General features: G+C 49.1%; 7 protein-coding genes and 1 long non-coding RNA gene across 18 annotated transcripts; 4 read left to right on the forward strand and 4 right to left on the reverse strand.

Moving 5' to 3' along the window:
- The first annotated feature begins 1,824 nt into the window (after positions 1–1,824).
- LOC137467738 (alpha-protein kinase 2-like) lies at positions 1,825–20,320 on the forward strand. Of its 2 annotated transcripts, XM_068179171.1 has the most exons (10): positions 1,825–3,534; positions 6,833–9,668; positions 11,623–11,770; positions 12,441–12,568; positions 12,668–12,703; positions 13,677–13,951; positions 14,072–14,160; positions 14,412–14,629; positions 15,468–15,516; positions 19,100–20,320. In XM_068179171.1, the coding sequence occupies exons 1-10, from the start codon at positions 2,167–2,169 to the stop codon at positions 19,332–19,334; spliced, it is 5,382 nt and encodes a 1,793-aa protein (XP_068035272.1). In that variant the 5' UTR covers positions 1,825–2,166; the 3' UTR covers positions 19,335–20,320. The 2 variants fall into 2 exon arrangements, with proteins under 2 accessions (XP_068035272.1, XP_068035273.1); XM_068179172.1 differs by lacking the exon at positions 12,668–12,703.
- Positions 20,321–25,278: 4,958 nt separating this feature from the next.
- Positions 25,279–30,380, reverse strand: LOC137467729 (uncharacterized). The gene is made up of 3 exons (XR_010995616.1): positions 30,256–30,380; positions 26,409–26,510; positions 25,279–25,462 (listed from the first exon to the last, which is right to left on the reverse strand). It is a non-coding gene; the product is annotated as an uncharacterized lncRNA (long non-coding RNA).
- Positions 30,381–45,272: 14,892 nt separating this feature from the next.
- Positions 45,273–134,983, reverse strand: LOC137467733 (E3 ubiquitin-protein ligase NEDD4-like). Of its 8 annotated transcripts, XM_068179159.1 has the most exons (32): positions 134,703–134,983; positions 109,138–109,211; positions 98,498–98,579; positions 94,962–95,000; positions 93,528–93,581; positions 72,569–72,619; positions 70,548–70,609; positions 70,328–70,430; positions 69,934–70,100; positions 68,881–69,013; positions 68,195–68,371; positions 66,872–66,946; positions 65,364–65,423; positions 62,490–62,621; positions 61,912–62,031; positions 61,055–61,252; positions 60,569–60,646; positions 59,178–59,232; positions 59,032–59,088; positions 55,240–55,298; positions 53,864–53,929; positions 53,166–53,395; positions 52,399–52,520; positions 51,551–51,621; positions 51,352–51,447; positions 50,353–50,426; positions 49,295–49,355; positions 48,948–49,007; positions 48,368–48,475; positions 47,967–48,063; positions 47,607–47,679; positions 45,273–46,636 (listed from the first exon to the last, which is right to left on the reverse strand). In XM_068179159.1, the coding sequence occupies exons 1-32, from the start codon at positions 134,748–134,750 to the stop codon at positions 46,534–46,536; spliced, it is 2,985 nt and encodes a 994-aa protein (XP_068035260.1). In that variant the 5' UTR covers positions 134,751–134,983; the 3' UTR covers positions 45,273–46,533. The 8 variants fall into 8 exon arrangements, with proteins under 8 accessions (XP_068035260.1, XP_068035263.1, XP_068035261.1 ...); XM_068179162.1 differs by lacking the exons at positions 109,138–109,211; positions 134,703–134,983 and adding an exon at positions 104,649–104,814; XM_068179160.1 differs by lacking the exons at positions 59,032–59,088; positions 134,703–134,983.
- A 17,044-nt stretch (positions 134,984–152,027) lies between these two features.
- Positions 152,028–178,658, forward strand: LOC137467735 (phospholipid-transporting ATPase IC-like). The gene is made up of 28 exons (XM_068179165.1): positions 152,028–152,143; positions 166,108–166,300; positions 168,431–168,528; positions 168,822–168,935; positions 169,428–169,526; positions 169,632–169,693; positions 170,120–170,192; positions 170,287–170,357; positions 170,702–170,784; positions 170,938–171,096; positions 171,262–171,350; positions 171,660–171,850; positions 171,934–172,142; positions 172,573–172,616; positions 172,754–172,910; positions 173,489–173,677; positions 173,913–174,025; positions 174,207–174,371; positions 174,467–174,578; positions 174,749–174,824; positions 174,933–175,065; positions 175,296–175,581; positions 176,169–176,392; positions 176,804–176,887; positions 177,160–177,405; positions 177,556–177,694; positions 177,776–177,906; positions 178,428–178,658. The coding sequence occupies exons 2-28, from the start codon at positions 166,120–166,122 to the stop codon at positions 178,656–178,658; spliced, it is 3,759 nt and encodes a 1,252-aa protein (XP_068035266.1). The 5' UTR covers positions 152,028–152,143; positions 166,108–166,119.
- A 1,092-nt stretch (positions 178,659–179,750) lies between these two features.
- LOC137467737 (asparagine--tRNA ligase, cytoplasmic) lies at positions 179,751–185,927 on the forward strand. Its single transcript, XM_068179170.1, has 15 exons — positions 179,751–179,808; positions 180,422–180,504; positions 180,690–180,755; positions 180,862–180,954; positions 181,128–181,217; positions 181,368–181,446; positions 181,786–181,856; positions 182,116–182,202; positions 183,080–183,301; positions 183,404–183,603; positions 183,774–183,909; positions 184,486–184,599; positions 185,040–185,171; positions 185,362–185,493; positions 185,640–185,927. The coding sequence occupies exons 1-15, from the start codon at positions 179,766–179,768 to the stop codon at positions 185,769–185,771; spliced, it is 1,680 nt and encodes a 559-aa protein (XP_068035271.1). The 5' UTR covers positions 179,751–179,765; the 3' UTR covers positions 185,772–185,927.
- A 2,704-nt stretch (positions 185,928–188,631) lies between these two features.
- LOC137467736 (ferrochelatase, mitochondrial) lies at positions 188,632–202,062 on the forward strand. 3 transcript variants are annotated; one of them, XM_068179166.1, is made up of 11 exons: positions 188,632–188,741; positions 191,542–191,647; positions 192,718–192,837; positions 193,187–193,335; positions 195,854–195,988; positions 196,257–196,363; positions 197,070–197,168; positions 197,281–197,388; positions 197,720–197,884; positions 198,298–198,357; positions 198,613–202,062. In XM_068179166.1, the coding sequence occupies exons 1-11, from the start codon at positions 188,687–188,689 to the stop codon at positions 198,745–198,747; spliced, it is 1,239 nt and encodes a 412-aa protein (XP_068035267.1). In that variant the 5' UTR covers positions 188,632–188,686; the 3' UTR covers positions 198,748–202,062. The 3 variants fall into 3 exon arrangements, with proteins under 3 accessions (XP_068035267.1, XP_068035268.1, XP_068035270.1); XM_068179167.1 differs by having other exon boundaries at positions 188,643–188,735; XM_068179169.1 differs by lacking the exon at positions 191,542–191,647 and having other exon boundaries at positions 188,717–188,741.
- A 12,027-nt stretch (positions 202,063–214,089) lies between these two features.
- LOC137467732 (one cut domain family member 2-like) lies at positions 214,090–224,222 on the reverse strand. Its single transcript, XM_068179153.1, has 2 exons — positions 222,930–224,222; positions 214,090–214,398 (listed from the first exon to the last, which is right to left on the reverse strand). The coding sequence occupies exons 1-2, from the start codon at positions 224,083–224,085 to the stop codon at positions 214,112–214,114; spliced, it is 1,443 nt and encodes a 480-aa protein (XP_068035254.1). The 5' UTR covers positions 224,086–224,222; the 3' UTR covers positions 214,090–214,111.
- A 6,575-nt stretch (positions 224,223–230,797) lies between these two features.
- Positions 230,798–235,123, reverse strand: LOC137467728 (alpha-N-acetylneuraminate alpha-2,8-sialyltransferase ST8SIA3). The gene is made up of 4 exons (XM_068179149.1): positions 234,869–235,123; positions 233,754–233,876; positions 231,442–231,999; positions 230,798–231,225 (listed from the first exon to the last, which is right to left on the reverse strand). The coding sequence occupies exons 1-4, from the start codon at positions 235,045–235,047 to the stop codon at positions 230,943–230,945; spliced, it is 1,143 nt and encodes a 380-aa protein (XP_068035250.1). The 5' UTR covers positions 235,048–235,123; the 3' UTR covers positions 230,798–230,942.
- Between the last annotated feature and the right edge of the window lie 25,942 nt (positions 235,124–261,065).

The raw sequence follows: 261,065 nt of genomic DNA on the forward strand, positions 1-261,065 counted from the left end.
AGCTCTTTTCCCCTCAATGTCAGAGTGCAGCCAAACTGAGACAACGATAACTGTCTAGTACAATGGCTTTAGTAAAGGCTCTTCATTAGTCAATCTGCATTAAAAACATGTTGCCAAAGCTATTTTCATCTGGGGAAATTACAATGCTTTTAAAATAATTTGCAACTTCCAAAAGAGGGGAGAGAGACATCTGGTCTTCTGAAAAGCAAAAATGAGAGAAATGTTGAAAGAATGCAACAGGAAACATTAGGCAAATGCATTTTTAAGAGGAGAGGCTGAACTCTGAAGTGTATTTCCATGGTGCTGTAATAAAATGGATGAGGAAAAGATTAATCCCGACTGCTCTGTTTTTGTTCTGTTAAATATATTCCTTGGAGTTGATAAGGAAAGCAGTGTGATCAGAAAGGCTGTTTGTCTGGGCTCTTTGGTGTACATGGACTCAAACTGTTTGTCACACATCTAATGTTGTGTCTTTCCTGTTAACCAACGTTGTTCCCTACTTTTCAGCACCCAGGTGACTGTGGAAGAGGTGTTGGTGGCAGGTTTGCCCGAAGGGAACGAAGGTATCTCTGGTTGCTTAGTGCTGTTTAAGGAGAGGCAGAGTGCAGCCGGCCATGCAGCCGCTGCTGTTTCACCAGCAGGCTCTAGCCCAGCTCCAGCTCTCTCCTCCGGTCAGGCGGCAGTACCTGTGGCACGGTACTGCCTGCCTGCGGCCCTGGAGGCAGTGCTGGGCACGGCGGGGCCGGGGGCTGAGGGACCCGGGCCAGGGCAGGACATGAGCTGGAAACATCATTACAGCAGAAGCACGGAGAAGGAAAAGGAGAATGAACAGAGGTGTCTTTAAAGGGCTTCACTGGATTACATGGCAAGAAAGCTTTTCCTTCTGCTCTTCACCGATTCTGGAATAAATGTGGTCCCTTTTTTTCAGAGCCGTTAGTCTGGCATCCTCCAGGAGGTCAAATTTACTCAAAACCGCTACAGTACTTTTCCAGTGCTACCATGTCACACCTTTTCCGAGGTGACTGATGAAGTAGAGTGCTCCTAGCAGTGTACAAAAACATCTCAAGTACCTAAAATCCTAAGATCTGGGAATGCTAAGGAAACAAGGGCTTTGTTACAGGAAGAGAGAAATGATTCTACATTTCTTTGGATTCAGCCAGTGGAAGCCTTTTGGTGTATCTTACTTGGATTTTATGTGAATTCAGCATTGCCACACCACCGTGCTACTTTATACCCGCTTGAGGGGAAAACTTGATATGAGCAGGAAATTGAAGCAAGCCTTCCTCATTTCATTGTTCTTTCAGCACAGGAATGACAAATATCAAGCCAGAGCACAAGAGAATTGCTTTAAACAGAAATTGCCCTATAAAGTCTAAGCAGGCTGGTTGTTCTGGGTATTTCTACAAACAGAGTTTGGGATATATGTCCCTATGATGCCAACTCAAGGAATAGCCTGCTGTTGTGCCAATGTGACTACCAAAACAGCAGGTAGCTGTAGCAGTGGTGTATGTGTGGAAATGTACGTTGTCTGCAGGTTCCTGTTTGCATTTAGAAAAGTTGAAAGGCTGTGTACCAGAGCCCTTGTCAAGGTGCCTCATGGATGTGTGGGTGTGCTCAAGGATTTGTTCTCCTAGCACAGATCACTCTGGACACTTGCAATGTGCTGCCAAGTGTCATTGCACAGACAGCCAGGTTAGGGTTACTGCCTTAATGTCTGATCTTGGGTTTTAAATACTGATTTCTTGTTTTGAAAGTGCTTGCAAATATATGTCAACTGACTACCTTTTAGAAAATACCTATGGCCATTTCAGAAGTAATTTTAAACTTTGTGTTTCTTTTACTTGCAGGTGCACAGAACAAGATCTGCACTTCGTTGAGAGCTAGAATGACTTCTTTTGACCCAGAACCACATACAAAGAACAAAACTTGCCCAGAATTTGTTGTTGTCCTAAATGAACTCATGACAGACTTCAGGGTAGAATGAGCAAAATGGGAAACATTTTGCACAATGCGAGAGTTCCCCCTGTGAGGGTGAGACTGTGTTGATTTCATCAGGTTCTGACTCTCCAAAAATCATTCATTTGCTGCTTGAGAAGCTCAGCAAATCAGGAGTTTTGTCTCCACTTAAGAAATCCCTCAAGACACTTGCCTAACACAGAAGACAACATGGATTTTAAAAATGTAGTTAAATCCCAGGCAACTTTTTCCTGCCTGAGGGATTTGTCAGAGGATGTTGATGACCTGCTTCATTTTAACGGTGTGGTTGATGTAGGTGCTGGAAGAGTGGAGGAATACTGCAGCAGACAGGTGCCTTCCCACCCCACCGATGTAACCACTTGTCACAAAGGCAACTGTTGCCTTAACACACAAGACACTGGATCTCCTCAGTCTCTGGCAGATGTCCAGGCATGTAAAAGGACTGGGCTGGGCAGACCTCTAACCAGGAATTCCCTGCTGGGTGAGCAGGCAGACACTTCCATAAGTAATCTCACCGATTTTGAAAAAGATGACTCTGAAAATTCTGCCACTGTTCTGGAGATTTATGCAGAAAAAGTAACAAGTGTAAGTGATGACTTTTCTGATGATGACTTGGAGTACTTTGAATGTTCAGATGTGCTGACAGTGCATGAAGATGAAATCTGGAAAAAGAAATTACAATTTTTATTAGAAAGTGATGATGAAGATGATCTAAAACTGAGTAAGGATTGTGATGGGTGTGCTTACTTCCTCAGTGAAATGCCTTGTGTGCTCCAAGTGTCAGATAACACTACGCCTATGGATACCCCCATTGGCTTCTGTGAGCATCAGTCAAAAATCAAAGGAGTAAATGTAAGGAGAGACCCCTCTATGTACAGCCAGTCAGCTCTGCAGACAGAGATGACTCTCACTGTTGGACACCACCGAGATAAAAGTACCATTTTGAAAGACAAAGAGAAGAATCAAGTGCCTGTTGCTTCTGCAGCCACTGGAAATGAACATCCCAGAAGTGAAGAAGAGACTAATGGAAGTGGCCATCTGGCTGCAGGTTCCTCAAGGGACGAACCAAAACCCATGGACGCTGTCCCTGCCCAGGTAGATTCCTCTGCCAATGGCATAGGTGCTGCTTGCACAGATCAGGCTTCGGGGACGACAGAAACCAGCCCCGACGGGGACGTGCTGGGGGAAAGCTCACTGCTGCTGGAGGAGGGGAGAAGGAATGTGCCAGAGGGAAATGCACTGCACGCTGTCAGTACCTTAACAGAAAGTCTGAGGAGAAACCTTTTCAAGCTGCTAAACCCTATAGAACTTTGCAGATATGTAAGTACTATAGGACAGTCTTTCCAGGCTGCAGCAGCAGGTAGGGAATCCAGAGCTCCGTCTCCCAGTCAGGAAGGTGTCTGTTCAGCAGAGATTCCTGAGGAGGCAGAAAGCGTGCAAATGCAGGCTGGGCTGTGTGCAACAGAAGAGGCAGATAAAGAAAGTCACTGGGAAAGGAAAAGGACTCAGGGGCTGTCTGAGCAAAACCAGATGCCAGATGAGAAAATCTCGTTTGGGGTAAGTAACATGTTTATCATTTAACACAAAGAGCTGCTCCGCTGAACTCAATGCTTGTCACAAAATAATGTAAAATCAAAATTACTTTGAAAGATACTATTCATGCACTTCTGAATGACAGCTACGGCTGGGAGGGAAATCTGGGTTTAGAAAAGGCCCAAGTAAAGCCTAAGCTGTTCTAATTATAGAGTGAGCCTGATAATGGTGAGAGTCACTAATGGGCCTCTGGACAGCTGGATGGGGAAATCTGATATGGAGGCTATTGCACAGGTCTTAGCAAAGTAACGCTTCTTTCAATCCAGAAAGTTTCTCAAATACCTGTTGGTATTTGAGCAGAGAATGCTTTGATTTACTTTCTTTTCAATCTGTATGCAACAAACAAAACCATCCTCCACTTATGGTGCCGAAAACCTAAACCAAATCAGCAGGGGTTTGCTCTGGTTTTGTAACAACAAAGGGAATTCAATGCAGAGTTCATGTTACAGAGGTGAATGGAGCTCTGTGATTTTTAAAAATAAAACAATGAAAGAGTTGGATATTACAATTGAAACATACAAACCAATTAAAAGTTCAAACCCCTGCGGTACTCTCCATGTACTAGTATATTTTATACTGTTGGTAAAAAATGAGCTGGAGAAATCACTACAGTTGTAGAGACTGGTATGATGCTGTACCAGTTTTCCTAAGTGGGAAAATTGAATAATAATTTTTATTTCACTTTGTAAAGACTCAAGATATATAAATACTATTAAATAATGAATAATCTTGTTATCCCAAATTTTTCTGGTTTGAAGGTGTGTAGCTAATTGCACAGAAAAAATCCCATTTGTCACAAAAAAGTTTTTTCCAGTTGCACATACTTTTCTTCGGCTGATCATTTGGGCAAAAATATCTCCCAGTTCTGCGTGTAGTGTCAGTGTATTGGAATAAAATTCCAATCCCATCTGAGGAGCACATGATGTCCTTATGATGGGGAATACCCCTCACTGGAATTAACCTCCCAAGTCTAGTGCAATAATTTAAATCCCAGAAGCCTCTTAGTCAAGAGCAGCTGTCAGGTGCCCGGCATAAATTTCAGAGCAGCCAATTAGACTTTTGTTGTGCGTAGTCAGTATGTCTGCATTTCCATGGCCAAAACTTTTCATTGGATAAAAAATGAGTATTGGTGTACACAAAAGGACGAGACACCAGCCCCCCATTTTTAAACGTGTGTATGACAGTGAAATTCAGGTGTAGGTTCAAAATTATATGGTCTTGAAAATGTGCCAAGCAAAAGCATCCCGCCTGAATACTGCTCCTTTTTTTGGAGCACTAGAAAAATGTGGACAGCTTCTCACAGCACCCATATAGTAAACCAGAAACTCCTCCGAAATCTGCCTGTGTAATCTAAGAGAGGTAAGAACTAATCTATTGCCGCACACGGGTTTCTGTAAAAGTACCCTGGGGCGTTTGCTGGAGCCTAGCGTGAGACAGCTCTGCGGGAGCAAGGGGAGGGGCTCGCAGCAAACCCCACAGCTGACTGCTTCGGAAGGGTGTGGTATTTTCCCTGTCCATGTGGAAATCAGGTCTGCTGAGGGGTACAGAGCAGCCACGGGATCGCAGCACTAATTACCCAGGGATTTACACTTCCCCTTGGCGCCAAGTGTTTGAACTGGAGCAACCTTTGCAATGTGTCTTGTGTGGCACCTGCTGTGCCGAGTGACTTCTCCTTCCGTTAGATAATTAAGGTGGGAGGCCCCTCACTCCTTTCACGACCTCATGGCCTAGCCCCAGGTGAAATTCTTTATTTACCTGGTGCTTCAGAGCAACTTCATTAATAATAGGTCCAAGACCAACGGTGCCAGCTGTGTGATGTTGCATAGTGTACAGAGAGCCAGGAGGCTTTGCTGGGTGTCATTGGGGAGATGGTCTCTGTTAGCAGACAGCCAGTGCCCTGTCCCTGTCAGAGTTCAGTGGTCAGCCAGAACCCTGTCCCTGTCAGAGTTCAGTGGTCAGCACCCTTGGGTCCCTATCAGTGGTCAATGTTCAGCACTCTTGGCACAAGGTGCTGTTGTCACTCGTGGGTTACAGAGCTATTATTCATTTTTTCCCGTATCAGAACAGCCTGTTCACATAAAATCTGAGAGATGCTTGGTTTGACCTTCCCAAGACAAATTTCTGTCACTTTTAGAAAATTTTCAATTGTGTTATCCAAAAAGAAGAGAAGCAGAACTGGCACAGAAGTTCCAGGTAACTGGGCATCTGGCTGAGATGAGAGCTCGGCATTGCAAGGGAATGGTCTGGGCCTCAGCTGTGCCAGAGGGGCTGAGCTCTGTGTCAGAGCAAGCAGGGGAGTCCTGCTTGCAGTAACTGCAGCTCATGACGCCCGCCCTGCTCATTCAGTAGGATCTACCCTAGGAATGCCAGATAACATCCCATTTTGTTGCCCATGTCTTAAGTTGGCTCCAGTCTTTCCTGGGAGATACACCAAGAAAAAATCCCTTAGAAAATCTGTACTGCTTTGGAGCATAGACTCCTGACAGCTGTGCATGGTCAGCCTGTTCCTCTTTGTTGCTGGCAGAGAACTCACTTTCCATCCTTTAAAATATTATAGTTCTTCCTCTTTTTCTGCCTTTTGAGCAGGAACAGCAGGATGCTGGCAGGATGTGCCTGTCAATCTGCAGGACAAAGCACAGCTCAGGTCTTTTGTTTCACCTGTCTAAAGTAGTTGAAATAACTACAGATATTGAGGTATTTCAGCTACTCCATGGCAGGCGTGCCATTTAAAAGAGAGTGTCATTTTAGGAAAGGGGAATTTGAGTGGCATTGCATGAAACGGGGAAGTGGCAAGATCCACTAAGGTGGATCGCTGGAGAACAATATAAGTAAAAGCAGTCCCAAATGTAGTGGATTTTGAGGGAGCTGAGACCCAGAGGCAGTGATGTACTTTTAGTCTGTATTCTAGGGATTGTTTGTTACACTCCATTTGTGCAAACAGAGGGATATAGATGTAAGGTGGGGGCTTTACTTGCAAAGGAGAATTACCTTGCAAAACTATTTCTGCTTAAAAACCAGTGAGAAACTATGAGGTAAAATTGATTAGCTTCATTACAAATCCTTCTCTAAGGAGCAACACTTTCAGATTCAGACCCAGGAGGTTAATTTCAATCCATTATGTTGATAGTTACAAGTCACAAACTTGACTATTGACAAATATTTAAAAAATAAAAAAAAGGTTTAAAAAATTGCAAGTCTTCAGGCCTGTGTCAAGCTGTAGTTCTAATTTTTAATTACATTGCTCTATTTTCCTTCTTTGAAGAGTCAAGGTGCTAATCTTAAAAGCGTTACCCAGAATTGTGAGAACCTCTGTATGGAGCCCAGAACAGAAAAGGAAGGCATCTTCAGGGCTTGTGAGAGTGCAGGAACCAGCCATCTCTCTGCTGAAAACACGCTGCAAGTAAAGAATGCAGATTTACAGACCTCTTCTCTTCACTGTGCTCCTTGTGAAAAGAGAGGAGGTTGTCACCAACAGGTCTTCTCCGGACAAGAAATTATTAGGAATGGCAAAAAGTCAGAGATTAACGTTTCCCCTTCTCCTCTATGGGATATGGACTCTCTTCCTGATAAGCAGGAATGCTTGTGTGCTGTTCTCTCTTCTGCAAAGCTGTGTGATGAGCCAGTGGAGGGAGAGCAGAGGTCTGGGCTTCACATATATGACAGCAGTAACCCAGATATTCTCTGCAGCCGATCAGCCAATGAGGCTGTGTCTGAAGCTAGTCCCAAGTCAGTCCTGGAATCTGGAGAACCTGAGTGCAAAGGAGATGCTGACATATCTGCAGTGCATGACAGGCTGTGGAAACTTCTTCATGAAGATGACTCAGACTCTCGAATCCCATTTGAAAACAGAGGCATCCCAAGTTTAGGTACAAGTCTGACAGATATCCAAGTCACGGAACTGAACTTTGTGCAGGAGACCTCTTCTGATCATCCTTTGCCAATGGATTTGATAGAAGAGCAGGAGCCCATCACAGAACCAGCTTGTAACCCCAGAACTGAGAAAGCTTACTGCAATGTTTCTGATATCCTCCTGCAGAGAGCTGCAGCATATGAGAATGCATCCATAGGAAACATTTGTCTTGCACAAGTGGTAGGAACAGATGGTGTCTGTCTAAATTCTGGCACTGGGAATGAGAGGGAAACACCATCCATTTGTGTTTCAGCAAGCAGTGTCCTCCTAAGTACCCAGGAGTGCTTGGAGCCAAATCCAATGGCCATGGACAGGAATGGATCCACTGTGGCTTGGGAAGGGAAGCTTGCTTTTGATAATGCTGCCCAAACATGTGAAGCAGATTCTCCTCAAAGGTTACAAAATACTCAGAGGGGTAATTTAGCATGTCCCAAATCTGACATATCAGATATGTCACAGGAGACAGTTAGACAGTTACTTCACACTGAATACAACATACCCATGACAAATGAGTCTGTACCTGGAGAAGGCTGTCATTTTACAGACTGCTATCCAGTGAGAGGAAAACTGGCTTATTTCCCTGGAGAGGAAGACATTTTCCCCAGTGAAAATACCAGTCAGTTTACACATGAAGAACAGTCTTCTGTTAACACCATACATAAAAGTTGTATAGTGAATTTACCAGAAAAAGGAAATCACTTAGGCTTGAGTGCACCAAATTTCACTAATTCTGACAGCTACCATCTTTCAAGAAATAATGGCTGTCAGGATTTTCAAATTGTTTCTAATGCACAGAAATGCAGTAATGTAATGCGATCGCCTAGTTTAATTCAGGTTCATGAAACTGTAACACATAAGAATCTACCCCAAAATACAGACCAACTGACAGAAATAGCAAAACAAGAAGGGGCAGTCCCTCCCCCTTCTGGGGAGCCATTTTTAAGAGATTTTTATCTAGAAGTGCCCAGCTGTGAATCATGTAAACCAGGAGGAGAACACAGAGAGATTTACATACCTGAGGAACACAGGGCTGAAGCTTCCTGTGACTCAGGAGTTATTCAGGTTTCAGAGAGTCAGACTGCAGCTTCCCCTTGTAATACAGCAGAACAGCATTCATTTTTTGTTCACAGCACCTTCAGGTCTGATGAAGGGTTTAGAATAGATTCTTCAAAAAATCCCACCTATTCAGCTGGAAGTGTAACATCAGCCAGTGCCCTGCTGCCCACGGAGGCTCAAAGTGAGCACCACAGCACAGCAAGTGGGGAGGATGGAGGTTCCCCGGATCGGCTACATTCCCAACAGCTGCTTGGAAACAAAACCCTGCCCTTCCTCACATCTGTAAGCCACTCAGAGGGCCTTCCCAGTAAATCTGCAGTGGCGTGTTCTGCTACAAGAAATGAGGGAAAAACTGGATCCATACAAACTGGAGTCAAAGTAAACAAAAATTTAACTACATTGGAAATTTCCTGCAAGTCATGGAAGGGTCTGTTCCAGAGGGTCCCTGGAGAAACCAAAGGGGAAGCAGCCTTGTGTGAAAATGAACATAAGATTCCAAGAGCTATTGAATATAACCCAGATGAAGCTGAAGCAAAGGCTCCTTTGCACACTTTGACTGGGTCCCAGGCTCTGAAACAGATTATGAATATTAGCACGGAGCAGTCTTGGCCTAACTCGATCCCTTCCAGCAGAATAGCTGAGGCTGAGAATTCAATTAAGTCCACTGAGTATGATAAAAAGAAGGAAGTCAGGACAGCAGAGAGTGTAGTAAGTGGTCTAGTAAATTTGCCACCAGTTGATTCAGGGAACAACCAGTGTTTTCAAGAGCAACCACCCCAGGGAAGAACTCCATCATTCTCTTTGGCATGGACCACACTTGGTCCATTCCCAGTCAATGCAGAAAGTCAAAGAAATCAGGAAGGGTCAAAATCCTGCCAGATACCAATGGCTGCTGCAGAGTCTGAGCCCACCAAATGTAAAGAGGACACAACAAAGAGCGGGCATGTAGCTGCTGGAGCTAAGAAGAAATTACCATCAGCAACTCTGTCCAAAAAACCCAGGCTGGAGGAGAGGGGAAGTGTCAGCAAGGATCCCAGCTGCGTTAAAAAGTCTGGGAAGAGCGAGGGAGGCGTGATTCATAAAGAGGAAAGAAAAGAGCAAAGGAAACTCATTTTGAAAAAGGCAAGCAAAGGTAAGAGAAAATGGATTTTCTTTTCTGTCCTTTCCCATCGTTCTGGCTACAGTACAAAATTAAGGTTATTGAAAGGCACTGCAAGCCTCTTTCAGACTGACTCAGTCAGCTAAAGCTGTCCTGCCCTCATGGAGCTTTATTTCCAGATTTAGTAATGAGTGCTATGCCAATGCCACGGAGATGAACCCCTTTCCCAGCTTGCAAGTATATTCAATTCATGAGCTTTGTAACCTATTTGAAATAATCACTGCCTCACTGGCTTCTTGGTGTAACTTTTCACAGATGAACAGCATAATGGTACTGCATAACTACACACCACCTAGCAGCTGCAAGCCCACTACTTTTTCTGTTCCCACAGGGCTGTGTTCCCAGTTATGTTCCTGCATTGCAGCTCCCAGCTGCAATTCTCCCCTCTTGGTTACCAAAGGATTTATTACTAGCAAAGTATTATTGTTAGCAGTAGGGTACCACTGATAAACAATGTTTTGAGGTCCTATGTGCTGACTGCTGACTGGTTCTGCATTGCTTTACCCTGCTGCAAAAATTACACGGATGAAAAGAGCAATATGAAACTGGTACAGGAAACAAATAATTGAAAGGAGATCCGGGTTGCTGTCAGAATCTCTAGAGGATTGCTAACACTGTAGCAGGATTGTGACCGCTGGGCAGATGAGGGATTTGTTGTTTCTATGGGTAGTTTGCAAGGACCAAGGTCTTATTTTTACCTTTTGACATGACATTTCATGTTCACATCTTAAAATTTAATAGGTCAGAGCAAGACTGAACAGTGACTAAAGGTAAGATACACATTTGTGGAGCTTTTCATACACTCTAATTACTGTGTGGTCTCATGAGACTTCTGCTTTTTCTAATCACATTTAAAAAAAACCCCAGATTTTTCTCTGTTCAAAGATGCGTCCTGTGCCAGGGAACCAGATGTGTGGGAGGAGAGACACATTCCTTCAAAGCAGAGCAAGCAAACTGCAGTGACTGTGCAATGCCTGACCTGTTTCCTTTACTTGAGGCTACACTTGCAAAATGTTTTAAACATTCAGGCTGCATCAGATAACACTGAATTTTCTTCACCTCTTTCTGCTCTGCCTCAGTCTCGACTAAAGTATGTCTGTACTCTAGAGCACAGTTGTGGCCCTTTCCCTGGCATTATGTAAAGGCTGGTTTGGTTGCTGTGGAATATACTCAGTGTTCTTTTGCATTGTTTCAGCTGCAGGAGAGAAAACTGGCCAGGGCAGGAACCTGGAGCCATTAGTTCTATTTCTAGAGCTGTCAGGTCCTGTCTGTGTCATTTTAGCCCTGATACAGAGAGGTTCACACGGCCCAGGACTCAGGGACTGCCAGTCCAGTGGGGAGACCTGGACTGGATGGGGCCTGGAACTGGGAATGGGGAAAACCGTGGCAGTGTGCCTGACCCTTTAAGTTGGGTGTTACTGGAGTAACACCAGTACACAGTAATCTGCAGAAATGGGATCCCTGAGCTTCACGTGCCGTGCTACCTCATTCAGAGTGCAACAGCTCAGAATTAACACAGTTGGAAACAAAACATCTTGCATTTTATATCTCTTACATCGAGCAGGGATGTGTCACTTGAGGTGGGGCTGTGGTGTGATCCCAAAACCTTCCTCTAAGTATATGTCAATTCCCTTTCTTTCCAAGTGCCCTCCAGCCCCCTGCCCACACCTTGCCCATGTGCAAAGACACTGGAGTGTTCTGTGAGGCAGTGAAAAATCCCAGCAGAGATCCAGGCTGGCAGGACCTTTTGGGACTTTTTCCCAGGCTGTGATCAGCTAAAAAATTCTGCTAGTTATTAATATTGAGACACAAGAAGTCAAAATTACTTGCCAGGGATTTCAGCGTTCGTGTTCTTAACACGCAATGTCAAAATGTCAAAACAGTGTAATTGTCTCCAAATCCTAAACTGTGGTTCTTCTGTTTCAAGCCCCCAGGCTGCTGAAGAAGATCCAAGCAGAGTTATTCCCCAACTGCTCTGGAAGTATTAAGCTGTGCTGTCAATTTGGTGACATTCATGGTGACTCCACCATTACATGGACTAAAGATTCCAAGGTACTGGCTCAGCTGCAGAGAAGGTAAGGGAACGTCTCTGAAGGACTGGGAGTTTCGGAGTAACTTTGCTATTCATAGGAGGCAGATCTTCTCACAATGCATTGATATTGGTCACAGTTTGTGTTACATCACCTCTCAGCTTGTTCACAGCCAGTGTCATCCAGCTATTAAAAAAATATCAAAGAAGTTTGAACCTCATTTAACCTAGAGAAGGGTGGAAATAAAAGCTCCTTAATGGCATTAACAGAATCTACCTTTTCCATTTTAATGAAATTAGTTATTTTCCTTGTAGAAGTAATGACACTCTGATCTAAAAAACTGTTTAGAATGTTTCAAAAATACAAAATTAACATTACCCAAAAGAAAAAAAAAAAACGAAAATACATTTCCATCAAAATGCACACTTCTGAGAAGATGAAAAATTTTGTAGGAAGGGTTCTTCTTAGATGTTCTTTTAAGTGGGGAGAAAAACTTGCATGAATTGCTTAAACTTTCTATTCTGATTCTTCTTGTTTTAACTCTTCTGATTTTGATTGTTGTATTGCAATATCAATTGTAGTATTAATACATTCCTTTCTCTGCTAAATAATTGTGCTGTGTTTTAACAAATAAACAGTGCAGAGAGATCAAATTTATCAGTTTTTCCGGTGATAACAAGTGAAATATGTGATAGCACAACATGCTCTGTTCCAGTGCCCAGGATGACTCTCCCATCTCTCTGGAAATAGCTGAAGCCAGTTACCAAGACCAGGGAATGTATTATTGCTGCTTGAATAACATGTATGGAAAGGTGACTGCTGAGTTTCACCTGACTGCTGCAGGTAAGCCTCAGTTTAGAGTTTTGATTAATAATAATGACAATGACAGTTTCCATTCAGAGTTTTTTACTACAAAATTATTTTTGTTTTGTTTCCTCCTAGTATTGGAACGTCTCTCAAGTTTTCAGAGTTATGAAGGTAAATATAAAGTGAAGTAGCATTGCATGGCATCATACAGAGACACACAGACTGGCAGCTCTTTGGCACAAACACATGGTTCTTGCAGGTCACCTGCTGTGTAACTGTACTCCAGGAGAAAGGCAGGCATGGAGTGCCTTTGGAATGCTTTCCCTGTGTGTTAACTGGTGTTCAGTGACACCTGGCATATGGCCTGTGCTGCAGCTAAAGATAGTGCCTTGCCAGTGGGGTTGTCATTCTTCAACAGCCTGCAGAGATCCAGGCCTTCAGTTGGCATGGTGACTTTTCTTTCTTTTCCTTGAAGAATTAAAATTAAGCATTTATTTCCTTGTGCAAAATAAAGACAGGACTTTTCATGTAGCAGCACTGTATAACTTTTAATCTGAGAATTTTAGGTGGAATTAAGGAGTGTTCTAATTCTGGCCATATCTGTGCAGTGTTTCCTCTGTGCTTTGAAAAGAAGCAATAGTGTACAGAGGCTAAACCAGAGGTAACTGCAAGGGACAGCTGGAAGGACTTCCTTGTGTTGTAGTTCTAGTCTCCTATTTATCTTCTTTACTGATGGTCCTCGAAATGTTATTATTAGAGACACTTGAAATGCAGTTAGAATTTTTTAGTTTCTCTCAGTGCTTAACTTTTTTCCCCCCTTATGAATTTTTTTTTTTTTTTGCATTTGGATTCCAATGATCATTTAAAGGGGTGAAACCCAGAGTCTTCCTTGATTTCATCTGTAACAGACTTGTTTGCTACACTCTGTCTTCTCTCCTTTTGATCTTGAACTGCCACCTTTCTCCATGCTGGCTTTAGATCGTACAGGCAAGCAGCTGCCTCTCAGGAGCTGCTTGGGGTCCCAGCCCTCAGTAATACAATTTGTGCTTCCACTGAGCATTTTTTCCCTCCTCTCTGGAGAGATGCATCTGCTGTCCCATGCCCACCCCTCTTGGTGCCTGCAGAGATTCCTGTTATGTTTTAGGTGTGGAAGAAATCGAATTCATGCAGCTGATGTTCAGAGAAGATCCCCTCAGCTCCAGCTACTTTGGTGGGACACTGCATGGAGCAATAATGACAGAGGGGCTGCACTTCGGCGAGGGGATGCACCGCAGAGCCTTCCGCAGCCGCGTGCTGCAGGGCCTGGCACCCGCCTTCGCCCCCGGCCACTCCTGCGTGCTGAAGGTGCACAGCGCCCTCACCTACGGCACCAAGAGCAGGGACGAGCTGCTGCAGAAGAACTACAGTCTGGCACTGCAGGTGAGCTGCCCCTGGCCTTTGTAATCCAGACCTGTGGGCCAAAGCTGTCCCCATGTTCAAACAGATGATCTGTTGAATGTTTTGAGCAATATTCCCATAGGCATGTCTGTTGTAATACAGGAATGCTATGTCCAAAATACTGCAAGAGAGTATGCAAAGTTATATGCAGCTGAAGCTGAACCCTTGGAAGGCTTTGGAGAAGTACCAGAGTGAGTATAAATATATATTTTTTATATATATATATGCTTACGTATACTGTCCTGTGCCATGGCAACCCACTGATTGCTAGGACTAAAGAGGAAAGAGGAAACCTGGGAACAGTGTTACAGCTCTTCCAGCTTGGTTTAGAGTTGGTTGCTGTTCATTCACTCTCTGAGATCACTGGCCACTTTTGTCTGTTTCTTACCCTCTTACTGAAAGAATTCTCAGCATTTTATTAGTTTCTGTCCCTTGATTTCAGAATCATTCAGATTTTTCTAATTCATCGCCCTGCTAATAACATCCCCTATGCCACAGTGGAGGAGGAGCTGGTTGGGGAGTTTGTGAAATACTCTGTCAAGGATGGCAAGGAAGTGAATTTCCTGAGAAGAGACTCAGAGGCTGGCCGAAAGTGTTGCACCTTTCAGCACTGGGTGTATGAGAAGACCAATGGGAACTTGCTTGTCACTGATCTGCAAGGTGAGTTGTTTGAGTAGGGGCAATTTTTATCTAGCTTATGTTCTTGTAAGAGGGCAATTTGGAAAAGAAAACTAAATCTTATACTCTTAATGGAGGAGTTGTTCTTTCACATGTACCTTAGCGAATCAGGACACTGTGTATGAGCCACATCCGCCTTTTTGTCCACCACCTAGCGATTAATGAAATAGCTGCTGAGTGAAAGACTTCAGGTGTTAATAACACCCTGGTCCTCCCCCTTTGTATTTGAATACTCACCAACAATCACTCAGCAGTGGAATGCTCCACATTTGGGTCCTGGCTAGTTTTGAAGAAATGTATTCCTTCAAAAGGAAGAATAGTGAAGAAACACCCTCGTGTTTGCTAAGTGCTACCTCAGCTCCCATGGGTGTGACTCCTCTTCAGTCCTGCAGTGTATTTGGAACAGGGGAAGACAGACCCTTCTTAAATAAAAACAGAAAAAGCTGGAATCTTAGGAAACATCCTGTATTCTTTTACATGTGAAGGCAGGAAAAATAGCAAAAAGGCATCTAAACAAGATCCCTGAATTAATTTAAAAGGAGGAGAAAGAACAAAATCCTAGCATGGGAAACAAGCTGTGATGTTGATCACCCTGACAGCTTTAAAATAGTGGCATGAGCCTGACTTCTAGAAACTGCTGGTGACACAGAGAACATCCTCTTCTTAACTGGGATGCTTTAAAATGCTTTGAAAAAAATGTGACAATTAATTAAAGCTAAAAAGGTGACTCAATAAATAATATTTAATGTCTCCATATGTGAATATTGCCCCAGAAATTCCAGTGTAAGCTAAGCTCTGTGCTTTCCTTGCTGCCTTGCAGGTGTAGGGATGAAGTTAACGGATGTTGGCATAGCAACCCTGGCCAAAGGGTGAGTGAACGTGATTTCTCAGCAGCGTGGTTGTATTTTACTCGTCTGTCTCTTCACAGTTAAATGTGGATGGGGGAGGGTGCACTGGAAATTCATTCTTGCTTTAACTTTAGAAGAAAGCAGTCCTTATCTAAGTGTTTTAACTTGTTTGTGTTCATATTTATGGAAACCCACCTGTAGAGGAAACACTTTCATTTTGTTATGAAAGAATGGGGCTACCCTGTAGATTGAGCTTTGTTTTTCCTGCATGCCTCCCTTGAAAGGGGGTTGTCCAAAGGGCATTTCACAAGTGACATGAAGGGTTCAGGTGACAGCAGGTAAGGCTCCTGGTGGTCCATCAGCTGGAGGAAGGTAGGGCTGAACACACGGGGCCAGCACTGGCTGCAGTCCGAGGTAAAAGGCAACCCGGAATCCCTCCTGCAGCCAGCAAAAGTGCCGGAACTTTGGGATATGTATTTGTGACACAAGCTTTCATAAAGACCCTTCATGGTTGTGTATTGGCCACTTCCTTGATAAACAAGGACAATTGTGAAGGGATTTGATGGTATCTCTCCCCTTTCTCTCTCAAAAACAGCAGTTCTGAGCCTTAACAAAAGATTATTCAGGACATTTCTAGAGACTGTTTTCTAGTGGTGTTGCAAAGGCTTCAGCTCTTTTGAGGAAACTTAAGCCTATGTGTAAAGATGTAGGCCTGTAATATTCTAATTTTAGTCCACTTCTCTTAAGTTAATTAAGGCTTCTAGTTATAGCACAGGCCAGCAGAGCTGTGGATAGGAGTAGGCAGTGGCTGCTGGACAGGGAAAGGGGATGGGGACAAGTGCTTTAATTTCACATTCTCCTTTGAGAATCTGGCAGGAGAAAGAAGATCTGATCATGTGTTCAGCCTTTATTCTAAATTGGACCATGTCTGTATACCCGGGATACAAGAAGAAACCTCGCAATATCACCTAAATTATTAAAAATGTGACTCTAGAATATTCTGGGAGAATCTTGAACATTTGCAAGCTGGCATTCATTCAGTTAGACTGATTTACTCTTGCAGCTGTGGATCCAAAGTAAAAGCAGTTGAAATGAATGTACATCATCCTATTACAAATCAAAAAAAGTAATAAATGTTTTAATTAGGCAACACTGTTCTCGGGAATCAGAAGATTTATAAAAATGCTTCAGTGAATGTTGTCAAGCCCACTGTGGGAAATGATTCCTATAAAAACACACATTGTGTTGGGGAGGAGGAAGTGAGCACACAATGCAAGCTGTAGTAAGGATCACTTCAGTCATATAGAAAGGAAAATAATTTCCCTAAATGAATAACCTCCTGAAAATGTTGAGTATCATTTTGTTTGTTATTTAGCTAACGGTATTCCTGCAAGATGACAGATTTTTCCTGCTCCTGTGTTTTGTTTTCATGCTCCTTTCCTGGAAAGAACATTCTCAGAATTAATGTCTGCAGTTGGATTTTTAATTCTGTGAACATGTGTGGGAAAAATCAGCTCAGTGCCCAGAGCTCCTGTGTGTTGCTGGGCCTTGCTGCTTTGGGCTGTGTTCAGCCGAGCTGCTGAGAGCTAACCTGGTCCCATGAAGGGAGAACACATGGTTCTAGTGAGCCAGAAATGCAGAGTGGGACTGGTGTGGTTTGAACAGTGCTGGCAGAGGAGGCACAGAACATATCTCTTCTGTACTCCAAAACAGAGTCTGCGATGTGTGGAGGAAAGAATTTTGATCTTTTGTTCTTGCTCTGTATGTTTTGCCAGGGAACTGGAAACCAGAGGAGCCCAAAGCAGTGTGGTGTGTGGTCAATGTGCTGCAGGAGCTGCACTGCAGTTCTGTCAGGAGAGGGCGAAATGGAGCTAGGAACAGGAGCTCCAGGGAAGCATTTTTAACGTGGCCACAGTGCCGCCCCTGAGCCTTAAAATCAGCTACTCTGTAGCTTCTGTGGCGAATGGAAAAAAAAAAAAAAAAAAAAAAAAAAACACAGCACAGTGCCTAGCTCTGTGCACGCAGTGTTCATGAGGGCCCAGGGATTTATCCAGGAATGGTGCACACTAAGGAGGGAATTAGGATCACGGTAACCCACGATTATGGTAATTAACAGGAATACTGGTTGCCAAGTCTGGATCTGAAACTCTGCCTGGTTCCAGGGCACTGACAAGTTTAGCTTTACCCCACATTGTAACAAGAGGCATTGGGGAGTTTAAGCCTGAGGGCAAATCCAACATGTCCCCTTCAGATTTAAGGAAGATTTGTTTTGGTTTGGTGCTGGATAGAAGAAATTCCCTTGCTGAGGGCAGGTGTGTTTGGCTGTGGAATTCCTGTTCTGTGGGTGTGTCTGGTGCATCCACCAACAAAACATGTATCTGTGACCTCTTGAGAGCAGCTCAGTAAAGTCTGAAGTCTCTGATTTCTCCAAGGGAGCAAGAGAACCACTGATGACCCTGCTGGACTGCAGGATAGTCTTAGGGCAGCAATGATATGCCTCTTCAACTTGCTTTGGTTAAACAAACACACAGCTTACTTGGAGAGGAGGGCAAAATCCCTTTGAGGTTCACCTGCTGTTCAGAGCCAGCTGAGTGGGGTCTCCAGAGTAGGGTCTGTCTGTCAGCAGGAGCCTGACTTTCTCAGAGCAGCAGTGTTCTCTTTAGCACTGTGCAGTCTGCCTGAAGAAGGATGTTCTCTGGATGCTGGGAATGAGCATCCTCTGTTCATTTCAGAACTAAATCTTGTTTGGTTGGTTTTGTGCAGTCACAACTCACAGTTCACCTCTGAGGAGACTGGATGTCCAGCAAACCAAGAGAACAGGGTAGAACAGGCACTGATTAAGGTTAAAAAAGGAGTCGAGCACCCTGGCCTTTTTTTTCCCCTTCTCCACCCTGAGAATTTAACCAAAAAGGATCCTTTGAAGAGCAGGTACACCTTTTTAAAATAAGCTGATGCATCTTAAAAAGCAGGCCCTGGGAGGACTGTAATAATCCAGAGGCACATTGAGGAGAAGAGGGATACAATGTGCCCTGTACTTCTCAAGGTGGGAGGTACAGTGGAGGCTGGATGAGACTGCCTTCCTCAGGAACATTCCTTCCATCCTTCCCTGAGGGGCTTGACTCCTTGAGATCCTGTAGGCAGCCAGGGGAGGGGAGCAGCATGGCATGGAAATCATGTATATGTTTAGATGGAAAGAGCTTCTAGTTCTGAAACACCTTGTGCAACAACCTTGTCTCTTCCTGGTGGCCAACAGAACTGTTAATGGAGAATGATGTAGCATGGATTTCATGTGTGTGTTACTGAGAAAGGTAGCCAGCAGACAATTTTATTCCCAACTTAATGCCGTGAAAGACAGTGCCAGGACCCAGCCCACAGAACTTTTCCCCTCTTCTGTCACACCACTAGTTACCTGGTTCCTCTCACCTCCCAATGACCCAGTCTGAGTTTCTGTGGCAGTCGATGCTTCTCAAGCCAGCATGGGTACAAGAGACTTGCTTAATGTTTTCAAGTTGCTTATGAGTCAGCAGTCATACTCTGCCTCCCTGTGCTGAAAATGAATCTTGAATTCCCATTTGGTTTTTTTTTTTTCCCTTTGTTACTACAGATACAAGGGGTTTAAAGGCAACTGCTCCTTTTCCTTCATTGAGCAGTTCAGAGCCCTCCACCAGTGCAATGAGTACTGTGAGATGCTGGGGCTGAAATCTCTCCGAACCACTCATCAAAAACAGAGGAAAGCGACATCCACTAAAAGCAAAAATCTGCCAAACTCATCAACAGTAAAGAAAATGGTGCCCAAGAAGGCAAGAGAACCTAGAGACTTAATTTATTCAGAGCACTGAGTCTCACTATCCCACCCTGTGAAACTACTCCTGAGGACATGGAGCAGTGACACGCACCAGTGACCTGAGGGGATAACTTTAGTCTTTTGCCTTTTGACATTGTTTTGGAATCATCCTGATGCTGATGTCAGCAACAAAGGAAAGAGATGATCTTGTGCTCCTGGTGCCTGAGATTTAACACTGGGGCAAAGTTTTGAAAACAAACTAAGCCATCTCCTGGATTTCCTTACAGGCTTCTGTGGACTGGTATTGGAGAAGAACATCTCTGTGTCTACATCAATGGCCCACATCAGTGGTTCAGCTGCTATGGAAACATCAATATATTTAAGATGCCAACTACAAGTTTTGCACAGTATTGCATATGCATATGCATGCTGGGTTACTTAAAACTAGAAGTCAGGAAAGGTGAAGTTTGGAACACACTGATGAATATTAAAGTTACCACTTCCATTGCAAATCAGAGCATAACATCCTTTGAGCCTAAATCTTGGACTATTCAGTGGGATTTAGGCTTCTCAGTGCACTGCTGGTACCTGGCTTTCTTTAGGCCTTTGGAAGTTCCTACAGAGGATGCCTACTCTTTACAATAGTGTTCAGAAGAATTTCTGTGAGGACATTGTGACTGTTTCCAAAACAGGAGGTTTAGAACATAAGGGGCTTGAGTGTGGAGGGATGGGAACAAAACTAAAAGCATTGGATAAATGGTGTTTCAAGTTAGAGGCAATAGATTTTTATCAGAATTTTGGGAAGTGTTCTGTTTGAAAAATGCCATGAGCATCTCAGCTAATTAATACTTCAAATGTATGTTGTAGTTTGGTCCCAAAGTCAGAGATGGAATTTCACTCTACTGGCTAATTGCCTGCAGTTTTATTGTCCTGGTCAGTTCAATGGAAATCACAAGCTGACCTCTCAGAGGTAAACACACTCCTATTCATGCCAAGGAAATCCACATTCCTAATGATGACAGTATAGTGATGATTCCTTAAGATGTCTGGTGTGCTTTACATTGGGGATCTGGAAGTGCATGTATGAGAGTATGGATTTCTCACATATTCTGGTGCTTTTGCCTCTAAAAGAAGGAGCAGAGTCATCCGGCTGTGCACGTACCACTGTTGTTTATTCCTCAGCACAGTGGGAAGATGTACTGCCAGAGGTCCCAAACCTTCCTGACCTGATGCCTTGTCTGCCAGGAACTATTTAGTGTGATAATGGCGTTTGATAGACTGGACACAAACACCATTGTCACACTCCACAGCTCTGGGAGCAAGTCCTTAGCCTGTGGAAGGAGTGGTGGAGGCACACCGCAGACTTCAGCAGAGACCTGCAAAACACACCCAAGAGCAGGTTTGTGCATATTTATATGTGGCACATTGGGGTCCTCACAAGGAGGTAGGACAGAGGATCCTGAATTGGTTTGATTCCATACATTTTCGAGGGGTGAGACAGAGCATACCATTTAACTAAAATATAACACCACAGTTTGAGGTGAATATTGTGTCTCTGCTAGCTGTGGGAATGTAAAAGCTAAGTGGCTTTGAGTGCCTTTACAGACAAGGGAGATGGACAGCACCTGAGAAAGTAATCTGTACTATTCTGGAGGCAAATTCCTGAGGAGAGGGATGAGTCATTTCTGCTAGGGCTTGTGTCTTCCTCTAAGTGGTGGAGTCAGCCCAGAGTCAGCATCAGGCTTTTGTAGCTATGTGAGATCTGAGGAATCACAATGCTGGGGATTACATTTGATTTTCATATACTTGTTTTTAGCAGCGTTTTTGAGCAGCCCACATACAAGACAGCCAAGCTGGTCTCTAGTCCTGGCCCCACTTCCCCTGTGCTATTCCATGATGCTCTTCTGGGACACATCAGCACCTGTGCATCAGGGAATTAAGCTCTAGGGTCCATAGCTGTGGTGCTCGTCTCTGCACAGGCTAGGTGTTTCAGAGTGTTTCTCTCTGTGTTTAGCTAGCCAAATAACATTTCTGCACACTCTCAGTGAGTAGAAAACATCCCATAAAAGATTATGTGGACTAAGGAGTGGATTAAGAGCACACAAGCATGCTGCACAGGGAATTGTAACCCATGGAAATTCAGTTATATGCCATCATCACATCTGAATGCTGCAGAGAGGCAGAGAAAACAGAGAAGGAGGAGCACATGGAAGGGGGGAGGTTAGAAACCAGGGCTGGGGTGAACAGCAGTAGTTTTATTTTTTGTAAGTACTGAAAATTGAACTTTCTGGCTCAAAAGAGAATCCCCTGTGGACTGGTTAGAAGCCTCTTGGGAGGGGATGCAGTTGTCTTTTTGTGCCAAAAGATGAGAATGAGATGTCTTGCTGTAGTGCTTTTACACTCCCCTCTCATTTAGTTTTACGCTCGGAAATGCATTCCCATTTTACATACTGGGGAGAATTTGCTGCCCATGTGTAGTAAACCCAGACTCTCCAATAGTCTTCTGGATCTGGTTCTGCTTTAGCAACAGAGTGTTAAATAAGCTAAAGCCCTCAAAAGGCTCATCCTCTGAGAACTCCTCCCTGGGTTTAGCCTTCTCATCAATCCCTTTTTGTGAAGGGAGCACAGAGCTCACAAATCAACCCACTCAATTCTACAGCATCAAATGCCTGCACAGCGGTGATACCAAGGCACCAGATGAGCTGCTGTCCACCTGTACTGACACACCTGAACCACCAGCCTGCTCTTTACAGTGTAACAGGGGTCTCCTCACCTGTGATCTAACTTTATATCTTACCTGGATCTTCTTCCCAATTGTAATATAGTTCAACCAGTGTTTATAGGTCAGGGCAGACTTAGTAGGGCTCTGGATTGGTTTAATTATTGATTTACATCAAATCTCAGGGAAGGATTTGTGATAACTCAGTGCCACAAGCTGGCAGTAGAAGCTGGGTTCTGAGTGCCCTTTGCTTGTGGACAGAACAGCAGAGAAATGGAGCTTCAGTGTCTGGTTACCAGATCAGGCTGTTTCATTTCTCCAGTGTGATTATTACAACAGTAATAATCTGGCATTCCCATCCCTGCCACAAAAGCAAGCCTAGAAATGCTCAGACATGGCTGACATCCAAGGGATTTTCATGTCCCACTGGTTCTGTCTGTGTTTTGAGTCTGTAGTGTTGCAGTGGGACAGAGCTGAGCATTTGAACACACACACAAAACAGGCAGATGTGCAGATCCACAGGTCAGGCTCCTATGTAGTCCCAGATATGAAGGAGACATCTCTGAAAGAAGGAGGCGAGCTGCAGCACACCCTGAGCATCCCATGGCACTGAGTCTTTGGAATTAATGATGGCAAAAACCCAGTAATGCCAGAACATTCTGTCAGTAAGAATGCAGCTGTAGCCCTGAGGTCCACAGGGCTGGTTTTGGTAAATGTGCCTATGCTGCAGCTGGTGAGAGTGAGAAATGAATGCCAAAGGGACAGAGGTGCTGTACCTGGCTTTCTAATTCACCTCAGTGTTGGTGTCTTCCCTTACCTTTTCTCATACACATTTTACTCAGCTTTCTCTCTGCAGCAGAGGGGAAGGATGATGCAAATTCCTACTAATGAAGCTCCCTGAGGAAAAGCCTGGCAATCCTGTGCAGAGCAGGAAAGCCCAGAAATCCTGGCAAAAGGACTTGACTTCACTGCAGAACATGTAAGGGGAAAGCAAGGCAGCTGATGCCACTGCAAACAGGCAATTTTTAGTCCCTCAGCTATGTGGAAGCTTCCAGCAAATCAACAGGAATATTTCCAAGACAAAATATCATGCAAGAAAGAGAAATGGTTGCTAGTTTTTAGTACTGCAAGGGGAAAAAAAAAAACAAAATAATGGGAAAGTTTAAAGTTACAGGGAGAAAACAAAGCATAAACATCAGAGAAAAAAAATCCCCTTTTTGCTTCTCTTCTGCTGGACATCTGTGTAAAGAACATCATTGGGATGTTCCAATGCAGAGGAGCACTGTGAAGAACAAATGGGCTTTCAAGAGGGTTTTTTGAGATGGGTCACAGAACCTGTCCTTCCCACATGGCCAGACCTGGAAGCATTTCTGGTCCCCCAGAAAGTCTGTCAGTTTCCCCACCACCCCATTCCTTAAAAACAATAAACAGGGTGGTTTGCCCTACCCTAACAAAAGCCTCATCTCTTTCTAAGTGCAGGTAGAGATCCCTAGGTCCAAGACATTAAATCCTGTTAAATTACACAGTTAAGCCCTGGGCATGTGTAGATATTTTAGTATGCTGAAGTGCTTAGTGTTGGAAATCCACCTGCACTATTTTATTTTTCTTAATATCTTTTAGCATTTCCTTTTCCTCGCATGAATTTTGCTCAGGAAGGCACTTACCATCAGAGACAACAGCCAAAGGATCCTCTGGTGTGTTGTTAGGGCTTGGCAGAACTGGGATTCTCTCGCAGGACATTTTGCTGACTGTCTGTACTCAAGTCTTTGGAGTCCTGGTTTCTTTTCTGAGTTCCCAGCAGTGGGCAGCTGCTGCAAGCCTCTGCTTCCAGTGGACACCTTTCCCTCTCCCTTTATGGGATCCTGAGGTTTTAAAGTAAACAATTCATTCTTGTTCTGATAAGTCATATTAAAATATTGATCTGGGGGAGGGAGATGACCCTCGCTGCACTGAGCCGGAGTCACCTTTAGTCAGACTAAAGAATGGAAAAAAGCTCTGAGACCTCAATTTTCTCTGTTCCTTCAGAGACAACATGTGGGGAGGGAAAAATGCAAAAGATAAGGGGGTTTCAGCTCTTTGTTTTGCTGAACCCTGAGATGAAGAGTGTTTACTCTTCAGAAGTAAGCATATTAATTGCTTGCTTCTGCCAGTGAGACTGATTTCGTCAGTTCCTCAGGTCACAGTGCTCATCTCATGTTCACTGCTGGGGCTTGCCAATCTTTTTTCTTTCTGAAATTTTGATGTACTGTCTGCTTTGCTTGGGAATTTTCAGATTTTACTTTCCAGCACACCTAGGAGGTAGAGGGGAAAGCCTGGCTTTGGTTGAGCCTGTCTGAACACCACCGGCAAGCCCAGGAATGGTAAACACCTCCCAGGACCTCATCCAACAAGGAGACCACTGCATAAACCTCCACTTTAGGGCCTGATGAATTTCACTTTTTTTTTGTGATGGCTAAACTAGGATTTGAACATGAGATTTTCTCTGAACATAAAATAAAAGCACATTTTGGGTATGAGAACATTTGCTAGTTAACTAACAGGTGTTTCATCACTTACTTCCATTACCATACTTCTGTTCCATTAGAACATTTTGGAACAGTCTGAAGTAATAGTTTGGGGTTTTAGGAAGCAAGGTTTTCAATATAAATACTTCACAAAAGTGAGGAACCAGGTAATTTTACTGATTTTGGCTGGATGTGTCCATGCAGCAGCAGAAAACCACCATGAAATCAAATTTGGAAAACATTCTGTGTCTTTTCCTCTCCTTACACTGTCTTTGTTACTAGTTGATGACACAACTTTTTTGCTTAACGCTGTCTTGGACTACAAATCTGTCATGGCAAGGATAATCTATTGTTTCCCAAAATGCTGATTTCTAATCCCAGTCCTCTTATGTAAATAGTAATTCCTTGTTTGGGACTGGTACATGCACACAGTGTAAAGATGACAAAAATACTACTTCTACTAGTTCAGAGTCTGCCCTAGTAGTAGAACAAGTGTTGGGGAAAGTAGGTATCTAAAAATGACCTGTACAATTATATCAGCATCCTGTGTGCAAACTCCTTATGCTACTCTGAAAGTATGGATGTGCATTTGAAGTCTGCAAAAGGTATCTGTGACAATATGCTTAATCAGAAAAAGAGGATAAAAGACCACATATTAAAAAGAAAACAACCAACCCCAAACCAAAATGCCACATGTTGTCCAAAACTAGCAGAAAAAGCCTAAAATGTGCTACTTTTAATCACAGCAGAAACACCACTTACTTGGTATTTGTGGGTTGTGTTTCTGGGGGGAAAAGCCCCAGTTTCCCTCAAAATGGGGCTCTGCAACTGTAGGTAAAGCTCTGGTCACTCCACAGGGAGCCTGGGGAAAGTCTGGAACTGTATTGCAACATCCAGTACTGCTGCAGACTGGTTGGGGTCCAGTTCTCTGAAATGAAATGCCAAAGTATTGGGAAATTCCTGGAAAAATAAAAGGAACTGGTTTGTTTAAATGTTACTAAAGGTGACAGAGGGGCAGATAATGCAACATACATTGCACATAGACCAGAGGGCCAGATTCTTCCCTTGGAAATATGTACCTATGACCCCAAGCAAAATCATCTAACTTTGAAGTGCAGTCTAACTGCGAGGCTGGCACTGCTCAGAGCACAAGTCTCAGTCCTGTGATCTCCAAAAGTCCCTTCCAGCCTAAATTATTCTGTGCTTCCATTTTATATGCAGAGTTCCTGGTGAGTAAGGTGTCACTAGACAAATGACACGATTTGATCCCTACAAAAGCTCATTCCTCTCATTTTTCTTATATACAGTGTGTAAGATATGTTGAGGGAAATGGAAATCACAGGGTTGGTATCTTTTCTGTGCAGAAACAGTGGAAGAACAGCTTCAAAACTGAAGGAATAACTGCAGGGGCAAAAACCTGAGATGTATCTTTGTGGCTTTACTCCATCACATAATACTCTTCAACTGATCTGAGGCTGGCTATTTCATCTATGGTAAAATCCAAACACAGCCCACCACCTGTGGGCATGGCTCCCTTGGCTTAAACTTCCAGACAAATCTGGGTCAAAGATTTAGGCCAGAATCTTTTATGGAGAAGAAATACACATATCCAACAGTGGAACTGAATTTATCCCTTTACTTTCTTAATGTCAGTGACTGTGCTGACTCACATCACTTTTGGATATGGCCGTATAATTTTTGAGAAGACACAGCTACAGGAATTCTTGGGCTCAGAGTAGACAAAGATGGTGTTTATCAGCTTTTCCCAGAGTACTACAGCATTCAAAGGGCACATTTACTGTGATCTCATGGACAGAGGTAAGGGCTACAAGTGCTGGGACAGCTCAGATCCCAGAGAAGAAATGCTGTGATCCTTGTCAGTCAATGGCCACTGGTTAAAGATTACCTGTGCTGGTCACTGCAATGGCTGGGTAGAGAAAGATTAACTCAGAGCAGCAGAAAGTTGAGCAAAGGTCTTTAACCTGGAAGCCATGATCTCTTCTGATTTCTGCTGGGGATCAGTAAACGAAATTGATTTGAGTTTCCCAATCATCAAACTGATTACATCAGCTCTGGATTGTCCTGGCATTTCCTGTAACCATTCACCCTCTGACAGAGAAGGGTTGTGAATTACCTTCAGATTAGGAGAGTAAGGTCTGGCTGACAATGTACCCTTCATGACGTTGGTTTTTCCCCAGCAAAATAGTTGTGGGCAGAATTTAAGTAATTATGCTGTAAACAGAAGGCTAACACAAAAAACTTGTATTACCAGTCCCTCAGGGTGACTCCCCTTCCCCCAGGAGATCTGTTGGCTCTGCAGACAGGTGTGCTGGGCACACCAGTTTATGAAGGATGCCCTAGGGAGGGCATCCAGCTCTGTTAGTCCTCTGTCCCCTGAGCCGCACATGACGATACGCAGCTTCATTAATTTTTTGTCTCTGCAAGTAAAAATTCTGTTTCAATCCACTTCTCAGAACTTGAAGAGACTTTGGTGACCTGAACTCTGTCAGTTCCTAGCACAGTCTGTGCCCGGGGCTGAGGGTGGCTCTGCTGAGGAGCCCTGTGCCCTGCCCCTGTCCCTCCATTAGCCCAGCCCCAGCACCAAGGCCTGGGGGAGGTCTGAGGCAGACTTTGGGGCAGGGTGGACAGGGCTCTTGGTGCCCTTGGCTTGCTGCAGCCAGCAGTAATTAACTGCTAGTTGCTTTAATTGCAGCGCTGCAGTACAGCCAGGAGCAGTCCCTGTGTGGCTCCCATGTCTCAGGAGATGCCTGTCAGCATCTCACACAGTTGCTAGTTTTGCTCTTTTGAGAAAAGCAAAAAAATCAGCTTGACCCCTTGAAAAATCACGAAGACAAAGTTTTTATAGTGGTTTTATACCTCCATGCTGATGTTGTGCCTAGGTCCAGTGGTGACTGGAGGAGCTCCCTACAGCTAGTCTGACCACCAGAAGGGCTTGAAGTCAGGGCCTAGAAGTAGCCAAGGTAAGACCACTTAAACTCAGCTTGGCACGGGCTGGACTTGGCTTTCCTTTTCTATATTCATCTGCTCCTAATTCCCCAGTGACACAGAAAAACAGTGCAGCCATGATGGCAATGTTTTGGAGATAGTGGTGACGAAGTAACAAAGAATGACCCATCAAGTGTTTTGTGTGACATTGCAGGCACTTTCCTTGCTAGATGGAAACTTCACACAGATTCTACATTTAGTCTAACCTGTTTTACCTACTCATTTATCACTCTATGTAGCATGAAATTGCATTTCCCATGGCTATTCCAGTCCTGTTTGCCATGGTTCTGCTGAACTGAAGCCTTTTTCACAAATTCCTGATTTCAAGAGCTCAGAGAAAGAGAAGCTGCTATCTTTTCCCAGTCTGTCCCTGTGGGTAATCCAAACCAACAGGCTGGAGGGACAGGCTGTGGCTGCTCAGGTGCAGCTGGTCTGTATTTACTTAGGTTGGTGCAGGTACTGAGCATCAGACATCCTTAGGTGTTCAAAGACAGTTTTGAGTGAAAAGAAGGACTAAAGTGGGGAGGAAAGTGAGGCAGCAGCTTTTGTGAAAGAGTTGAAGTGCTCTTTTTCCACAAGGAAAATATTTGTAGCATTGGTAACTGGAGAATGCTCCAGAAAGGATTTGCTCCCAGTGGGCAGAGGCCGGCTGCCAGTGGCAGCCTGAGTCCCAGTTACCTGGCCAGGGATAACTGGGAAGTTTCTGTGTCAAAACTAGGGAATCCCAGAATGGTTTGGGTGGGAAGGGACCTTAAAGATCATCTCATTCCACCCTCATGGGCAGGGATGCCTTCCCTCTCCCAGGTTGCTCCAAGCTCTGTCCAATGTGGCCTGGGACACTCCCAGGGATGGGGCAGCTACAGCTTCTCCAGGCACCCTGTGGCAGGGCCTCATCACCCTCACAGCTGAGAATTTCTTCCCAATATCCCATCTAATCTTGCCCCCTGGAAGTGTGAAGCCATTCCCTGTGTCCTGTGAGTCCAGGCCCTTGTCCCAAGTCCCTCCCCCATCCCTCCTGTGAGCCCCTTAGGTGCTGCAAGGCTGCTGTGTTGCAGGGAACCTGCACACAGAAACAGCAGGGGGGTGAAATATGGATCTTGAGCTCAAAATAAAGTGAGCATTGGCAATTCCTGACCTAGTATTGGGAATTGCAACATTATGTATCAAAAGAATGGAAAGAAGAATTATTAATGTACAGTACAGGCTGTAGAAAGAGGCGTGGGAGTTACACAGGTGTTCAGGCATGCTGGAAGTTAATTAGTCCTGATTAAGATCAGGTGTGAGGGTGCCTCAGGGACCTTGTAACGGTTTTTTAGTCTAAAGTGATCCTCAGTGTGGTGAGGGCTTTAGAATTGGTTCTGCCAAGTTGGAGAAGCTTACCCATTGCATTGGATATTACATTTTCTGGATTGCAACAGCTCTGGAGTTCCTGAGACTGCTCTTCTAAAGACTGACTCGCCTGGCGAAACTTAAAACTGACAAGTAAGTAGACTTCTATTTTTTGTGGTTGGAATGGGGTGACTGAGGTTCCTGTACTCTGCAACTAAAATAGGTGGTGCTGTGTCTTGGCATGTATTAGATTTGGTGAGCTTTATAGAATGATTATCTGTGGGAAATGTGCTGGATCAGAAAGAAATGACCAGAAAATTTTTTGCCTGTCTGCCAGCATCTTCATGCTCTCTGAGGATAGCTTAGAAAGAGAAAAACAAAAATAAAACAGGGAGTGGTTAGTGAATCAGAGGAGGCCTCGTGTTTCAGCCTCTGGATGATCAAGGGTGATGGTGTCTGGATCCTGGACACTTCTGCCTGTTTCCTGAAGCCTTTTTCACAAATTCCTGATTTCAAGAGCTCAGAGAAAGAGAAGCTGCTATCTTTTCCCAGTCTGTCCCTGTGGGTAATCCAAACCAACAGGCTGGAGGGACAGGCTGTGGCTGCTCAGGTGCAGCTGGTCTGTATTTACTTAGGTTGGTGCAGGTACTGAGCATCAGACATCCTTAGGTGTTCAAAGACAGTTTTGAGTGAAAAGAAGGACTAAAGTGGGGAGGAAAGTGAGGCAGCAGCTTTTGTGAGAGAACAATTCCCTGTGTTCCAGGGCTTTTTCAAGATCAGCTCATGGAAATCAGTAGGTTTGTACTGTGCTCACTGAGCACCGTGGCACAGAGCTCCCAAAGGTATTTAGCTGAAGTGTAATCCCAAATACTGTGTAATGGACTAATTTGAGGTATTCATGTGCCCGCACTTCGGAACACCCATGTGATGTTTGTACCCAGCATCTGCAGCTTCGGTGTGCAAGAAACAGGACCAGTGTGAACACCGGAGTCCCAGTCACTGGGACACGAGGTCGCTTTCTCCCAGCTGTGGGAGCCCTTGGCTGGAGCTCTGTGAGTGCATGGTTGAGGGGTGGCTGCGGAGTGTCACCCGGCGGCCCGCGGGCCGTGCTGTGGAGCTGAGGGAGGGCTGGCCGCCCTGGCGGGCCGTGCTGTGTCTCCGGGCGCTTGCAGGGCGCTCAGGGGGCCGAGGCAGGGCAGGGCCCCTGTAGAGCCTCGTGCTGCCCCGGGGATTGTGGCACCTGCCTGCTTCATGGGGCCAGGGTGCTCCGGCAGGCTGCTGGCTCTGTCCCCTGGGCACTGCATGCTCCTGCGGGTAAAGGGCTGTCCACAAAGCTCCAGGGCATGCTTCTGCTGGCATTAGAGAACAAAGAACAGCCTCTTCTCTCCCTCTCTTTGAAAACAGACACAGTCACTAACCTGGTGTTCCGTGTCCGCCTTTGTCCCGCACACCGTGGAGATACCACTGGACAAACGGGGCTGGCCGGGGCTGAGCTGGGCTTAAAAGGACACAGGTTCTTGTTGGGTGGGGAGGGGAGGAGTGCCCAGCTCTGTAAGAAAACAGCTGGCTGTCTTTAACCACTAGGAACTGCATGCATGACCCGCCTGTGTAAGCACGTACCAGTTCAGATCACCAGAGCTTGAAATCCATTGCCATAGCCTCACAAGGTTTCCCAGTTACACAATGTTGTCCTCAGAATACAGTTAAAGAAAAATTATTTTGAGAATTCGTTTTTTTATGTTTCATTTCTTACTGCTTCACAGTGATAGTAGCATTGGTGTTTGAGAAAGGCACTAGTTTGCTGGTTAAATGAATTTTCTCTTCTTTTTTCTTTTTTTATTTTCTTTTTTTTTTTTTTTTTTTTTTTTGTTTTAAAGAAGAAATGAGATCCAACAATGAAAAGTAACCTTTTTTTTTAAAGAAACACACAATAAGGGAGAAGGGAGGAAAATTCTATTTGATTTCTAGCAAATGCCCACTTTAAACATCTAGGTATTGATATTCTTATTTGGAGATACTGCTCAGGTATTTCAGTAATTTTTTTTTTTGGACCAAAGGTACCTGCTCTATCAATCTGAATCAGTCTCACCAGGGGTTATATGTCACAGCCACTGTAGAGCCTGTTAATGCTGTATGGGACCCCTTTTTGCTGAATCATTGGTATCAGTTTGCTGTGTTTGGGAATGTTTTTATTTTAAAAACTAAAACTTTCTACTGGCTCTAAAACAAAATAATTCCAGCCTCTTGGAATTTTTCTGTTGTATTGGAGAATAATTCAACACATGCAATTCTTGTTTTAGTGATCTCAGTGAATTAATTTTTATTTTCATTAAATAGGAGATAGAATGTGCCCATTTAAAGATCAAGAAACAATTCCTCAATTTCATGTCCAAGTGAAGACTCTTAAACTATGTAATTTGCAGTCATTTCAACATTATTTGCTTCCAAGGCTTATTCAGGGATTCAGATATTATTCTCTCTGCTTACCAGGAAAAAACTCCAACTTTTAATTAATGCTTGCAGGATGAATTCTGTATGAACTGAAGTTTAGAACTCACCTGCTGTTCCTAGAATACTCCTGAAAACTTGGTTTTCTTCCTCAGAAGTTTATTATGACCGGAAAAAGCAAAACAACACATATACAAATCTGAATCTTTATCCTCAGAGGGAAGTGAGTTATTTCCTCCAGATATCAGCTGATGCTTTTCCAACTTATGTGAGAGCTTTCTCCTACTGCCCAGGCTGTGGAGCTGTCTTTGGCATGGGATAGGGTGGCCCTGGTCCCTGCCAGAGCCTCCAGCCGTGCATGTGGCTGCGGGGCTGGATGGGCCGTTCCTGAAGCTGGGCCCTGGGAATGCTCCCAGGAGACTGCCTCGGCTCCGGCTGTGCCGTGGGTGCTGTTCCCAGGGCTGGCAGCTGGGCTGCTCTGTGCCCTGAGACGGCACTGGGCACGGCAGTGCCCTGGGATGCACCGCCCGTGGCACAGAAGGGGCCCGGAGCTGTTGGATCACAGCTGCTGGGGACACATGGATGGAGATGTCTGGGGCCTGGCTGAGAGGTGCTGTAGCTGTGGGGTCTGACCACGGGCCAAGCCGGGCTGTGTTTGCTCTGCGGTAGCAGGGACACGGCTGTGTGGCGTGGTGACACCTGCCTGCTGGTGGCACAGCTCGTGTGTTCCCAGCGTGCCTGGTGAGTTAAGGTACCATCTGCCCATAGCTGGTATGTTGGAGCTATTTCACATATGTGAGCTGGAGTATGTTAAACATTAATCATTCCTCTCAAGCCTCTGTGGGCATGGGCTAGGGCTCTGCTTTACCCAGGTCAGTGAACAACGCTCTGGGGCCATGTTTGAAGCTAAGTGGTTGTGTGGCAAGATTCTGTGTCTTTCACAATTCTTAAATGCTAGTAGAACATTCCTGAGTGCTAGTGGAATGTAAAGTCCAATTTTAATTTAGGATAGGTGAGTAACCTAAGGAGACGTGAGTACCATACTGCTGTGACAAGCAGTCTGGGAATTCCTGAAGTTTGTTGAGGATAATTTCTCATCACAAGTGCTCAGCAAGCCAGCTAGGAAAGGTGCTGTGCCACAGGGGTTTGTGAATAGAGGACTCATGGCAGGAATGATGGTTCTGGTCACAGTGACCATTAAATGGTTGGATTTTAATTTTTTGGTGTAGTTACAAAAAGCAGAGTTGCCACCCTGGATTTCAAGAGAGCAAATTTAAGCTGCCAGGGAGCAGTTGGCCATGTCCCCTGAGGAGCTGCCTCCGGGGGCCCCGAGTGCTGGTCAGGTTTGAATGAAATGTGTGCAGGAGAGGCAACACCATTCAGGCAGAAGCCAGGCGGGTGGGGTAGGTTGCCAGCTTGGCTGAACAGGGCTCAAGGGACTTTTTTAAAAGTCAGCTTTAGATAGTATAGTTTGAGCATAAGAGCAGGAGGAAGCTGAGTGAAGGTTACTGTGTGTTGCTTATGTGTGTTTGCTGGATTAAGTCCTTTTTTTTTCCCAGCACTTTCTAAAGGCACCCAGTTATTTTCAGTACCAGATAAATCATAATTTTGGTGCTGTGCTACATGTGTGAACTACACTTTACTGACAGAGAAGTTTCTACAGCTATGCTAGTAAACTGAGAACATGTCCTGGCTTCTGTGGGGTGGCCCCCTCTGTGTGTGCAGGGGGTGTGGGAAGGCCTTGGGTTGCCTTGTGCCTCTCCCAGGCTGTTTCCCCAGCAGTCCCTTTCCCTGCTTAAGTGAGTAGACTCCCTACTGCTGAGCTAAAAGGAGCTCAGGAGTGGATGTGGCACTTTGTTGGTGCCTTTCTTCTCTCGTGGTGCCAGATGAAAGCTCTGAAAGGTGATGTTAAACAAACTGGGAAGGAATGTTCTGTCCGTGTTGTCAGAGCCAGGCCCGGCTGTGCACCGCTTCCAGTGGCTGCCTGGGGAGGAAATAGGGTTTTATCATCAGAAAGAAAAATCCCAAACTGGGTACTAGTGCTGATGCTGATAGAAGACTGTGTTTGTCACATGACAAATGACAACTTGGTAGTCAGAATAAGGTGAATTGACATGACTTGTGTGCACCACAAACCTATGTTTGTTTACAACAAATGTATCACTTATATAGTGGGTATGTGTTACCAAACCATGCTTGACGTGAATGCACCAGAGGCCAGAGATGCAGGAACTGGCTCTCAGCTGAGTTTGCTGGTGCTTGCATTCAAGCCTTGAGACGCACTAGACAGAAAAGCACAAAATCCTTAGGAAATGTCGTATCCTAGGGAAGCAGGGACAGGTTTTTTGTTTGTTTTTGGTTTTGTTTTTTTTTTTTTTTTTCTTTCATCTGAGACATGAAGTAAAAACTTGCTTCCAGGAATCCACATTGGTGGAGATTCAGTTTCTGGTCCAAATTTGTGCTTAGAAGCAGTGATTCTGCCTCTGTCTAGTGTTTGTCTCTGCATCAAAGTCCTGATTAACTTCTCCAGGTCCTAAAAGCTGCTGAAGGAATGACAATGCTGCTGACATCTCACCATGAGAGTGTCCTTGCCAAACAGGATGTCAGCAGCTCTGTTGCTCTGGGAATTTAGAGTACAAAGCAATCCCAAGGCAGCTGCATTTTTTTTTTTTTACTGGACTGCAGTTCTTGCCAGGGCTTTTCTGGGCCAGAAGGCTGCCAGGCTGGAGTTGTTACTAGGAGCCTTGCACTGCACACAAACTGCTGCACTCTGGGTGCTCCTGGCACTGAGCTGCTGTCCACGTGTAGGGCAGGAACATCTGTCACATCTGGGTTGTTCCTGAGGAACACTGATTTCTCTTGGGCTGTTTCCCTGGCATGTAACACCACCTACCTTTGTCTTGGGGATTTGGACTCCCGGAATATTGGCTGATGTGCAAACTCTTGCGATAGGCTTGGCACTGTTGTTACAAACCACAGGCAGAAAGGAGCAACAGAAAGATGTTTCCTGTCTCACTATCAAATAGCAAAGTCCCTTATAAAAGGGGAAAAAATTAATTGAATGCTCCTATTTTTCTCTCTCTTTTATCCTATTGGCACAATCGGCCAATGCTGAGTCCAAAATGTGTGTGTTGTACCCAGCCGTTGATAAAACATAGAAACACAATTTATACTTACGTTATTATTACATATTTGGAGATGGTGAACCAGCTGCTTGCTTGCTGAGGAACTGTTTCAAACTTGATGATTTTCCTAAAAGCTGCTGTTCACAGAAGTAATGCACTAGGGCAAAGGACATTACCAGTGTGGTAGGGAAAGTGTTGTCACTTGGGCAAACAGGTGGCCCTCAGTTCCCTGAACTCTAGGTAGGCTGCAGAGGAAGGTAATTACTAGACTTACACTATGTTACTCCACTTTGAAGCAGCTAGAATTTATTTAATGGTTGTGCTCTGTAAAGAACCCCTTAAAACTAAAGATCTGTGCTGCACCAGCACACTAAAACATGTAGAGGTACAGCAGAGAAAGGAACTTCTGTTATTCATGGAAAAGCTTCTATTATTCCTTCTGCAGGCTTTTAATTCTGAGGTACAGCAGGGAGGTATCTGCCTATGGCCTGCAACTAATATTTGCTAATATTTGCCAAGTATTGATCTAGTGTGCATCTCTTATCTTTTAGCCGTAGTCCAAGGTTCAAAGTTTACCTTTTGTTTAAAGACTGATTTCACAGGGAGGTCGTGTCCTTTAGCTAATCCAGCAGCAATAGAGGTCTGTAAAATGGAAACTGGGTTTACCACTACTTGGAGGAAAGCCCTGAAACCCACATGGAAAGCCCTTATGGCATAGAGGTGTATCCACTGACATGGCAGAGAGCCTGGACAAGTGACAAAGTGGAGGAAATAATTAGTGTGCTTTGGAATATTGTGGTGCTACCAGACCCAGCCTCAAACCAGGAGAAGATAAGCCCTGACCATTTTCTCCTGACCCAGGCACACCCATAGCCCTTCCCAGGGTACTGGTCACTCATCCCCACCTTCATATTTTCACTGCAAAGAATTGGCTGAAATTATTCCCAGATAGCTGAAACCCCAAAGCACACTGGGAAAGGCAGGTTTACCACAAAAATAAATAAGCACAAGAAAATAATAACCTCATGTAGGAGAGGGTGTTGGTTTTTACTTCTGGTTTTCCTTTATAAAGTTATGTGCATTTGTATATAACAATCTGTAAATAGGGGTGAGGAAAATCTCTCTCTTTAGAGGCAGAATTAAGTGATTATGCATCAAGAATTTACCCACTATTTTAAAACTGAAGCAAGCACAGAGTAGTTCCTGTCCACAGCAAGTTTGGTGCATTTAATTTCTATTTAAGTGAGACTGGCCACTCTGACTAGGGCATGGACAGTCTGAAACCAGAGCAGATCCCTCTGGATCAGCAACATGCTGGAGACAACTGGGGACAGGAAGGGTAGGAGCCACTTCTGGTCAGGCTACCACGTCGGTGTACTGTCAGGGGTGACAGCTGGCACAGGGCTGGGTGCCAGCCTCTGGGTGAGCTTTGGGAGGATGTGGGAACGGCAGCAGGAAAAGGAGGGATGGTGCTGGGCGGAGCGGTCGGCCTGTGCTCGTATTAGTGCCGCGGTGCAGGGCACCGGGACCTGGGAAAATCTCCAGCTCTCCCGCTGCTCCGGGGTGCAAGGTCTGAGGGGCTGCATTTACCTCTGGCTTTCCAGGACAGTAGCAACAAGAGGAAACAGGGTGCCAGAGATAGGTCCCACCAGGTTGTGTTTCCCTCTGAGGACAGTCTCCATCCTTCTCTGGAGAAGAGAATGAAAAATGGGGAAAATGAGGCAATGAGCAGTAGGGAAAACTGTGGGAGTAAATCTTGAGAAAAGCTCCATGGTATTAAATAAATATTTTGAAGTAAAAATGAGGGAATTGGTGGAAACATAGGGGAATTTTGGGGGAAAAAACTTTAAAAAAAATCTAAGAGTGAGTATTTTTGGGAAAAAAATAAGGTGAGGAAAATTCAGATTGTAAAGCTGGAGATAATCCCTAGAAGAGATGATTAATATTTTCTTGTGAAAATGACGAAATCAGAAGTGGAAAGACAGGGGAAATTTGGGGAGGAAAAGTGAAATAATCCCCAGAGATTCAGGAATTAACATCCTGAGGTAAACTGTGGTCATCAGTTGTGGACATGGAGTGAAAATTTTGGGTGTAGAAATGGATGTTTTCTCCAAGATGGAGAATGAACATTTTGAGGAGAAAATAGGATCACTGGTAGTGGAGAGGTAGAGAAATTTTGGGGGTAAAGAGTTAATCTACATGGAATAAGTAGGGGATGTTTTTGAAGGAAACTGGGGCCAGATGTAAAAGTCAATCCAAAGCCAACCCTGATTCACTTCTAAATCCCAGAATAAATTCCACAAGCTGGCAGTTAAGGGACTAAAATGTCATTAAAATGGAGCCAAGAGTATTAAGAAGGTTTCTGGGAATCCAATCCCAGTGTTGTAAATGAATTTTTAACAGCTCTTGAAGCTTTTGTGACAATAAAGCATTTCTCTGTTGGGATTGCCACGGACCAAGCCCGCGGAGGGCTCGGCATCCCCGGGGGCTGCGAGGCAGCTCCGTGTCCGCCAGGCGGCGCCCCGCGGGGCGGGCGGCGGCGCAGAGGGCGCGGCGGTGCCGATGGGCTCCCGGGGCCGGCACGGGCGGTCCCCGTGCCCCGCCCGCTTCCAGCCGCGATCCAGCGTCTGCTCCGGGGAAGCGCCGTCCTCCTGGCGGGCCCGGCACCGGCACGGGACCCCAGCCCCGCGCCGGCCGGAGCAGGAGCGGCAGCGCCGGGCTCGGTCCCAGCGCCCGTCCCGGAGCGGCTCCTCCCGCCCGCGGCGATGCCGGTCCCGACCCCGGCCCCGGGACTCACACACCGCCCGCCGAGGAAGAAGCGGCTCTGCCCAGCTTCAGCAGCAAATGCCGGCAGGACCAGGACCCGAATCCCCGGGCCCAGATCCCGGTCCCGGCCCCACCTGAGCGCCTCGGGCTCCGCGCAGCGCCGGGAGCAGGCTCCGGTCCGAGGTTCCGCACAGCGCCGAGCGCCGATCCCGCCACATCTCGAGAGGAGCATCTACCGCACAAAGCGGAGCGGGCGCGGAGCCGCCGGCATTTAGGGGCGCGGAGGGGGGCGGGGCCCGGGGGCGGGGCCGGCACAGGTGTGGCGGGCGGGGCCGGCACAGGTGTGCGCACAGGTGCGCGGGGCCCCAGCGCGGCTGCGCGGGGCGGGGCCGTGGGGGATTTAAACCGCGGGGAGGGCCCGGCGGAGCCATTTGCTCCTCGGCGCTCGGTGCGGGAGGCTGCGGCCGGGCCGGGCGCTATATCTCCTTTTCTCTCTCTTTTTCATCTGCCTTTTCTTTTATTCATTATTTCTTTTTCGCTATACCTCTCGTTTCTACCCTCCCTTCCTCCCCCCCCCTACCCCCCCCTCCCTCTCCCCCCTAGCCCTCCCCTCCCTCCCCCCCCGGGCGGTCCCCCACTCCCCCCAACCATACCCTGCCCCTCCATCCGTTCCCTCTTGCTTCCACCCTTCCTTCCCTCCCCAACCGAGCTCCCCCGTGCCCCCCTCTCCCCAGTCTCTCCCCACCTGCCTTCAATCCTCCTTCTCCTTCCTCCGCTCATCCTTCCCCCCCACACCCCGGCTCCTCCTGCCCCCTTTCCGTGATACCTTCCCCCCACACCTTCCGCCTCCTTCCCCAAACCTGCCTTCAACCTTCCTTTCCTCGCTCCACCCTGCCTTCCCCAAAGCCCCCTCCCCGGCTGCCCTGCACACCCCGACCTCTCCCCACCTGCCCCCTGTCCTTGTCACCCTCTGCCCAACCACCGCCTCTGCCCCCCTATTGCCGTTCTCCATTCCGCTCTCCTCCTTTCCCCGCAGCCGCGGGGCTCGGGGCGCCGGAGAATAAAGCCCAGAGGGCCGGAGCCCGGCGCCCCCCGCCCTCGCTGGGGTCCCCACACGGGGCCGGGCCCGCTCTGCGGGTCCCCCCATTCCAGTCCAACACACCGCCCGACACGGCCGGGGCTCCGGCTTTCCCTACATCACACTGGGGGGGTCGGGCTGGGGGTCAGGGAGGGCCCCCTCCTCCGGAGGGGGTCCTGGGGGGAGGGGGTGTGGGTAGGTTAGGGCGGGGCCCCCTCCGGAGGAGGGGGTCCGGGGGGGGGGGCGGGCCCCCTCCGGAGGGGGGGGGTCTCTGGGTGGGGGGGTCGGGGCGGGCCCCCTCCGGAGGAGGGGGTCTCTGGGTGGGCCCTCTCTTCTACCCGCGCTCGGCTGTTGTCGGCTACTGTGGGCTGCGCTCGGCTATAATCGGCTCCTCGGCTAAACTCGGCTATAATAGACCGTTACAATTAATGTAGTCATTATTATGTATTTATTTTTTAGTATTTTATTTTATGACTGAGGAATGATTTTTTTTTTTTACATAATAAAATATAATTACTCATTGATTATAAAATAATTGTAAAGTAGTAAATAATTAAGCATTAATGTTGACCTCATGAAAAAATAATTATACAATTATTCCTAAAGTTTAAAATCAATAATAATAATGCCCTCAAGGACAATTAATTTTAAAAATAATTTTTAAGTACTAAGTCACTGAGGGAGCCGAATCCGTGGGTCCCCTCCGGAGGAGGGGGTCCCTGGGGGGCTCTGGGTGGGCCCTCTCTTCTACCCGCGCTCGGCTGTTGTCGGCTACTGTGGGCTGCGCTCGGCTATAATCGGCTCCTTCGCTAATCTCGGCTACAATAGACCGTTACAATTAATGTAGTCATTATTATGTATTTATTTTGTAGTATTTTATTTTATGACTGAGGAATGATTAGTTGTTAATTACATAATAATATATAATTAGTCATTGATTATAAAATAATTGTAAAGCAGTAATTAAGCATTAATGTTGACCTCATGAAAAATAATTATACAATTATTCCTAAAGTTTAAAATCAATAATAATAATGGCCTCAAGGACAATTAATTTTAAAAATAAGTTTTGAGTACTAAGTCACTGAGGGAGCCGTATCGAGCTGCGCCGAACGCAGCGAGTGGCGCCTCAGTCCCGAATTCAGACGACTGTAGCCGATTATAGCCGAGTTTAGCCGAGTGTAGCCGAGTGTAGCCGAGTTTAGCCGAGGAGCCGAGTGTAGCCGAATGTAGCCGAGTTTAGCCGAGGAGCCGATTATAGCCGAGTGTAGCCGAGTGTAGCCGAGTTTAGCCGAGGAGCCGAATGTAGCCGAATGTAGCCGAGTTTAGCCGAGGAGCCGATTATAGCCGAGTGTAGCCGAGTGTAGCCGAGTTTAGCCGAGGAGCCGAGTGTAGCCGAGTGTAGCCGAGTGTAGCCGAGTATAGCCGAGGAGCCGATTATAGCCGAGGAGCCGATTATAGCCGAGTGTAGCCGAGTTTAGCCGAGAAGCCGAGTTTAGCCGAGTGTAGCCGAGTGTAGCCGAGTGTAGCCGAATGTAGCCGAGTATAGCCGAGGAGCCGATTATAGCCGAGTGTAGCCGAATGTAGCCGAGTATAGCCGAGGAGCCGATTATAGCCAAGTGTAGCCGAGTTTAGCCGAGTGTAGCCGAGTTTAGCCGAGGAGCCGATTATAGCCGAGTATAGCCGAGGAGCCGATTATAGCCGAGTGTAGCCGAGTGTAGCCGATTGTAGCCGAGTGTAGCCGAGTTTAGCCGAGGAGCCGATTATAGCCGAGTGTAGCCGAGTTTAGCCGAGGAGCCGATTATAGCCGAGTGTAGCCGAGTATAGCCGAGGAGCCGATTGTAGCCGAGTGTAGCCGAGTTTAGCCGAGGAGCCGATTATAGCCGAGTGTAGCCGAGTTTAGCCGAGGAGCCGATTATAGCCGAGTTTAGCCGAGGAGCCGATTATAGCCGAGTGTAGCCGAGTGTAGCCGATTGTAGCCGAGTGTAGCCGAGTTTAGCCGAGGAGCCGATTATAGCCGAGTGTAGCCGAGTTTAGCCGAGGAGCCGATTATAGCCGAGTGTAGCCGAGTATAGCCGATTATAGACGAGTGTAGCCGAGTATAGCCGAGGAGCCGAGTTTAGCCGAGTGTAGCCGAGTGTAGCCGAGTATAGCCGAGTGTAGCCGAGTTTAGCCGAGAAGCCGAGTTTAGCCGAGTGTAGCCGAGTGTAGCCGAGTGTAGCCGATTATAACCGAGTGTAGCCGAGTATAGCCGAGTGTACCCGAGGAGCCGATTATAACCGAGTATAGCCGAGTTTAGCCGAGGAGCCGATTATAACCGAGTTTAGCCGAGTATAGCCGATTATAGCCGAGTTTAGCCGAGCGTAGCCGATTATAGCCGAGTGTAGCCGAAGAGCCGATAATAGCCGAGTGCAGTCGATAGTAGTCGAGTTTAGCCGAACCAAGCCGAGTTTAGCCGAAAAGCCGAAGCCCTATGAGGCGGGGCCTGGAAGCGGCCGGGGGCGGGGATGGGCGGTACCGGGGGCGCGGCTTCAGGGGCGGGTCCCGGTGCCGCCTCAGGGGCGGGTCCCGGTGCCGCCTCAGGGGCGGGTCCCGAGGCTGGCTCAGGTGCGCGGGGCCCCAGGGCGGCTGCGCGGGGCGGGGCCGAGGCTATTTAAGGGCCGGGAATCGCCCCGCCCGCCATTTGCTCACTCTGAGCGCGTGGCGGACGGGGGTCTCTTGTCCGGGCTCCGCAGCCCGGGACAGGAGGTCCTTCGGCCTCCTCTCCTGTCCTCCCCCTCTCTACTCTTCCTTCTTCCTCCTAGTATTCCCCTTCTTTCTCTGCCTTTCTCCCCTTTTCCTCTCCTCCGCAAAGCCCGCTCCTTTCTCTCCCCTTTCGGCGTCCTCCCCCCCACCTTTCATTTCTACTTCCCGTATTCTCTTTCTCTTTCCCTCCCCTTTCCCTCTCCTCCCCTGTCGGCCTCCCCTCCTGTCCCCCCCTCCCTTTACCCTTCCTTCCTCCTCCCCGTATTCCCGTTCTTTCTCCCCTAAACCCAACCCCCCCCTCCCTTCCTGTCCTGTCCCCACCCCGCTCCTCCGTTCTCTCTTCCCCTTCTCTCCCTCCTCTGTCCACCGTCCCTCTTCCCCGCTGCCGCCCTTTCCCTTCCCCTCCCGCTTTCCTCCACAGCCCGACCTCCCTCCCTACCCTTTCTCATGCCCTGCTAGCCCTTCTCTCTTCCCGTCGCCCCTTTCCTCCTTTCCCCGCAGCCGCGGGGCTCGGGGCGCCGGAGAATAAAGCCCAGAGGGCCGGAGCCCGGCGCCCCCCGCCCTCTCTGGGGTCCCCACACGGGGCCGGGCCCGCTCTGCGGGTCCCCCCATTCCAGTCCAACACACCGCCCGACACGGCCGGGGCTCCGGCTTTCCCTACATCACACTGGGGGGGTCGGGCTGGGGGTCAGGGAGGGCCCCCTCCTCCGGAGGGGGTCCTGGGGGGAGGGGGTGTGGGTAGGTTAGGGCGGGCCCCCTCCGGAGGAGGGGGTCCCTGGGGGGGGGGTCGGGGCGGGCCCCCTCCGGAGGAGGGGGTCCGGGGGAGGGGGGCGGGGCGGAGGGGGGCCTTCCCCCCTCCAGGCTCCGCCCCTCCCTCGGACCCCTTCCTCCGGACGGGGCCCGCGCCGGCCCCCTCCCGGGGACCCCCTCCTCCGGACCGGGGCCCGGGGGGAGGGGGGGGGGGTGGGTGGGGGGGGGAGGGCGGGGGGGGGGGAGGCGGGGTGGGGGGGGGTAGTAGGGGGGCGGCACGTCACTCTGCAGCGTGGACAGGCACAAAAAAAAAAAAAAAGGGCTCCAGACACAGGAATGGCCGCACCCCCGCCTGTCTCCCTCCCCCCCACCCGCCCGCCCTCCCTCCCCCCACCCGCCCCTCCCCCCCCCCCGGGCCCCGGTCCGGAGGAGGGGGGTCCCCGGGAGGGGGTCGGGGCGGGCCCCGTCCGGAGGAAGGGGTCCGAGGGAGGGGCGGAGCCTGGAGGGGGGAAGGCCCCCCTCCGCCCCCGCCCCCCTCCCCGGACCCCCTCCTCCGGAGGGGGCCCGCCCCGACCCCCCCCCCAGGGACCCCCTCCTCCGGAGGGGGCCCACCCCCCCCCCCCCCCCGGACCCCCTCCTCCGGAGGGGGTCCGCCCCTAACCTACCCACACCCCCTCCCCCCCAGGACCTCCTCCGGAGGAGGGGGCCCTCCCTGACCCCCAGCCCGACCCCCCCAGTGTGATGTAGGGAAAGCCGGAGCCCCGGCCGTGTCGGGCGGTGTGTTGGACTGGAATGGGGGGACCCGCAGAGCGGGCCCGGCCCCGTGTGGGGACCCCAGAGAGGGCGGGGGGCGCCGGGCTCCGGCCCTCTGGGCTTTATTCTCCGGCGCCCCGAGCCCCGCGGCTGCGGGGAAAGGAGGAGAGCGGAATGGAGAACGGCAATAGGGGGGCAGAGGCGGTGGTTGGGCGGAGGGTGACAAGGACAGGGGGCAGGTGGGGAGAGGTCGGGGTGTGCAGGGCAGCCGGGGAGGGGGCTTTGGGGAAGGCAGGGTGGAGCGAGGAAAGGAAGGTTGAAGGCAGGTTTGGGGAAGGAGGCGGAAGGTGTGGGGGGAAGGTATCACGGAAAGGGGGCAGGAGGAGCCGGGGTGTGGGGGGGAAGGATGAGCGGAGGAAGGAGAAGGAGGATTGAAGGCAGGTGGGGAGAGACTGGAGGGGGGGGGGGGGCACGGGGGAGCCCGGTTGGGGAGGGAAGGAAGGGTGGAAGCAAGAGGGAACGGATGGAGGGGCAGGGTATGGTTGGGGGGAGTGGGGGACTGCCCGGGGGGGGAGGGAGGGGAGGGCTAGGGGGGAGAGGGAGGGGGGGGTAGGGGGGGGAGGGTGTAGGGGGTGGGGGAGGGGAGGAAGGGAGGGTAGAAACGAGAGGTATAGCGAAAAAGAAATAAAGAATAAAAGAAAAGGCAGATGAAAAAGAGAGAGAAAAGGAGATATAGCGCCCGGCCCGGCCGCAGCCTCCCGCACCGAGCGCCGAGGAGCAAATGGCTCCGCCGGGCCCTCCCCGCGGTTTAAATCCCCCACGGCCCCGCCCCGCGCAGCCGCGCTGGGGCCCCGCGCACCTGTGCGCACACCTGTGCCGGCCCCGCCCGCCACACCTGTGCCGGCCCCGCCCCCGGGCCCCGCCCCCCTCCGCGCCCCTAAATGCCGGCGGCTCCGCGCCCGCTCCGCTTTGTGCGGTAGATGCTCCTCTCGAGATGTGGCGGGATCGGCGCTCGGCGCTGTGCGGAAACTCGGACCGGAGCCTGCTCCCGGCGCTGCGCGGAGCCCGAGGCGCTCAGGTGGGGCCGGGACCGGGATCTGGGCCCGGGGATTCGGGTCCTGGTCCTGCCGGCATTTGCTGCTGAAGCTGGGCAGAGCCGCTTCTTCCTCGGCGGGCGGTGTGTGAGTCCCGGGGCCGGAGGATCGGGGCCGGGGTCGGGACCGGCATCGCCGCGGGCGGGAGGAGCCGCTCCGGGACGGGCGCTGGGACCGAGCCCGGCGCTGCCGCTCCTGCTCCGGCCGGCGCGGGGCTGGGGTCCCGTGCCGGTGCCGGGCCCGCCAGGAGGACGGCGCTTCCCCGGAGCAGACGCTGGATCGCGGCTGGAAGCGGGCGGGGCACGGGGACCGCCCGTGCCGGCCCCGGGAGCCCATCGGCACCGCCGCGCCCTCTGCGCCGCCGCCCGCCCCGCGGGGCGCCGCCTGGCGGACACGGAGCTGCCTCGCAGCCCCCGGGGATGCCGAGCCCTCCGCGGCCCCGCGAGGCCACCGCACCCCCCGGGAAACGCGGCGGGACGAGCGCGGCTGGATCGCCGCGGGCGGAAAGAACCGTTCCCCTCCCCCTCACCGCTTTCGACCGCGCCCGGGGTGAGAGTGGGGCCCTGCTCGGGCCGCTCATCCGACACCTGCCGCGTGAGATCTGATGCTCTCCTTCCTCTCTCCCACTTTTCTCTGTGGCTCACTCTCCCCAGGTTTCAAGGGAGAGGGACGGGACGAGGAAGGGGTAGAAAGAGGAGCAATACGGGGAGAAGGAAGGAGAGTTGACAGGAGAAAAGAGGGGCGGTTTTTGGGGCGGGGGGAATGGGGAGGAAGAAGGGGAATACGGGGAAGAATGAAGGCAGGCTAGGTCGGTGGAAAGGCGGAGAGGTTTTAGGGGGCAGATGGAAGGGGGAGAAAGAAGAGGAATTCAGTGCGAAGAAAGGAGAGGGCGCAGTGGGGAAGTGGAAGCCCCACGACCCACCTGGGGAGCCTGGATCAGGAGCTCCTACTCTCACCGTAGTCATAGTGAGCAAATGATCGACGTGCGATTTCCGGGGATTAAATGACCTCGGCCCCGCCCCGCGTACCTGAGCCCGGCCCCGCCCCGCGCACCTGTGTCGGGCCCGGGGCCCGCCTCGGAAGCCCCGCCCCTGCCACCGCCCGGGCCCGCCCTTGAAGCCGTCTGGCCCTGCCCCCGATGTCACCCGGACCCGGCCTCCTGGGACCTTCCGGGTTCCACATTAGAATCAGCTGTGCTTAATGTACAAGGTCAGTGGGAATACCTAGATTTATCTCTTTTATCCCCAGAGCCAAGCAATCAGTCCAGCATTCCTGTCTACTCTGATGCCAGCCACTGTCTTGTGTTCCAGCTGCTCCTCCAATGGAAAGGTCAGGCAGGAATGTCAGGAAGCATATTTAATGGAGAAGGAATCTTGAACTGCGTTCAAATACTGCCCTAATCTTCCTCAGGACTGGGACCATAACTGCTGAATGCTACTGGCAGTGAGGCTTCTTCCCAGCTGGGTGATCCTGTATCCAAGGCTCCGCAGTGTGGCTGGACGCAGGCTGGACACGCGGGTAAGGCTAGGGCTCAAGAACTGTTGGCAGTGAGGTGGAAGTTTGTTTTGGCAAGTGGTGTCATCTTCCTTGGATGCTGGGGAGCAGGTGGGGCAGAGCTGCAGGTCAGTGGAACCAGCCCTGCTCCAGCAGTGCTGTCACCATGTCACTGCACTGGGGCAAACACAAATCTGTCACCTTTAATCTGCCAGAAAACAGATGCAACTCAGACATTATAGATTAAGCATGCAACATGTCATAGGTAACAAAATGGATTAGATAGCAGTGTATATTAAATAAATCTTTGTAAGTAAAAAATCACAGAAACAATTGCTGAGGAACATGTCTGCAGGCTCAGGTCTAGAGCTGGTGGGGTTTTCTCTTATACAGCAGCAGCCAAATTCACCATAGAAGGACACGTGCAGTAGGAAGGAGTAGAGTCCCATTAGTGTTTATGGTCATACCAGGTCTGCCTTCCCGGTGGTACAGAAAGTGCCTTCAGAGTCTGTTGCCATTAGAAATTAACAACCCCAGTGTTAATTAGGTTCATTAGCAAGTGCACACAAACAGGAGCCAGAACAGAGCTGTGTTCCAGAGTGCCAGGTTTCATTTGGAATGCCTCCATTGCAAACAGGAATGCGGAAAGGATGGAAAACCAGTCAGTGTACAGAGAGAATGACAGGGTTCAGCACGTTCTCCTAAAAGGCTAAATGCCAACCCCAGCCCAGATGCTTTGTAGCACATGTACAGCTTGGCAGTAATGAGGCAGCTTCAGGAGAACAGAGATCTGGACATGCTGTGTCAGGGCTCTGCTGTGCCTTGACACTCTTCTAGTACTTACACAAAAATGCAACATCCAGCCCATACTTCTGGATACAAGAACAGTGATGTGCTTAATGAAGAGAGTTGCTTTTGAGAGACAGCCTGTGGAGAGAAAGCTTCCAACAGAGCTTTCTCCTACTCTCCTAATAGTTTTAGGAACACAAGGCTCAATGTGCTTTGAAAAAAAAGAATGGTATGAAATTAAGAAAAATGCTCATTTTTCCAAGTATATGATATTTAATTGTAATGAAATAAAATCTGAAAATGTCTAAATCAGTTAAGAAGTAAACATGGGTTGTAATACTATACCTGTAAAATGATTAATTCCATTCATTGTCATTAGAAATTGTGTAAAATATTTATTAAGGGCTTTGCCTACAGAGGCACAACATAAATAGAGTAAGTCCTGCTGAAATGTGATCAGTTCGCAACTGGTGCGGGAACATCAGCAAGGCCACCCCAGGTGACAGTCCCAGCCTCGGGGCTCGGCCCCCGCCCTGCCGGGGTGTGCTCCAGAGCCCAGCGCCGGGCAACTGCTATGCCACAAGCCCTCGGAGTCCCTCGGGCAGGTGCCAAAGCCAGCAGAACGTGCTTGGAGAGGGAACGGGTGCTGCAAAGTTAATCCACCCCTTCAAACCCTTGGGCATTCTCCACAGCCATGAGGAGCTTCTCCCGCAGGTCCTCGAAAGATTCATACAGAGGTAAGTCTAGGCGGTTAAAGCTGGAAGGGACAAGGAAAGAGTCACTCAAATAATCCATGGAAAAACAGAGATTTTAAGAACTAGAAAAGATTAAAGAATTAGGGATCTTGATTAAGAATGCAGCTTGTGGTCCACAGTGTTCCCTGCACACCTCACACCTGCCTGAGTGAGCTCTCCAGTAACTGAGTGCTGCCTTCCTTTGGGAAGCTGGAAGCAGGAATTTGGTAAGAATCCCTTTGGAGAGGAAAAAAAGCCAACAGAAAGCCCTTCACTGTATTTAGAGGATGGAAAACCATCTTTGTTAAGGGACTGATTTCTTGAAGCTCAGCAAAGATATTGTGGATTTAGAGGACAGATCCTTTCCTCTCTGGAAGGAAAAAAAAGATGAAACATCCAAGAGATAATCTTCCAAAGTTAAAAGCTAGCAGAAAATTGGAACCCAAAGAGGATGGGTTGATTTTGGAGCATGTTCAAGGTAGTATTGTTGTTTTTGTTTGGTAGGTTTTGTGCTTTTGTTTTCAGGATTGTTTTTTTTTTTAATAAAAGCTCATTATTCTATAGAATTATTAGTTTCACAGAAAGATCCCCAGTCTGTACTGATAGTCCATAAAATAGTTTTCCAATTCAGCACCATTTTTCTTTAAAAAGCCACATTCCTGAAATGTAACAGAGCAAGAGAAATTTGTACTGGATGCTTTCAATGTTTGCAAAATCTATAAGCCAGGGTTAAATTATCTGATCTTACTTTTGTTTTGAATTCTCCAATGATTTATGGGCTTTCTATGGTTGTTTGGTGATGTCTGACTTGCTGTAGTTTACTACATCCACTTACTAGGATGTGGGAAATAAAATAATAGCCTTCAGTTTCTCAGTTTGTGAAGGCACTGGGGAGCCACAGGATCAAATGCTGTTTGATGCAGAGCTGAGTATGGTCAGCAGCGTGGCCCTTCTGGCAGGAGCAGCTCTGGAATTTATGCTTTGGTGACTTACCAGGTGTGAGCTCGGGGCAGCTTGTCAGGACTTCCCCACTGCTCTATTGTAAACAGCTGAGGACCATTTGAACCTGGGTGAAAATGAAAACCATATGAAACAGAAATTGCTGGACACTACAGAGACTCTCTCAACATTATTTTTAACGTGAAATGTTGGCATCAATTGTGGGCTGGATTCTTCACCTGTAACAGGTACATTAAAGCAACATGACTGTGGTTCTTTCTTTCCAAGCCCAGTGAGTTGGTTTCAGAGCTTGCATAATGCCAAGGAAGTCAGCTCAGAGATCAGCATTTACAACTCAGTGCTACGTGAGGGTCAGAGGCTGGCTGGATTGCCATCGCGCCGCGAGCAGCTCACCATAAAGTTCAGCAAATCCGTTCATAGGCACGCGTGACGTCCCGGTCACAAACTGCAGCAGCCGGATCCGTTTCTCAGCATCCATCAGCAGAACAGCCTGTTGGCAAATGGACCCCCTCAGCCCCAGCCTGGATGGGCCCCGAGAGCAGCCCGAAGCCAGCGTGAATCACCTTTTGTATGAGCCAACTCTCAGAACACAATGGACTGTCTCGGCTCCGGCTCCCATCTGTGGGCTGCTCTGGCAAGAGCGGCACCTGTCCTCACCTGAGTGAGGTGGGAGCAGGTCCTGCCCCCCAGCACAACATCGCCCCATTCTTAGCAGTTTTCATGAAGAAAAAAGATTGCAAAAAAGGGCAGTAACTTTCACTTACAGGACCAGTCAGAGGCGGTGCCAGTCTTACCTTCCAGAACCACTGGATAACGGGATGGTTTGGGCAGTAACCATTTTTGTAGATGGTGTGTTGTCTCCAGTCATTGACATCGACGTCACCGAGGCCACACATCAGTAACTGCAGGGAAACAGAACGGTGGGATGTGAATGAGTGTGTGTTTCCCTGCACTCATGGGGTAACTAGGTCTCACTGCCCCTCAGGGCTCTGACCTTCAGTCATTTATGCACGCACAGGGGAGAGTCAGAGCTTCTTCCCAGAGTATTCCAGTTACTGGAGAATGGCTGCACACTGCCATACTGTGACAGCAACTTCCATGTGTTTGGCTCAAATGGGACTGGCAGAGGCATGATGGCACTTACTCACTAAGCTACTTCCAGGCTTTCAGAGGCACCCCCCCAACCACCTCCCTGAGTGCAGTTCTTTGCATGTCATGAATAGATTTATTAATTGGGAAGAAACATCTAATTTCCAACTCTGAGCAAGGCAGCTGTGTCTGCACATTCCCTTAGGGAGCGGGAGGGATGACTGAAGAGCCCAGAACATGGTGCATCTGTCAGAACTGTCAGCTTGGGGCACCAAATTGACTCACCTCCAGTTCATTCTCATCAAAAATTTTAATCAGATCAATAGGAAGCAGTTCTGTGAATCCCTAAAAAGAAAAAGAGCAAAGTTAAAACTCTCATCCCACAAAAATCCTAATTTAAAACATCAGTGACCAAATTACTTCAAGCTCAAATAATTAAACTTGAAAGAGAATGACCTTATTCTCATAAGGGAAAGATGATGTAGTCTTACACAAGATAGAACTGAAAAATCATAAACATAAGTATTCTATTTGCATTCCCTGCCAAGCTCCCTGCTCCCTTTACACAGACACCAGTGGGTAAGAAATCTGTATCCCTACTTTTGTGAAAGAAAGGCATTAAAGAGCCTCACCTCCAGAAAGGCATTCATTTGTTTCTGCACTCTGTTGACAAACCGCCACTGGATGACCAGGCTGCAGAAAGAAACAAAACCCCATCAGAAAAACAAACTCATTAGCAGGTCTCAGCCAAGTGTTCAGAGGTTTCAGCAGCCCCAGGTGCTTTCAGTTTGTCATTTACAACTTCGGGTAACTAAGCAGTTTTCACCAGTTGTTCCAATGTATTGGCTGGTGACTAAAGGAATTTTGAAGAAACAAACCAAAAACCCCAGTGACTATGACCAAATCACAGTGGGAATATTTTTGCTCCTGTAAGTACCTACATGAGGAGACATTTTATTCTTCCAGAGCAGTGAGTAATTAAAAATTCCCAGCAAAGCCTGCAAGCTCTGAGGAGAGCTGTCAGGACAGCATCTCACCTATAGAGAAATAAACTGCAGCATCAAAGGGACACCTTGCTTTTAGTACCAGTCACCCACAGCACAAACACCTCACAGGTGCAGGCATAAAAATATCAGTTCCAGGCATGGAACTGGTCTAGGTCCAGGCACTGGAAATGAATTCTAATTTGCATGAATGTATCAATTTTAATGTCTTTCACCTTGGAAAAGGCCCTAATTTGAAATGCCAGCAGGTATAAGTGAATTTAGCATTTTACATCCTGGTAGGTGAAAGAACTGAGAGAGCTGAAAATAAAACCTAATTTCAGATTTGGCTGATTTTTGGTAGGAATGCTGGCACTGGAATCCTGGCTCTGGTCTGTGACTGGCAGGGGAGGACAATGGGATGAGGGTCAGGCTGGAGAGCACCTTCTGGCTCATCTGAACTTGAGCCAGATGTTGGAAATGCACGTTTCCATGGAGGGGAATTTCAGGAGAACAAAGCACGTAATTTATTTTACTCTTTGTTCTTATGTCTGACTGGATATAACCAGTGTTAACAGTAAGATTTTTTTTTTTTCCAGTGATCCCTGATGCTCTTGTGAAGTACAAGCAACAGGAACTGCAGCAGGGTCAATTGTAAGTACAACTGCTCTTTTTTACCCCCAGGCATATTCCATAATGATACTTACTCAATGTATTCCCGCTTGTTTTCATTTGTTACCATGATTTCGGACCCATTGGGCTTCAGGTCCACTTGATATGTCTATATTTCAGAAGACCAAAAAACCTCCTATTATTTGAGGACATCTTTCTCCCAGAACCCACTCTCCCTGAGCAGCATTTTACAAGCATTATCAGGAAATCATTAATAAATTGATTTACACTTTCAAACAAACTTGTGTTGACAGAAGAGGAAACTAGCAGAGAGGCTGGCTATTTACTAATAATTTTATTTTAATTATTATTTATAATAATGAAATGATATATTTATATAAAATATAACCACAAAGGACATACTTTATATATACAAAATCATAATAGTTATTATTTATCATAGAAGAAGCTAAATCACATATTGAAACTGCCCAAAGCCAACCAGTATATTACAAAACCTCTCTATTCTGTGGCTTCAATACTCTCCCTAGTTCTCCATGTAATCCAGAACCGTATGTTGCTTCAGGAAAAAGGCAGTACGCGCTGGAAAGTGGATCAGAATGTTTTTGACAGGACATTGAGTGCATAGTTTGAAATGTTGAAGTTTTTTCATTTGTAGTGGCAAAAGTTACCCACTGACTGTGACCCTTTTAAACCTGGCAGCATGCCCCCGTTGTACCAGCTGCCACTGTGACAGGCTCAACAGAGAGGACCTCCCTGGCGTCATTCCACCGCCCTCCTCTGAGGACACCTTCGACCTCAGAAACCCAGGCAGTCCCTGGGCCTGGACCACGTCCCAGCTGGACTGTGGGACACCTTTATTCCTCCTCATTTGCAAGTATTTTACTCAGCTGCATATCTGGCTTGTCCCAGAGATGTCGTGGCTCCCTGACAGGAATGTGGCACCCCGAGTCCCCGTTGGGAACATAGCGAGGTGAAGGCTGATCAGTGCATTCACCACCACGAGACTCTGCTCAGTACTGAGGTACTTGCTGGCAATAACCAGTTCTAAGATGTAAATAACCTTTACATACCTGTCCAAAGTTTTCCTCGTCTATGCAAAACATGAGATCCAGCTCCGTAGGGTCATTTTCCAGGATCCACTTCAGAGAGTTGTAGTATTCACTATCCTAGGGCAGATCACAATTAGGCAGTTTGAAAATGGGCAATTAGTGCAGAGTTGTAGAAACCCATGGGCCTGTGAGCCCTGGCACGGTTTAAATGGGGTCTCACCACTGATTCCATGTCCTTCAGCGTTATGGGCTTCCCCAGCATCATCTTGTAGAAAGGTCTGATGAAGAAGCCTGCAAGAGAGAGGAGAGCGTTCCATGCCCTGCTCTGCATCTGCACATTCCATAAAGGTACGACTGCTCAGGGCACCACCCCTGGCATTTCCTGTTACCTCCTGACTGGAACAGTCCTGCAACTGCAACAGCATCATAGCAGCTCAGGTTTATCGAAGCACAGAAAGTCCAATTTTTCAGTTTCTACAATTATCCACTAACTACCATACTCCACTGACCACCCTAACATTAATGGCAGAGAGAACAAAAAGCTGGGGAATTGAGCTCAGGGCACACTATCCCATTTAAAATCACTGCTCCTCTCTCCAAGAAGTTGCTTGAAAACCTGGCTGCTGAGCTTCCTCTGCTCAGGACTCTTCTGCTTCCTCTGCTGCAGCAGGGCTCAGGAAAATCTGGTCAGTAATGTCTGCCTGGTGTGAGATTTCAAAATGCAGCAGAAATTGTAATTAAAGCCTTCAGCAATAATTTTACATATCAAAATATGCTGCAGTTGGCCCCCCTAGTTTGGCTGCAGGTTTGCATGGAAATGACTGATACAAATTCCATGCTTCTCCTCTAGGGACAGTGCTCATGCTGGTTCTGGAGTTTTAACTTGAGTGGAGAAAGGAAAACTTTGTATGAAACACACTTGTTGAGTAAGACACTGTAATTTTGTGAATCACCATTCAGGTCTCTAGAGTGCCAGTCCCAGACTGTCCCCAGAACCTGGGGCGCTCAAGCAGGTGCATTTCCTTCCCCAAAGCCCAGTGGCAGCAGCAGAGCAGGAGCAGGACTCACCGTCCAGCAGCTTCCCGTGGTACACGGCCAGGCCGGCCACCCGGCCAATGAAGGTGAAGTATGACAGATGGTCTTCGTTACAGAGACCTGAATTAGGATTAATCTGAAGTGTATAGTTGTCCCTTTTTTGGGGAAAGAAAAAAAACAGCTGAAGAACCGAGTCTTTAAATAAGCACATACTCAGATATGTTAATAAATAACTAGTGCTTAGGGGCATGTCCCTTCAGCAGCGCTGTGGGGCTGTGCCCAAGTCCTTTTCAGTCTGTCCCACCACGGAGCCACTGAGGGCTGAAGGGCTGACACAGCAGCAAACCAAACCCACTGTGAGCAGGAGCCCTCTCTCCTGTGCACTAATGGATTGCTCCACGATTTTAAAGCTGGGCAGCCCCCACTGTACAGTTCTGGGAAGCCACTGCTGGGGAACTCCTGCCGTGTGAATGAGCAGCTGCGTTCCGAGCTTGCTCTACAGCAGTGCTGGAACTCTGGGCAGCAGAGGAAAGAGGCTTTTCTGTGACATCGGTCCCTTCGCCATCACTGGCCTAAAAAACTGCAGTTTTGCTGCCCTGGATATTGTCTGAGCAATGGAAATGTTTTCTGGGTTCTCAAGGAGAATTCCAGAGGCTCTCTGAAGGGCAGCAGGAACAGGGCAGTGGGGCTGCCCAGGGCACCCTGGGAAGGAGGAGCTACTTCTGCCCAGAGCAACTTTGCCTCTTATGCAAAATGTAATGTATATCCCTTGAGAATACAAATATTTAATGGACACTTACGTTGCTGAGTATTCAAAGAGACCATAGTAAGGGTTAAACATCTCCTTGGACAAGAGAAAAAACCATTCTCTGGCCACACCTCCATAGTCAAGTCCTTTCTCTGACTCAAATTCAATCCAGAGCCTGGCTTTTAGTACATCAGGTCTCTTCACAGACATGATTCTTCTGTAGGACTCCTCAAAGATGTTATTTCTGTGTAATTTCATCTCAAATCTGTTGGGTATGTCAGCCTGTGTGAAAAAAGATTAGATTATCCTTGTTAGTCTCAAGAAAAAAGTCTTTGGGCAAATTACTGGCTGAGAACAGCTCAGTGACAGATCAGACACCTGGTGTTCCACTTCCCCATGTTTTTATTTCCCAGTGCTCTCTCAGTCCACGAGCTGAGAGCATGGGGGAAACTGGGCTAGTTCCAGAACAGTGCTGCAGACTTCTGAGGTAAATATTTGATGAAAATGACAAGAAAAGTATCAAACAAACAAAACAAAAAAGGAGAATGATCGGCTGTGCTCTATTTTAAGGGCATTTGCATTTATCTAGAAAGATGTGAGTCTTAAAGACTTAGAAAAGCTTTTTGTCGAGAAACCCATCAAATTCAAACTTTGCTTCGTGTTTTTGGTTCCTACGTGAGCCCTTCATGAGCAGCACAATGGAGCAGCCTGGCAGGTGTGTCCTGCAGCCCCCGAGCTGGTTCTACTCACAGGTTTCTTTAACTTCTTGCGGAAGTAGTCGTATTTCTGCTTGAACTCCCTGGAGTACGGCACTGCCTGTTGGGAGCAGCAGGAGGACACGTCATTCCTGCTACTCAGCAGTTTGCTACCCCACAGCACTTAAAAGGGATGGACAGCCCTGCTACCCACACATTGTGCTATGGGCTCCCCTGAACCCACCCATGAGGGACAGCAGCCAGGAGAGATTTTAAAATCCCACAAAATGACATCACTTTACTCTGATCATTTTACTGATGATAATATGACTTTACTACAGCCATTAAATAATCTTTCTATGTGTTTCCTTTATTTAAACGCTACCTGAAATGCAATTTAAGTAATTCTGTTTGTCATGGCAGCAGAAATATTATTGAAAGCATTCAGATGAATTCCTAGTGCTTCTGTGAAATGGATTAGCTCCAGCTTTCCCTTAAAACCAACAAACAAACCACTGTCAGTCGCTCAAGGAGACCATGATCATTTCATTTCCTTCAAACAAACTTTCTCAAATAGTCTCTCTCATTTATGCTCAGCATTTCTGGGGGGAGGCCTATTAGCAATTTGCACAGTACTGTGTGTGAGGATCTCCAGTTTTAAATGCCTGATAAATGAGTAAATCCCTCCAAAAGCAACTATGGTCAAAAAGTGACTATTATTGATATTATTACTGAGCAGTTGGAATTTAACCGTGCAGCAGGCTCATCTGCTGTGTCCTGAAACTCTTAAAGGTCCCAAGGACTGATGCAGAATAAAAGGGTACTCTTGGCACCAGGAAACATCTTGGGATTGGAAGTCTGATCACTCAGAATACCATAAAATAGCATAAACTGGCATAACCCAGCAGAAAAAGTAAAAGAATCACTCTGATGTTTTTAAAATTTGATACTGAAGTAAAATGCTGTGTTTATTTTTTCCCTAAGGCTGATATTCTGAAACCTCTGTTTAACTGCAGGAAGCTTTATGTCTCTTAAACTGACAGACCGATTTTTTTGTCTTTTTTTCCCACACTTTGAATCTACATAGGCCCACCTCTCTCCTCCCAAGTGTAAAGAGCTTTTCATTGTCCAGAGATCCCAGAATAAACAGAATGGTGTGTCAGCTCAGTAAAATCCTCCTGTCAGTAATGACCCAGGTAATGGGTAAATAGGAGCACTTCTCCAATAACCATCCCCAAACCCTGGACAATCTGGGAGACTGCCCAGAACTTGCTGTGACATTCCCAGCTTTTTCTGGCTTAGGAGGTAGACCAGCAGAGCTCCTGCTTCCCAGGCTGCCCACCCCTGATCTGGGGAGCAGGCAGGGCCTGCTGCTGTTCCAGCTGTACCCGAGTCAGGGCATTTCATGGAAGATCCCACAGCAGTACTTACTGGGCCCGTGATGGCTGGGTTCTGCAGCCTGGGGTCTTCCCACTGGGTAATTTTATTATCTGCAAATAACAAAAGAGATGATCCCATGGCTTCTCTGGTACCACACTGTGAACATCTGTTGTTTTCTCCCTAGCACTGCTCAGGTCTGTCAGGGTTAGCAAAGGCTTGTGTCTCCCCACCCTCCCCAGCTCCAACACACTGTTTAGTTGAAAACATTCACTCAAAAACACAGAACTACCCCAGAACCCAGGGAATTTGCACTGCTCTGATGGCAACATCTGCAGGAGTGAGTGAACATGTTCATTTGAACACGGGCTGGGACTGGAGATACACGGCCCGACAGGTAAAGGAACCCAGAACTTTTGGCAATGACACCCTAGGTTACTGTTTGGAAATTTTGCATAGACGGCTGAAGTATCATACTTCTAAATTTGGAGGGAATAACATTTTTCCTAGACCTTAATGAGAAGGTAAAGGGAGGCAGAACTGTCCTGTTTTGGAGCAAGAAAATCACCCAGTTACAACCAATGGAGATGCTGGCAGTGGCACAACACAGCCCAGTTCTTTCCATCTACAGCTTTGAAGAGCACCGGGAGGATGTAGAAAAGGTTCTACAGGACCATGGTGGGACTCCCCTTCCCTGCCTCCAGACAGCTGCTCCTCCCAAGATTCTGAACACAACAGAATCACAACAAAACAATGGTGTTGCAACAGTAAGACAATGCTCCAAACCCCAGCCCAGTTGCCACCTGCAATGGCGAGGTGTTGGTCACGCTTGGCCTGCCATCCCTCTGTTTGTTACAGACACTGCTCTGGGTTAGGAACTGGGTATCAGGAATCAAGGTAGCATTTTCCATGTTTCTAGAACTGGAAAAGCCCTGTAAGTTTGCATCCCAAGCTGGTTTCAGAAGGACTGGGATCTGAAAGGTGTCATTCAGCAAATGTTAACTGGAGAAAATTCTAAATGATTGCAAGCACAATCCAAGACATTTGATCTATTAGTTAATTCAATAGTAAAATACTATTTTATTTCCCTTCACACATTAAAGCTATTTATCACTTACAGGAATGCTGGAGGGCTGCCAGCCTGAGCTCCAGAGACCCCAGAGATGCATGAAGCAGAGCTGCTGCCAAGGTGGAAACCCAGCCCAACCCTTTCCGTTTTCAACCCCTACACTGGAATTCCCTTCTACAGAGTTCTCTGGTCACCTTCTTGACACCAGTGGCCACAAATCACAGTGCCAGTTTTCTGTGGAATCAGAGGTAACATAAATGACTGACAATGTGTTGTGTCAGCTCTTTGCTCTCTGTACTTCAGAGTGTGCGATGACACCAACGAATCTCAGTCTAACTTTCTTTTCAGAGTCTTACAGGGACTTCATATTACAAATGGTGTTCCAGGGCTACAGGGGTCTGGCATGAGCCACTTCACCTGGAACTGTAGCTCAGGATTCTCTGTCTTATCCCAAGTGGACATGGATAACAAACTCATTCCTTTTGAAAAACATTTTCAAAAGTCTCAACATTTTCTAAAATTTCAAAAATTTGAGTCTTCCCACCAATACAATTCTGTCACAAACCAGGCTCTCAGGCCTTTGAGGATTCCCTCTTCTCCCTGCCTTTCCAAAGGGGCCACTATTTCCCTGAATTTTGGGACCCCCTGCCAGACACAGAACTCTCACAGCCAAACATTCCCAGTGCTGATGGCATCGGAAGGGTTACTCCAGGTTGGATTTCAGCACTCCTGTCAATACATCACAGGGTGAGATAGTTCATGACCAGGTGATGGTACTTTTCATGCCCTTTTCAACCCAAATTCTGCTAATTGCTCCCATTCTGAGTAACACTTTGCAATTCTCTTTACACAGTCTCTTCCTGCACACTGCAGTAGCCATTTGCCAGACTCACTCTGACTTCCCATCCCATTCCAGCGAGCCCCTCTCCCCTCTCCTGCCCTGCTGCTTCCTGCTGAACTAAGGAGTGCTTCCTCCTAATTCCTTGTGTAAATCACTGATGCATGTTGTAAATATCACCACGTGCAGGTGGAGGGGAACCCATTCCATGTATCCTTCCCCCCTGTCTGTGAATCACTGGTTCAGAAAATAGATGCAAAACGGTTGTTTTCCCTTCTGATCCCTTCCAACGGGTAGATAGCACATGCCTGGGAGGCTCCCAGGAGTGGCAGCAGTGTGCAGGGAACACCAGTGTGTCCATGGAAGGTAAGGTGCCTGGGGCAGCTGAGGGCCCAGAGAGCCAGGCAAAGGGGTTCCCTGTCACACACAGCCTCTGGTACCAGTAACACCGGTGTGCTGCATCAGTACTCAGTGCTCCTGGTCCCTGTGTACAGCAGAGGGGCTGTGCTGGCTGCAGGGGACTTCGGCAGTTTCTCCCAGGGATGAGAAAACCATTTCAAAAATAGGACAAAGAGCACTGGAGAACTATGCAGCAGAGTTACAAAACGTGGCAGGGAAGCAGGACACGACCAGCAGCTGACTCTGTCAGACTTGTCCTGCTGGTTTTGTGTCCTGGCAGTGGCACAGCCCCTGGCCCTCCATGCCCCCCAGCCCAGCCACCACAGCAGTGCTCAGGGACCAGGCTGGGACCAAAGGGACATCTGCTGGAAACAGGCAGCATTACCAAAAGCTTCCCTAAACTTTTGTGAAAAATGCTATGTCAGAAGCTAAATCCACTCAGATCAAAAGAGACTAGAGGGAGAATTCAGATGCACATAAATTTTGCTTCCCAACAGTTACAAATTCTTTGAGGAAATCTAATTAATGTATGATTTTTAACATTCCATTTTAGGGACTAACGCATGCTCAAACAGCTTTAGGAGACTGAAAAATTAAAGAGTTTTAAGAGAGATTGGGAGTCTCAGCAGATACACAGGTGTTTTAAATGGGACAGCTTTATCCTGTGACTCCTTAGTGGCAGCAGTTTAGAATCATTTGCCATAGTTATATTTCCAGATCTCTGTTGGCAAAAACAATTACAGAAGGGATAAAGGAAAATAACTCTGTACCAAAGTTTGGAAGAGGTTCTTCGAGTGCTTGACAAGTGTATTATTTCTAATGTTTAGTTAAAAGGATTTATACTATTTCAGAATTGGTATTACTTTAAAGGCAGTCTTTTAATAATGACTTAATATTGTCATCTGTATGGATGAGCATGGGAGTCAGTGATACTGAGGGACAAACCTAATTCTGTCAAACGTGGGTAAGTTTAGGTTTTAACTCTCTGTGCACCCTCCTCTGATGGTTATGAGAGTTAGCTATGGCTGCGAAGAAATGTCTTATTATAAGAAGACCCAGCCCAGCCTTTGTGGGCTGCTTTGTTTCCAAACACCAACAAAACTCACACAGCAGTTCTGAGATGCTCTAGGAAGACAAATCTACAATGAAACATCACTTACACTAAAACTCCACTAACAGAACTGGAGAATATTAATGGGCTGGTGCAGTTTCACATGCTCTAAATAGGAAATAAGATCAGAATCAGCACTGCCACAGACCTGAAAGCAGAGGAAAGTACTTCTCAGTGCTAATTGCTCCACTGCCTATATGTGGAGCTGTGGCTACAGGATCTTTTCTCATCTTATTTTCTATTCCTAGAGTATATTTTAATTTATTAAGTGCAAATAAGCCATGGGATCATCAACAACAACAACAACAACTCCAAAATATCAACAAGAACAAAATAAACCACAGAGAGGAAATGTTAATGCTTCACAAGTCAGAGAGGGACAAAGCTTGATGAGCCAATTAAAGCAAGCTTCCAGTGAATGTACAGTACCGTAGGAGGGCACTAAGTCTCTGGTATCAATGTCTCCACATATCAACACCTGGCTTCCTAAATGAAGAGTAAAATCACAAAGCTTTCACTTCAATACTTAGTACCTCCCTTCGTCTATTTGCTCTAGTACCTGAGTGCTTACTTACTATGGTCTATATAAAATGTTCTTCCATCCAGGTGTATTCTTTCCTCCCAGCCAGGCTGGAGATGGGAAATAAAAACAAAGAAAAGAGAGAGTAAGTGAAATAGTACCAGTCCCACACAGCCTGAAGCAGGGCATTGCTCACACCTACTGGACTTGTCTCAAAGGTGCTTATGAGGTAGGAAACCCCAGGTGACCAGATGCATAATGGCAAGGCCACAAATCCAGGCAGACTCACACCTAAATCTTATATAGGTGACTGCATCCTGTGCAGGGAATATTTTTTATAGAGGAAACCTCTAGCCTCAGGATTCCCACCCATTTCCTGCTGTGAGCAAACAATCACAGAGAACAGATGATCCATCGTTTCTGCTCCTACTTCTGAAAGCCATGTGGGTTATTTACTTTAAATGTGTAACCCAGGCTCCCTGTACAGTGGGACAAGAATGTCCTAACCTAGTCCTCAGTGCTTCCCTTTTCACCGTTCCCTTTTCTCATGTCCCAAGCGCCTGCAGTGCAGAAAGGAGAGTGGATGGCAGGATGTAGGGACAGGCAATGCTGGCCAGCCTGGGCTGCCAGAAACTACAGAGGAGAAATTATTTCACTTCAGTCCAGTTGGAGGAACTCGTGTTAAATTCTGTAGTCATCCCAACCTCACTCCAAACCAGGAGGTTTAACTGAGGTGAACTCTGTTACTAACAATCTGTTGCTAGTGACAGGTCAGGCTGCCCTGGTTTCACTGCATGTTTCACTCCTTGCAGTTAACAGAACAAACTGTAACTGGACCTTCACTGCCTCCACGGTTAACACACGCCCCACGTACCTGGACAACTGTTTCCTAAAGCCAAAGAGCATTCCTGCTGCTGTGACCAGAAACTTGTCTGCTTTCACACATTACTCTCCACCTTTAAGGGCTGGGAGTATTTTAAAAACAAAGTAAAGCTCTGCATTTGACATGTCTGTAAATCCCCATTGTACTTTGACTACAAATATGACAAAACTTCTGACATTAAAATGATGATTTGCCCTGCAAAATATGGAGGTTTCATTGAAAAATCAAAATTTATTCCAATTTCTAAATGCTACAATATGCTGGTGCACTGATAGAGCTTGCTTGGCACAATCTGCTCTGTTTTTCCTAAGCAGTGATTATGATTATCTAAAAGCACAGTCAGACACAGCCCAGGTAAGTGTGTGCAAAGCACAACACTTCAGTAGCACAGGAAAAGGCCAAGAGTTAGAGACTCCTGGGCGGGCTCTGGAGGGCCTGAGCAAGCCCCAGGGCACAGCAGGGCTCCAGAGCCTCCAAGAAGGGCTGCAGCAGCCTGTGCCCAGAACAGAACAGAGCCCTGGGACAGGAGGTGTGGGTTAGAACACAGGCACAGCATCACTTACAGGAAGAGGGCCCAAGTCATTGGGGTTCAGAGACGCTTTGGATCTCAAGTGCACTGGAAACTTCAGCCGTGGATCCTCCTGGAACACAGGAATGCAACTGTAAATCCAACAGATCAAGGTAGATCTACAAAGCACAGACTTCTCTGGAAATCCTCCTACGTTACAGTTTACAGTTTTTTATTCTTTTGAGAATAAAACAAAATATGCCTTATTAGGATTTCTACAGTGCACTGAATTTTCCAGTGCTGAGTGAGTTAGGGTGATGCAAGACCTGACTCCATTAAATGTGTGCTATGTCCAGGGATATGCTTCAAAAACCACAGGCCTGTTCTTAGGATGTCTGCACTCCACAAGGGCTTTTACATCCACATGCACATTTTTGGCTCTTAAAAACACGAAGACAAGAGCCATGCTGAAATAGGGGCATGCAGGCAGAAGACAGAGGTGGGAGCGTGGCCCCCGGGGCCTCGGCTGGAGCGCCCTTACCCAGGTGGTGGTCTTGGTGTTGTGGTCGATGAAGAAGGGGCGGCCGTTCGGGGCGATGCGCATCTCCCAGCCCGGGGGCAGGAAGCTCTGGGCCCCCTTGTGCTGCGGCTTGGGGGAGTTGTAGGGGGACGGCTGTGGGGACTGAGGGTTGGACAGGGTGTCCTTCACCGCCCTGCGCACCGGAGAGTCCTTCATGCCCTGCGGAGCAGGAAACAGCACCATTGCGCACACGGCACTCGGGGCTGCAAAACCAACCCGACCTGGCTTCACAGCAAGTAGCTTTTCATTCCCGATGTAACTAATACTACAATTAAATGCTGGGACTGATTTACTAGAACTTAATTAGCTCTATCTGTGCCTTCTAACATGCCCAGTCTTTTGCTGTAAAGGACATGGTCTTCTGTGCCTTCCTCTGCACAATGACAATGTCCCCAGTATTTACACCTGACTGTACCTTCCCCTGCACCTGCCCTGGATGTGTCCATATTTCATTTTACCAAGGAAAAGACAAAAGCAGTGTTTTGTGCTTCAGGGGCAATATATCTCATTTACAAGAAAGCCTTTAAGTGCAAGGCTGTGTGAGCCACAGCTCTTCAAACTCTTAAGCATGAAGAGGAAGTCTGAAGAACTGGCTCTCTTCAGCACAGCCACAAGTAGCTGAGACAAGAGTTTGAAGCACACTGTCAGTAGTCAAACACGCACGGGCTTTTATTGCGTAGGGAGCCATTTCAGCTACTCTTCAGCCACCTCACAGTGAACATCAGTCCACAGCGTTTGGAATTACTTGGAAAGAGACTTAAAATAAATGCAGCCTCTGTCTGGAGGACAAGGAGTGAGGAGCAGTGGGAGGGACTCACCTCGAGCGGCGCTGACAGGGTGACAGTGGGGGAGCTGAGGCTGCGGGGCCGCCGGATCTGCGGCTCGCTCAGGTGGTTGCTGCTGCTCGTGCCCGGCCCCACCATCCCGTCCTCGGCGAGCTGTGCCAGAGCAAACCAGGTCACAAAAGTCACAAACACTGCCCATGCTTAGGACATGAAAAAAACAATGGCATTGTTACCATCACTACTGTTCTTCTTAACCAGACTTCCTTAAAGGCCCTAAAGGGGATTTAATGTAATTCCACTGGAAGGGCCAAGAACCTAGGGTTCTATTAATGGCTTGAGCCAACTTTCACATTTAATCCAAAGAACACATTTGCCTCCTTTTAAGAGCTCTTCTGCATCTCTGCATCTTCCTTCCCTTGCAGCAATCACCTTAACCTGCGCCTTGATATAATTAAAAGAAGTAACCAAAACCATCCCAAATTATTGCAGCTTTTTATGATTCATCTGTATTGTCATGACAATGATTAGGGTATTTCCTTTGAATTTCAAATTTCTGGAAGCTGCCTCAGCTGGAATGACCAAGCGCTGGCTGCCAGGATGCAGCACGGTACCTGCATGATGGGCCGTGTCCACGTGGTGGTCCGGTTGTTGTGGTTGACGTAGTAGGTGCGGCCCTTGGCGTCCTTGCGCTCCTCCCAGCCCGAAGGTAAGCCCGGCGTGGTGTGCACGTAAGCCACAGAAGGCTGCTTAGGCAAGAAATAATTGAATTCTTATTTTAAAATCGCTTAAAAAACATTTTAAACTCTGTTGTTTGTAAAAAAAGGGCAACTTGTTAACTTATACTCTTCTTAATCACAACAACCACATGGGAAAACCCAGTTTCTGATTTAATTTAATTCAAGCTCTTTATCGTGTGCCTTTGAATCAAATAATTTTTTTCTCCCAAGAGATCTTTTGGGTCAGTTTGACACAGATTCAGCAAACAGACAAGTTTATATGCCCTCAAACATTCTATTTTGTTACACATAATGAGAAAAAGGAACTCTATGTTTTAGTGAGTTTTCCTTAAAAGGCTGGGGTTTCTTCCTTTTATCAAGATGGATAAGTAAGAGTTAAATAACCATGAAGATCTCTCAAGTCCTGCCCTGTTCTTTACCCCAGGGTGTCTTGAATCAGTTGCCAGAAACTACTGTGGGTTTATAAAGTTAATTTTAACCATTTTGCTCTGTCACAAATGCTGCACTCAGGGCTCCCGTGTCCTAACAACACCAGATAACCCCAAACTGGAGCCTCAACTTCAGCATGACAAAAACTTTTTACTGAAAGCTCCACAAGTCAGACCCTGTTCTAAGAGAAGCATACAGGTAAGGGAAGAGTCACATCCTGTTGCCCCCAGGCACTGTGTCCCCGTGTGTGTGGCTGACATCCTCTCGTGTCCTTGCTGTCCCCACAATACCCAAGCACAACTTCATACACATGGGCTATGAACTGGAACCAAGTGGGATGAAGGACCTGCCTGATTCAGAGGCTGATGCACTACAAGCTCTGGGGTTTTGCCATGAAACAGTAAAGGCCTCTGAAGGCTCCTGCTGAAATCCAGGACACATTCTCTTCCTCCCCTCTATATTCCTTGCTTCAGCAAGGTAATGAACTTAATTCTCATTCTTGCTTCATCTCTGCCAGATCTTTCCCAGAGCAACTGCCATAGGCAGTGCAGGCGCTGTTTAAGAGCAGAGCACAGCTGACACAAGGAACGCAGAACTGCAGGGATAATCAAGAAAGGAAAGGAGAAAAGCTGCTGGATGGGTCAGGAATCTGACATACTCCAATAGGGAACAGAAAACAGAGGGAAACAGATGAGAATCCAAGTGCAGACTCTCAGACTCATTTCTCTCCTGAAGAGCCAAGGGCTATTTCCCCTGTGTCAGTTCACAGAGCTGCAGGCAGTGAGGGGAACACCTTGCCCAGGCTGTGCCAGTGGCTGTCAATCCATCAGTCCGGGGTCAGGGAGGCCACGGTAAGGGCTGCAAACACTCCACAGTGTCTCAGTTACAACTCAGAGATGGGGAGAAGGACACTGCTTCTGGGCTGAGCCTGTGGGTGCTGCTCCGAGGAGGGGGCTTGTAGGGATTCTGAAGGCAAAACCAAAGGGACTAGAGGCTTTTGCTGCTGACAGGTTGTTCGTCTGCAAGCCTCAGGTGCCCAAAGACCCAAGAGAATGCAGCCTTTGAAGACAAAGGATTTAGACCATGAATCTTGTGTAAGTCCCAGTTCCTCCACAGATCCCAATTCCTCCCAAGTCCCAGTTCTTCCACAGATCGGGGACTCTGCGTGTAAATGCTGAACAAAGACAAGGGGGGATTAGCTACTGCAGCATGGTGAGGTAAAACATCTTGGTATGGCTGCACTGAGTGTATATATACACTCATCATCACACAAAATACTAATTTTTTGCTCTAAAAAGTCTAATCAAGACAAGATGCTCTACCAAGGGAGTACCACTGCCGTGCAAGTTCACCTAGCACAATTAACTAACTACTAACAAGTCAGGCATTTTATTCAGACTTTGCTATTTGCAAGTGTGCTCCTCTGGTTCTAAAATTAAAAACCAGTGAACACTGACAGTATTACAGAACGATGCATCAACACCCGAAGTAAGGTTTATTTATTTATTTCCCAGATGCAAATAACAATTTATACCAAGTATAAGTTAAATTTCTTTCTCTGAAACTAATTCTCTAGGAGGGCATAAATTCATAAAAACCATTTATGATAGTTACTGTAAATTATTTCTGTCAAATATTTCTGACTGGCAGTTAATTAGGTTAAAGGTTCAACATATATATTCAACATAATCTAACATAATTAGATTATATAGATTAAACCCACTTTCCTTGTAAATTACACTTCCAGCAAAGTATATCAAGAATTTTATGGGATGATCAAACTACAGTCTTGGACTGCTGAGGAAATGCTGGAAAATGAAACTGGCATTCAGTAAGACCATTAAGAGTTTTGTGCTATATCACTGTACCCCCAAGGCTCTCAAATTAAGACCAACTTTAAGAATTAAAATTAATTAGTCTAATGGAGAGTAAGGGAAGACAAGAAGATACAAGATGCAAACACAGCTACATGTACAATGATTTGATGTCTCTAATCACTGCTGCTTCCAGTACCCCTTTTAGAAGAATTAGGTGTTGTAGCTTTCATTTTTCAGGAGCCCGTGGCATTTCCTTTAGTGCACAGCTTTGTCATAATTCAATATAACATCCATGTCCCTAAACCGTGCCAGTATTTGAGTACAATTCCAGTGTTTTGAGAAATGTTGAGAAAATTTGGGACAAAAATATCTAAGTTTTCATTCAATAGCTGTATTTCATTCAACACATGCCTGCTATTTTTTTACAAAGTTCCTCATTGTACAAGACCTAAATGTCCCCCCGTTTTATTTAGAGATAGTGCTTGATAAAGAGTTTTATTACCGTTGGCTCCTCTCCCCCTGTGACAGTTGAAGAACGGGCTCTCCTAGAGGGACCATTCTGCTGTTAAATGACAATTAATGTTACACATATTTACTGAAGAACGTCACAGGTTACTGTCACATCTTTAGGAGCAAGGCACCAGACACATTCACCAAGAGAGAGCAGTTAGATGGGTAATAGCAAATCTGAAAGCCATCCGTCGTTGGTAACCAAGCCAGAATCCCAGAGGAGCGCTGGATTTACAAGAACGTGTACTCAGTTGCCAGAAGAGAAATGATCGTTAGCTCAGGAAGGATGAAATGTGGTTAAGATCAGTACGATGATGTTTAGAGCAATGCTCTCAGTGCTGCTGGTTTGAACATGTGCTCAGGAAATGAGTGTCCCTCAAGAAGCAGGAGAAAGGCCTCTCTCTTGCCAGCCCCAGCTGCCAGCCCACGCCCGGCCCCTGGCTCCAGCAGTGCTAAACACAGCAAGAAAGCAGCAGAGCAGCCCTTGTTCCCCCTGCAGTCAGGCACAGAGGCTGCACTGGGACCCAGCCCCAGAGCCAGGAACATGCCTCAGCTACACTAAATAACTGCTACAGCACGGGGAAAATCCAGCCAAGAGAAAAGCTCTGTGGTTTCTGGAAATGTTCACCCAAGAGCAGCAGAGAGAACAAGCAACACAGAGACAGCAACTTTGGTAACAAGCTTCTTGGTGTGCACACGTTTTCCATTTGCAGATTCACATGGGACATATTTATAACTTTTAAAAAATTAAGAAAAAAATCTTGGAAGAAAAGTATAATCTATTGAAAGATTCTCTTGCACTCAGACCAGTTTATTCAAAAGCACACCTTGCACACTCCTATTTTAAGTGGTCTCTGTACCTACTGCTGAGAGGTGGCAGAGAGAACAAACCTGCCACCTCTGCAACCCTTGCATGTGGGCTGTAGGAGAGGCACCACTTTCTGTCAGCTGGAGCACAGTGTGCCTGGCTCTGACAGGAAAAGCTTTGTTTACAAAACATCTTTGTGTCTTTTCCTGTTTGTACAATTTCCTTAAATAAACCTGCAGAAGTTGCCTCCTTTTCACTACAACCAGGCAAAACACCAATCTTTGGGATTTTAGACAGATTTGTATGTTGCAAGTAAAATCAACTTATGGGCCACAGAAATACATCTGCTATCAGAGTCCTGTGGCTGCTCCAGTTCCAGGTAGAGCTGGCTCTCCTGCCCTCTCCTCCCCCAGCTGGGAACACCCCTTGGAGGAGTTTCTCCACTGACTGCACATAGGAGTGCAGTAACCTAAATTTCCATGGCAAACAACTGAGGAGAGGTTGACTCGCTCAGTCTCCAAACATTTTCCTGTCTCAGGAATGCCCTCCTTTTTTAGCTCCCATGAATTTGGTTTGAGACAATCAGACGCCCACCTTGGTCACTGATCCGTGCCTGACTAGAGCTGACCCAAGGCAAGGTGTTATTCACAATGAGAGAATGTCCACCCAAAAAGGAAGGAGCTCTGGCTTACCAGGGATAACTGGGACTGTTCAGCAACTGTGTCTGTCACACTGCAGGACCTCAGTCGTGAAGAAGGTTCTCTTTGCTGCAAGGAAAAAACCAGAAAGATGTCTCCAAGTTAGGGTGTCTTAAAACATAATGTTTATTCAGAAAATTCAGTAATTACAGCTAGCAAGCAATTACCTACTTCTGTTTTACCACAGAGTGGTATATCCCATTTCTCTACTTCCTATATACTAAAAAAAAAGGGCCCGTCCATTTTCCTAAAGGAGAAATGTCAACATGAAGAAACTTATGAATTATTGAAAAAAATAAGGAATTAAGAAATATATCCAAAATCAAATACTATGGATGAGAGCTCAAAGTCTTAAAAATTAATTTACTTAAAATTTTATGGTATTTCTTAAAAAAAAAAATCTGTTTCAAGCTTCCTCTTTGCTGCTAACGTTTGAATTAGTTGTGTCTTTTCCCAAGACACATCCTTCATGATTGTGAACTAGAAACAAAGCCTCCCTAAAAAAGCAGACACACATCACGTCTGACACTACAACACAATTCCTCCCCACCAGTCCAGCTGGGCACTCGAGGGCTGAGCAGTGTTTAGGAAAACACAGCGCTGACACATCTGCAGTAAAACCGGTGGGGGGCTACTAAAACTGCAGTTCTCAACACAAGCCCAAGTGCCGCTGCATGCAGATCCAGGAGAGCATCAGAGCTGTCACTGGCTGACCAACCTCCAGGTGGCATTCCCATCAGAGACCAACTGCACTGGCTCTTTGGGAAAAACGCACCTAATCAAGATTCTGTTTAATGAGAACAAGAGTATTTCTTATCTCTTGAACTGCAGAGGTACCTTGATAGCATCATACTAAGAATAAAAAATAAATAAGATCACAATGCTCTGTTTGATATTTACAATTATTTTTGTAATCAAAGAGACCTAAAACATTCCCCCACTTGTACATGCATTATCCTGATTTTTTTAATGGCATCTGACTAATGGATAACATAAATACAGAGACCATTTTTTTGTTTTTCCCTTTCCTTTGGAAATTCCTAGCTTGATACCCTCTACTCTTATCTATTTTGTTTCAGTAAAGGTCTAACAGTAGCAGAGTCTGAAATTAAACTCTTGAAATCTGAACAGAGGAATTCTGTTGTATTAGGCAGTTTGCTTGCTGGTGAAGCCGATACATTTTTTGGAAGGGAATTTTAACTGCATGCTCAGGTTTTCCTGAGCCCGGCAGTCGCTCCCCATGCATGAAGTGATTCAGGCAATGCCAAAGAGTAGCACATTTCTGCACTAGGGCTTAGCAGATTACACATTACATACAATTAAAGAGCCGAGTTGTTCCCCATTGGAATCAGGAGTGACCTGGAGTCTTCTGCTCAGCTCCTCAGATAGCTCCTGAGGACTGGTCCGGGACACTGGAGATGCAGGAGGAGGTGGCAGAGACAAGCTTAAGGAATCCCCACTGGCACTTGCCTCCTCTGAAATGGTTTCCCAAGGCTAATGAAAGAGAAGAAACTAAGTTCAGGTTTTATACAGAGTCTTCTTTCCCTTTGCCTTCCGTGTGATCATCTCACTGCGCCCAACACACAAACAACAGCTTCTCTTCACCCTAAAACAAGGCACTACAGAAAACTGAAGCACAGGGCAGTTACAGCCAGTCCACTTGCCTTTTTTTTATCATTTATTCCACTGTTGTTTAGAGCAGAATATGAAAGTGTTTCTATCAACATATATAAGACAAGCAATTTGGAATGATAAAAGTTTCTCCCAGCATTTACATGGGACTCAGTGCAGTCCACAGGCCACTAGGCAGCTGCAGCTGCACAGGACCCTGGCAGTGTGCCTCTGGCTGCACTGTCATTGTGCTCCTGACACCTTCCCAAGGCAATTTCCACAAACACCGTGTAAAACCACCGCTCTCTGTGCTGTGTGGTAATTAGCTCACATGTGAGAACCATGGCAGCTCGAAGTTTAGTCAGTTCCTTAAGCCCAAGGCTTGGGCATACCTCAGGAATGTCTCCACTCTCCACAGGCTCTGGCTCCAAATCCTCACTGATGTGGCGCCGAGAGCGGAACCGCCTGTGAGCTGCCTCTTGGTTTATCTGTCTGATATTGTTATCTGACTCGGATCCCACGTCGCTGCAGGGGGGGAACCCAGCATGGGAAGGAGAAAAGAACAAGAAAATAACCCAAGTTAAACTAAGCCCCCCATTTTGTCCATTGTCTTCAAAATCTCGGTAATAATGCTTTCGATTATAAAAATCATTATTCATGCATGTATCGAGCTTCATAATTAGGAGACTGTTTCATCCCTCAGTTGAAAAAAAATAAAACTGGAAGCACTTCACAAATACCACAGAACACCAGGTTGAGAAGGACCTCAGGGGTCATCTGGTTCAACCTCTGCTGGCAGGGAAACCATGGCCTAGACAAGATGGCCCAGCATTCTGTGGAGCCCAGCCTCGAACATGTCCAGTGCAGGGGATCCAGCACTTCCTTGGACATGGTTTAGCAGTGGCCTTGGCAGTGCAGGGTTAAAGACATGATCTCACTACAACTCAACACTGCCAGTTGAGTTATACAGGTTACAGAGTTATTCACACTCTGTAAAATGTAAGCTCGCCACAGCTTTCTAAATCTAATCTTGAGACGATATTGCTACAGACCTCTCTGACAGCACATCCTGGGAATGAAGTGTATTCACAGAATAATAACCAGGATCTCCTCAAAGCTAATCTGTTCCACTTCATTAGGACTTAGTAGAGTCGACTTTTTTCCTTACCTCTTCAACAGTCTCTATAAACAAAGTAATTTATTCCTGTTAAATTACTTACTGAAAAATTCCTTATCTGTCTCCTAATATTCTAAGGTGTGTTGTTAATGCCCTGCCCTCCCTGCCACCCCAGGGTTCCTGGAATTTCCCAGAACACTCTGTGTCTCTGTGATCTGCTGGGGGCAAGCAAGTCTCTTTCAGGCACAAACAGAGCGTGTTTCCCTTTCTGCCTCGAGCCTCAGCCTGGCTCTCCATCCCACACAGCCCCCAGCCCACGGCTGCTTACATGAGGCTGGGCCGGTGCCACTGGGTGCTCCTGTTGTTGTGGTTCACGTAGTAAGTCCGCCCCAGGTTGTCCACCTTCTCTTCCCACCCAGGAGGCAGCGGAGGAGGCGGCAGCTCCTCCTGACGCTGAGATGCGGCATCGCTGGAATCCACCACGTCCCAGCCATGCTTAGGAATGAAGGAAAAAGACCTCTATGGTTACAGTGTGCACCTCATTTCAATGAGAAAGGAGCTAAATCCCCATCAGTCCATTAAAGAGGGATTTCCAAAGGTGGCTGGGTGGTGGCTTGGTGCCAAAGAGAACCAACTGCCAACTCTGCTTCCAGGGCCTTATCCTTCAAGTGCAGCCGACTCTACAATTTTTCTTGAATCCTTCCTTGAGATTTCAGCCTTACCTCAGAGTCATCCCTCTGATCACTATTTTCTTCCTCTTGGCCACCATTTTTGGGCATATACGCCATCTTCAGTCTCAAGAAACCCTTCACACGAGATTTGTGGCTACAAGAAAAGGAGGTACATTGTATTTAAGAACTCTTAAATAATTGCAAATAAAAAAATCATGAAATAAAGAAATGTTTTAAAGTCCTCAAATGTTTTAAAGGTCCTTCCTCTCACCTTCTTGGTCTGAGGAGGAAATCCTTAAATGTGTATGGCCTCTCCATGGTTGGGTCTTCAGTCTGTAAGCAATGGAGAAAATGGCAAATTAAAGGGCTTGCCCACAAGTCCAGCCACATAAAGAACACTCACATATCAGGCTGACAGATTACATCTCAGATTTCCACTGAATCCTAAGTTACCTAAAGCCTGGAATCTTGAAAACTTTCTATTCCTTGAGAATTTCAGCTTTCTTAACAAGAAAGTCACATCCTTCACATGTGCAAACACACAGCTGCAGTGGGCACAGAACTAGGAATTTCAGATGCCAAGGGAAAAGGATGATGAATCCATACACACACTTCTGATGCTGAATGTCTGGGGAACTTTATTCTAACCTTGAAGCATGAACTGTGTTACGCTTGGCAGTCAAATCCCACGCAGCCTCTCCTTTCACTGCCTGACCCAGTGTCCACTTTCTGTGGGAGAGACATGTTGCCCGTTTTGCTCAGAGATGGCAGATTTGAACAAGCTCACCAGGACACCAAGGCATGCACGATTCACACTGCTGTTTAGTGCTCAGCTGGAAGGGACGTGCTCCCAGTGAGGAGCTGTATTGTTTACCCAAATTCTGTCCATAGTAATTAGCTGGTATTGCAGAAACAAGGACTTTGACAAACAAATCAGCTGGATGAGAAAGCTGATTATTAATTTGTTAATAAATACATGCCAATGGCTCCTACCAAGGTAGTGGAAGGATGACTGTAGATGTACAGTGTGCACCCACACCTTCTCAGCAGGTAACCTGCTCCCTGGAACGGGGCAGGAGCAGGCGGGGAGGTCCTGCAAGGGCACAGTTACTGCAGGAAGGACTGCTCTGACACACAGCAGCTTTGCCATGGAAAATGTCTGAGGGGGAAAGGACTCTTACCACTGTCCCACCAGGGCTATTTAGATCATGTCTGTGCTTAAGGATACATAAATGGAGATATCCACACAAGCCCAGACCAAGCAATCCTGCACAGCACAGCTGGGATGACAACAGCTCCCATGAGAAGGGATCCACACATTTGTCACCACAAGGTGTTCCTGACCCTTCCCTTGTAGCTTTCCAGTGTTACTGTTTATAACCCAACACACTGTGTGCAGACTGCTGATCAACCATGAAAGATACATCTAAACAAGCATCACAGTGCAAGTCATTACAAAGCATTTTTCTCCTACAATAACATCCATCAATAGCAAGAAGTCAAAATCAGACACAAAAAGCCAGTTATGCTCAACTGACACCTTATTTTGATGTAAACACTGCAACAACTTCACCCATTCACACATAAAAAGCCCTGCGAGATGTTAAGATTAACATGCATAACATTTAAAAAATATTAACTACATTCAGCCAATGTCAGCCATCCAAAACAGTATATAATATCAGAAAGGTTCGTACCAAGGCTAATGCAATCACTGTAAATACATACACATATATTTATTCCTACTTTAAAATCCATAAATAGAAATTGCACTTAATTTAGCATCTAATTTTGCAGCCCATGCAGAATCCTGGCTGCTGGGGGGAAACCAGACCACTGGAGCTTTACAGAATTACACAACCAGATTTACACTGAATTCCTCCATTAATTAAGAAACAGAAACAAACATTACCACCTTCAAACCAAACACCTCAAATGTCTATTGACAATAAAATGATTCAAACCCTGTGTCAATTACTTTCAATTGATTGCTATTGAACTCTTACTGTTGGCAAAGAATTCAATTTCAGCTAAAATAATGAACAGATGACATAGCTCTGGCAGCCTTTTGGTTTTTCGTGCATTTGCTGAAGTAAACCTGCTCTCATGAAGCTTTTTTTGCACAGAAAGTGCATCCCTTCCCTGCACAGCCGATGCATCTGCCCGTTCCTGTGCAGGTGAGGCTTGGTTGTCCATAACAGTTTCTTTTAAGCTCTGCTGGGAGCCCTGGCTTTAAGAGAATGTGCAATCAACTGTACAGAGCCCCAGGGGTTCCGGGGGTCTGGTCCTTACCGGGAGGTGACTGAGCGGCACATCCACCTGGCCCAGGAAGTCGTCTCTGGTCTGTCACACAGAAAGTAAATTAACATCAGAAAAGCAAAAAAAAAGTAAATATCAATCTAGTCACAAATAAAGATGATTGAGTACCGTTACTTTAGGAATCACTGGTTTCTACCCCTTTATTGTTGCCCATTATTTGCTGTTCTAATTCATTTATCTTAGCACAGTATTTCTTGTGACACTCCAAACAGGTTTCTGAGCCCACGGCACATGGGGTGGTGCTGACACATTCTGCCTGGGGGAAACCACCAAAACCAACCCAGAGCCCCCACCCCCCCCAAACACTGAGAAGCCTCAGGTGCTTTCCTGTTGAAGGGGGACAGGTCCAAGCCTTCCTTCATGGACTGGCAGTCCTACGTTTACCCATCGTGGGAGCAGCTCACCCAGCAGGGTGAATTCCAGCGTTGGGTCTAGACTGGGAATGCTCCCCACAACAGGCAAAGCATGGAAATGTTGGCAGCAGCTGAGGCCAAAGGACACCAGTGGCAGATGGGTGTTGTTTGCGGTGGGACCTGGGCCCTGTGCTCCAGGGGCACCTGGGATTCACTCGGACAGGAATTTTCACCATCAAGCAGTTGTGTTCTTCCAAACCCAACCGTCTACCAGGGAACGCAGTTTCTGTTCAGATACTGTTTGTGACACCAGATATCAGCCCCAGTGATTCCCAAATAACCCGCTGCCTATTTATAACCACGCTATGCACGGAATTCCAGGAAGTGCATGCTGCTGCTGCACAGCCAAGTTTACATATTTCTCATAGCAGAGCATTAAGTTTAATACTAAAATTCATATTTTATATGATAACCTCATAAGAATTCTGTTTCTACTACAAAGATAGGATGATGCTTCATGATCCCCACAGAATGGACACATCCTGCTCTGCTGGATGCTAGGGAACAACACAAAAAGCACCAAGGAGACCATGGGTTTTCCAATTTTAAGTAAAAAACAGTAGAGTTTTTTACTAAACAGTAGAGTTTTCTACTCCCCAACAGGGAGTAGGTTTTTTCATTAGAGAATTTTGACTATTAATCTTCTTCCTACCAAATACTAGAAAAACCTGGTAGCATGCCCTGTTTTCAGGGAATTAACATGCTTTCCCCTTAATACTGGCAAATTCCAAGTACTCGCCACCTCCTGCCTCAGTACAGTCACTCCAATAACAACTGCTCTGAAGAAAATATACACCTATTGCTACATCTCTTCTTGCAGCTTTTAGCTCAAGAAAAATACAACTCATGGATACAGAAAATGTTCACGTAGGCTAGAAGCAGCCTTAAAGAACCTGAACCAACAAAATATGTTTATAGCTTACAGCGGAACTGGAAACCCCTCAGTCCCAGCCAGCTCTGTAAGCGGAATTACTTCCTCATCTAAGTCTGCATGCCTATGGTCACCTTTGCCAGAACTAGGGCTCTTGTAAAACTCAGTCTTTATGTAACACTTGACTGTACACATACATCTGTAAGAAAAGGGGGGGAGGCTGGTATACTAATATTACTATTTAGTATTTTTGTCTGTGAAAAGAATTTTCTCTTGCAAGCCTCCACAGCTCTAAAATTTAGGCATTCTCACTTTGAGGCTTCCAGCAAAGGCACCTCATGAGCCACAGGAACCTTTTCCACTGCCTTCCTTTTCCCTTTTCTCATTATAATGATGCTGTTTGGGGTTTGCCCCTTTTTTTTTCTATGTTCTCTGTATTCTTCACACGTATATTTCGTAACTCTGTCACCTATCGTATTAGTAGCTAGATTTCCCAGTGCTTTTCCATGGCGTTTCCCTAAGCAGAAAGACAAAACAAATTCCAAAGCTCCAAGCCCCGGGAGGTACAAGGCTCCAGTAATATCTTGGTTCTTTCTGGGAGTCAAGGCTGAGAACAACCCTTCAAGATACATTTTCATGGACAAAGTGTTACAGCTAGTGCTGAAGGGGGGGCTCCGGAGAAGGGGCTTGATTGGGGGAGAATTGCATCACCACTTGTCCTTATAACTGGTACTTTTTATCAATTATGCTAGTTTCCTAAAACCTATAAAAATGTACTCACCCCTGAGGGATGGTAGGCTTTTGTGGACATCTGTCCATAACTGCTCCTGAAGGCCTTCAAATAAAGATCCCCTTTTATATTACCTCCTTACTAAAATTATCTCGAGTTTCATTTCCAGGCTGGGAAAAAGGCAACAATAACAATGTCTGTTTTGAGAAACTCTGTCACTAAAATTCACAGAGCCACCCAAGGCACCAGCCTGTTCAGCTGTGTATCACAGTATCACACTGCTAACTCCTGCTCCAGTCTGATCCCCCCAGACAGTGAGTAATCCCTTCTGCACAACAAAGGCACAGGATGCAGATGCTCACCAAGCTGGAGTTTGAGTAGGACTTTCCCAACCAGAAGGAGCAACCCCTCAAATGCCATTGCTCCCGTCCCACCTGGAACGTGGCCTCTGTGTGGGCAGCAGGACAAGCACACGCAGGCAGGGGTGGGGCAGGGCTCAGATGCTTTGTCAGAGTCTCACTGCAAAGCCCAAGTATAACAAAAGCTATCCCAAAATTTCCTAATTAGCCTTTAACACTCCAGAGCAATTTTACCAAGTTTCAGCATCCCCTGGTCCACCTGTTGGGTTGGTTTAGCACATTTATTGCGGAAGAGGAGAAAGTCAGACACTATCCTACTTTCCAAGGAGCTCTCTTGAAATGAAAGGTAATCACTTCAGTGTTTTGGCAGACATAAATACCCCATCTGTTCAGGAAAACCAAATCTGTCCAACCACCTCGCTCTTTCATGCATTGATCCTGTGGGAAAGCAGCACCAGGCTCGCAAACACCAGGCATGGCAGGTGTTCTGTGCACTGAATATTCCTGAATGTGTGAAGGACCCCTCACACCTGCACAGACACTACAATGAAACCTGGTCATCACTGCATCCCAAGAACAGCCAAGACCTCAGCTGTCCAGTGAAAGACAATGGAATAAAACACGGAAACACTCCATTCAGTGTAATCAGTAGTCAGTGACTGAAAACGCTTCAAAAACCAACAGAACTACTTGGAAATTCTAACTTGTGCCAAACACCTCAGAGTATGAAACAACTCACTCTTCATTGTAGGAGATTGTGGTGACAAGGTGACGCTCCCAAGCCAAATGTACGTGAAATTTAGGCTGCAATTTGGTGCCTATCCAAGCTGCAAGCCAGGAAGAAAAGCCTGGGATAAAAGTCGCAGTGCCCTAAACACCCTTAGTCTCCAAAGCAGCAGAGAAAGGAAAAGCATCCATTGACACTTCGGTGCAAACCAGAATGTTTAGCTCAGGATTGTATACACGCACATCAGCTTTACTTGGAACCACACAAAAGTACGACTAAACTGTTGCATTGATGCTCATTTCAGTCATTGAAGCTTGTTATTTGCAGAAGGGAAAGTGTCAACAGTTAACAGTTCAGCTGTTAGAGACTTGCTTATTTCAGCTCTGGAATAAAAGGTAAATATTACCTCAGACATGCATCCATAAGGTAGAACAGACATTACAGCTGGGCAATAGCTGAGCACACGAGCAACTACAACAGGCAACTCAACTCCACTTAGCTTTATTCCAGTCTGAACAGAAATCAGAAGTTAGAAAACAGCAGAGGTACAACAGGCTAGTCAGGACTTTGACTAAAAGATCACACAAACACCGTGAAGGACCTGCTGGAGGGGGCAGGTCTCACAGGGACTAAGACATTTAGCCATGTGCCAAACACTATTAAGCCCCCACAAACGTGTACACAAGCTGACACCCCCAACACATGCAGCTCTCCCAAGGAAAGGCTCTACTGCTGCCATGCAGTGCCAGGCCAAGCTGCAGTCCTGTGCTTATCTGTTGCTTCCTTAGACCAACATCGTCAGGACAGCTCTCCCAGCAGCCCTGCTCCTGGACTTTTCCTGCCTGTTTCCTAACCTGGACCAATACACCACACTGTTACAAATGATCACCAGCAATGCAGAACAAACTCCTGAAAGTGCCTGAAAATTTCCTAAGGTTGGGAATGAACCCAAAGGGGTTCCTATGGAATGCCCCTGTATGAAAACGTGATCACCTTGGCCTGGGAACTCACAAGAGACCCACAAAGCACAGAGCCACGGCTCATCCAGACTGAAGGAGTGGACAGAGACAGTGACAAGCTGTGAAAAGAAGAACAGGCCCGCAGAAGCCGTACTGCTGCCAGCTGCCAGCTGGGGCTGAGGCCGGAGCACTGTGGGTACTGAGCTCTCAGAGGTGCTTTGGTTCCCTGGCCAGACACCAGGCTGGGAAATAACACTCCACCCACCTACAGTTCCCTTGGCATTTTGAGATGATCAGGATGTTCCCAGCTTTCTGACCCGAAAATTGTTGTGCACTATTTCTGGGCACTGTTTAAAGAGATGCTGCATTCCAATCCAGATATTGCTTCATTTCAGAGCAGGCAGACATGATCCCTCTGGTAAATTTAACTGGTTTTTAGTGGCCTTAAAGTAAACCAGAGTTCACACCTTTCTCAGACCACAACCATGCTGTGCCGTGCATCAGCACACAGCTATTGGCCTAAATTATTATCCGGGTGGAAACCCTGCTGAGGTTCAGAGCCCATCTTCTCTTGACATTTATTCTAAATATATTATAACAATGTTATTTCCAAATTTTTCGTATCACTGCTGCTCTGGTGGGTAACACGGAATGTGGTGAGAGTGGCTGTGAAGGGTGCTCATGGCAACACCACGTGGAACATGTGCCAGCAGTGGTTTGGTGGGAAAGAGGAGAGAGGGACAGGGAACCCAGCCCTTGGGGACATGGCAGCTGGCTTAAACCTGCTGATCCCGGCAGCTAAAGGCCAAAGGCACCGTGCAAGATGGGATAAACCCACTTGGCAACGCCAAATCCCGGGTTCTCAAGAGGGCATTCTCACCTCCACTGAGCACTCAGCAGCCACTCTAGTAGAACAAATGTGAAAAAATAAGCACCAATTAAGCCAGATTTCCTGATGTAGTACTTAAACCCAGCACTTGAGATGTGATGTGCCATTGCTGCCAAGTCCTGGAAAACTGCTCCAGAAGTGGTCCAGACTGTCTGGCTCAGACAGCACCTTATTTCCCAGCACAAATACAAGAGCTGCACACACCAACAGGAAAAATACGAGAGCAGAAAACACTGCTGCCTTCCCAGAGAGCTACAGGAAATCACCTGTCTCACCTGGAGAGAAAACTATTCTAAACTGTACTTTTACCAAAGGCTTTAAAAATGTAAAGGACCCCAAAAAAACAAAGAGGATTTGTGTTCATAAAAGTATTGTTGATTATTAAAAAAACACCAAAAACCTAGCAGCAAACCACAATTTTGTTAATTGAAACAAAGCACATTTAACTGCCCTTGACTAAAACCTTAAAGTATTAATTAGCCATCACAGATGTCTCTCTACACCTAAGGCTTATCAACTCCCTGATCTCATTCTCATGAATAAAGCCACAACGACACTTTTATGATGTTCCTCTATCATTTGATGATATGATTACTAAAATTCTTAGCTGGCAAGTTCCAGCAATCTTTCTTTCTGAACTGCAATAAAACTCTCTTCATTTATATAAACTTCCAGAAATTTTGCCACTTGCCACTGTCACCACTTCTTTCTTAAGCAAAATATTTTCAGCAGCACGTCCCAAGCATAACTAAAACTCCACTTTTCATTTGCTCATAATTGCAACTGACTATACTTTTGCAGTGGTATAGTAGTCTGCAACCTGGTAGTGGTATAGTATATCTGCAACCTGGCTCTGATATTTTCACTGATATTTTCTTAATCAAGAATACTGCACTGTAACCATGAAAAAAAAAAAACCCTAAGTGATGTGTGTGTGGGGGGGGTGGTTTTCCTATTCCAAATCTGTAAGTGCAGGCAGAACAAGCTACACAGGTGGGTTATTTCCTAAAAAATGATTTCCTGTTATTCCTTCCCACCAGAGTAAACAAACGCTGACTTTTCCTCCAGGCAGCTCAATACAACAGTGTCAGATTACACTTTCCCTGGTGCCTTCCCTCTCAACTTTCATTTTACGACCCAATTACTGCCCGCTGGGGTGTCAGTGCCGCACACTGAGCACAGGGAAGGACAAGGCACTGAGCTCAGGGAAGGACAAGGCGCTACACGAGGCTCCCAGTGTCACACACAGCTCTCGCTCTCCAGCCTGGGACACCACAGAACCAGGGAACATGCAGGCTGGTCCTGGAAGCCAAACCAGAACCGAGATGAAGGAATTAAGTTCTGAGCTGCAGTTTCCTAGATGAGGCAGTGGTGCTCCAGAATCGGCACAGCTGAGACAGGAATGTCTCCTTCCTGGCACACACGGTCAACCACAACTGGATCAGTTCTTAAACGGATTAAGCAAATCGCAAGACATAAGCGCCAATTATTTAAATCCTGAATTATTTGTCTTGCACTGCCACTGCTTATTTAAACATAACAAAAACCAGCGGGCACCTCTGCCAAGATCTGCTATACTCCTGAAACCCAGTAACAGCCAAGAAAACTATGGATAATGTCAGGGAAAAAAGAACCAGTTAAGCCTTATTCCGTTCATGACAGGAAAATGGCTTTCTACTGGGCTGCCCATTGTAATGAAAGGCGTGACACACAGGAGGGCTGCAAACAGGAGGCCGCTCCTCGCTCTCACTTACCTGTGATGGACAGAGCGAATGCCTGCTGGTATTACCACTGCTACATTACCAAGAGCCTCTGGAAAGATGGGAATCCATTCCTCCTTAGACACTGAACAAACCAAATGTGGACAAAGTACAGGAGTAGCAATGGCAGGAAGAAGGAGCTGATGCCCAAGATACTTAAAACGGGCCTGAGCTGTGAGGGGATGTGGAAAACAGGAACAGAATCGATGTACAGAAGTGAAAGAACAGGTAGAAAGTGTAGAACAAAATAAAATGTGTTAGGACAGCTTCTGTCCTATGTTCTGTAAGAAATGAAGGCGTTATTGAAAAAAAAACTCTCAGAACAAAAATTAAACCATCTTCTGATGAAGCTCCATCGTAACTCCCCAAGAAAGAACAGTGAGGCACAATGGAATGGGTTCAAATTCCCAATGCAATAGTCAGTAAGCACCACTAAGTTCTAAACATTCTGCACAATAATCTGCTCTGTGGAGTAACAGAAAAACCTGCCCTCTGCAATCCATGTAACTGCAGCCTGTGATACCCAAACAGCACTCCCACAGCAGTCCCGGAGCTGCACCATGGGCAGGAGCACAGAGCCCGGGACCCTGCTGACGTGGCCAGAGCCGTTCATGTCTCTGAAGCCACACGTGAGCAGGTGCCACCTCGGCAGCTCATGCACAGAGCTCTGCCCAGTGGAAGCCAACCTTCCCCTGCCCACTACTTCAACATTCTGCCATGGCAGGAGAAGGGCACTGTGCCAAGAACAGTTTTCCAAAGAACTCTGGCTGAAACTCTTTGCTCAGAGCCCTCAAGCCACCTTCCTTACCAGAGTTACAGAGCCAGAAAATCACGGAAGAGAGTGGTTCTCATACCAAGTTTGGGAAACGCTGCTCTTCAAAAGAACAAAGAAATGTGTTTTATGAAGCAGCAGCAAAGTACATCAAGTACGTGCAGAGCTGTGGCACACCGTGTGTAACACAGACACCTGCATACCTTTGATAGCTGAGGATTCAAAAGGTACAGAATTTCAAAAACAATGGCATTTGAGAAACTGTAGATGTGAGGCCAGCTTGGTAAAGCCAGCAAGTGAAACGAAGGCAAGTTTACAGCAGAAGGATTTGTTCCAAGGAGGGAGGGCTGTGGCTCTTCAAAGCACAAACAGCTGCCTTTTACTACTTGGAACTTGCACACAGGCCCCCCAAATTTTCTAGCTGCTCAGCCTCATCCTTGGCACTGCTGCTGCCCAGGGAGGGTGCCCAGAGCGCATTGCAGCACCCCCTGCTCCAGCAGCGCGAACGCGGCTGCCCCATATGCCCCTGACACCCAGGGACTCCCAGCAGGAGCATTCCCAGTGGAAGGGGCACCTGGGGCTGGGACTTGCTCCTGCAGATCCTGGCAAGCAGGTGAGGGAGGCTGGGGAAGCTCTGCTATGCTGTACATTGCTGAGCAGGACAAAAAGAGTTTAATTAGCTGGCAAATAGTTCATTAATGCTGTCTTGCTGCAGACACCAGGAACCATGCAAAGAAAAAGACCTCTCACTGTCTCCACTACCATTTCTTCGCCTCTCCTCTGCACTAATCTACTTATCCACTTATCCTACCTTTTCCTTCTGCTCAGAGAAATGCCCTGCTTTCTCTGTTTGTTTTTCTCATCAATAGCAGTTCAGATTTCTGGATACATTCAGACTTTTGGATTCCACTATATATCTGTCATGACCAATTTTTCTGTGTAAGTGCTTTCTTGGCAGAAAGCAGTTAAGAAATACAATGCTCAGAAAAGCTAAGTACTATTAAAGTAGAAATGCTCTCCTTGTGCTACGGGGATTTATATTCCCCCTAAAGCTATTCCAGTGCTTCTAATATGTCCTGGAGAACTTCAGCAACTGAGCTCTGAAGGGCTTGAGATGCAGAATGTATCCAGCTCTTGCAAGCATGCTGGAAGATGAGCAGCAGGATAGCTGGAAGGATAACAGGAAGGTTAAAATGGTCATCACATTTTAAAACATTTTCACCTCCTCCTGCAACTTGAAGAAGGCAGCTGAGAAATAAAAAAATGTTCAGACTGTGACTTCTGTGGAAATTGAACAGAGACAAAACTGAAGAAATCCATAGATTCTCTCTCAAAATCTGTCAAAAAAATGGAACTGCTGTTTTAATAAATATCTTGAAAAATTGAGGGATTAGGGGTGCGTCACTTCCAGAGGCATAACATGTATACATTCTGCACAGACCTGCTGAGTAAGCAAAACCGTGCACTTTGGAAATTTCTAACTAATGATTCTTCTCTCTGCAGCTCTTCCAAGATTCTGGTCAAATTTACTGGCATTCTTCATGCAAATTAGAATAATCCTCAACTCAAGAACTCTGCAGCAAAGAACTGGTCTTGAAGAACAATGAAATTTTAGTCATCCATCACACCCATCACACTGACGTAACATCCTTCATTACTGAGCGCTATTCCTGAATTTGCTCTCCTTCATATGCACAATGCTCATTACAAAGCAGCACTAAAATAATATAAAATGACTCATGGCGAAGCAAAAGTCCCCAGCACAGACACTCATTTCTACCATTCCACCCTCTCCTTATCCACACCATGCACTGGGACATCAGCCACTCCCAAGAGCTCAGAGCAGCCTGAAATGCCTGCAACAATCCCCACTGTAACCCGAGCACAACAACCCAAGCTCACGGGACCAGGGACAGTTTGGAACCAAATGTTTATCTGACCCCTCCAGAACCCCCAGTAAACCCTTGTGGGCACACCAGCTCACATTTAAACAAGCTGTGATTCCCATGCCAGCTCACAAAGTTACAGCTCCCTGTGTGCCGAGCTGAACTCCCTCTCTCTGGGGAAGCTGAGGTGCACATCTTTATTAGCAACAGTCCAGAAAAGTGCAGTTTAAGTTCACCTCAGCAATAATGTAGGATCAGGCCTCTGTTTAAAAATGACATCCTAAGGGTGCAGCAGTGCTGTGAAAACTCTGCTCCCCCAACAGCGTGTGAGTGCCCTGCAGATTGCCAGGGATGACCGGGAGCAGCAGCCCCAGCCAGCACCTTTGTGCAACTCTGTTACATCAGGAGCATCACCAGGCTTTTCTGGATCATGATGCAGTGCTTTAGCTATGCGGGCTGGGGTTAAACAACAGAGATGCGGTGGCAGGGAAATCAAAGTCGTGGAAAGGCTCTGCAGGCAGGGAAATGAGATTGCTGGAATGGAATCAGGGAAGGCACGCTGACATTTATTCAGCCTGAATTTTCCAAAGGTACTAAGTACATTCTTTCAACTGGCTGATCCCAGCAGCACTTACACTCAAGAAGGCATTAGGCCTGGCAATATGTGAAATCTTATTTTTGCTTTAATTGTTTTCCTAATGTAATGGAAAAAAGCAAGATCCACTGTAAGAGTTCCAAAGGCCGCTTTTCTGTGACACGAGACTTTGTTCTACTGGGTAATGATCTGAATCCTGAGGGAAAACATGGCTGTGCACTGACCAGAAGGAACAGTAAGGTACTTCATGCTTAGGCCACTGACATGCTAATTAGTGGACATTAACTACTCCTAACTTCTGTAAATTAATCATCATTTACACCTACACATGTCCAAGCACTTTTCCCTAGCTGAGACCAAGAACCTTCACACCTGCTCAATTTTCAAGCAACGCATTTGTTTGTAACAGAAAGGAGAGCCAAGATTATACTGACTAGTTCATGGGGATCAGTCACTAATATTTACTGCCAGCTTTTTTATGGTGGGTAATTTAAACTGCAGTCAGTTGAAAATCCAGTGGGTAGTTGGCAGTATGAACTCTCTGGGTGAAATTTCAAGAACACAGAAAAAAGCTTGAAAGGTTTGTTACACGCTTTATTTTTAAATTTATTTTGTTTGTATTCTGGAATTCTGCACAATGATTTGATTAGAGCAAAAACCAGAAAAGCCAGAACTCCAGCACTATTGGTGCAAATGTCTGGTCAGAACTGCCAATCCCCATGAAATTCAGGAGCAGAACAAAAGGTAAGGAAGCCTTCTGGCCAGCTCCAAGCTCCCAGGAACCCTCTGCAGGAGCCTGCCTGTGCAGGGAAGGGAACACACAGTGCCAACTCCCACATCAGCTCCATGGAGAATGGAGCTGGCGCTGCCATCCGGCAGCTCCGCATTCTTCCCTCCCTCCTCTTCCTGCATCTGTTTTGGCTGCACCTGGCACAGGGAGGCCAAGTGATGTCACCTGCCCAATCAGGCCCTCTGGAAGTCACTGCTGGCACACAAACACTGCCCAGCACAGCCAGCTCGGCACCTGGGGGCATGAGGAACTGTCCCACCTGCTCTGGCTGCTGTCCCCTCCCGAGCCGTCCCAAGCAGGGCAGGCAACACGACTGACACATTTCACAGAGGTCAGGTCCTACAGTGGGATAAAGATGCATCTATTCAATGGGAAAGGAAAGTATTTCACATTCTTACCTACACGCTGGCCAAAGTTGGGCAGTTGGTTAATTACACGAATTCACAGCATACAAGATTAGAGAGGGACAGCAACCAAAGCTCCTACAGAAACCCTTCTCCCCCCTCCTCTTCTTAACTGAACCTTCGTGAAGGGACAACAGAAGACCCAAACCCCAGCACAAGGGGGTTAATTCCTTAAGGAAAAAACACTGTGAGGCTTACTGGGGGATGGCAAGAGCAAGAGTAGACGGATTTCAGTTCCCTCACTAAATATAAGGCAAGTAAGGTTTGCTTTCCTCTAAGACATTTGCAGTGGGGTGCTGCTGCAAGGCCAAAAATATATTAAAAAGTGGTGACATCAGACCAAAACAAATCTGTTAAGACCAGTTCCCACAGTGAAATGTTTCCTGGAAGGTTTTCCCTACTCAGCAAGCGTGCCATTCCCCACATTTGCAAACAACAAAACAAAATACTATTTCATTTGCTCAGTTAAGATCAGGTATTTTTACATAGTAAATTAAAAACATGTAATAGACCTCAAATAATGTCACCACAAATTAACTGATTACTGAAAACCTCTTTTTCATACTTCATGTGTTACTAAACCCTTTCAGAAATTGCTGGTATCCAGCCTCACACCAGAGACAAGGCAACTGCTCAAAAATGGAAATAGAATTTATTTCATTATGCAATTTTTATGCACAGAGCTGACTCACAAAGGTATACTTAGGCCCTGGATAACATCCAAGTTAATTATTAATTATGTTTTAAACTACTTGCACTGTAATTCCTAATATTTCTCATTCTTCCTGTTCTTTTTTAATGCTGTAGGTGTGACAACACATGACTGACGGGCAAGCAAACAGGGCAGAAACAAGGAAAGACTGACTATTCAACGGACACGTGGTAAGAGACAGAAGCAATCACAGAGTCAGCATCAGATTTATTTTCTAAAATTAATGATCAAAACATTAGTCTTAAAATAAAGCATCTTTGAGATGCTTGCTGAACAATAATCCTACAGTACTGTTCATCCCGGAATCAGAAAATCCTCAGCATACTTCCAAATGCAATTCAATAGAGTAAGCAGATACTCAGTTCCTAACCATGTCACTGCCACAGAACCAGCAAAGCCTGCCTTTGCAAAGGGGTACCAGCCCCAGGAACAGCAGGAAAACGCAGATGGATCTGCAGGTCTTCCTTCCCTGACGGCTGCCATGCAAGCAGAGGCAACCTCTGGGGAGCACAGACTGTCCTTCCAGGCGCACAGCTGTCCTGAGCACGTCCCCTGCCTTCAGCAGCACTGCTGCACAGCTCTCTCCCACACAGGCGTGGTCAGACAAAGCTCCCTTTACAGCTCAGAGCCCTTTGGGTCCTCCTTTCCCCTGTTTCCACCGGGAGGAGTGACAGCACTTGAGACAAAGCTGACAATCGCGGCAGGTCATGGACATTGAGAGCTGAATCTCTCTCTCACTGAAGATATAACTCCCACCTTTACAACCAAGTTGTAAAAATTATTTTCTATAATCCATAAAATACATCCTGGAAGTTTTTATTTCCAACCCAGGTTGAAAGGGAAGCTGCAGCTTTCCACGAAAGCACTGACAGCTCTGGACTCACACCACAGCACAACGTGCAATTTCCATTTTATTTGAACAACTCATCTCATTCCTTTGCCTTCAGCTCTGGAAGCTTCTCCCACACACCCTTTTAATTTTTTCATTCCTTTTGGAGACAAAAACATGGCTGGTCATAATGCCAGGTTAATTAATGCTTAATTAATTTATTTTTCTGTACTAACTGCTGACTTTTGGAAGCTCCCAATGCCATCCTGGTATTCATCCTGGACTTCAGATGAAGAGATGCAGTAACGTATTTTACAGTGAGATTGAATCTGGAAGTAACTAAACAGGATAGATTTGGCTTTGGAATAGCTGCTGAACTAAAAACTTCAGTTCACGTGCAGAACTTCTGTTCATGTGTACAAAACACGCACATTCTGAAACGCATCATTACTTGACAGCTTTTCTCAAATAGAAAACCAGCTGAGCAGCGCAAAAAGCAATCAACACTCTCTGCTTTCTTATCTGTAATTTTCTGTGGCTAGATCTGCACCAAGGCAGCTCCGGCTGGCACCTGCAGCGTTAAACCCGTGTCAGCATTTCCATTATAAATGCTCCACTTTAGAGATTGCTGTGTACCCAAACTCACATACAGATTTTCCATGCAGGAGCAAAGAGTTTATCATTGCTATTTAAAAAAGTGATACTATTTCCATCTCTGCTGCTCCAAGTTTTATTCTGGTTTCTTCACAGAGAAGTAGCAACTGTCCAGATACAGTTTTCAAGCAGAAAAAGAAAAATGCCCGACACAAAATGCAGAATCCCAGGGAGCTCTGGGAATGTGGAGGGATGAGGTAAAAGGCAGCACTGCCAATACTTGACTCTCTGAAAACCTGACTAAAAGTTACAGATGGGTTTCTTAATTCTGCAAGCTAATTTACAGTACTTGCCATGAATTATTTGTCCCCCACCCACAGGGGGAGAAGAAAAAAATCAAAATTTATTCAGGTCCTCGGTATTTCTTGCCTTGAAAACCAGCTCCCTCTCTGCTCAGGTTTGAGTGTGCCCACCTGCCCCCTCCCCAACAGCCAGAGCACTTCAGAACAGGCCTGCAAGCTGATGGACACCAGAATTAAGAAGGAGGGCAAGTGATTTCTTGTTGAGAAGAGCTGATTTTGTCCTTAACAGAAAAGCTAGAGACCCAAGGAATGGAATTCATCATCCTCTACCTGCAGCTGTCAACAAAGTCCTTATCTGCAGAGAGCTGAGGCTTTCCAGATGGCCATCTGCACTCCTTGCAGAGCAAGTGGAGAGCCAGGAAATTCACAGCACTATTCATTTGAACCATTTAAACCTCCAGCTAAGGCCACATGACTTATTTCCTAGAAATGTCTGTTAGGAGTCCAGGTAGCAATCCCTGAAGTAGGAGCAATATTTATTCTAAAATGATTTCTAAGAAAGGAGAGGAAGAGCTGAGTTGTGAGAAATGCAGGCTTGCCGAACCCAGAGGTGCCGCTTCTGTTTGTTTACTAAATATAATTCAGTCCTACTCTTGCAGCACTTTGTTAGGGCACGTTGTTTTTGCTCACAACGATGCCTTTGTCAGCTCTGTCCAGCAGTTGTCCAATACATTTTTGAAGTGTTTCCCACAAATCCAGCTCTGCACTCACAGCCCCCAATGATAAACAACAGCAGTATGTGGAATATGCACAGTGCACAGACATTCTATTGCACGGCATATAAAATATTAGAGCAGGCAAAAGAATTTGCAACAAGCCTTCCAAACAAAATTTTTTACGGTTTGACATGAGCTCAGCCTTCACTTAATATTTTACTCTGTCTGGTAATGAAAGACATCCTGCCTGCCCCAAAGCACTTGTCTGAAAGAGCAGATATTTGAAAGGTCACAACCACTCGGAGCAGCAGGACTGCAGACGCCCGCTCGGATGTTTGCTCTGAGATAAATCAGGCTGCAGCAGCTGCTGCTCCCAGCCCCGGCCCCGGCCCTATATCAATCACATACACATAAACTTCTTGCACTGGGACACATCACCATTATTTTTCTTTCACACTATCAACTATAAACCATGGCAACCTCTCCCCTCAGCTCTAGAGATCAGATATTTCAGGCACTCCCTTACTCACATGACATCTTCCAAACAAACTTCTGTGGGACAGTTTAAAAATGGCACCTTAACAAGTAATGTTCTGCGGTCAAAAAATGCAACAAAACTCGCACCCAAACGCTTCCATCCCCCACACTTCCCATGGCATCCTGCCCAGTCCATCACCTCTACCCACAGTATTTCAGGATTTACTACAAAGATGAGAAACACCACAAAGAAGGCTTAAGTTTCAGTTAGTCCTTTTCCTTTGAGAGTTTCTGCCTGGCAGGATGCAGTGCCATGTGGGCTGGGCACCTCTGTGCCTGCCATGCTGCACAGCTGCCTCAATCCATTCCTCACAGTAACTCAAACCAAGAGCACAGAGGAACAGACTTCCTCATTCTCCTCTGGGAACACTGAAGCGTGTCTTTGGGATGGGAATTGTTACTACAGGGGGGATGAAAACAGGGACTTTGAGGGGAGATCCTGTAGGAAAATGAGAACTGTTGCACAGAGCCCAAGGCACACCTCTGCAAACCTCTGCTGCCTCTGTGCTAGGTCTGACACCCACAGCTACTTATAGAACTGGCTGTAGTGGGTCTCCATGAACAGCTGATCTTGGAAAGGAGCAAGGGATAATAAAGAGGAAAGGGAAAATCAGACATACTTTTTTCTGCTCCCTTACGTGTCCTGGAACCAAACCTGTACCAGGAAGGGATTTTTCTGTTTTACACTTTCAAGAGCTCTGGAGAAGGTTGGAAAAACACAGAGTCCATAAGCTTTCCTATAGGAAAGCTGCAGAGTCACCCCTGGCCTTGCTGCAGGGAGCAGCTGTCCCTGTGCTGCATTTCAGTGCCTGAGAGCACAGGAGCCATGGAGCCTGAAATCTCTTCAGCGGCCGTGCCACAGCTGGAGCCAGAGCTCGCTATGCTAAATACAGCATCCCTGAGCTGGGAACTCGAGTGGGCCGTGTTGGATTGCACAGCAAAGCAATTTAAGCAAATGACTAATCTAAACCCTCCAGTTTTGTTCCTACTTTAGGCTTTGAAAAAGTGGCTGAAAAACATCAACCATCAATCCTCGCCTGCTGTAACAAAGCAAACCCAGAAGATTAATTTTGCCATCCTAACACCAAATGAAGGCAAATCCAAACAGACTGTTTACTGAGTGGTGTCAAGCCTCTTGCACTTGGAGTTGGATCAGGACTTGTGGCATACAAAAGGCATGACATGTTTTTCACTTCCAGAAGGAAGAAAGAAAAATTACTATAAGGTTACTATAAGAAATTACTAATAAATATTATTTTTTCCCCAGACTTCTTGGTACCTTAACTAAGCCAGTACTTTGTTACCCTAAGATTCCCAGAGTCTTAACAACTATTTCATTACAATACACATTTTAGAAGTGTGTAGAGGTACACGTGTGTGCATTAGACTTAGAAAGTGCCAAAGTATTTGTTTTTAAAACCAGAGTGCATGAAGAGCTCTCTATGCAGCAAGATCTCAGCCAACTAAACTAACAGGAACATTTAATTTGCTATTTGAATGCCCTGATTTTAAAAAATCTTTCCAGCTGACGTAACAGTGAATTAAGAAACATGTGACAGTAAGATCTGAAAATATTACACTGGATGTAATCAAAACTGAGAGCGAAGTTACATTAGATTAGAAATAAAGATGATCTGTGGCTTGCTCCACAGAAACGCAGAACATTCCAGCACTAACAATGGAAGTGCTGCAGTTGGCTCCAGTCTGGCAGCCTTTGTAAGGCAACCCGTGTTTCACCAGCACACGCACTTCACCAGCACAGCACGCTCAGCATCATACTTACTGCGGTGCCGGCTGCCGTAGGACCAGGCGTGCCACGACCCTCCTTGCCAACACCCTGACTTTGTTCTTCCGGCCCACGCGTGACAAGAATCCTGAAGTGCTGCTGCCTCATGCTTTGATCTGGTCTGATTTTAAACAAGCATCCCTGCCCTTGAGGCATTCGCTCTACTGAATTGCTTCTAGGTATTTCTGCCCTGTTCCTGCTGTTCCCAGACAGCTCCGAATTCAGCCCATCACCTGTGGGGCTAATTCCTTCTGCTGGTGGCTGGACAGGGTAGGAAGTACTCCTTTCCAGCCGTATCCGAGGGTACCTGACCAATCTGTCCCCTTTGGTTCCAGTAAAGCCAAAGTTACCTCCACCTCCTGCGCCTGTACTGCTTGTCTGTGGCTGTTGTAACTGGAGAACAAAGAACTTTTTCCCTGAATTTGCTGACAGATCTGGCACATGCTGCAAGGACCAGCGTCGGGGTTCAGAGGTGGGAGCACTATTTGGAGCCTCAGGACCAAAGGGAAGTAGAGTAACTTGAGGCACCTCTGCACTTGAGGCCCGATGCTGAATCCTCACACCACTTATGTTTAAACCTGAAGCCGCTTCACTTGCTTCCTCCCGTTGGGCAGTCAGCTGAGCCTCCTCACTCTGCGGATTAGTACTACAAAACATTCTACGGTTACAGCAAACAGTTCCATCTGTCTGCTGCCCCAGCTCTTCCGTCTGCCTGGGTGAAGAACTTTCAGGAGTCACCTGTGGAGCGCTCGGAGAAGAGCGCTTTTCAACAGGGGATGCATAACGCTCCCTCAAGTCTGAGACCTTCCAGGGAAGCGTCTCCTCCGGAGACTCCAGGGCCGCGCACTCGTCGGCACAGCCGTCGGCAGCTTTGCGCTGGAGCGAGATCTGCATGGACGAGCTCCTGGTGGGGCGCGCGTCGATGCCGTTCAGCAGCTGCGGGATAAACATGGATGTGCTCCTTTTCAAGGAGCCCACTTCGTGCAAATCTCCATCGCCGCCACAATCCGCTCCGTGCCGTGAGAACGCGTGAGGGCTGCTTCTTCTTGGCAAGGTGTGGAATGCCATGAAAAAGTCATCTTCTCTCTCCCGGGCAAGGATCTCCGATTCGGGGGCTGTGTTGCTTCTCCCAGAGCCAAAATGAAACCGCAGCCGATGGGCCATGGTTTTACAGAGAGGAGAAAAGGAGAGGGAGAACAGCAACAATTCAGGCACTGCCAGAAGTTAAAAACCAAAGACATAAACTCCGAGAAAAAGTGTCCCATCTGCCAAACGGTTAGCACTGCAGCCCTGGGAGCGACAGATAGCAGAAATAGCCCAAGTGGCAAGCAGCATTCCAGGCATGATTGGGCAGGAGCAGTCAGCGCTCCTACACACACGGTGACATAGGGTAGGATGGTGGGAGTCACGTGGTCTGGTTCCCCCTCGCCAATGTAAGTGTGTGAGGAGTTTGTTTTTTCCTTTTTTTTTTTTTTTAATGCCAGCAAGAGCCTGAAACAGCACCTTCCCAGCTGCTCCTTTTCCATCAGGGAGGAGCGGCCCCAGCGGGAGAGCTCTCGCAGCTGACTGAGGCAGCGAATACACTCAGCACTGCTATAAATTTAAACCACATCAGATTCGCAGGGCACATTTGGAGAAAGCACTTGCAGAAAAATCTAACTACAACAAAACACTTCCATTTTGTGTTAAAAGTTTAAGTCAACACCACATGCAAATGAGGAAAATTCTTTCAAGCATAACATTTTGGTGTGTTACAGCTCTGGGCTGTCATGGCAGAACAGGAATAAATACAACATGGTTATGCTTTCAATTTTAACCGTGCCCATAACACAATTAAGCAACAAACTTTTGCCTTTAAAAAGCCCCAACAGCAATATAACCTGCAGTTCCCTTTGAGCAACTACAAATTACAAACAAAGCAATCATACATATGGCAAAGATCTCTCACACAGTAAAACCAGTAGAAACATGCAGGACAGCAAGACAGAAAGCTCCTTTTCCAGATTTACCAGGCAGCACAGGTGAGGGAAAAGCAGAGCTGGGTGTTGCATGTCTGTTTGTACTGATTTGTCCCAGCCCCTGCACAGAACTGCCTGCTCCCGGCTGGCCTCCAGCGAGGGAGTCAGCAATGCCACCACGCGTGGCACTGCCAGCACAGAGTACAGTTACACTCTGAGAGCCAGAAGAGCTCAGGAGAAGGACAGGCAGACAGGATACACCAGAACATGAAACAACCACCTTAAATCAGCTCTGCTACAACAGAGATACTCAGTGCCCTGAGGGCACTCACACTTCTTAGCATATACCAGAAAAGAAACTCTGGTTAACCAGAAGGCAGCTCCATCTCAGGGCCTGGACAGCTGTTCCCTGTGAGAACTGGAAAGCCTAAATCTTGTCAACCGCTCTGAAAACCTGCATGTGGCGGGTCAGTCCTCTGCTGAGACATCTGAACTCTGCTTACAAGCAGCTTGCTTTCAAAAGCCAAAAAATTACCAGTCCCAAGAGCAATGATAGCTCAAACTGATCAAACTGCCAGCAGCCAGCACAATCCCACAATTTTTTATGTGGATTTTGAGACGCAACAAAAATGTGAACAGCTTCCACACAGCAATGGTCCTGGAGATTGCCTCGTAGAAGCACAGGTGTTGGTATTATTTTATCTTATTTTTCAGCTAAAACATATTACTCAATAACACGGTCTCTGCATCCAAAATGAACGTGCATCACATTTACTCTGTTGAGATTGGGGAATAGAAAGAGACAGAGTGTGCTTTGGTAATTTGGGAACAAGAAGAAGAAACGAAGTCCTTCCAACAAAAGTCATAAGTATTGACAGTAAGTATGTGAGAGTAAAGCCAAAATAATCAGTTCAGTGTCTTGTCATTCTATAAACACAACCTGATGGAAACCTGCTATTCCAAACCCCCCCAAAGCAGTCACCTTGCCGTAGACCGCCTGCACGGAAAGCCATGGCTCCTAACCCCTGGTGCTGCCTTTGCCAGGAGGTTCCAAGCCCAAGGACAGACTGACTTTGGAGGCAGAACAGAAGGAGAATACACACAAATTGGTTCAACAATAAAAAGTGCTGAAACTGCCAGGGTAAGGCCAGTACTGCACACCCAAACTCGAAAATCCAAAGCAAAATGTCTGAAATAAGTATCCCAAACCTGTAATTTCCCAGCTGTCACTGCATACAAGCTTTTTCTCTAACCCACCTCCCTGTTCCTGTGGCACCTTTGCATTCCAATGGCACATGGCAGTTTGAATAGTGCAAGTGGTCATTATGATCATTATCTACAAATAAATATGCTCCTGGTCAGCCACTGTAGAGGCACAGTGCCACTGGTTCACCAATTTACTTCCTCCTGAGGAAAGATCCAGTCATTCAGCTGCCAAGTCCTCTTTCTCCCCAGATTACAGCTTGCGTGGTTTCCTTTGCTCTTTATTTATTAGGAAGATAGAAAGAAAGAACCTATCTGTTGAAGACAGATGCTTTTACACTGTCTTTTTTTAATAAAAGTATCTTCGCAACTCTGATCCTCATCTTCAGAAAGCAAACAAGTTTCTCCAGCCCAGAAAATGTTAATTCCTGATCTCATGAACAGAGATTGTGTTACAATGTTCAAAAGGCAAACCCCCAAGAGCCATCCACCAGTGTGCCACCGCACTGGCACATTTAGCCCTGGATGTACAGAGGGACACTGACACTTTTCCCATGGATCAGAACTATACCAGAAGCTAGCAGCAGTCAGATGGCGAAAGCCTCCTCCAGAAAAGATACTGCATCAGCCAAACGCAGGGAAAGACTAAACCCACTAACAACATGTGAGCGTTGTGAGGCAGAGATGAAACCCAAGGGAGCATCGTCCTGCCATGACCTCAAACCTTCACGCGTGCATTGTGCGCACAAGGCGCAGCTCTGCTAACCACCTCCCCAAGCAAGAGGCAGAAGCATTAACGGACTGGAAAGGGACACTAAAATGATAAAGCAGCTGCTTTATCAGCAACTAAAAAGGTCAGGACTTCATTGGTTTGAAGTGGAGAGGCCTGCAGAAGGACAGAGTGAGGGTTTTGCTGCCAGAGGGCTGGGTGAGGAGGACCATTTTGGTCTGACCCAGAAGGGCACTACTTTAGTGTCCTTTCAGTCCCAGACTCAAACGGGTTTTATGCCTCTATTTGTGTTTCTTGGCACGCTCACTGAAACAACCGTCTGAAGACACCTTTAAGCTGTGCTGTATTTCTATCAGCTGTGGCACACAGAGCCTTGTGATTAGTGTAACATAACCAAGACAAGCACTCACCAGTCTGTTTTCATCAAACACCTCGAACAGCAGCCGATGGTTGGTTGGGTTTACCTGTGAGAAAACCCAAATGTCACTGCAAGTTCAGTAGCTGGACAATAACAATCTGGGTACTGGCTCAGGCAGCAACCAAACCAAGGTAAACAGGACAGGACTAACAGGTCTGATGTAAATCTTTACTTGAACTGGAGCACCAGAACCTTACTGCGACTGAGAAGAGCATGGCAGTTGACATGAAAGCTTGTATCTGCTGGGCTGCATTGTTACTGCATTTCCCTGGCAGAGGACCCCAGTCCCAGGCTAGACAGAATATCAGGGCTCCGTGACTAACTGACTGATTGATTTATGAGGAGCAAGAGTGTTGCTGCATTTCCTTCCGAATTTCACATTCAGGTATGTTTCTGACTGTCCATTGCTTATCATCTCTAGCCCATTTAGCACCCACACCCTTGGAACACCCAGCAGAAATCTCCTCAACACCTGAAAATAGGAAATATATCTCCAGAAAATTATTTACTTAAACTGAAGCAGAAAGACTGCCAACATTCAAAAGGACAAAATCAAACATAAAAAGAACTCTGTCAGAAAGACAAAACAGCTGCTATTAAACAAGTTTTATAGCGTTTGGTCCAGTTGATATATTTTTTCAGAAAAGCTTCGCAAGCTAGGTTACTATGACCAGCACGTTTAATTAAGAAAATTTAGAAATAATATACCACAATTCTGCGGGCTGGAGATGGACTTCCCAGTTTTGAGAAAATCAGAGAACTGTGACACACAAAATAGGGTCTAAATTACTTTACAGGTCCCATTATTGCTGAGGACATTCAAGATGTTTTAACAGAGCATCTGTGAACTATGCCAGAGGTTTTGCAGTGGGGCTGTGCATTCCCTTTTCCTCAGATTTTAGATCTGTATTACTCAGCTGCAAAGCCCAGAAAAGCTGTTTGGTGCGTGTGTCCCAATCAGCATTCCCCATGACAGTGAGAGCTGTGCATGGAACATTCCACCGGTGGCACTGCTGTCCCAGAGCTCCCCATCCGGCTCCCCGGGCACAACTCCCAGCCAGAACTATCTGCCACATCAGCCCTCAGGCACCGCTCCAGGTTCAGGCTCGAAACACCCTGAAATTCTACCTGACCTGCTTTTGTGAAAGCTACAGCGGCACTAAAAGTCAGAACTCAACTGTTCTTCGGAAGAATATTGCGTGCAACTGAGTAGCAAAGTTACTGCCCTTCACAATTATATAACTGCAGGTTGGGAAACGGTTTCTAAGGAACCTGGAGCCAATTCCTGCTGAGCATTCCATCCCCTCAGAAACAAAACAGCAAGTACACCAGGGCAAGCAGGCCTTTGGAGTAAACATATAAACAAATTGAAAATAAGGTTAGCTGCACATGTTCTAATAATGACCGCAAATAAAGAGAAACTTACTCTGAAGTAAAACTCTTCATTCCATTTAGGGTTCAGTGTCTGTAAAAGAAATAACAATATTTACATCTAATGTTTAAGTTTTCTGGCGTGCAATTATAACAACATACATGCAAGTGACAGTTTTCTAGGGAAATAAAAGAGAAAGAAAAGCATGTAATAAAAGAAATTGTAAAATATATTGCCATCTAGAAATTCTCTATTGAGTAAAACAAATGTGGGAGGATATTTGAGTCAGATGATTCTACAATAGACATTAAATATAAATAGAATTTGATGATTAAAAGACAAATCATTGAGGACCTATAGAAATAAAATCTGTAGACATTTCATTCTCAAGATTCATCTAAACCCAGACAAGAAAAAAAGTATTTTTTAATCACAAAAGCAACTTTAGGGCAACAAGAATATGCTCAGATTTATACTGTGAAATAATAAAAAAAAAAATTTAAAAAACAAAAACACCCCCAAAAAAACAAAAGTAAAACCAAAAGAAAAGGTTATTCCTTGGAATAGGTAAGATATTCGTCCAATGTCCTCCCAGCCCAAGGATTTTAATTTTAACAACCTGACTAAAATGCACAGAATAAATGTGCATATATATTGCCAGCTGAAGTGAGCTCAAACATGACATAATTAATTGATAAAAAAGAGATGAGAACTACAAACAGTAATTTGGGCAATTCAAGCTTGAGCAAGTATAAAGACAATTGGACAATATGCCCAATATTTTTGTGCTCATGCCAAATCATTCCCTCATGCTCTCACACAGCAGAGATTTACGGGCAGAGCTGACAGGAAAAATTGGCTTTACACCCACGACAATTCTGTTCTAGCAGAGAAGGGGAATCTTGGCTGTTTTTCTCACTCCCCGCTATAGATCCAATAGATTCCTCATGTGCAGGACATGGGGGCTGACTATACTGCATCTCACTACAAAATGGGAATACAGGACCTCACGGCAGAGCAGGAAGTACTTCTTGAAAGAAAAGACCACAGTAAAGGGCAGGTGAGTCAATGACGGGAAGAGTAGGGATGGGCTTGTGGGCGCAGAGAAACTTTCAGCTTTTTTCCCTGAAGGAGCACAATGTATTCAGTAAAAAATAAATTGAATGGAAGCAGTAAGGAAAACAATGTCACATTTTAAACACTTGTATTCATCAAATGCTACTGCTGTTGCCAGGAGAGGGTACATTCAATTTACCAAACAAAGCACTGGCTTAACACGGGTTTTAAGGGCACTACTGCCCGTTGATAATCCATTAATTCCGAATGCTGCTTAACCACACAGTTCAGGGACATCAGATGGACGAGGCAGCAGAGTCTTTGGCAAATGCCTGGTAACTCACAGAAATCTGTTCCACCTTTACAGGTCCCACTCTTAGTGGGCCGAGTCAGAGAGTGCAAACTTACCTGAGTGCCAGCAAAGAGGAAGGAACTGCAGGAATAGCTCCATACAGGACATGAGCAGGGAAACAATAACACAAACTCAACCTCAGAAGAGCTACATCCTAAAAAGGGCAAGTGCTGCACACATAAAGGACTGCCAGGAGTCAAGCTGAGCTAAACCTTCCCTGGGTATTCAAAAAAGGGTTTTCATTCAACCCCACACAGAAAAGGAAGACATGGAGAGAAATGATGCTCCTGAACACTGGAGCTCAATGGGGAGACTGGGTGTTCTCAGAGAGGGAAAACTACTTTTAATACGGGAAAGGCAGAAGTCTTTGGAGCTCAGTGCAGTCAAGGTGGAGAAACTGAAGAAACTGGATAATCTTCATTTGAACTTTTAAATTCCAGCAGGTATTTAAAGAACACACTGACCACATTACAGGATCAAAGCCAGCAAACAGCAAATCCAGCTTTCCCTACTTCAGAGAGAACCTTTTCAGCAGGGCATTCCAAATACAGCTCCAAAACGAAGTACAAAGCATTAATCAAACCTTAAAGCTGGGTTAACTATGGAGGGAGACAAATTGAAACAAAAAACCTCAGAAATTGAACCCAGGTAGGTCATGCCACATGAGGCTGACATTCTTGTGGTAACTTTATTTTTTCAGAGTAAGAAAACAATGTGCATTTAACCCCTTTGGCTGTAATGAAGCACTTCCAGAAGCACAGTCCAGCTGTGCAGTAGGATACAGATCAGACAACGCACAGGACATGGAAAAGGAAAACGAAAAGGGGACGCTGGAGTTCCTTCTCTTGTCCCAGAAGCACTCCTGCAAGGCAGTGCTGCACAAAGTTACCCATTCAACTGAGGAACACAAAAATTAGAAGAAAAATGAGAAACTTGTGAAAGGTTAGACAGAGTTACAGAGCTGAAGGAGGTAATTGCCAGTCAGTCATTCCTCAGATCGTCTGTACTCGGTATTTTTATAATGATTTTAACTCAAAACTGAGATAAGGTAATGATGTTTGCTATTTACAAAAGAGAGAGATGATTGCAACTTGCACAGGGAGAACCCTGCCTTGAGATGAAATTTAACAATTCAAAGCAGAAATTACCAACTAGAACTTTCCAACATCTGAGTTAATACCACTATTACAGAAATGACTGAGAATGTCTGGGCTTTAATTGACAGTGAGAAGAAACAGTGAAAAAAGGCAGGTGCAGTCCTGGGAATGAAACAAGCACTAATGGCTAACCAGGAAGTCTTTGAAAAATCCCCTTTCCACATCAAACATGGTTCCGGGACAAGTTCTGCTTGGATCTTCCACACCACTAGGATTCCACACTGGCTTTCTCATATCACCGAATGTCCTGATTTTAGAACCTCACCACTGCAGTTCATGTTTTCAATAACAAAATTCTCCCCACTATTCTGTTTTGCAGCCATGATTTCAACTGAATCCCTGTTGATTCTAAATATCTCCATAAAAAAATGACAAGTCATTATCTTCCCTTACGTTTCATACAGCTTATGACTACTTTCCTCTCTGCCACCAATACCAGTAAAATAAAAAAAAAAAAAAAAAAAAAAATCCTTACAAAATCTTAGGGTCCTGATAATGACAAATATCCCCGGGTGGAATTTTGTTTGTGTGAACTAAAATTGAGAAATTAAATAAAACTCAATTTTGGTTCTAATTAAAAATGTAACAAATCCCAAGCTTTTCTTACAGCATATCTTCTGTCATCCAGTTGTTTTAAATTCCCACATTAGGAAAATATTTTGAAAATGGGAAATTTTGAACAGAATGATTGTTTTTGCTAAAAGTCACATAAATGATAATTAAAGCAGAATTTCTCATTCCTTTATTTCAGCCATGTCTTCCATTGAAATATGAATTTGAAAAATGAATCTGTGAATGGTGCAGCCAAGCTTTAGCGAACAATATGCAACATTAGGTGCTGTCTCCAGGCCAGACACACTGAGGTGCAGGCACTTGTTCTCAGATTTTGGTTAGGAGACAACCACATTATCCAGTTGCTAGACATGTATGTGACGACTTTAATTAGCACTGCATTATGTTATACAATTGTGTTCAGTGTTCTTAATCCTTCCAAAGCCATGGAATTAGAAAGAGTATGTACGTACCTTTTTGATAGTTTTTGTCTGCACAAGAGCAAGTTCTCTGTTCTCATCTGCTACATACAAGGAAAGTTTCACATACGGGTCACTGCAAAAAAAGACATCAGATTTAATGGCCTACAGTTGTACAGCCAAAGAGCATTGCAGAAGGAACTTTTCACTTAACTGGGTAACAACAGCACCTCCAAACACTTTTGGTGGAATTGTCTTCAGTGAAAGCTCAGAACTCTAGTAAGCTACTGACACATTGAAATTGAATGTTTGAATGTGCTCAGTTAAACCCTGCCCACAGCAGCAGAGATCATTCATTCCCTGCAGCTCTGTCCCCACTGGGGGCAAGAACTGCCTGCTCCCACACAGCTCCTGCCCACAAGCATGCCCGTGGCACTCCATTCAAACCAGGCAGGGAAAAATGGGAGCCGAGGGGTTTGGAAGAGACTGGCTGCAGCTAACCCCTGGAGGCAGACAGGAAGTGCAACAGGAGTAACTTTGAAGCAGTGGTTATAATTGTTTTGAACCATAAAACCAAGCTGCACAGTATCAGCAGTGATTCAGACACACAGGGCAGAGAGCAACCTGCTCTAGTAGAAGCTGTTCCTGCCCACGGCCGAGGGTGGAACTGGATGGTCTTTAAGGCCTCTTCCAACACAATCCATTCCACAGTTCTGTGCTCTAAACTGGGAGGAAGAGCATCCTGCAGGAACAGATGAACTTCACACAGGTACTATGTCAGGAGGTGGAACTGGAGCAGAGCCTCTGCTTGAAGCAGGGGAATGGGTGCCTGAGTAAAACCAGGACCCTGACCTGCTCTGGTGCTTCCCTCTCAAGGCTGCAGCACACTCTGCTGGATGATGAGCCAAGGTTTCTTGAAAGCATCAACAAGAGACACTCACAATACCACCAGACACTCAGATTTACCAACCAAGTCATTCAAATGCTGATACTTTTTGAATTTAAGGAACTATGTTGGGGCAGTATCACTACAGAACAATCAGCGCTTGCGTGTTCATTATACTGGATGTTCTATGTATCGAATATAAAATGCCACAAAGGTGGAAACAAGAATAAACAAGACATCTTGTTGGGCTCCTATCAGTAGATGCACATAAATGTATCTACTTAATCTGCAATTAAATTCAGCATTAAACACCAAGGTTTAGAAGAAAGCAAAGCATCATTGTGATTATAAAGAAATGCTGGTGCTGCTTTGAATTGCCTGATGTACCGTGCTAATATTTACAGGTATCCTCCCAGATCTGAGTTATCAATCCATACTTGGGCAATGCTCTTCTCAGGAACCCTTAGACATACTGCAATTTTTTAGTGCTAAAAAGCCCTGGATGATTCTTCTGCCTAGAGAAAATGAAAACTGTGGCACAGTGGCAAAGATTATTTTTTTAATCTATTTCTATTTTTAAACCTAGAGAATAATCAAGTCTATTACAAATTTCAGTAAGGAAATTTTGCCTTTACTGAACAGACTACTGGCATCTCTGCCTGCGACAGAGTAAGTCAGACTGAGCTGTGCAGCCAAGCTCTTGGTCCTGAAGGTGAAGCTGGAGTTCACCCGAACGATTGGATACCTGAGAGTGTTTACTTACGTGCATTTGTTTACTTAAAATGAACACATAGCTGGAGGGAGACTGGAGACCAAGGAAAGCTGGCACTGCCCCAAGTGGAACTGTCTCACACAGCCCTGCACTGTGGCCACTTGCTCTGCGCCCCGGGTGGCCCACCCCCAGTGGCACACCAGCTCTGCACAGAGCTTGCATGGGAACACAGCACAGAAGGGGTTCCAGCTGAAGGCAATGGGCCACGAGGAATACAGAGGTCCCTTCCCAGCCCCAACAGGCCATGGGGAGCACAGAGGTCATCCACAGAGTCAGACAATTCTTCACACTGCAGTTACAGGAGCTCTTAGTGACCAGAATGCACCTGATTAATATTAAAATTCTTATGTTTGGAAGTCAGTAAATAAAAAGCATTGTAAAGCTTTTAAGAAACGTATTAGTTAGAATCAGGCTCAGATTCCAACAACCAAATAAACAGTCCAATTTGCAAGTGCCACTAACTGAGCAGCTCCAGGTGAAATGCAGGGGTCTGTACAGCCCCAGTTGTCCGGATCCTGCTCTGTGGCTGCCCCGCAGGTAACACAACCCGTGCTCCTGGGATCCACACAGCTACCAGGGAAATGAAACAAGTACAGAGGAAAATAACACACGCCAGCTGACACTTCCTGGGGAGCAGACATTGTAATTGAACTAACTGGTGAAGGAATCAGAGAATGGGCAAAGAATGGAAGAAGGCAGAACCCCAATTAAGAACATAACTACAGCAGCAAAACAAAGTAACTGGGATCCCAGAGAACACACACTACATGTCAAAGCAGCAGTAGAAACACTGAGGGAACTTTACAGTGGTTAACTGCATCCCGAAAACCCAGCTAACAGCAAGTATTCCAGATAAACGTGGCACCTTTGCAAGGGAAAAATCAGTACCAACACGGAAGATCTATTAGACAAAAACATGAACAACAGTAAAATTGAAGGAAACTTGCAAAGGAATGAAATACAGCATCTGGTCTGTTATAAGTCACTGGAAAACCTACCCACAAATTGGAATGAAATGGACATGAAAACAAGCAGTAAAACACCAGATTCCCATCTCACAGCAGTGTCTGCAGATGTGTTAAAGGAGGAAATCCTGATGATTCAGGTGACAGAAAACAATAATAAATGGGACACCTGCTGAGAGCACAAAAAAACCCCAACATATCAATCAGGTGAGTTTGGACAATGCTCTCAAGCACTCTTGGGATGTTCTTTGCAGGGCCAGGAGCTGGTCGATGACGGACTGATGGTCCATTCCAACTCGACATATTCTATGGTTCTATGAGTCTAACTTTTTTGAGCACAGGAGGCAGACTCGAATCAGCCTGGAGCTGTACCTGCCAGATATTCTCACCCTGAAACTGACTGATTAAAAAGAAGGGGAGATGGGGCTTAAAATGAAATAGTGCTTTCTTGACTTCCCTCAGGCAGACTCACTCATTCCTCAAGAAAGCACTATAAACCCCCTTACAGCACTCCTGGAAAGCACCATTCCAAGTGGAGCATTAATACTTTCATTGTGCTCTAAAAGCAAGTGGAAAACAAAGCAGCTCGTCCCACAGCTCCTTGTGAACACCAGTCTCAGCCCTGAACTGCTGATTTGCATCAGGATTTAAAAGGGCACGCTGGAAAAGCTTAGGAGCCTAAGTGACACTGGATGAGCAGAATGAAGCCCTTCCACTCACACGGACAACATCATATGCCTGACATATGGAACTAACAGTTCTGACCTTGCTAGGAAAACTCACTGCAGAGGTCACTTGGAGGAAAAGTACTGGGCTCGCCTGGGGAAGAGGATAAAAGATTGAATGTGGAAATGTTGCAAAACAGAAAACTACAGGTAGAAAACTTTCTCTACATCAATTTTTACACTAGTACCAGTGCTAAAATGCCATCTTAATGAAACCTGCAGCACAACAAATTGGCAGTTGTGGACTGCTAGGAATCTGTTAATGTAGGAAATATCCCAGTGGAATTTACACGGTGTTCTGGTAGAATCACTGTAATACCAGAAAATGGATACAGGAAATGAACTGCAAGCCTGGTGCCCGGGGACACTACAGATGGCCAGCCCATGCCCAGAGTTCCAGCGGCAGCACTCAAACAGTACTGCATGCACAGGGACACCAGGACAGGGACACAACAGACTGACAGAGAGCCACCCGATGCGGCGAGGCCGCTGTGCCCAAGAGGTGACCCGGCTGTACCGCAGTGATAATAAACCTACATTTAGGGCAACAAAGAGAAATTTCAAAGGACCAAGTAGTGTTTAAAAGAGAAATGAGCCCAGTCACCACCATACCAGTGACTGGAGATGACAGGGAATTGATTTGTGAACACCTATCTAAAATGCTCCTCGCTACAAAATCAAAAATGATTAAAAGCATCAAATCTCATCTATCCAAACACGACTGGCCAAAACCTAAAGAGAACATCAGCGCCTGCCAAGATCAGGAGAACCTTGAAGCTGGTAACAGTTCTCTAGAGAATAAAAGGGAATCCTAAGAAAACTATGCTAATAATGAAAGTTATATTAATCATAATCACAACTTAGTACAAAGAGAGTTTGGCAGAACAACAGCCATCAAAACAATCTGAGGTTTCAAGAAATCCTTTTCCTGACCTCAGGAATCCCTCAGACATCCAGAATTACCTATTTGTCATGGTTTTGCCAACTGGCAGTATTGGGCATTTTCTTAAAGCTCAAGCAACTGTAGATATATAATTATCTTTCATTTGAATCTCAGCATGAAAAGGCAAGCTTCCAGCTCTTCTAGAGGACAACAAAAGCACTGATGACTTAAAAACTCCAGCAAAAAATCTCAAGGAAGATCAGCCTCCTTTAAAAATCACATTACTTTTAGAGCAGTGTGAAACTGGGGCCCATGAACAGTGTCCCATTTGTTCACTTGAGTCTGGAATCGCATTTGCTCTATACTTTTGAAACAGTTTTGAAAGCAAGTCTCAAAGTAGCTTCTACCAGTGACATGATGTATTATTTGCTTATTTTAAGCTCTAAAAGAAGGGGGTGGAGAGCACAGGCACATATGAAAGAACAATGGAACTACTAAGGCCTACATGGCTCTATTTTTATTTTAAAAGCTGAAACCGCCTCCCCACATATAAAATTTAGTAACACTTGTTATGCAAGTGTGTGAACGCCAGGCTTGTCACATGCAGGAAAACTTTGCATTTCAAAATAGCCCGACTAGTTTCCTTTGGAACAGTCTTGCACAAGATAATTTTGCTTCTGTAAGAAATATAGAACCATTCCCTTTGTGCTGCCCCTTTTCTGCCTCACATATCTGAAAGAACTGATCAAGAGCTCCTGTACTTCTGGCTGCAGAAATACCAGCACACTCCAGCATGAAGGCAGAGAAGCCTCTTCCTCAAAGCCACATCCCTGGTCTTGAGGGGATCACTATTTGCCATTCCCTTTTCCCAGCCCCTCACCCCATCCAAGCTACCTGCACGCTCCTCAGCGGAGGTATACATAGAACAACATCCTTATTGTGCCTCCTCGTACTCCTAAGTCAGACAAGCTGAATGTTTCAACAACCCCAAAATGACCACCTCCAGATTTCTGTCAAGAACAGCGGAAGACCCGAGGCCACCTCCTCCCCACGGGACTGGGACGGCTGAGGGCTCTGGGCTTGCCTGCTCTGGGGATCCTTCCGCCTGCAGGCAGGTACGGAGGCAGAGGTGCCCAGTACTCAGCGCTGCGGGAACCAACCTGCTCTGCTCTGGTAAATCCGCACACTGCGGGCTCTGCTAGGGGAAATGTGCTGTTACACACGACATGCCTCCAGGAACGCCACTTACAAATTCAGATCAGTAACATACACCGTCTTCAAAAACATTCATCTCAATGAGTCTCCACAAAATTATGGGAGTCCCCTGGATAGCAGTTAACGTCAGGGCTGAAAAGCAGGTTATGCTTGGCAAGAGGAAATTCCGTGAACCTGGAAATGTTTTTCAGAATCATTTAAACACACTTAGAGTAACTCTCTCTGTGCATGTACTTAGTGGAGCTTAAAAAACTCCAAATTTTTTTTTTAATTCCAGTGTTTTGTTTAGTCACTTTTAGATCCAAAGAAATGAGGGAAACAAATTCCCAAAACATGCATCATCAAAGAAGATTAGAATTATAATGAGATACTTCTAACCAGGTTTTACGGAGAGCAGTAAAAACAATGTTCTAAGGCAGAACCCCTTACAGTCGCTGTCATTTTATCCCAATAACCATTCCCCCGGTGACTTTCCCAACTCTGGCACAGTAAGGAGAAGTACAATAAGATACACAGCAATTAACTACAAGAAATACTCCAGAGCACACTGGCTGTGTTTGCTCCCTGGTTTTATTTCAGCACAAGCCTTCTGGGTTTCATCTTTCTGCCTGTATTGAGTAACATCCATTAAGAGTTTTCCTCAAAGAGAAGGAAGATTTTGACCCCACTGCCATACAAGTCTCATGTCCTGTGACACAAAGTGTCCAATCACACAGGGATAAAGGAACACCAGCTTCTGAAAAGAAAACACAACCTTACCTTACCCTTCACCGCAAAGCCAAACTTGCAATCCATTGTGCCTAAGCATCCCAAAATCTCATTCCTCCATACCAAATCCCAGAGTCATTTTACAAACCTCCGATTTCCCTTCGAGTGTTTTATTTTGCAAAGAAAGGCTCACACTTCTGACTCTAAAAGAAGTGCAGCAAGGCTTTACCGAAGAGCTGCTAGAGATAATGACTCACATCATAGACAGCTGTGAAGAAGTGCCCGTGGGTGAAAAAAGGAGTTAAAAATTATACATCAAACCCCACCTCCAGTGTCTCCACCTTCCTTTACCACGTTATGTTCTAATAAAGGGTAACAAGATGGATTCCTTTCGTATTCTTGCTCTCTTGGAAGTCTCCCAGAGCATAAAAATATTTTAATCTGCCAAAACAGATGGAAGTGTAAATATGGGTTTTTTTTTTTCCTCCCTGAGGCCATTTTTTTTGCAAAGGTTAAATGAATACTCTAACAGAATATGCATACATCAGCCCTTGGAGCTGAGGGGCTGATGTATGCATAGATCTTCCTATGCCATTTCACACTCCCAAAATATCTTAACAAGTTCCAAAATCCAGCGGGGGTGGAGAAGGAGAGAGAGAACTCCATGACACCTGGCTTTTGGAAGATAAAAGCTCACCACAGTAGTTCTGCCTTAAATATTTAAAATCAAAATATTTTCCTTAGATGATTTTATTGACATGTCCCTTTTTTCTTTTAAAGATACCAGATTCAGGTAAACTCACAGATCACAGTAGATAGCAGGCAGGGAAAGCTGAGGAGCTGAATACAGAAGCTTCCTTTCTTCAAGTAACAAGAAACATTATATGTTTCTGTATTTGTACAAAGAAATTTTTCCATGAAGCAATTATCTGATGAGAATTATTTTTCACTACGGCATTTTAACTGTCAGGAATTATCACCAAGTCCTCTTATCAAGTAGCAAGACCACATCCTCGAAAAAGCAGCATTTCTCCATGTAAAGCTCCTGAGATATATACCCAGTGCATCCTAAAGACCATAACATGTAGAAATGGGTAAAAACCTGCTGACTTTGTGAAAAACCTGCACGCCTAATTTGGTCGGAAGCCATCAGGTAGCGGTTCGCGCGGAAAGTCTCTGGTGCCCTCTGCTGCCAGGCACAGCCCCGGGCTCGCCGGCAGCGGGCGAGATCCAACACCCGCACCGACGTGGAGGGTACACTGATACCCTGTGCCCACACCCGGCAGCCCAATATTCATTTCACACACCTGTACGAGCATCAGCATTACGGTCCCACAAACAAAACTATCGATTATCCAGCATATTTCTGATCTCTCCCCGTGCCAGCACCCCTCCTACACTGGCCACACCTGCAGACAAGGCCTCCTTCCCAGGTAGGCACACACACAGCTGGCTCGGCAGCCAGCAGTGACTGCGCTCACCTCAGCATCTGCCCGCGGCTGCTCCCTGCACCCCACGGCTTTTATGGGAGCACACTTCATTCCACAGGGAAAGCACAAGCCACGCGTGCTTGCTGGTTTCCTTCCCTTCCCACACAGTTAATAACATTTCATTTCCACTACACTGGAAAAACTTCCACTGCAAATCAGCTAGAAAAAGGAAAAGGCAACAACAGAGTACGAACTCTCCCCTACTTGAGCAACTGCCCTCTAGTCAAGTGGCTCTGGGAATTCGGTCGCAGGTCTGTTCCACCTCCGGGGCCTCCCTCGGCCAGGACACACACGGCACTCTCCCTCTGGCACACATGCAAATGCTGAAGAGGCATTCAGGAGCCAGGTTATTTTTTTAATTGTTTGATTAATTTATGAAAGCAACTCCCTTCAGTGGATTTGTCTCTGCCCATCGGGGCAGCCATCGGTGGGAGAAGGGGAACAGGCTGTTAGCCAATCCAGTTCCAAGGCAGTACACGTGCTGGGGAGATAGCTCCAGGGGTACAGCTATCACCACAGTTTTTCCAATAGTTACAACCAGATAGACCATAACTCAAAGCGGACTAGAAAAGCGATAGCAGACTTAAAAGAACAGGTACAGGGCAAACACCTGCCATCTTTGTCACCTGCAAAGCCACAGCCACATGTGCTCTCCTCCCATCATGAACCCCAGTGACAGGACACATGAATAAAGAATTCAGCCACATTTCAAGCAGTCTTGCTCATAAAAGGAGTATACAGCAGGACTTACAATCCTACCAACAGCCTGGAGCCTGCCTTCCCCAGCTCCATCATGGATCCTGGACACACGAAATCAAACCAGAAAAAAGGCTTTTCAGGAGAGCAGGTAAAAGCAATAAACCTAGAGGCAATCCATAACTAACTCCTATGCCATTAGAAGCACTGCTCCCTGACAATGAAATCATCTGCAATTTTAACTGAAAAGCACCTCAAATTTTCAACTTCCAGACAGCCACGATTTTCACTTACTTCATGATTTAGAAGGCAAAATACAGTAGCTAATGCACCCCATCAGCTGTATCTTTATGGGACACACACAATGGGAGTTCAGCCAGCACTTGGATTCTTGTATGAAATTTATTAAGACACTTCAATTAAGAAGGAAGGAAATAAATGTCAAACATTCACATATGCAAGCTGACACGAAATTCACAAAATCCCAATCTGCAGTATCTACAGCTCACCATCAGTATGTATCACAGACTTGTAATTTTACGGGGCAAAACAGAAAGCAGGTTACAGACCCTCACTTACATCTACACTAACCAGCCTCTTGTGCCCACCTCCACTGCACCTATGTGGATGAAATGCCCCACATTTAACCATCACCACGGGGTGCTCCACACTTAATAATCCGCTCTGCATTCTAGTTGCTCTGTGTCATTGCAACTATAATTCCATACATTTTTGAACTATTAGGAGAATCGTAGGAAGCTATGAGGTTGGAAAAACCCTCTAAGATCACTGAGTCCAGCATAAATCCATGCCCCCAAGTGCTACATCTAAATGGCTTTTAAATCCCTCCAGGGATGGGGATTCCACCATTGCCCTGGGCAGCTGTGCCAGGGCTGGGCAGCCCTTTTGGGAAAGACATTTTCCCTAATACCCAACCTAAACCTGTCCTGACACAACCTGAGACCCCTTCCTCTTGTCCTGCCCCTTGTTCCCTGGAAGCAGAGCGCGACCCCCACCTGGCAGCACTTTCCTGTCAGGGTGTTGTGGAGAGCAAGGTGGTTTCCCCTGAGTGTTCTAAGATATCCTTACTTGCTATTAAAATGTTTTCCTAAGTCAAAAAGAGCCCCAAAAGAGCAAACTCAAGAGCACTGAGATTTCTTTACTGTTAAAATCCTCAGAAGTACAAGCTTCTCCAGTGCTCTACACTGTAAGAGGCTTTCCTTATATTTAATCAAGAAGGAAATGGCTTTTGGACTCTGCAAGCCCACAGGCAGTGTTTTATAATGGTAGAGTTGATTAAAAAAGGACAGGACAACCCACTGAGATGCAAAACACAACGTACACCTTGTAGCTCATCCTTCACAGTCAGGCAGGAGCACGGTAACTGCTCTGCCCCACTCTGAAGCCCTGCACAGCTCCACCATGCAGAGGCACAGCAGCTGCTGGGGTCGCAGCTCTGCAACACCAACGTGTTTCAAATGACTGTACGTTAACTCATTTGGGAGATTAAAACAAAAGCACATGCGGGGAAGATGTTTTTAACTCTGTTTATATGGAAATCCTACTGACTTGAGACCAATTTCCTTAAAATATGTTAACGGCCACATCAATAGGATTCAGTACTAACTACACTTAGATTTAACTTCATGCATTTTGAAAGATAAAAGTTATGCTGCTTATGGTCAGCATCAAGAACTGTTCTTCAAAACAACACATTTGGAGAAAGAAAATAAAAAAGCTTTGACATACCATATTCTGCACACAGCTACCAAAGGAGTGCTTGTTGCAAATTTCACCCAAAATACTGAAGTTGGTTAAACTTTTAATTGCTGTTTTCATGTAGTTTTAAGCTAGATACACAAGCTAATGAATAACTTGTAAGCATCATTAAATAAATACAGGAAAACCCACAGGGAGGCTCATTCATATACTAAGAAATTAATCATTTCAATAAAAGCTGAAATTGGATGCCACCAATTTCAAACAGATAAAACCCTTCTAAGTAGATTGGAACATTTGCAGTAGAGCATTTTGTCATGCTTAGGCTTAAGAGAGCAGGAATGTCAAGCCTGAATTAACCTTCAGAAAAAGAAAATTACTGGGTTTGGGTTCATTTTAGCTTCAGAACCAGCTTCTCCCCCCCGCTATTACCTGGCTGGGTTCTGCAAGCCTGGGCTTTGAGCTGCTTCCTGTGCTCGCAGAGCGGAGGGAAGGAGCGGGCAGGAGCAGCCAGAGCTGCAGTAACAGCTGTGCCAACGCACACCCAGCACCTGCAGGGACTGCAGCCCTCGCAGGGCCCTTGCCCTGACAAGCTGAGCATGTTCCAAGGATCACCGGCGCTGCGCAGCACCCACCTGGCTCCAAAGATGTCTTTCTTCGCCAGATCAATGCCAGAAACCACCTTCACCCTGAGGATGCGAGACTCCTCCTGCGACAGAAAAGAAAGTGGGTTTAATGTTTATTCTGTAGGCCAGTTTGAAGATCAGCAGCTGGCAAGAGGTTAGCAGATAGCTAACCTACGAGCGTCTCCTAGGGAGGATTTGGAAGGCTTATCTGAATCCAACATGAGGAGTATTCGACTCCAGTCAGAGCTGTTAAGAGTTCAATAAAGGCAGAGTAAGAGTAGATAACAGTAATAACATCATAGCAATGATACTGTAACAATACTAGCAATAAAAGTAGAAGAGAATTTGCTGAACAGGGCCATTTCACATCCTGAGTGATCCATATGCCACAAATTCATTCTGCATTGACACTGAAGCTCTTCAAACACAAGGGAAATTATTTATAACATTTTAGTAATGAGGGAATGTCTGTAGTGCAAAAATCGAGGATGCACAGCTTAAAAACAAATACTTAAAAAGAATTTTTAAGCCTGTCTCACCACCTTGGTGTATGTGGAGAGCTCAAAATCAGCGTTCACTGACAGATGGCAAGTCCTGCAGATGCACATCACTGGAGCATCAGCCTGTTTATCACTTCACTGCATGAAGCGCCTGAGGAACATCAGTAAAAATGACCTTTTTTCACTTTGTTTTTTTCACCCCGTTTGAGCAACACAAAGAGGCGACCAAAATAAAACCTGGAAAGTCTTCTACAGAAACAGGTTCTGCAGTCCCCCATATCAGTGATACCTTCTCTCCTCTGATAAGCCTCCCAGAGCTGCAAGATACTGGATTCAATTACAGTAACTTGAGACTCTGTTCCTTGAAGCCTGTTCAGAAAACAATTACACTTTCCCACAGGTTTCTCCTGGTCTGTTTGCTTTACGCAGCTGAAAGCCAGACACAGCTTTGTGTCAGCTGTCTTGGCACAGATTTTTCCAACTGTGAGGAAGGTCAGGACCAGCCCCAAAGTAAAGCCATACCTGGGCAGCCCAACTCACCCCTCTGCAAGGAGGCACAGACAGGGATGAGAAAACAACAGCACCATTGAACCTGTCTGCAGGGCGAGTTCCACGCTGGCACATGTCCTGACCGAGGAACTGAGCTGCAGCAAACAACACCTGAGACACAAATCCTTCCTGTAAACCTCGTGTTTGGTATTCTCCCCAGCAGCACTTAACACCGCAGGGTACTTTCTAATTAGGGAACAGGATTTTTTTCCCCAAAAGAGCCCAAAGCTTACCTGAGAGGCGAACAAAACAGCATGTGAAAAAGAACAATTCAATGGACTCACATTAGTGGGTATTAAAGGTTTTTGTCTACGTACCGTATGCCTGGTTTTCTAGAGCAGTTTTAATATACAAAAGGCTTGCAAAACTTGCAAACTGTGATCAAGATAATTCCTCAGTAAGAGAAGACAGCACAGAAAAATCCAAGCAAGAACTGAGCAAGAACTGAGACTGTTCAAACCTCACTGAAGTAGAAGGAGAACAACAAGTAGACAACTAGAGGAGAAGTTGCAATAGTTGTTTCTATATTAACAGTGTAACTCAAATTCCCTCTAGCAAAGTCCAACATCAACTTTGCTAGAGCAGCATCTTCCTCCTGCACTGAGGGCACCTCTGCATATTAACTGATTCAAAAGAAACCAAAGAAAAACACAAACAAACAAGCAATCCCCCCACCAGCTTTAAAAGAGAAAATAATGCAAGAGGAGGTCCCGCTACTGGATGATCTCTAATTGAGTTTTGCAAGATACAGAAGATGATGCTCCAGAGTCTAAACAGATTCTCAAAAACCTGAAGGGTCACATCCACTTTAAGGATCCCAGAAGCTCCTGCAAGGAGCTTCTCAGCCTCTCCTCAATATTCCAATTTAACAATCAGAACAAGTGCTTTTGCAAATGCTTGTTCCAATTTTCATAAGCATGAAATATGTATACATGTATATGCAATGTTAAAAAAAAAATTAAACCACCTCCTCAGTTAGTGATGAGGTCTACCATATGTACTAATTTTTGCTGACTCCTTGTATTGCAATTTCGTCCTCCATTTCCAAGTGTGCTGTGTCTAGGTAAAAAAGGAGTTAAATTATTACAGCAACAGCGAGGTGATCTCACCTCATTGTCCACCAAAAAATCAGATAAAGGATTGCTTGGCTGGGCACAGCCTGAGACTCACAGAGTACCAATTACCTGATGCAGGTTTCCACCCAGCCCTCTCTGAAAAGACTCTACAAGAAAATTAGGATTTTGGTTGGTTTTTGTTATAAACCCAGGGCACAATGACAGAGGTCACTAACCACAGAAAAATTCTGTGTGAGAAGACCCAGGATCCAAACCCCAAATAATTAAGGGATCCCCAGCACAAGGAGAGACTAGGCTAAGGAGACAGACTGGGAGGATTAAGAAGAAGTGGGGATCTGACATGGCAGACAGTGAGGCTGAAGGATAATAAACATGCAGCTGCAGTCCTAATTTCCAAGTAAACAAACAAGAGCGAGCAAAGCAGGGTAACAAGGCTGATCAGAGACACAGCACAGCTCTGAGGGACTCGAGTCAGGGAACCAGGTACACGCACGGCAGGAGCAAGGCTCCCTGGGGAGGGAACGGGAATGGGGGCCTCCTCCAGCACCCGTGGCTGACCGACCACGGACACCCTGCTGGACTCTAAAAAGGCACTTGCTTAATTAGCCTGGCCATATCTTAAAAAGGAAAGAGATGCCAGAAGCAATGGTGCAACCGTGAGGTCTCCCAGCTGAACAGCTTCAGGTCCCACGTGAACTGACACTACTGAGCATACACTCTGTCCACACCACAGCCTGATCCACACAAAAGCTGCAGAGCACAGTTTACTAGCAGTTAAGTATCCTGACTGAAAGACTTTCATCAGTGATCAATCACCTAGCAAATTCTTAAAGAGCAATTTCCCAACACACACTCCCATCTTCTGGCAAGACTATCCCATACCCTTTGAGTCAGCAAGCAGTGGAGGCAACTGCACACTACAGGACAGATCCTGGGATACTCCTTCCCTCTTCCAGCACCCAAGAGGCCAGCACCCACCCTCATCTGCTTATCATCCCACCCCATCCTTCCATGAGCAGCCAAATTCTCCTCCTTGCAACATCACAGAGATCAGGAGGCAGGAAATGGCAACCTGGGAACAGTTAAGTGGAGAAAAGGCTTCAGAAGTCACTTGCCACTTGAGTTGCCATTTGCCAAGGAAGAATCTTTGGTTCTGCCCAGAGCTGAAATTACATAGCAGAAAGAAATACTTCTCTGCTGATGAGATTAAACTACATTCACCTTCTGTGCAGGAAGTGAACACCTGCCTGCAATTTTTGTGTTCCACTGAATTCCCTGTGTTTTGCAAAGCACATATCCTAAGCTGCTTTTTGAAGCATAGCTGGAAAGAGAAGTTCAGATCACCCCCCAGAGACATTTTCCTATTCTATTTCAACCTTGTCTGGAGCATGCTGAGCCTGGAAGGAGCTCCAGGTGCTGCCATTCCCTACCCTGGGTGGCTCCTGCTTCCAGAGGCCAGGCTGTGCTCAGCGCAGCCCCAGAGCTGATGCTGCAGTTCCATTCCCGCCTTGCTCGGGTTTGGTGCCTACAGTGCAGAGCACAAGCGGGAATTCCAAGCAGTGCCATCCTGAGCACTGTGACTCAATCCATTGGCAGGCTGCTGGGAATGTGAGGCTGTGCGTGCAGGTGGGGATGGCGGTGGGGCTGGGAGCATTTTGGCAGCTCCCTGTGGACATTCCGGCAGCTGTCCCTGCCCACGCTCCTGTCCTGCCCCCAAACACGGCCTCCCCAGCTGCTGCAGCATCCTGCCCTGCAGGGCCTGGTTACCTATTAGTGCTGAGCTCCACTGCGCCTCACGTCCACACCGACTTCTGCTTTGTCCAATCATTAACATGACGTTTATGTATTCCTGCCTTCCCAAAACATGTCAAAGGTTACAGAGTTCTCCTCTCTGCTGAAGGATAACCTCTACACAGGTTCTGCTCTCTTAGCCGCAGTTCACAGTGCCATTTCAGAGCACTCAGCTTATTTAGGTGGAACCAAGCTGTGCAACTGGAAGCCTAATATAGATCAAAACCCAGACTTCATCAACAGTGAACAAACCTCAGTTCACATCAGAAAATATGAAGGAAAACAGATGTATTTCCAGATTTAGGAGACTTTCGTATGTATATTTATCTGTATTATTCACATTTTGTTAGTTCTTTGTTAAACACACACCACATTCACTTTCTCCAGTTGCTCTGGAAAGCCTAGTAATTTCTAAGACCCATTAAAGGACTCACATCAAGAAAACTTATTAAGTTCTCCCCTTGGATGAGTAAAATACCCTGGAGCTGGGGAGTTTAGAGAAGAGCTGTGACAGCAGAAGAATGAGGGCCAAACACAGTGTCCTGAGCTGCTTTCTCTGCCACAGCCAGGGTGAAATGCTGCCTGTTCAAAGGGTGATCCAGATGACACAGCTCAGCCAGCACCAGCTACACTGACATAGAAGTGCTGTAAAACCAACCTGAACAAACTTTGCAATGCACATCTGTGTGTTCTGGATGCATAGAGAAGAAAGCCACAGCAATCCAGCCCGGTGTAAGAAGGAAAGCTGCAGATGTCAACTTCCAAAAGGACGGGCAATCCCATGACACATGTAGCATACGCATTAAGAGAACAGCCTGAAATAACAATCGATGGGGGTATAAAATTAGAAGGCTGACTCGTTTAAATGAACAGACAAGTGTGAAAGGCACAACGGCTGGATCAATGCAAACCAATATTTGAACAGCTGTCACGCAGACCAGGAAGCTCAAACATTTAACGTGTTTTTCCAAAGGTATATAAAACCGTCCCCGAGTCAAACGCCCCGAGGTGGGCAGGTTTCCGCCCCTATTTTCTGAGCCGCACGCAGCCCGTGTGGGATGCCAGGTGTCCCCCTGCAGTCACACCACAGCCTTCGCGCCGGCACCGAGAGCTGCACTTACCGCGGACCCCCGCGCCAAGAGCTCCGCCAGGCACCGCTGCTCGCCCAGGCACCGCTGCTCGCCCAGGCACCGCTGCTCGCCCAGGCACCGCTGCTCGCCCAGGCACCGCTGCTCGCCCAGGCACCGCTGCTCGCCCAGGCACCGCTGCTCGCCCACACACGCGGAGGTTCAGCGACGGCGGCAATAAATGACCGTCGCCAAGGCAACGAGGGGAAAGGCCAGCGAGCTTGGGTTTCACCGGGAGAGAGCTTCACCTCACCTGAGTCACGGCGGGGAGTGTCGGTTGGATTCAGTTTGGCTCTTTTTTTCCCTACTCTCTGCATAGAGACATTTTTGATTCCAGCCCACGATAGGCGCCAGCGAGGTAAATTTCCACTAACTGCGAGGAGAGAAACCAGATCCCACTGGAATGTTACCGGCACGTCGAGACTCTGTGAATCTGGTTTCACCCACTGAGCACCTCATCTCTAGTTTCATTATATCTGAAAGTTTGCAAAACATAACATACTAAAAGATAACAGATCTTTAAGTTAGTGTTTTGATGGCAAAACAAATCCAAATGGAAAAGACAACAAACCTTTAATTCAGTGTTTTAACTGTGGCACTTCTGGCTTCCTGAATGAAAACTACACACACACCGCTGCTAAATCTCCCCATCTGTGGGGGGAAAATCAACTAGGATCTGCAGTTCCAAAGCCAAATCAAGTATGTGTCACCTACTTAAGGGCCAGTGTTGGCCACAGCAAGCCTAGTAACCATGTTAGGCTTCTCCTAAATCTCCCAGCAACTGAAACCAAGTTCAAGGGCAGAAGAGTTGAGCTGATTCCTACCTTGATTTAGTGGATTAAACCAATCCACATATGGCTGAGTGGAAAAAAAAGTGCTTTAGGAAGCAATTCCACATCACCCTCTTGCAGAGGGTATTCCCAAATTGGCTTATCCTGTTCTGACTGGCACCTCCCTAACATCAAACAATGCTGGGCAGCCCAAGAAGGAGAATCCAAGTGGGGTGTCCTGTCTGACAGGTTGTCACGATCACCCTCAGGAAAGGCAGCTGAGAGTACCCCAAGGAAACAGCTCAATCTCTAAGGACATCACAGTGACTTTCTGAAGGCCATAGCAACAGAATGTGGAAAGCCTCCCTATAATTCCTGCAATATCTTACTAATCTTGAAATTGTCAGTGGCAATTTTGTCAACAGTGTTTGATAAAATCTCAGTTGTGCAATGCAAACAAAACCACGCACCAGGGCTATGACCCAAATCTCCACTCTCCTCCGCAAGTTCAGCACAGAAAACAAACTTAAAAGGTCACTTGGTTGCAACTCATCTGGCTCAAGAAGGGACATTAAAATCTCCTTTCAGCTTCACCACACACAGCCTAGGAACCCAGCTCAGAACTTTGTCCTTGCATGTGTTCATCACACTCCTCACCAAATCCCAGAGTAAATCAAACTGCGCCTTTTCTTACCCACAGAGTTCTCAACCCTCGCTGCAGGATGCAATGTATTTGTAAAAACCCCATTATTTTCTCCACAGATCGGAAAATTAGAGCAATAAACCTAAAAGCTTTTGGAGAAAAGAAGGCAGTACAGTTTGGATCATAAAGACCCTCCCGGCTGAAATGCACTGGTCAGTTCATGGAGCATACCTGGTCCTCCAGAGCACTCCTGGCCAAGCAAGGATTCTCACGTGGAAGGAATCATAAAATGAAGCAAACACCAGTAAGCATTAAAAGAACTGCAGAGGTTGGAGAACTATGGTATTCATAAGCTCACACAACAGAAAAATAGTAAATGTTTTACAATAGTGATTTGGGTCCTATTTCAGACCTCTAAAGAAAGGGATTATATTATTGTTTTCCTTGGCTGGAATGGCACACTCAGCAGAAAAAACACCATGTAGATTTTAATCAAGGCACAGGTTTGTCTTAGAGGGACATTATAACAATGCTGTTCTTCCATGGGGACAAACCAGCAGAGAAGAGCACACAAAGCTGGAATGAGCAAGCTAGGACAGACACCAGGAGTGGTGCGTGGGGATCAAAGGCGACAGTGACAGTCACACTCACATCACTGACAGTGCATAGGACCAAGAGTCCAGACATCCAGCCCAGTGCTGGAAGCACACCATTAACAAACAGGCTCAAACCACACTTCTGCCCTCCTGAAAATCTGCTTACAAGGTATTTTTACCACATGTTTTAAAAAACTAAGTGTTCCAAGTGAATTGTGATCTATTTTTATAGAAACCCACTGAACTCCATGCAGTTAGGTATACTCAAACAATTGTAGCAAGCATGTTGAACCAGGCCACCAGTGAGCTTTGGAAATACCGAAGAGGATGTAAAAGAATTTCCATTTAATCGACCTGCTGCACAAAACTTATTTATCCTTATTTACCTTTCGGACCTGTTTATATCATTAAAAGAATTCATGTAAGCAAAACATTGTTTTCTGCACAACCTCATTGACACTCATCCAGTGTCTCATGCAGCAACCACAGAATCATTACAGTTGGGTGAGACCTCCGAGATCACCACGTCCAACCTTCAACCCAAACCCGATACCACAATGCCCACTAACACCCGAAGGGCACGAGGGTATATTTGCTCAATCATCTCTACATGCCATGCATTTACAGTCTAGGAAATTCTCTTTCCAAAAGAAACTTTGATCTGCTTTTCTCTGGAGTAGACAAGAAGAGTGTTTGATCTTTGGTGGGAGCAGAGAAAAAGAAAAGCCTTTGGTACGTGTTGCTATTAAAAACCTGAACAAAGCTTTGACTGGGAGTAACTGGTGCCATTTGCAGCAGTCTGTGACCTGACAGTGACTCTCCTAAATGGACTTAAGTTAAAAAAAAAAAACCCAAAACAAAAAAAAAAAAACACCCCAAAAACCACACCCAATCTTGATATTGCATGACAGACCAGCACCAAGACCATCTGCATCCAAACTGAACATTTACTGTGAATTTCAACAGAAAATTCCTCTAGAATCTGACAGAACTTCTTTTCCTTCCCTCTGGGGAAACAAAAACCAAACTGATCAATTAAAACATCAAGGTTTTATTTAAACAAGTACAAGTAAATAACTACATGGTAGTTATTTGCACAAACTACCATAAAACAAAGGAATGATGATTCTCTGTGTAGGATTTTGCCAGTGTCAGGTCACTGGCCCTGACACTGACAAAAGAACAAGGCAGGTTGGTTTCATTTCAAACCCTCATTATCCTCAGGTCAGGGCCCACACGGTTCCATTACTTTCCAGCAGCACTTCAAAACTTACTAGGCAAAAGAGAACCACTAAAAAGCCATGTCCCCAGTGGATGTCTGACAACCTTGTCCAGTATCAAGAAAGGGTCTCAATTCCCAGTTAGCAGCCTGCAGCAAGGAACCACAGAAGGACCTGACAGGAGGACTTGCTTTCAAAGCAGCTGCTCCAGAACAACACAAAGGTTTTTACCTTTCACTAAATGAACTTCTGATACATTTATATCTTAATTATGAAAAAAAAAAAAAAAAAAAACAAAAAAAACACAAAAAAAATCTTGAACTGGTGTTTTTTTGATCTCATGAGATGCACTAGGCCCTTAACATTCAAACTTTTAAAAAGTGAAAAATTATGCCTTACACTTCATACAATGATCTCCATTTTTCCTATGTGAAATGGCACACAAATCCAGTGTGACGCTGTATTTTAGACAATCGGTCTCCACAAAAATCCACCGACGTATCCAGAAGCCTCCATCGGCGCGCAGCAGACATACCCACTCCCCGCCCGAATTCAGCAGCGAAGTTACTCTGGTTGATGCTATTCCCAACTCGGGGCCAGGCTGGGCGGGGCTCGGAGCAACCTGATCCAGTGGAAGGTGTGGCAGAGCACGCAAAGCTCCCGTTTCAAACAGGGGAAGTTGAGCTGCATTCACTCCAGTAGCCCAGCCAGTTGCCAACGGATCACACCAACATGTTTATGTAACCACAATCTATATTCTTGTTAGATATTTAATGATTCCAGACCATAAACCATCAGTGGCTGCACTATTTAATGACAAAACACACATTCAATAAAACCGTAATCCAACAATAAACTCTGATTGGAGGCTCCTTTCTAACCCAGATAACTCCAGGATCGAATCCATGGCACACACCCACAGCCCAGAGCCGCACCACTGGCTGTTTCACCTGGAGAAAAATGAGACAGGGAGCTGCTAAAACAGGCTTTGCTGGAAAACCTTGAGAGCAGGAAAACGATGCCAACTGACAAGAAAACGCCAGTGTCACTCTTAAAACCTGAAACACCTCTGAACTTCTTCAGCCTCAGAAAGACACAAGGCTCAGGAATCCCGTGAGACAGACACAGCCAGCGGGGACACGCCAGGCTGGGAGAAGCGTTTGCCAGAGGGAAGAGCTGGTTACATTGCAATTACTTTGGGACACCAGAACCCACAAGTCACCTCTCTTAACAGTGTCTGATGCGAGGCAGTGCTCGTTACTGTTCCACAGAGGCTGGAAAAATGGATTTACTTGTGCCGCAATGGGCAAAGGGTGCTGGGGGCAGAAGCAGAGAGGCTGAAGGAGGTGGGTTTGCTCAGACTGGAGAAGGCAGTAACTCCTAATTCCTGTGGATCACAGCCTGACATCTGCAGGGAATTCAGCCTGTACTTTTCACTTTTTAGCTGTTGTAATAGCTTACCTGCAGTAGCTTTAGCTCAGAGCAGAAGTTGGGAATGTCAGTTTCCAGAGACACTTCATTTTCTGACACAGTTTGTTTTGTTGCATGAATCATCCTATTATCCAACCAGAAATTAAATTAGATCTTCCAGCTCTTGGCTGCAGTTAATAATTAATGTTACCGTATGAGTTTCCAACCTCCCCTGGTGAAAAAATTCTTCCAAGCACATTAACATTTCAACGAGTGGTGTTATCAGTCACTCCAGCAGTTCACTCCTTTGGCTTCTCTTCCTCATCTTGATCAAGTTTATTTTTTTAAAGGAATAACAAGTCATAGCCTCTAGCAGCACCTCTTGTCCACTAAGGCTTTGCTCCCCAGGAATTTCACATCTGGGGAAAGAATCACTCCATTACAGCTTCTGCCCAGATTAGGTGGGGGAAAACAGCCACTCAAACCAGTGAAAAGGCCAAGTCAATGGGGAAGGGATCTGCTCCCACCAGAAACATCTTTTGTCAGGCTTTTGGATCCTGCTTGTAGTCCTGCTGTTTCCAACCTACTTGCACTCCGTGTTCTACCTCCTTCTCCCCCTTCCTTTCCTGCTCACTTTACAGCAGCCCTTGACAAAGCTTTGACTCTTTTTGCTCATTATGAGTATTTATTTGTCATATAAATGGATAGCCTAGGGCTAGTAGGCTCTTCCACCTGAGAACTGGTATCTCACAGAGAAAACTTTTCATTTACTAATCCAGGCTTAAGGCTGACTAGATTTTGGCAATTGAACAGGGGCAAGCACAGCCCCTCCTGGCTGGAAAGACAAATCCCACTGTAGAAGTCTTCTTCGCTTCTTCTCCAGTGCATCCACTGACATACAGGGATATGTTATGAACAGCCAAAGGTGAGAACAGAATTTAAGGTCGTGTGAAAAATAATTTGAGTGAAAAAAAAAAAAATATTAACAAGAATATGCCCAATGCAGGAGACTGAGTAATTCAGCTGCAGAAGCTCTCTCCGATGCATACATACATTGAAGGTGCTTTTGAAGAGGAAGAAGAGTAGGTACTATCTTAATTTAAAGGCATTTTCTTCTTTTAATGGAATATGCTTGTCTTTTACACACTGTAAAAGAACAGACTAAAGAAAAACAAATACAATGATAGTGATACTGGGTGCTTTTTTGGTTTGTATCAGTAATTTCTGCATATATACTGATGGTGGAAGGCTTGGAAGGATTTCAGGGAGGGTTGGAGTGTTGCTTGCATTGGTTGCTGGATTTGGAGTGGCCGTTTGTTTTGTTTTTTGGTTGTATTAATTGTTTATGGGAAAATCCTTCAAAATTTGTGAAATTCTATCAATAAATGGATTGTTGCTGGACCAAGCTCAGAGATTAGCTCAGTCACTTGTTCCCAAAATGGTCCTTGACACTGACTAGACTAAGAAACACTCATTAAAATATTCACCACCCATTATCTAAAACAAAGGCTGCACTTTGTGTCCTGCCAGGCATTCTGGATGCAAACTGGGGCTCGATGCCCCAAACAAAAGGCACATTCAGAATCCATGTTTTGCAGAAACGCTGCAATAGGGTCAGTCATTAGCATCCCCGAGCAGGACCTTGTCCCGGGGAAGCACAGATACACGTTCCTCAAAGAGGCAGAACAGGAAGGGAGCAGAGGGCACAGAAATGCTGAATTCCTCAGGCACGTTACAGGCAGTGGATCGGCTTCCACAGCAACCGGCTGTGTAAAGAAACTATTGCTTCTACCTGCTTATTCCTGACCCTGATCACATTGCTACCTGCAGAGATGATGAGGTACACACAGGGCTGGTTGCTCCTGACACCACAAGGATTTTAAGAGAGCTCAGTCAACAACCTTGGGAATAAAGAACAGGATTTTTCTTCCAGGAACACAAACGCATATTACAGTGACTGAAGTACAGCAGTGAAAAGCTCTTGGGATCACACAAATTAACACACGTCTGAAGAACAAACTGAGTTTCCTCCAGGCAGGTTTAAACATCCCCTTCCAGAAATAACAAGATGACCTACACAAAGTCCAAATCTGCTGCTAAGTGGCGACCATGCTGTACAAAGCAAAGGGAGAAAACCAGCTTGGAGCTGCAGAGCCCAAACTGCAATGGCACACAACTGCTTCCTTCAACAGGCTACCACTGGAGATAGGCTGGGGCTCCACAACAACATACAACCTAACACATTCCATGTGATGGTATTTGTCCTGCATGCAAGCCCATACTGCAGCTGCTTATACTGAACACAGCAAAATCTGCTCCAAAGATCAGAAAACACAAATGCTGGTAAGGAACTTGTGACACTAAGAAAAGTGCTAAAGCGGCCAGCAAAAAAACTGAAGTTGCCAGGCAGAGCAATGCCCTGAGGGCAACTAAATCAAACCAAACCACCACACCGGGGTCAGCAGTTTGGTTTGTGAAGACTTAGTCTGTGTAAAAGCACAAGACCCAGAATATGAATCAGGGAGGCTATGTTGAGATTTATTCAGCAAGCAAAAAGTTTGGTGCAAAAAGGAAAAAAAAACCAAACCTCCTGGAAATGCTGTGGCATCTGGGTAACTTCACACAATTGCTATAGCATACAGGTAACTTCCCATTCCCTGCTGAATGCCACCCAGACAACAAAGAGCAGCATTCGCCCAGCTCGGAGAGTGTGTCGAGAGAGAGAACCAGCCCCGCACACACAGACGGCACCACTGAGGCAAAGTCTGTTTGCCAAGTGTGCTAAGCTCCCCCCTCATCCCAGGCTCTGCAAGGAACATGAGCGAGCACGGAGCATGCTCTTGCAGGGCCTTGGCAGTGCCTCCTAACCCAAGGAATCAGCCTGGCACGCAGGACTAGCTAATACCTGCTGAATCCCAGCTTGCTTTCCAACACAGGCCACAGAGACAGCAGGAGCAGCTCCAGCCCTGGGCAAGGAAAAGGCAGCAACTTGCGTGGCACAAATCACAGCCTGCTTTGAAAGAAGCAGCCTGAAAGTCACTGGCCTTGAGAAACAGCCTGCCAAGGAACAACACTAGGGAACAGGTGTCCCGCAGAGGGATATATTCTCTCTTCCCAAGCAGTTTTATAACGAGGGAAAAAAAAGCCAGCACAAAACTCCAATACCCAGACAAACAAAGGAACTCAGAGGGATACTAGAGGAAAAGTACCAGTTCCTCCATGTAACCAATAACCACCAAGAGATGGGAACACGTCTAAACCAGAAAGAGGTCCCAACACAACATGTAACCTGCCAAAGATGCAGGGCAGCAATGAGAAATAAAGTAATATTATTTACTGTCCCTTCAACTCTTTGCAACAGCTTTATCCTGTTTTGTTTTGACAGTCTCAGAGGCAGCATTTCAGCTCAGTCACTTCCCAACTTGCCCACAGTCCATCCCCACAGCAGCCAGGCCAGAACTACCACTAAAGTGGAGTAAACTGGAATAATGAAAGATTCTCACAATTAGTCTTCACCAAGTCAGTGCTTGAATGCAAAAGGGTAATTTTTATTCAATAATGAGAGTGCTGGCCAGCCCAGCATACACCTTCACTGGCACACAAAGCCTACTATGTAATTTGGTACTATCTTCTGATAGGAATATCCAATACTTCTGTATCCAGAGTAGCAAAGTGCTCTCTCTTCCAACACTCCCAACTCTCAACAGTGATCTGGACATCTTCTTTCCTCATTCAGCCTTCCCTAAAAACTACAAGTGAGGCCAGAAAACTGTAAAAAACAGTAAATCAACGTACTATGTCCTATGCTGTCATGTAACTCCTGAAATGAAAGCATTTATGGAGTATTAGGAAGGAGAGGGGGAAGGGGAGTTTCTCCATGAAAAAGTTTTCAGAGGTGATCATACAGTGCAGGTTGTCCTCCGTCTCAATTACCCACAATCCTGTCTTTCCATCTGTCTGCAAGACTCGAGATTTCTCAGAAAGAAAAATCTCCTTAGTGTCATTGAAACAGCAAGGATGTTCCAGTCTGAGTGGCATCACTCCAAGGACTGACACAACATTAAAAAGTCCCCTGAAAACTGCAGAGAGTACCATCTCTATCTGAGAGCACAGACTGCAACTAGAGATCAGAGATGAAATCCAAAGGTCAAGAACTGCCCCCATTGCTGGGCTCGAGCCACTCACAGCAAAGACCTCCACGCTGGCCCTTCAGCCTCTGCTCACTCTTGAGTTTAGCACTGAGCCCCCAGGACACAAGTGAGAGGACAACGGGCAGCAGAACCGAGACCACCAACCATACCCACAGAAAACACAAGATGCAGGTGAATGCCAGAGCAAGAGGAATTCAGGAAGCCCCAATAAGAGCTGTAAACAGCTTTTATCACACAGAGGTCCTGGATTTTCAAACATAGCACACTCACAGGGAGCACAAACACACACAACATGCGCTCCTCCTGACCAGCTGTCTTCCCCATACAACCTGTCTGGACTAAAGGCCAGCTATGGGAGGCAGAGTACTGCCAGCTCTGGCCTCCAGGACAGGGACAGTGCTCCAGCCCTTCGGGTCAGCCTATCCCCATGGCAGCCCCAGTGCCCAACACCCGAGAAACAAGCCAGCAGGACATGCCTTGGAGAGCCACGCCAGCCCCAGGACACAAGTAGAGCCTGTTCAACTTCCGGATGGCAGCTACCCCAGGTCACACATCCAGCAACACCTGCGTGACAACCCTGGTGTCCACCAGCGCCGGTGTGCGATTCCAGGCTGGGGGATCAGCTACAGCACTGCCTCACCTTCCCAATGAACATCAGGAGATGCTAAACCAGCAAAACCAGCCAGTTTCCACAGCAACAGTTAGCACTGACACACAGAGCTCCTGTAGCACATTCCAGCCTTATCAAAGGCTATCTATACGTGTGCTCCAGCCTGCAGTGACACCGGGCTGGGGACCCCAACTTCACTTCCCAAATGCTGTAGTTCTGGTGACCAACACACAGAGGTGACCAGAAGGGGCAAGTAGTAAGTGATGTCCCTCACCAGGTACTGGCTGCAGCAGCCATTTCGGCGCTCACCTCTGACCTCCCTCTCCCACAGCATCTACTTCTGGTCCAAGTTTTGGGAATTCGAAACAACAACTTCACCCCCTGTAGGGCACAGACACTTGAGAGCTGCTGGGAGCCTGCGGCATGCACTGGCCCAGGGTATGGATGCCTGCACCAAATTACAGATGATCATCTCTCACTGGAGTGAAATGAAGAAACACAAATGCAGGTACAAGTAGCTCAAAACTGAACTGACCAGACCCAAAATAAAATGACAGCAGCACAAGGGATTAAAGGTAAATTCTCATTATGTCAGCAGCCTGAAGAAACCGCTCAGGGTTTTGCTAAATCAATTCAAGCAGCGTTAAGAGGCATTTCTTTAATAACAATGTCAATCAAACAGTGACTAAAGCTGTGACTGAAATGTTCTAAAATATGCACTCGTTCCAAGCCAAATTTTGGACAACATTCTAAGGAAAAACAGTGACACAGGTAGGAACATGATATGAGAAGGTCACCATAGGACTTGAAAACACATTAGCTACAAACTCCAGCATCTTAACTCTGCAGACTTTGAGGCCTGTCACTAACAGTTGTGAAGGGCCCACGGTTTCAACAGCTTCCAAAGGGCTCTGTCAGCATCTTGCATTAGGAGCATGCAGGAAGACGGTGACAAATGACCTGGCAGGTAATCCACACCCAGCCCGTAACCATTTAACACAGTCTGCTTTACAATGTTTGACTTTCAAACTACAACAGAAACTAGTTAAGACAAAACCAAAACCTGACTGCAACTTGATTTGGCACAACCTCTAGTACAGCTGCAGGATATCCCTGGAAAAAACAACTCTGACCTTGCTCCCAGCCTGGTCAGACATGCCCAGCACAGCACCCGCAGGACAAGGGGGTCTGCAACCACCTGTCCCATTCTGGGGTTCCAGAGTGGCACAGCCACCACCCTTGGGATGCAGCTGGCCCTAAAACAGGGATACATAAAATCTCAACCTCAACACCGGGGAGAAAAATGCAACATGTTTTTTACCATGCTAATAAGAACACAGAGTGAGAAGGCAGCTTCTGGGTAAGAGAGGTAACAGAAGCATCAGGATAATCCACACTGTACAAAAAATAAAATTTGGAAAAAGTATCTATAGTGCTACCTTAAAAAGAGAACAATCCATTCAGGTTCACTGTCCGTTATCTCTCCTAAAGGCCCACATCCAGCTCTGGTTTCCAGACCTTCAGCCAGCCTCCCTGGTGGCCAGGGGAAGCCTGTCCCTGTTGCTGCCCAGCTCTCAGGTCGCTGCACTTCCAGTGAGCACCCAGCAGCATTGCTGGAGTCCTGATGTCATGCCCACAAGCAGAGAGCGGCTTCTGAGGAAGGAAAACACACCTCTGGCACTCTTAGGCTACCAGTGCCCTGGGAATAGCTAGTTTTTAACGAGAATGATCTCATCTCCCACAAGCCTCCTAGCAAGCATGACTGGTAGGAGAGGATCAGCCCCAGAACTGTGGGTGAGAACCATCCCTGGAGCCAGCCGAGCGAGGATGGCACAGGAGAAGCTGGCCCTCCTGCTGGGCTGTAGCTGCCAGGAGGCACTGACAGAGAAGGCAGGAAGTAAGTTTCATCCCACTCACTGCGCTCCCAACCGGCGAGTCATCAGCACCGACACTGTCGGGATCCAGGTGTGCCACCGCATTGCTGGGACCAGCCTACCCTGCCAGGAAAAACCGCACTGCAAGGCTCTCTCCCACAGGGAACAGGAAGGAGAAGTGCGTCCTCGGGCCACAGTCGCAGGAGTGGTGTTACTGACACATAGTCCAGGCCAGGCATGCACAGGAATTTACCTGACCCTGAGGACTGAATGTTTTTCTATGGACACTGGAAATAAGGAATAAAATAGTAAACGACCAAACTTGACCAGATAGGACTGAAACAAAGCAAACAGCCAGCAAGGATAAATGCAGAGGTCTTTCTGGCACCCACCCAAACATGTGCCTCCACCACTTATCCTAATGAAACAAGCGCAGGCTGTGCAATGAACATGCCCCTCCCGTGGCACACAGCACCTAAGGTGCCCAACTCACCACTCCTTGGTCCAACAGCTCTCCACCTCAAGTGTCCACCCAGTGGGACGGGTGTTAACTTTAGTACTAAGACTGCATTTTAACAAAGGGCTGTGGGGGGAAGCCACATATGAAGAGATGAAGTGAGGCAGGGAGGTGATCCTGCAACCCTGAACTCTAAACAGTGACACCATTCCCTCCAGCTATAAAACGGAGCTGCATCTACACCACTACTGTATGCTCTCAGGTCACTAAAGCAAGACCCATCCAAGACACAGCATTTTCAAGTTCTTTCAGCTCAACTGTTACAAACAATAGCCAAGCCAATATTTTATAATACCTCGAACATCATTGTACCAAGATCAGTGGTTAAAGAAGCACATCCATTGCTCATCGCTGCACAGCAAAGCTGTTGCTTTGTTAATGAGGCTGAATCAGCACAAGCACAAAGCCCAGACTCACAGTTTTGTCCACTCACCACTTCTCCCTCCTACCACTCCCTTCACCACAAACAACAGGAACGGTCAACTTAAGAAATCTTTAAAGAAAGGTTAAAAACTCCACTTGTTTGTTAGGGAATTCATCCATGTAACACTGCTTTTCGACAAACTTGCCAGACTTCATCAGGGTCAGGATTCTAGCCAAAGCTCTGGATTCATGAGACCCACACAGCCAGTGTCACAGCTCACAGCCACCAAAGAGCAGGTGCCCTACCCTCCCTTCACACACACCCTCCACCACCACCCCAGCAGCTCGTGCCACATACCTCTGACTCCCATCACCTTTCCAGAAGTTACTGCAGTTCCAGAAGTTACTGAAATTCAACAGCCCTGCAAAGACATGGGATGCTGTCCACGTCCACAGGTAGTCCCACAGTGCAAGACAGAAAGCAGCATCTCTCTTTCAGCAGTGCAAATCCACTGGATTTGTGTGGGGTGCTCCAGAAGCACCCCACAGCTTTGACTCCCTCTGCTCAAGTAGAGTGTGGAGGTGCAATTGAACTGTCCTGGGGTCAACCACTGAGACCAGCACCAGCTGAGGGTCCTTAGCACATATCAAATACCAGCACCAGCTGAAGGTCCTCAGCATACCACAAACACCCAACTGTGCCACAAGGGCCCAGTACTAAGGAGGCAGTCACAACAGGCAGCCCTGTACTACACCCAAACCATAAATCCACATTTGGTTCATTTCAATGAATCAGGCTAAAGTACCTCTGATGGGAGCAACCAGTACAGCCTCACTTCCAGGCACCTGGGCTTTCTCCATCGCCCATGGTCCCAGCTTGGCCTTCTCTTTCCCACTCCAAAACCCAACCCTTCTGTGGGGACTTCATTTTTGTCCACATAGCTTCCAGAGCAGCATGCTCCAAACCTTACATCCAGTGCCACCAGGAAGAGGCCAAAAGCAGATGTTCCCCACCACAGCAATTTCCAAACAGACCATCCATGAGGGAGACATCTCAGGACACCTTCTCCTGCACACTGCTCATCACCCTCATCTCTACAAAATCCCACCATGAATTTGGTGTCGTCATCTACATAACAAAAATATGCTTAGGGAGAGTCAGACTTTGAACTGCTTTCAATTAAAACCAACACAGATTACAGGAATATACTTCCACCCTCAAGCCAGGATAATTCAACACTAGGATCTGCCAAAGGAGAGGGGACAGCACTGTTGTGCTCCCTGTTCCAAACTGTTCTGCTTCTGTCCAGCAGATAAACTACATGGAAACAGGAAAACCTGACTTGAGCTGGCAAGACACCAATACAGCCACACTGTAGTGTGGCACAAGTGAGGCACAAAAATAAGGTGCTATGGCTTAATGGCAAAGCCCAACTCATTCATGAAGTGATTCCTCAGAATAGCCAGTGTTCTCACAACTGGAGATGTTTATTTTGATTACAGATAAGGTTCCTAAATCCTAGAAATCAGGATTCTGACAAACACCTATAGCCTGTCAGCATGCAGGAATTATGGTCAAATGGATGGAGGAAAAAAATGAACAATTACAAATACACACTCCAAGTCTGGTGCCCAGTCAAGACATCACCCAGCAGACATAATACATCTCAATACATTCCATAATCCATCTCAGAAATCAAGTTTCAGGATTTGTTTTGTTGGGGCTTTGAGCTGTTTTTTGTAGGTTGGTCTATTTTTAATGATTTTAACTGCAATTAGCTTCCAGGCCTGTGCAATTTAGCCATACCTCTTATTTTAAAATTAATTTCTAGTTCTCTACAGAAAACAATCCCTTTCCTAAGGATTTGATTTTCTTCTTTCTGGCAGGAGAGAGGAAAAGACAGTGGGAGCAGGGGAAGGGAACACTCCAGCACTAGAAACTGGGCAGCTTAAGAACCCCGTGCTAGAAAAAGTTGGCATGCCAGTGTGTTGGATACTTCTGAGAGGCACAGTTCCAGTCCCAGGTAAACCCTGTCAGGTGTTAGTACTGACCTGGCAGCAGCTCCAGCCCTGAGCTGAACACGCCAGCAGTAAAACCACATTCCTTCCTCCCAGTGCTCGAGCTAGGAGTCACCCAACCCGCGCCACATTCCTACTCAGCTTCCCCAAAATAACAGTGTACACAAGATTACACGGCGCTTCTTTCCGCAAGGGACAGAGCTGCCCAGCAGCACTTCTGCTGCTACAGTGAAACCCTCCTATTCAACACAATGAAACATTTAAGAGGATGTAGCAGTGTAAGCAAAAGATGGAGCAATTTATGGAAGTGAATGAGATTTCTCTGTTCACCAACACCAAAATTTAATGGTAATTAAATCAAGCTACTTCTGCACATTGCTATTCCATCTACAACTTTCTGGTGACTGAAGCTGTTGGATAATCCAGCCCTCACTGCTATTACAGGGCCTGGAAGTTTCCAGCTTGGTCAGAAAGTCCCAGTTTATATTGCAAAGTTTAATTAAGCAAAAGTCTTGGCCCCATCCAATGTTCTGGGACTGAGAGGTTGTCAATTCGGCCCAATCCAGCAGAAATCAGCGAGCTGCCAACAGGCTGCACCCATAGCACCAGCTCCAGTGCAGCCTCTGGATCCTAAAGCACCTGTGCAGGCAGCCCACCTCGCACCAGGAGCTGTGTTTGGTTCAGAAAGGATAAGTATTATATAACACAGAACCTTCCACCGGCTGGAGACACAACTCCAGCCTAGAAGCTGCAGGGGTGAATTCTTCCCACAACATTCTAAGATGCAACACCAATTCCCTTCTGACAGATAAGCTCATCCGGCTCTCAAACCATGCCTGGTGATATTTTCAAAACAAAACACAAAAAATCCCGTCGGAGATCTGGTAACCGTAACTCCCAGTGCCAGCTGTGCCCCGGGGGTGAGGTGCCTGCTCATCAACAGGTGTGGGGCTCACAGTCTGGTTGTTTCCCAGGAAAATGGCCTCGGTGCGGGAGCAGAGGAAAACCTCGCGTTCCCATTTCCCATTACACGGTGCCCTCCAACGGCCAGCCCTTCACATGACACCCAAGGAACGCTTATCCCCTTCCCTAAGGCAGCAGCGCAACCATGGGCGGCACCACCTGCGCACCACCCTCGGAGGACAGGACAGCAGCCAGGAGAGACAGAGCCATCTCTCAGTGGGGTTATGGCTAAAACTAACACTCCTTGTCTACCTCAGACCCTCATGTTAATACAAGCCTCCTTCAATGTCTTATATTCATTTTATAATACAACTAGAACTTACTTAGTGTCAGCACTAGTGACCAAAACATGCCGATAACTCATCAAAAGCTGGTTTAAAATGCAGGCTGTTATAAAAATCTATTGACCTCCTGAGAACCACAGCCTATTTTGATATTCTGCCACACAAGTAGATATGCAAGCCCTGTCATTTATAAAATGCTTCCTTACCTGGACTTTTTAATCATCATTTAAGGTTTACATGCTATCCCTGAAGCCAGTGCACTTAGAGTCTATAAAAACAATTCAGGGTCAATAAAAAAGTCACTATTCTGAATTGCTTATTGCTAAGACACTGTCAGTGCTGTGACCAAGGGAGGCCCCTCTCACACTCAGAAGGCAGAGTGAGGCTTTTATGTAACTGGAATATTCAGAGCAGAAACAGAGCTCTCATTTAAAGGGTCTGTGTTCAGTGGCAGTGACAAAGGGTGCATCTTCTCAAGGAACTCAACGTTTTTTTCACATAAAGCCTCCAGGTTTCAAGAACGCAGTGGGTTGGGCTGGAGCTCATGGGGCCAGGGGTGCATCCCCAGGCAGGCTGACCCCCCACACTGCCCCTTTCCACCTCGCAGCTGAGGAGCCACAGCAGCCCACAAGCTGCTTCTCCAGCACATGAGGGCCCTGGTCCTTCATCCAGCACTCTTCCAGTGCCACAGTGCCCGGTGCTCCAGTGCTGCTCCGGGAGCTGAGCTGGGAACCAGCGCAACGAAGGGACACGGCTCTGGAACCCCTCCCCAGCACCAGTCCCGGCAGGGGCTCCGTGGGGACAAGGAAACATCTCTGGCCGTGCCAGCACAGTGCAGAAGCCAGGTGAGCTGCAAGGTACAGCCTCACCACTGAGACCGCACTACAGGAAACGCCACCTGAAATCTAGCTGCAACCATCTACAACACTGACACTGCCCCTACAACTCAGCATTGCCATTACTTCCAAAGTTTATGGTTTGCTTCAAATGCAAAGTAGAGAAATCTGGCCCTGAACTCCCACATGTCACTTGCTGGGCAAGTCCAGGGAGGGAGGGAAAATCGCAGCCCTTTTCCTCCCCAGTAAATCCTGCTGATTATGAGCAATAACATCTTCTTGAGGCCTTTGCAGCCCCATCTCATGGATCTGTTAACATGACACTCGAGTACCCGGAAGGAGACACCCTCAAGGGAGATCATTCCAGAGCAACAAACCCATCAGGAACATGTAAACACGAGGCACAAAAGCCAACCTCCCATATGCCTCAGTCTGAAACAGTTTGCACAGACAGTTTATCCATCACAGCACAAGCTGCATTTCACCACAGCACCAACGCGGCAAATCTTGGCTTATTCCTTACCCTGATGTCAGATCCAGTACAGGTGAGCCTGTGCTTTACAGGAATCCATCCTGTCCATAGGAACCATTTCCATCATACTCAGAGCTGGGTTTGTTTCCCTTTCCCCTAAGTGTGTCTCAGTAAAGCGAAGCACCACACAGGCTCCTGAGGTCCTGAAAAATCCTTCAGGATTCACTCTTCAGGCACAAGGCTTTGCCCAGCACAGCACACCAGAACTAAGATGAAAGGTTAGGCTACAGTGACTACACACAGAATTATTTATCTTGAGGCATATGGGATTGTATCTCACACATCGAGATATTTTCAGGAACATAAGATCCTTTTGACAATTTCTAAGGCATGACAAAATGTCATCTCAGTAGGAAGCTTCTAATTCCAATTGACTCAATCACAAGTCACAGAAGTCGAATAGAACATGAAAAGAGAAGAATACTGGAACTGCAGAGAGCAGTTTCACATATGAACCTCTTTTTCTCCTAATATTTTAAAGTATAAAAAGATACTCCTCGAGGATCTTTTTTCTAAAGTTCCATTTTTTATTAAAGCAAACAAGTTCTGAGGAGCTGCAAGTTTTGCTTCCATCCAAGGACACTAAGAAAGCAAAATATTTGTGGATTTGTGTGGGCAACATCTGACTCTCAAGAAACCCAAACTGAAACAAACAAGAGGTGCACTTCATTCACAAATATTTTCCACTACAAAGGGCTGTAAGTTTTTATATACACTGATATTTAGAGATTGCATGTAAGCCCCTAAGCTTCCAGGAGCTCCAACACCCTCTGGGCAGCCTGGCCCAGTGCTGAGGTCATCCTGACAGTGAAAAACTGGCAGGGTATGAATCTGATTTACAACTCATTTTAACTAATTAATATAAAACACTTTACAGTTCAGGTTTACAAGGAGGCTGATCTACGAACACAACATCTGCCATGAAAAACGGCAATGGTTGGCTCATGCCCTGTGACTCAGTGGTCCCCAAATGGCCTAGTGTTCCGACACCTATGAGTCCTTGGGCAAACCGGAACAATACCCACATGGAGGGCAGCCCCGTGAACCACAGCTACCCACAGGGATACGAGTGCGGGCCCACAGTCCGCAGACACGCCGGCAGGCGCGCAGCCCGGGCCTGCTCCACGCCCACCACACGCATCAGCTGTGCAAGCAGGAGGGAAGCCTGTGCCTCTGGTCTCTAGGAGAGATTGCTGGTTCTCTCTCTCTGGAGAGCCACTCGGCAAGTCCAGCTTGCATGTAAATCACTGCCTTTTCCAATCAGCAAATGTGCCAGGAGTGGAAGCACTGCACAAGGCCAACTCAAAGCCCTCCAAAACCCATTTACAGCAGATCTGCAAACTGCATTTCAAACCTAGGCAGGAACAAAGGAAATGAATAGGCTGAATATGTCCACATAAGTAACTCAGCCTCTCACAGCTCTCTCACAGCTAATAGAGCTCTGCTTTCCAAAAAATGATGAGCCAAGTCCAGGCCAATGCTAGAGGGAAGTCATTACCCACACAGGCGAGCATGCAGAGAACTGTCAGCACACCTTCCTCAGCCTGCTTGAGCTTTACCTTTACCAGAGCTTTCTTGCAGCCACCCTTCTGAGAGAGACCATCCTCCCCTCCTCCATTACTAGAGACTCAACAGCGGGTCAGGTACTCAGGGTCATGAAACTACAGCCCAACAGGCTGTAAGTATCACCTGCACCCTTCTCCATGCCACCCCTCCCTCAGTCCCTTTTCCCTCTTTCTTCCATCCTCTTTCCATTTGTGTAGTTTTAAATGGTCACTGCTCTTCCTGAGAAGTGTCCAGCACCAGCAGATGCACAGCAAAGCAGGAAACAAAGCACAGTCTGCTGTCCCTCAGGCAGTGTGGCTGTGGTCATCACTGCAGCTGTGACATCGGGCACTGCTGAGAGACCAGAGCCTTTCCTCTCGCAGCAGCTCCTTTTCTAACAGCTTGGTTTTACCTCAGGAAATGACTGACAAACATATCTCCTTGCCCACTGCTCCACAGGCCAAGTCCCCAGCACCTGCAGGGGCTGACCATCAGGGCAGGAATAGCCCCTGCTGTCCCGAGATCCCTCCACCTCCAAGCCAAGGTGAAAACAGCCAGCAGATTTCTCCCTGTATCCATTTCTCTTTAGCATTCTGTGCAAGTACCAGCATATGTCGAGGCAGGAGGCAGGGACAAAAGACACAGCCAAGCACACGCACAACAGAAAAGGCAGCAGCCAAGCTCTGGCGTGATGTTCTCAGCCACCTCCCTGGGACCTGGCAGGGTGGCTCCAGGTTTCCCTTTTCCTCACAGATCACACTTGCTAATATAAGCACAAAAGCACCTCCAGTGAAATGTCTTGGAATGCCCATGTTGGGACAGCCTTTAGCTGCTCCCTAAGCCTGTGCAAACCCCCCAGCAGGCCAGGAGCAGGCAAGATGACCACAGGCCCTCTGGAGCCCAGGACCGGGCAGGATTACCGCAGGCCCTCGGGCAGCCCTGGAGCAAGTAGGGCTCTGCAGATGGCCCAGCAGTGGGCCCAGCTACCTGCAGGGTGAGGCAATGCACCGGAGTTGGCCCAAAGCTGCTTGGGGACTGGTGCCAGCCACCGCTGTGCTCACACGAACGCTTATGGAAACAGCCCAGGGAGGAGAAGGTTCTCCTCTGCTGTTGTGCTCGCTATCTACATCACCCAATGCTCCTGCAGCGCCCTCTCCTCTCCTCTCCCCTACCTTCACACACATACAGAGCATTTGCAATCACTCTGCTCTCAGCTTTATAATTTAACAACAACAGAATGACACCCCCCCCACACACCAAAACACCCACTCCTGCACAGGAACCTCCTTCCCAATGAGAATTAAACATTACAGTCATCCAGACTCGGTGCCGCTGAATTACACCAGGTAAGAAACACTGTCTGTCAGTTTCACAAGGCAGATGTTGTTAATGTTTCTTCTACACCGCAGACTGACACATCACCCGTTGTGCTCAACCCCACAAAACTGGAAGCAATGCTATTGTAATTACTAATCAGTCCTGTAAAAATAAAAGATATACGTGCGCTCCTAACAGCCGATACCCTGAAACCACAGCCCAGTAATGCAGCCTTGCCCATTGCTGATGCTCTATGACACTGGCTCCTAAGAAAAGGAACACCTGACCAAGGCAATGAAACATAAAGGGCATCAAGTAAGATTTTTAACATTCACCTGAAGTAAACTGGACTGTTCTCCTAATGCTTGTATGATTTGTTTGATTCTGCAGAAGACATCGGCTGATAAAGGCAGCACGCGGTGATTAGTTATCGCGGGTCCTACCCCGCTTATCAGTTCCATCTGCATTGGGGCCAGGCTGTGTACGACACGGTACCCGGCGCACCGGCCCGGCAGCTGCTCCGCTCCGGCCCCGCGGCCGCTCCCTGGGGACACCGGCAGCGCTGCGGGGAGGAGGCGGAGAGGGGCGGCCGCCCCCGCCCGCAGCACCGCCGGCCGCGGCTCTTTGTTCGCCGCCGTCCCGGCCGAGGCACCCGCGGGCTCCGGGCGGCCGCACCTGCCTTGGGTGCGGGCAGCGCTCCCCGGGCCGGGCCACTCCCGGGCAAGTGGCCGCTGCGGGAGGGGCGCGGAGCCCTGCGGAGCGGGCAACACTTGCCCTCCCGGACCGACCGTCGACCTTCGCCCAGCTCCCGAACCTCAGCCGCGGCTCCCGCCGGCGGGGCCCCGGCACAACCCGAACCCAGCCCGTCCGCGCCGACCCACCTCGTCCTCCGAGAGTCCGTACACCGGTTCCGCCGCCGCGGTCGCCATGGAGCCGCTCCCGGGCCCGCCGAGCCGCCCGCCGCCGCCTTCTCCTCCTCCTCCTCCTCCTCCTCCTGCTGCTGCTGCTGCTGCCGCCGCTGGCCCGCGGGCGGCGGAAGGCGCCGGGAGCCGAGCCCGGCGGAAAGGGGCCGGGGGCGGGGCCGCCGGGGGCCGCCCGCGCTGCCGCCGCCGCCGCGGGCCGGGGCTGAGCGCGGCCGCAGGGACGGGGAGCGCCGGCGGGGCGGGGAGAGCGCCGGGCCGGCCCAACGGCGGCGGGCGGGGCGCGGCACGGCGCGGCGCGGCAGGGCGCGGCGCGGCGCGGCAGGGCACGGCGCGGCGCGGAACGGCGCGGCGCGGAACGGCGCGGCGCGGAACGGCGCGGCGCGGAACGGAACGGCGCGGCGCGGCGCGGAACGGCGCGGCGCGGAACGGCGCGGCGCGGCGCGGAACGACGCGGCGCGGCGCGGAACGACGCGGCGCGGCGCGGCGCGGCGCGGCGCGGCGCGGCGCGGAACGACGCGGCGCGGCGCGGAACGGCGCGGCGCGGCGCGGCAGGGAACGGCGCGGCGCGGCACGGCGCGGCAGGGAACGGCGCGGCGCGGCGCGGCAGGGAACGGCGCGGCACGGCGCGGCTCGCAGCGCGGGAGGGGCCCCGCTCCGCGCCCGCACCGCCCCGAGGGGCGGGCCAGAGGGGGCGCGCGCCCGCGAGGGGCGCGAGGAGCAGGCGCGCGGGGCCGCGGAGAAGGGGCGCGAGGGATGCGCGCGGAGCTGGCGCGCGGGGGCAGCGGGCGCCTGCGGCTGGCGCCCCCCAGTGGGCGGGAGCGGCAGCGCAGGGCCTGGACTGCCAGAGCGCTCCCCGGGCGGGACCGGGCCGAGTCCCGGGATGTGTCCCGGGATGTGTCCCCGGGCGGGACCGGGCCGAGTCCCGGGATGTGTCCCGGGATGTGTCCCGGGATGTGTCCCCGGGCGGGACCGGGCCGTGTCCCGGGATGCGTCCCGGGATGTGTCCCCGGGCGGGACCGGGCCGAGTCCCGGGATGTGTCCCGGGATGTGTCCCGGGATGTGTCCCCGGGCGGGACCGGGCCGTGTCCCGGGATGCGTCCCGGGATGTGTCCCCGGGCGGGACCGGGCCGTGTCCCGGGATGTGTCCCGGGATGTGTCCCGGGATGTGTCCCCGGGCGGGACCGGGCCGTGTCCCGGGATGCGTCCCGGGATGTGTCCCGGGCCGTGTCCCGGGATGTGTCCCCGGGCGGGACCGGGCCGTGTCCCGGGATGTGTCCCGGGATGTGTCCCCGTACAGGACCGGGCCGTGTCCCGGGACGTGTCCCGGTCCGTGTCCTGGTGCGGGCCCCCGCTGCTCGCAGCTCTCCGAAGCAGTCGGAGGTGGTCGCTCACTGTGACATTTCTTCCCTCACCATCACGAGTTTTAGGGAAACAAAACACTGGGCACTTGGAGTGAGGGCACTTCTGGGCGAAATGAAGTCCCGCTTTAGCTGTAATTGAGCCTTTGATTTGTTTTGTGCCCCTGAGCTGGCTCTGCCCCCAGCCATGCCCCTCCCTGCGCTAATCTCCCATTTATGATCTCTGGCAGTACGGTGGCAGCGCTGCCCAGACACGTTTATGCCCTGCTGCGTTCACCTTAACGTGCACAATGTGTTACCAAAGGCACGGGACAGATCTGTCACCAGAGCCCAACACAAGGCTGTTCTGGGCACTTCAGACAAGTGCCACTGGCTCTGGCTTCAGCAGCCCACCTCTGTGCTCAGGTACAGAGTACCTCTTTCTGTTTCACGGAGCCGAGCAGAACGTGAAAAAGGAGACCCCTTTTCCTCGAGAGATTCCACAGCAGTCTGTAGTCCAGAGGGTGTTTTTCCAGCCTTTCCAAAGCCCTTTCTGGGGCAGGAAGGAGGTGACCTCTGCCCAGAGAGCAGTGCCTGGGAGCTTAGCACGAGCTGTTAAAGTCCAGCCTGGGGAGACATCGGCCTTTGCACTGCCACGGGTCCCTCCTGGCCATAAACCACACGTGGTGCAGGCAGGGCTGGGCAGGGGCTTCCCCAGCAGCACGGCCAAACTGCTCCTGTTTGCCTGGCCAAGGCCAGCCCTCGGATGGCCGAGTCCACAGGAGCACCTGGCACTGGGCTCATTCCGCAGGCCTCCTGCCAAGATAGATTCAGTTTGATTCCTCTTTGTTCGTGATCAGATCATTCCCAACTCTGGATGCAGCTTTGGCCCCCTGCTTTACACTCACCTACTTGGTTGCCTTAACAGAAGCATCTTTCCACCTCTCATCCCCTGGATACCATGGAAAACCAGGATTTCAGGAGTCCTTTCATTAGTCCATAAACACATCTCTGTTCTTTGCCTCTCATATTTTTCTGTGCTGACATCAGGAGCTGGAAACCATCAGGAACCGGCATGTTTCTATCCAAGAATGTTTGTTTCTGAAGGGCAGAATGAAAAAGAAACAGTTGGCGTAATTCAACAGCTCTAAGTGGACTGTAATCCCAGCATGGTCGAGATGGTGATACACGGAAATCTCAGAATCCAGATCTTTTCTGCAGCACACGTTCATGTCCCTCTAAAATCACATCTGTGGCTTTTTCCTTGCACCTCACAGCACCTGGGCTGCTGGTGGTGTACAGTCAACCAGCATTCTCACCAACAAGTGCTCCTCAGGGAAAAATACACCTGTACAGGAGCAGAATGAAAGGATCTCTCAGGCCAGAGCAGAAAATTAGCGCCACTAACAACTCAGTTGGATTGCAAAGCTGTAGTATTAAACCCAGGCTGAAGATTACTCGTTTGTTTGCCTTGCATGTTACATGCATAATTCCTCTTTGGAATTGTGTTTACAGTAATAGATGGCCCTGGAGAGATGTAATTCATGTGATAATGCTGACATCAGAAATCTCCAGGTGCAGCTCGGATGATTTATAACTGGCCTCTTTATAGAACCAAGCCCCATGAATTATTTACAATTTTCTGAGAAAAACAGATTTAGTATGTCTTACGGCTGGCAATTCTCCATGGGAGCTGGCGCTCGGTCCACGTGTGCAGGACGGGGAGCGGTGGAGTGGGAGGATGCAGCAGCCCCTGCGAGTGGTGCATGCAGGAGCAGCAGCTGCCCCGCACGCAGCAGGGCCTGCATGGCACCTGGGCGTGGGCACGTGGGGACAGCGTGAAGCAACGGCTCGCTGGGCCAGATCTCCAGTGACTGCTTCACCGCTTCCCTGGAAATTCCAGGCACCCCGACACAAAACTGTTACCTGAACACTGCCGTGTGTTTCGCAAGGAGTCCTCAGAAACTGCCAGTAAAACACCTGGTGAAACACTGGAAGCTCAGCCAGCCCCACTCCTTGCAGCCCTTCTACCCTGCCAAAGCTCAGCCATTTCCAGTATTTGTGGCTGTTCTTTGTTTCGCTGCTGGACTTAACTGTACCAGCTGTTACCCAAATATTGGGAGATGCTACTTAGAAGGTCACTGTAACATGCCAGTAGAGAGACTTTACACTGTAAATCCCTCGTACTTCTAATCATCTACTGACAGCAGACACAAAGAGAATCCAAATAAACCATGATCTTCCCAAATACAGATGGTTTGGATTTTAGAGAATTGGCTTGAACAGATTAATAGAGCCCCGACCTAAGCAGAAAATGCTCTTTAGGAAATGAGCTGGATGCTTCCAGCTCACCAAACAGCATTATGAGAGCAAACTGCTGCCAGAGGCTGCCCAGAATGACTTGCTTTTTGCTGTTCAATTTATTATTTATTTATTCTCAACAGCTCTGGTGAAATACAAAATGGGAGTGCAGAGGTGAAAATCACCCAGACAAGGCTCCTTTTGGTTTGATGTGGCACCAGCTGCACATGGAGTTTGGTAATTCCTGTGTCTTTTAAGTGATTATTGTACTTCAGTGACTGCCAAGGGGTATTTAAAATGTTCTATTCCCGCTGTATTACTCATTCCAGTGAACTTAACAAATCATAAAAGTATAGTGGCAAGGTACAGGTTTTATCTGATTGGCTCTTCCATCGTGGTTTAAAACAGGATTTCATGATTTCTGCAGAGGAGGAAATAAAATCTGCATCACACTGGGCTGAAATGAGGCTGTGTACAGACACACCTCAGCATCATTCAATATTTAATGGTGTTACTTAACAATTTTTTGCTGAAAAAAGGCTTTTCCCACTGCAAAGCTTCTCGCTAGTGATGATTTTTCTCCTTTCTTCTGGAAAAATTTCATAAGAAATGTTAATATTTTATCAGGTTGCTGTTGGACTAACATAATTGTCTCTGTGTTCTCAATATATACCTTCCTTGAAGCATTACTGAAATGGCTGGGGGCTGAGCATGGTTCAGAACACAGAAAACTAGTAAAAGATTAACTATTTAAAAATTTGTCAGTATTTTATAATGTATTATTGACAATGTCATAGAAAACTCATCAAAGCTGTAAGCCAAGTTGAATCAAGCTCCCACAGAACATAAATTGTTAATTGTTGCTCAGTTGCCAGTGACGATATAACCCTGCAGGCATGAGCAAGAAAAGGAAGATTAACCCTGGAGAAGTCGAGAGAAGCTCTGTGTTTCTGTCAGAAATGGGTAGTTTACAGGAAAGGAAAACCCCATCATTCTGGGGCTATTTAAAGAGTAATAATAGCCACACCACGAGGCGTGGTGCCACAACGCTTTGGACAGGGGCTGCTAATTGTTCTGGAAGGCCTTTGATATAGGCAGTGGCCTGTTTTCCAGACAATTCCTTCCAGCTCTCGTCTCCTGCAGCATGGAAGTGTTCTGGATAGTGTGGGAGTGGAGGGGCCAGGTCCCCAGGGAGCAGTGCTGCTGGCAGAGGCCAGCTAGGCAGTGCTGTCACAGGGCAGGGGCTTTTCTTCCAGCTCAATACTTAACCTGAGGATGTTTTACCTTGCTTAGCCCATGAGCAATCCAAACGCCATGAGATTTGTTCTGTGGACTCTTCCTTTCACTTGGATTTCACATTCCGTCTGTGTTAATGCACCTTGGGTTTGTTGGGATGTGTGTGGTACTGAGAATCACAGGCAGGCATCCCCGGGGAGGACAGCAAAAGAGAGAAAGACGGAAAATGAAATGAGACCTGCAGCATTTATGGAAGTAAAGTTGCTCAGATTTCCCCTGTGTCAGGCTCACTGAGGAGTGTGTGAGTCCCAGCTGCGTGTGACGCTCACCTGTCTGGGTGGGTGGCAGGGAGGGAAAGCATCCAACAGACCTGGGGCTGAGAGCTGGGAATAGTCAGCCACAGGAGCTTTCCACAGCTTCCAGGGGAATACGGTGTTCGGGTGAGTCAAGTGGGCCTGAGTCAGGCCCCTAGCCTCTAATCTCTGGGGCATCTCCCAAGCAATGCTGTCCTTCCTGTTCCACCACACCACAAACCACTGCAGGGACAGGAGCTCTCCCTAGTGCTCCCGGGGCTGCTCACCCCTTGAGGGAGGAAAAAAGCCCGGACCTAAAAGAGCGGTGTAATTAACATTCAGGCTCATCACGCTTGGTCTCTTGTCTCTGGAACTGGCCAGAGTGGAAAATTACCTCCTTCTGTTGGCCTCTCTGTAATTCTGTAATTTGATTTTTCCTGGTTCTTATATTATGGTACATAGGGAGTATCAGCTGTCCATCTTCTCCAGGGATTTGTGCTTTTACAGGCCCATAACCCTCGCCTTCACTCTTTCCTGCTGCAAATCTGTAGCACATCTAGTCCCTCCAAGGTCCCCAGCCTTCCTTAACCTGCGAGAGCTTTCAAACAATCCATTTCAGCTCTAAGCAGTGCCTTTGCAATCCTCATCCTCTTTTCCTCCCCTCCCAGCCCATTACAGGGTGGCTCTTTGGGAGTAAGAGCCATGAGAAACACAGCCCAGAGACAGCAGACCTGCACCTTCCTGTAAAGCACTTTTTGGCTGCGGATTTGGTACTTGCAGCATTGGGCTACCCCACCAAACACGGCTTTTCTTAGCTCACGTCCTGCTAAAGCTGGTGTGCCACCTGAAGAGCTGTCACCACTCCACCCCAACACTCGGCCACGGTTGCCTGTATTGCTCATTCTATGCAGGGTTATCAATAGGGAATTTGCACTAAAATCTCTCTCTGCAGACCTTCAAGCAGACGTTGCCCTGTTCGAACTGGAGAGCTCTGGGAAGGAGCCCAGCTTCTGTAAATCCTCTGTCATTCCTGCCCCAAACTGTAATCAGCACACCCACCCCACCCATCCCATCGGAATTCCAAATCAGCATGCATATCTCCTTTCAGGGTGGAGATTTCTCCTGCACTTTGGGTTTTGTAACCCCAGTGTTTGGGTTGCAGCTGACAATCACTTCTCCTGTGTCTGCAGGGCATGGAATGGCTTCTCCCATTCCAAATGCCAAGTGCAGCACAGTAGCTTTGTGGAGCTTTATCCAAGTTAGGACAAGTCTTCCTCCTCCAGGGAGGTTTTGGAAGCAGGACAGATTTTCTCACAATGGGCTACCCCTACTTTTAAAGTCATCTTTTTAAAGGAGAATTCATTCACTTACCTCAAATCCAGACAGCCTCAGGATTTTTGCTTCTTGTAGAATTGAAGGCAGGTCAAACTCACAGTCCCACCTGACCATGTCTGAAGGAGAAATCAGAGTGATCCCCAAGACATGACCTTTAGACCATTTAAAGTGTGACAAGCATACAATTAATTAACAGCCAAACTATTTCAGTGGGGTTTGGCAAGAGATCTCAGCCCCCCATCTTTGTTCCTGTCTGAAAGAGAGAGGTTTGATATCCTCTCTCAAAAGCAGCGATGAGCTTTACCATTTCTGTGCCTTCATTTCAGTTGTGTGAATTCAGACAAAACTGACAGGTGTTCCTGAAAACTGGTGTAAGAGGCTTCCAACCATTTCGATACAGGGCTATAAAGATTTGGGAGAAAAGTGATTTTTTGTGGTTTCCTTCAGGTGATGTCCCCAAATCAAATCTTTTAGGAAATACCTGCTCTTTAATTAAACATGCTCATTAGAAGAAGGATAATAATAATAATGTGGAAACCCTGGAAGATCCTTGGGCACAGAAAGCAGCAGCATCCCTCTTAATGGGGTGGAAGATTTGTCTCCAATATGAAGTGCTTGCCAGGATGTGGCACCCATCCCACCAACTCACACTGAGGCATTCAGATAGTCCTGTTCAATGAGCTGCTTGGTTCCATTTGGGTTTGTGTTGGTTTTTAAACTTTCTGTGCATTCAACCCAAGCAAACTGTCATGGCACACGCTATTGACTGAACTTCCCAAGGAGCTTTAACCCACAGGATACTGCAGCAGTGGGTACTGCAGCAATGAAATTGCAAAATGTTAATGTGTAAGTGTTTCACTAGGGTTTCTGTGAGTGTGACTGCAGTAGGGAAATGAATCAGTTGTCTGTGCTTAGTGGAATTATCTTTATAAACAGTTCACTTGCCTGCTGAGGGGCATACTATGAAAGCAGCTGTGTGCAAAACAGCCAGAATATTTTTCCCTATTCTCTTATGCTGTTTGTCTAACTTCAACTCAAGCTGCCCAACATTTCCCCAGAGACTGGGGATGGTTTGGGGAATGCAGGGTCTCTCTCCAAAAACACAGAGGCCAAACAGCCTAATAATTAATTGCTTAGGATTATCAGACAGTTCTGGTGTAGGATAAGGAATGCCAGTTAACAAAATCCCTATTCCAAAATACTCCTGGAGGGACTTGGTGTCAGTCTGTCCAGGAGCCCAGCAAGGCACTTCCCCCTTGGCTGTAAGGCTCACGTGGCCCAGCTGGACAGGCTGAGCACCACAGAGCAGGGAAGAAGAAGAGGGAACAAACAAAACAGAGCAGAGGGAAACGAGAGGGATTAGTTAGAGGAGAACTGGGAGGAGAGCAGTGAGCAAAAGGGTGAGTAGGAGGAAAATCAATCTGAGCTGTAGGCGGGTAAGAGGTACATAAAGCCATGAAGATGGCACCAGATTAGAGTCGTGAGTCAAACACTAAAGCATGAAACAAGTCTACAAAGGGTTTCCCAGGTTCTTCTAATTCACACAAAACTTGAGGAAATAACCCCTCTGCCAGAGACCTGTTACACAAACCCAATATTCATCGTGTGCAGTAAGTAATGCTCAAAGGTGAGTCATGGAGCTGATGCACCTATCTGGGGTCAAGTGGGGGCACAGGTTCCAAATGTGTCCAAAATACAAGGAAATAATAGAATGGGATTAAGAATTGTGCAAAAATGTAAGAACTGAGATTACTTTGAAAGTAATTACTTACCCTGAAAAAGGAGGAATTTGTATGGTTTATACTTACAGAGCCAGCTTAGGCTCTGAAGAGGAATCAGTTCAATCCACCCAGCCACTGGATTACACTCATGGACATTTTTCCTCAATCAACCACACAGACAGTAGAGACACTTACCCTGGCAAACCAAAAACAGCCAGTGCCAGATTACACAAATCCTGTGATGTTTTCTCTTGCTGTAAAACCTTATCTGCCTTACTATTTATTTCTGTAAGGTTATACTTCTTCATAGCACCCTCTAAACTTCTAGTGGCCACGGATGAAACTCAGTGCTGAACTGGCTGAACATCATGTGGAGACTGTTCTCCAGGTGCCTTCATGTTCATCTCCATTTGGTACGCTGGGAAGAAGAGCCAGAAGGAAGCAGTGAGTGACACCTCCTCTTGCCAGAAGACCCTCCAGGTAGCAGCTCATGCCAGTGGCAGAACATGTTCTCCAGGGATGGGATCACATACCTCACGTACTCAAACCACCCTCAAAAGAGCAAACTCCTCTGACACAGAAAGATCTAGGGATGAATCTTCATCAGCAAGGAGGATGCACAGGTCTGTCAAAAACACCGTGTGAGGCTACCTGAGGTTCAGAAGGGTGGCATTTCTGTAGCAGACTAACATGTTTTGCATTTCTGTTCATAAAATATGAGCACAGTCATTTCTGCTGACACTCACGGGGATGGAAACACGTGGCAGAGGGAAGCTGGGGACAGCACAGCTCCATCCACCCGAGTGAGGCTCCTTGGAGCTTCTCTGGCAAGACAACAATTTGCAGGAATTCTGAGAGCAAGAATAGGAAACAGTAATCAAGCAGAACCTAAATGTGTTGTTTATCCGAGGGTACAGGTTGAGCACTGCAGGGAACCCGATTCCTAGCCTCCCTAAACAAGAGTCAGGAACACTTCTCCAGGGATGTGTTAAATTATTCTAGAGTAAGGCTGATAGCAAGGCATCTCTGTGAGCCTGTGCAGCTACTTTTCTTGCTGAGTGGGAGGAGGATTAGTGGAGAGAGAAAAAAGACATCAGGGAAGGTATTCTGTGTTGTCAGAAGCTCCAGCACATGTAACTCTGTGGGTGGCTGCACATCCTTATGGAGTCCCCATGGATTGTGGTGGGGCTCTGCCTCTTTTCTCATCAGCCAGAGCTGGGTGCATCCTCCTGCGGGCACACACCTATAACAGGAACATATTGTGGATTTGTTTTGGTAAATAGCAGCACTTTTGAAGAAGCTGCACAAATTTAATGCAGATGTGCCTACATCAAGATTGCTGACAATTTTACAGACCAATACACACAAAGCATAAATTACATTTACCAGCAATCCATTGCTTAGGCATTTCCACTCTGCTTACTTTGAGAGTTTAATCAAATGAATGCTATCACCATCTAACATCATTAATCAGCCATTTTAAGCAGTAATGGGGGCTTAAAGTAGGATGAGTGAGTGGATTTCTAGTTAGCACATGCTTCTCTGCATATTAATTTTAAGTCTTGAATAGAATCATAAAATATCCTGAGTTGGAAGGGATCCACAGGGATCAGCAAAGTCCAACTCCCAAAGTCCAAGGAGAGGGCAACCTCTCCTTGCCCTTGTTCTGTTTCAAATCAATCTTTGCCACAGCTCCACATGAGCTCTGCTCAGTGATTCCTTTTCTGGAATATTTTCCCCTTAATTTCAGGCTTCAAACCACGTCTATAGGGAACAGCATTTCAACTTCCATAAGGCACCTTCCTTGGTGTAAAGACCAAAGGATTTTCTTTTTCCTGTGTATATGGAGCCTGCAAAAGAACCATGGGAGCTCTAAGCCAGGAAAAGAAGAAAAGGATAAAAGGATGCTGTGACAAGTTATATATATGTGTGTGGCCACTTTATTGCAATGCCTCTAATATATATATATATATATATATATATATATATATATATATATGTATACATATATATATGTGTGTGTATATACATGCATACATGCATGTATATCTATATATACATCCATGGCTATTGGTACAGGCCCAGTCATGAATACGTTACATAAAATGACATTGTGAGGTGGCTAAAAGCAGCAACTTCCCTCAAAAACAAACAAACTGACTCACTTTCACATGTCTCTGGTAAAGCAGAGGGATGCTGCTACATGACGGATAAACCCTGTGGGTCCTGGGGACAGCTGCCTTCCCAGTCCCAGCAGAACTGTGGGGTCCCTTGGCAGGACCTGGCTGCTCACAAGTGGCTCCTCACCCGTTCCTGTGTGCAGGGAGCCACTGCTGGCAATCTGAGCACAGAGCTGGGTGTCCTCCTTGCACACTGCTCCTGCAATAGAGTAAAAATAACAATCCACATAACCTATTGCTCCTTTCATGTCTCTCACTGCTTCCCTGCCCAGACATGCGACCCATGTGGTGAGAGAGCAATTGTAGGGCAGAATAATCCATTAGGAGCATCTGGATGCATACCCTGCAGCCACAATTTGTCTTTGGTGTTCTTACTTTCTTCTCCTTAATTGTATTCCTTGTCTGCTGATGTGTGAGCATCATTTCAGTGGAATCACTTCACTAGGACATATCACTTGGACGTGCTTCAGAGATGATTTAATTTTTGTACAATGCTTTGAATTTGTAAGTAATATTATTGCTATGTACCTTGCTCTCTCCTGGAGGATTCCCCCACTACTGAGAATTTTCATGGAGTCACAGCTAGAATTGCCTGGCAGACTGGTTTCTCCCATCTTTTTTTGCATGCCAGCCAGTCAGGAGAACAGCAATGTGCACTATCTGGGATAACATCCCAAAGTAACCGCCCGCACAAAGGGCTCTGAGTAATGTTGTAGTAATTCCTGATCACAGAAGTGCCTCCAGGGAAACATGAGATGGATTCCCTCTTTAAACCACATAAAATAATAGCAGGGTTTTGTTGCTGCTCTACTCAAGCCAACACACATTCCCTTCCCTCAGAAAGTATGAAAGCAGCAAATTGCCCCAAATGGGTCTGGTTTTGTGCAGACAACAATGCAAGTCATAAAATCAATAATATCCCAAAACAATTGCCCAGAGCTGAACAATGGGATACACTAGGTGAAAGCTAAGCAAAAATAATGCTCCCTTAAGGAAAGACTCATCACAAATCACAGAAGACAGGATGCAGCAAGGAAGAGTGACAGCCAGAAAAGCCAGAATTTTGATTTGTGGCAACACAGACTCATAGGAAGGAAAAAAAAAAAAAAAAAAGAAAAATAAGAAGAAAATAAACTTTATGCTGTAAAAAAAAAAACCCAAACAAAACACCTAAAAAGCAAAACTAAACAAAACTAAACTAAACAAAAATAAAACCCATTAACACACACACAAAAAAAATCCCAAACAAACAAAAAAAACAACCAAACAAGAAAAAGAAGACTTCCTAAGAGTAGTCTGATGGGAACATTTCCATGTTCAAAAGGGTCCAGATACCAATCTGTGAGCAAAAGTCACCTTCCCACTGAAATTCCAAGTGAGAACCTGAGAAGGAATGAAGTGTTTGAGCACTGCAAGGCTTCAGGACTAAATCAGTTCAGCTCTTCTGGGGAAAGGAAATTCAGGAAGGAAATACAATGGAAAGAGGCACAGAACTCGAGTCAGTGACTTTTAGTTCCTCAGTCTCATCCCTCATTTCCAAATAGCTCTGCAAGACCACGCGTATATTCTACTACTCTGAATGTATCACTGTACCAGCAGGATTTGTCATTTCCCAGATCCCGGGAACTCCATTCCCTCCTGCGTCCTAAACTAATCCTGAGTGACAGCATGTAGATCTACCGCTTTTAAAGCATTGTTTTAAAGCCAAGTGTGCTCCGACAGGAACCGCAGCAAAGCGGGAAGCAGCAGCAGCTCAGTCCGTGCAGCTCCGCAGAGCTCACGCCGGGAATTCAGCGGTGTGGTTCCCCATCTGTTGGCAGAGGCAAGGAGCAACACTGGAGCTCCTCAGGAAAACAGATTTGGATCCAGATGGAGTCAGGGGCCCCATTCTGTGTCAGCCCCCGAATTCACAACTTGGGGAAAAGAGCTGTTCTCCACATGGGGAACATCCCTGCCATGCCTGGAGGAGAGGTTTTACAGAAACATGGACTTGTATAAAATCCATGCATCTGATGGAGCACAGCCAGAAAGAGGAATGCACAGGAAATATTTTTTGAATAGCTGGAGTAGGAAAAATCTCCACACCTCCATGTCCTTGCCATAAAATTTGTGTTAGGATTTCTGTATGTCTGTAAGCACGAGAGGATCCCTTACCCAGGGAATAATGAGGCACTGCTCTGTCTTTGTGGAATTCTCTGCTGGGCTGCGCTAACTCCAGTCGTGGTAATTAACAATTCAATTGGAACGGAGCCTGATTTAAAGCTGAGCTCTCTCCAGCAAGTGCCAAACGTGAGGCAGGAAAGTACCTGGGCAGAGAAAAGCTCCCTGTACAGGAGAAACCGGTGCACAAACACACGAGTCTCCTGGTAATGTTCCTGTTCTTAGAAGAACTTCAAAGGTTCTGGCACAACATGCACCCCCCTCTTTAACTGATTCAGTGACCAGTATTCCATCTGAAATCACACTGCCACTGAGGAGGCACGAAGGCACGGGTATCCCTCTCCCAAGGGTTATCTCTGGAGCTGTGGCTGCTATTGCTTTGCTGGTTCCTTCTCTCTTAGATATCGATGTTAGGAAACTGAAACTTCCAAAATATCTGGGCTCAGCCTTCTTGACACTGAAACAGGGCTTTAGCCTAGGAAAACCTCTAATCTATCAATTTTGTCTGGAAGTTTTTAATTTATATGGGGGAGGAAAAAAGAAGAAACCCTCCACATTTTCACATAGAAAAGCACAATTCTTTCAGCATGCAGAATTGCCACCATTTACTTTCTGCCTATAAACTATATGAGCTGCAGCATCTGCCCTTTCCTCAAATTAATAATTTTCAAAATTACCATCTAAATTACTTTTGATTCCAGATTAGCTGAAAGATATAGAGAATTAAACTCTTCCCCGCCCGCCCCCCTCCCCCCCCCCCGTTTGGATTAATTGATAGAGAAAACAATGGAAAGATGAACAGGGAGAGGATTGCTTAGAAAGACAATCTGCATTATCCTCCGGTTTCTTCATATTAGAAAATGAATCAAATAAGAATGTGAATAAATAGGTGTGCTCAGAACTGCTTAAATACAGAATTACTGATATGCATAGCCCCTTCTACACAGTTGTGTCCCAAACCCTGACAAAATGAGACAAACAGGAATAGAGGTTGGGAAGGAGAGAAGGAGCATTGGGACAGAAAGGAGTGTATTTTTTACTAGGGCATGTTGCTATTTTGGAGTGAAGGGGCACAAGTGAAAGATGAGGCTGAGGAATAAAGGAGAGGATGGAGGAGAAAAGGTCTGAAGCAGAACTGGAAATACCTGCTGGAAGTGACCAAGAGCAGGGTCTGAGAGGGGAAGCGGCGGATGCTCCTCCTCATGGCTCCAGTGCAGGGAACAGCTGCTGTTTCCCTCGGACACGGATCTGTACTAACTAAGTGTAAAACTAATATTTGGGCTGGGCCATTAGTCACTGTTAAGGGGCCCTTTTATCTCCAGTAATCTCCTTCCTGACAGTGTGTCCCACAAGCCGGGCTTTGCATGCAGCAACCTTGTGAATACCGAAGTCGAAGCCAAATAAACGTTCAGCCCTGGACAGGAATTAATGTCCCGCCCAGAGCGGGAATTGTCAAAAGCACAAGTAACCTCTGCTGCTTTGTTCAGCCAAAATGCTCCTGATTTTAATTAACTTTGGTTTTATGCTGGTGTGAGGAATTTGAGGCAGGCAGAAAAACAGAAAAGTGCTGAAAGACACAGCTCTGGAACTCAGCATCACATTTTTGGTCTAGGAAAACCAAGTCTGTTTGAACAAGACTTTTCTGGCACAGGAAAATTGAGTATTGTTGCTTTTGAAAAAGAAACCAAGTGATCTCTGCAATACCTGCCAGTCCAAAACAAAGATCACTTTTAGTACAGAGCAGCAGCCCATTATCACTTTAAGAGACAGAATTCTGCAGATTTTTATACTTAATCAGATCAGTAACCGTATCTGCGTTCCACTTGCCCTAAATTGCATTATTTGTGAACAAATGTGCATATGGCAGAACAGCACTACTGTCATCCCTAAATATGACCGCTTTATCTGTTAATGAGTCTGCTTATTAATGAGCAAAACCATCAGTTAAGAATATCACTCTCGTGCATCCCCCAAGTCTCCAGTCTTTCCTTAAAAGGATTTGGGAACGAGGAGTCCATTCGGAGCTTTTCAAAGGCCAAAAGGTTAAAATCCTGTAGCCTTTCCAAAGCTCTCTAATGCTGCGCAGCTCAGCGAAAAAGGAGCGATAAAACAATCCTGTCATTTAGAACAACGCCAGGCGGGAGATCCAGCTATCACCAGAGCTTCACCAGAGCAGGGACCTCCGGAGCGCCCTGGACCCGCACCTCGGCACCTCCCGCGGGTGCCAGAACCCCCGGTCCCGCACGGCAGCATCTCCCGCGGGTGCCAACAGCGCCGGAGGGTCCCGGCGCCCCCGAGCCCCAGCGGGGAGGCGGCGGCGGCAGCGGCCGCGGGGTCGGGCCGGGGCCGGGCACGGGGCGGGCCCTGGCGGCCCCTCCCTTGCTGCCCGGCGGCCCCTCCCCTGCTCCCCTACTCCCCGCCCGGAGAACCGGGGCAACCCGTCCGGCCGGTCTGGCGGCGGCTCCCAGGGAGCCGGGGCGGGCGCGGGGCCGGCGGGGCTCGGGAGGCGCTGAGCGAGCGAGCGGAAACCCGCGGGCACAGGTGAGACCGGGGCCGGGGGCTCCTGCCCAGCGGCGGCTGCGGGGCAGGGGCTGCCGGAGAGGGGCCGCGGGGTTCGGGGCTGCGGGGCCGGTGCCGCTCGCAGCCGCGGGGCACGATGTATCCATCACCGCCAGGGCCGCACCGAGCGCCACCTCCGCAGGTGCCGCGCTCGGTGCGGGCCGGGGGTCGGGGCAGGTTCTCGCCCGGCCCGCCCCGCCGCACAGGTGGGGCCGGAGCTGACCTCGGGCGCACCCGGAACGCCTTCCCTTCTTTTCTCGTTCCTTTCCAGAATATCACCTGCTCGGAGCGGGGACCCCGACGCGTTGTTTTGCAGGGTTTAGAGCCCGGCAGGCCTCCGCGGGAACCAGCGTCCCCCTCGCTCCCACCCGCGGGATGTGCGGCCGGTGATGGTCGAACTTAGCGCAGAGCCTCTCCGGTCTGAAGTTTAAAAAAAGCGCAGGAGGTTGCTGGAAGGTGAGGTAAGGCAGCTCGGCTGTCTCCGGTCTCCCCGAGCCCCCCGGGCACTGACTCCGGCTCGTGGCCCTGGGCTGGTTGCCCGACTCCCGGCTTTTCCCCCCCATACCTATATATATGATGAGAACAGCCTTCAGGGCTGACTCATTGGTCAGTGTTTATACAGTCATCAGAGCAGCAATAGGTCTCTGCATTAAGGAACAGTAATTCTGTAATAGAAAATACTGGGCCAGTTACTTGTGTGGTCAGTGACTTGCCTGGAAAACAAAACAAAACAGAATTGGTGTCTCGGTCCTGTTACCTCGTGCTTCGTGCCTATAGCTTAAATAGCATCCGTTCCTTGGAGTCGGGATGGAGCCGTGCTGAATGGAGCAGCTAATGGAGCATTTCACCGCTGGCTCGGGTGTCAGCAGGAGCGGTTTGAAACCGAAGAGGCCAAACAGCACAGGCAGCTCTGGCAGGGACCGGTGCTGGTAATGAGTAACAGCCGGGGTGTTTGGTCTCCGGGCTGAGGGTGTTTGGCTGTGGAGAGCCGGGACCGCTGGGACTTGGGGTGGCAGCCTGGCCCTGGAGCAGTCCCCACCTGCGTGGCTGCTGCTGGAATGAGTCCCTGGATTAACACCCTGTAAGTGTCTGTGCTGGGTCAGGCTTGCTCAGGTTTCTGTTTGGTCGTGCGTTTTGATTTGTCTTTGTCCTCAAAGCCAGGTTTAGAAGACGAGTAGTATCTGGCTATTTTTGAAGTCTTCCTTGTCAGCTTCTGCACTGGTGGTCACCTTAAGAGTCTGGTTGCTTTCGTAGCTGTCCCAGGCCTCTGTTTGCCTCTGCGTTAACTTGTAGCTATCATAGAGATTATTTTCAGTAACTTCTAAACTGTTCTCACTTAATTCTGCCGTGTAAGACAGCGTGTAAATGTTCTGGACCTTTGCTTTGGAGTTTGGGATGGTGAATTCCAAAAGGCACTTGCAGCGAAGCTATTATAAAATGAGCTGGGATTTATTTCTCTGCTCTCTTGTTGGTGTGGCTGTTGTTTGAGGGCCGAGAGCATGAAGTGCTGCCTGCTCTTAAATGTGGAAAGGGGGTTTGTTGTTGTTCCAGATCCGAGGGGTTTTGATGTTCCTCCTGGCGTGGGCCTTTTCAAGCCTCTTTTAAATGAGATGCTTTGTGCAGTTATAATTGAATGCAGGACGTGGGCCAGGAGCTTCTGAAACCCAACCCTGGCTCTGTCAGTGACTTACCCAATGGCCTTGGGCAAATCACTTAACCTCTCTGTCTCAGCTTGTCGGGGTGAAAGGCACTATATCCAGACCGATTCTCTGAGCCCTCCTCAGCAGGTGCCAGGCTCTGTGACAGCACTGCTTTTTGGCAAGCTTACAGAATCCCTCTGGAACGTGTGCTGGGTTTTCCCCATGTCTTCTGATATAAACTTGAAATATGTGTTTCATTTGACAATTGATGGTGACAGGAAAGATGCACGAATGACTGTACAAACAGGGTATGGCTGTTAGTGTCTTTGAAAGGTCTCTACCAGCCTCAAGCCACAAGTTTATCACAGAGCCCAGACACCGTAGGGTAACAGGACAAACGGCTCCACACGAAGCCTAAGAAATTTTGCAAGGCAAATTAATGTCATGATTTTTCTAAAGAATAGTTTTTTGTTATTGTGTGCCCACAAGGTGGAATCAGCCAATAAACCATTTTCTACATAGTTTCATTGCAGATGGAGCCTGGTTTGAAGCTGAACACAGGGGATTCTCTGTGAGTGGCCGGCACCAGCATCTGTGATGCATTCTGGGCTTCAGTCACACGCTCCATTGGATAAAGGTCAGTTTAGGAAAATGGCTTCAGTGTCTATTGTAGATGCTACCAGAAGAGGTGTACTCATGGAATCTCCAATCTTGGTAGCAGGAAGGAACCTTTATTTAGTCCAGTTATAAATACCTGCTGGTTTTGATGGTGACGGTGATTGCTAGGGAAAAAACTCTCTGTGAAGTTCCAAAAATCTTCTGCTCCAAACAATGCAGTTTAAGCATGCACAACAAGAATTCTTTTTTCCTCTATTAACCTCAGTATGGGCTGTTGTATAAAGTGAACCTCGAGACCAAGGTAACACCCTCTAAAAGGCAGGCTGAAACCCCTTCAGAGTGTGCTGGAACCTGCAGCTTGAGCAAAGGTTACCAACCTTCTTATCTTCTGCAAAGATAGCTTGCCTTGCCTTGGACTTTAAATGATGGAGCTCTGCAGATCTGTTAATGAGAAATCCTAGAGCAGATAATAGAGAAAACGAAGATTTTATTTCTGCAATGGCCCATCTTCAACTATTTTTGTGTAGCCTCAGGCAGCTGGCCTGTACGCTGTGGGTCTCTTTCTTGGAGTGATTTTCTGTTAAATTCTTGGTGTCCAGTTAATCTCTTCCTTGTGGCAAATCCTGTAGGCTCATCAGGATAAATTAGTTATATTGGAAAGTCCTTCATACTTATTTTCATACAAGTTTTAATAAGTGGCTACACCGGGGAGTACACAATAGCCTCTGCTTTATATTTTAATTTTTTTTCCTCAAGATGGGACTTGAACATTTGTCAGCAGCACAGAACTGTGCCTCTCTCCTCCCTCTGGAGGGTTTCAGGGTCCTGGTGTCTCAGCTTGCTTGAACAGGTCTGCAGTGTGTCCAGGGGAGGAACTGTTACCTGCCTGCAGCCAGGGTTGGCATGAGCAGCTTTTTAAAGTGAGATTTTCAGAGCTTGGTGGTGCCAGAGTGTTACAGTTTTACCGTGGTGTTTGCCTCCTCATGGTGCAGGTAACTGGGGTTATTAGGGCATTGGAGGAGGGACGGGGGTTGGTTCCTTGCCAAGGAAAGATCTATGGGTGTTGCATGGTTGGCTGCATACAATAACAATTTAAAAGTCCCTTGGAGCTGGAATTAGTCCTTAATTCCCAGAGTTTGTACAGCATCCAGAGCAGTAGTAGGTGCCTATGTTAAGGTACTATTGTGAATCAAATAGATACACTTTGTATTTAAAAATGGTGTGTGTAAAACGTGTAAAATGAGGGGCTGGGTGCACAGCAGCACTCCATGGTGCAGCCAGGCTGACTCCTCTGGGACCTGTCACTTGCAGAACAGAATCCCCAAGGATTTCTCACCTTGCAGAGAGAGCTGGAGTCCTTGTTTCTGTTGTGTGGGGATCTCAGGTATGACGTGTGGTGTCTCAGATATGACGTGTGCTGTCCCAAGTTGTGAGAGTGCATCACTTCCCCACGAGCGTTTTATCTGCAGCCTTACTGAAGTGCCTCTGATTTGAGCCCTTTGGGGGTGATTCTGTCACCTCGTGTTAGGCAGTGGGAACTGCTCCCAGGGTCATGGTGCAGGGAAGCTGTGTAGGGTCAGGAGGTGGGTTTCATTACTTGCACTCTTGAGCCTCAGCTGGCTCAAAGTACATACCTGAACTCCTGAGCTCACCTTTCTCCGGGGCGTCCCAGGAGCTGGGCTTTACCTTTCTTAGGGTGCATGCGACAGCCAGTGTGTTTGAGAACAAATGACTAAGGGAAATCAATTCCCTTCAAGATACAATTTTTGGGTGTTCAGTTACTGTAAAGTAGTCATTCAGGGAAGTAACTGGAGCTGTTGATCTATAAATTGATCAGCTTTAAGCATGTAATTTACATGGCAATCTACCTGAAGCTTAGTAGTGTTCGGAGTGAAGCTTATTTCCTTGGCCCATTTGTGCTGATTCATGTTATTTTAGCTGTTGTTTTCTTTTCCTCTCAAAATGTCATAAAGATTACCTGGAAGGTGTTAGCTGTTCAGAAGACCCTTCTATCTGCCTGTCCAAGCACTTGATACCAGTAACATTTCGCATCTGCTGTGAGTAATCAGTGATCTGTCTCATCTACTGGAAGCAAATCCAGTTTATGATTTGCCTGTTTCCCTGTAGCAGCTCTGGTTCCAGGGAGATGAGTTGCTGGACACATTTTTAATGAAGGCCCATACTCTGCCAAAGCCTTAGGCTGGGATCCCTGAGGGGAGAGCAGAAATGCAGTATCCTGCTGTCAGAGGCCTTGGCTTCTGACAGTGCTTTGGGGCTGTTAAAAACAACTCTAGGAGCATTAACCGTTACCAGTTGGGTCATTATTGGGCTGGAGGGTGGATCATGACCTGAGAGTGGACGCTGGGCTGTCTCTGCAATTCCAAATTTCAGGTCTCAAGTGCTGTTACAGCCATCCCTTAATCCTGTGCCCATGGATGAAAGAGCGGTCTGAAACCTCTCAGGGTGTAAGCTGGGATATGGACTTGAGCCCCTTGAATACGGGTGTCTGCTCTGGTGGAGCCATGTAAGCTCTCCGTGGGCTCTGATTTCTCTGTGTGAGCCCTGAGAGTTCCTCTCGGCTGCCGTTCCCTACCAGGCTGTCTTTGTCCATGTTCCCACTTTGGCTGCGACTCTGCGCTACTGGCGAGATGAGCAGTGTGGTACAGCTGAAGATGGCAGAATAGTTACTGCTGTCTCTTAGGGAAAATGTAATTGGGGTGGTCATGCAGCTGCTGGCAGGCCCTTGTGGGAACCCCACCCCAGCGGCTGATGTCAGACGTGGCTTTCTACTGCAGTTTTGGGAGTTTGGATTCGGCCCTCCTGTAAGCAGGTTTTGTAATGCTGGATGCTCCAGTAATGCCTAGTAAAGAAATAAATCTTACGTGTCTGAGGTCGGGCTTTGCATTTAAGTACTTTTTAAATGCCAAGTTAAATCAGTGAAACATCTTGCTGTAGCTTTTTTTTGTCCTATTTGAACTCCAGAGACCTGAAGCAGTTCATAAGGGTCTCTGAGTTACTTTTTGTAGTATTTGAGTTTGCTTTATGATTCTTACTTAAAATACTGATCTTGTTGTGTTCTGGAAGAACAGTGCATGGCCAGGTTTGAGCAGCTGTTGAGCTTGGCACTGCCAGAGTGTGTGAGGTAGTGCAGAATATGGTGCCAAGGACAGGAACATGCAGGGTGTGGGCTGTGGTGGCCAGCAGGTGTGTAATGGTGAGGCTTGTAGGTCTTTATATCCATAATAAACACAAAATAACAGCTTTAGTGGCATTTTAATCCTTTTACTATTCGTGTCCCTTGTTCCCGATGGATTCATTAACTTTCAGGGTGCTTTGAGTGATGACCTGATTTGCAAGAAGTCACCCCAGGTTCTTGCAGCAGTGTCATGCGCAGTGACTCTCCAGATAAGAATTTAGAATAAGATTGGTTTGAGTTGTTGTTTACTGCCTTGAAACAAATGCAGTAAGTGGAGTTTTTACAAGGTTTACTTTATTCCAAATTGTCTGGTGCTTGCCCTGAGGCAGAAGTAGACACAAAACCTGAGTTACTGAAGCACTGTGAAATTTGCCCTTTTAGTAAATAAACTGGATCAGGTGTACTTAAACCTGTGGTTAATACTGTTTTGATCTCCTTTATCTCCCCATATATCCAGCCTGCTGTTGGATCAGTGGGATTTTCGAGGCTAGGAGGCAGAACTGGGACCTGGGCACTGCACCCCACCTGCCCAGGCAGTGTGAGATGACGCTTCCTCTAGACTGAAGTGGTTAATGTAAGGTTTTCTAATCTGAAACAGTGTGAAAGTCGCTGTTGTCAAGTCAGGAACTAGAAAATGAGTAAAGAACCAGCTTTTTAAAGTGTTCTCTGAGTATTTTATCAAGCAATATTTAACAACCGTGTTGTTCCATCTCAGGCCCTCCATGGACTGTTTCCACAGTCCTCAGAATAGTGACCAAAGTCAGTGGTGACCCCCTCTCTTCTTGCCATGTTGGCTCCCCTTGCGTTTCTGCTGGGTGCATCCTGCATCCAGGTTCTGATGGGTGTGTGCTCCCCTCTCCTACCTGCTGCCTCGGGATTAGTTGGCATCCCTGCTGCTCCATGCTGTCGCTTCCTCCCATCTCCCCTTTCACATGTGATCCCTCCCCACCTTCCTCTGAACTTCTGACACGGCTCTGCCCTCCCAGCCAGTTCTTTTCTTCCAGACCAGGTGTCAAGAAACTTAACTCTAAACCAATTTGTCGGCCTGTCAGGGGAGGACTCCTTTGCCCTGGATCCCACAGCAGCTCTCATCTCTCTCCCAACTGCGGGAGCTTTTCCGCAGGCTCCTAGCCAGCCCCGGGCACAATTCCATTGTCTCCTGCAGCATGCTAATGGTGTGCCGGCAGCACAGAGCACTTGTGCTGCCTGCAAGGTAACACTTAATGAGATCTCCTCTCTTAACGAGGCTTTCCAGTGGTAGTTTAGTTCTCTGAGGAGGGAAAGTGACTACAGTTAATTTAACCTTACCCCAGATCACTTGGCTAGCGCCTGTTCCCAGTGAGCATCCCCAGCCACTGATGGTGGCATTGAAGGAATTGCTGTGCAGGCACACTGCGGCAGAGCCCTCTTTCAGCCCCCCCCAAACTGTTCTGCTAGCTCAGCCTTGGGGACTTCAGAGGAGCAGTGCCACAGAAACCAGGAGAGAGAGGCTCGTTTTCCAGGTGTTTATTCTCTGGTGGTATGCAGGAAAAGAGACCGAACAATGGCGGGAAGGTTTTTTATCTAGGTCTGGGTCTAGGGGGGCTGGAGCTATCTGGCACTCAGCCAATGGGGTCTAGCTAAGGTTAAGGGTCATTCGGACATTCCTATCTGTGGGGCCCAGCTGCAGGGTACCCACTGAACTGCAACACCTCCCTCTTTTTTGTTTTAAAAGGTTATAAGAACATTTGATTCATTTGGACCCTAAGCGCGGGTTTCCCCACCACTTACGGTCCTTGGGGTAGGTATGCTTTTTTAGGTTTGCCAACTCTATGTGATTGACTTGTGAGGTAGAAATAAGATTTGTGATGGCTCTGAAAATCACGCGACGCAATATCCCGAACGCTATGGTTACAAGGAAAAGGATAATTACAAATAACAGAATTGTTCTAAATACAGAAATCCACCATCCCGTGATTCCCCCACCCTTAAACAGTTCTTTGAACCAATCCTCAGTTTCTTGCTTCACTTGTCCTATCATCTTGTTCATGTTTCGAAGGGCAGCATGGATGTTTGGAGCTTTTGCAGTCAGGTTCATGCAGCACAGTCCTTCAAATTCCTGGCATTCGTGTCCGTGCAGTAACAGAAGGAAATCTATAGCAGCACGGTTTTGCAGAGTGGCCTGTCTGGTAATTTCCTCATCTTCTAGGAGGGAGCTGATGGCAGTTGATGTTAAATTTGCCTGTTTGACCACCCAGCACTCTAGATGTCCCAATTCACCTAGAGCTTTAGCTGCTGCTACCCACGGAAGGAACAGGGATACAGCAACTCTTTTTGACTTTGCCCAATGGAAAATATCTGCATTACAATTTGGGTCCAAAATATCTGCACTCCTCTTTTGAATTTTATTTGCCGATTTGTTCTTGTGAGTCCATTCCCCTATTAAAGTTTGATTGGGTGTCAATACAGACAACCGCCCTATGGTACATGGCCCTCCTAGAAGCCGAGATGGAATTCCTGCCCATGCTCTGTCCCCACAAACCAAAAACAATCCCTTAGGGAGACTTTTGGGACTAGAATGTGATGGATTGTCTACTGCAATATGGCTTATGTTACGACACCACCTTCTTGCAGTAAACTCTCCTCTATATTGTTTTATAACGTGGTACTCATGAGTGTTAGAAACTTGAGAGAGACCTGAAAAATGCATGCAGTAAACTGCAGGTGAGGATCCCAATAACTCTAATTCTTGGGGTTCCTGCCCTGCCTTAGGCAAATTCCGCAACCACTCCCCTAAGAGTCTCCTCTTCTCATCAACCTGCTTCTGTTGCTCTTGTTGAGGTCGGGGAGTGGATTCTGGAATTTCATTGGACCTATGTTTATCCAAGGCCGCTGGAAACTCTCCAGCCTGCAATGGAATCCCTACCAGACAGGTGGACATAGGATTCTTTGCTGCTGCCGTGGACAAGCATATATTTTCCTGCTGAAGTGTTTGAGCCAGGGTTACCCAGACGTTTTGGCGTGGCTGAGGGATGATCCATGTGTCTACCACACTGTTCAGCATTAGCAAGATGACAACTTGGATGGGGTTCATCCCACGATTAAGTGGACGGTATGTTTTCTCTAAAAAGGAAACACAAACATTTTCAGAACATGTTAAAATTTCTATTTCTGCCGGAAGGTTCACTTAGGAAGAATCTCCTTCCTCCGTCCGACGGCGTCTTCTCTTTGCAGCATCGGCTGCTTGCTTCTCATCCCCTTCTTTCTGACCTGGATTCTTGGGGATAAAAGGTTTTACCCACTTCTGTGGAATCCACCTAGGGCCTGAGGGAGTAGTCACACATGCATAGCCTCGACCCCAGGTCAAGAGCTCATAGGGTCCCTTGGTTTCCCATGTTTCTGGATCCCTAATCAACACTGGTGGACGCTGAGACAATTTGAACTGTTCACCACTGTTAAAATGCCGTGTCACTGGTGGACTCATGTTTTCAAATGAACAATTCAGAAAATTGATGGTAAACATGGCTTTACAGAGCTTCTCCCGTGGAGACATCCACGCTGTGGAGTTGCTCTGCCTGTCTAAGACCTTCTTGAGCGTTTGGTGAGCACGCTCAACCACAGCTTGACCTGTGGGGGAGTGGGGAATGCCAGTCTTATGTTCCACTCCCCACTGCTGGACAAATTCTAGGAATTCCTTGGAAGCATACGCTGGGCCGTTATCAGTTTTAAGTGTGCGTGGAACTCCCAAGACAGAAAATGCTTGCAATAGATGTTGCTTAGCATGCACTGACCTTTCTCCTGCATGAGCTGAAGCATACATTGCGCCTGAATATGTGTCAATGCTTACATGAACATATTTTAGGCGACCAAAACTAGGAATGTGTGTGATGTCTGTTTGCCACACCTCACAGCTGCCAAGGCCTCGGGGGTTAACCCCTACGCCCATCGATGGTACAGCCTGAAGCTGGCAGTTTGGACAATTGGCCACAATGGCTCGAGCCTGGCTCCGTGTTAGCTGGAACTGTCGAACCAGGCCAGGCACATTCTGATGATAATGCTGGTGACTTAGCTTTGCCTGTTGGAAGACATCAGGGAGACGTGCTTTCTCAACTGGTGCAGCAAGGGAGTCTGCATGACGATTCCCCTCTGCTATTTCACCTGGCAAATCGGTGTGTGACCTCACATGCATCACGAAATACGGGTGCTCCCTGTGGGAAATTAAATGAATCAGCTTGGTGAGCAAATTAAAGAGTTGTTCATTGTCTATTTCTTTGAGCACTGCCTGCTCCGCTCTGGATACTATCCCTGCTACATAAGCTGAATCTGTTATCAGATTAATTGGTTCTGAGAATCTCTCAAAAGCTCTTACCACTGCAGCCAGTTCAGCCACCTGGGGAGATCCCTCCACATACTCCACATCAGCTTCCCAATACTGGGTCTGTGGATTTCTCCAAGTCATCACCGACTTGTGGGACACCCCGGATGCGTCTGTGAACACTGTGAGAGCCTTGAGTGGTCTCGAGCTCCTCTTTTGCTGAGGAAGGAGGTGAAATTCCTCATTAAACAGCTTATGAGACGGGGCATGGACTGATATTTGTCCCTTGTAGCTATCCAGAGATAACTGGAGACTGGCATTGCTCTGGAGCAAATGCTCGAATTTTTCATTAGTCAATTTCTCTGGAGAATCCTTCCCTTCTTCTGCAATTTTGAATGGAAGGTGAATACATGCAAAGTCACAACCCGCCAATTCACACAATCTCACCCTGGCCTTCCAAATCAGCTGTGCCATGAGCTCCTGTGGCTCAGTGATGGTCTTGGATCTTTGGTGAGATATGAAAACCCATTCTATGATCAAGAGTGGATCTTTTTGTCCCTTAACCCACTGAAAAATCAAGCCATGCAGATGTGGTGGCCTTCCTAGAATTATGAATTGAAAAGGTGTGTTTGGCTCACACCTATGAGCCTGTCTCTCTGACAAGGCCTTCTGTACCTTTTCAAGTGCCTTCTTTGCCTCTGGGGTCAGTTCCCTGGGAGAGTCCGTACGCCTTTCCCCCTTCAATAACTTAAAGAGAGGACCTAACTCCTCATTTGTGAGCCCTAACCAGGGTCTTACCCAATTCAAAGACCCACACAAGGAATGAAGGTCTGCTAGTGTCTTGGGGTTACAATCGATTACCAATTTCTGCGGAACAACGGTCCTTGCAGTGATTTCCAAACCCAGGTACTTCCAAGGTGGCATCCTTTGAACTTTTTCTTCCTGCATTTCAAATCCAGCAGAGGTTAAAACCTTAACCACTAGGTCAAGCGTGTGTTGGAGTATTGAGTCCTTGGGGGCACACACAAGTATGTCATCCATGTAGTGGAGGATGATAGCATCCCTTCTCTCTGCACGTACTGGAGACAGTAATGATGCTACATATTTTTGGCATATGAAAGGACTCACTTTTAGACCTTGAGGCAAAACTTTCCAGTGATAACGTTTCATTGGTGTCTCTCTATTGCCCGTGGGAACTGAGAATGCAAACCTTGGGGCATCTTCAGGGTGCAGTGGAATTTGGAAGTAACAGTCCTTGATATCTAGGACAGCCAATTGCCAATCTCGAGGGAGCATTGTTGGATTAGGCATCCCTGGTTGGAGTGGTCCCATGTCCTCTACAATTTTATTTATTTCTCGAAGGTCATGGAGTAATCTCCATTTGTCCTTTCCCGGTTTCTTTATTACAAAGATTGGGAAATTCCAAGGGCTATCTGTCTCTTCTATATGCCCTTGTGCCAATTGTTCCTTCACAAGTTCCTCTAGCGCCTTGAGTTTCTCATTACTCATTGGCCACTGTGCCACCCATTTCGGAGTATTATCCAACCATTTTAATTTGTGAGTGGGGCGCCTCACAGTGGCTATTTTTAAAAATCCTGGGGTGTCTTAGGAATGACCAATTTGACTCCCCACTGGGACATGGTATCTCTCCCCCACAGTGGTGCCTTGTAATCTACAACGAATGGACGGACACTGGCTACTTTTCCATCCGGTCCCTCTATTTGCACCATGCTTTTTGAAATTTTCGCCAAGGTGGTACCTCCTATACCCTGAATTTTGCCTGCCACAGGTTGCAATTCCCACTGTGATGGCCACATGGTCTTAGGTATTACCGTGACGTCTGAGCCTGTGTCTAAAACCCCCTCCACATGGAGGCGGTCTGCTCCACAGGCCAGGTTACATCCCATCGAAGGTTTATCTTCTCCCACCACTTCTGCCCAGTAAATTTCTGGTGGCTTCCCTTCTGCAGTGATATCTGCTGGAACAGGAATAGCCTGGGCAATAATTTGCCCCTTTTCTAAGTAGAATGGTGGGTGTGTACAACGGGCTAGAAGCATTAAACCTTTTGTTTTTCCCTTAGTGTTCATGGGAGCTATCTCAATTTCCATTGGTGTGTGTGCTGTGTCCCCAAGAACAAAATACTCACGGTCCATGGAGTTAACCTTCTGGTTTTGTGAGCTGTTAGACAGGTCTACTATAATGACTTCCCAATCAGTAGATCTGAAATGAAAACCTTTAGTAGTTACTAGGTGATATCGGCCTGGCGGCTGCCGTTTCTTATTAATTTTTACATTTTTCTTTTTTCTCCCCCCCCCACCCTGGGTCCCGCCCTCCCCCTTAGCTGTTGAGAGAGTGGCGTTCTCCCGTGGGGGTCCCGCTACATTTATATCTTTGCGCGCAGTTGTATTGTTCGCGGGAACGCGCTGTTTAGTCAGTTTTTTTGTTTGTTGAACTTTTTCTGTGTCTGGTTTTGTGGACAATTTCTGGCGAAGTGGCCTGGTTTCTTGCACCGGTGGCAAATGAGGTGTTGTTGTTGGTCTGATGCCTTCGGATTCGTCCTTTGTCGAGGCATCTCTGTTGCGGCAGGCTGCGTATGCGCTGTCCCTGTACTTCTGTCAGGATTACCAAGCAGTGCTGCTTTCCTGGTATAAGCGTCTATCATTTGTGGAAGAGTAGGAGGTGGTTCTAAAGGTAAGCTTAAAATAATCCTCCGGCAGGTATCATTCGCGTTGCTTAAGGCCATCTCCTTGATCAGTTCTGCTTGTATCCCTGGGTCTGATACCTGTCTCTCCACCTGTGTTCTGAGACGATCCACAAACTGCAAAAAAGGTTCTAAAGGAAACTGTTTAATTTTAACATAACTGCTTTTAGCTTCCGTGGTTGGTAACTGATAAAACGTTTTTTGTGCAGCTGTGCAAATCCTATTTAAAATTTCCTTAGGTAATGCTCTAGTTTGTTTCTCTGGAGTTTGCCACTCGCCTTCCCCATACAGGTGACTCATTGTCAAAGGATTTCCCTGATTATCACTTGCTGTATTAGGGTTTTGTTGTAGTTCCTGTAAAAGTGTTGTTAAAGTGTTTTTCCACCAACTATCCCATAAATCATATTCTGAAGGGGTTAATAAGCACCTGAATAAATCTTTAATATCATTGGGAACCATTTCATTTGAATTAAAAGTTGCTCTTATCATGCCTTTGAAAATTTCACTAGACCTGCCAAATTCTCTTTGAATTTTGCAGACTTCTTTTTTATCCTGATAAGAGAGTGGCTGGTAGGTTCTGTTACCGTTTCTCCTCCCAAGATAAACTACAGGAGCAACAGATGGAATAATCTCTGCAGCTAGGTCTGAGCTATCTCCAGTTTCAGCTTCCCCGGGGTCGGTATCTGTGCTCTGACCTTCCCCCCAGGGCCTGGGCAAAGGCTGCTCCTGTCCTGTGTCCCTGTGTTCCCTCCCCCTGCCGGTGGTGCGGGCTGCCTCCCCCTCCCCTCCCCCTCCCCCGTTTCCCTGGTAACCCGGTGATAAGCACAGAGGAGGTGGGGGAGGTAGGGGCGGAGGTGCTCCGAAGGGGTAGGGATATGGGTAAGGATAGGGGTAGAGATAAGGGTTTAGGACTGGGTTTTGCAAACTCCCAGAATTTTGGGGGGGTGTTGGAATGTGTTCTTTGTCCTCTGCCATGTGCTCACTGGAATGCTGAGGAGAACCCTCTATAAGTGAGGGGTATAATTTGGATGCTGTTTTTTTCTTTGGAGGATCAGAGGTATCTGGTGTTGGTTTACTCTGGGGTTTTTCCTCTGACTGTGTGTTTTTTTCTGCTTCTAAAAGCTGTTTTCGGGCTTGTAAAAATATCGGAATAAACTGAGAAGCCCTATCCTCTCCATCTTCAATTTTTAATGTCAATGTGTGTCCTATTTCATCCCAAAAGGAAACTGAGTTCATATCTTGAATATTAAATTCTGGTATTTCTGTTATTAGCCAGCAAACGAATTCCGATATCAGCTTTTTTGAAAATTTAGCATTAATTAAAATTTCGTTAAGGTGTTTAATTATTTTCTTCTCTAGAATTGACATTTTTCCACCCATCTTGTTGTTTTAGATGTCTTTTTGTTCACTCTCTATCCCTAACTTAACGCAGGACTATATCCTTCTCTCCGCCGCGGGGGAGAAGGGAGGGGGGTGGGGGGGGGCCGCGCCGCCACGGGGGGTCCCTCCCGCAGGGTTTTTCGGTCTCCCCGGCTCGGGAGAGGTGTCCCGCCGCCTTCCCTGGCTTCGGTTCCCCGTCCCCGTTTCGTTCACCCCCGATTTTTCGGGCTATTCGGGTCGGAGCGGCTCCCCGCCGGTCCGAGGTCCGAACAAAGACACGCCCACTTTTCCCCACAAGCGGCTGCCCTGGGTCCTACGTTCTCCCCGCCGCCGCTTTTAACTTCAGTCCCACCCCACCCTGGTCGCTCCCGGGTCGCGAACGGGGGGGCTTACCCGGACTCTGTGGGGTCGTCCTGGTGGAGTTAGGGTTCCCAGCTTCAGACCGGCTCTTCTCTAGGTGCAGAGAAGAGGTCCCGACCTTCTCCTCCTAACTTTTAACCCCTTAAAGGCTGCTAAAAGTTACAAGGTAGCTGAACAGCCCAAAATGCTTTTGAAATCCTGAAATCAGGACTTCCAGCTGTCCGTGGACTCTAAAAAGACCACGCTGGGCGCCAACCTGCGGCAGAGCCCTCTTTCAGCCCCCCCCAAACTGTTCTGCTAGCTCAGCCTTGGGGACTTCAGAGGAGCAGTGCCACAGAAACCAGGAGAGAGAGGCTCGTTTTCCAGGTGTTTATTCTCTGGTGGTATGCAGGAAAAGAGACCGAACAATGGCGGGAAGGTTTTTTATCTAGGTCTGGGTCTAGGGGGGCTGGAGCTATCTGGCACTCAGCCAATGGGGTCTAGCTAAGGTTAAGGGTCATTCGGACATTCCTATCTGTGGGGCCCAGCTGCAGGGTACCCACTGAACTGCAACAGCACACATCTCTAATGGAGAACAAAAGCAGCATCTTTTTGACATCTTATCTACCCCTTTGCATGACTAATTAGTTCATTAATCATTAAGCAGTTAATCAGTAAGGTTTAATAGTCTAACAGCTGAATCTCTGTGTGCCAGGGATATGAGCTTGTTTCAGTTGTTGTAGAGTGAGAGCCAGTCAAAGATCTGGTGGCATTTTGTGTTCTAGGGACTGTGTGTGGGAGGAACTTGTTCCTCCCAGCAATCCCCACCAGAGGCGTTAGCAGGACAGAAAGAATTAAAGCACGGAAAAGAGGAGAAATAAACCAAAATATCACAGTGAGGTATTCAGGGGCCTGAATTGGAGCTTGAGGTGTATTTCCTAACTCCAAGGCTATTTAGGAAAACGTGATCTGTCACAGGAGTCTCAGGTTCTACACCTGTGTTAGTGACCAGCTGTCATACTCCTGGGTAATTCCATCAGGGAGAAGCCTCCAACAGCTTGTGTGGGTCTTGGGAGAAGTTGTGTGGATTCCTGTACACTCAGCCTGGTGGATTTGTTGTATGTTGTGGGCTGTCAGTCTGTGCTGGGCGGGCCCTGCAGTGCTGCGGCTGGGGAGTGTGGCCTGCCTTGGGCTCCCTGCCAGCAGCCTGCCACTCGAGGAGCACAGTCTGTGCTCATGGAATATTTATCTCGCTCTTATAGGAGATATTAGGGAGGGGAGACAATTCAGCTTTGCAAAACCAGAAGCTGAGGGGATTGTCAGCATGTTTGGTGCCGCCCCTGCTGGTTGCTGAGTTTGTTAGCAAAGGCAATGCCATGGTGGTGAGGCAATTCAAGGGGCAAGCTGGGAATTGATGTGTAGTTCAGGATTAGGATCCCACCCAGCGATGGCTGGAGATATCCAGAGCTGAAGGGCACATGGGCACGGCCAAAGCTCAGCTCATCCCTCCTCTGATGCAGCTCAGGGCTGAGCCAAAACGCATCCCCGGGTGTCAGTGGGTGTTTGGACAGCGAGGTGTGGGACCTTGCAGTGACAAATACTGGTGTGCGGCCCATGGGAAGAAAGAGGAAGCGAGGCTGGTGTGGGTGAGGCTGTGCAGGCCGGGATGGAGGATCAGCTGCGTGACCCGAACCCTGGCTGTCTGACCTGGCGCTCCATGCCCGGTTCCGTGTCCCACTGTGGCCAAGCAGAGCTCCAGCTCCTGTGGCTCCTCAGGGCATGATGTAATGCCACTGGAGACGTGTTTGTGTGCTCCCAGTTCCTACGTCCTGCGGCGGGAGCACACGGTGTTCCTGGGGCTGCAGTGTGTAATTACACGTAGCAGAACAGTCATGGAGGGCTGGCTGGGACAGGAACTGCCCCCTGATTCTGCTCAGTGCTGGAAAACCAAACCCATGCCCTGCACTGTTCTGGGGAAGCTGGTGAGCAGCACCAGCAGAGTAAAACCAGAGATGTGGTTTCCAGCACTTGCTACATGAGCTCTTTTCCCTAACTTGTCCAAAACGCTGGCAGGGTGCTAGCAGCATGATCTCGGAACGGGATTCGGAGACCACCTTCGAGGAGGATTCCCAGCCCAACGATGAGGTGGTGCCGTACAGTGACGACGAAACAGAGGACGAGTTGGACGGTCGGCAGCCTGGGGCTGAACCGGGACCCAACCAAACCAGCAGGGATGCCGAGGAGAGCCGAGATCCTGGGAAAAAAGGTAACAGCACCATGAGCCTGATTTGGGGGGTGCACCATGCTGGCTGCAGAGGCTGAGCCTCTGGGCCGATTGGACTTCTGTGTTTATTTGTCAGGTAAGGTTTGCAATGGCTTATCTGACTCTGGAGGAGTAAATTGATGGCAGTTCAGTTTAACAAATGTCAGAATGAAACTCAGCTTCATTCCAACCTGCAGCCCAGTGCTGTGCCACTGCTCCTTGCGCAAAGATAATGAGCTGCATGGTGACCTCCTGTTAATTAAGGCAGGCCCTGGATGTACACAGCCCATGCTCTGGGAACTGTTGAGACAGACCTTCAGGTACTTGGTTTCCCAGTTCTGTGGAAATGGGCTCCAGCATAAACATTTTGCTGTGCTCAGTAAGGGTTTTCCCTGGATTTCTGCTTGTGCAGAGCAGATTTCCACCTCACTGCTCATTTTATAGCCTCATGAGTTTCCTGAAAGGTAAAAGGTGAGTAGGAGGAGTTCAAAGGAGCCGGCAGGTACAGCCTGTGGCTGCTGCCAGTGTAAGAACCTCGGTGGGAGGAGTCCTGACATCCCTGCTCTGAACCTCTACCCAAAAACATCTGTAGCTCCCCTAAATTCCCTTTTCTAATGCTGCAACATGAGTATTTTCAATGTAACCAGAGCCCATGTAATTTATACAGATTTTTTTCCTGTTTGTGTGGGAACAGTTGATCAGCTCTCATTTCATAACCACCTGTTATGTGTTGTCATTTTACAAGCACCCGTCAGATGTTTAGTTTAAGGTTTTTTTTATGATGACATCCAGAAAGTTGATGAATTACGAAAGCAGCTTGTCAAATATTATGTGTTAGTACCACACTTTAAAGTAATTTTGAGGAGCTTCCTTCCTGTAGGTTTTACCTCAGACCTAATTTGACAGTTTTCCGTCAGTTTTATCAACAACGCAATGTTTTTGGAATGTGTTAAAGAAATGTTTGTGTAGACTTTGTTTTTCTTTATGCCCTGTCATTTTGACAAAATTAGTTACTTTCTACATCCATGTATATAATATTTAACTCAAAACATAGTTCTTTGAGATAAATATTTCTGTAATATCTTCTGGGTTTGTAACCAGGGTGCTGGAAATGACAGTTGTGTAGTCACAGGAAAAGTCCAGATATGTCAGCGTGGAATTTGCTCTATGGTGGGTGGGGAAAAAAAACCGCCTTGGCACTTGGATTTGGGTTCTGAAGTGTTAGTCACAGCCGTGCCCACGCCTCTGCCGCCGGGAGTTTCACCCCGTAGGTCCATGGGTGAAGAGGATCTCCTGAAACCAGGAAGAGCAACCATTAGGGACAATCACTGTGGGCTGGAGGACAGGGGGAGATGCTTGGCCGGTGAGTCAGGAAAGCTGCATTTCAAAATCCTGCCTGCGCCATCCTTCCCAGGCAGGCAGAGCTGTCGGGAGCCAGCTCCCAAACCTGGGGAAGGAGTTCCCAGGATGTGGGCAGGGCCCGAGTGTGTGGCTGTGGGCAGCAGGGTGTCTGTGCTGCAGGCTGAGGGAATGGGAGCTGAAGGGCCTGGGTGGGAGAGCGGTGAAAGAGCTGGCACGGGAAGTTACTTGATGGATGCAATTCCTGTTGCTGAGTTTTTCTCACAATCGAACAAAACTGGTGGCTGAAGAAATAAAATGAGCGCTTCAGATTTGTATTTTTTAAATGGGTGTGAATGAAAACCATGTAACCACAGTGTGGTTAAATAAAATAATTGCCTTTAAAAGGTGAAGTGACCTCTTCATTTCCAGCAAGGCAGATACCTGGGTTGGAGTGCTTAGCGCTTCACGGGTGTCACAGAAGCAAACCAAAAGAGGGAAGAGAAGGGAATTTAGCATGAATAAAAATTACTCTGCAGGTACCCCACAGAACTTTCAAATGTTAAGCAACGCCTCTCCCTACCTCTCAATGTACTTGAATTGCTAATAGAGACAAACAGCCTGGAAGTGTCTTGAAAAGGTTTTTTTTTTTTTAAGGATATGTGTTATAAAGCAAGTACCAACCTTGCTTCAATCGAAAGTACCTTTAAAATATGGATTTGAGAGAAAACCTGAAAGTGACAGATTTGTTTCCTCATGTTTATAACACTTTTCGACCCCTTTTGTCCCTTCCAGACTGCAGCTGGCAAGTTAAAGCAAACGACCAGCACTTCTATGACCAGCCGGGCTTCAAGAGAACAATCTTCCTGTGCTTCAAGAAAAGCAAATATGCGGTAAGTGGTTTTATCCCAATGAGGTGCTAATTGTCGGGTGAATGCTTCCTTAATCCCGGGAAGATCTTTGGAATGGCTGGCGAGTGGTGTAAAAGCCACCGTTGACAATTCCTCGGTGTTTCCAGCAGAGAGGGGGAAGAATAACTGGGTTGGGGTTTTGGAATGGAAAATCAAGTGTCTATCAAGAGACGTGTTTAAGGTGAGATAGAGAATTAAGAACTTAAAAATATGGACTGTACATTTGTGTTGGAAGAAGCTCTGCTGTGCGACTGATGTTTGGGTTTCTCCCACAGGGAAATGCAATTAAGACATACAAGTACAACCCCATCACTTTTTTACCTCTGAATCTGTTCGAACAGTTCAAGAGAGCAGCCAACTTCTATTTCCTTGTTCTTCTCATCCTGCAGGTAAGCAAGATGGAGAGTACTCACTGTGAAGGGAATCTGAGCTCAGTAACATTTATGACACAATTCAATGCTGTCCTGTCAGGGAATTGGGGGGCACTATCTGAACTGCTGCAGAGACCAATCCCATCATAACAGAAACCTGCAACAAATCCGGATGAGCTATGGCAGGGTTCTGGGATGAGCTAGTTGCACAGAATCAGGATGAACTCATTGCAGAGCTCATGAATTTCATGAGGAAAAGATGTTTCTTGAGTTAATCTCATAAATCAGAAGCACCACCAGACTGTATGAGCCAGTGCAGTTGTTAAAGGGAAGCTGATTCCTAAGTAGTGTACAGCCATACTCTTCCCACAGAGTTTTTCATTTTCCCAACCTGACTGAAAATTCTCTCTGATGTGTTGTTTTTTTCTCTAGTCAGGTAACTGTGAAATATCTCTGATTTAAATTTGATTGATGATCCCGTACTGACCTGATTTTATTGGTCTTTTGTAGTCGATTCCTCAAATAACTACCCTGTCATGGTACACCACACTGGTGCCCTTGCTTTTGGTGCTGGGAATAACTGCAGTCAAAGACCTGGTGGATGACATTGTAAGAACCATGTTCTGTTAATACAAAAAGCAAAACCGTCCCAGTGTAGCTCATTTCTCCTGTTGTGGCACAGAGCAGGGAGTACATTCTTTGCTCTGGTTTCAGGCTCGTCACAGGATGGACAGCGAGGTCAATAACAGGACATGTGATGTCATCAAGGATGGAAGGTTTGTATGTTCCCCTCTGAGCTCTGTAAGTAATCATCCTTGCCCTGTTGCTAAGCTTTGCCACTGCTGTAGGTGATAGGAAGGGCTCAGCTCTGTTCTCTACTGCCTGTCTGAAAACTTAATTGAAGCTGGAACAGAATTGTTGAAAGTAGTAATTTAAAGTTAATTCTCTGGGAATAAATCTGTGCTAAGAGCAATTTCTTTGGAGAGAAGGACAGGAATTCTTAACTAGGTGAAGTGGGAAGAGAAGAGGTAGGTTGACTTCTGAGCTGCAGACCCTCAGCTAAATTGCAGTTTCTGAGAAGCAAACCCACAGCACACCAAGAGGTCTTTTTTTCCTTAGGAAAGTTCAGTATTATAAAATTTATAGAGTGCATCATGTCCTAGATTAAAGAGTAATAATTACTAAACTGTCTTTGGTATTAGGTTCAAAGCCACTAAATGGAAAGATGTTAAAGTTGGTGATATCATTCGTCTGAAGAAAAATACTTTTGTTCCTGTAAGTGCTTCAGATACATTTATTTTATGTTTCAAGAGAGCTCCGTAGGAATCTTTACCTGGCTTTATTTGATGTCTATTTATTTGCTTTCTAGGCTGATATTTTGTTGCTGTCCAGCTCAGAACCTAACAGTCTGTGCTATGTGGAGACAGCTGAACTGGATGGGTAAGGTTCTATTTAAGGATGTCTTGGAGTTAATTTGGGCTGACTAGGAAAAGAGCGAGGATTGTGTACATTAGAGTCTGCTTGTTGAGCCACACCTGGGGAACTGTGTCCAGCTGCTGATTCCCACAGTTCCAGAATCATTAAAAATTGTGCACTGGAGTGCTACAGACACATCAAAAGTGTTGCAGAATGTAGCATAGGAAGAAAGGGGGAAGGACATGGATTTATTTTTTAATTTAGTGTAGGTTGCCCAGAAAAGTAGTGGTACCTTAATTTAATTATGTTAACCTTTTCTCCTGTGTCCATGATTTCAATAAAATCACCTTTTTATCCTTTCTTCTTAGGGAGACCAACTTAAAATTCAAAATGGCCCTAGAGGTGACACACAGACACCTTCAGGAAGAAAGTGCCCTGGCAGACTTTGATGGTTGGTACAGTTCCACACTTAACGCTTTTAGAACGTAGCTCAAATCGTTTGCAAGTCAATAAAAGTAAAGTAATGCTACTTCCATGGTGGGTACAAGTCAATGCATTTGGATTTAACTTGTACATTAAACACATTCTCCTCCACATTTTCTAGGTCTGGTTGAATGTGAAGAACCCAATAACCGACTGGATAAGTTTACAGGAAGCTTATCCTGGAGAAACTCAAATTATTCCCTGGATGCTGATAAGATTTTGTTGCGTGGCTGTAAGATCAGGAATACAGACTTCTGCCATGGCATGGTCATATTTGCAGGTGTGGAATATTTCCCCACTAAAAGCACACCTGTGGAGTGAAAAAGAATCTTCATCCTATAGACACCAACTGTATTTCATGTCCCAGTTTGGTAAAACTGTAATACTGACATGTGTTTGCTTATCCTGTCTTTCCCTTTTTTAATATTTCACTCTTTATTTTTAGGTGCTGACACAAAAATAATGAAAAATAGTGGAAAGACAAGATTTAAAAGGACAAAAATTGACTCCCTTATGAACTACATGGTTTATACTGTAAGCCTTTTTGTTTAAAATTCAGATTTTAAGTGAACAGTGAATGCAAAGTAAGGCAGCTTCTTCCTGTGTGTATGTAATAAATATGTTTTGACTTTTTTCTGGCCTGCTGAGCTGGGATGGAGTAGGAGGAAATCTGAAATGTGCCTTTGTGGGAAATGTTTGCTCCATTTCTCCTCACAAATACCTGTCATATTCTGTTTGGAACATGGAACAAATACCAAACATATTCTGTTTGGAACATGGGGATTTGGGATTTAAGTCGAGCAAATGTTTCTGACGTGTGAGAGGCCTCTCTGTGTCCTGCAGATCATCGTGGTCCTTATCCTGCTGTCAGCTGGGCTGGCCATCGGACACACCTACTGGGAGCAGCAGATTGGTAACTCCTCCTGGTACCTCTACGATGCACAGGACTCAAGCCCTGCCTACCGGGGCTTCCTCAACTTCTGGGGGTACATCATTGTCCTCAACACCATGGTGCCCATTTCCCTCTACGTGAGGTAGGGCAATACCCGAGGAGGTGTCATTGTGTGGAAATGTGAGCTGCAGCTAGGAGTGACAACATTCCTTCTCTTTCATTTAGTGTGGAAGTAATTCGCTTTGGCCAAAGCTATTTCATCAACTGGGACCTGCAGATGTACTACCCCGAGAAGGACACGGCTGCCAAGGCCAGGACCACCACGCTGAACGAGCAGCTGGGGCAAATCCAGTACATCTTCTCTGACAAGACTGGAACCCTTACACAGAACATCATGACCTTTAAAAAGTGTTGCATAAACGGGCAGAGATACGGTAAGTTGTGCAAAGCCTGTGCAAAGGAGGAATTTTAATACCTGTTGGAGATCAGGTACATACAAGTTCTCTAGGTCCAAGTGAACTTCCACCATTTAGACCTGGCACTGGGTAAAGCATAGGGTTGAATTGTTGGGGTTTTCCCACATACAAATTGGAAATTAAGGAACTATAGTGGGAACTTCTCAGCTTTCAGAAAAACTGAAAATTGGTAATTTGCACATTTTTTGGTACAAATTTACTTTCATTATAAATGCTTTGGGGACAAAGTCAAGAAACAGACAAGGAAATTTTAGTGTGAGCAGCAGTTTGTCCTTTTCCTTTCCTTCCAGTCCCAGGGCAGTACATGCCGTAGATATGTTTTACCTTGTGGTGGGCTGTAAAATCTTGTTGCGCCTAGTCCCCCTGAGTGCAGGTCCTTGCCTTGCAGGAGACTGCCGGGATGCAGCGGGGCAGCCCCAGAGCCACCCCGAGGTAGGTTCATCCCAGCCACCGCTGCGTCCCGGGCCGTGGGACGGAGCGCTCCCTCGGCACAGCACGGAGAGACGCGGGCGGGCACAAAGCAACGGCACCTGTGGTAACTCAGACGCTCTTCCCCTTTTTCTAAGCAGCAAGTTGATTTCAGCTGGAATGTGTACGCAGATGGAAAGTTCTTATTCTATGATCACTATCTGATAGAGCAAATAAAGTCTGGAAAGGAGCCAGAAATCCAGAAGTTCTTTTTTCTGCTTGCCATTTGTCACACAGTCATGGCTGACACTTCTGATGGTGAGTATGGCTTTTGGTTAGTTTTCCTTGTGTAGCAGAAAACATAAATTCAAATTGTGTTCCACAAGGGAGAGATCTGCAACTAATGCTGATACCATAAGGGAGGAGTGTTAGGCTGCCCTTTTAAATTGAACAAAACTAAATGTAGCAGTGATCAGCTATTGAAATCTTGAATTCGTGGGTTGGAAGATTCAACTAAAACATAGAATGTGAATATTGCTTTACTCCCATCTTTGTGAAGTCTCCATGAAACCAACTGTGTCCTGTCCTTTCTTGTTCCTAGTGTTTTTGGGGTTGTTTCCACTCACTGTATTGGTGTCTGTGGCCAATGATTTGTCTTTGGGAGGTTCTTTTGAAAATGTTTAAATGACTGGATTGAGAAATTAGGATATTGAGGTAGAAAACGTGGAGTTTTGCTTTAATATGTGGAGGGAAGCAGGCTGAGGACTGATCCTGTTTGGGAAGTACGTGTAACACACTGGGAGGTTCATGGTCCCTGTTGTCTGTGTGCCCTGCTGGCGGGTGCTGCAGCAGTGTCCAGCTGGAGCCTCAGCAGTATCCTGGCTGCAATCCTACAGGTCAGCTCAACTACCAGGCAGCTTCCCCGGACGAGGGGGCCCTGGTGACGGCCGCCCGGAACTTCGGGTACGCGTTCCTCTCCCGAACACAGAGCACCATCACCCTAAGTGAGATGGGGGTCGAGAGGACCTACGAGGTCCTGGCCATCCTGGATTTCAACAGCGACAGGAAGCGGATGTCTGTCATTGGTAAGCTGATTGCCACCAGCCTGCATGGAGAAGGTCACTTGTTTAGGGGTGAAAAGGGATGTGCAAAGGAAGCTGGGTTCACGAATTAACAGCTGTGTGACACTCCTGGAGCACGTTTGAGCCCACTGAAGAAGAAACGCCATCTTGTACTTTGGTACTTGGCAGTAGGCTGAAAAATCCAATCTGAAATGATTCCTCCATGTAAGGGTGCCAACTCTGCTGTTTGCCTCCACAGTAAGAGAGTCCGGTGGCAATATCAGGCTGTATTGCAAAGGGGCTGATACGGTGATTTACGAGCGGCTGCACCCCAGGAATGTAATGAGAGAAGCCACAGAAGAGGCGCTTGATGTATGTTTGTATTTTGTTTGCCTTTTTGAGAACAAAAATTGTTTCTTTCTGACAATAGTGTTAATTTCCTTTTCCTAAGCTATTAAGCTTAATGGAAACCTGCAATTGGTTCTGAAAGCTGGACTTGTTCTGTCAAACTTGTCAAATGCTCATGGTTTGTGTGGTTTTAATTATGTTTCAGGTCTTTGCAAATGAAACTCTCAGGACGCTCTGCCTGTGCTATAGAGACATAAGCCAGGATGAATTTGAAGTGTGGAATAAAAAGTTTGTGGAGGCCAGTTTAGCTACAAGTCACCGAGATGAAGCTCTGGACAAAGTGTATGAGGAAATAGAAAAAAACTTGATTGTAAGGAGCTGTACATTTTTAATACATTTCAATTCTTATAATAAAAAAAACATGTTTCAATGCTACTAACCACCTGTATTTCAAATGCCTTCCAGCTGCTTGGTGCAACAGCTATAGAAGACAAACTGCAGGATGGAGTTCCAGAAACTATCTCCAGACTCTCCAAAGCAGACATTAAAATCTGGGTGCTTACTGGTGACAAAAAAGGTGGGGTTGCTTACAGCCAAGCAGCTAAAAACAGGAGGATGTTTTCCTGTTCATCTACACTGTGGCATTGAAAGGGAATTCTCGTACTGAAACATAAATCAGAAATCACTTCTGGCTGCTCGTAACAATTACTTGTGGCAGAACTTTTCTCTCTTAATTTTTTTTTGTAGAAACTGCTGAAAATATTGGATTTTCTTGTGAACTCTTAACAGAGGAAACAGCCATCTGCTATGGAGAAGATACCAGGCAAGTGAAAACACAGAGGAATTAGTTTTCAGGATTTGCAGTCTGGGACTGACCTAGCTTAAAGTTTATCCTTGACTTTCCAGTAACAGTTTCTACCTCTCTTTCCAGTACTCTCCTTCAAACGAGGCTGGAAAACCAGAGGAACGGGGCTGGATCCAGTCCACATTCCTCTCTCAGAATGAACGAGCCATTCTTCCAGGGTAGCAGAGATCGGGCTCTAATCATCACTGGCTCCTGGCTGGTACGTACAAATCCCACACTGTTCTTCCGATTGTTTGGGATTTTGGGGCACCACCAGGCCACAGTGTTTCTCACTGAGGACTCTGTTCCTTTGTCTGCACAAGCAGTTCATTAAAATGCCAGAAATGGATGCTGGGAGCATAATGACCTCAGGTGTGTTGTTAGGCAGTGCCTGGAGTAGGACTGGAAATGGTGCAGAAGGGAACATAGTAAGTTTTATATTTTTCACAGAATGAAATCCTGCTGGAGAAGAAAAAGAAGAAAAAGAAACTTAAACTGAAATTCCCCAGAACAGCAGAAGAGAAGAAAAAACAAACTGAGAAAAGGAGAAGGGCAGAGGCCCACAAGGAGCAGCAGCAGAAGAACTTTGTTGATCTGGCCTGCGAGTGCAGGGCTGTGATCTGCTGCCGTGTGACACCCAAGCAGAAGGCCATGGTGGTGGAGCTGGTGAAGAAGTACAAGAAGGCCATCACCCTGGCCATCGGGGACGGGGCCAATGATGTGAACATGATCAAAAGTAAGGCGTCTGTCAAGCTCTCCTGCTAGGACAGATCTCCTCTGGCCTGCTCCTGCGGTCTCTCCACTGTCCCTCTCTGTCAGAAGACTCTTCCATCTGCTTTGCTGCCGTGGGGCTTTTAGCTTCTGTGCCTGTTTCCCTTTCTGAGGAAGCACTTTAGGAAATGGTTAGTGGTTTTTCCTGGTCTATTTTTTTTTTTTTTTCTGTAGACATACCCTGAGCAGGAATCTGTTCTCATGCTGTGTGTTACAGAAGTGTAATATAAAGACCAAAGCAGTAGCTTGGCTGCCCCTTGCCTGGTGGCATTACCATCCCAGATTGTACCTGCTCTGCTTTCCAAGAGATGCAAGTGAGGAAAAAACATCTAGGGATAGGGTTTATGTCCCAAGGGTGTTTGTAACCTGCCTGGCCAGTTTGTTCAGGGCTTTACTCACTCTCTCATTGCTTGGTTCTCCTTTGGTCAAATTTCCCAGGTGCGTTCTGACAGAACAAGCACTGAGAGAGTCCAGGTGACAGTAGAATTGGCCCCGATCATGTTCCTGTCCCTTTGTCCAACCTAGTGTGTGGTGTTTGTCTCCTTCACCCAGCTGCCCACATTGGAGTTGGGATCAGTGGCCAGGAGGGGATGCAGGCCGTCATGTCGAGTGACTACTCCTTCGGACAGTTCCGCTACCTCCAGCGGCTGCTGCTGGTCCACGGGCGCTGGTCATACATCAGGATGTGCAAGTTTCTGAGATACTTCTTCTACAAAAACTTCGCTTTCACACTGGTCCACATCTGGTACTCGTTCTTCAATGGTTTCTCTGCCCAGGTAGGAAGGTGTGCTCATGTGGGATAACAACAAGTAGATGCTTCTGTCAGTGTGGAACAGCAAAAGCTTAACCTGGGAAGTGTCAGGAATGTGAAGTTGTCACCAGTGATTTCTGCAAGAGGATGTGATGAGTACTGAGTGAGTTAGTTACAAGCAGTTAGGTGTGATTCCAGAGCACTAAAGTCAGGATCATTGTTGTACAGAGAGGAAGATTTGGAAGGAGTGGAGCAGCTTAACACAGACTAAAGAACTTCAGGAATGCCTTGAGCCAAGGTGCTGCTGCCTTTGGCTGAACACCGAGACAGGGAACTTAAAGCTGTAGTAGAGCACATGGGAGTTTTCTCGGGAACTGGAGGGGAAGGATGTAGTAAAATGAAATCACGAAGTCCTGCAATTCCCCCTCTGTTGCAGACAGCCTACGAGGACTGGTTCATCACGCTGTACAACGTGCTGTATTCCAGCCTCCCGGTCCTGCTCGTTGGCTTGCTTGACCAGGTATCCCCATGTTGTTACAACAGATGAATCCAAGGGCACCTACCACCAGGTCTTTAAGTTACACTGGTTGTCCATGAAAAAAGAGGGGTTTGTTTTTGTGGCTTTTAAGAATGTCTTCCTTTTGCATTACTCTGTGCAAATCCCTGCTATTGGAAAGAGAAAGGGATCTGCCATTCCCTTTGGAACACTGTATAGTTCAGCTTCTCACTCTCCAAAGCTCAGGCTGAGAAGAACAATTCACAACTTTATTTTTATGTTTCCTCTTTATTAAGGATGTGAGCGACAAACTGAGCCTTCGATTCCCCAGACTTTATGTTTTGGGTCAGAGAGATTTACTTTTCAACTACAAGAAGTTCTTTATGAGTTTGCTCCATGGAGCTGTAACTTCACTGATCATCTTCTTCATCCCGTACGGAGCCTACCTGAAATCTATGGGACAAAATGGAGAAGCCCCTGCAGATTATCAGTCCTTTGCTGTCACAGCAGCATCCTCTCTGATATTTGTTGTCAATTTTCAGGCAAGTAAGCTTGGTTCCCTGAGCTCTGGTGTTCTGAGAACACTCTCTGCTCACTGTCCAAATTTCTCTACTAGCAAGGTAACAACATGCAAAAAGTAGTTGACATTATTTGGAATTAAGAACCTCATTTGGCACTTTTTTTGCTTTTAGATTGGCCTGGATACGTCTTACTGGACTTTTGTTAATGCTTTTTCAGTATTTGGGAGTATTGCACTTTACTTTGGGATCACATTTGACTTTCACAGTGCTGGAATCCATGTTCTCTTCCCTTCTGGCTTTCAGTTCACAGGTCAGTCCTCGTGTTTTGTGGTTCTCAGTCCTGTCACTTGTAGTTTTGTCATAAATTAACTTTTGCTCCTTTTATTCCCAGGAACTGCTCCGAATGCTCTGCGGCAGCCATACCTTTGGCTTACCATGATTTTATCCATTGCAATTTGCCTACTGCCCGTAGTGGCACAGCGCTTCTTCTCCATGACAATCTGGCCTTCTGAGAGTGATAAAGTGAGTGAAATCTGTAATTTGGGTGAATACGGCAGGTGTTTATTTACAGGGGCTGGTGTCAGTGCTAAGGTGTGGGCTAGTGGAAGGTGTCCCTGCCCATGGCAGGGGGTGGGACGAGATGGGCATTAAGGTCCCTTCCAACCCAAGCCATTCTGGGATTTTATGATAATGGTAGAGACAAGTAAGTGGTGGTACCCTTGGGAGAGCAACACAAGCCTGGCTTGGGTCCCGTGGGCAGAGGAGTGGCCGCAGGGCTGGCCAGAGGCAGCAGCTCAGTGGGGGCTATTTCCTTGTGTGCCTGGCTGAGATCTGGTGTTGCCACTGGTACTGAGACCTCACGAGGCTGTTTAGGGCCCCAGTTTGGGTTTAATTTAGGCTGGGCTGGAGTGCCAAGAGTGTAGGTGATATATTTGGCTACTTCTGCTCTGCCTTGAGCCAGCACACAGCACACAGCTATGAAAACAGATCAGCTGTGGTGATGTTGTCCTGATGCACGACCCGCCGTGTGTTTGCGTGCCCAGATCCAGAGGAACCGTCGGAAGTACCTGCTGGAGGAGCAGCAGTGGAAGCGGCGGCAAAGCGCGTTCCGCCGCGGTGTGTCCGCCCGCCGCTCCGCCTACGCCTTCTCCCACCAGCGCGGCTATGCCGACCTGATCGCCTCGGGGCGCAGCATCCGCAAGCGGCGCGCCCCGCTGGATGCCGTGCTGGCCGGCGGCGGCCCGGGCTCCGCGGACACGTGGGAGACGAGCTGATGGACTGCGGCTGCGGAGGAGCTGTTCGTCACAGCGACTGCACAGACCTGTTCCCAACAAACTCAGGATCTTTTTAACTGCCTGGCAGAAGGATGTGAAGATTGTTATGTCTTATCACAGAAGTTTCCGGGTTTGGACTCCTGGGAGCACAGAAGGGCTAAGAGGTCTCCGTGGAGCTACCGATCCTTGTGTGAGCGCTCTGTATGACAGTGAAGGATACACGTGCTGGGAATGGAAACCCTGCAGTGTCTGTTTTTAGTGATGCCTGGAATCGCAGACTTTTCACTTTTTAATACTATGTTGGTATAAAACTGTATCTACATTTCATACTTGTCATTGAAAGCGATTTCGCTTGCATGCTCCATTTCATTAACTGCTCAGACAGGATGGCACATGGGGAGCTCAGCCCTGGAGAGGGCCCTGCATTCTCCCATCAGAGCTGTCACAGCTGAGCTGGGATGTCTTTGGTGATAAACTCCAGCCAGTGTCAGACTGGATTAGGAATCAGGATAGATCTCAGCTCTGGAAGCTGCCCCTGGAGCTGGCACAAACTATTCATTTCAGTTCTGGACACAATCAGTGATGGATAACTAGAAACCAGTCACTTTCATTGGAATGTATTTCAGTTGCTGGTGCCTAAGTTCTTACAGTGTAAAAAGTGGTTTTATGAGTCTCTTTACATTTGCACATTCTTTACTCAAGTTGAGGTGTTTGAATGTTTCACTTTTATCTCCTTCCCCCTCCCGATCTAAAACTAATTATTGAAATGGTTTTATAGAAAAAATTATGATCTACAGCTCTCATTCAGTGGAATGTACATTTCAAAAGGGTAACGCAAATAAATATCCGAAAGTCTATTTCCTTGCAGAGTCCGGGGGTAGGACTCGACGCGCCGACGTGTCAGTACCCGTCGGGGAGGAGCGGCGCGCTGAGCCCCGCCCGTGCGCGCAGGAGGGCCGGGCAGGGAACGACCGGAGGGCCGGGCAGGGACCGGAGGGCCGGGCAGGGACCGGAGGGCCGGGCAGGGGCCGGGCAGGGCGGGCTGGCTGACGCAAGGCGGCGGCGGCTTGGCTCAGCCCGCCGTGATGCACTTCCTGTGCCGCAGCCATGGCGGGGGACGTGCTGGCCAGGACGGCGGCGCTGGCCTTCGGTGAGAGCCCGGGGGTCCGGCCCCCCCATCCCCTCATCCCCGCACGCCCCGCCCGTGCCGGGGGCCCGGGCCCGGCGCTGCTGCGGCTGGGGGGGCGCACCGGGGGCGGCCGCAGCGCCGGGCCCGCCGGACCGGGCCGGGCCCTCCCCGAGCACGGGAGGGATGGCTGCGCTTCTCATTTCGGTTCCAGCCACGGCCGAGATAGCGCTGCTCTGGCTGCTCCCCAGGCCCCGTCTCCCTCTCACCTGCTCAGAGCTGTTCCCGGGAGGGGCTGCTCCTTCTGGCTCCCGATGTGCAGCCGGTGGCTCCCGAGGGTTCGGTACCTCGGGAGCCCTTGAGATTTTAACGAACACACTGCATGGATTGATTTTTTTTAAAGTGAAATATATGAAATAATTTTTATCCTGACTGACCAGCTGGTGCCTTTGAAGGTTTATCACTGCTGACAACCATCAAGATTTGGTATAATAGAAAGGGTTGGGTTGGAAGAGGTCTTTAAAGATCACCCTGTCCAGCCCCCTGCAGTGAGCAGGGACATATCCGTGTGTGTCCAGTTTCCTTCTCATAATGTTTTTTTTTTTGAGTAATCGCCTGTATTTGTCATGTATCCCAGAAGAGCTGTATGTGTCTGAACGAGAGGGCAGCGACTCCACTGGTGACGGTACACAAAAGAAACCATTCAAGACTGTGCTGAAGGTGAGTGTGGAAAACACATGCTTGCTTTGGCAGTGTGGAATGTGTTCTGGGGCAAGTGATGGCCCTTGTATTTTTAAATGTGAGTTTCGTACCTGTTTTTGCAACCTGAGCAGGAGCAAGGTGCCTGCTCAGGCTCTATAAGGATCATTTTGGTTCATTTTGGTTATTTCCCCCCCTCTTTTTAGGCGTTGATGACAGCAGGAAAAGAGCCATTTCCTACAATTTATGTGGATTCCCAAAAAGAAAATGAGGTGCTGTGGCATTGAAGGGTTTCCTAGCGGGAATTATTTACTGCTTCTTGGTGTGAAGGGACACAATGTAACCTGCTGTCTTTTGCTCTCTCCTTGAATTCTTTAGAGATGGGCCATCATTTCCAAATCACAGATGAAGAATGTCAAAAAGCTATGGCACAGGGAGCAGATGAAAAATGAAGCTAAGGAGAAGAAGGAGGTAGGTTGCAGAAGGAGCAGAGCACTATTGCTTTCCAAAAACATTACAGTGGCATCATCATTCCTGCCCCTCTGAAAGAGCTGCAGGTTGTTCCTCCCTGGTGCTGTTGTTTCATGAGTTATTTACAACTGGCCTGGTAACAGCTATTTAATAAGTTATTTTTTTCAAACCAGGCTGAAGATCTCTTGAGAAGAGAGAAGAACTTGGAGGAAGCCAAGAAGGTTGTTATCAAGAATGATCCCAGTCTTCCAGAGCCCACGTGTGTGAGTGTGATCCTGTGCCTTGGCACATGGTCTGTGCTAGAGCATCTGGTCAGCACAGAGATTGTGCTGCTCTGGGGTGGGGTCTGGATGAACTCTTAAGAGGTGGTGAACCATTCCCTTATTTAATGGCTTTTATTCCCTGCCTCACAGGTGAAGATCAATGCTCTGGAGGCTTACAGAGGGCAGAGAGTGAAGATTTTTGGCTGGATCCACAGGTTACGGAGGCAAGGTAAAGCACAAGCATTGTTGAGCCTGTGCAGGGAGATAGAACAAGTACAGTGGCCTTCAGAATTTGGACACAGAATGAGTCTGACAGCACCTGGTCTCAAATTTTTAAACCAGTTAGGTGCCTTGTTTGGTTGATCTCAATGATCACTGCAACACTGGCAGTTCCCCCTAATGTGTGGACATACAGATATTTCTTAGTTCAAATCCTATGGGATTTTCAGTTTGAAGGCTAGTCCTGCAGAATTTCCTCAACTTCTGTGTTTTAAGCTAGTCCTGCCAAATGAGGAGCTAACCAGCACCTGCTTATAGTGAAACCAAATTCCTTCTCTTTTTTAACTAGGGAAAAATCTGATGTTTATTGTCCTGAGAGATGGCACAGGGTTTCTCCAGTGTGTCCTTTCTGATGAGCTGGTAAGTTGTGATGATTGTGTTCTGTCGTGAACTGAAGAGTTCATACCTCATCTGCTGTTCTCCTGTGTAGATGTTGTTAAGTTCTCCTCAGCCTACCGTCTCAGTTGTGTTACTGTTAAACTGTGTGTCCTGCCACTGCAGTTTGTCAGTGTGAGAGCTGTTTAGCAGTGACTCTGTGCTAATCTGTGACTCCAGCGGTGCCGTAGGAAAGTTAGGAATGGAAACTTGCTCACCTGTGCCTTTGTCTGTCTCGCTGCAGTGCCAGTGCTACAACGGGCTGGTGCTGTCCACGGAGAGCAGCGTGGTGGTGTACGGCACGCTGAACCTCCTGCCCCAGGGCAAGCAGGTACAGGAGCTCCTCCGGCTTCTCCTCCTCCTCCCTCGTGGGTCATTGGTGTTCTGAGGGAGGCACAAGCACAGGTGGGAGGAATCATTGGATTATTTTGGAGGGAATTAGTGCTAGAGAAAGAGCAGAGCTGTGCTGTCCAGTGTGAGACAGGTGAACTGTGTTGACTGTTCTTCTTCTGCCTGAAGCGATTTTCCACTGATAGACAACTCCTAGACTATAACATGGAGAGCTGTATTAAATAAATGGCATGGCTTCATTTCCCTTAACAGGTTTATTCAGTTTTTATTTTGGCTAAGAATTTTTTCACATCTCTTTTACTGAGGTGTGTTTGTAGGATCGACCCAAGGTTAGGTAATGTGAGCCCCCACTATCGCATTTTGGTAAAAATCTGTGGGCTAGCCTTTGAAAATCTGCATTTCTACCCAGAAGATGACGGTGAACTGAAATGGTTTTAGTTCAGCTTGCAGGTAGAACTACAGATGCGGTTTGTCGGGGCGGAAGGCGGCCGTGACCCACACGGGGGAGCTAGTGAGAGCGGAGCTCAGTCAGACAGCCAGGGTTGGAAGGGCCTTGCGGCTCTTCAGTGCCCCCCTGCCGCGGGCAGGGACGCCTCCCACCGCCCCAGATTGCTCCAGGCCCCATCCAGCCTGGCCGTGGGCACTTCCAGGGGTGAGGCAGCCACAGCTTCCCGGGGCGACCTGTGCCAGGGCCGCACCACCCTCACAGGGAAGAATTCCTGATATCCCATCTCCCCTGCCCTCAGTCCAGGGGAAGCCAGTCCCCCTCGTTCTGTCACTCCAAGCCCTTGTGAAAAGACATCCAAGGGGCAAGCAGTGGACTTTCTCCCCAGTGTTTGTTTCTCTCCCATTGGCAGGCTCCAGGAGGCCACGAGCTGAGCTGTGATTACTGGGAGCTCATCGGCCTGGCCCCAGCAGGAGGGGCTGACAATCTGCTCAACGAGGACTCAGAGGTGGATGTACAGCTCAACAACAGGCACATGATGATTCGAGGTGAGAACATGTCCAAAATCTTCAAGGTGCGCTCCATGGTCGTGCAGGCCTTCAGGGATCACTTCTTTGCCAACGGATACTATGAAGTAAGTGTGTGTTCCCTGGTCAGCAAGTGACTGCTCTAGCGCCCTGAGTCATCCATGTCCTCGGTTCTTCACTCAAGCAGTGACAGCCCTGTTCTCCTACAGGTCACACCACCAACCCTAGTGCAGACGCAGGTGGAGGGAGGCTCCACCCTGTTCAAGCTGGATTACTTTGGTGAAGAGGCATACCTGACCCAGTCATCCCAGCTCTACCTGGAGACCTGCCTGCCAGCTCTGGGAGATGTCTTCTGTATTGCTCAGTCCTACAGAGCTGAGCAGTCCAGGACCCGCAGGCACTTGGCAGAGTATGGACAGTTGTCCTTGTTTCTTTTTAAACAGCTTGATTTCCTTTACAGTGTGGGAGTAAAAGGGGGTCAAATGTGTGTGTTTGGGTTGTGGGTTTTTTAGATGAGTTTGTTTCATAGCTAAAAATCTGTTGCTTGTATGACTTTGCAATGGTGTGGCTTTGTTTCAGGTACACTCACATTGAAGCTGAATGTCCTTTTATAAGTTTTGAGGATTTGTTGGACCGTCTGGAGAACTTGGTGTGTGATGTCGTAGACAGAGTCTTGAAATCACCTGCAGCGAGCTTACTGTACGACCTCAACCCGGTAGGCAGCAATGGGAATAGCCAAGAAAATAGGATCTTAAGCCTTGCCTACTCAGAATATTCCTCTGGGAGATGCAGGGCATGGCAGTGAGCTTACTATTTGTAATGGCAAGAAGAATATTAAACATAATAAGAATGAAAAAACTGCAAGGCTGGTAAAGACCAAAGCAGGGAACTGTGGGGGAAGATGTTCCCTGCCAAGAGTGTGCCAGGATTTACAGCAGTGTGTGATGTGCCAGTGGAATAAAACCCTCCATCCCAGAGATCGGATATCGACTGGCTGGTGCTTGCTGATGGAGCAATGAAACAAGTGGTGTTTCAGTTCCTCCCCTGGGACATGGAGCCCTAAAGCTCTGGAAATACTTCCTTGTCTTTCCTCCCAGGTGATCTGTGAGATTTACTGGGCCTGAGATGGTTGTGTTTAGTTCTAGCTTTGTAGTACTGAGCTTGATTTGTTCGTTTAAGTGATAATTTGATATGTGAGCTGGGAAAGGTCGTGGACGTGCTGATCAGCTAGAAAAGTACCCCTTTTAAAATGGTACTCCTCCACTCCACCTGTCTTTGCTCTTATCCACAGGGTTTCCAGCCCCCCAAACGTCCCTTCCGACGCATGAACTATGCTGAAGCCATCGAGTGGCTGAAGGAACATGATGTGAAGAAGGAAGATGGCACTTACTATGAGTTTGGGGAGGTATGTCCTGCTGGGAGCTGGAGTAATGTCATGTAGGAATGCAGCTGTGGGTTGTGATTTGACCTGATGTCCTTTAACATTGGGATAAAAACCTGTGTCATCACCTGTCATCAATTCCCTGGCCACACTTCTCCAGCATGTGAGACACTTGTTTGAAGGAGCTCAGGAGAACTTGACAGCATAGCCAGGAATTTTTTTCCCTTGGTTTTCTGTCTCATCTATTGAGGAGACTTAAATTTTAATTGAGCAATTTTTTTTCCCCAGACATGTGGGCTTTTGTGTATTCTAAAATAAGTTTGTTTTAAGAATCTAGGTACATTAGGATGAAAGTGTGGACATGTGCAGTCTGAAACTGTCCCATTTCATGCCCACTTCAAGTGGGACTTGGGTACGGGCATAGTTTTGGTGCTGAGTATGAGTAAAGCCTGCTCTAACCGCAGGACATTCCCGAAGCTCCCGAGAGACTGATGACAGACACCATTAACGAGCCCATCCTGCTGTGCCGGTTCCCTGCAGAGATCAAGTCTTTCTACATGCAGCGCTGCAGCGACGACTCGCACCTCACCGAGTCCGTGAGTCGTTTTACCTGCTGGGGTGGCTTGGAGCAGTGGGGACGTTGGAGGGCGTGAGTGCTCCAGGAAACTCCCTGGAGAATCCTTGCCAGGCTTTGTCCCGGGTGCCTTGGCACGGCTGTCTCGGGCCGTGCCCGCTCCCCTCTGCGGCGGCGTTGCTGTAAGTGGGCCGTTCTGTGGTGCACTGCAGGTGGACGTGCTGATGCCCAACGTGGGCGAGATCGTCGGCGGTTCCATGCGCACTTGGGACAGCGAGGAGCTGCTCGAGGGCTACAAGAGAGAGGGCATCGATCCCACGCCCTACTACTGGTACACAGATCAGGTCAGTACCGCACCCGTGCTGCTGGGCTCAGACGGGAGTTGGGGCTTCTCCGCTCGTAGAGGGCTGGGCTGCTTTTGTTTCTGGTGGTATTACTGCAAGAACAGATTACTAGAAGATGTGTAATATCCCCTCCCTGGATTTCACAGAGAAAATACGGTACGTGCCCTCATGGAGGATACGGTTTGGGATTGGAGCGGTTCCTGACCTGGATTCTGAACAGACACCACATCCGAGATGTCTGTCTCTATCCACGCTTTGTCCAACGCTGCAAACCTTAGCCATGCTTGGGAAAAATTCCTGGAAAACTGAGCAGCTGATGCTTGGGAAAGAATGATACACGCTGCTGTACTACAGCCTGTCTGACAACAAGACTTTCTGCAACCTGTTGCTAATTCAAATACCACTTTAGGATGTGAAAAGGAAACAAACCAAAACTTCTTTTTTAAAACAAAATACTAGTAATTAACTGGAGAAAGCCTTAGAAAAATTGTTTAGGTGCATTTATGCTCTTGAGTCATCACAAAACAAAGATCCTGATAAGCTGGCATTTAGAAAACAAGATACATTTCTGCTTTTAATTTCTGTGACTTAAAATATGCTGGGCATTTGATAATTTTATTTTTAAATTTGCTTTAATTTTTATCTCTTTTCTCTTGGGGTTTCTTGTTGGGGAAGTCAGGAGTTCAAGCTCATGAAATTCCCTAAGAGTGCCCTATGAGAATGTTATGGAGAGGCATGAACAAAGGGTAAAAATGGGAAGAAGTATCTTGAGCACTGCATGTTTTTAGTTCCTGCTGATTTTAATGGGGGTTCTCTGAGTTGATTCAGTAGCAGGGTGTGTAGTACGGTGCACAGAACTCCACTGTGAGAGAGGCGGGTTGGGTCTGGGGCATTGGGGTTTTTTTCAGATTATTTATTGCTCAGCAGTGCTGAGGCTGGCGAGGCAGGCTTTGCTCCCTTTCCCAAGAGCTGTGGATGGAGCGCTGCCGTGGGTCCATGCACACCCAGCTGGATGTGTCTGATGGCTCCTGGGCACGGGGGGTTGTGGTGCCTTTTGCTCCCTGTTTGCAACCAGAAATGAGTGCCTGAGACCTGGAGGAACAGTAACTGAAACACGTTGGGTTTTCAGACTGTAGTCCCAGCAGTGCTTTCCCAGGTCACGCTGAGGTGTGTTCATAGAGCAGCTCCCTGTCCCTTGTGCTACTGCAGCTGAGCAGCTTCCCTGGCTGTAATGAACGTATCAAATAGGGATAATGAAATACTTCATGTGTTGAGTCATCGGTATTGTTCCTAGTCATAAAGCAATTCCTTTACCAGAGAGAACAGTAAAGGTAGGTGCATCATTTGCCACCTGCACTGAGACTTGAGCTGGATTTGTCATTCACTCCTGGAATTGTTGAGCTGTGGATACCCACATTTTTGTATTAAGTGATTGGTTTTCTTCATCTTGCATGTTATATAAACTGGTCTAAATCAGCAAACAATAAATTATGGCAACAGAAGCTGGTGTGCAAGACAATACTTGACATTAATGCCTGTTCTTTTTACTGAGTCTGTGGAGCTTGCTGGTTGATATAGTGTGGACAAAAAGCCAGGAAAAGGGAATTTTCAAGTGCAGTAAACGTATCCCAAGAACTGGCATGATCTTTTTTCCCTTCCTAAACAAATTTCCCACCAATTAACTTAAAAGCATGAACTTTTCTAATTTGGAGGGCCCACCTCGGCTGCCCAGTGAAATGTGCTGGAGAGAATCAATGTGGTGCTGACTGAGGTTGCCGAGGCAGCAGTGCTGGGGGGGAGCAGCCTGGACTTCTGGCACCAGGTAAAGACTTTACAAAATACTTTCCTTTTAGTGCTTGAAGTGTTGGGAAGGGAGAAGTGTCAGGAGAAAATGCTTCTAGAAAAACATCCCTTGTTTGGGATGAGTTCTCAGTCCTTAAACCTGACAGGGCTGAGCTGCTTTGTAAAGGTTAAAGGCCTCCTTATCAGGGGAGCTGCTAGAGGAAGGGCTGGGGACTTAAGAAGTGCTCATGGAAGAGGCAGATCAGATAAGGAGCTTAAAAGGTGACCGGATGAAAGATGCTGTGGAACTTACCAGAGGCTGCTGTGCTACTCCCTCGGTGGGATCTGGGAAAGATGCTGCAGCTGCTTGGAACACAAGAGAACCTGTATTTATTTTTATTAGAAAGGAAAAACAAGCCTGCAGAAGAGAAGAAAATGTGTAATCAGAACTTGGGTCTCCTCATCCTCACTTTCATTTTCTTTCAGAGTGTTTCCAGACAGATTGGTAAATGGATTAGGAACTGGTAAACTGGGCTGCCAGCACTGGTTTCAGGACCTTTCAGCCATGTCCGTGGCAGCTTTGGGATGACTATCCTTTAGCTTTGATTAGATCACCACTCCTTACGTGCAGTATTTTATATTTATCTGTGTTAAATTTTACCTGGCCCTGCTTTGTAAGGCACTTTTGAGGAGAACGTGGTGCTGCCAGCCTTTGGCACCGAGAGCTGGCTCTGCCCTTGGCCTGCTGAGACGTGGGATGCAAGCCACCCACATGTGCAGGGTAAGTGCTGTGGTGTTCGTTCTTTGTGTTTAAATCGCAGTATCATTATCATACAATCATCAAGTGCAACCACCAACCTAGCACTACCTCTGGAATTCCTAAACCACTAAACCGCATCACCCAGTGCCAGATCCAGATGCCTTTGAAACACCTGCAGGGATGGTGACTCTGCCACCTCCCTGGGCAACCTTCTCCAATGCCTGAATTCCAGAGCCTCAGTTTCTGCCGGGAGTGGAGGTTACCAGGTGAGCTCCGTGCTCCTGCACCAACGTGTCTGACGGGGTGCAGAACCGGACCCTCATCTCTCATGAGGCGCCCGCTGAGAAAGCCCCCCGCATTTTTTACAAAAGCATTTAAAATTTCTTTTTAGACGATTTTGCAGTTTTAACACGTTTTGCAGTTTAGAGCGTCACTTCATATCGGGGATCACTCGCCTTCATTCCGTAGGAATGTTCATTCCTCAGGGGCTACGGAGGGGAGCCAGGGCAGCGCCGCTTGCGGGACACCGGTCCCCGGCCCGCCGCCGGCTCTCCCCGGACCGCCCCCTCTGCCGAGCGGGTACCGGGGCGGTGCCGGGGCGGTGCCGGGGGCGGTGTAAGGCGAGGGGCGGTGGCACGGCTGTCTGAGGGAATGCGGGCGGCCAAGATGGCTGCTGCCGCCGCCGCCGCCGCCGCCGGGCGTCACCGTGAGTGTGGGGGCGCCGCCGCGATGGCGGGAACGGGGCCGGGGGCGGCGGGCGGCCTGAGGGCTGACCGGACACCGCGGGGACCGCGCGGGCGGGAGCGCGGCGGCGCCGCCGCCGGCACGGCGTTACACAACGCCCGAGAGGCGCCTTTCATAACGCTGACCGCGCTGGGGCCGGCGCGGCCGTGGGGCCGTGCGGCCGGCGGGCTTACCGGGGCTGCGGGAGGGGCTGCGCTCGGTGATGGCGGCTTCCCGCCGCTGCGCTGAGGGGCCGCGGGCTGCGGGCGCGGGGTCTCCGCGCCCGCCCGCAGGGCTCCGTCGGGCCGGGGCGAGCGCGCGCTGGGCTGCTGCCGGCCCGGCCGCTCGCTGCGGCTCCTGTGTGCGGCTGTGGAGCTGCTGCTGCGGCTGTGTGCGGCTGTGGAGCTGTGGAGCTGCTGCTGCGGCTGTGTGCGGCTGTGTGCGGCTGTGGAGCTGCTGCCGGCCCGGCCGCTCGCTGCTCCTGTGTGCGGCTGTGGAGCTGCTGCCGCTGCTCCTGTGTGCGGCTGTGGAGCTGCTGCCGCTGCTCCTGTGTGCGGCTGTGGAGCTGCTGCCGCTGCTCCTGTGTGCGGCTGTGGAGCTGCTGCCGCTGCTGCTCCTGTGTGCGGCTGTGGAGCTGCTGCCGCTGCTCCTGTGTGCGGCCGCTCGCTGCCGCTGCTCTGTGTGCGGCTCTGTCCTTATCCTGCATGCAGCTCCTGCCGGCCCGGCCGCTCGCTGCTTCTGCGTGGAGCTGCTGCTGCTGCTTCTGTCTATGGCCGTGTCCTTACCCTGCGTGCAGCTCCATTCGAAACGAGCCGCTCTCCTCTTGAAGGCGTTTGTGTAGAGATGCTGCCGGGGTCGCGGTTCGCTGCAGGTGCAGCGGGAGCCGTGAGCCCGGGCGCAGGGCAGGGTCACCGCCGCTCAGCCCTGGCCGTGCAGCGCTCGCTCTGTCCCCGTCCGGAGGCACCTGTGAGCTCACTGAGCTTACCCACCCCAGTACTCGCTTTAGAGTTTGATACCGTAGTGCCACTTCTAAAACATATGAAAGAACATTTTTACCAATGCTCCATCAAGCTGGGGCCATCCTCGTTGCATGTCTCATTCTGCAGTGTGTCCATCATGATGCAGGTGGAAACGTGCATAAACCTCACCCTGAGTCGGACAGCTGCAGAATGTCCTGAGTTGGAAGGGACTCCTGGTCATTGACCAGCTCCTGGCCCTGCACAGGACACCCCAGCAATCCCACCCTGTGCCTGAGAGTGTTGTCCAAGTGCTCCTGGAGCTCTGGCAGCTTTAGGGCTGTGACCATTCCCTGGGGAGCCTGGTAAGTGCCCAGCCACCCTCTGGGCCAAGAACAAAAGTTCTCACAGTGCAGAAGTATCAATGCAGCCATTGAAACTTCCCTTTTTATTGTTCTCTGTAATTGGCATATAGTGCCAGCACCTCAGAAAGTAATAACCCAAGAACTGGAAGTAAAAAATGATTATTTGAAAAGGACCTTTCAGGCCTCAGCGATGCTTGAAGTTCTTTAGCTTGCAGCCTTTTGTATCAGTGCAGACGCAGGCATCCACAGCTGCGTGCTCGTAACCCTGAGTAAGAGGCTGGGTTTGCAGGATGCGTTTCATTGCCATTGATTTCAGCAGGTTTTGAGGCTGTTCAGCATCTGTTCAGGAGGTTATTAGAGAACTGTGAGCTGTAAGATGCTCTTCGCAGCGGGTGGGTTGGCTGCTGAGGAGCTCTGTGCTGTTGGGGCTCAATTGCTGCTGAGCTCCTGTGGTCTGACAGGGGAAATGTCACACTGAACAATTGCTGGAGAGACAGGGATGCAGAATTTAACTTTTTTTTTTTTTCACCATGAGCAATTCACACTATTTTTGCACTGAAAGAATACCATGTAATGACGACGAACTCCTGAGGAGAATGAAGTGTGCCTTGGAAAAGGCAGGCTGTAACCAGCATGGAATTGTATGGAATGGGTTGGAAGGAACCTTAAGGGTAATCTAATTCTGTTCAGCTGCAGGGCCCCTGACATAAGGACGTGGAGATGCTGGAGTGAGTCCAGAGAAGGCCACGGAGATGCGCCAGGGCTGGAGCCCCTCTGCTCTGGAGCCAGCCTGGCACAGCTGGGGGTGTTTAGCTTGGAGAAGTGAAGGATCCAGGGAGAGCTCAGAGTCCTTTCCAGTGGCTAAAGGGGCTTCAGGAGAGCTGCAGAGGGAGGTGGATGTGCGCAGACTTGTAAAATCCTGGGGTTTGTGTGTTGCTGAAATCCAGATTAATAGCATCACCTGGCTAGGTAGTGAGAAAGAAGGTGGCCCAGATCTCCAGGGAAATGGATTCTGGAGTTGCTGCTGGGTGTTCAAACAGGAGCAGATGTCTAACCTACATTGTAGACATGGTGTGGAAATCCTGCCCTTGTCTGGGGTTAGCCCAGGTGTGTCTGACCCACGAGGAGTGACACAGTCTGACACTTATTCCTCAGCGTCAGCCCCTTGTTTCTGCTCTGTTGTCACCAGTTATTTTGGAGTTATGATTGGAACTCACAGATGAGCAAGGCTTTGGTTTGGCTTTTGGTTGCTGCCTGGTACCTGCAGAGCTGTAAGTACAGAGGGTTCAAAGAAAGGCAGAAGCTTGCGATTTCCTGACTTGCTTTGATCCCAGCCCCTGGAGCCGGAGTGAGAAAGCGCCGAGCTGGCCGTGCTGCCAGCGGGTGTGTTAGTGCGGCTGCGGGGATCAGCTGCTGTGTCCCCGCAGGCAGCAGGTGAGCAGTGTGTCCTCTCTCTCCGCAGTGCTGAGGAGCCGCGGCCAGCTGCGGGTGCCGCTGCGATGGAGAGGCCAGGCCACGGCCGCCGCGGTGACGGAGAGCGCCAAGCCGCAGGTCCAGCCCCAGGAGCGGTGGGTGTGCGCCGGGGCCGTGCCTCTCCCTGATAGCAGCCACGGGGCTGGCTCTGCTCTGCCTCTGTGTGATTGTGTATCTGCCTGCCTGCACTCCCCCGGCCTCGTGTTCTGCGGGCAAGGACAGCCGTGTTCCTGCACAGCTCCGAGCCCGGGGCCCACGTAAGGCCTGAGGCACTGCAGGAGCAATGCAAGGACATTCATTATCGTCACTGTTTGAAGTTCTGGTTCCTGCTCCCCGGGTTTCATTCAGCAGCCTTCTGATACACGCTCCAGCAGAAAGGGAATGGAAGCTGAGGTCCCGAAACATTGGGGCAGGCCTGGGCTCCTCTCAGTGCCCTGCTGTAAGACTTTGGCTTTAACAAAAGGGCAAAGCTCCCTGTGCAACCTGAGCCATCTGCTGGGAAGTGAGGTCCTGGTCTGTGGGCTCCCTCGGGCAGGGGAAACAGTTCCATGGGGAAATTGGGTGAGAGTTGTGATCAGCAACCATTCTGTAAATGCTGATACCACCATCTGTGCTGCTGTGCCATGTGGGGCGTTATCCTTACAACAGTGTGCCAGACCTGCACCCGGATAGAAAAATCCATTCTGGAACAACCCAACCCAAACACAACTGGCCCTGCAATGAATTTGTGTGTAGAAGGGCTTCCTGCTGCTGTCACTGCTGCAGGAGATGAGATGTGTCCCCACAGTAGTGAAGGCAGACTTGTGTGAGTGGCTCATCTGCTTTCCAGGGAAGCTGCTGCTTGGTTTGGTTTGATTGCGCAGCTGAGATCCTGTTTTATAACCTCCCTTAGAGCCAGCAGCTGCCAGACAGCTTTCTTAGTGTGTCTCCACCTAAAGTTTGTGTTTACAAAGTGGTTACTTTTTAAAAAACCAAAGGTCATGTAGATACTTGTGTGTGGCCATTCCTGTTCCTAGCGGAAGTGTTCACATAAGCTGGAGGAGCCCTGGGATAGGAGCTGCCTTTCCAAAAGGCAAATGTGGGAGGATGTACCGGTTGTTTTGTCAAAATAATAAAAATAAAAGCAGTGGGTCACTAGGATTTAAAATATCTCTTGCTTCCCTAGGAAACCTAAAACAGGAATCTTGATGTTGAACATGGGAGGCCCAGAGCGGCTGGATGACGTCCACGATTTCCTGCTGCGTCTCTTCCTGGACAGAGATCTGATGACCCTTCCAGTTCAAAAGTGAGGAGCACCGGGATCTCCTGTGGTACAGGCAGTGTTGGGTGTTGCTGTCCAAGCTGTAGGCTTGGATATTTACTTCTGCGGAGAGCAGCACTCCCTAAGACTGCTTCATCCTGGGAGCAGTCAGTGCACGGGACAGTGCTGGAACCCTCTGGATTAGGCGTGCCGTGGCTGTTCTCTTTTAACTGCAGGCTGAGGTGTGGGGAGGGCGGTGGAATGGAGCACCAAACAAACCGCGCTGCTTTGCTGTAATTTGCGGAGATTGCCAGGGAAAACTTGCTGCAGCAGCGCTCTGGGGAGGGGGGTGGTTTGGGCTGTGCTGCTAACACGTCCCTCTCCAATGCTCCAGTAAACTGGCTCCGCTCATTGCCAAGCGCCGCACCCCGAAGATCCAGGAGCAGTACAGCAGGATCGGCGGGGGCTCCCCCATCAAGAAGTGGACAGCGGTGCAGGGAGAGGGCATGGTGAAGCTGCTGGACAGCATGTCTCCTCGCACTGGTACTGCTCTGCTCAGCCTCCCGCGGGCTGCTTCTGCTCTCTGTCTTGGAACCCTTTGCTTGCAAAGCAGCTTTGGCTTCTTGGTTTTCCTTGTGGGGTGGTGTGGATTTCCTCCCTGCTGGGAAGTCATGGCAAAGATAGTGCAGAAGGGATTCCATTCCTTGTAAGGCTGTTATCGAAGGCTGGGCTCGGGGAGCCACCTCTGTCTCTCCTGTGATCGTGGGAAGATGGCTGCAGGAGAACAAGTGTGTTATTTTCAGGTGTCCAAAGGCAGGTGCCAGGAGTGTCCCTTGGTGTGTGGCGCTGCCAGGCATCGTGCCTTGCCCTGTAAGCCCTGCTGGAGCCTGAGGAAGCCTGCACTGAAGACAAGTGGCTGAGGCTTAGAGGGGAAGAAAGGGGAATGTATTCCATGTGAACCACTGAGGCGGGTATGGGAGGGTGTTCAGAGTGGTGTTCTCAGCAGCTGCTTCAGGGCTGAAAGGAGGACAGCTGGAGAAAAGACAAGGCTTTGTAGATGAGCCGTGCAGGGCACGGCTCAGCGATAGCAGCGAGCCCCACCCGGGGACACGGCAGGAGATAAGGCTGGGCAGTTTGGCTGGCGTGGAAGGAGATGCTCTCTCTGCCAGTCCTTCATGGTGAGAAGACTTCAAACATGACTACAGCCTCCTTCCCCCGTCTCTGTGTCACAGAGTCCCTCCCAGCAGGGAGTGCTAACTGGTATGGGATAGCCCGTGCCACTCTGCCTGGTAGCGGGACTGTGGTGGGAAATGGGTGCAGATGCTTCTGTCAACGTCCTTCCATGCAGGGCTGTTTTGTAGCTCTTCGTGGCACCTGCCTCAGGCTTGGCTAGAAAAGGGCTAGAGGAAAAGGACTGCTGAAAGGGTCTGGAAGCTTAAAAGCACTGTTCTTGGAAGGCTAGAACCAAATTTATTTCATCCATTCAGAATGTGGTGTGTCACTGGTGCCTTCACTCAGGTGATGTTCAGTCCCTTCTGCACAGCTGTGACTCCCTAGCTTAGTTCGAGCTGTGGTCCCTGCAGGTACAGTCAGAGCCTGAGGCCTGCTGTGTCATCCGAGGCAGGAGTGTTCTTGGAGCAGGAGCCCTGAAGGGTCAGCCTTGCAGGAGGTTCTGCAGATAAGGCTTGGAAGGGTTATCTGCTTTTCCCAGTGTCCCGCTCCCACTTGCTTTTGTTTGGTGACCACTCTCTGTGCAGTCACACCCTTCTCTGGGCACCTCTCCCACCTGATAAGTCCTTTGGAGGCTTCTTTTGTACTTGACAGCAGCTGCAGTTTAACAACAATGTGCTGAGCACTGCCACCACTGACTCTGTCCAAGCCAAGATCGGGACAGAATGTCCCTATTATTTAAACAGCCTGTGTACAGACACCAACACCTCTCTTTGCTGCCCATGGTCCTGAACAAAACCTGACACTGCGAGGGTATTGCTTTCCAGGCTGGCCATGTCCTTTCCCAGGTTAAACTGCTACAGTCCCCGCCTGGCTTAGTCAGACTTTGTCTTTAATGCCATTCAAAGATGTTAATGAGGTTACTGGCTCAAGGGCTCCTGAAGTTGGGTCTTTATTTGCTGCTGCTCCCAGCTGGGAGCTCTCCTGCCTCCTGCAGAGAACTGGGGCTGACTAAACCTGTTTTCTGAATCCTGCATAAATGTATAGAGTGGAGCCCAAGCATGGGACATCTGCTTCCTTCAGAAACCTGCTAAATGTTATTTCAGAGCCACTGACCCGGAAACCCTGAAAGAGAAACTTTGCTTTTGTTCTCCTAAGAACCTCTGTCCTCCGCTTACAAAAAACAAAACAGCAAACCTCCCCTGCCTGCTTCCCGACCCCTAACCAAGCCATGCTCCCAAAGCTGGCATCCAAAAGATTAGAGATAAAAAACGGAGGAACCTGAGATGTCCTCGGGGAGAATCATATTGCTGCCAAAATTAGGTGTTAAAGCCGTGAAGCTTTTTAGAAAAGCCCTCCAAAATCAGGATGGGAGAGCACATGTCCCTGATTCACTGCTCTGCTGCCCCAGACAGCAGTGCTGGCCCTTGGGGTTTGGGTGCCATCGGAGCAGGTGGGCTGGGCAGGGAGGGCAGCTGGAGCTGTGGGCTGTGAGGGCATCAGGGTGTTCATTTAGCTTCTCGTAGCGACACTTTTTTACCTTTATGTCCTTAAAATCAGGACTTGCCTGGTGAGACACCGGGGCTCTGTCCAGGCTGGGAACCATGCCTCTGCTAAATGCAGGAGAAGCAGGCAAGTGGTGTTCCTGCAGAAGCAAACCATAACATAAATGTCTTTTAAATTCTGATCACAGCCAAGTGAGGTACCAGAAATGAGCTTGGCCAAAGAAAGGGCTTACGTGACAGAGCTTTACCAAAGTAGCCAGAAAATGATCAGCAAGCTTCTTTCAGCAGTTTCAGCTGCCTGTTGTTGTCTGTTTTACACATGACGATGCGTTCCTGTGAATTCTCACCTTCTCCTGCAATTGCTGTCCCGGTGCTGGGGCTGGCAGCGCCTCACAAGTACTACATTGGCTTCCGCTACGTGCATCCGCTGACGGAGGAGGCCATCGAGGAGATGGAGAGGGACGGCATCCAGAGGGCCATTGCCTTCACCCAGTACCCCCAGTACAGCTGCTCCACCACAGGTGAGCACCTGGGCAGGGCAGAGGTGCTGCGGGCACGGGGCTGTGAATGTGGCAAATCATGTGAGCTCTGATGACTGGTGCTTTGTGTGATATATATATATATATATGGGATATAACTGTTCCCACTGGAGATGCTCAGCTCTGATTTATGGTTATGTTTTAATTATGTAGCATTTTAAAATATGATAATCGCTTGCTGCCAAGCTGTTCCAATCTGACAGCTTGCTGGTGGCCTGGCTGAACTTGTATTGTTAATTCTCTGTTTCAGGAAGCAGTTTAAATGCCATTTATCGCTACTATAACCAGAAAGGGGAGAAGCCAAAGATGAAGTGGAGCATAATTGACCGATGGCCCACACATCCCCTTCTCATTCAGGTGTGGATCTGAAGGCTTTGAGGTTTATATATTTTCTTTTAAAATACAGAAATGATACTGAGGAAGGATAACAGGAAGGCTTCAATCTGAGGGTACATTTTAGTTGTGGGATGAAATGAGTCTTGTCTACCATGCCTGAAATTACAGGAGAAGGAGGGATATTTCATGCCCCATGCTTTGGCAAGATAATGTGTGAAAGCAAACACTGTGCATGTCCTGTTTTAAAAGCTGGGTGATGTTACCCTAATGGTGGTGGCTGGAAAGAACCTCTACATGCCATTAGTCCAAATTCCTGCTCGGAGCAGATCTGTGATCAGCACACACAGAGATTATGTTGGTTTGTCAGATTGCCCTCTGGCAGCACAGAGTAATCCCTGACTGTGGCAGGAGCAATGAAGGAAGCCTTCGTGCTGCTCTCTTTCCAGAGAAAATGGCTCTTTGGTCTTTATCAGGGAGCTTCTCCTTTCGTGTGACTTTGCAGTTTCTGAGGTGTGCTGAGCAGGTGAAAAAACCACTGGAGGCAGGCGGGGTGGAACTGCCTGTGCTGGTGGTGCTCCCTGGACACACTGCCTGAGTGTTGTGCACGCTGAGGGAATCTGGGAGTTCTTAAGGCAGCACGGACATGGGAGCTGCCTGTCTGCATCACTGAGAGCAGGGATGGCTCCAGTGTTCCCCACTCAGGTCTTTGTTTCTCTTCCCTGAGCAGTGCTTTGCTGATCACATCCAGAAGGAGCTGAACCTGTTTCCACCAGACAAAAGGAAGGAGGTGGTCATCCTCTTCTCAGCCCACTCGCTGCCCATGTCTGTGAGTTACCTCGGGGCGGGGTGTGGGCACACAGCTGTGGAAGTGCCAGGTAAATCTGGTCCTTCCCCAGGGTGTTCACCGATGCCAGAGGTGTGCTGCGTTTGTGGTGCAGGTGGTGAACCGCGGTGATCCCTACCCTCAGGAAGTGGGAGCTACTGTCCAGAGGGTCATGGAGAAGCTCAACTACTCCAACCCTTACAGGCTTGTGTGGCAGTCCAAGGTAAGTGCTCAGGGAAGCCGAGCAGGTAAAGCCTGTGCACGGTCTTGCTGGACTGAAAAAAATACAGCTTTACTTACACTTTCAGTTATTTTCTTCAGTCTTGTTCAGGCCAGCCCAGGTTCTGTTCCTTTGAGATGTAATGGTGGGAAGTGTGTCTTCATTAAACACTCAGTGGAGAAAGTGAGAGGTACAACCAGAAGCAGGGAAATAAAAATAACAATTTCAATCCCATCCATAACCTGCTCTGTCATCCTGCCTAAGGAAATGTGGGTGTTCTTTGTAAGAATGATTCAAAGAGTGGTTTTCCTTTATTCCTGCTTTTTTGTTCCAGGTTGGACCAATGCCCTGGCTTGGTCCCCAGACAGACGAGACCATTAAAGGCCTGTGCCAGCGAGGAAAGAAGAACATGTTGCTGGTCCCAATAGCATTTACGAGTGACCACATTGAGACACTGTATGAACTGGACATCGAGTATGCCCAGGTTTTAGCCAGCGAGGTGAATGCTCTGTGGGTTTGGTCCCTGTTTGGGTAGTGCTCCTCTGAAATTATTTCTCCTGGCTTGCAATTTGCTTTGTAGTTGCTTCTTGCAATATTATTTGGGATTAGATTTATTTTCCTGTAAATGAAAAATTAATCTGAAGTGGCTTAACCGCAAAACAAGTGGGAGTTTGTCTTTCTAGATTTAGATCTTTAAAACCATTACGAATATTGCTCAAAAACAATTAATTATTTTTGGCAGCAAAATGTAATGTTGCCCCATAGTAATTTTTGCTGTACTGAAAACCATTATACTGCATTTAATCCTGTCATTTTGGGGAGGCTTCTGAATGAAGTGGGAAGATTTTGAAGGCTACCCAGTAAAGGATCAGATTGACAGGTTTAACTTTTTCCTCCTTATTTTTGATTCAGTGTGGAGTTGAAAACATCAGAAGAGCGGAGTCTCTCAATGGAAATCCACTGTTCTCCAAGGTATCTGCTATGTTGCAGTGGCTGTAAAGGTTTGCAGTTGTGTTTCCTGCTGAGTGTGGATGTTTTCAAGTAGCTTTAAGGTATTTTGAGTTTAAGAGCAGAAATGGAACCCCTTGTACCTAATCTGCCCAGCACAGAGGGGTTGACTGTACCACAGGCTGTGGTTTTGTCAGAAGGGGGCACAGGGTGCAGGTTGGGGTGGGGGGATTGCACAGCTGGGTTTGCTCCCTCTGACCCTTGCCACCCTCCCTGCAGGCCCTGGCAGACCTGGTGTGCTCCCACCTGCAGTCCAACGAGGTGTGCTCCCGCCAGCTGACCCTGTGCTGCCCGCTCTGCGTCAACCCCGTGTGCAGGGAGACCAAGGCGTTCTTCAGCAGCCAGCCCCTGTGAGCGGGGCGGGCGGGACGCTGCCCCGGGCAGGACGGGGCCAGCAGCCCTCGGCACGGCCCGGGCCGGGGGCTCAGTGCTCTGTGTCCGTCACAGCACACACAGCTTGGCTTTGGGGCAGTTCTTCTGAGGTTTTCTTTCTCTGAGAGGAGTTGTAGGAAGTCGGGAAATAAGGGCGTTTATCCTGTCAGGTGTGAGGAGATCTCGTGTCACTGACACCAGTCGATGTGGCACTGAAAACCCTACACAGCTTTTTTACAATTATCTTCTATTTCTATGCAGGGATTTACTTGTATGCAGGGTGGTCACGAGTCCATTAACTTGCCAGGTCGAAGGTGCACTTATTTTGGTTTTGATTAAGGTGCACTCTGACCAGCACAGTCTGTCTGTTCTGAGAGGGACTTTGCAGCTGGCTTTGGAGACTTTGGAGATCAAGTTACTTCTAATGCTTTTTAATAAGGTGTGTATGTTGGTTTTTTTTGGTTGTTTTTTTTTTTTTTAAGAGCATAAATATAAGACTTTGTTTTGTTTTGGTTTTCTCCTGCCAGAAACTTCCCATGAAAGCTTAGCTGGGATCGTAGAACACACAAAACTTGTTTACATTTTCTAGGAAAAACATTTTCGTTATCTGCAGGAAAGTATTTAAAGAGCATAAATTGAAAGGAATTAGCCTGCTTGAGTGATACTGGAGAATTTGCTCCATTGAAACTGCCTGTTTAAAGTCTAGCAGAAGCATGTGTGGAAACATGTTGGCTTATCTGTTAAGCAGAATGGCTTTTTAAATTCTTGTATTTTTATTAAAAAAGGGCTTTTTGTGTTTGGTGAAGTAAATTGAGGAAGTCAGGCTTGTTCTCCAGGAGGTGTATAGATCCACTCTGTGCCTTCTACTGTGCCGCAGCACTGTGGTTTTGTGGGATACCTATGGAGTTGCCATAGGTAGGATTGATCCGGCCTAATTGCTGTTACTCAGACGGAGATGACCAGGCAGGAGTAATTTAGAGTTTCACATTGCAGATGCCTGAGAACAGGCAGCCCTGTGCTGGGCTCTCCTGAAAGGCTGCCAGCCCGCAGCAGCCCCCGGGAGGCACAGGGTCCCCTCCTGCCCGGCGGGGCGGGAGCAAAGCTGTGACAGTGGCACTGAGCCCTGCGTGTGGCAGCCCTGCTGGCACCTCCTCGGGCACACGTTTACTTGATGTCCTTAGCACTGAAATGTCGGGATCTGTGCACTGCAGGCTGGCTCCTGGGAATTGCTGGTGGCCGAGAAGCAGATGCCGTGCTGCTCAGCCAGGCTGACCTGCTCAGGTACCCATGAGGCATGAGCAGTTTGGACCTCTGGTCTTTTGAGAACAGGGTGTTTAAAGAGAGAAGAGGCCTCTTGTGGTGTATCAGGGGTTTGTCTCGTCCTGTTTTGTTGTTGGAGTTAAGGATGGGATACTAAAGGAATGGATGGATCCCGTGTTGAGCACCTGTGGAGTGCTGTAAATCCCTAATACCTCTGAAGAGTTGCTTGCTGCACTGCCATACCTGCTTCCCAGGGTGAAACAGACTGAGATTCCTTCAGTGCCAGAACCTCCTGCAGCACCCTGTTCCCCACAGAAAGAAGTCTTCCTTGACCCTTCATGCCTGTGCCTGTTTCAGGGGCAGGGAGCCAGGGGCTTCTCCTCTCCCTCCTCTCCCTCCCCCTGGGCTCTGCTCACTGCCTGGGCAGGATGAAGGAGCACAAATGTCCAGTATGTCTGGGAACACTGCCCTTTGTCTCTCCTTGGACAGAGAACTTTCTGTTTCACTCCTCTGTGTGACACTTAGGGATCAGTGAAAAACAATCTGGTCTGTCAAATCTTCCTACTCACTCCTGTTTCCTCACAGCGGGAGGGAACGGGGACCTTCAGGTGGTCCAGGCTGTGACCACCACATTTACAAGTGTGGGAAGCAAAGGTTAACATCGTATGAACCTTGTGGTATTATAAATACAGATGGCTTTTCATTTTCATACTGGAGAGAGTCCTGAAAATACTAGCTGGCACTGATTCTGAGGCATTACATTTGTCCCCAGTAATAAAAGGTATTTAAAATTCACTTCTGAGTGTTCTAACCACAAGCAGGATAATTACTCTGTTGCTGCTATTACACCATCATGTAGAAATCACTTAATTTTCCAGCTTTTAGCAGATGGAGCCTGTCTCACCGAGCTGTTTGCCATCAGAGGGTAGTTTTCATCTAGCTTTCTGAGGAGTTCCTCATGTGCCAGGCCAATGCCCAGCGGGTTGGGTGAGTGTGTGCCCTGAGGAGAGATGAATCCATGGTGCATGTGCCTTGCTGAGCCCTCCTCAGGGCTGTGTCCCACTGAGTTCGCAGCTCGCCCTGCCCCGTAGGTGTTCCGAGTGCCCCCGGCAGGCTGGGAAGCTCTGGTGCTGCTGCCTCAGGGTCGGTGTCCCTGGATCTGGGAGGCTCTGCTCCCTGGACAGCAGTCCAGCTGGGCCGTGGCACTCCTGCAGCTCTGCAGTCCCCAGTGCTGCTCGTGCACGCATCCCTGGCAGAAGGCAGGCAGTGCGGAGCGAGCCTGGGATCTGTGAGGCAGCTGCATCCCAAGGTTTCCTTGGTGAGAGCCGAGTCCTCGGGCTGGGCTGGAGCCGTGGGGGACTTTGGGGGTGGCGGGGGGTCGCTGTCCTGCCCCAGGAGTGAGCTGGGCAGGGGATCTGCCCACCAGAGCTCCCAGCACTGTGGAGCTCTGGCCTCAGGATATCGACTGGAAATTGAGGACTTAGGAACAGCCTGTGGTGTCCTGAGGGAAGAAATGGGAAGTAAAGGGGTGAGCTTGTTTTCCTGCTTTAACACTCTGCCGTTTGGCTTATTTTTTCGTTATTGAGTGAATTTTTCTCTTTTGAGTTTCTTTTTAACCTGTCCCTCGGTCCTTGCTGCATTTCAGAGAAGGTGGAAGCTTCCAAAAGGTGCTGTGACACCAAAGGGGTGTGGATGATGTCAGAGCTGGCCTCCTGCCATCCCCTGGAGAGGAGGATGGCACAGCTGAGTTCAGTGGGGCCAGGGTTTCCCTAGGACTACCTAAAAGTTCAGTGAATTCTCCCTTCCCACCACGCCCAGAGAGCTGGGGATCACCTTGAAGTGTAAGCTGCAAGACAGAGCAGCTCCTTTGGTTTTGTTAATGCCAGACGTGTACAGACACTCGCTTTTAGCCCAACATATGCATCTCACATTGACCAAGGACTTCCATTTGATGTAACACAGCAAATTTGGGTACTCCTACTGTGTGTCATTTGCCATAAGGATGGAATTCCAATTAAAGTTCTTTTGAGGAAATAACTGAGCTGTGTGTCTTTGTAAGAGCCCTTTATGCTGGTGTTTGAAGTTCTCTCTGCACCTCTGGTGTCAGGCTGGGGTGAGTTACACCCCCTAAAGACACTGGAGAGGAAGGTGAATTGGGGATTTGCCCTGGTATGGGATCCCACCTGTGATGGAAAATTTATTCTGTTCCCTGTTAGCGGTCTCTGGGCAGCTCCTTGCTGATGTTACTAATTAAGTGCTTGATTGATTATTTTTTAGAGCAGGGATTGGAGATGCTGGATACTTAAGCTGATCCATTAGTGAGCTCTTGTGACTGGGTTGTGATGGGGGAGAGAGCAGGATGCAAACCCAACACAGTGGAAGGTGGGAAATGTGGAGGAGAGCAGCGATGGTGCTTCTTTTCTTCTGGAATCTCAGTCCAAGCTTTGCTGTTTTACCTTTGAGTGGGGATTTGGCTGTGTGAGCCTGTGTGGCAGAACTTGAGCAATGTCACATTTGAATCCAAAACAATCTCTGACATTGTGGAAGCACTTTTCCTTCCTTCCCTCCCTCTTTCTGAAGGGCTCACTCTCCACCTGCTTTCCTGCTTGGCCGTGTTTTCATTTCCATGAGCAACTTCCTGAGCCTGTATGGGCTGCACTTTGTCTCTCGTGCTGTGTGAAGTACTTGTCTCCAGCAGCACAACCTGGGCCAGGGATTTAGTTGTCGATCAGCATTTCAAGCCCGCAGGAGCAGGTTCTACTTCTGCCTGTAGAGCACAGGGATTTGCAAATTTGGACCAGGTCTAGAAACTGCCTTTTGTTTTCCTGCTAAATTTGTGTTCAGCAGTAAGTGCCAGGAAAAGGTTATTTAATTTGAGTCCATTGGCCTGGCTGATGAGCATCCTTTCCATGACTGTGTGGAGATGGATTGTCTGGCCAGAGAGGGATCATCTCCAGCACAGGCGGCCTTTGATCCCCTGGGCTCAGAGGTTGCTCCGGGAGCGGCTGCCTGGTGACATCTGAGCCCCAAAGGCCAACAGAGCACGAAGTGGGGAGGAAGTGCTCCTTCCCATCCCTAGAGCTGTGCAGGAGCAGGCTTGGAGCACTGGTCTGGTGGAAGGTGTCCCTGCCCTTGGCATAGTCTTGAGCTCCCTTCCAACCCAAAGCAGTCTGGGATTCTGTGAGTCACTGGAGGTGCTGCCCCTGATGCCGTGGCTCACGGGGCAGGGAAAGGGACTGCAGAACTGGAGCCTGGCAGTTCCCGGAATGACGGAGAGGGAATCCAGAGCGCTCCATTCTCCTGTCATTTTTAAGGATGATCCATAACGTGTGAACATCACCCGCAATTGAGGCCTAATTGCGTTTCTCCAGCGAGCAGGCGGCATTTCCAAGGAAGCTTAAACGAGCACTTAAGGGATAATGCTCGGAGCAGTCCGGGGGGGGCTCCGTTCCTCACAGCCAACTCCCCCAGCGCTTTTATCCCAGAGTTATTGGGCCATTACGGCCACGGTTGTCTTTTACTGCCTTGGATTTCTTGTGCTGTCAGGCAGGAGGGGAGGGATGTGTAACATGACCCAAAGTGGTCTTGTATGTTTTAATCTGCTGGTTTAATATCTTATGGCTTCCTGCCATTATCCCTTTCTGAGCTGGACCCTGGTGTCACTGCTGGAGGTTTGCTGTGTGCAAAGGCTGAAGGCAGCTTCCAGTGGCTGCAGCTTGTGGCAGGCAGAGCTGGCCTTGGCTTGTTCTCTCTGTGTGTGGGCATTGGTGACAGTCGTTCCCGCCTGATGATCCCACTGTGGTATCCTGCCACCCTGCCTTTTCCAAGGGTTTTTTTTTGTCCTGGTTGTTTTCCTTCAGCACCTCCATCCCACGTGTGCTGAAAATCAGTGGCCTTGCAAAAGCTCCTGCTGTTTTCCTCCAAAAGAAACGCATTTCCCTCACCCTGACTTGCTGTTGGTGTGCAGCTTTTTCTGCAGGCTGCATCCCAGGCTGTTTCCCGAGGGAATTCCCGCAGGGTTTCAAGTGGTGCGGGGTGTTTGGATCAGAAGAGCTGCCAGCACTTCATCTGCAGCCAGGAGGGAGCCGTACTGCGATCGCGGCGGGTCCCACACGGCAGCTCATTACTGCCGCGTTCATCCTGACGGATGCACTGCCCCAGGAGCGGGAGGAGGATGGGAGCGTGGTGTCTGCTCCTGAGGGGGCTTTATAGCACCTTAACCCGGAGTAACTGTGATTCTTGGCAGGGTTAGGAAACGGCGAGTTGAGGGGAATGCGCAGGAATGAGCTCCACGCGTCCAGAGCTGGCCCTGGACCCGAGCACAGGGGGACAGCCTGGCACTGGGAAAAGCTGACGCTGATACAGCATCCCAGCCCGGCTGCAATCCTGCCACACTCCCAGCTCATCCTTCAGCTTTCGGCAGCTTAATGAAATGGTCCCATTTCCCTCTTCCAGCTGTGCCCACTGCTAAGTGCCTGGAAAATGCATCCCCGGGGGAACAATCCTGCAAGTGAGATGGAAATGACCTGCCGTGGCTGCATTAGTCTCGGTGTCACCACTCTTGCCTCTTTGCTGTTAAAGGGTTTTTACCCTTCCTGTGCTCCGGTGGCACTGGCTCTGCAGTCCTCACCCCCTCCCTGCATGGGAAAGGGACTTGGGGAAGCACTCCTCACCCAGCACGTTCCCTCTGGCTCAGCGCCACGGCCAGGGGGGCACGGAGGGCTCAGGGCCCCCCTCCTGCTCCACGGGAGCCCCCTGCACAGCCCAGCCAGAGGGAGAAGGAAAGGAGGCTGGAAGAGCCGCGTCCTGGGCTCTGTGACACAAAGTGCTGAGGAGGCAGCTCTGCCTTTATCTGCACCCGTGGCCACTCAGCAAAGTGAAATGAAGCAGCGTAAATTTAATTAATGGCAGAATCTGGCTCAGTGTCGAGAGAGGGACACAAAGAGAATGAGCATGAAAACAAATTTTTCAGTGAGTTTATTAACCCCAAGGTTAGACACTGGTGCCAAGGTTAGATCCCAGACAATAAACCCCACAGGGCCTTGTCACTGCTCTGGGGCTGGGACACAGTGCTGCTGGGAGCTCTGGGGTGCCCCATGCCTTCCCCAGGCTGACCCTGCTCCAGGTGGTCAGAAGAGCGAGTTAGGGTAAGAAAGGGCTGGTTTTGTTTGGTTTTTAAAGACAGAAATACAACAAAGTGCTTTTCTTGTACACTTTGTTTTGCTTTTTTCGAGGAAACAAAACAAACAAGACTGTCCACAGCTAGGGTAAGTGACTAACTGACTGACTGAATGAATGAATGAATGAATGAAGGCAAACCTGCTACATCCTCCTTGCCATGGAATTTCAGCTCCAGGAACCTCCTGCCTCCTCCCGTAGAGCTGCTTCAGGGAAAGAAAGTGCAATAACTAACATAATTATACAGCAATTACATTGCATCATATAATTCCATGACTTACATAAAGTGATTTCTCGAGTAACATCACAGCTACACAGGCTGTGCTCGTGGGAGAAGGTGCCGGATCCTTTTCCAAGTAGTGTTGCTCATGCTTGGCCAGGCCCTCAGTCCCAGGTAGCATTTTTGGGATGTGGTCCTGCACTGGGGCCTGCATTGGTCTGGCTGTGCTCAGCTCTTCTCACCTCTCCCTCTGCCTGAGAGCTGTAGCAGCCCGAGCCCCTGCTTGGCTCCACTGCACCCCTTGGTGGGGGACGGGGTTGTGGTGGAAAAAACCCTGGGAAAAAATCAGGAACTTTTGATTGCACAAGGAAGCAAAAGCATTGTTTTCCTCCTTTATTGAACTTTGGCAAATAATATGTGTGTGTGGGTTTTACATCAATAGCTATAAATAAAACTTTGAAAGCAATGTAATACTTGTCATTGAGATAAAGGACATCTATTGGCACAAATCAGTGAGTAAAAACCCTTTAATGATAAAATAACATTCACTCTTTAGCTACTTATTTGTCTGAAAAACTCAGCTTACACTCAGTTCAACATACCACCTTCCACAAAGTTAAAAAATGACATAAAATGACATAATAAAATAGACCTTAAATTTCATAATACAAGTACCTTGGCAAATTCCAGCCAGCTGGAGCAGCTTGTGCCAGCCCCGCTGTGCCCCTGCCACGGCCTCACATACCCCTTGTTGCCTCTGGACTGAGGAAGGCAGGTGTACTCGGCGCCTGGGTTACAACTGCGTGTCGGTGAGGAGTGGTGGCGTCTGCCAGCAGGGCTCTGCCGGAACATCCCGCTCTGCTTATTGCGGAAGAACGTGGAAAGCTTTCTGGAAGATTAACCACTGTTACAATCATCAACTGTCTTACAAAAACCCCTTTTCAAAGTTCTTGTGTCTGTTACTGTCTTTGGCAGAGAAATCAGGAAAGAAAATAACCCGACTATACTACACAGCTTTCGTTATTATCACAACCTACCGAGTAAGGCCAAATAAAAACGTCTCCTTGCACTAATGAGAGCACATCTCTAATATACCCTTAATGACAGACGATATCAACACTCAGGGGCCTCCTCAGGAGACTGCCCCTGCCCCCTGCCCAGGCCTCCTTTTCCGCGCAGAGTACAGGGTACGGAGCAGTTGGTTTGGCTTTATGTCCAGTACGGTCTGGCATCAGGGGGACATCGGGGCTCCGAAGCTGGACCCGGAGAGAAAACATAACCCATCCTTAAACGGGGGGCTCAGGTGTGAATCTGGACAAATCAAAGGGGGATAAAGCACCTGAACAGACCTGGCCCCAGGGCAGGGGTGGGCAGGGGGCTGCCGGAGTCAGGGCTGCCTGGGGGCAGGAGCAGCACAGGACACAGCCGGAGTGCTCGGATGGACACCCGTCCGCCGGGCCAGGTGACACGCGAGCTGCTGAGCCCAGCTCGGGTGTCCCGCCCGTGCTGGCACAGCAGCTGCGATGGCTGGGCCGGGCAGGAGCGCAGGTGAGGCCAGGGGTGGGCCCTGAGCACCCACCGTGGCCGGTCCTGCTGTGCCCAGGGGCCGCCATAAAGCCAAAGGATCTCCTGACCCTGGGGAAAAACGCACAGCAGCTCCGTGAGGAGCAGGACGTGTACTGCCGGGGGACTGAAGGAATCGAATCGCTGGGAGAAGCTGCCAGTTGGCCAAACTTCTCCTCAAATGGCAATTTCATTGGAATTGAATTTGGGTCAGTTTAACACAGGGACAGACCAGAGCTGCTCTGGACACCCGCCCTGAGCAGCGCTGAGCTGCGCGGGGCGAAACGGGGCGTGATTTCACAGCGTCAATGCAAACACAACTGCGCCACGCCACGACTGCGAACAGCTACCGGGCTCCATGCATAAATAAATACCACCAACCCAAAGACCTCGTCCCAAACCCAAAGGAAGAAGTTGCCATTAAGAACCACGATGCATCACACTGCTAAGGGTTTGCCTCATGCATAAACATGGCAGCGCTGATTGGCAGTTGCTAATTATAATACTACACCGTCACACAGGACAATCAGCTCTTCAGACCAAGTAGCACGAATGTAGAAAATAATTTTTTTCCTTTTTTTTTTTTTTTTTTTTTTTTTCCAACAGAGCAAATGAACACAGATTGTTTCTTCAGCAAAATATGAAACTGTAAACTTTGGGCTCATTCTGCAACTTTTCCCCAGTCCATAATAACAAAAAAGAAGCAATGGGAAGAAAGACTGATGTACATTTTTAAGCGCACCTTCTCCGTCTAGTACAAAAGCACAACCTAAAACATATAAAGCTTCTTCTTCTGTTTTTTTTTTTTTCTTTTAAATCACAGTTACCAAAAAGAAACAGTGAATAATTTATTACATACGCTATAATAACATTACGCTAAACAGCTATTCTCTATGAGGTATATCTGAGAAAATTCGGTAAGGGATTGCACGGTCTGCGTTGCCAACATGCCCAGTTCGTAATAAAGCTTTGGAACCATGGAGAAAGAGACATCAGGGACGGGGAGGAGGAGGAGGAGGAGGAAAAAGAGGAGGAGAGCCTTTGGTATTATCAGGAGTCTGTTCTTTGCAGGGCTGCATTGCAAAGCACCACAGTACAAAAGCCCACCAGGTACGATTCGGCGGCCCAGTCGAAGCTGAGGTATTCACAGGAAGAATAAAAAAAAGCACAGAGAGGTCTAGACTGGCAAAATCGTTGCTTTGGTTCAAGCAAGGCACTCGTCCCGTGGTAACATCACTCTTTGCAAGTGAAGCAGGAGTCGGGGGGGCCGCAGGGACCCTGCCAGCTCTGGGGACTGTCTGCGTCCGAGGGCACAGGGACCATCGGCTCCCCCCGCCCAGAAGGCATCCTGAGAAGTATTATAGCTTTGTATTGAAGGAACACAGAGACAGAGAGAAAAGCACACTTGTCAAGTCCTACCGTTTCCAACACAGACTTAAACCCCCAAAGAAATACAAAATGAAAGGCAACACTTAATTAGAGCGGAGCGTTTGTGTTGAGCTGTCGGTAACCTCTGTGAATCCAAGGGCACAGGTTCCTCAGGGAAAGGCCCGGGCCCTGCAGCAGCTGTCCCAGCCCGGGCTGGGGCTCTGGGGAGCGAGCAGCGCCCAGGGCTGGATTCGGCTCCTCAGAGCACTGCTTCACTCCCATAAACAGCAGAAAACAGGCTCAAAACCCAACGCCAAAGGGCACCGCTAATTCCCCAACCAAACGACTTGGAAGTAATCACTCAGGAACGTGATGCTAATGGAGCTTAATGTAGCCTCACTTCATTGCTAACTTGAGAAAAGTAATTAATTGATTTTTATCTGAAAACGGCAATTGTAAACAACAACCAAAGGTGAGGAGAGGGAGCAGCTCCTGGATCTGTGCACGAACCCCTCCCCTGCCCGGGGCTCTGCGGCCCCACACCAGCCCTGGGCTCTGCTCAAGCACGAGAATAATAATAATTAGCAATGCTAATTGCTGCTACAAACGCACCCCATAGCGGCCCGGGCAGCGCCTGCAGAGCCGTTCCCCAGGGAATCTGCGGATGGACAAAGCCCGGCGTCACCTCCAGCTCCGCACAACCGCTCCGCCGGCGGGACCTGGAGCGGGAACGGCCCCGCGGCTCCAGGCGGTGTGGCTGGCAGGAAGGAGAAAGGAACACAGAAAAGGGCATCACCAGAACTGGCAGCTTCCGGGGCAGCGTTTCTTTGGGAATCTGGGCTCTGCTGGACGTTTCTGGGTGTAGGAGAGAACAGTGGGAGTTATCAGAGAGCACAAGCAGAATGCAGACCGCACAGAGAAAGAAATCTTTGGTATCTTTGGTATCATCAACACGATTAAAATTACAAATGGAAAAGTCAGTGAGGTAGCCTCTTTGGTTCTCACTAGAAATAGAAAGTTTTTTTTGGTTTTTTTTTTTCTTTTTTCCTTTTTTTTTTTCCTTTTTCTTTTTTTTTTTTCCACACACAGAAGTTCATTCTTGGAAGCAGCTAGTTTAAGGGTTTCTCTCTTTTTGCTTGGCATGAATTATTTTCCCCCCAGCTTAAGTTTTAAGAAGCCACAAAGTTCAGGCGAAGTATCCCAGTGTCTTTTTTTTTTTCCTAATTTTCTGAACGCACAGTTTTAGGTTGAATATTCATTGCTTCTCCTTAAAGTTCGCTCTGCTGTTCTTACAGGAAATCAGATGTAGTGCTTTACAGATAACTCTAATTAAAAAATAAAAACTCTACAAGGGCATCCCTGGGTGACAATTAATAAATTAAATAAATAAGTTATATTATGAAGGCTTCATGTGCCATAATAAAGGTATGTCACACTTTCTAATCAGGAGGGAAGAGATTAACTTAAATAATTTAAACGTTGATAATTAAAAGAAGGAATTAAAACTAGGCTTCTGTTTTATGGAACGAGTTGCTCTTCCCCTGTCCGACAGAACCTGGCTGCTCTACAAAGCAATACCAACTCTGAAGGGTATTTACTAACAGGCTTCACATCCCCGATGCGCTACAACAGTCCTATGGATAAATAAGCAAAGTTACTCCCAAATGAACTCACAAATGGCTGAACTAAATAGATACAAATAGCTAACATCAGAGCCTGACCCCCCCATCCACGTTCAGGCAAAACTCCCACTGAATTCAAAAACTAAACCGAAACACAATGGGATTCAGACTGAACAGCGATCTCAGGACCTGCCCTAAGACTAAATTAAATAAATTACATTGTTGATAGATAATATATTGGGTTAAAACCCACAGGTGTCTGGAAAAAAATAAAACCATTTTAAACTTTGCCTTCTTAAAAAATTTAAATAAAAATTCCCCATAATAAATATAAAGGAGACCAAGTAGAAAGTTTCCCCATCTCACAAAAATACTTGGGAGCTGTGACTAGCGAGGGAAGCGCTGGCCGTGTCCGAAGCCAGCACACTCCTTGCAATCCGGGGTGGTTCCCGTGCCTTCCTTGGGGAGAGGAGAGGAGAGGAGAGCCCTGCCCTCCCGCGGGCGGAGCGAGCTTTGCTGGCCGAGTCCTTCGCAGGTCTTTGGGTTCAGCTGTAGGTAAGAGAGATCCACAATAAAGCTTTGCAACCGAAGTCAGTGAGCATATTCTTTGTTCCTGCACGGGACATCCGGCAATATCCAAGGTTTCTTGAAAGTTGAATTCATCTTGGCTGTGCCCAAGGTCGTGACTCCAAGTTCCTGGTCCAGAAGGTGCTGGGATACTCTCTGTACACACGAGTCTTTCACAGCACAATAAATAAAGCAACAAGTTACATTACACAGCTCTATAGATTCATCAATGCAGGGCCTAGAGGTGGAACAACTGTTGGGGTTTGGTGTGGCGTGGGCAGAGCAAGCACAGCCTCTGCCCACATGGACGAGTGTCTCCACCACAGTCTTTGGCTCCGACGCTCCTCGTCTGAGGGAGCTGCTACATAAAAGCCTACGGGAGTGGACAGTGAAATGGAAGACGTCACACAGGCCATGAAGAGATGCAGGGATAAAAAATGCAGCAGGATTTTCGGGTGAAAATGGACTGTGACTGTTGACAGGTTTGAGGCCCCAGTCCAGAGAAGCCTCGTGTGTGTTGCTACTCTGTAATGTTGCATAACAAACACTTCCACAATTTGGAGAGAATTTCACTGAGGAGAAATCTGTAAGGAATTCAGTGCCTGATCTAAACTCCCTTTGCTGGGGCTATTGGATGAGCTCTGAGCAGGAGCAAAAAGCCCAGCTCTTTGCTCCCAGGCTTCACCAGAAGCTGTGGGCAGCTCCCCTCCGCGTCTGGGGAAGGTGGGAGGCAGAGCCGTGGCAATCTGGATGTCCCTCAGGCGAGTGTCCCTCAGGTGAGGTGAGCCTCAGTGAGGTGTCCCACGTGCTCAGAGGATGCCTGGGGCTCATTCCCTGCGGGATACAATGCACTTCCCTGCCCTCTCACTGCAGGAAGGGGAGGTAAGGAAGGAGCACTGGGGTTTTCACTGATCCCGTGTCATCCCCTGCCACTGCAGATTGCAGGGGGACACTTCCAGCACGAGACAGCTCTCCTGAGGGCAATGCTGAGTTCAAAATGCACCAGGGGCTGGTTTGATGGACACTTAGGTGGGAATGAAAGTGAAATTTCAGCTGGGCCCTGCTCCACAGCCTGCTGGCTCCAAACTCTGCACTCAAATATCTGGCATTTGGGTGAGGAGCCCTCAGGACACATCAACACAGATTGGGACCATTTTTAGCAACTTTATTCCATGGCTGGCTACAAGGATTCTCCAAATCTCTTTGGAATCTGCCAAAGGATCCTTTGATCCCCAGAGCAGGCACATGCTGTCAATTCAGTTGTGAGGATCCTGAATTTGCTTTCCAGAAACTTTTCCTGTCCTGAGCAGATGAGGCTTCTTGGTTTTTTTTCTATTTTGAGTGCAGTCATTGGAAAGTGACAGCAGCCGTTCTGTGAAGCAGTTAAAATGAAGCCCTTGTTTAAAGGCAGAGAGGAGCAAGATGCGCTCCGGCTCTGAGGATAAATTTGGACATATCATGATCTGGATCATCAAGACCTGGACCAAACAATGCTACAAGGCTAATATGTCAGAAGGAAGCCTTGAACTGCCCCACAAACTGCTGAATACTTGGGTTTGGTTCAGGTGGAGGATTGGAGCCGGGCTGTGGTGCTGCTCAGCACTCACAGTGACAGAGATGGGAACACACATATTGCAAGTTTTATCCCTGGGGAGGAGAAAGAAGGGTGGAGGTCACTCCACTGATGTCACACGCAGGAGGGTGGCTGTTCACAGCTCCAGACACACGGGAGACCAACACACAGGTCACAGCCATCCCACAAGTGTTTCCTGGAGGGAGGAGATGCACTGGGGTAGTATCCCAACATCCAGCACTTGGAGTCCATGCAGCTCTCAGAGAGATGCCGTGTGGGGCAGAAACAGGGAAAACACAAATAAACCCACCCTTCTGGTTGCACAAAGACTCACGAGTGGTTACCTGTCCAGAGAACAGTTGGGACTATGTGCATTAGTCGTGCAAGAGGAGAAACAAACTGAAACACAAGTAGTGAGAATCCTCATCTTTGGTATTGTAGCTGTTGAGGTTTTGGTTGCTCTGTTCCTTGTTCTTTTGAAAAAACTGCATAGGCACAAATTAAAGACAATCTTCAACTTTAAGATGACTTGAGTTGTCAAATGAAGCAGCAATTGTACTGGCTTTGCTTTGTTCTCATTCTTGTCAACCCTTTCTTTGAGATCTGCTTCCGAAAATGTCCAAGATGTCTGTAGAACACAGTGTGGGACTTGTTTGCTTCCTGACATGCTTCCTTGTTTTTTTTTTTATTTTTATCTTTCAATGGAACAGTTTGTTGCAGAAGAAGTAGGTGCAGAAAACGTTTCTTTGGTTTCGATTAAGTAGTACATAAAAAAGTCTCAAGTGTCTCTGCCGGCCGCCCAGGCCGGTCACCAGCCAGCGGCCGTTGCGCCGCCGCCAGGGCGGCTCCGCTGCACGGAGCTGGAGAGAGGGCTCGGAGCTTGCCAGGCTTCCCCAGCGCCAGCCAACCACCCGCACCAGCGACGACAAAGAGAAATGGCAAGTTATAAACATCTTTGGCTTGCAGAAATCCTGTCTCTTTGGTGTGCTGTGTTCCTGCCGGCTCGGGGAGCTGGCAGGGAAAAGGAACTTAGGGATGAGATAGAGCTAAACGCGGCACATCTGAAATGGTCAGTGGCATCTGAAGGGCTTGTTTCTGTTTCTTTTCCTGCTTGAAAGTACCATAAAATACTGATAAAATGAACAAAAATACACTGAACGCTGAAAAGGTTTCGGTAACAGCCGTTGCCGAGGAGAAACCAGATTCCCAGAAACTAAAAAGGATGTAATAATGCAAATTAATCTAAGTCTTCCAAAACATTGTGTTTGCTCCATGAACTGTAGCACTTCCATCGACCTCCTGAGTGTGCATTAGGTACAAACACAGAGCTTGTGGGGAACTGCCAGCTGTGCTTGAGGCTCGTGCCGTCTCCGCGGTGTTCCCGGGATGTCAGGCTGCAGCTGGCACAGCCGCCCTGGGCAGCCCAGGGCCGGACCGTGGATTAGCTACCGGCTTTGTGCTTGATACTTTGAGCTCAAGAGAACTGAACTTTTCTGATCCAAGAACAAGCTGATTAAATTAAACTAAAAAAACAACCAAAAAAACCTTAAATCTGATTTTTTTCCCCTAAAACACTTAACAAAAAACCGTGCCTGAGTTTAAAAACAGGGTCTTGGGTTTTTAGTATCCGACTTTGTGCTCCGTTGTCTTGTGGCCGCAGGGTGGTGTGGCCAGCACACGGCAGGCGCCGGGCACGGGAGGCTGCCGGGCTGGCAGCGGCTCCCGTCGGCCACGGAAACCCGGGGCTCAGGAGAAACCTGCCTCAAGAACGACTCCCCTACGTTTCAGACCTGCTTCGCCTGTCCTGAGCATAGTAATGTGTGGAGAGAGGTTAATGTGGAGCCTGCGCCTGCTAAGACTGACGAGAAGCCGTAGGAATGTCCTCGGGAACAGCTGGGCTGGGCTTGGTTGCGGGGGGGATTGTGCTTTAGTCTCCAGCGAGGGGCCCTGCTGCGAAGCCGCTCTCTCCGCGCTGTGCCGGCCGTGCCGCGCCCCTCACGCCTTGGTGCAGGTGCTGGGGGCCGAGGAGGAGCCCCCGGAGCTCAGGTCGTCCTGCCACTTCTCCAGGCTGCGCCGGCGGGCGTTCATGAAGAAGTTGCTGACGGTGGTGAGCTCCAGGCCCAGCTGCTGGGAGATGGTGATCTGCATTTCTTTGGAGGGACGCTTGTTCTCCTTGAAGATGGCGAAAAGCGTTCGGCGCTGGAGGTCCGTGAAAACCAGGCGGGATTTCTTCTGGGAGTTGTTCCGCTCTTTGCTGGGCTCTTGCTCTTTGCGTTTGCAGGCTGGGAGGGGGTGGCAGAGACAGAGAGAAAGCGTCAGGGTGGTGCCTACAGACCCCGCCAGCCACCCCGATGGCAGGCACTGTCACATGGCAGGGGCAAGTGTCACCGGCTGAGCCAGCACCACTCTGGCACACGGGACCGGAGGGCTCCCAAAGGAAGCCAGGGGGCTGCAGTGCTTTTACATCCCCAATACCCCTCAACAGCCAGGAATTACAGCTGTACGTAAGTTTTGTCCCTTTAAACAGCCCAAAGCAAACCCCAGTCAAAGCTCCGGTAGCAGCAACTTTGTGTGAGCACCATGGGGAAAAAGCACCATGGGCCTCCTTGGCCTCCCAGGGCAGGCACTGGCTCACCTGGCCCTGCCCTGCTCCTCCCCTGCCGCCTGACTCCTGCAGTGCCACCACCCCAGGGCACCGCTCCCATCGCCCGTCCCCCTTCCCGGGGCATGTCCCGAGGGTGAAGCCAGGCAGAAGCACCCGTCAGAGCTCAGGTCACACAGGGCAGCAGTGCTGGACCACCGCTGAGCGATGCTAATGGATCCTAAAACCCATTCGTATTAATAGCTGCTCTGTATTTATTAGCAGAGAGAGAACAGCAAGTGCTGAAACCAATACCGCTGCCGGAGCACACCCACACTTAAAAATAGCCTGCCCAGGCCGTCTGCACTGGGCACAGAGAGAAAATCCATATGTTGACATGGTTAGGTAATATGCTGGGACAAAATGAGCCCAGAGAATTGATAAGCGGGCGGGTTTTAAGCAGCCCTGTTAAATAATTCTGCAGGTCTGGAATGTGAAATGAAGCTGGCTCAAAAGTAAAAGTCAGACTGTGGAAATGTCTGTAATTAACCCAGTCAGGGCTGTACCTGTGTGGAACCTGGCTCAGCCACTGTGGCACTGACTGCCTCCTTCCGTGCAGGGACAGGACCTCACAGCATTTCTGCAGGAAACGAGTATTTTCTTGGAGTGCCTGACCCTGACCCCTCTCAGCTGCCAAATTCCAGTGGCTGCAGCAGAGCTGCCTCTGGAAGGGAAGTGAAGATCAGACCTCACAATACTCCAAAGCACAAAAGAAGGATGGTCCTGAGAGTCGGGCTGAAACCCAGACAGAGGCTGTGGTGAACATTCCCAGCACAGCCCTCCCGGAGCAGTGGCACCAGCACAGGGCTCCGGCTGGGAGCCACGGCAGCAGGAAGCAGCAGGGATGCTCCCGCCTGGACACACCAGGGGCATCAAGGTGAGCCTGCACCTGTGCCCCAACGGCCAGAATCGCCTCTCCGAGGCCATTATCCCAGAGGCAGCAGGAGGGAAGAATTCGGGCTCTCGGACCGCACCTCTGACACTGCACAGATAACATCCAACCGCCTGTCTGAGCTGAAAATGCACAGATAACATCCAACTGCCTGCCTGAGCTGAAAAAGCACAGATAACATCCAACTGCCTGTCTGAGCTGAAAAAGCTGACGTTAAGCTGGGTTTACTTGGCCACAGGTCCAGAAGCCACGCGGCGATGTCCCCGGTGCTGGGGACATGATGAGCACCAGCATCTTTGCTGCAGCTTCTAATCGGTTCCGGGACACTGGGACGAGTGGAGTGTTTCCTACCATCACTAATTTATGTCCTGAGATACTCTGCGTTTTACAGTTATTGGTATCTGATAATAAATAATGCAGAGGCGTGTGCTTTTTGATGCATTCAGTAAATACTTTCCTCGAACTGTTGAGTTTGCTCTTGAAAAGGCCCCACAAAGGCAAACGCTGCACCTGACGTGCAGCTCTCAGCAGAGAAAAATGGGGTGAGCGCTCTAATAAAATCAAGTGATTTTCCGGGAAGAAAGAGAAAGGTTTTAACAGCAGAGGGAAGGGAAGAGACCATCTGGATTCTAAGCACAATTTGATTTATTAGCTGTGGTTAAACCTGAACATACCCTGTGAAAGAAAATGGACAACCAGCAAGAACTGAAAGCCATAACTGTGGAAAAAAATATACATAAAAATATAAAATAAAAGATTTTTCTTCTGCATTGGATTAAAGATGCTCTTCAACAGAAACAATACAGGAATTGCTCAGAATTGGGATCAGTGCTGCCTCCCGTAGTGTGGACTAAAGTGGTGCCCCACGACTTGAAGGGCATTAAGAGAGTGCAGGGACCTGACACTGCACTGTGACACCCCGAGTATCATCATACTGAATTTCCCTACTAATAGCTCATTTGTCTGACTTTCCATTTTCTTCCCCACAAGAGAGGAACCTAGCCAGGCCCAGCATTCCAAACAGCCAGAAATCCTGAGAACTGTCTAGAAGCTCTAGTGCTCAGCTCAATCCCAGCCAGTGAGCCCTCAGGCATGGGGCAGGGATGCTCCAGGGCATCCCACAGCTCCTGCACTTCTCCAGGAGGGAGACAGAGATGAGGACACAAAGGTCACCAGCATCAGAAGGAGGAAGAGGCCCGGGAGGGGTCCCAGGGGCCAGAGCAGCGCCCGAGCAGCCCCGGGAGAAGCGGAGCCACTTGCTGGGATACTGGAAATATCACCAACACAGCTCCTGTGCCTCTCTGGTTCTGGGTGTTTTAAATCAACAAAAGTGGCTCTGCAGCCACGAAACAAAGAGCAGGTGCTAAGAAGGAGCCGAGCAGAGACCGATATCCCCTTAACCCAGCAGTGTGTCCTCAGTCTCCATTGTTCGAAGGACAGGCCGTGGATACGGATCCCGCCTGTGTGGTTTGTGTGGGTGCAAAGTCACCCAAACCCAGTCATCTGCCTGATGGAACTAAAACTGCTCCTCTATTCGATTTTGGAGAGGACTCAGTGTGGGGGAAATGTAATTACTCTGGTAATACTGAACACAATGAAATGACCATCAAAGCATTCTCTAAAGATTTAAAATGTGTTTCTTTTGCTGTGATTCACTTAAAGCAACCCCTTGTATACCCCTGTTACTACAATCTCTTAAAAACTAGGCCTCAGAAATCAATTTGATTACCTCTCTGAATTAAGTATGCACGAATGGGAGCGATTGAGATCAATACAAATTAGGTTAAGTACTCCGCTGTGTACAAAATCATTATGGAACAAGGAGCAATCAGAATGAAGATGCAAATAATCACATTGTCGGGGTGGACAGCCAGTGCTGCTCATCCCAGCTGCTGCACCAAACACACCAAACTCCTAATGTTTGAAACCCTAGGAATGCCCTTGGTGGCATTTAGCCAGAAAACAGATTGGATGTGTAGCACAAAGTTAATTCTGTTCTTCCAGAGAAGATCTGCTTGCTCATCCATTGTAATGGTGAGGCGTTCCCTGTTTGGAGATCCAGGGATTCCTGCAATGCTCCGAGAAAGAAGTTGTCAGCCTGGCTGTTTCCAGCCAGGAAGGTGTTCTCTTGGTACCCCCCCTGATTTTTCCTTCTCAACACGAAGGAGAAGAAGGTGTGTGGGAAGCTTTCCAAGGAAGACCTCCTCTGCTCTTCCTTCACCTCCTGCAGCCCAGTGCTGCTTGCCAAAGCTTAATGCCTCGGCACAGGCCCCGTGCTCCCATCCCATTATGAGGGGATGAGAACTGCTGGAAAATCACCGCTGCTCATAAATATGTTCCCTGCTTACTGAGAGATATTTTGGTCTTGGAGACAATTTGCGTTTTGGGAACCTGCCAGCCTCTATCACTTGTCTAATAATTCCTCTGAGCAGCATTTACCAGTGGTTTGAGTCCCTTTTTTCACAATGGAGCAGTTTGATTTTATATCTCAAAACCTCCAAACAACCCCAAAACACTCCAATTTCTTTTTTGATTGCATTTCTCTCTGCCATCAGCAAGTTGTCTGGCTGATGTTATCACCAAAGCCATTTGAGATTAGTCTGTTTGGTATGATTTCTGTGTGCAAACCCCTCTATAAATCAGAGAGCCTTTTATGTAAAAGTCTGCAAGATTGATAGAGCTGGATACATAATCTTTTACCTTGGAAAAAGAGATGTATTATCTGTTCCGTTGGATATAGTGCTTTCCCTGCATATTCATTGCCCAGGTATGATGGGCTTTTTCCAGAGAAGACAGGAGACAAGATGGGAGCCTTAAATACAAACAGATTGCTATCAGAGGGGAGAGAGTGTTCTTCTTCGCTGTGTCTAGTGGGGATAAGATGAGAAGCAAAGGGTTTAAAAGACAAAAAGTGAGATTAAGGCCAGTCATTAAGGGCTTTTTTGTACCTGTAAGCCCTGGAAGAGATAGCTTAGGTAAAAAATCCCCCTCTGGAGATCCTGAAGGAAGGGGCAGACTATCAGGACAAGTGATGTCTGCAGTCCCTTTCAGCCCTGCTTTCTCGCTGAGATCCATTCTCTGCACACCTGCAGAGCCCCGTTTGCACTCTGAAGGCGGCTCCAGGGGAGCTGCTCTGATGAGGAGTCTGCTGCCTTTAGTGCTCGGAGGCTCGGCATAGCCGTGTTGGTACTGCAGGAAGCTTGTCATCTCCCCGTAATGGCTAATTGGAAGGGAAGGAAAAGCTCTTGCAGCTGCTGGATGGCAGCAACAGCCAGGACAAGGTTTTGTGAATAATAGCAGGGAGGAGCACCAAGGATGAGCACCCGGGGCCACACTGCAGAGCAAAAGCACTCCTACAGAGTGTGGGAAGAACCGACACCAGTTTCTGGAAAAGAATCCTTTTGGCAAAAATGTTCTCCCCTTTGTGCGTTCCTCGCCACTAATAAATTGTGGCAATTTTCAGCTGCAGAGGGATACTTGGGTTTGGGATATTTCAGTTCAAGCAGTGATGGGCAAGAGATACAGGGGAAAAAAAGAGATGCTGGGAGAAAAGAAATCTTACAAGGAAATAGTGAAGAACAGTTTCAGAATGAGTAACACATGATGACCAATCAATTGCTTCTTTTAAAAAGTAGGGGGGGAAATACAGAAATGCATTTAATCCAAAATGTACTCAGAATTAACTTCATCAAATCATCAAGAAACTGATAAAACTCCTTTGCTTTGCAAAACCAGGATTCAGATTTCTGTGTGGCAGAAACGCCTTCAGAAATGATGTGGGACAAAGAGCTGGGGCAGGGTATTCTTTTGGAAAGCTGGTACATGAGAAATATAATTTATCAGCCAGCATCACAATTTACTGCATGGATTGTTCAAACACAACCACTAATCTATAGCTGAAGAGAGCACCAATATTTCAAGCCACTAAGCACCTTTCAAAGAACCTTTACATACCTGTATATTTAGTTCAACGTTAAGAAATAGCTTTATAAATACATAACGTGCCCGATACAGATGTTATCATGCCTTAATTTTTAGCTGGGGATGCAGACAACAAAATAGTCTCAAAACCCAGGGAAGAAACGTTTGGTAGGGCACAAAGAGGCAGAGGATGGGCGGACAACTGTGCACAGCCCACTCCTCACTGCGAGACCCCTCTCCTTGGCCTGGAGCACTTGGGGGGGCAGGGGCTCAGCCCTGGGATGTGCCACTGCCACCGCCCACTCCTGGTACTGCCGCGCACGGCTCGCCGGGCCCGGGCCAGGCAGCGCCCGCGGCCGCCGCCTGCCCCGCGGTCTCGTCTCCTGCTCCCGCCCTGCTCCCTTCCCTCCGTCCCTGCGCTCGTCCCTCTCCGCCGCTCTCCGTGGTACTGACAGGTCAGAGCAGAGCGGGGATCGGGCAGCTCTGCACAAATGAGCCCGCGATGGCGTTTTGGTACCAGAGTGTTTAATCATCAGTAAGGCGATCCGGCACCGCAGAAGGCAAACAGGCGGCGGAGCGCTCTGCTGACCCCGCGGAAATTTAGGGATTGTCGGTCGGGTCCGCCGGGGCTTTCCCGAAACCTTCCCGCGGCGGGAGGGAGGGTCCGGAGCCCCGAGTCCCCCGTCCCGAGGGCAGCCCCGCTCTCCCGGCGAGAAGCGGCAGGAGCGGGGGCCCCAGCCCGTTTCGGGGACGAGGTCCCGCGCTGATGCCGCCGCCGGGGGTGGTTTTGCGGCAAAGGCGTCAGTCCGACCCTCCCAAAGCCCCCGCCGCGCCCCGGGGGCAGCGCGGCGTTCCCGGGAGGGCACTCGCCGCTTCCCCGGCTGCAGCCGCAGCCAGACACGGGCACGGGGACCCCAAAAGGGTGCTCTGTCCCCGGAGCCCCAGAGCGCCCACGGAACTGCCCGTGCACAGCGCGTCCTGCCCGCAACCTTCCCGCACAGAACCCCCCAGCACCGCCCCCTGACAGAGGAGTCCTAAAGGCCCCCAGGAAAAGACAATAAGCACACAAATAATACGATTAAATTAGATTAGGCTAGAATAGGATAGACAATACTATATATCTTCTATAATAAGAAAAAATACTAAGCACACCCACGTTGCTACTGCTCCCACAAGGAGAGGAGGATTTCCCTTCAAGGGCAGCAGATTTGCACCCCACTTGGGAAAAATTTCCAGGGGAATGGGGCAAATAGCTGGTGGGTATTTTTTGTTTTTAAAAACCTGAAATACTTGTGGCTTTTCCCCCGTGCTCAGAGGGATTTAAGCAAGCGAGTAAAGGGGGAGAAGGAAGCACTGAGGCAAAGGGGCCGCATATTCACACGTGGTAATAAAAGGAAATTAAAATAATCGATTTCCTGAAGGGAAAGGTAATTTGCAAAGGTCTTTCCCGCTCCATGGGGAGTCCACGGCCACTCAGCACCTCAGCTCTCTCCAAACTTTACTCCTGGATGCAGAGGCATTCAGGGGGCCTGGTAAAGCAGAGATCCAGAATTATACAGGCATAACTCTGCATGCAGCTGTGATTTCTGATTTTCTGCTCTATATGCAGGGCTCCACGGGGAACCCCCACCCGGGACCAGTGCTGGGAAGGAAAAGCACCAGCCACATTACTGGAAATGAGCCGGCTCAGGTTCCAGATCAATGAAAACTGGGTCCACGCGTTGATGCTCCTGTTGCCAGCATTAATGCTCTTTTAATCTTCTAAACATTATCTACATCGATTTCCCTCTCGATACACGTTTGTTTGTGAAGGCGACATCACCGCGTGCCAGGCAAAAAACTCAAACCCCTTCTGTCCTTCTGACGCCCCTGTCAGACCCCGGCACCTTCATTTGGTGGCAAACAGAGAAAAGCCGGATGCCCGCGGGTGCTGGAAGGGACGAGACGAGTTTGCAGTCGGCGTTAGAGCCGAGCAGGGGATCAGCGTCCCTCTCCCGAAAGGCAGCACAGGCGGGACTGCCCCGCAGCTCGGGAAAGCCCGAGCACTCCCCACGGGGATTCTGGAGACCCCAGGCCGTGGGTGTTTAACCCGCAGCACCTCTGGTTAGAGGTCGGGCAGGGATTAAGGCCATCAATCATCCACGGCTCCTCTTCGCCCTGCTCCGTCGCATCCCAGCCTCTCCCGGCAGCTGCCCCTCGTGCGGGAACTCTCTGTGCCCATTTCCTTACCGCAGAGACCCCCGTGTCCCCTCAGACCCCTCCGGGTATGCCGGCAGAGCGGGCAGCCCTGGGAACAGCCCGCTCTGTGCCTGCCCACTGGGAAACGATCTACCCGCGTCGCGCTCAGCTGAAATAAAAGGGCGGACTCGGTGGCACAGATATCCCAGGATTTTCATCGCTGTCAGAGCAGAGCACCCCGGCCCCTGGCCCCCGCCCCATGCTGCGGTTGGTCCCACGCGTGTCTGCCCGTGCCACAGCCCCCCGTGTCCTTCTGCACCCACGTCCACGGCCGCGTGGTTTCCGGGGAGCGGGAAGGCAGCCCCGGCCGCGCTCCACGGCGGGGCCCGGCCCGCACTCGCGCGGGACCTGCCGGGGGGCGACCTCCGGGCTCCCACCGCGCCGCGGGCGCACCCCTCAGGGCCTCACGGCAGGGACAGCTCGCGCTGGGTCTGTCCCGCTCACCTCCGGTGCGGGCGCTGCCAGGGGGTCGGTCCCGGGGGTCGGTCCCGGGGGTCGGTCCCGGGGGTCGGTCCCGGGGGTCGGTCCCGGGGGTCGCTGCCCGCCGCCCCCCCCGCGGCCCCCGCAGAACAATGGGGGCTGCGGCGCTCCGCGGCCGCGCCAGGGGGCGCCCGCGCGCCCTCCGCGGACAATGCGGCCGGGCCGGGGCCGGGGCCGCGGGGGCTGCGCGGGGTCCGGCCCCCGCCCGCTCCCACCGGCCCCGCCTGTCCCGGGACGTGGGTTCCCCGCCCGGCCCCTCCCGGTGCGCCCGGCAGCTCCGGCGCCCGCAGGAGGGATGCTCACGGGGAGCGCGGTGCGGTGCGGAATGCGCACCTTCAGCACCCGGCCCTGGAGAGCAGCCCCGGCCCCGCCGCCCGGCCGTGGCAGCGGAGCGCGCCCCTCCGCCGGCCCCGAGCCCCGCACAGCCTCACCGGACAGAGCCGGGGTGCGCGGTGTCGGCGCTGCGGGAGGCGGGGACCGGCTAGCTCCGCACAGCCCCGCGGTTCACGGCGGAGCGGGGAAGCGGCCGGGCCGGGCCGGGCCGGGCCGGGCGGGCGGAGGACGCACTGCGGGGCCGTCCGGTCGGCGCTGCGCTCCGAGGGTCGCGCTCCGCTCCCCGCGCGGCACCGGCTTGCACCTACCTGCTAGCCGCAGGGCAGACATCCTCTGGAACTCCGGCTCCTGCAGCCACTTCCACATCCTGCGGAACGTCTCCCGGCCGGACTTGAGTTTACTCCAGGGCTTGGGGTTCCGCAGCAAGTCCGAGAGGGTCCCCTGGGAGCGGCACAGCACTCGTTGGGCGAAGATGGCCTGCGGGATGCTGTAGCGCTTCAGCTCCGCCGTGATCCTTTGTGCCACCTCCTTGGTGTTGATCTCCTCCAGCTGCCCCGCGCCGCTCCCCTGCGGGCCGGCGGCGGGGGGCGGCCGCTCCCGGCCGGCGGGCAGCGCGGGGCCGTGCGGCGGCGGCGGCCCGGGGGGCGCGGGGTGGTGCGCGCCGTTCAGGGGCGGCAGCATGGCCGGGGGCGTCCCCAGCCCCCGGGGCAGGTGCTGCTCCCCCCGCGCCAGCATTGCCGCGTGCGCCTCGAAGTTGGGGCTCAGCATCTTGTCGTGGCCAGGCGGCCCGTAGCCGTGCAGGCCCTGCTGGGAGCCAGGGAGCGGGCCCAGCCCGTTGCCCAGCGGCGAGAGGCTCTGCCCCACGGCCGGCACCTCCTTGTAGGGCCCGTAGAGGCTGTTGACGGCCGGCAGCCCGCGCTCGTCCCGCATGAGCGCGAAGCCGCCGCCGGCGCTGCCCGGCAGGCGCTGGTGGTGGTGGTGGTGGTGGTGGGCGTGCGGGTGGGCATGCGGGTGGTGGAACTTGTCGGAGACGGCGGAGATGGGCGGCAGGGGCTGGAGCGGCGTCAGCGTGGTGTAGGTGCCGCTCATGCCCATGCCGGGCGGCGAGGCCTCGCAGGGCACGCTCATGGCGTGGTGCAGCGGGATGGAGAGCTCGGGCCGGTACTCGGCGGCGCCGTCCAGCAGCGAGGCCATGCTGGGCACCATGGCGGGCCGGGCGGCGGGGGGCAGCTCCTGGTGCGGCGGCGGCGGCGGCGGCGGCGGCGGCGGCGGCGGGGGGGGCGGCACTCGGAGCGGCCCCGCGCTGCGGCCACCGTGGTGAGGGCTGGGGCTGCCCATCATCTCCGGTTCGTGCCCCGCCGCCCCGTGCAGGCTGCCCAGCGGCTCCATCGCCAGCTCGGGGTTCATGGCGCACGCACCCGGTTCCCCGCCCAGGCACCGCCGGCCGCCGCGCCCGCTTCTCATCCGCTCATCGGGGCGGCGGCCGCCGCGGCCCGGGGCCGCCCGCCCCGCGGGCAGCGGCGGCTCAGCCGGGCCCGCCGCGCCGGCCCCGCGCCATGTCCTCGCCTCACCGCCGCCGCCGCCGTCTGCGGGCGGCGGGAGCTGTCCGGGGCCGCCCCGCCCCGGCCGCGCCCGCGGGGCCGGGCTTACGCCGCGGGCGGGCGGCCGTGAGGGCGTGAGGGCGGCGGGGAAGGGCGGGAAAGGCGGGCGCGCGGGAGCATTGGCGGGCTGAGGGGCGGGGGCGGGGCCTCCGTGAGGGGACGTGAGGGGACGGCGCGGCCGTTAAAGACTCCGCCGCCTTTGTAGCGTGCGGGGCCGCCGGGAGCATCCCGGGATCGGCCCGGAACCGGCCTCGGTTAGCGGCCGGGGCTCCTCCCGTGCCGCCGCCACGGGGATCCGCGGTGCTGGCCGCGCGGCGGCCGCACGGCTCTTCTCCCGGCAGGCGACTCCGCAAGCCCCGGTCCCGCAGCCGGCGGCTCCAGGGGCCCCGCTGCACACAGCCGGCCCTGCTGCCTCCTTGTCCGCTGCTGCAAACCAAGGTACAGCGCTGCTCTGTGCTGTTGGTCACTGGCTATTAGTTGCCCCAAGTGCGGCTGAACGGGGGCTGGTTAAAAAGGTGTGATGGACGTACCTCACCCGCGGGGGGACGGTGGTCCCAGGAGCCCGCCGTCCCCGTGCCACCCCGCTGGCACATGGCTGCGGGCTCCCGCTGCCGGTGCACACACGGACAGGCGTTCTCCCCTCTTGCCGGGGAAGGGCCGGTTCCCCGGGCCGCCCCTCGGACCCCGCGGCTGGCAGGGGCGGTGCACAGCCCCGCAGGGCGCACGGCGCGGGGCCGGCACCGCGGCTCTGCGGGCAGGGGCAGGGCGGATGGAGGCGGACGGGGACGGGCGGCCGGGAGAGCAGCCGAGCAGGGGCGGGCGCGGTCCCAGTGGGCTCAGGGCCCGAGGGGACAGCATACCCTCGCATGGAGCTGGCAGGGGGCGACTTGCCTGCTGTGGCACAGCCCATGCAGGGCACCCGTGCCAGGGCACTGGGTCGGGCCGTGCCCGCTGCGCGCAGCTGTGCAGTTCACTAGTTCTCCCTGCTCCTTTGATCAGTAGCAGTAAAAGCAGCCGTGTCCTTGAGTTTTGTGTCTTCCTTATCTCGTCCCTGATAACCGTCTCCGTATTTGTGAAAGTCCCACCTCCACTGGGTCTTTCCAGTAACTAAAAGAGGGAACTGGGGAGAAATGTCATCTTTTGGACCCTCGATCATCAGGCCACTCTCCAGAGCACCTGGTATCTCCTAGCAAACAGGTTGTGTATGACAGCACCCAGTTTCCCTACAGATTGGATCCCAAAGGATAATGATCCATTTCTTTCCATGCTGCTATCACAGTGTCTCTGGAGCTCACGGTGTTTTCTGAGCTGCTTTTTGGCACTAATCAGGCGGGTATAAAGTGAAGTTCCCCCAACCCCAGCTACTCCTCCCACTGCCAGCTTGTGGTGAAGAAGGAAAAAGAAAGGAAGACAGACAAGAAAGCCCTGGCGTGAGGTGCCTTTGTTCAGGGTAACTTATGCGTGAAATCTTTTTGTCCTTCCTAAAGGAAGGCAAAAGTTGCAGTTGATCTGGGGAAAAAAGAGGCGAGTGCAGCGCTCCTGAGATGGAGGTGCCTCTGTGGGCAGGCGGGAGGAGGGTGGGTGGGCAGACCCTGATGGGAATCTGGCGCAGCAGATGTGCTGGTGTCTGTGTCTTCCCTTTTCCTCCCTTTTCCTCCCTTTTCCTCCCTTTTCCTCCCTTTTCCTCTTGCCTTGCCTTCTCCTTCTCCAACAAATTCCTCAGGCCTTTGACTTTTCCTTTCCAAACCTGCACCTGACGGCTGCAATCCCTGAGGATGTTTTGTTACACTGTAGTGTCTAATTCTGGTGTCTTTCCAAATTCGCGTCACAATCCTCCTGGGAATCAAGGTGTAAATATCCACGCGTGGTGCAGTTGTACCCGAAGGTCCAATCTGATGGGGCTGTGCCTGCCCTCAGAGGCAGGAGGGTGCTGGGTGTCCTCTGTGACCCAGGCAGGACAAGGTGCAGCCGAGCTGGCAGCTGGGCACGGTGGGCAGGAGCAGTGCCAGGAGCTGCTGCTGCTTCCAGCCCAGCGAGCTTGGGCTGCCCAGCGGGACAGCGTTCCCTGCCTGCATGGCTGCCTTTGCCAGAGGCTTTCCCTCTGCTCTTGGGGGAGGGAGGAGGGGGGTTCTTTGTTAGCCTTCCTTCTCCTGTCTGCCTGCAGCCGGGCCTCCCCGTGCCACAGCCAGGTGCCCTTGCTCCCCACAGAGAGGCAGCAGTGTCCAGGGATGGCGGGGTGGGACAAACCTGGGGGTTGACCTGGCCCAGCTGAGCTTTCTCGCCCAGCATCCTTCTGGTTTGGGCTGTGACTCCCCTGGGAATATGAAATTTAGTTCCTCTCATCTTTTGTTCTCTGGGGTTCGTCTCTGTAGTGTCCTGCAGCAGCTCCACCTGGCACTTGACCCAAACCACGCAGGAAGGGGTGACTCCAGGGTGACACCTCAGTGCAGGACACGGCACAGGCACGGGGAGTTCTCCTCTAAAGAAGCTGTCACCAGCTGGCCAGGGCCTGCAGATGTCATTTTCACCTGCTTGTAAACAAACATTGCAAGTGTTTTCTTTGGCATTTTGAAACTGCTCTCACAAGCCCATTCAGAGGGAGCAGCTTCATCCCCTCAGGACACCTTTCCAGGGATGGAGGCAGAGCTGGACATGGGGTGTGGGGTTCAACCCACGCTGGCCACTGGCACCCTGCAGCCCCAGCACCAATGGCCAGCAGAGCCTTCCTCACATTTACCAGTGCAAGAAGAAGGAAAGGGATTTTCCTATCCCATCCCCATACCCGAACTGGGTTATAGGACTATAAATCCCTGCCTCTCTGCCAGGATGGTCTCAAGGATAAGTATGTGAGCTGTAGTGGGTATTAGTGGTGGGAGGCACACAGACAGCACAAACAGAGGATCTGGCATGGCTCTGCTCCTGTGCCTGCCAGCCTGAGGGACTCTATCCTGGGAGTTCATGTGAACTCCTAAAAACACACGGCAGAATTCCTGCCAGGAGCCGCTGAGGACACTCTGCAGTGCTGGAGCAAGCAGCAGGTCACCTGCAACGAGTAACAGCAGTGGGCTGTAAGATGTTCCTGGGGATGTAATTCACCTTAATGAGCAAATACCCTGAGCCAATCAGTGCCCACATTCCCACACTTTTTATCTCCATGTATTTCACAGGAGTGCAGAATTTGATCCATCACACCAAGCTTGTTGCACTGAGTAATGAAATATAGGGAGCATTAAGCAACAATTTTGGCAACTCCTCTGGTGAAGTTTTCCAGTAAAACCTATCAGTGGCCCTGAGCAGTTCGGGAAATAATAATAAGGAAGAAGCAGAAGCAGTGGAGTTTTACAGACTCCCAAAGCACAAGAAACCATTTTATTTAAAAACAATGCATTAAATACCAGGTTATGGCACATGAGTCAATGCTGCAGGCACATCACACCACGGGATCACACTGAGAGCTCCTGAGCCCCAGTGCTCACGACGGCGACGCGGCACGGTCACGAGGGGAGCCAGGGCACGAAGGGCTGTGCAGGCACGCTCCAGCCCCAGGCTGGGGACACACACTGCCCGGTCCCGGGCTGGGGACACACACGGCCCGGTCCCAGCCCTCAGGCCAGGTCCCGAGGCTCTCTGTGGCCGTGAGGCTGGAGCAGCTCTGCTTGCAGCGTCCTTCCCACCGCTCACCTGAGAAGTGCCCTGGCCCGTTATGAACGTCAGCCATTGAAAAATAAACAGTGCTTTTAGTATGGCCCTTACTAATGAAACCTTTATTACAATTATGGCGTTTTTTTCTTTTTTTATTTTTTTTATCGAAAACAACTCCATCAGGCATTGAACTGTAGAGCCATTGAAATAAAGACACATTCATTTACAGAAAACCTGCTTTTTCCTATTTGCCTTGGTTTTGCAGCCTCCATTCACAGTTAGTTCTGCTTCACAAACTCTTGCTTTTTGGCTTAGTCTTACAATTAAACCTGGTAGCCAAATGCCTGTTTTCACATGCCTTGCTACCATTCACCGAGGAGATGCAAGCAACAAAAATAGAGACCCAAGATGTATAAAAGACGAGAGGAAACATGTATTCCCAATCCTATGTACACCCCCAGCACCTTGGCACCCATCCTGTTGGCAAAGGGGCTGGAGAGGGGAGGGCAGCCCCCTGCACCTTGTAAATAACAATTAAATAAATAATAAAGAGACTTGCTTATTAATGCAAAGGCATTCCTGCTGGAGAGAGGCAGCCCCAAAGAGCCTCTCCTCCTCAGCCACTGTCTTCTCCATCCCCTGCCATCCTCACCTTTCCCTCAGACCCCACCTGGCAAAACAAAAGCCGTGCACTTTGAGATGGTTTTCCACCTTGCATGAGCTTGGGCAAAAGAATATTGATACTAAGAAGCAATTTACTTCGGGCTGTGCTGTGCCATCGATCACGGGGCAGAACTCCCATTAAAATCAATGATTCTGAAATGTTCAATGTGGGTCTGGAGCATCGATGGGGAGTTTTGCTTTAAAAATCAATGATGTAATATGGCGCTCTGTCAATAATTTTTCTGTATTCCCATTTCCAAATATTTGCAGTCAGTTTTGTGCTTCCTTCTCTGCATTTGGTGCCTCTTTGTGCTTTTGGAAAGTTCTGGTGGTGATGCCAGGGCTGTGCCCAGGGCTGGCAGGGGGTTGTACCCCTCTCCACGACCATGGGAGGTTCCAGAAACTGTATGGAGCACACTGCTCCCTGCTTTCATGCCAATATAATGATAATAGTTCTCATTTCTTTAATTTGCTGATGAGAAATGATGGGTCCCCACAGGAAATTGGCAAAAGGTCTCTTGATAAAAATATCTGGCATTCAGACAAGCCAAGAAGGGTCACTTGGGGTTCAGGGTGACCCTTCTGCCCTGGCAGGCTCTTTGCCATTAGGATTAGGGTTGCTGGGCCCTGCTTTACCATGGACCCCAGTGACCAGCACAGCTGCTGTACGGCTCCATCGGAAACAATATCAGAAATTATTAATTCCTGCGCTTCATTAAAGACCGGTGCAGAGCTCTTCTTTTCCTGTGCAATTTCTAGGCTGGGGATAAACAGTCTGTGTGCTCCAGCACATGAAGAAGGGTCCCTGCAGGCTTTGGTGGGACTGGTGCCGCCCAGCCGCTGCCAGCCCCACAGCTCCCAGAGGCTGTGATCCCACAGCCCTTTCTGGCACTGGGGGGACCCAGTCCTTGCCTGGGGACATGGCACTGGGACATCACCCTGCACCTCTGTGACTCCATGAGCACAGGCACTCGAGCTGGACCCTGCTGAGCAAATGTGAGGAGCACAGGACTGGCCAGAGCCCCAGGAACAGTGGCTGGGGCAGCTCTGGACATGGGGCAGCAAGGGTGTGGTTCAAGCCCCATCACAGCCCTAAACAGCCTTTGGAAAATCAAAGCTGGGAAATGTGGGATAATTCAAATGAAGGAGAAAGCCACCAGGTCCTTCTCCACCCAGGGGCATGGGGGAGAACCATCCTGGCTGGGGGAGCCAGTGGAGCTGCAGTGCCACGGTGGGCACCAGGACATGCCTGGGGCTGCTCAGCTTGGGTGTTGTGGTTAAATACTTGCCAGCATACTCATAAGAAACCCAGTCATTTCCCAGGCTCCTTTATCCTGAGACATAATGGCCAACACTTCCCAACTGTAAGCGACCCTATTGTTTGTCCTGTCCCCAAACAGTTGGACTTCCTGTGGTGCCAAGGAAGCATCTGCCCTGTCTGCCTTGGAGTGCTGTTGGTGATGGGAAAATGGGCACACTGCTCCAGCCATCTGACTGGTGAGTTAGAGACATAAATGGGGAAATTTGGTCATGGCATTTCCTCTTCCCTGCACTCCAGCTCTGCTCACTTCCCTGCAAAAACTGGTTTTAAAAATCACAGCACCTGGCTTCCATGTTTGCCCATCCTGCCAGTCCCTGCCCAAGCAGAGGGATGGGGTTTGGGGCTTTCTCACCAAATATGTCTCCAGAGAAGCCTAATTCCATGTATTGTGGTGGTTCAACTTTAAAATCAAATGACACAATAGTATCAGATGGATGGGAATGAGCATGCCTCCATCTGTCTACTCTGGACTAGGATCTGTCCCGAAAGGAATTAAAACATTGAAGTATCCCAAGAGTGATATAAACACCTAGCTAAGGTATGAGCCACTTTGTGACCTTCTTCTTGTTATTCTTTAAAAAATGTAAAATTCAGTAAATACGAAAATACCCAAGCGGTGGAAATCAGGATCCACACTGAGGAACTTGCGTGTGACGATGCGCTGCAATTCCAAGTGGCTTCCTCCATCGGCCACGGCAACGCTGAGCTATTGAGAGCAACAGATACAAAAGAAGCAAAACCTTTCAAAAGTAGCATTTCTAGCTCTAATGGGAAGGAACAATAAAATTATTTAGGATGTTTAGTAGAATGCTAAAATATGAACAGATATTAAAACATACTGAGTGGCTTATCTAGAAATGCAAAATGTTTCAACTTTGCAGCTGCACAAATCGCATCCACAGAATATGATAAAAGCTTCTGCACCGCTAAATATGCCGAAACCCTTGGATGAGCAGTAGCTAAAAAGCATCTTTAAATTATGGAAAAGATTCTAGGGTGGGTTTGTTGCCTGTTTAGAATTCTATCTGAAGAATGTTTAATTTGGTTTTGGGCACTTTTTTAGACAATTGTTTGGCACTTCAAGATTTAGGTTCTTAGGCACAATGCGACAAGGTGAGCTTGGCCAGTCCTTCACCGTGCATCCTGTAGAGCAGCTGGAACTCTGCAGGCAGCTGGTGGGACTCCTGCCACTTGGTGGTGAACTTGGTTCCCTTCTTGTCATAGTAGTGGTACGGGAGGTCCTCCCGCGTGTTGGGGTCGAAGGCGAAGGGCCAGAAGCCGTACAGGTGGATCTCGTCACATATGGCCGAAGCCAGGGTGTACATGAGGATGCCTGTGCTCAGCCGCTTCGGGGACAGGTGTTTGTTCCGCCAGTACCTGGGAAGACAAGAAGGAGAGTCAGAATCAATCTGCCCAGAAATAACTGAAGGCTGCTCTGAAGCAACCACAATGCTTCAGTGGCTCTGACAAGAAGTGGTCCTGACTAGCCAGACTGTGCCTCCCACATCAGGCATGAGGGGAACAATCAATTAAGAGATGTATTTGTACAAAGAGATGTACATGGCCACTTAAATGCAAGGCAAGCCCACCCACCTGTTAACGTGCTGCATGATATTTCCTGGCCAAGCCAGCTGGACCTTTAGCTGCCCTCTGTGCTCAACAAAGAAGTCAACCAGTGTTCTCGTGACTGTTGCTGATGTGTGGAAGAAAAAGGCAGGGATCCAAAGAATGGCCCCATCGAGCTTTTTCAAACTTAAAAAGAAGTTGTTGCGATCCTGAATGGTCAAGAGGTTGTTGTAATACTTCTCCAGGATGCTGGGGTTGAAGGTGGTAAGGTTGGTTTTCCTTCCAACATCTTTCTGGAAAGCCTCAGTTGGAGCAAAATTGCACCGAAAGACAAAATCCGATTTATCAATTTCCTGCCCACACTGGCTCCCGGTCAGGATTCCGCTGTTGCCGACCACAGCACAGATGTTGTAGTGCTTGTTCAGGATGGGAGACACGTCAGGAAGCAGAGACTTGAAGTTATTGCTGATGGAGAAAACATACTTATGGCTGGAATAATCGTAGTGCATCAGCTGCCCGATCCGAACACTGCTCTTGGTCAGAGAAAAGTTTTTGATGACGTCGACATGCTGAAGGATTTCTTGCCTAAAACAAGAGCAAAATAACAGAAACCATGGAGTTCTAATTCCCCTTTTTTTTGCAGTTGGTTTGTTTTCTGTCTAGACTTATATTTTTCCTTTTTGAATTTAAAGTGTACTGAAGTAGTTTCCTGAGCAACGTGGTGCAATGGCTTTTAAATCAATATAAATAGATGGGAATGAGGGAGCTGGCTCCTCACCTAGAGCTCCACTTGGATTTACCAGCTGGTCCCCATGGATGCCAGCTCAGGCTGTGTCTGTGCCTCTTGGAATAGTGTCAGGATTAAAATATGGGATTGGCTGCTTAGGACAAGGGGTGCAGCTCCCACTACACCCCCCACAGTCCCCCAGCTGCGGGGTGTGCACTGCACCACCCTGTCTGGGCTGTGGCACAGGGTGAGGACAGCTTTCTGCTGGGGCTGTGTGTGCCTTTCATTCCTGGTGCAGCCACAAGGCCAATATTTATATATATATATATATTTATTTATGTTTATGTTTTCATTAACAAGCTTCCAATCACAAAACCAAGCGGCAGTCGCTGTCTCCATCTATGCAAATACAGCTCCTTAATTCATATTTGGACAAGCACAGCAGCACTTTTAGGAGGGTTATTAGGGATACTTACAAAGCAAACAAAACCAATCCTGCTTGGGAATTTCCCTTGCAGGGCATAAAATTAGAAACTGAATAGGACTTTATTTACTTATGTTTATGGAAAACAAACAACCATTCCTCCAGCTCACATCCTCCAATGTCTGAGCAATAATGGAGTCCCACTGGGTGCCCTAATTATGGGTTCTGGCTGACGGACAAGTGCAAAGGCAGCTGCTGAGGCATCAGCTAAAATCAGCAGAGGGGTCGCACAGGAACAAGCTTATGGAGCTGCTGGTGCCAGGGATGGAGTAACACTGAGGGTGGCCACGGTCACACAGCCTGGGAGGTCCTGGGGAAAAGATCGGACTAAGTGCCACCTCTTCTCTGTAGCCCACGGCTCCTGAGGGCAGCGTGTGGCAGCACTGGAAGGGAATTACTTGTCCTGCTGTCCTTGGACAGTGGCCTGAAGGGAGGAGAAAAGCCCAAACCCTGCACTGAGAGGTGCAGCAGCTCCATCCTGCCTGGCCACAGAGCCAGATTCCTTCTCCCCAGGTGGCACATGTGAGCAGAGCCACGAGGCAGTCCCTAAACCAGCAGGCATTTGTCAGGACAAAATTACAGTCCAAGATGGCAGTAGCTGTCTTAAATGGCTGCACGGTTTTATTTTCTTTTATAGAAATGCTAAATATATGTAATCAGCAAATAGATGTATGTATAAGGAGTACAAAGCTCTGTGCCTGCCCCTGCAGCCGGAGCGGAGCTGGAGGCAGGAGCAGCACTGCACTTGCTCAGAACTGCCAGCAGCTGGGAAGTTTCTCTGCGTGTCTTTGGCCTCCATGAACACAGCCTTTCATGGCTGTTACAGGCTGAAGTGTTTCCACTCTTAAACCACAGTTATTTATCCTGGAGTAAGGACAATTCCGCTTGCACACCAGGAAACTGGGTCACATTCTAGTACAATAATGTGTGTTGCAGCCTGGTGTCCTGCTCTGAAATAATCAAATCTTTCGGGACAGCTGCAACTGTCTGGGGAAAAGCTCTGATTCCGCCTTTGTCTCTTGCCGCTGGCAAATTCCTCGCAGCTCAGAGTGCTCAGCAGAGTGCTGCATTCCCTTAACTGCCGGTGGGAAGGGGCACAGCCGGGGCCGTGCCCAGGTGCTTGCTCACCTCTGGTGGGCGAAGGCGCTCCGGTTGAAGACCCACTTGGAGGGCTTGTCCTGCAGCTCTTGGCCCAGGGAGTTGGTGATGGGGACGAACGAGGGGTCCAGGAACTTCAGTGCAAACTGAGACCTGGAGATGGGCACAGACACCAAAACATGCACACGCATGGAGACACATGGAGACACAGAGACAGCCATGTTCACACATGGGGACATCCATGCATACACATGGAGACACAGAGACAGCAACTTACTCACATGGAGACATCCGTGCACACATATGGAGACACCCGTGGACAGACATGGGGACACCTGTGCACACACATGGAGACACCCGTGGACAGACATGGGGACACCTGTGCACACACATGGAGACACCCGTGGACAGACATGGGGACACCTGTGCACACACATGGAGACACCCGTGGACAGACATGGGGACACCTGTGCACACACATGGAGACACCCGTGGACAGACATGGGGACACCCGTGCACAGACATGGGGACACCCGTGCACACACATGGGGACACCCGTGCACAGACATGGAGACACCCGTGCACAGACATGGGGACACCCACACACACACATGGGGACACCCACACACACACATGGAGACACCCGTGCACACACATGGAGACACCCACGCACACACATGGGGACACCCGTGCACACACATGGAGACACCCACGCACACACATGGAGACACCCGTGCACACATATGGAGACACCCACGCACACACATGGTGACACATGGAGACATCCATGCAGCACACGAGTCCACCCACGCAGACACAGAGATACCCACGCAAGCACACAACACACATGCACACACAGACCACACGCAGACAGCCCACACACCCCACGGGCCCCCACACTGCCCGCACAGACCCGCAGCCCGTTACTGGCCGTGCCCGACCCGTCCCCGCGGCCGCCGCCATCAGCACCACGGAGAGCGGCCGGCGCCGCCGCCGGGGATGCGGCCGCGCCGGTGCCCCCCGCCCGCCTCCCCGCACCCCGGGCCATGCCGTTGCCGCTCCCGGCGCTCTCCGGCCCCGCTCCCCCGTTCCCCTCGCTGCCCGGCCGGCCGGGCCCGGGCCCGCCATGGCGGGCCGCGCCTCACCGGAATCCCGCGTGGAACATGTACATGCGGGGCCCGGCGGCGCCGGCGGCGCGGGGCGCCCCGAAGATGTTGTCCTTCTTGAGCGAGACGTAGCTGATGAGGGACAGGATGAGCAGCGCCACGCTGAGCATGACGAGCCCCAGCACGCTGGCCACCCGCACCATCTTGCAGCTCCGCATGCCGGAGGCGGCCCCGCGGCTGGGCGGGTGCGGGGCGGCCGCGCCGCTACATTGGGGGCGGCGGCGGGGCCGGGGCCGGGCCGGCTCCGCCGCGCTCGCAGGAAAATGGAGGGACGGGGCGGTGAAATGGCAGCCGGGAGCGCCCGCACGGCCCCGCAGGGACCCCCGCTGCCGCGGCAGTCACGGCGGGACGGCCTCGGGCACAGCCCAGCGCCCCCGTGACCCCCGACAGCACCGGCGAGCCCCCGACACCCCCGTGCTTCCCTCCCGATAGGCCCAGCGAGCCCCCGTGAAGGCCCTGTGCCATCCCCCAGCCCCAGCGTGCTCACCAACAGAGCCAGGTTTCCCCTCAACGTCCCCAGTGTGCCCTCAAAAGCCCCAGTGCCACACAGAAAGCCCCAGTGCCCCCCAACAGCCCGGGGGTCTCCGCAGCAGCAGTTCCCTCCCCAGTGTGCCCACCCTGACATCCTCAGTGTTCTCCCAGCAACCCTAAGGTGCCCAGACCACCCTTCCCACTGCCCTGGGGTGCCCAAGTGACCCCCCAAAAGCCTTGTGTGTCCCAGTCTGGCAGCCACAGGGACCCCCCCCGACCCCATGGAGCCCCCAGATATGCATGAAGGCTGAGCACGGCTCAGCCATGGGGGGCCTGTGCCTCTGCTGGGGGACCCATGTCTGGGTGGGTGCACAGCATCCCCAGCTCCCATTTCCCTGTGACACCGTAGATCCCAGGTGGCCTATACGGAGCAGTGGGAGCCTGTGCTGGGCAGTGCAGGCTCTGTGCCGGCTCAGAAAACCCCTTGCTCTTTAAAAGCCTGGTGTCTGGAGCACGGGTCATTAAACTGCCCGCTAAACCACAGAGCAAATCCCATGTGAACTCTGAGAGAGCCTTTTGCACTCCCAGGGATGTCTCTCATGAACACGACCCCTGCATGCTGCATCACACTCAGTGTTTCTTCAAACTCCATTTTTCCCCTCACAAAGCCCCCCCCAGCCCGCTCTGCCTCCAAGCCCCGGGTTCACTGAAGTGCCTCATAAATAATAGATCCTGTCTTTGTAGCCCCGTCCTTGCTCTGGGCTATTTCCTCCTGCTCTCCATGCACGGAGCTCTCTTTGAAGAGCAGGAACATGAGGAGCTTGCAGGGCTGGGGCTTGCATCAGTGTGGTTCTTCCGCCTGCAGTGGGAGTTCGGCCAGAGTACGGCCTGAGGTCTATATCCGACTGCTGCGGGATGCCTGTGGCTTTGGTGGAGCGAGAGAAAAGGCTGGGAATGCAGGAAATAGCAGTGGTTTGATACAGGACATAGGCATTTTTTTGTGGCTGTCACCTGATGTCTGCTATTGTCCACCCAGTGCATGGTGTCCCCAGCTTCAACATGGTTAGTGCTGTCTCAGTGAAATCCAAGGCTTTCCCGGATAAACCAGCTGCAAACTTTAGCTTTAAATATTTTAGAAATCAGTTCTGTAACATTTAATATTGTCTTCTGTAGTTTCTGACCTTGAGTCTTGGGGGTAGGAATAAACCCCAGAGTGAGACTGTGCAGCCCTGGTGTCACAATCCTGTCCACTATCCTGGCTTTTCTCTTACAGGAGAGTTCACAGCCGCTGGACTGGGAAAGACCATGCAGTTCCAAGCCCCTGCCACAGGCAACTTCCACAGGACCAGGTTGCTCCAATCCCCATCCAACATGGCCAACAAGAGAAGCAGCACTACTGCGGTGTCACCATTTTTGGGGACAGCTCAGCTGGAGCAGCCTGGAGCTGGAGCAGGGACAGTGATGGCACTCTGGTCCTGTGTTTGGACCCGTTTTTCCTCTGATTCTGCCCATGCAAAAGCGATCTGGGAGGACCTTGGGAAGGTGTTTTGCTAAGAAATGTTTAAACCCTGCCGAGTGCTGCAACCTCTCCCCTGACCCTCAGTGAGCCCCAGCCCCACCAACAAGTTGCAGTTGAAACAAAGGCAGTTCTTGCTTCAGATTCTTCAGAGATAGCAATATGTCAGGAGCCCCTGGAGAGGCTGAAAGTAAATGAATCAGTGCTAGAAAGTGAAGGATATCATCCGTGCTGAATGGTGAAAAGGAGTCCTGAACAGTATCTTCATTGATTTTCCTGTAATTGACACAGAGCTCGGCTCGCCGGAGGCTGCGGCAGGAGCGGGGAGGCCCAGGTACCGCTCCCGCCTCAATTAAGCAGCTCGGGGCTGGGGGCAGCTCCAAAGAAGCCAGCGGGTCACAGGGTGCTCTGCAAGCAGCCTTGAGGACAAGGGGCAGTTTGGAAGGACATGTCCCAGGCTGTCAGCAGCTCCCCACCAGTCCTGGCATAGCCCCAGGTGCACCAAGCCCTCAGCTGGTGAGAAACACCGGCCCTAAAGTCAGGAAAATCCAGCAGTGGCAGCGGCAGGAAATCTGGTTAGCTGGGATCGGAGGCTCTCCAAGGAGAAATTGCCTCATGTGTGAAACCTCTCAGCTGGGCAGTGGGACAGACCCCGCTCTCTGGGCACCCATGGACACCCTGTCCTGGGGCAGAGTCCCCGGGCAGCAGGGGTGGCACTGCAGGAGGGATGGGTTCCATCGAGGAGAAGCATGGCCGCACCACACAAGAGGAACCAGGAGCATCGATCACTTCACAGCCCAGCAGAGGAGCCACCTGTCAGGTTGGGCATGTGCTTAGGAAAGTTTCCCAGTTTTGACTTATTCATGCAAAAGGTACACGGTCTTTATAACAGCACAGGAAACTTGTGCTTTGAAGATTTGCCCCCGCTGAAATCCACTTTTTCCAGGCTATCTTTGCAATTTCCCTCCCTCCTTTGAAGCTGGTGTTTGGGGTCTCCAAGCATAAGGGGGTCTCGGTCTGCCTCACAGCGCTCCAAGTGGTTTTAAAGTCTCTTTAAAAACAGGTGCTTGTCAGCCTGCTGGGGTGTGAAGGTCCATGAATTTATTACCACGAGCCTTCTCCCTCCTCGGCTGCGTTTAGCAGCCGCGGCTGCTGGATTACAGCAGCTCCGCTGGGACTGCAAAGGTATTCCCGGGGAAGGGTGTGAGGAGCGAGCTCCTGCGGCTCCTGGGTCATCCCGCTGGGCTAAGGAACCCTCACATCCCGGCCCTTAAGGCAGTGGGAGCAGCCACGCGGGCAGGAGCCAGCGGCAAACGGGGGGCACAGGGGGACACTGGCGCCCGTGCGTGGGGCCAGACGGGACCCCAGTGAGGGCTGGGCAGGATGCAGCCTGGAACCAGGTGGGATCCCAATGAACCCATGCGCGACCAGGTACGACCGTAGAGGGACCCTGGCAGGAGCCAGGCGGGATCCAGGCGGGACCCGGGCGGAACCCCGGCCGTCCCCCGGCGGGACGTCGTCCGCCTGAGCCCCGCGGTTTCCCTGAGTCACTCCCTGCCCGGAGCGCCGCGTTCCTGCTGATGCAGCGCCGGGGTCACTAAATGCTTTGTTGAACGCCTGCCCGCGTGTGCCTAAGTGCTTTCAGCCTGGGTGGCTGCTGAATCGGGTTTCCTGGGACAATTATTTTGAACATAAGTACCCAAAGTCTGCTCGAGTCCTTTTCTAAGTGCTTACATTATTTTGTTTTAAAAACCTGGCATTGCATCCTTATCCCTGTGGTCGGAGCCATCGTAGAGATGTACTTATTTTAATTATATTTGGAAAAACGCTTGCTGGGCACAACGGGCATGTCTCTTCTCCTGACTCTAAACCGTGCAGCGATTTCTCTCAGCCTGTGAGCTCTCACCCTTCTGGCAGTGCCAGGAGCCCACCAGGCCCCAGGCATGGGATCACATCCCATCAGGAATCTTTGGGAATTCAGTCCCAAGCCTCAGTGGGAAACAGTGAGAATAATCCTGGTGTGCCCATGAGGAGTGATTGGGGTGTGTGTTGCTACCTCTTGCACCCACTGCTGCTCTTAGTGCAGGACCAGGGTTAGTTAAGCCAGGCCTGGCAAGGATGGCAGCTGAAGGAGGTTCCTGGGGGCTCAGGAGAACACGGCTGTCCCTGGAACAGGGAAATTGCCAGTTCCCCAGTTATTATTCACTCCTCACCTAGTTAAACCACCAGGAATTTACTAAAGGCTTCAGGATTTAAGCTCATAATTTCTTTCAATAGTTTATTGCATTTTAAAACCATCCCACCACCTGGTTCGTTGCACTGCACTAATGTCTCCTGTGACAATTGCTTCACCTCCTTCCCAAGGAAGCTGGAGAGATCCCAGAGTGGGGAGCCTGTTCCAGAGTCTCCTCTTTGTAGTGGAGAGAGAGGTGATGAGCCCAGCCGTGTGCCCAGCATGGCAGGGTTGGAGGGCACACGGGGATGCGCGGCACCCCGGGGATGCGCGGCGCTGCAGGGACTCATGGCGCTGCCGCTCGCCCAAACTGCTGCCGTGACCCCCATGGGCTGGCACGCGGCCGGATCCCTCGGGATGTGCCTGCCTGTCTGTGGCAGCCGGCCTCAGCAAGGACGGCCAGCCCACTGTGGAAAATCCTAATGAAAGAGCTAAAGCTGGGAAGAGTGCGGAGCGATTAGTGGTGTGCATGCAGCTGAGCTTCCTGCAGATTACTTGTCTTTAGGCCTAATCCTCCGCGCTGGAAAAAATCCCAAATCTCTTCATTTTTTTATGGAGTGATTATCATAGACTGCGGAATGATTGTGTAAAAATTAATCCTGGGGGATGAGATCAGGTTTGGAGCTGCAGTGTGGTGCTGGCCAGAAGCTGGTAAACAAACCTTTCCTGGAGTGAGGGCATTAAGCTCCAGTGGCTCCCTTGTTTTCCCTGCTCTTTATCCAGAGCTACAGCTGGGTGCAGGAGCAGCGCATCACGGGGTGGCCAGGGATGCCCAGAGGCCCAGGTCCCAAAAGGCTTTCCAGGGCTTCCCTGAGGTGGGAGGGAGACTGTGGAGCAGGCAGGGGGCTTTGGCAGGACAGATGGGGACCCACCAGCAGCGGGACCATGCTGGCACCCCCGGCTCCAGGCGGTCATCCATCCTCAGGGCTCGGGTTCAAGAAGGTGCTTAAGCCTAGCATTAGGAGAGCACGCCATCCCCATCCCGCTGCCAAGTGTGATGGATCTGCAACTATTCTGAAGCCATCCATGAATATTGCATGTGGATCCACTTATTGGAGCCTCGCCTCCCCTGCATGGCTGCCTGGGCCTGGTTTAATGTTGGGCTGTCAGGAAATGCAAGCCAGGGAGGAATAATTGGGGATCAGCCCTTTTGGTGCCAGCAGGCGAAGCTGGGGGGGAGAGTCAGGGAGTGAGCCGGGGGCGCTGCCAGGGATGGGGCTCTGGGATGATTTAAATCCCTGCCTCAGGTGTTTGATCCCTGCAAGCGAACAGCACATGGCTTTGGGGGAGCTGCCTGCTGGCAGAGCCCTGGGCAGGAGCAAAGGGACAGGGATCACTTGCTCAGCCCTGTCTGAAGCCACTGGAGGGAGAGGTGACAGTGACTTGGAGTCCTGCTTGCAAACTTCTGCCGTGTTTCTCAAACCCAAAAGTAGAGCCAGGGCACCCAGCACCTGCTGGTGTGGTGGCAGAGCGCTGCTGGCATGCACACGGGATGAACAAGGTCAGAACTGCGCGTGGAAAAGCAGCCCGAGAGGGGGCTCTGCAGTGATTCACTCAGTCAGGAGTTGGACATTAGGCCTGGGTTAATTTTATGCATTAATCAACAAGAGAGGGAACGTTTTACTTTTACTGGATGGCCGGCGTCCCTCCCATTTACACCGCACGGCTCCATTGATTTCATTAGGATCTGCCAGGCAGGAATGAGAACGGAACTTGGCCCCCTTAATTAAGACGACTGTTACTAAAGGCAGAATGATGGAAAATAATTAACCCTGTAAAAAAGCCACACGATGCTGAGAAGGAGAAATACATAATTTAGGAATCAGGAGGCCATTATGCAATATTAATTGCAGACAGCATGTCTGAACAGCACGACACACGGTGAGTCGTGCCGCTCCTCACAGAGCTGCTGGAGAGGCCAATTTGGCTCTGATGTCCAACCAAGAGCCCCAAAGTTGCATCTCTGGAAGAAATGTCCTCCATGGTGGTGTCTGGGTGCATTTTGGGGGCCCAGGGTGTGCTCAGGAGAGCCAGCAGGGAGCTGCTGTCTCCACTCCCAGAGCTCCACAAATACACTGCTTCTGCTGGTGGAAGCTCAACCAATTTCATTAATTAAAGTTCTAATTGTGCTAAGGGAGCTTTGACCTCCTAGGAGGACCCTTGCCCTTCTTTGCCAAGAAAATTGGATTATTTCTTCTAGTGCTGATTGTGAGAGCCTTCTCTGCTGCTAAAATATTCTCTGTACTTCCTAATCAAATGACTTTAAAAGGCCAAACACAGAACTTTCAACAGCAATAGCAAACACACCCATTTATTAAAACAGACACAAGAAACAGAAATTCCATAGGCAATTTCTGGAGAAGGCTATAAATGGAAGCAAAGGGAAGGCCCACTTGTCCCTGGTGACACTTTGGGGGTTGGATACTGGGCTGTGAAGCTCCTCTCGGCAGAAAAGGAACCAGAGCAATGCCCTGGAGATTGGGATGTCCGTCACCCCAGGGCTGGGATAGCAGCAGGAACAGCTGGACAATTTCAGGATGAGGACACTGCCACAGCTGCATGGCTCTCTTATTTATTTCACCACAGTGAAACTTCTTTACCCCATTGGTTCCAATAGTCTGCTCTCAGAGGCAACTCCATAATCATGGAAGGGAAAGATGGTGGTGAAAAATCAATTAATGTTCATTTCCTATATCATTGTCATGAATGGCAAAGCCAGTAAGAGCCCTCTTGTTTAACTGTTTTAGGAGAAAATGGTTTTCCAGGGGTCTAGGCTCCCAGCTGCCTCCTGCTCGCAGGGAAATGGTGGAGATTGTGCGCAGTGCAGGGGTGCACATAAACCAGGAAGAAAATCCTGTGGCTCCAGATCTTTCTCTGTTTTGCCAACACACCAGAACACATTTTATTTTTATTTCTCTCTTATATTTTGATATCTCACATTCTTAATTCAGCCTTAGGGTTCTCCTCCTTGGTCCCCATTGCAGAACAGGCCTAAAGCTGTCTGGACCCAGCAGCAGGTGGAACTGTGATACACAACCATTAAAAAAGTGTCAGCGATAAGTCATGACAATGAACTAACATGGTAATGAGATTGCTTCCAGGAAAACAACTTAGAAATCTCCTCTTCCAGGTCCTCCTGCTGCTGCTGCCATCACGTGCCCAGATGTGTCAGGTCCATCGGGGTGGTGCAGAGTGCGGGCAGGAGGAGGCCCAGCTCCCTCAGGTGTGCACACCTGGGCAGTAGAACAGACAGGGTCATGCCAAGCTCCCCCAGCAGAGCTCAGCACTCCCATCAGCAGCACACGCGGCCTCTGTCCTTCAGCCCCCTCTCCTTACACACTAAATCAAGGAATTATTTCCTAACTGACTGTAATTTTATTTTGTAGCTCTCGCTAATGAGCTCTTTGTGTAATGCATCATAAATTACTTACAGCAAGATTTTTCTTTTACTTAGAATGGGTAAAAAATCGGCGTTGGCTCCAGCCTGTGCCCGCTGTGCCCACACCGTACTGGATTTTTCCAGCCAATGCTCAGCTACACTCAAGCCCTAATTTTGCAGATAAACAGCTTCTATTTCATTAAATGAGCTCTGCACAGAATGTTTATCTTAGTTATTTCCAGAAAATTAATTCATAGGGCTTAATCTGTTTAGCATCTGATTAATGGGATTTTTAATCACCCATAATAATGATAATAACAGGCTTAAAGTAATAACCCCGGCAAAGGTGTGTATTTGTCTTTGCTCTGCCCATTGTCCTGACAGCCATCAGTGCCGCACAATAACTCCAGATATTTGGCATTGTTCCTTTCAGATCTATTGATCAGGTGGGAAAACCAGGCCTATTTTGAATCCGTCTCATTTAACAATGTTTGTAAAAGCACCTGTTATCAGAGAGGGAGTTTGGGAGGCAGCGCTGGCAGCTCCTGGAGCCAAACTGCATCCAAACTGCTCCCTGCTGGGACACAAATGCCATTAAGTCCTGTCTCTGATAATTAAACACCTGCTGCATGACACCTAAAATCAGACTTGTTACCAGACATGGCAAGGGGCACAGCAGGGATGTGTTGGAGCAAGGATTTAGTGGGACAGTGACCATGCTGTGGCAGAGACGTTTGGGTCTGAAGTGTTTCATGGCGGGTGTATGAATTCCATTTTTGATCCCAGGGCCACATCCCCCACTGTCAGCCTCAGGGTCCCACCTGGCCGTGAACAGAGCAGCTGAGACAGCTCTCTGCAGATGAGGGCAAGGCTCACCCTCCTCCTGTCGGGATTTATTCCCAACTCCTTTCTGGGCTGCTGCAGAGTGGCAGTGGCTGGCCTTGCAGGCCGCTGTCCTGGCTGGGACACCCTTTGCCTTTTTGAGGGGAGAAACTCCTTTTCTGCCTCGCAGAGACACGAAGATGACTGGTTTTGGCTCTGGCAGGTGAGCAGGAGGTCAGGGCACAGGCTGCAGCACTTCCCTGGGAGGGATCAATACCCAGCCAGCCGTGCTCCCGCTCTGAACAGGGAGGAGCAGGGACAGGCATGTGCTGGGGGAGGCAAAAGGCATCCTCTGCCTCTCCCTGGGCTCCTTCCCTCTCCCTGAAATTGGAAAGAAATGGATCGATCTTTGACTCTTTTCGGGGTGAGGGGAAATTGCAGAATGAAGATTACTTGAAAGAATGAGATGGATGGGAGTAACTGGAGCTCATCCTCCACGGGAGAGGAAAATGCAGCACAAATGATGATGTTAGCCATCCATCCGTGGGTCAGGGCCTTTATTCTGAGGTCCATCATGGGAGGACTGGAGCACGGCACCAGAGTGGGCTCCGCTGGTGCAGGAACATGCGCAGCCATATTAACCCATTGCTCCCAGCTGCACAGCAGGTCCCCCAGTGCTGTGCCCTGCTGGGGCTCCCAGGGGTCCCGGGAAGGAGAGGACATCCACACCGGGCTGTGGTGAGAGGCTTGGAGCAACCTAGGCTAGGGAAAGATGGCCCTGCCCGTGGCAGGGGGTGGCACTGACCCCCTTTTACACTAGGCTTTAAGACCCCTTCCAAATCAAGCCATTCTGGGATTCTGTGGTTTCCCATGCCTGGGAATCCTCCTCCACACCAGAGGCAAAGCCCCGGGGCATCTCCAGGCCCAGAGGTGAGTCACAGCCCTTTCCCCTGCTTTTTCCCATGAGAATTCTCTTTTGCCCACGGGAGGCAGGTCTGTGTATTCCTGACAGAAGCATTCCCAGCCGTGCCACAGACGGGTGTCCCCATCACCGTGTCACTCTCCAGACTCGGAGCTCTTTGAGGCGGTGCTGGGGCCGGGGGATTTCCCGGGGGAGCGAACACCCGTTCCTAGGCACAGGCCAGATCCTGCCACTGCTCCTGCGGCTCCTGAGGAGGGGAGGGATGAGCTCTCCCTGGCACGGCAGTTATAAATTCCCAGCAGAGCAGGTTCCAGGCTGATTGCCTTTCCTGACGGAGTCTCTCTGTAAATGAGGCTTTTCACAGATGACAGATAGAGCTGCTCCTGCGGAGCATAAATCCTGGCAGCCCAAAGTGCCGCCACAGCCTGTTTAACAGCCTGCTTCCCCCAGCCCCGAGTTCAGCTCCTCGGGATGACACAGCGCTCTGGTGGCAATTCCTCATCAATTAGCCCTGTCGGCACCGCTGGGCCCCGCCGCCGCTCCGCTGAGCCGGGCACTGACCCTGCTCCGAGATAAACTTCCTCCAAGGATGGGCTTCCCTCCACTGCTGCGGGCTGCAAGCCATTCCCCTTGTCTGCCGGCTTCTCCGGGACATCCTCCTCCCCCTCGTCCTCTCTCTCCTTGCAGGCTCTCCCATGTGCCGTTTATCCCTGTTCCTGACCTCTGGAGCAGATGGCACTGCGGGGTCACGGAGCTCCCCGGGATGTTGGGGCTGAGCAGAGGGTCTGTGCTGCAGATTCCAACCAGGGCGCCCATGGCAGGAGCACAGGGGTGCCCCAGTGCAGGAGCTGGCACAGGGATGCTCAGCACAGGGATGTCCCAGTGCAGGAATTGGCACAGGGATGCTCAGCACAGGGATGTCCCGGTGCAGGAGCTGGCACAGGGATGCTCAGCACAGGGGTGCCCCAGTGCAGGAGCTGGCACAGGGATGCTCAGCACAGGGATGTCCCAGTGCAGGAATTGGCACAGGGATGCTCAGCACAGGAATGTCCCAGTGCAGGAATTGGCACAGGGATGCTCAGCACAGGGATGTCCCAGTGCAGGAATTGGCACAGGGATGTCCCAGTGCAGGAATTGGCACAGGGATGCTCAGCACAGGGATGTCCCAGTGCAGGAATTGGCACAGGGATGTCCCAGTGCAGGAGCTGGCGCAGGGATGCTCAGCACAGGGATGTCCCAGTGCAGGAATTGGCACAGGGATGTCCCAGTGCAGGAATTGGCACAGGGATGCTCAGCACAGGGATGTTCAGGTGCAGGAGCTGGCACAGGGATGTCCCAGAGCAGGAATTGGCACAGGGATGTCCCAGTGCAGGAGCTGGCGCAGGGATGCTCAGCACAGTGATGTCCCGGTGCAGGAATGCTCCATGCTGTGCCCTGTGCCAGACTCACAGCAGGGAGCACCAGCAGTGCCAGGGAAGGACACAGGGCCCATCCCTGGTGGTATAAAGGCCTGTCACTTCCTGCGATGGATGCAGCTGTGCTGATTTACCCTGTGCCACACAGGCTGGATCAGGAGGCAGCTCCCTGCAGCCTCTCCCTTTAACCACAAACCCCAGCTCAGCTGGAGCCTCTCTCACGCCGATGCCGATCTGGTATGGCACTGCTGAAGCATCATGTGGAGGAATCAGATTTGCCAGGCACCCAGGGTACTTCTTCCTGGAGGAACTCAAAGTTTGCAAAGGAACACAAACATTTAGGCGATCCTGTCCCTTTCCCAAGGCAGCTGTTCCTGTTGGAGAGCCATCGGCATTCCGGCCGAGGAGGGAGCCGCAGCCTGGTGCTCATTACTCTGCTCCCAGATGAACAGTAAGTCTCTGGAACAGTACTTACAGCCTGTAATAATATTACTGCTCGCTCTGCTACATGGTCCCTCAGTCATTTTTTCAATTAAAAAAGGCCCAATGCTCTATTAACCTTTTGCCTGCTCCTCCATCCTTCATCTGCCGGCGGCCAGGATTGCAGCCGTGTGTTAAAGAAGGCATAGATTACTGTAAAGCAGCACCGAGCCCTCTGTCATGGCCACGATGAAGTGTCATTTGTTCATTTAAAAATATGAGCCAGTTTATCAAATTCTCCACCTCTGAACCGGTGCTGCAATCTCTTTGTTACCCGTGCAGGAGGCCGGCGGAGCGAAGCCAGCCGGGATGCCGGGGCTGCGGGCTCACGGCCGGGGCTGGCAGGGCTCAGCTTCCATGGGGTTTTCCTGGCAGGGTTTACATACGGACCCAGGGAAGGTGCTGCCGCCTGGGGGTGCACCCGGCGTCCCACCACTGCCAAGCATGCTGCCTTTTATTTTATTCCGATTTATTTCTGATTTCCTGCTTTTATTCCTCTCTCAAGGCACCAGCTACTGGCTATAGCTACAGGGACTTGTTAGACAAGAGCCCCGGATGCTCCAGTTTGATTTCCAGGATCCACAAATAACAGTGTACAACACATTATTTGCTAGAAATTACCTGAAGCTCAGCCCTCTGGAGCTCACTGTGCTGTGCAGAAAAGAGACCCTGTTCCAATCAATATCCTCTCCACAGTCTCTGCCTGTCCACTGGACATTATTTCACTGGGTTTATTTTGCTTACAGTCCCAGCTGCATCAATATAAGAGCTCCAAGTGGTCTGGAGGTGGGTTTTTAGCTCTAACCCTCTCCCTGGCAAGGTTACAGGTCCTGGGAAAAGATGATATCCATAAAAACTGCTTCAGAGTCCAGCAAAAGTGCCTGTCTCTGTCCCAGCAGTGGAGAGAGCACAAGAACAGAGAATTTGCAGCATCATCTCCAGTTTGAGCAGTGTTCACATACATCCCCTTCCCTTCCCAGCGAGGTGTGAAATGGCTCGGATTAGCTGGGAGCCAAACCAGCCAGGGTAAATGGGGCTAACTCCATATGAATATTGCTATTGAGCTTTATCCTACAGTGCCACGCTGAATTCATAGATTGCTCATTTGGCAAAGGCCTTGGAATTTCACTCCCTAATCCTACTTGTACCCAAGAGTGTGTGCCTGTGTCAGTGGGGAAGGGCTTGCACAGCTTCCCCCCAGCTCCAGTCTGGGGGCTCTTTCCTTATGGAGCAGCCTCGGGTTGAAGCTGCTTTGTTATTCTGTCATTTTTCCTGCAGAAGTTCCCATATCCAGCTATCAGGGCATTTTCCCCTCTTTCCTTGATGAGCTAAACACGTCAGGTTCTTTCAGCTGGTTGCTGTGCAGTGTCTTTTTGGCTGCAGGTAATTTTTATGGCTATTTTCTGCTCTCTCCCCAGTTTCCAGCATCCTTCCGAGCCCTGAGTACCACAACAGGCTGTAGCACCGCAATATCTGACTGCAAGTGCCCCATGCTGAGGCAGGAGCAGCTCCCCTCCACCCCACCTACATTTACCCAGGGCTTCCATTAGCCCATTTTCCCACAGCAGCTTTTTGGGTATCACGTTCCATTACTTATTTGAGGACAAACACCTAAAAGCTGGATGTTTTCAGAGCTGTTGCTCCCGGAGTGGTCTCCTGTGCGGCGTCCTCCCAGGACATCGCACATGACACTGCATCTCCAGCTGCAGCTTTTACTGGTGCCCCCCCAGCTCCTCCAGCCTCCCCCTGCTCCTCTGCCTGCTGCATTCCTGGAAGCGTTCAGGATGGGGCTTGGAGCAACCTGTTCTAGTGGAAGGTGTCCCTGCCCACTGCACGGGACTGGATTGTCCGTAAGGTCCCTCCCAGCCCAAACCAGCCCCCCCAGCCCTGGGAGGCCCGGCTCCTTTCCTGGGTTGTGCCCCATCTCGCTCGTAATGTCTCTCTCCCCGAGAGTTTATGTGGATTAGCAGGTCCCTTTGCGTTATCCATAAACCTCGCAGATCCCAAAGGACGGCTGTAATGGGGTTGTGCCACCTTTTCCAGGCTGGATGTACCTCCCGTCCCTGAGACAGGCTGCTCCCTGTGCCCGCAGGCTCTCCCTCTCCCAGCCGTGCTGATCTCCCTCCTTTCCCTTCTTGGCCCCCAGATTTATTATTCTACAGTGATTGTGTTGAATTGCATTTGAAATCAATTAGCACAGGTACTCAGAGATGAATGTTCATGCTCTGAAAAAAGGTGATGAAAACATACCATTTAAATAGAAATCAATTTCCCTTTCATGTATATCTTCCTAGCTGCTGCCCGAAATTAATAGTTTTTAGATATTTGTGGGGGAGAGGAGAGGCTCCCCTCGTAAAGCACTTCCCTCTCCTCCTCCTCCTCCTCCTCCTCCTCCTCCTCCCGGCTCCCGAGCTCTCCCACGCCGCTTCCCTCTCCGGCAGAGGGGCTGCTGCGTTCGCCGAGCAGGAACAGCTCGGCGACGAGCGGCTGCAGTTGCCTCCTCCCTGCTCATCTTTTCGGGCCATCATTAGCCACTTCTCCATGGGAAACTCTAACTGGAGCACGGATAACCAGCGGGCCGCAGCGCGGGGACCCCAGGCAGTGCCGGATCCTCATCTCGAGCCCGAGCGCCAATTACCCTCCCAGGGAGAAGAAGGCGGGGATCAAGGCACCGTCCCTCCGGAGCAGGGGCAGCGCCGTCCGCCCCCGGCGCTCCCGAGCGCAGGGGAGCCCCCGCACCTCCAGCAGCCCCGGGCACCCCTAAACGGGCTGGGGTCCCACCTTGGGTCAGCTCCGCTGCCACTCGGGCTTCAGGCTGCGGACAAATGCCGGGAAAAATCCCCAGAAACCAAAGCGCCTCTTTGTTCAGGGCAGCTCTGAGTGTGGAGCCTGGGGAGCCGGCTGAGCTGAGGGTGCCCCTGCCAGTGCAGCCTGGGCTTGGTGGCTCCACACACCCTTGCCCTTCCAGCAAGGAAAGATGCCCCTGGAGCTCTGTCCCACTGAAATGCCATGACGTTCCCAAAGCCCAAATAGTGCACGAGCCAGGTAAAAAGAAAAAAAAAAAGGCTTTTTTTTGCTAAACTTTCCTGGAAGGTCATGACCACAGGGTCCTTGCCCCGTGCTCCATAGATTCCCTGAAGGAGGAATTTCCCCTGGGCTAAAGCAGCTCTCAATAGCCAGGAGATGACCTTTGATAGGGTGCCCTAAAACTGACCTGTCCCCTCATCCCTGGCTCTTAATGCCAAGAGTCTTCCCAACCCACTTGTCCACAGGGACCAGCACTTTAATGCCATAATCATTTCATTTATTATCTTCTTTAGGCTACAAGATCTAATCCCCAAATTTAGGCAAGCATCTGTCCTCCTCATTTCCCACAAGGCACCAAATTATGGCTCAGCCCCTCTGCTACGCCCTGATCCCTTCGATCTGGTTTTCTATCAGTGTTATTATTAATCTCCTCCTCCAATCATTTTTCCTCACCATCTGTTTTCCAGCAGGACTCCCGTGCTTAGGGGAGGACCTTGAGCCCTGGGACTCCCTGGCTCTAATCCTGGCCGTGGCAGCGGGGCTGCGGCCATCCCGAACGAGCCGCTCCCATGACCTCCTTGTCTCCCAGACGGAGCCAGAGTGGAAGTGGGACAGCAGGAAAGCTGAGGTGCTGTGCTTCTGCTGGGGTCTCACAGGGAAATGAAGCGCAAGGGCCAATTAGGTCAATATTTTTAGGAAATGGGGGCAGTTCTCCTAATGGTGGGGCGGTGAAGTGTCCTGGAGAGGCTGTGGGATCTCAGGCTGGAGGTCTGGGCCTGCAGTGGGAGTGGGGCTGATCCAGGTGCTCAGGAGCAAGCCCCGTGCTGGGATTCTTTTCTGTGGGACAAAACATCTCCAGCTCTGAGCTCTTCCCTGCTCATTGCATTCTCACCATGGAAGAGCTGGAGAATGGATGTTTCCCATCCACTCTGGATGCTCCGGACCCACAGGTTGTGTCTCCTCCAGCACCCTCAGGGCAGCAGCAGCAGCAGCAGCCAGTCATCACTGTCCTGGGACAGAGGCACGTTCCCTGATCCCTGAACTGGGCTGTGCCCATGTGGTTGGGCAGAGATGCCCCAGGGTCCCCTTTCCCTGTGTCAGGACCCCCATCCAGCCTCTGGGAGCAGCTCAGGAGTGCTAAAGGCACAGGGACACCTTGCAGTCAATGCCCTCATTTACATGTTTCATTTTCAGACATTTCTGAACTATGCCTATGAATTCTCTAAGAGAAATCAGGTTGTCAGCTCAGCCCCAGGTTGCACAGGTCAGGAATAAAACCTGTTTCACATCCTCTGTGTCTCTGGTCTCCAGGTATTGATCGCCGTCTCCATTTTCCCCACTCTCGGCTTGATTCCTGCCACTGCCTATTTTTGGTTTATGCTTCCTGCCAGCAGATCCTTCTGGAGCTTTTCTCAGGCTCTTGCTTTGCCTCCCACCGGCACTGCAGCATCTCCAGCCCTCCCCAGGCCCTCCTGGCTGGCTCCCCATGGTCCCGGCCCTGCTCCAGCACTGTGCCCATGGAGGGGCTTTGGGAGGTTGGGTTTGGATTTGTAGTTACAGCACATGTTCATATTTTAATCCAGAGATTTCATTCAGCTCCCAGCCAACCCCTCTGCATTGCTAGGATTTGTATCCCCCTCTTATTTTTAGATCTAGATACTTACTAAAAGTATAGATTTTCACCCTTCTCTCGGGCTGGCAATCACTCTGTGTGGGTAAGACTGCAAATCTGAGTTATTAAATCTTTACATATCCAGGACACCATGCTAAAGGCTTATTTGGTGTTCTGTTTGCTTGCAGGGTGTAAATGGAGTCTGAGTTATCCAAATCCCTGTCCTCCACCCCATCCATTTGTTTTGCCGTGACTGTGATCTCTTTGATTTCCCAATTTTTCCCTCCCTGTGTTATTTGTTACCTGCTCAGACGAATGCAGGCTGGCAGGCTCAGAAATCAATTCAGCGTCGGAGTTTCAGTCTCAGAAGAGCTGTGTGGGGATGGCTGCCACCTTCCCGGGATGGCCGGTGACAGAAGATAAATCGCCGTGGATTTTTTGCCAATGTGCCATATTTCAAACTCATAATCAGTCCAGCATCACCCTCGGCTTCCCTCAGCATCTCCTTCCCACCGCGGGTGATTTATGGCCCTGGGTAGCGACACCAATTGTACATTTCTAATCCTCTCTTGTATAATTTCTCTTTGCTGCATTTCCTTAATTACCCTCTTCCTGACCTTCCTTTTCCTTCCTCACCCCTTCTTCCAGCTTGCTCCTGGGCTTCCCTGCCCTCGCTGGACTCCTTCATTTATTTACGGTGTGATCGTGGTTTATGAGCCCCCTCAGCCCTGGTGACACGGGATTTTGGGGTGGCGTGTTCCTGAGGCTGGAGCAGAGGTGGGAGCAGCCCCTTGCCAGGCTGGGTTTGGGCCTGGAAAAGCTCCACAGCAAAGGATGTGGGCAAGCTCTCCTTTGGGCTGTTGAAACTACCCCAACATCCCTTCCCCGTGTGTAAAGGACTCTTGGTCCCAGCGCTGGCATTTGTCACCTCTGCTGTCAGTAATTCCAACAGCGAAAGCCACGGAGACATCCTGGTTGTTCCCCGTGCAGAAGGTCTGGGACAAAGCACCCCTCTGGTCCCAGTGCTGCAGGGACACAAACCCATGGCCAGGTGCCAGCTCTGGGATCCTGGATCAAGAAGGGCATAGAGGAATTCTAGAATCTCTACAGGCTGGAAAGCCCTCCAAGTTCACTGAGACCAAATGTTCCCCCAGCACTGCCCAGGCCACCACTGACCCACGTCCCCAGGAGCCACATCCCTGAAGCTTTAAATCCCTCCAGGGACAGGGATGCCACTCTGGGCAGTGCTGGCTGGGCTGGGGCCTGAGGGCAGAGGGAAAGCACAACAGTTAACTTTAAGCAATCACTGGAACATCTTCTCCATAATTAATAAATGGGAGATGTTACTGCAGCTAATCAATAAAGTTGTTAGAGGGAATTGATCGCAGGGGGAGCTCTTTTTGTGGGTACAATTTTTCACCTCTGTGGAACAAAGGGCTCCCCGGGGTGCTCTCACTGTGATGGGCATGGGGAGCCCGACCCAAAGAGCCAGCGAGGGAAGAGACAATCAATTAATTAATTAATTAACATGCTGAGAGCCAGCGGAGGGGCCAGAGGCTGGTGGCTGTGCACGTGCCACTCCTGGGGTGACCGGGGGCGCACTCAGTCTGTGCCACTTGTGCCAGCACCGAGCACGACAGTGCCCCTGGAACGCTCATGGCAGGATGTTTTCCCAGCTCCCTCCTGGCTGGGTCAGCTTTTCCATGACAAACCCCAGTGCCAGGCAGGAAACATCCCTCTAGCAGGGGCTTTACAGGGTGATAATGAGCACAAAAACCCTGGGACTGACGCTTGACATTAAAGGGCTTGCCTTGGGAGATGAAATTTAAAGAGCTTGTTTTGGGTTCTCTACTTGTTTGGGGTTTTTTAAGTGGTTCGTTCCTTTTCCACTGGAGAAGCCGTGTGTGCCCTGGCCTGTTTGGCTCCCGAACAACCCGATCTCGGCTGGTTCTGGCCGAGGCAGGAGCTCGGGGCGCGGGCTCACAGCCGCTCCTGTTCTCATGGGCACCTGCACCCTCACACGGCGGCACAGGGCCGAGCCCGGGGCACGGAAGGAACCCGGGAACGCTCCCGGGACAGGGCAGGGGCCGGCAGGGACAGCTGCGGGCCCCGGGCGGCGGTGGCTGCCCCACGGCGGGGCCCCGAGCAGCGCGGCCGCTCCTCCGCTCCCTTCTCTGCCTCCTGCTCGGGGCACGGCAGCAGGCCGGGCTGTGCAGGCGGCTCTCGGCACAGCATCCCGCTCCCAGCGGGTTCCCCTGCGCCTCTGGGGGCCCGGCGGCAACAGCCCCTGCAGAGCTCCGGCTTTAGGGAACGTGCGTGCCGCGGGGCCGGGCAGGCTTTGCGCTGGGAAGGACGGAGTCCACCCAATTCCAATTCCAGTTCCCAATTCCAGGGACCCTGCCACAGCCCGGGCTGCTACAGCTGGCCTCGAACACTTCCAGGGATAGGACATGGACCAAATCAAGGTGAATATTCTCGGCAGCAAGTGCTTCATGTGCCCCAGGTAGCTGATGCCGAGGCGCGGGGTGAAGCAGGCACAAAGCAGGATGTCCCCGGAGCAGCAGCCGAGCTTTCCGGGCAGCCAGCGCAGCCATTATTGCTTGTAATTAACTCCAGCAAGCAAATCTCCTCTAAATCAATCACAGCCTGACTAATAAATAAACCTTGGCTCAATCACTACCTGTAGAATGTGTAGACAAGGGCGAGTGTCTCTGCTTTACCACTTCCTTGTGCTGGACTGGGGAATCACAGACTGACGGCAGCAGGGACACCGGGACCCGAATGTGATGCATTATTTAAAACTTCAGAGATAATAAAATTCTGGAGGACACTCGCCCATTAGCTCAGCGTCCCCATTGACATTTCTCCCACTGTATTAGGCGCTGTGTTAATGATTTTATATTCCCTTCTGACTCCCCACTCGTTTTTCTTTGTTTTTTTGTCATTTTAACAGGGTAGTGGGACATGTTCCACGGTGACATCCCAGCGGCCGGAGCCTCCGTGGCCCCTCGGAGCAGAGCACGCACCCTGGTTTGACTCAGCCCCTCTGGACCCCTCAGGTATCACCTCATCATCACACCTGCCTTTGCTAATTCCGGGGCCACGTACCTGAATCTAACGACTAATTCCAGGAATCTGTCACTCCATAATGGGCTGTGCCCCCCGGGATGCGCCAGGCAGGTTGTGCCGGGTCTGGTGCTGAGACGCTGAGCAGGGAGGATCCTGTGAGATGAGAGGGAAGCTGGCTAGAATTCCCTCATTAGCTCATTAACTCACTAATTGTGGGGTATTTGTAAAACCCAGAAATGTCCAGGAAATGGAGGGAAAGGAGGGATTCGCCTCCTTTCCCAGCCAGGAGACTCCGTGGGAGGTGGCACCTGGACCCAAACCCGTGGATCTGCTCCCAGCTCACTGTCAGTGCCCTGGAGGTGCTTCCTCGGGGGAAGGGAGCTGTGTGAACCCGGCACGGGGTGAGAGGCCCAGTGGAGCCGGGCGCTTTTTGCCAGCCAGGGAATGCCATGGCTCAGGTGGCGCAGGGTGGAAGCGCAGAGCAGGGGGCAGGAGCCGCTGGAAGGGACTGTGTCCCCTTCAGACAATGCAGCCTGGACTCATATATTTTTCATCCCAGTTGAGGGTACAGTGTCAGCCGATGACCTTTGTCACACCCCAGTGCTTTCTGGGATGTAAATTAGGGCCTTTTTTTCCCCCATCTGGACAGATAAGACGGACTCTGACTCGCCCGTCTCGGAAGCCGATATTTATTGTGAGCCCACCGCTCCTCTCAGCAGGTGGACAAAGATAATACTGTCATTATGTGCTCAGAAAATGCTTTGTAAAATTTGGTAAAGTCCGCGAGATAACATCTGCCTCGAGGACTGCTCCGCTGTAAACAGGGCTTGGAAAAATAGCACCCACTGCTTCTCCCCGGGAATATCGATTTTTGGTGCTGGAAAGGGTCAAATTCAAATCGGCGGCACAAAGGGCGGCTGCAGCTCCCGCTTTTCACAAAGAACAAAGTGCTGCGGCGGCGGAGGCAGCGCAGGGCCGGGGCCGGCGCCTTTCCCACGGGAGCGGGCAGCTGCTGCCCGCGGGGACCGTCCTGTCCGGCCGGCGTCCCGCCGGGAGCCGCGGGCAGCCGGGCCGGAGGGCTGCGAGGGGCTCGGCCCCGGAACGCCGCGGCCACACCGGGGCCTCGGGCCGGACACGGGGAGCTCCTGGGCTGGGCTGGGCGGAGGAGGAGGAGGGAGCTCTGCCCCGGCGGCTCCTGCGCCTCGCCGGGCAGCCAGCTGGTGACAGCGACATTTCGCTGTGACATCTACAACATTTCGCTGCCTGGCGCCGGAGAGCCAAGCGCTTTCCCTGTCTTTCCGGGTCAGACGAGCGAGGAGTGTGGGCACCAGAGGTGCTGGAACCTCAGGGCGGTGTGCTGTGTCCCCAGTGCGTCCCATCCCCTGGCACCTGCCCTGGGCAGCTCTGCAGTGCCCCAGCACCGCCCCAGCAGGGAACACATGCCAGCCAGCAGCCCAGGCACGCTTCGGGCACCCGGGCGCATCCTAGCAGAGGGACTCGGCATTCCCGTTTCCCACCCTGCAAATCCCAAAGCTCTGCTTGCTGCGTGTAAACCGAGCCCCTGCCTTGCAGCACCACCCCACAGCAGAGGGTCCTGGAGCACTGACAGCGTGGTGTCAGCCGTGGAAATTCACCAGCCGAGTTCTTGTCCCTCAGGAATGCCTTGGACACAGCTCCTGCTCTAACGGGAAGCAAAAGCCTCGGCAGCAGAAAAGAAAATGCAGAAGTGGCAGAGGCGACGGCTGCTGCTGGAAGGAAAGGGTTTTACCCAAGGAGCACGTGGCAGCTCCGAATCCCCTTCATCCTCACTGATATTTTGGCATTATTTATTCATATTCCCCTTGTACAGACCGGGGGCTTGGACAGACGCAATCCATCCGAGAGCACGAAAAAGGAACCTGGGATGCGGGGCCGGGCTGGGAAGGGAGGGAAGGCCGGAGCGGGAGCTTGCACAGCAGGCCCTGAAAGCAGGATGTGGTGTCCAGGGAGGAACTTCCCATGGGCAGGGCAGGGCATCCCCCACGGCACTGCCAGGCCGTAGGACAGCAGGGGAAGTGCCACGGGAGTGGCACCGTGGCAGCCTCCCAGGAGTGCTCGGAGGCTGGGATGTGCCACCACCCTGGAATATCCCACAGCTCCAGAGGGCACAAGCAAAGGAGAAGAGGAGGTTCAGGAGGGACCCTCTGGCTCTCCACAACTCCCTGACAGCAGGGTGGAGCCGGGTGGGTGTCGGGCTCTGCTCCCAGGGAACAGGGACAGGAGGAGAGCTGGAGGAGCACGTGCTGCTCCCCAAGGCGAGGACGTGGCCTTGGATCGTTTGGGCCTCCGCTCCCGGTGGGAAGCAGGCTGGGCCCTGCCTGCAGGTCGGGGAGATGATGCTCTGTGGTTACACACAGGAGGGAGCTGGCATCTTGGAAGGGAAAAAGAAACTTGTTTCCCACTCAATGAAATGTAACTGGAGGCTTTGGAAAAGCCAGTGGGTTTTATGGCTCCATTTATGGTTTTGGGATGGCAGGAGGGCAGGGCTTTGAGAACCAAATCATGCTGGAACCCATTCAGGGGAGAGCCGTTTGTTCAGCACACGGACTGCTTTTGTCGTGTGAGAATTAACACAGCACTCAAACCCCCCATTTTCCAGAGCAAACTGCTCCGTGTGCTGTTTTCCAGGGACGCAGGTGAGTGGCTGGAGCAGACAGGAGGAAGGCAGGGTGACAGGGAGGACACGCTGGGGTGTGCCCCTTCCTGAGTGGGTTTTGGGCCTTTAGGGCACCTGGGCACAGCACTGTGTGACAGGGAGGGCTTCCCTCCCGCTGCGGGTGCACAGCCAGGGAGCTGCTGCACAGCGCGCACCTCCGATCCCGAGAGCTGGCCAGCCCAGCTCCATCCTCCACCCCGTGCCACGGCAAGGGCGGCCCTGGTTGTATCCCAGCAGGTGCTGGGTGCTCTGAGGCCTGGCTGCATCCCTCACTCCCTGCGCACACCCTGGATGGATGTGGGAACAGCAGCACCCAGAGAAGGCCCATCTTTCACCTCCAAATCCCCAGCACTGCTGCCACAGAGCCTGCAGAAGGGCTTTAAGCCGTTTCAAAATCCATCTCCCAGCTCATTATTATGCCGAGCAATTTTTCATTCATTGGGAATCTACGGCAGCATTTTAATGTGAGAAGCTCCCTGCTCTGTTTCTCTTCCCCTGAAGAAAAATAGCTTAATTTCTGCAGTTTGATAGATTTTCCTGAGCCTTCAAAAGGTAGAGAAAGACTCTTGAAAATCGGTCGTTGAACTATCCACAGGCATTTTATAATGGCTGTAAATAGGCCTGGACTGAATAGCTCTCCAGGCATCAGCTTGAATGGTGTCCTTGACACTGTTATTATTATCCCCACGGAGAAAAAAAGGGAAAAAAGAAAGGGAAAGAAACTCTGGGAGCCTCTCCACACTGCAGTTGGTGTGTCTCTAGGCTGGAAGAGCTAAATCTCCCCCGCTGGATCTACACTCCCAGAGACATGCACTGGTTTTCACTTCCCAGAATTGTCATAAATTTCATGGAGTTTCCTGCATTAAAAAAATATCTATGAACTCGAGAAATTTTGCAAACTTTGCAGCAAATGAAGTACAAGAAATTTAGGGGAATTTATTTTCTGTCTTTTTGCCCCTTTGCCTATCTAAATCTGTGGTTGCTTTCCATCAGGGAATTACTTTTGTAACTTCCAAGCTGCCGTGTCCCACTGCTCTTTGCTAAGGAGCAGCCTCTGACCCCCAGTTTTGGGGGGTTACTTTCCAGGGTGACCATTTACAGCACCCCAACACATCACCATGGAGCAGCTCGAGAGGTTTCCAAACCCCATTTGGACCCTTCACCACTGCATGTTCCAGCACCTCCACCAAACCTGTCCTTCCCACCTTAGATCCCATGGGATTATGTCACCAGAAACACTGCAGAAAAGCTCGAAGTTAATCAGCAAGAACAATTTTCTCAGCTTAAATAGGGTGCTTTCATTTCTTGAAAGCCACTCTGATTTTTGCAGCCCACTCACAAGGCAAAAATAGCGTGTCCTAGAAATGTCACTGGTGTATAGATTTCTCCATATGGAAACGAGCACAGTGATCGGCCGTGTCTCTCCCGGAGCAACCTCAGAGCCCTCCCCATGGGGTGGTGTTCTGCCAGGCGTGGGCTGTGCTGGAAGCCACAGAATTCCAGGATGGGTTGGGTTGGAAAGGAGCTTAGAGCCCGTCCAGTGCCAGCTCTGCCATGGCAGGGACACCTCCCACTGTCCCAGGTGGCTCCAAGCCCTGTCCAGCCTGGCCTTGGGCACTGCCAGGGAGCCAGGGACAGCCACAGCTGCTCTGGGCAATCCTGAAAGCCAGGAATGTGCTCCTTATTCCCTCCCCTTCCTGTGGGGGCTAAAACAGAATAAATAAATCTGTATTTTACCCCTAGGCCCGCGTTCAAACACGGGAAACAGCTCAGCCTGGGGCTGGACACGGACACACTGCAGGAACAGGGGAGAGCTCGGCAGTGCTGCCTCTGCCCGCCGCTGCTTCATCCGCCGCTGCATCCTCGGGATGCCCCGGGTGCCCGTGTGTGCTCGGGATGCCCCGGGTGCCCGTGTGTGCTCGGGATGCCCCGGATCCCTGTGCGTGCTCGGGACGCCCTGGGTCCCTCTGCGTGCTGCCCTCGGGCCCCCGGCACGTCCCCAGCTGCTCTCTGAGGCTGGTTCCCCCTCCCGGGCCCGGCAGGCGCTTGGCAGCGCAGCCGCCCTTCCCGGCACCGCGGCGCTAATTGCTCGGCTTCGTTAGGGAGCGACAGCCGCGCTCCCTCCGCGCCGCTCCCCGGGGGCTCCTCTGCCGCCTTTCCTGGAAGTGTTTCCTCCCCGGGCCCCTGCAGTTCCGCCTCAATCCATAATTGATGCCAGGGAGGGACCGGAGCTGGGGCGTGGGGTGGAACGGCGGACCACATGCTGTGGCATCCCACCCACGAGCTGCCCGCCCTGCTGGTTGGGGGGCCGTGGGACACGGATGGGGCTCGTTTGGATGGAAACCTGCCCCCCGTGAGCTCGTTATCAGGCATGAGCTTCGGCCCCAGGTGTGCAGGTGCCGTCGCCAGCGCTGGCTCCCCTTCCCAAACTCTCCGGGACACACGGCTGGCAGCCCCCGCTGTCCCAGGGAGGTGGCTCGGGACGGATTTTCAGCCCTGCCAATCTCCTGGCTTGCCGGAAAACCCAAAGTCCCCGACTCAACCTCTACATTTAATGCCCCCAGCCCACCCCGTGGTTACAGAATTCCCAGCTGCGGGCTCGGTGCAGCAATGAGCACTCGGAGTTTTTAAGCCCCGGGTTGTCTCCCTCCTCCCCGGCAGTGCAGGAGAACACACAGAGCAGGCACGAAATGAATCCCACAAAACCACAGCTGACAGGTTTAAAAATCTATCTTCCTGCAAGGATCTACGGGAAGGACGGGTGATTAATGAAGACTATGAAGAAAAGGTTTTATCCAGCAGATTAATTTCAGCGGGTGTTTAAATCCTTAGCAGAGTTGGACAAGATGCTCCGAGGAGCAGCTGGGGGGGCTCCCTGGGCACCTTCCCAGCAGGGCACGGCATTCCAACCAGCCGTGCTCTGGATCCCAAGGCTCCGTGTCCCCCCCAGCAGGGGCTGCCTGACCATGTCTCCCTCAGGCACAGCCTTTGGCTGCGGCTGCTCCAAGCGGTTTGGGTGGAATAATGCAGTGTTTTACCAAAAACAGGGAGTATCTGTTACCCTCCACGGGTGTTTCCCCTGCGGAGACAGCCAAGGAGAGCAGCAGAAGGAATCTGGTGTAGATGGAGGGTGACCATTTCCAGCCACCATGTTCAGGAGGAATTCATTATCCAAACCTCCAGTTTGGGAGAAAAAGGTATTTAATCTTTCTTAATCCCTCAGGACTCAGACCTCTGACCTGGAACCCTCAACCACCCACATCCCACGGGACAGGACACAGGCACAGAGGGCTGGTGGTTTGCAACCAGCCCTTCCCTGTATGCCAGGAAGTGCTGCTCCCTATATCCCAGGTAGGCTTTGCTGCCAGCTGCCTCTGCAGGTGGGCTCCAGATCCATCCTGGAAGGAGGTGACCTGCAGCCTGCTGAGTTCCTGCACGGTTTGGCTTGGAAAGGACCTTCAAGACCATCCAGTCCCAACCTCCCGCACGCTGGGATACTGGGACAGGCAGGTGTGGAGCTGGAGCTCTCACCATCTCTCTGTAGTTATTCTCACTGTACAGAGAATAGCTCCCAGCAGCTGCCCAGGGAACGCATAAGCTGTCCCTGACAGGCAGTGTGCGGTTCTGAGTCCACGAGTCCCATTTATCCTCCTTCCCAGCCCCCCCATCACGTGTGTGACAGAATTCCATTGGGGAGCTGCTATCCTGTGCTCTGTCCCTGCCCATGGCAGGGGCTGGAAGTGGCTGAGCTTTATGGTCCCTTCCAGCCCAAACCACTCCAGGACTCCAGGATTCTGTACCCCCCCTCCCACAGCGGTGCTCCAGGAGCAGGTGATGGCTCTGGACAACTGAAACCTACAGAAAATTGACACTGAAAGGAGCAATCACAGCAGCGTGGCTGCAGCTCTTCCCATTTCCCCTGGCAAACCTTCCCCCGGGACCGTGTGCGCCTGACCCTAAACCTTCCCCATTTTCCAAGCCAATGCACTTGATGGGAACTCATCTCTGCGCTCCCCACGGCTTCCCTGGCATCCCCGGGGTGGGACACGGCCGCTTTCGGCTTGGCTGAATCCCTGAATCCATTTCACAGAGTGGACTGGGGCTCTGCTCTGATTTGCTCCCCTTCCTTCCAGCTCAGCAGACATCCTCACCTATGGAACACAGGCGGCTCTGTTCTCCTCAGCAAGACAGGGATTTCCCTCCGTCTCCGTGTGGAAAACAGACCTGTGCTGGACAAACACCCAAGGAAAGGGAGGGCCAAGGAAACCCCTCTGGCACCCCAGGACCATCCCACTCCCCACCCTCTCCCTCCTGCCTCTGCCTCCTCCCACGAGGCCACCAGCAGCAGCACCTTCCTGGAATAAAGTGCATTTTAACCCACTTTCTGCCTGAATCCATTGCTTTATACAAAACCCAAATTAAACCTTGCAAGGTGTGCAGATTCCAGCATCACTTCCAAGCTGGAAGCATCGGTTTCCTTTCACTGTGTTGTAAACGGCGAGTAGCTCTGTAGGAGTGAGTAAATGCCTGTTTAA

Source organism: Anomalospiza imberbis, unplaced genomic scaffold (genome assembly GCF_031753505.1).
Source record: "Anomalospiza imberbis isolate Cuckoo-Finch-1a 21T00152 unplaced genomic scaffold, ASM3175350v1 scaffold_77, whole genome shotgun sequence".
Classification (NCBI taxonomy): Eukaryota; Metazoa; Chordata; class Aves; order Passeriformes; family Viduidae; genus Anomalospiza; species Anomalospiza imberbis.

Bases quoted from the DNA above. Each gene is read 5' to 3' on its own strand.
- LOC137467738 (XM_068179171.1), top strand. From the start codon at position 2,167: ATGGATTTTAAAAATGTAGTTAAATCCCAGGCAACTTTTTCCTGCCTG. The intron at 3,535-6,832 runs GTAAGTAACATG...CCTTCTTTGAAG, and splicing joins ATGAGAAAATCTCGTTTGGG to AGTCAAGGTGCTAATCTTAA. The intron at 11,771-12,440 runs GTAAGGGAACGT...GCTCTGTTCCAG, and splicing joins CTGGCTCAGCTGCAGAGAAG to TGCCCAGGATGACTCTCCCA.
- LOC137467733 (XM_068179154.1), bottom strand. From the start codon at position 90,390: ATGGCCCATCGGCTGCGGTTTCATTTTGGCTCTGGGAGAAGCAACACA. The intron at 62,622-65,363 runs GTAATAAAACTC...TTGCCTAAGCAG, and splicing joins CAGGGGGAGAGGAGCCAACG to CCTTCTGTGGCTTACGTGCA. The intron at 61,253-61,911 runs GTGAGTCCCTCC...CCTGCTCCGCAG, and splicing joins CCCTGTCAGCGCCGCTCGAG to GGCATGAAGGACTCTCCGGT.
- LOC137467735 (XM_068179165.1), top strand. From the start codon at position 166,120: ATGATCTCGGAACGGGATTCGGAGACCACCTTCGAGGAGGATTCCCAG. The intron at 175,582-176,168 runs GTAAGGCGTCTG...TCCTTCACCCAG, and splicing joins TGATGTGAACATGATCAAAA to CTGCCCACATTGGAGTTGGG. The intron at 177,406-177,555 runs GCAAGTAAGCTT...TTTTGCTTTTAG, and splicing joins TATTTGTTGTCAATTTTCAG to ATTGGCCTGGATACGTCTTA.
- LOC137467737 (XM_068179170.1), top strand. From the start codon at position 179,766: ATGGCGGGGGACGTGCTGGCCAGGACGGCGGCGCTGGCCTTCG. The intron at 183,604-183,773 runs GTATGGACAGTT...GCTTTGTTTCAG, and splicing joins ACCCGCAGGCACTTGGCAGA to GTACACTCACATTGAAGCTG. The intron at 185,494-185,639 runs GTCAGTACCGCA...TGGATTTCACAG, and splicing joins ACTACTGGTACACAGATCAG to AGAAAATACGGTACGTGCCC.
- LOC137467736 (XM_068179166.1), top strand. From the start codon at position 188,687: ATGCGGGCGGCCAAGATGGCTGCTGCCGCCGCCGCCGCCGCCGCCGGG. The intron at 195,989-196,256 runs GTGAGCACCTGG...TCTCTGTTTCAG, and splicing joins GTACAGCTGCTCCACCACAG to GAAGCAGTTTAAATGCCATT. The intron at 197,169-197,280 runs GTGAGTTACCTC...TTTGTGGTGCAG, and splicing joins CCCACTCGCTGCCCATGTCT to GTGGTGAACCGCGGTGATCC.
- LOC137467732 (XM_068179153.1), bottom strand. From the start codon at position 224,085: ATGAGAAGCGGGCGCGGCGGCCGGCGGTGCCTGGGCGGGGAACCGGGT. The intron at 214,399-222,929 runs GTAGGTGCAAGC...ACCCCCTCCCAG, and splicing joins GTCTGCCCTGCGGCTAGCAG to CCTGCAAACGCAAAGAGCAA.
- LOC137467728 (XM_068179149.1), bottom strand. From the start codon at position 235,047: ATGCGGAGCTGCAAGATGGTGCGGGTGGCCAGCGTGCTGGGGCTCGTC. The intron at 232,000-233,753 runs GTGAGCAAGCAC...CTCTTGTTTTAG, and splicing joins AGCGCCTTCGCCCACCAGAG to GCAAGAAATCCTTCAGCATG. The intron at 231,226-231,441 runs GTGGGTGGGCTT...TTGTCTTCCCAG, and splicing joins ATCATGCAGCACGTTAACAG to GTACTGGCGGAACAAACACC.